This window comes from Aotus nancymaae, unplaced genomic scaffold (assembly GCF_030222135.1).
Source record: "Aotus nancymaae isolate 86718 unplaced genomic scaffold, 86718_ANA_hifiasm-v0.15.2.pri h1tg000020l, whole genome shotgun sequence".
Taxonomy (NCBI): Eukaryota; Metazoa; Chordata; class Mammalia; order Primates; family Aotidae; genus Aotus; species Aotus nancymaae.
In genome coordinates, this window is record NW_026988432.1 from 67,275,917 (window position 1) to 67,552,426 (window position 276,510).

The 276,510-nt window shown below is 40.4% G+C and overlaps 1 protein-coding gene, 1 non-coding gene and 2 pseudogenes across 5 annotated transcripts; 1 reads left to right on the top strand and 3 right to left on the bottom strand.

Annotated features, from left to right (window-relative positions):
- Positions 1-8,432: 8,432 nt before the first annotated feature.
- SPIRE1 (spire type actin nucleation factor 1) lies at positions 8,433-232,745 on the bottom strand. Of its 4 annotated transcripts, XM_064379429.1 has the most exons (17): positions 232,168-232,745; positions 211,325-211,359; positions 123,299-123,532; positions 111,397-111,522; positions 76,805-76,882; positions 71,146-71,310; positions 61,685-61,771; positions 59,364-59,493; positions 52,485-52,526; positions 46,569-46,741; positions 26,011-26,101; positions 24,451-24,593; positions 15,758-15,895; positions 15,100-15,170; positions 14,531-14,558; positions 14,301-14,437; positions 8,433-11,813 (listed from the first exon to the last, which is right to left on the bottom strand). In XM_064379429.1, exons 1-17 carry the CDS (start codon positions 232,502-232,504, stop codon positions 11,555-11,557), a joined length of 2,274 nt encoding a protein of 757 aa, XP_064235499.1. In that variant the 5' UTR covers positions 232,505-232,745; the 3' UTR covers positions 8,433-11,554. The 4 variants fall into 4 exon arrangements, with proteins under 4 accessions (XP_064235499.1, XP_064235500.1, XP_064235501.1 ...); XM_064379430.1 differs by lacking the exon at positions 52,485-52,526; XM_064379431.1 differs by lacking the exons at positions 211,325-211,359; positions 232,168-232,745 and adding an exon at positions 20,786-20,959 and having other exon boundaries at positions 123,299-123,514.
- LOC105709065 (high mobility group protein B3-like) lies at positions 12,420-13,014 on the top strand (annotated as a pseudogene).
- On the bottom strand, positions 108,860-108,961 carry LOC135276159 (small nucleolar RNA U13). Its single transcript, XR_010343722.1, has one exon. It is a non-coding gene; the product is annotated as a small nucleolar RNA U13 (small nucleolar RNA).
- On the bottom strand, positions 187,453-188,829 carry LOC105729357 (small ribosomal subunit protein eS12-like; annotated as a pseudogene).
- Positions 232,746-276,510: the final 43,765 nt, after the last annotated feature.

Below are 276,510 nucleotides of genomic sequence, written 5' to 3' on the forward strand. Positions count from 1 at the left end.
ACCTTTCTCCCAACCTCAGAGTCTTCCATGGGGCATATGTTCTTAGCCACTAGTCCATTGATGTACATTCAGGTTATGTCTCTGCCATTGTAAATAGTGCAGCAATAAACAAAATTGCAGGTATTTTTTGATATGATGATTTCTTTTCCTTTGGGTAGATACCTAGAAATGGGATTGCTGAATCAAAAATTAGCTGAGTATGCTGATGTATGCCTGTCGTCCCAGCTACTCAGGAAGTTGAAGTGGAAGGATCATCTGATCCTGGGAGTTCAAGGCTGCAGTGAGCCATGATCAAACCACTGCACTCCAGCCTGGGCAAGACAGTGAGACCCTGTCTCAAAGAAGCAAAACCAAAAGAAGCCAAAAAATTCCATACTGTTTTCCACAGAGGTTGTACTAATTTGCATTCCAACCAACAGTATGTAAGCATTCCCTTTTCTCCACATCTTTGTCAATAATTTTTTTGACTTTTCAATGATAGCCATTTTGACTAGCATGAGATGGTATCTCATTGGGGTTTTAATGTGCATTTCTCTGATGATAGTGATGTTGAACACTTTATTTTTTTGAGACCGAGTGTTGCCCTGTCACCCAGGCTGGAGTGCAGTGGTGCGATCTCTGCTCACTGCAACCTCTGCCTCCTATGTTCAAATGATTCTCCTGTCTCAGCCTCTCAAGTAGCTGGGATTATAGGTGCCTGCCACCATGCCCAGCTATTTTTTGTATTTTTAGTAGAGACGGAGTTTCACCTTGTTGTCCAGGCTGGTCTCGAACTCCTGACCTCGTGATCTGCCCGCTTTGGCCTCCCAAAGTGCTGGGATTACAGGCATGATCCACCATGCCTGGCTGATGCTGAGCATTTTAAAATATGCTTGTAATTAGCTGGGTGTGGAGGCACATGCCTGTAATCCCAGCTACTCGGGAGGCTGAGGCAGGAGACTGCTTGAACCCAGGAGACAGAGATTGCAGTGAGCCAAGATCGCGCCACTGTACTCCAGCCTGGCAACAGAGAGAGAGATGGTCTCTAAATAAATAAATAAAATAAAATAAAATAAAATAAAACATGCTTGGTAGGCTGGGTGTGGTGGCTTGGACCTGTAATCCCAGCATTCCAGGAGGTCAAGGGAAGGACGTTCCTTGAGCCCAGGAGTTGAGACCAGCCTGGGCAAGGTGACAAAACCCATCTCTACTAGGAACACAAAAAATTAGCTGGGCATAGTGGTGCACCTCTGTGGTCCCAGCTATTTGGGAGGCATAGTGGGAAGATCACCTGAGCCCGGGAAGTCAAGGCTGCAGTGAGCCGTGATTGTGTCACTGCACTCCAGCCTGAGCAATGGGAGTGAGACCCTGTCTCAATAAAAAAGAAAACAAATATAAAATATGCTTTTTGGCCATTTATATGTCTTCTTTTGAAAAATGTCGATTCCTGTCCTTTGCCCGCCTTATTATGGGGGTTTTCTGCTGTTATTCTTGAGTTCCTTGTAAACGCTGGACCTTAGTCCCCTGCCGGTTGCATAGTTTGCAAATGTTTTCTCCCATTCTGCAGGTTGCCTCTTTACTGTTTCTTTCTTTTGTCATGCAATATTAAAACTTGTATGATTACTCTGAAGAGTTAATTACCACGCTTAAAAGAGGCAAGTAGTAAAAAATTAATGAGTACAAACTCTGAACTAATGAATACACCCTTTGCATTCATGAAGCAGCTTTGATGACAAGTCTCCAGCTCCCTGTTCTTCCCAGTTTGTTAATGGGAAAAGCCAGTTTGGGAGGCGGACTGTGCAGGTCACTCCACTCGTGTTCTAGTGGTGGGTAGAGCCAAGAGGAATGTGTGGCGAGTGGAATTTTTCAAGTGGGAGGTAGAAAGCCCAGACTGGCACAAGTCAACCATGCTCACATCATGAGCTGCTGACCTGGCTTTCTCCATTCTAATGAGCTATTTTAGGGCTGCAGTAATTTGTTGACTTAAAAGACACGGGGCTGTATGTTGCATTTATCTGTTGAAGTGCACAGTTAACACACCATGTCACTTGAAGACATCTTGATGGTTCCATTTTTGTATTTATCAGTTATTCTCATATCCATATTAAGCCTGCTCATCCATTCATTGATTCCCTCCACAATTATTCAGCATCTGTAAATGCCAGCAATTATTTTCAGAAGCTGGGGATACGGCAAGTGAAGCTATCTGACAAAGATGCCTGTGTTCATGGAACAATGTGGTAGAATGAGAGGTGGTGCAATGGAAAAATAAAATGCAGAAGGCATAAGCAGTGGGATGTGCTGCAGGGAGGAGTGGGAAGAGGCGATGTGAGGGAGCCACTTGGCAGGGGGAGCAGGCACGCTCTGCAGAGCCGCGGGGCAGCATCAGCGAGTCAGCAATGGGAGGAAGTGGGATGAGGGCACGACTCCCAACTCTGACCTATTCCAAGATGGAACCTTGTAGAGAAACAGGTCTGCTATGTCCTGGACACATTTAAACAGAGCTGAGACAGCCTGTCAGGGAAGAGGTTGTGGGCAATTCCTGCCAAAGGGTGGCCATGTGTTTTATCAGCTCTAAATAAAAGCCAGCCATAGAGATCAAATTTAGTGAGGAGTTCAGGCAGTGATGGAGTCTTTGGCACTGAGGGCCAGAGAGAGGAGTCTCCCCACTGGGAGCTCACTAATAAACATGGGAGATGCATATCTCAGGGATACCTGCAGTGGTGCTTACTTTCCTTGACCAAGCTGGAGAATAAGAGCTGTCTTTACTTGTTTCCTTTTAGTGCAACTAGTGTTTGCCACATATGCCAAGTGGACGAGAAGAGCCTGCTCTGTGCATGCACCCAACAGTCACCAGCTTCTCTTTTATCTCCAATAGGAAGCGCATACTATGCTGTGGGAACAAAAACGTCAGGTGCCTGCTATGGCCAAGGCAGAAAAGGTCTTTCCCTCCAAACAAGATCCAGAGATGAACTTCTGGTACACAGGGTGCTGCTAACACCAAACAGCTAATGTAAGGGGCTGTGTCCATTTTTAATATAGTCAACTCTCTGAGGTTTTTCTTTTTAATTTTGAGAGATGGACTCAGATTCTTTATAGCAACTAGTAAAACTGAATTTGCCTTTGCCTCCAGTTTCGAATATGTGCAGCACATTTTGCACTTTTCTTGATTTCATGTAGTATTCATAATCAGATTTGTCATCAACACAGAAATAATGCTTAGAAAGTATCAGTCATTTCACACTTTGGTGAAGGGCTGGCTTGGATTACATGATGTTTCTCGAGTCACGCTGGCTTGGGCTTCAAGTGGCTTGTTGCCTGTGTAGTACTGGTTGTTTCACACAGTATCCTGACTCTCCTAGTTGAAAGTGACCTTAGAGACCATCTAGTCTAACACTCTTGCTTTAAAATTGAAGAGACAAATTCATAAATGCTCAGGAGCTGTCCCACTGTTAGGTAGCTGTGTTGCTGCCATGCCAGAGCACAGTTTAGTTAGAGCCATTCCAGATACTTGAAAACTAGGAATTGCTGAGAAAGGATCTACAGACTATTTTTTTTTTTTTTTTTTTTTTGGTCATCAGGACAAAAGGGGAAGAGTGCCTACCTCTCCTTAATTCACAGACAACCTGCCTCATTGCAGCAGCTGCGAGAGCATTCCCAGCAAGGAACCCACAATATCTGTCCCTCTTGGTGGCAATATAAATGTGAACACTGAGCTGTTTCAAACATGCTGATACTTCTTCAGCTCTCAAGCCCTGAGGACATAAACTTCCAGATGCCGCACATTTCAGAAGCACTGTCCTGTCAGTTCTGGAGCACTTGCGGTCAGCTTCCATCAAACAGGCTCCAAGGCAGCCACCAGTATCAGGAGCACAGCTGCAGAGTGCCCTGCACAGCAATGGCTAATGTATTAGACACCATGTGTATGTTAATGGGATGAGCTGAAATAGTAGTGCAAACTCAGTCTTCCACGTAGCTGCATCTGAACTTTCTCAGCTCACTGCAACCTCCACCTCCCAGGTTCAAGCAATTCTCCTGCCTCAGCCTCCTGAGTAGCTGGGACTACAGGTGTGCGCCACCATGTCCTGCTACTTTTTGTATTTATGAGTTTTGATCATGTTGTCCAGGCTGGTCTTGAACTCAAGCAGTCCTCTCACCTTGGCCTCCCAAAGTGCTGGGATTACAGGCATGAGCCACCGTGCCTAGCCAGGAGTCTTTAAATGACTCATGTGTGCAATTAAGCCCTTTCCTAAAAGTAGTTTTCTTCATGAAATTGTACACTATGATTTACAACTGTACATCTTTTCCTCAATTGGAGCTGGGAAGAAAAAAGTTAAATATGTGTTACCCAAAGCTTTTCCCACTTACGGTATCCAAATTCTGTGTCTATCTGGAATACACGAAGCACAAGTCAAAGATTGTAACTTGGACTTAGTCACTGGACATGTGGATTATGAGTTGGACACATAACACAAGTGTCTTGACATAAACATATCACAGTGGAACTTCAGGGAAAGGGGCTCCTAAAAAATGTCTGGCAACTGAGGGAACAGTTTATGTAACTGGATTAATATCAAACTCAACATCATGAAATGTGTAAGATATTCAGAAGGTAAACCGTGCATTCTTAGTTAACACAAAAACACAACAACTTTCCTCTGCTCGTATTTTAGGAACATATTTGTTGAGGGATATATTCTACAAAACAATGAAGTTTGCTGCATCAATTGCATTTTCCTTTCATGAAAAATTTCTCTGTAGCATGCACTGGTGTTTGATAGCATGTTACCCACAGAATTACTTTCAAAATTTGAGTCAATCTTCTCAAACCCTGCCGCTGCTTTATCAACTAAGTATGCACTACTCTAAATCTTTTATCATTTCAACAATGTTCACAATATCTCCACCGGTAGATTTCCTCTTAAAAAAACATTGCAGCCAGGTGCAGTGGCTCATGCCTGTAATCCCAACACTTTGGGTGGCCAAGGTGGTCGGATCACCTGAAGTCGGGAGTTTGAGACCAGCCTGACCAACATGGTAGACACCAATGTCTCTACTAAAAATATGAAATTAGCTGGGTGTGATGGTGCATGCCTGTAATCCCAGCTACTCAAGAGGCTGTGGCAGGAGAATCGCTTGAACCCAGGAGGCAGAGGTTGCAGTGAGCCGAGGTCACACCATTGCACTCCAACCTGGGCAACAAGAGCGAAACTCCATCTCAAAACAAAAAACAAAAAACAAACACACACACACACACAAATAGAAAAAAAAAAAACCACATTGCTCATTCATAAGAACCAACACCTCATTAGTTTACATTTTCTCATGAGACTACAGTAGTTCAGTCACATCCTCAGGCTCCATGTCTAAGTCTACTTCTCTTGCTATTTTCACCCCATCGGCAGTTACTTCCTCTACTGAAGTCTTGGATCCTTCAAAGTGTACTTCCTCTATGGAAGTCTTGGATCTTTCAAAGTAATCCATGAATGTTGGAATGACTCTTCTTCCAAAATCCTGTTAATGTTGCATTTTGACCTCCTTCCATGAATCACCAATGTTTTTAATGGCATCTAGAATGTTAAATCCTTTCCTGAGGGTTTTCAGTGTGCTTTGCCCAGATCCATAAGAGGAATCACTGCCTATGACAGCTAAAGCCTTATGAAGTGCATTTCTTAAATAAAAGTAAAAATTACTCCTTGATCCATGGGCTACAGAATGATGTGTTAGCAGGCATGAAAACAATTCTACATCTTGGATGAAAACATCCTCGTACATCTCCAACAGAGCTCTTGGGTGACCAGGTGCACTGTCAATGAGCAGTAATATTTTGAAAGAAATCTTTTTTTCTGAGCAGTAGGTCTCAACAGTAGGCTTAAAACATTCAGTAAACCTTGCTGTAAACAGATCTGCTGTCCTCTGTTGAGGCTTTGTTAGTCATTGACAGGGTACAGGCAGAGTAGATTTAGCCTCATTCTTAAGGTCTCTAGGATTTTCCGAATGGTAAATGAGCATTGGTTTCAACTTAAGGTCATCAGCTGCATTAGTCCCCAACAAGAGCGTCAGTCTTTGAAGCCTGGAAGCCAGGCATTGGCTGTTCTCTAGCTATGAAAGTCCTGCATTGCATCTTCTGTTTCATCTGCATTGCAAATGTGTAGTGTAGCCACCTTCTTCAAGATCATAGCTAGATCCTCTGGAGAATTTGCTGCAGCTTCTACATCAGCACTTGCTGCTTTACCTTGCACTTTTGTTATAGAGATGGCTTCTTTCCTTAAACTTCATGAACCAACCTCTGCTAGCTTTCATTTTTTCTTCTGCAGCCTCCTTACCTCTCTCAGCCTTCGAACAACTGAAGTGAGTTAGAGCCTTGCTCTGGATTAGCTTTGGCTTAAAGAAATGTGGCTGGTTTGAACTTTATCCAGACCACTCAAACATTATCCATATCAGGAAATAAGGCTTTTTTCTTTTTTTAAAGATGGACTCTCGCTCTGTCACCCAGAACAGAATGCCGTGGTATGATCATAGCTCACTGCAGCCTCAAACTCCTGGGCTCAAGCAATCCTCCTGCCTTAGCCTCCTGAGGAGCTAGGATTATAGGCATGCACCACACAGCTTGCTTTCTTATCATTAGTGTTCACTGGAGTAGCACTTATAATTTCCTTCAATAACTTTTTCTTTGCATTCACAGCTCGGCTGTTTGGTGCAAAGGTCTAGCTTGGGCTTACCTCAGCTTTTGAATGCCTGCCTCAGTAAGTGTAATCATTTCTAGCTTTTGATTTAAAGTGAGACTTTAGACTCTTTCTTTCACTTAACACTTAGAAGCCACTGTAGCTGCGCGCGGTGGCTCACGCCTGTAATCCCAGCACTTTGGGAGGCCGAGGCGGGTGGATCACGAGGTCAAGAGATCGAGATCATCCCGGTCAACATGGTGAAACCCCGTCTCTACTAAAAATACAAAAAAATTAGCTGGGCACGGTAGTGCGTGCCTGTAATCCCAGCTACTCAGGACGCTGAGGCAGGAGAATTGCCTGAACCCAGGAGGCGGAGGTTGCGGTGAGCCGAGATCGCGCCATTGCACTCCAGCCTGGGTAACAAGAGCGAAACTCTGTCTCAAAAAAAAAAAAAAAGAAGCCACTGTACTGTAGGGTTATTGGCCTCATTTCCATATTGTTGTATCTCAGGGAATGGGGAGTCCGAGAAGAGGGAGAGAGACAGGGGAATGGTCAGAACACACACATTTATCCATTAAGTTTGCCATCTTATATGGTCATGGTTCATGGCACCCCAAAGCAATTACAATAGTAACATCAAAGATCACAGATCACCATAAAAGATACAGTAATAATGAAAAAGCTTGAAATGTTGGGAGAGTTACCAAAATGTGAAACAGAGACACAAAGTGTGCACAAGCTGTTGGAAAAATGCAGCCGACTGACTTGCCTGCCGCAGGGCTGCCACAAACTGTAAAAACTCAGCACCTGTGAAGCACAAGCCACACATCATGGGGTGAGACATGCCTGTGCATGGCTGGGGCAGTAGTCACCCTTGTGGGTGCACAGCGCTTCAGATGTTTTGCACTAGGACTCAGGCATAGAGTCTCTTATGTAATTTCTATCCTCAAGCAAATAATTTAAAAATCAGTTGGAGAGTGTCAGCAGGTCCCGGCATGTAGGTCTCTGGATGTCTCTGTACACAGGATAGAAACATGGTCACATGGGAATGCCAATATTGGACTGCTTATTGAGCTACGTGGGCTTTTCTGCTTTATCAGTTATGCCTCTGTGAAGCTGTGAAAGCGTCATCCATCTCTCACAGGATGTGTCTCCATATATATGACATAATAAAATGCTATATACTCTTTATATAATTTTACTCTCCTACTCATGGCTGCTTGATAACACAGCAGAGTCATTTGTGGTGGCAACATGTTAATTTTTCCAGGACGGTCCCTGTAGACTGCATTTTTTTTTTTTTTTGACATGGAGTCTTGCTCTGTTGCCCAGGCTAGACTATAGTGGCACAATCTCAGCTCACTGAAATCTCCACCTGCTGGGTTCAAGCGATTCTCGTGCCTCAGCCTCCCCAGTAGCTGGGATTACAGGTGCACATCACCACGTCTGGCTAATTTTTGTGTTTTTAGTAGAGATGGGATTTCACTATGTTGGCCACCATGTACAAAAATACAAAAATTAGCTGGGCGTGGTGTGTGCGTGTAACCCCAGCTACTGGAGAGGCTGAGGCATGAGAATCACTTGAACTCCTGACCTCATGTGATCCACCTGCCTCTCAAAGTACTGGGATTACAGGCGTGAGCCACCACGCCCGGCCTAGACTGTATTTCTTCAAAGATCAGGCTGCTGATGATAAAAGTATTTTGCCTTCCCAACCGAGATGACTTCTGACAGCTAGTTACCAATATACTTCACCGTCTTATGATAGGAACTCAACACAGAAGGTATGATGGAAAGCCATTTTATTTTTCCCTAGATAAATTTTAAAACAGGAGACTTTAATGGAAAACATTTAGTACCATCATGTCACCCTGAACGACAGCAATACCTCGACTTTTACACATGCAGGAAGCCAAGTAAAAGCCCCGTCAGTAGTACACATTTCTCTGTGGTCCTTCGACAATTTTGCATGTACAAAATTTTCTGCTATTTTGCTTTAGCAAACAGCAACATAATTTAAAACTTTTGTGTTTCCTATATAACACCTAAAATCCAGTCCTATATTAATATAGTTAGAAAAATAAAAGGCTTAAAAATTTCATAGTACAAGTTCATGGTGCTAACAACAGAATCTCTTTAAACATAAGATCATTTTAAATCTCCTACATAACCACCTTCTCATTTAATTTGAAATACTTAAGAATTAAAATCCAGTAAGATTGTTAAATTAATGTACATATCAATCATTTAATTTTTACTTGCCTTGGGAGAGTTAATTCCCACTGTTCACTGAATGAATTCCTTTCAAATATTAATAAATATATTACAGTATTTACAAGCATTCTTATGTACTCCAACACTGACAAGAGAGTTAAGCCATGGAGAGGGAAGCACAGGTTTCCTAACAGTGTGACTCCATGATGTATGGGACAAAAGGAACCAGTGTTCAGGCCTGGAGGGAGCTGAGATGAGATTAGGAATGATGGTTCAGATATGCACACATGCTCTAAGACACATCAGACTCTAGCTGAGACCAGCCAGACATTTTTTTTGTTGTTGGATTAGAAGTAAAAGCTGAACAAGAAACCAGGACAAGGAAGGAAGAACAGGAAGCTATGCCTCAATTAGAGTAGGCTAAGGATTTTAAAACCAAGCTCCACAAGCTCTTAGTGAATTACCCTATGGAAATTACCTAGAAGTGTTGAGGGGGGTGGTACAAAGAGGAGTTAAATGCAATACTTTGTTTTGGCAACAAAAAATGATAGTAATTTGATGTCTACAACTTTAACTGTGCCATGTCCCTTTTCTTACACACTTTCTGCAAATTGTTTCGTGTGAATGCACCTTCCACGTGACTTCTTTAATGCACTTGGCAAACTCTGTTAATGCTGTTGAAGAATGTATGTTCTATGATGTGATAAGAGGTGATTGTAATGCCCAACTCATCCGATACAGCATCATAAATTGAAGTGAAAGAGATTTACTAGATGTTTGCTTTGTGAATGTGAATGAAAGTCTTATTTTGGGGGTGTAGTTTCTTATTTTTTAATAAAAACAGTAGTCATTATTTTAAAAAGCACATTCTCCTAGGTGCACATTTATATACATATACAAACACCTTTTCCTCCCCCTTGTGCCCTTCCGGGTAGTCATTTTAAAAACTCAAGCCTGGGGTCATCAAGGGGGTAGATTTATACTCCCACCTAACTGTCTGGAGTATAGAGTTCAGATAGTCTCTTAGGAAGTTTTAAAAATGAGATTCACCCAGTATAATTCTTAAAGCTCTTAAACAGGGGTCTTTAAAATAATTTAAACACTTAAGTAATCAATAAGGGTTCTCTGGTGGCCCACTTTTACATGCAAATACAGACGAACTGTTAACATGCATTATTTTAGTCAACTGGTAAAGTTTATTTCATAAGTAATTTTAAGCCATTTACTAAACCATAAATTTTAATCCATTAAAAACTACTACCGGAGCAGTTTTGAGGTATTACTGTTAATTTAGTATAGAAATGTTACTGTATTTTGATGTGGTATGAAATGCAGCCGCCATGCCTCTCATGAAACGGTGCTATCATGGAGCTGACTACAGACATGTCCTATGGCTTTCAGGAAATTGTTGTGCATGTGCATTAACAGATTTTCCGAACATTAATGGCAATTTAATTGGTTGGTCATTTGTAAGCATACCAAAATAACGTATAGCCCATAGTATGGGCCAAACACACTGAGACATTTGAGGCATACAATACTACCCTCCAGTCTACTTTCATCAGAAACCCAACCTATTCACTCAAGTCCATTTACAAGGAAAACTAGTGCAGAAAGCACCCAAAAAAGTATTGCCTGTCAGCAGGTTAATTTTCTTCTAACGTTAAAAGAAGTAGATATTTTTTCTTTTAAAATTCATTTATAAAAATAAATTTCAGTTTGAGACCCTACGTAACAAATTGTGGTTTAATTTAGTCGAGATGGATGTATTATAAAGTTATGAAAAATGCAGTTGAAAACACATGAGCTCCAGCTCATTTCTACAGCGTGGCCAAGAGCTGCCACTCTACGCTGTCGCAGCCCTTCTCGTAGGTAACCAAAATGCGCTCAACTTCTTGACAAACTTTTAGCCTTCCTTTGTTCTGAAACTCCCATAAAACTTTAATTCTTAGACCGCCATTATAAAACTATTAGTAACCATAATACATTCAAGACAGGAAATGAAGACCTGTCACCCACTCAGGAGACACTGATCCAGGGCACTGGGACAACACGGCCTCAGGGGAAATAGTCACCCTTGTGGGTGCACAGCTCTTCAGATGTTTTGCACTAGAATGCAGGCATAAAGTCCCTTACGTAATTTTTATCTCCAAGCAACAATAATTTAAAAATCGGTTGGAGAGTGTCAGCAGGTGCTTCTAGGTTCTGTGCTGTGAGCCCCGAGGTCCTGGCATTGTAGGGCTCTGGATCCCTCTGTACACAGGATAGAAACACAGTCACATGGAAATGCCAATATGACTTACTGCTTAGGGCTGTGCTGACATCGGCATCTCTGTTAGACTGGTTCTCACAGGAGAAGATTTTTTTTGCCTTAGTCAGGAGATTATTCGAGGAATAGTAAAGAACTGAACTAAGGAAGAAGTTACTGGCTTCCAAAGCCACACACACACAAAAGCAAGTTTCAAACTGTTCTCCTCTCTCAGTGCAAACAAGCAACTGGCGGACCTGTCACGTATCATCAATTGATATGAACACAGCATTCAGTCTGTGGAATAATGTGATGCAGCAAAAATCTGATCTAATGCAAATTCAAGCCTATTAAATAAAACCACAGAAAGGAGAGCCAGCTCGGCTCAGTGTTCTTGCACACGGACACTGACTCTGAGCACAAAAGCAGCTGAAAGGCACGAGGCTCAGATCTCACTGATCGTCCTCTCGGAAGGGCAGTACTCCGAGGGGCCTGGCGAGGACATGTAGAAAGACTGCGTTTTCCTTTTCAATCGGGCCCTTTTGTTGGCCAACACCAGACTGCGCCGGCTTGAATTGATGATTTCCGAAATGAACTTCTTGCAGTCCACACACACCTCCATGGTGCTCCAGTCCTCCATCAACTCTTTGGGAAACTGGAGTTCTTCATCTGATTTGTCCATAGACTTAGATTTTGAGGAGAACCTGGGGGAAAAACAATAGAAAAAAAACAGAAGCCCAGCATTGTTACTTATAGGTCTACTGCAATATTAAGAAAATATGTGTTAAAAAAAGGTAAATTTGTCAAAACATCATGGAATGGATGAGTGATTTAATCATATGTTCTTCAAAAAAATTTCTTATTTGAGACAAGGCTCAAAAATGTTACTTAGAAAAGAAAGCAGGGGGCCAGGCATGGTGGCTCACACCTGCAATCCCAGCACTTTGGGAGGCTGAGGAGGGCAGATAACCTGAGGTCAGTAGTTCAAAGCCAGCCTGGCTAACATGGCAAAATATGGTCTCAACTAAAAATACAAAAAAAAAAAAAAAAAAATTAGCTGGGCGTGGTTGTGTATACCTATAATCCCCACTACTCTGGAGGCTGAGGCAGGAGAATCACTTGAACCCAGGAGGTGGAGGCTGGAGTGAGCCAAGATGGCACCACTACACTCCAGCCTGGGTGACAAGAGCAAAACTCTGTCTCAAAAAAAAAAAAAAAAAAAAGATAGAAAGAAAGAAAAGAAAAGAAAGCAAGAAACATATCTTATTAAGAAACAGGCACTGCCCAGACTATCGAACAATACAGTCAGGATGACTAAAGGTGACCCCAAGAAACCAAAGGGCAAGATGTCTGCTTATGGTTTCTTTGTGCAGATGTGCAGAGAACATAAGAAGAAAAACCCAGAGGTCTCTGTCAATCTTGCAGAATTTTCCAAGAAGTGCTCTGAGAGGTGGAAGACAATGTCTGGGAAAGAGAAGTCTAAATTTGATGAAATGGTAAAGGTGGATAAAGTATGCTATCATTGGGAAATGAAGGATTATGGACCAGCTAAGGAAGGCAAGAAGAAGGATCCTAATGCCCCCAAAAGGCTACTGTCTGGATTCTTCCTCCTCTGTTCAGAATTCCACCCCAAGATCAAATCCACAAACCCTGGCATCTCTATTGGAGGTGTAGCAAAAAAGCTGGGTGAGATGTGGAAAGTTAAATGACAGTGAAAAGCAGCCTTACATCACTAAGGTGGCAAAGCTGAAGGAAAAGCATGAGAAGGATGTTGCTGACTATAAATTGAAAGGAAAGTTTGATGGCACAAAGGGTCCTGCGAAAGTTGACCAGGAAGACGAAGATGAAGAAGATGAGGAGGAAGAGAAGGAGGATGAGGAAGGAGGAAGGAGGGAAGAGGGACGAGGGAGGAGGGAAGAGGGAAAAGGAGGGAGGAAGAGGAAGGAGGAGGGAGGAGGAGGAGGAAGAGGAAAAATAAAGAAACTGCTTATTTGGGGAAAAAAAACACAAAACTAAACTAAAAACTGTTAACGAACCTTCTAGAATTCTTGGAAAATAGGGTATTCTCCTGATTCCCAATGAACATTAGCTAACTGCAGATGGCAGGTCAGATGATAGGAAATTCAAATAAATTTATCTTAATCCCAGGACACGTCCTAAAAATTATCTTTTGACCAGTTTTCTCATCCTTTACGTATTTAACAAACAAGCCTCTCCCTCTCCAACAATTCCTGGTAGTTGTGCGATTATTTACTGGGATTCCAAGGAGCTGGAGTTAACTAGACCAACATCATAATAGATGTTTCCAGGAATGTCTGAGATAACTAGGAATCATCTACTCATTTACTATTTTAATTAAACCAAACAGGATATAAACAGGTAGTCTACAGTAGGTTCAGAGTAAGTATGGAAAACTGCAGCAGCTGTTACGTGCACTGCCTCGAGTTCACTGACAATTCACACGCAGAGGTTTCAGAGGAGGGAGCCCAAGCACAGGGGCAGATGTTTCAGGCACAAGGTTCATTCTGGGCTTACAGTTTCCTCGTCTTGCTGTCCACAGAGCCATGGCATGTGGTTGGTGCATCAAAGCCCAGCCTCTCAGCCCTGCCTGCTTGAGGCTCGAGCTGGCCTACCTCCTTCCATCTTTCTTAAGGCCCAGAACTAACCTTACCCTGCACCAAATGCAAAAGGACTGATACGCAGGTGATATTTTTTCCTTCATTTTCAGCTTTTGGCATAAAGCTTTATTTCTGCGTTTACAATAGTAAAGTCAATCAAAGCCATGGAAGAACATTGTAAACAGGATTAAACAGATTTCTTTTAAAACTAGGCAAGGAGGAAAGAAGGATGAGACTGTTACATTCCAATTTCCAACTCCATTGAAAACAAGGTCAGTTTTAAAGATGACTCTCATAGGACACAGTAAAATAGTTGTTTCTGAAGTAGAAAAAAATTTAAACTATGTGATGAAAGTATCCTTCAAAAGTAGCTAGCCATTATCCTTTGAAAAGTTACCTTTGTGGAAGTTTTGGAGATTTGTGTGCAAGTCTAAAACTGTATTAAAACCAACCAACCAACAAACTAACCAACAAAAACCTCTCGAGTCAAAACCCTAACACCCCACCGCAGTCCTCAAGAGTAGAATTCTTCTTCTGCAAAGGATGGTTTGACAACCCAGGCCCCTTGCTTACCTGGCAATGCTCCGAAGTGGCCGATGATGGGCAGTGGAGGGTTTATCTGACCTCATACTACTTTCCCCTCTTTGCAGAGCAGAAGGTCCCAGTGAAAAAATAGGAAGAGTGGAGTATGGCTTTGATGGCAGCCGCATCTATTATCCCAAATAAAACTGACAATGAGCAGTATTGTTAAAGAGGCAGTCACTAAAACAAACACAAGTATAACTGAACCAAGCTTAGCTTACCTTTTTGCAACACTGTGAGCACACCGGCCTGTACACAAAATCATAAATGTTACTTGGTATGATACAGTGGATGCAACTGGGAGTTAGAGAAGCCTATGGCAGTACAGTTGTAAATTTCTACAATAAACTGTAAAACTCTCCCTTCTTCTATTAGAACATAACAAATTGACACACTGCAAATTACCAAAAAGATAATCTACAGAACTCTTACATTGTCTCCTATAAAAGGACCAACTTACATCCGTTTGGAATTTTGTTATTTGTCTATCTGGGGATTGCATGGTAATCACATCTTTTTTGTTGTTGTTGTTCAAACATGACGTCTTATTAGAATGATCTTAGGTAAAAGAAATAACATACAGAGAAACATTTTCTAGGTTCAATATCAAATAAATGTTTGGATCCCTCTCTTGAAGAAATCAATGTTCCTAACCTGCAAGGATAGCACAAGGTAACAACTGAATGGGTCATTTCTAATTTTATTCCTGTGTAGAAAAATGGTGAAATAAGGAAGGTAATTCTCTTACAACTGTTAAATTTATCTTTTCATCAATTACAAAATACCTTACCTCTTACAGAACTGACAGGTATAAGACCAAGTGAAGAAGGAAAACCTCCTGGTTCGGCAACAAAAGCAGAGCTAAAAAATACAAATTTAAGAGGAAAAAAGAAGCATTGCCAATAGCAAATTTCCTAATATCCATGTTCGAATATGCTTAACATCTATATATGGGGGAAGCGGAATAGACAGGAAGAGGAAGATAAATCAGAAATCCTGTTTATAACAGTTGGCTCTGTGATGCTGATAATGTAGCTCTGTATTTAATTATAATTCTATTTCAAAAGATAATAAAAGGCCACAGCTCTTAAGTTTCTCCTCATCATGGAAGGTTTCTGAAAAACCCTCCTTTGTTTCTCAGATACATTTTCTTTACAGATCCTTTAAAAGTATAATGACTAAATGCACACATGATTTTATGAAGGCATATCGTTATTTGTTATGGTTGCTTGAAAACCTTCCAGTTTTGATTTTTAAGGAAAAACAAAAATGCCCCCGCTTGTGAACGAGGCAGCACAGGCACTGTCTGCTAGGATATGAACATCACACCTCCCAAATCCCCTCAAAGACATGTTGCCACCTGGCTAGCAGATAACTCCTTCAGGAGACCACGCATAGGATTGGCCATTCTTCTACTCTTCTGATCAATCAATTTTAAACAGCACTACCTTTCCTTTTTTCAAGGCGGTGTAGATGTCTTTATACTGTTGGTATTTTTCCAGCTCCGCCTTCACCAGGACCTGGCGAATATGCATCACTTCTTCCACAGTAAGAGCGAGGCATTCCACTGGGTAGCAGAATTCCTCCTGAAATTGAAAATGTCACATGAATAAGAGACTCCCACCCCCTGTTCTGGAAGTGCAAAATTTCCCTTCAGATCAGACACCTGATTAGTAGCTTCAGAGAAGAAAAGAGGTTTCCCAGTGACCATTGGGAAGAGCTGGCTCCCTCTGGGGACCACATCATTTCTAATCACACTAAGACTACAGATGGCAGAAAACATTTGGGGACTGAGTGATCGACTGAAATTTCCAATAAATGAAAGTTCCTCACATTTGCTCAGGTATTCTGACTCAAGTAACTATTCTGTTAAGCAGGGCTATATATCTATGCTTGAAATATTGAAAAAAATTTTATTCTAAACCAATTTTATGTCAGTTTTCTCCTATGCTTATGAAAAAAACATTACTTAGTGTTGTGTTGTACAATATATACCAATAGATAAAAAGTAAATCTACATTGGTCCTTTTTTTTTTTTTTGGCAACAGGGTCACATTCTGTTACCCCGGTTGGGGGCAGTGGCATGATCATGGTCCTGGGCTCAAGTGATCCTCCCACCTCAGCCTCCTAGGTAGCTGGGACTACAGGTACAAGCAACCATGCCCAGCTAATTTTTTGTATTTTTTGCAGAGATTGGGTTTCACTATGTTGTCCAGGCTGGTCTTGAACTCCTGGGCTCAAGTGATCCACCCACTTCTGCCTCCTAAAGTGCTAGGATTACAGGCATGAGCCACCATGCCCAGCCTGGCCATGTTTTTTTTTTTTTTTTTTTTTGAGACAGAGTTTTATTCTTGTTGCCCAGGATGGAATGCAATGGTGCAATCTCGGTTCACCACAACCTCCACCTCCCAGGTTCAAGCGATTCTCTTGCCTCAGCCTCCAGAGTAGCTGGGATTACAGGCATGCAACACCATGCCTGGCTAATTTTGTATTTTTAGTAGAGATGGGGTTTCTTTAGGTTGGTCAGGCTGGTCACCAACTCCTGACTTCAGGTGATCCACCTACCTTGGCCTCCCAAAGTGCTGGGATTACAGGCATGAGCTACTGTGCCTGGCTGGCCTGGCCCTGTTTTTAAAACTGGTTTGTGGTACCCAGAATAGCCAAAAGAAGATGGTTAGTAAATTTTACTGAGAAGCATTATTTAGTGATCAGTTACATCAGCACACCTTTACAAATCCTAATGATATGAGTGAAACTGGAACATGAAACTGCTAGAGCCATTTATATCCAAAAGGCAGTCTCTCCAGGCTGCCCCACAGTTCTCTAGACTTCTGATTTCTGTTCTTACTTTCAACAACTGCTAATAGTCAGCACTGGAAAGACTAGAGAAATGTAAAAGAATTTCACAATAAATATTTATGTTGGCTGTCTTGTGTTAATGGTTTCCCTACCAGCAGCTGCGGAAGATGTTGATGTAACTGATCTCACTGAATAAGAGCCTCACACCCATCCGCTCCCCATCTGGCCCCGCACTTGATTGGTGGATCTCAGAGAAAGACAGAACAGTCTTGTGCATTCGGACCCTGCCAGGCTGCAAGGGGCCATTGTGGTGCAGTGACACTGAAACTGAATGTTCTCAGCACAAACACATTATAATTCACTCCCACACACACACAACAGCATCGCTCACAGGCATTCTGGAATCCAACACGCCAGTGAGAAAACACAGGACTATGAATGCAGTCAGTTTATAGAGATTTAACAATCAGTTCTGTCTTTCAATCAGAGAAAAACAAAAATAAATCTAGGTTGCAGACTTGTCAAACATTAGCATTTTACTTAAAAAAGTAGTTTTAACTGCATTTTACTAAAAATCAATACAAAACTATCTCTGTTCAAGCTAACTTAAGGAAATTACATTTGCTTAAAAATGCTTTCAGAAAAATCCTGCGATTGAATTTTTAAGATGAGGAGCTTATTAGTATAAGAGGGCAGGTGAGTTTATTCAGAAAGATTAAGGCTCTAAGATGCTTCAAATATTCATTTAAAAAATCAACGATCACAGTTTTCTCTTTAAACAGGAACTATGTTCAGAGATGATAGGATTAAATTGGCGAGTTCGTATCTGCTCTGTTTTGCTCCAGCTTCAGAAAAGAGTAGCGTTAATTGGGAACAATAAACTGCCTTTCTGAAGGTCAGGCCATTCAAATCGTGCACTAAGTAAGTAGTGTTAGCTGAACACAACTGAATGATGGAATTTCTCAGCTTTTAATTTATTTCAGAAGTTTTGCTATTATTTTTATTCATCAGTGATGAGTATGACTAGGGTATACTTTCTGATGGCTAACTATGACAAAATGGCTACACTGCAACAAAATAACGTGGGAATCTAGCACATAACCAGGTAAACACTACTAGATTTATTATGTAGCAAATAACCAGATAATCAGATTTGCTATTGTGCATGCTAAGAAGACAGCAAACAGTACCAAATTTAACTGACTTTATAACGTGGATACCTGGGCTGTAAACCCTTCAGGCAGATGGTGATATTTTTCATTTGTAGAGATACGCTAGCATGGCACAACAGACCTGGCAGCTTGCACCTCCCTCTCTTCAGTCTTGAGTCACAAAAGGGCTTAGCAAAGCAAACTTTCAACTCACTGCTTTGACCCACATGAAAATCCAGTACTTCATGGGATATAATTTATTTATTTATTCATTTTTTGAGACAAGGTCTCACTCTGTCACCCAGGCTGGAGAACAGTGGCACGATCTTGGCTCACTGCAACCTCTGCCTCCTGGGTTCAAGTGATTCTCGTACCTCAGTCTCCTGAGTAGCTGAAATTCCAAGTACGCACCACCACACCTGGATAACTTTTGTGTAGAGATGGGGCTTCGCCATGTTGGCCAGGCTGGTCTTAAATACCTGACCTCAAGTGATCCGCCAGCCTCAGCCTCCCAAAATGCTGGGATCACAGGTGTGAGCAACCATGCCTAGCCATCATGAGATATAATTTAAATATAGTAGATTTTTGTTTGTTTTCTTGATCTTTTTAAAAAACAATTCAAGCAGACTACCCTTTAGTGAAATAATTTCCATCCGGTCAAATGCTAATGTTTTAATTTTGGAGTTTTCCCAAGGACAACAAAACTTTAATGCAACATAAAAGAAAATGATAGTTACTAGAATAGTTTTAATTATTTTTTTTTCAGTTTATAAAAATATTAATTCGACATCTCCAAAGCCAAATTAAACTTGCACAGATCTTGCAGAGCTACTACTGCTCTGGAATGTGGAGGGCACTCAAGGTTGCAGTGAGAGCAGGAGCCCTTTCCCAATACACCACTGCCTGGGGCTCCCACTGCAAGTGTTCGGCCCATCTGAGTGGCCAGACATGGCCGGGGGAAGGACCACACTAGCACAACTCTAGTTCCCTTGCTTGTCCATGTGTCAATGGGACTCCCAAATTCAGGAAAGGAAAGCTAAATCTTAGAGAGCTTTAATGAAGACAATAATGTGCTATAAAACTTTAAACTTACTTCTATGCATGTCACTAAAACTGCTGAGTATTTTTGATACTATTCTGGCTATATTTTACCATTCAAAAGGGGTCACTTAGGCAGCACAAAGATGAGACAGCGTAATGTAAAATTTTGGTTATTGTGCCACAGAGAGAAATGGGAATAGTCATATTTCATACAGTGTTCATGATTAGTAAAAACTTCATAAATAAGTAACTGGCATTTGAAAATTACCCAAAACAACCATTGCTTTTTGAGTTTTTAATAAACCAAAGAGAGGCAAATTTAAATAAAAATAGCAACTATTAAGTTTACTCTTCTCAACCAATTATAAAACTCAAAGCGAATCCTTTCTTTGCCTAAAGTGGTATATGGCCTTAGTGTACAGATATCTCTGTTTGGGGAGAATTGATAATAAAATGCCAGCAGTTCTTCAATAGAGGCAGGAGTGACAGGAGTTAAAAAGCCACCCTGGCACCTGACCATGTGCTGACCAAGGGCACATCTAAAACAGGAAAAAAGGATCGAGATTTCCCCTGCATTTCATGACAAAGATCAGAGAAAGAAATGTGTTATGTCTTAGTTACATTGAGTCTCCTTTATATACTAAGACGGGTAAGAAAGAATAACCAAGAAACCAGCTGCAGGGTCATCTGTCAAGGACAAGGTTAGTAAATCCAGGGCCTTAGAGAGCCAGGCCCTGCCTGCTGTGGCACAAAGGCTGCTCTGAACACCTGCTACGTGGTAGCAGCAGAAGTTTTGATGTGGTCTTAGAGCTCTTTATTTCACTTAGAAATGTGAAGGTTCAAATAATGGTGTATTATTCTGTGTAAAAAAAACTCAAAAAACAGTAATATAATGCAGAATTATTTAAAATAGCCACATCAATAAAAAGGAAACTGAAAATTTATCTCTGCAGAGAAGTAACATACACCCTGACTGTCATAACACAGCTTCATTACAGGTGCTGGGAACACACAAATTTCCTGAGCCCATGCCCTGTGCGTGCAGGTGTCTGTGGGCAGGCGGAGTCCACCATGGCTATCTGGCCTGGCAGGAGGCTGCTCTGCCCACGGAATAAGTGAGCAAATAGTCTTCTGGTGATGGGGGGAGGCCCTAGGAGCAATGCACCCCACAGGCTCAGACTGCCTGCTGCACACAGAGGAAGATGGCAGCACTGTCCCTGCTATACAATTAGATCACCTGAGGAGACAAACACCCACAGGTCCCTCTTATCTGATGCTGCATTTTGAGTTTGTTGTCCTTTCTCAGTTATTTCCCCTTCAACTGAGACCACAGCATGATCAGTGCATCCTGCACAAGAGTAGAATCAATGATTGGAAGCAAAGTGCTATCTAAGCAGTTAATTCTCAGAGAGCGCAACAGTTGAGGTGTCACCGTCAGAGATACAGAGAATGAAATAATCCCAGACCCAGCAGAAAGAGGCCAACCTTTGAGGATTTCCACCTGCTGGTAAAAGCTCTTTCACACAGATAATACATAGCCCCTGCTACCCCAAACATGGCTGCTTCAAAAGGATGAGAGCTGAGCAGAGAAGCTGTTTGTATGGTAGAAAAAAGTGGTCGGAAAGGCGTCCTTGGCCAGACACTGGTTATCCTAGGAACCTGAACAACATATAAGGGAAAAAGAAAACAGCAGGGGGAAAAGAACAGGAGAAAATAATGCTGAACACAAATGACCTACACATAGTGATTACAGATCACAAAAGGAAAACAAAACAAAAAACACCGTGAGGATGGAACAGTCCGTGCCAATGCCTGCATCCACACATATAAATCAGTAATGAAATCATGAAGTCTTTCCTGCAGAATCTGTGTTCACATAGCAGGGATTTTTCTAATTTAGAGTCCTGTGAACACTCTGAGTTTCCTCAGTGGGGCTTGTGACGAAGGACAGAGGCAACTGCTTACTGTGCCCGAGAAAGCATGAGGACATGCGCCAGGCAGCCACTTGTGCCTGCCTTGGGAAGGTACTGCCAACACGAGGTGCCTTTAGGCTAGATGAGCACTCGCCCTCAGTTATTTGATCAAATGATGAAAAAAATTACACTTTAAACATCACAAGGGCGGGAGATACAATAAAAACAAAAATAATCAGCTGGGCTCAATGGCTCATGCCTGTAATCCCAGCACTCTGGAAGGCCAAGGCAGGTGGATCACCTGAGGTCGGGAGCTCAAGACCAGCCTGACCAACATGGAGAAATCCTGTCTCTACTAAAAATGCAAAATTAGCCGGGCATGGTGGCGCATGCCTGTAATCTCAGTTACTCGGGAGACTGAGACAGGAGAATCTCTTGAACTCGGAAGGTGGAGGTAGCGGTGAGCCAAGATCACACCATTGCACTCCAGCCTGTGCAACAAAATTGAAACTCCATCTCAAAAAAAAAAAAATTATCAATAAAACATTCCTGCCATTTTCAGTTGAGGAGTTATAAATACAAACTGATTCTATGTTTTCTAAAATGCAGCTACATTTTAAAATTAATTACACTTATAAAAACAATACTTACCAAGCTATAGGGCATTACTACAAGGTATGATTTTATGGGTTTCCCAAGATAAGCTATTAGCAAGAAAGATCATTTCATTTTGTTTCCACTAGTGCTCGGAGACCTGTATGAACTCTGCTCCCTGCCTTCAATCTGATGACCACTGTTGAGTGCTGACCAGAGGGGCTCTCCCACTGCCTGCTCGCCGAGACCTTCTTCAGTGATTGCAAGTTAGTTTACCTTGCTCTCCTTCCTGCTCCACAAAGTAACAGTGCATGGCCTGACCAAGCACACACTAAGAGCTCCAGGAAACAGACATGTTCATGGGCCCTTGGTGTTGGCTCAAGGTCTTAGCATAACTTCTATTATTAGCTGAAACTACCTTACAGCAAATCTGATAGTTCCTTTACACTGTTAATTTTAAACTTTAAGTCTAGCCTCAATAACGACATTGTATGATCACATAAAGGCCAGTTACAAGCTAAATGATAGACTGGCTTCTAGGAAAAGCTGTGTGAAGACGAGAATACCCTAATAATTAGACTTATGGAAAAAAACACAAATTCTCTCTTACATATATATACATACACACGCATACACATATACACACACATACACATATGTGTGTATATATATGTACATACACTTTTTAGAGACAGAGTATTGCTCTGTCACCTATGCTGGAGTGGAGTGGCACAATCTTAGTTCACTGCGGCGTCAAACTCCTGGGTTCAAGAGACCCTCCTCTGCAGCATCCTGAGTAGCTGGGATTATAGGAACGCACCACAACATTTAACTAAGTTTTTAATTAAAAATTTGTAGAGACAGAGATTTCATTGAGTTGCCCAGGAGCTGGTCTCAAACTTCTGGCCTCAGGCGATTCTCCTCCTTCGGCCTCCCAAAGTGCTGGGATCACAGGGGTGAGCCACTGCACCTGGCCCCTCTTACGTATTTTAAAGTTGTGATAATAATGATATATTTTGGTAAAAGAAACAACTTATTCACATGAAAACAAGTTTTTGGATTTTTAAGTTTGAATCTGTCTGGTCAGAGTTCTGTTTTCCTGTTGGTAAACCACTGACAAGGCTATAATTTGATCAAATAGCTATGTTTTGGTGATTATTCTAGAGCTAGAAGAATCCTATCAGGAATGGCCATAAAATTGCTAGTTCTTCAATTGCACTGTTTTGGAATAGAGGTGACTGACTAAATGTTAACATTCTAAACTCTGTTCTAAATCCTTGTCTTCTGCTGGTGACTCGCGCCTGTAATCCCAGCACTTTGGGAGGCTATTCTGGCCAACATGGTGAAACTCTGACTCTACTAAAAATACAAAAAATTAGCTGGGCTTGGTGGTGCAGGCCTGTAGTCCCAGCTACTCAGGTGGCTGAGGCATGAGGGTTGTTTGAACCCAGGAGACAGAGGTTGAAGTGAGCTAAGATCGCGCTACTGCACTCCAGCCTAGCAACAAAGCGAAACTCAGTCTCAAAAAAACAAAACAAAACAAAATCCTGTCTTCACAATAACTGCATTATCTCCCATCTGTTATTACTTTAATTGAAACTCTAATAATTGATCACAGCCTTAAAAAAAAGGACTTAAGTATTAAATGTATTCTAGTATTTTTTATTCACGAATATTTGAAAACATATTAGATATCTGACTGTGGGTAGAATATTAATTGTAGCCATGCATCTTGCCTACAAATATTTCAGAAGCCAAGTGGGGCTACAAAAGAGTCTTTGGAGAACTCCTTTGGCTGGGAGATCTATTAATTCTTCCTGACAGACCCTTGTGTGCTGTCCACTGTCCTGAGAAATAAGCACCCACTGTAAGAACCTGCAAGTCTCTGGAAAACAGCAAAAACTGTTAACCAGTTCAACTAAAATAACACTACTGGCCCCAAATATCACAAAACATATTAGAAAACAATGTACAGTGGTTATTAATGGATCAAAATTCTCCCTCTCTTGTACTTTTGCCTCAGTAAGATCATCGACTGTTGTCATTTTGCTAAGAGTTTTTTTGGTCAATTTTTAAAAATTTTTATAGCATTTGAAAGAAAGCATTTCTTTAGTAATATCCATACTTTCAACCATTGATAAATTTTCTGGAAAAAAAAAACAGCTCAAAGTGAACAAACACTGTCAAGATTCATTTAAGTTACAGATAGTGTTTGGACAAGGTGTCACTCTGTTGCCCAGGCTGGAATGCAGTGGTACAATCATAGCTCACTGCAGCCTTAACCTCTTGGGTACAAGTGATCCTCTCACCTCATCCTCTCAAGTAGCTGGGACCACAGGTGTGCACTACCACACCTGGCTCATTATTTTAATTTTTGCAGAGATGGGATCTCACAATGTTGCTGAGGCTGGTCTTGAACTCCTGGAGTCAAGCAATCCTCCCACCTCGGCCTCCCAAAGTGTTGGGATTATAGGCATGAGCTATCACGCACAGCTGTTTGTTTTCTTTAGCTATTAAGTAAGTTATTCAAAGTTCATTCTAACTTTTGCAAGTTCTTTTCTCCTTATCATCTTCATAAGAAAGCTAATGACTCTAGGTCTTCTATCTGATCCCTAAGTTACTAGTGGTCTTTCCTGTACTTACAAGAGAGCGGGAACTCTGCCTAGAAGGCGGCAGGAACTGCCTCACGTTAGTAGGCGTTTCCTTTTCAATGGAATGTCGTCTCTGTGGTGGCTGCCGTCTCTCTGGCTGGGGTGTTGATGATATGGGCAGGAACTTTGGAGGCTCTAAAGATTTAACCAAATGAATAAAACTCACTGTGAATTTTCTAACACAAAACCCTTTGACATTTGTGACAAACACTATATTCAAAGATGAATTATTTATTTCATTGCAGAGCTATTTTAAGATGGCAATGGTAATCCTTAGGAGCAGACTCTGAGGACTGTTACAGAACAATCTTTGCAAAGTAAATTTGCTAAAGAAATAGCAAGAAAAAAGGAAGCATGTTAGGTGTGGCCAGAAAGATTCACAAATCATACCAAAATTTTCAAGTGTACCCTCTTTTTACATTCTCTTTTTAAAGATAAAATAAAGGAAACCCTTCTTTCTACATTTACTAAGACATTTTGTTTTTAGGTTTATATTAAACTGTATTTAAAGTGCAAAAAGTAGGCTTCAGCTTTGATGTTAATATTGTACCACTGTCCTCCTCTGCCTAGTAACATTTTAAGATAGTGTTTAAAAGGAGAATGCTTTAGCGTCTGAATGGTTCTGGATTCACTTTTTGAAAACATAAGGAGAACATTAGAAATAAATTATGGTGCCAGAGTTTTATTTAGTGCTTCCTCCTACTCTATGTACAAAGTAGAGCTGCTTCAACGTAGTGGGTGTAGAAAGTGAGAGTCAACACAAAGTTACATATGATCCATCCATTTAGACCGTCCCACCAAGAGAAACCACTAAGGAAAACACAGATATAATTTCCACAGTCCAGAAAAGATACAGAAGTCCATTATGTGATCCAACTGGGTCCCTATAATATTTAATGGGCTTGACCAAATACCAATTGTGGATAACTAGCCAGCACAGACTATTTTTTATATAATCAGTGTAAATAATAAAAACACTACTTAAAGAATTTTTGCACATGAGAAATCAAGGTAATATATAATTTTTAATCCTTCATAATGATCTTATAAATGAAAAGCATTATTAAAAGGCTTTAAAAATCCCTTAACTTTAGATATCTGTGTTCAGAATCTATCTCCTAAAGAGTTATAAATGTGTTTTCACTATCTACACAGGTTTTTAAATATGGGTGTCTGTGGGTTGTAGGTGGAGTGATAATAAATATGGTTTTTTAGGGATTCTGGTTTAAATTTAGCCAAGGAGGTACTCTGTCTAAAACAAAACAAAACAGAACACCACACACACAACTGATTTATATATTTTCCATGACTATTGTTCATAAACACAAATGTGCCTGCTCTGTCATAAGACTCTGAGGCCTGGTGATCAGGTTAGCCCTACCTTATGATGCCACCCTTGGAAAATAAGTATTTCATCTCCTGATCAGTGAAATGCCAGAGTTAGTTCTTTCTACCCCAAATGATCACAAGGTACTCTGGGATCCTTGCTCTAGGTCAAGTGCGTTTTGTAGTAAGATATCTGACTCTCGATCTTTGCACCACAACTACTCACTCTTCCTCGTGGACATGGCCTCCAGGACTGGATCTTCAGGGAAAGAGGGAGACATGCTGCTGCTGCTGGTCGACTTGTGCAGGGTTTCCTCCTGAGTGAAGTAGAGGTGGAGAAATCGATTTCTTAGACATTTGTGCTCTGGTGCTAGGTGCTACTTAATACCATTTTATTATTAAACAGTTATTTTAACATGAGGCACCAAATTACATCAAAGATTCAAGGCAAGTGAAGATAAACTACAAGGGGTCTAAAATTAGACAGGTCTGGGTTTGTGCCTTGGCTCTGCCCTGATTAGAGTGATGTAACACTGAGCATGCTTCTTTCTTTTCTTTGGAGACAGGGTCTCACTGTTTCTCTGGCTGCAGTGCAGTGGTGTGATCTTGGCTCACTGCATACTCCACCTTCTGGGTCCAAGTGATCCTCCCACCTCAGACTCCAGTAGCCAGGATCACAGGTGTACACTTCCACACCCAGCTAATTTTTAAACTTTTTGTAGAGACAGGTGATCTTCCTATGTTGCCCAGGTTGGCCTTGAGCTCAAGTGATCCTCCCACCTCAAAGTCCTGGAGTAACAGCTGTGAGCCACTGCACCAGGCCTGAGGATGTTTCTTATCTTAGTTTTATTATTGTGAAAGAAGGTATTTAATATCACTTTTTCCATAGGGTTATTGGAAAGATTAAATGAGGTAATGCATTCAAAATGCTTAACACATTACCTGGCACACAATAAAACAGTGGTTAATATTATAAGGGAAACTGAGGTCAGGAGTTCAAGACCAGCCGGGCCAACATGGTGAAACCCTGTCTCTACTAAAAATACAAAATTTAGCTGGGCAAGGTGGCAGGTGCCTGTAATCCCAGCTACTTGAGAGGCTGAGGCAGGAGAATCACTTGAACATGGGAGGCGGAGGTTGCAGTGAGCCAAGATTGCGCCACTGTACTCCAGCCTGGCGACAGAGCAAGACTCCATCTCAAAAGAAAAAAAAAAAGGTCAGGTACAGTGGCTCACACCTATAATCCCAGCACTCTGGGAGGCTGAGGTGGGTAGATCATGAAGTCAGGAGTTCAAGACTAGCCTAGCCAGCATGGTGAATCTCCATCTCTACTAAAAATACAAATATGAGCTGGGCATGATAGTGCACGCCTATAGTCCTAGCTACTCGGGAGGCTGAGGCAGGAGAATCACTTGACCCTGGGAGGCAGAGATTGCAGTAAGCCGAGTTCGCGCCACTGCACTCCAGCCTGGGCGACAGAGCAAGACACTGTCTCAAAAAAGAAAAATGTCTACATTGTGCCAAACAAAATTAAAATTCCTATTACCAGTGAGAAGAGATCCTAACTTGTGTTAGACTAAACCAAAATGAAGTATATTTATTCACAAAATATTTACTAAATACTATGTGAGATAAACATTAACTTGTAATTTCTACTTAGTATCTATATTTTTAAACACAAAAGGAAGAGTATTAGGCAAATATATTCACTCATGACTATGTGAGATAGTGAAAATTATTTGATGTTCTTAGCTAAAATAAGCTAAAATTTTTTTAAATTTTTGTTTTGTTTTGCTTTAAGCTCTGGGATACATGTGTAGGATGTGCAGGTTTGTTACGTAGGTAAATGTGTGCCATGGTGGTTTGCTGCGCCTATCAACCCATCACCTAGGTATTAAGCTCAGCATAAAATAACTTTTAATAATGAGCTATTCACCAAAAACTGGCCTCACCTAAAACCTACTGCTGAAATCATTAGTTTCAAGTAAGCTACAATACAAAGAGTCTGGTCAAAGAACAGGGCAAGAAAAAAGGCCATGTAAGCCACATAGTTCAAACAAAAAAGGGCTAGGCTGGGCGAGCTGGCTCATGCCTGTTATGCCAGCACTTTGGGAGGCTAAGGCAGGCAGATCACTTGAGGTAAGGAGCTCGAGAACAGCCTGGCCAACGTGGTGAAACTCCATCTCTACTAAAAATACAAAAATTAGCTGGATGTGGTGGCAGGTGCCTGTAATCCCCACTCCTCAGGAGGCTAAGGCATGAGAATCACCTGAACCTGGGAGGCGGAGGTTACAGTGAGCTGGGATCATGCCACTGCACTCCAGCCTAGGCGACAGAGTGAGACTCTGTCTCAAAACACAAAAACCAAAAAAGTGACCTCCACACTTTTGGGACTTATGAAGAGCAAATCAGGCACTGTAAGCAAAGCCTCTATCCCAGACACAATGCAGGTCACACTAATCTCCAAAAAAGCTAGCACGCAATTAGAACAATCTTTTTCTGTTTACAGAAGGTCAGAAGGAAATAAAAGCAGAGAGTATCTCTCAGGAAAAGGAATAAAGAAGTTATATACAGTACTTCCCAAATAATTATCTGCTGAGGAGTCACACACAATATGTCCCAAATAATTATCTGCTACCATGATTAAAACAGCAGAAACCATCCCTGTGCCTCACACGCTTCACCCACCTTCGCTAAAAATATTTTTGAAGTCTAACTTTACATGTTGTTACCTTCGTTAGTGTTAAGGGAGAATTAGATCATGTTTCTTTACTCCAGGGTAGAAACTATTTAAATTCTGTACAATGAAAATATCATAATTGGCCAGGTGTGGTGGCTCAAGCCTGTAATCCAAGCACTTTGGAGGCCAAGGCAGGTGGATCACCAGAGTTTGGGAGTTCAAGACCAGCCTGACCAACACGGTGAAACCTCGTCTTAAAAAAAAAAAAAGAAAAGAAAATATCATACGTAATTCTATAAGAAAACTATCTCTGAGAAAAATATGGCTCTATAAACAAATAAGTATATTGGTCAGAATGAAGTCTTTTTTTTTTTTTCGAGATGGAGTCTTGCTCTGTCACCCAGACTGGAGTACAGTGGCACAATCCCGGCTCACTGCAACCTCTGCCTCCCAGGTTCAAGCGATTCTTCTGCCTCAGCCTTCTAAGTAGCTGGGACTACAGGTGCACACCACCACACCTGGCTAATTTTTGTATTTTTAATAGAGACAGGGTTTCACCATATTGACCAGGCTGGTCTCGAACTCCTGACCTCGTGATCTGCCCGCCTCAGTCTCCCAAAGTGCTGAGATTACAGGCATGAGACACTGTGCCAGGCCAGAATGAAGTCTTTTACAAGAAATAAAAAAGACCAGTAATTTTATGACCACAAATGTTAAAAATCCAAAGAAAATAGAAAACGTGAGAAAGCATAGTAATCTGTATCTGAAGCGGTGGAGCCAGAGCACACTACTGCAGTTCAGCACTGGTCACACTTCCACTCAGCTCAAAGAACATCAACATCTAGCCGTGTATGTGATGTGGCCCTCTAACGTTTACTTTATATTTCATGTCCTTTTTATGTACGTGTTAACCTCCAAAACAAGGAGAGCAGTGGAGGGCAGCTTTGCTGGAAGGGGCTCTTTCTCTCGTTCAGACTTTATTCTCAGTGAAGTCCTATAAAACCTGAAAGCTGGGTTTTTCCACCACTGCTTCTGATCTTTAAAATGACTACTCAATGTTTGATGGTCCTGACAGTCCTTTGAAGAAGCAAAATAACTTAATCAATAGGCTTCACTGTGTCCAAATGAGCCAGTTCCACTCTAATCAGTCAGAAGAATCTGAGTGCATAATTCAGCATTTCTCAGCATCTTTTTTATCTCGAAAATGTGGTTAGGTGGAATATTCTTTATGGTCCTCTCCAGGTCAAAAATGTAAATTGAAACTAAGTGTCTTTTCTGCCGGGCACGGTGCCTCACACCTGTATCCCAGCACTTTGGGAGGCTGAGGCCAGAGGATCTCTTGAGCCTGGGAGTTTGAGACCAGCCTAGGCAACATGGTGAGAGCCTGTTTCTACAAAAAATAATAAGAAAAAAAAAAAGAGCCAGGTGTGGTGGCATACACCTATGGTCCTAGCTACTTGGGAGCCTGAAGCAGGAGGACCCCTTGAGCACAAGAGGTCGAGGCTGCAATGAGCTGTGTTCACATCACTACACTATTGCCTGAGTGACAGAGACCCTGCCTGGAAAATAAGTCTAAGAAAGTCTTTCCTGAATCTCCCTTTCCAAAGTAACACTAATAATTTGTAGATATGGTTCTATGGGAATTAAAATTTCAGTTTAGGTGAATTTAAAGGTAAATTTGATTTTTAAATCTTTTTATTTATTATTATTTTTTGAGACAGAGTTTCACTCATTCAACCAGGCTGGAGTGTAGTGGCATAATCTCAGTTCACTGCAACCTCCACCTCTTGGGTTCAACCGATTCTCCTGCCTTAGCCTCCTGAGTAGCTGAGATTACTGGCAAGTGTGCCACCATGCATGGCTAATTTTTATATATATTTTTTAGTAGAGACAGGGTTTCACTACATTGGCCAGTCTGGTCTCGAACTCCTGACCTCAAGTGATCCTCCTGCCTTAGCCTCCCAAAGTGCTGGGATTACAGGCCTGAGCCATCTCATTGGCCACATTCTGATTTTTTTTTCATCTTAATAATGCTGAATACTTTTATTTTACTCTCACTCTTTTTAAAAAATATATATACTTTACTAGATCTCATGAGACTCTTACAGATGCAATTGAGGCAAAACTAGATTTTGGTACTAAGAGGGTGCATTCTCTATTTAAAAAGCAGTAACACAAGAAAACCACATAATATATTCAGTTTTTATTTTCACTAATTAGTTAATTGGAGACAGGATCTCACTCTATTGCCCAGGCTGGAGTGCAGTAGTGCACTCATGGCTCACTGCAGCCTTGACCTCCAGGGCTCAAGTGATCCTCTCATCTCCACCTCCCAAGTAGCTGGGACTACAGACATGTGCCACCATGCCCAGCTGGAATGGTGCTAATTTTTTAAAAAAACATTTGTTGTAGAGACGGGGTCTCACTATGTTGTCCAGACTGGTCTTGAATTCCTGGCCTCAAGTGATCCTCCTGCCTTGGATTCTCAAAGTGCTAGGATTATAGGCATAATACTATACTGGCCACCATGTGTGGCCAGTATATTAATTTCGTAAAAAATGCTTTTGCAAAAAGGAAATGACTAAGGTTTGACATTAGAATCTGATGCACCTTGATTACCCAATGCACATACAATATACTGAAATGTTAGATATAAAGAATTGTTTTAAATTTTACGTTGCTCCCCCAGAAGTGTTCATGTTCCTCTGTCCCTTACTATCCACAAAAGGCAGCTGCATACAACTTTCTGATTGCTTAAAATGAATCTTCTCCAGGATTAGTTCTTGTTCCAGAGGAATCACAAAGACCCTCAGAAGGAGGGCCAGGGAACTTTTAAAGGTCAGATCTCCTGAGAGAAGGGTGTGTGTGTCCACACGTGTGTGCATATGTGTCGGTACATGCATGTGCATGTACAGACTCCTGTTTGCTGCATGCCCTCTCATGTCTATTTCCACTGCCTCATCACTTTTTGCTTGTCTGGGGAATTCTGATGGGTCTGTGACATCTCTAGAACATGAGTTGCTTCTACTGCCTGACCTGCTTCCCAAAATCTGCTTGTGTTTTTCGTCTGATCTCAGTGACTGGCTGATCCTCACTGAGTCAGGGCTTCTCTAGCTCAGAACCATGGCTGCAGGAAAGCCTCCTGCACTGCTGCTTTGCTGCAGGGCCCACTGGCACCAAATACGGCCAAAGTATAGTCTCGGGCCAGTATGGGTACTTAACTCACTTAACAGGAATGGAAATCTTCCTCTTCCAGAAAAGAGGTTCAAAGAGGGCTCAGACACAGCTCCTTTGTTTAGCTTTCCCACTGGAAGCTTTGATATGCTACCATCAAAACTCATCTTTCATTAAAAAAAAAGTTACCCAAGATAGGCTAGGAGAGGTTATTAGAGATAAACCAGAACCATTGAAATTAGGTTTCCAAGAACTGAAAAAAAAGAGTAATGGAAAAAAGGTCTGGTGTGTGTGGGTGGGGTGCTAAAAGAAGGGGTCTGTGACTAAAACATTGTATGGCTTTTCTAACTCAGTCTCTACCAGGCTAAGGGCTGTTTTGTCACGGAAAAGTAAAAATGCTGGACAAAATTTCTAAAGCCCTTTCTAGTTAAAAAAAATATTGTTTTTTTTTGTTCTGTTTTTTTGACACTAGAGTCTTGTTCTTCAAGTGATTCTCATGTCTCAGCCTGCCAAATACTGGGATTAGAACCATGCGCCACCACACCTGGCTAATTTTTGTATTTTTAGTAGAGATGGGGTTTCACTATGTTGGCCAGGTTTGTCTTGAACTTCTGGCCTCAAGTGATCTATCCGCCTTGGCCTCTCAGTGCTGGAATTACAGGCGTGAGCCACCACACCCAGCCTGTGTTCAGTTTGGGCATTCTCATGTACTGTGAGAATACTAGCAAATTCATGAGATACATGGTCTTCAGAGTTAGAGAGACTTGAGTTTCAAATCTAACTTTATCATTTACTAGCTCTTTGAACTTAAGACAACCATTTTGTGTGTCTGTTTTCTTATTTTATTTTATTTTTGGAGACAGAGTCTGGCCTTGTCACCTCTGCTGGAAGTGCAATGGCAGGATCTCAGTTCACTGGAGCCTCCACCTCTGGAGTTCAAGTGATTCTCATGCCTCAGCCTCCCAAGTAGCTGGGATTACAGATTGTACATCACCACACTGGGCTAATTTTTATCTTTTTAGTAGATATGCGGTTTTGCCATGTTGACCAGGCTGATCTTGAACTCCTGACCTCAAGTAATCTGCCCACCGTGGCCTCCCAAAGTGCTGGGATTATAGCTGTGAGCCTGGCCAGTTTTATTTATCTTTTATACAAGGATCATAGCTGGCATCTATGGTCTTTGTAAAGACAAATTTGATTTATATCTAAAGTCTAACATACTCTGGGCATGGTGGCTCATGCCTGTAATCCTAGCACTTTAGGAGGCCGAGACAAGAAGACTGCTTGAGACTAGGAGTTCAAGACCCCTGTCTCTATAAAAAAACGAAACCAAACAACAAAAACCCCAGCAACAATGAAAGTCTAACACATGGTTAGCTCAATACAAAATAGTTATTGTAGGGTCACCATGCCCGTGTTTCTTTTCTTTCTTTCTTTTTTTTTTTTGAGACAGGGTCTCATTCCACCACCCGGGCTGAAGTACTGAGGTACAATCACAGCTCACTGCAGCCTTGACCCCTGGCCTTAGGTGATCCACCCACCTCAGCCTCCCAAGTAGCAGGGATTACAGGCATGTGCCACCATGCCAGACTAATTTCTTGTATTTTTAGTAAAAATAGAGTTTTGCCATGTTGCCCAGGCTGGTTTTGAACTCCTGGGCTCAAGTGAACCACCTGCCTCAGCCTCCCATAGTGCTGGGAGCCCAGGAGTTCAAGTCCCAGGCTGGAGTGTAGTGGCAATGATTATAGCTCACTACAGCCTTGAAATCCTGGGCTCAAGTGATCCTCCTGCCTCAGCCTTCCAGGAGCTAGGACTACAGGTGTGCACCAAATGAAGTCTGGCTCTGTCGCCTAGGCTGGAGTGCAGTGGTATTATCTTGGCTCACTGTAACTTCCGCCTCCCGAGTTCAAGCAATTCTCCTGCCTCAGCCTCCCAAGTAGCTGGGATTACAGGCACGTACCAAAATGCCCAGCTATATTTTGTATTTTTAGTAGAGACAGAGTTTTGCCATGTTGGCCAGGCTGGTCTTGAACTCCTGAACTCAAGTGATCCACCCACCTCGGCCTCCCAAAGTGCTGGGATTACAGGCTTGAGGCACCATGCCCAGCCAATTTTTTTTTTGTAGAGATGGGGGTCTTGCTATGTTGCTCAGGCTGGTCTCAAACTCCTGATCTTGAGTGATCTGACTGCCTTGGTCTCCCAGAGTGCTGAGATTATAGCTGTGAGCCACCCACCTGACTCATTACAGTTTTCTTTAAGGCACTTAGCAATATGTATCAAAAGCTACACAAAAGTGCATTCTTTGACCCAGAAAATTCAGTTCTGGCAAAAAAAAAAAAAATTGAGAAATAAACGAAAGCAAAAATATAATGACGTTCACAATAGTGTTGCTATTTATAATGGTAGAAAACTGGAAACACCCTAATTGTTAAAAAAGAGGACTGAGTAGATAAAATACAGTAGGTTATTACTGTGGAATAAACCACACAAATCAGGCATCATGTTGGAAAAGGACATTTAATCAAATGGAAATTGCTCATATTTTGTTAATTAAAAAGCAAGTCAGTGTCTTTGTTCTTAAAATAATTAAGGAGTTTTTTTTGAATTTTTTAAATTGCATTTTAGGTTTTGGGTACATGTGAAGAACATGCAAGATTGTTGCATAGGTACACACATGGCAGTGTGATTTGCTGCCTTCCTCTCCATCACCTATATATGGCATTTCTCCCCATGCTATCTCTCCCCAACTCCCCACCCCCCGCTGTCCCTCCCCTATTTCCCCCCTACAGACCCCAGTGTGTGATACTCCCTTCCCTGTGTCCATATGTTCTCACTGTTCAAAACCCATGTATGAGTGAGAACATGCGGTGTTTGATTTTCTGTACTTGTGTCAGTTTGCTGAGAATGATGGTTTCCAGGTTCATCCATGTCCCTACAAAAGACACAAACTCATCATTTTTGATGGCTGCATAGTATTCCATGGTGTATATGTGCTACATTTTCCCTGTCCAGTCTATCATCGATGGGCAATTGGGTTGGTTCCAGGTCTTTGCTATTGTAAACAGTGCCACAATGAACATTCGTGTGCATGTGTTCTTATAGTAAAACGATTTATAATCCTTTGGATATATACCCAGTAATGGGATTGCTGGGTCAAATGGAATTTCGATGTCTAGGTCCTTGAGGAATCGCCACACTGTCTTCCACAATGGTTGAACTAATTTACACTCCCACCAACAGTGTAAAAGTGTTCCTATTTCTCCACATCCTCTCCAGCATCCGTCGTCTCCAGATTTTTTAACGATCGCCATTCTAACCGGCGTGAGATGGTATCTCAATGTAGTTTTGATTTGCATTTCTCTAATGACCAGTGATGATGAGCATTTTTTCATATGTTTGTTGGCCTCATGTATGTCTTCTTTTGTAAAGTGTCTGTTCATGTCCTTTGCCCACTTTTGAATGGGCTTGTTTTTTTCTTGTAAATCTGTTTTACTTCTTTGTAGATTCTGGATATCAGCGCTTTGTCAGATGGATAGATTGCAAACATTTTTTCCCATTCCGTTGGTTGCCGATTCACTCTAATGACTGTTTCTTTTGCCGTGCAGAAGCTGTGGAGTTTGATTAGGTCCCATTTGTCTATTTTGGCTTCTGTTGCCAACGCTTTTGGTGTTTTGGTCATGAAGTCCTTGCCTATGCCTATGTCCTGAATGGTTTTGCCTAGGTTTTCTTCTAGGGTTTTTATGGCATTAAGTCTTATGTTTAAGTCTTTAATCCATCTGGAGTTAATTTTAGTGTAAGGTGTCAGGAAGGGGTCCAGTTTCTGCTTTCTGCACATGGCTAGCCAGTTTTCCCAACACCATTTATTAAACAGGGAATCCTTTCCCCATTGCTTGTTTTTGTGAGGTTTGTCAAAGATTGGATGATTGTAGATGTGTGGTGCTTCCTCCGAGGCCTCTGTTCTGTTTCATTGGTCTATATCTGTTTTGGTACCAGTACTATGCTGTTTTGATTACTGTAGCCTTGCAGTATAGTTTGAAGTCAGGTAGTGTGATGCCTGCTGCTTTGCTTTTTTTGCTTAGAATTGACTAGGCTATGCGGGCTTTCTTTTGGTTCCATATGAAGTTTAATGTGGTTTTTTCCAGTTCTGTGAAGAAGGTCATTGGTAGCTTGATGGGGATAGCGTTGAATCTGTAAATTACTTTGGGCAGTATGGCCATTTTCACGATATTGATTCTTCCTAACCATGAACATGGAATGTTTCTCCATCTGTTTGTGTCCTCTCTTATTTCGTTGAGCAGTGGTTTGTAGTTCTCCTTGAAGAGGTCCTTAACATCCTTTGTTAGTTGTATTCCCACATATTTTATTCTCTTTGTAGCAATTGTGAATGGCAGTTCATTCTTGATTTGGCTCTCTTTAAGTCTGTTATTGGTGTATAGGAATGCTTGTGATTTTTGCACATTGATTTTGTATCCTGAGACTTTGCTGAAGTTGCTTATCAGTTTCAGGAGACCTTGGGCTGACGCAATAGGGTCTTCTAAATATACAATCATGTCGTCTGCAAATAGAGACAATTTGACTTCCTCCTTTTCTAATTGAATACCCTTTATTTCTTTTTCTTGCCTGATTGCTCTGGCTAGAACTTCCAGTACTATATTGAATAGGAGTGGTGAGAGAGGGCATCCTTGTCTAATGCCAGATTTGAAAGGGAATGCTTCCAGTTTTTGCCCATTCAGTATGATACTGGCTGTTGGTTTGTCATAAACAGCTTTTATTATTTTCAGATACGTTCTGTCAGTACCTAGTTTATTGAGGGTTTTTAGCATAAAGGGCTGTTAAATTTTGTCAAAGGCCTTCTCTGCATCAAGGTAATCATGTGTTTTTTGTCTTTGGTTCTGTTTATGTGGCAAATTACGTTTATAGACTTGCGTATGTTGAACCAGCCTTGTATCCCTGGGATGAAGCCTACTTGCTCATGGTGTATAAGCTTTTTGATGTGCTGTTGCAATTGGCTTGCCAGTATTTTATTGAAGATTTTTGCATCGATGTTCATCATGGATATTGGCCTGAGGTTTTCTTTTCTTCTTGAGTCTCTGCCGGGTTTTGGTATCAGGATGATGTTGGTCTCATAAAATGATTTGGGATGGATTCCCTCTTTTTGGATTGTTTGGAATAGTTTCAGAAGGAGTGGTACCACCTCCACTTTGTATGTCTAGTAGAATCCGGCTGTGAACCCGTCTGGACCTGGGCTTTTTTTTGGTTGCTAGGCTGTTAATTGCTGCCTCAACTTCAGACCTTGTTATTGGTCTATTCAGGGTTTCAGCTTCTTCCTGGGTTAGGCTTGGGAGGATGCAAGTGTCCAGGAATTTATCCATTTCTTCCAGGTTTACTAGTTTATGTGCATAGAGTTGTTTGTAATAATCTCTGATGATGGTTTGTATTTCTTTGGAATATGTGGTAATATCCCTTTTATCATTTTTTATTGTATTGATTTGATTATTCTTTTCTTTTTTATTAATCTGGCCAGTGGTCTGTCTACTTTGTTGATCTTTTCGAAAAACAAGTTCCTGGATTTGTTGATTTTTTGAAGGGTTTTTTGTGTCTCTATCTCCTTCAGTTCTGCTCTGATCTTAGTTATTTCTTGTCTTCTGCTAGGTTTTGAGGATTTTTGGTCTTGCTCCTCTAGCTCTTTCAATTTTGATGATAGGGTGTCGATTTTAGATCTTTCCTTGCTTCTCATGTGGGCATTTATTGCTATAAATTTTCCTCTAGACACTGCTTTAAATGTGTCCCAGAGATTCTGGTATGTTGTGTCTTCATTCTCGTTGGTTTCGAAGAACATCTTTATTTCTGCCTTCATTTCATTGTTTATCCAGTCAACATTCAAGAGCCAGTTGTTCAGTTTCCATGAAGCTGTGCGGTTCTGAGTTAGTTTCTGAATTCTGAGTTCTAACTTGATTGCACTGTGGTCTGAGAGACTGTTTGTTATGATTTCCGTTCTTTTGCATTTGCCGAGGAGTGATTTACTTCCAATTATGTGGTCAATTTTAGAGTAGGTGTGATGTGGTGCTGAGAAGAATGTATATTCTGTGGATTTCGGGTGGAGAGTTCTGTAAATGTCTATTAGATTTGCTTGGTCCAGGTCTGAGTTCAAGTCCTGGATATCCTTGTTAATTTTCTGTCTCATTGATCTAATGTTGACAATGGGGTATTAAAGTCTCCCACCATTATTGTGTGGGAGTCTAAGTCTCTTTGTAAGTCATTAAAAACTTGCTTTATGTATCTGGGTGCTCCTGTATAGGGTGCGTATATATTTAGCATCGGTAGCTCTTCTTGTTGCATTGATCCTTTTACCATTATGTAATGTCCTTCTTTGTCTCTTTTGATCTTTGTTGGTTTAAAGTCTACTTTATCTGAGATGAGAATTGCATCTCCTGCTTTTTTTTGCTATTTGCTTGGTAAATCTTCCTCCATCACTTTATTTTGAGCCTTTGTGTATCCTTGCATGTGAGATGGGTTTCCTGGATACAGCATACCAATGAGTTTTGGCTTTTTATCCAATTTGCCAGTCTGTGTCTTTTGATTGGGGTGTTTAGCCCATTTACATTTAGGGTTAATACTGTTATGTGTGAATCTGATCCTGCCATTTTGATGCTAACTGGCTGTTTTGCCCATTAGTTGATGCAGTTTCTTCATTGTGTTGATGCTCTTTACCATTTGGTATGTTTTTGGAGTGGCTGCTACTGGTTGCTCCTTTCTATGTTTAGTGCCTCTTTCAGGAGCTCTTGTAAAGCAGGCCTGGTGGTGATGAAATCTCTGAGTACTTGCTTGTTCACAAAGGATTTTATTTTTCCTTCACTTATGAAGCTTAGTTTGGCTGGATATGAAATTCTGGGTTGAAAGTTGTTTTCTTTAAGGATGTTGAATATTAGCCCCCACTCTCTTCTGGCTTGTAGGGTTTCTGCTGAGAGATCTGCAGTGAGTCTGACGGACTTCCCTTAGTGGGTAACCCGACCTTTCTCTCTGGCTGCCCTTAGCATTTTCTCCTTCATTTTAAATCTGACGATTATGTGCCTTGGGGTTGCTCTTGAGGAATATCTTTGTGGTGTTCTCTGTATTTCCTGGACTTGAATATTGGCCTGCCTTGCTAGGTTGGGGAAGTTTTCCTGGATAATGTCCTGAAGAGTATTTTCCAGCTTGGATTGATTCTCTCCGTCACATTCAGGTACATCTATCAAACGTAGATTAGGTCTTTTCACATAGTCCCATATTTCTTGGAGACTTTGTTCATTCCTTTTAACCCTTTTTTCTCTAATCTTGCCTTCTCATTTTATTTGAGGTGATCTTCAACCTCTGATATCCTTTCTTCTGCTTGGTCAATTTGGCTGTTGAAACTTGCGTATGCTTCGTGAGGGTCTCGTGTTGTTTTTCAGCTCCATCAATTCACTTATATTCCTCTCTAAGTTGTTTATTCCCATTAGCATTTCGTCAAATCTTTTTTAAAGGTTCTTAGTTTCTTTGCATTGGGTTAGAACATGCTCTTTTAGCTCACAGAAGTTTCTTATTACCCACCTTCTGAAGTCTGATTCTGTCAATTCATCACACTCATTCTCCATCCAGCTTTGTTCCTTTGCTGGTGAGGAGTTGCGATCCCTTGGAGGAGGAGAGATGTTCTGATTTCGGGTGTTTTCATCCTTTTTGTGCTGGTTTCTTCCCATCTTTGTGGATTTATCCACCTGTCATCTTTGTAATTGTTGACTTTCAGATTGGGTCTCTGAGTGGATGCCCAGTTTGTTGATGATGAAGTTATTTCTTTCTGTTTCTTAGTTTTCCTTCTACCAGTCAGGCCCCTGTGCTGTAGGACTGCTGAGGTCCACTCCAGGCCCTGCTTGCCTGGGGATCACCTGCAGCAGCTGCAGAACAGTAAGCGTTACTGCCAGTTTCTTCTGCTATCTTTGTCCCTGAAGGATACCCGCCTGATGTCAGTCTGAGCTCTCCTTTATGAGGTGACTCTTTGGATATACGGGGGTCAGGGAGCTGCTTGAGGAGATAGTCTGTCCTTTATAGAAGCTCAAGTGCTGAGCTGTGAGCTCTGTTGTTCATTCAGAGTTGCTGGGCAGGTATGTTTAAGTCTGCTGCAGCTGAACTCATAAACCCTCCCCCCCTTTTTTTTCCCAGGTGCTCTGTCCCAGGGAGTTAGGGCTTTATTTATGAGTTTCTGTTGTGCTGCTGGCTTTTTTCAAGGCTGCCCTGCCCAGCAAGGAGGCAGCCTAGTCACTGTCTGCCTGCAGACGCTTTGCTGAGCTGCTGCTGTGTGAAATTCCCTGCAGTTCTGTTTATATGGGTGTAGTTACAACTGCCTTGGCAATGGCGGCCCACCACTGTAATGGCGGACTCTCTCTGTAATGGCAGGCTGCCTTGGCAACGGCGGGCTGCCTCAGCAATGGCGGACTACCTCGGTAGTGGTGGAGTGCCTCGGTAATGGTGGACGCCCCTCCCTGACAGAGCTGGACCATCCCGGGTTCAGCTGTGTTTGCTGTGAAACTCTCAATCCAGAGGGTTTCAGATTGCTGTTTTTTTGTGGGGGTGGGACCAGCCGAGCCTGATCACCTGGCTCCCTGCCTCAGAGCATTTTTTTTTTTTTGTCTCCCAGGTGTTCCAGTTGCCTGTTGAAAGGCGCTGGGATCTGTGTGATTTCCCGTGCGACAACCCACTGTGCCAGCTGAAAGAGCTGTGCTGAGATTCGTGGCGCTTTTTTGCCCGGGAATCTCCTGGCCTGGCTCCCTGTTTCAGTCCCCTTTTCTATCAGTTGAATGGGCGACTCTTTATTCCCTGAGCTCCAATCACCAGCTAAAACGGTGCCCGGACCTGTGTATTTTATATGGAGAACTGCCGCGCTGGGGCGCTGGCCAAAACAGCCATGCTGGCCGAAATAGCTGCGCCGGCCAAAACAGCTGCGCTGGCGACCCATGGGGCTCCTCTGCCTGGGAATCTCCTGGTCTGTGGGCAATAAAAATCCATCTGGAAATGTGGTGTCCACTAGCTGCAATCCTGAGCTGCTCCTAATCGGCCATCATGGATCCGTCCCAAGGAGTTTTTTTTTTTTAATATAAAATAGTTGAGTTTGCAATTGATAATGTAAATAATTAACATCATTCTGATTTCGTAAGAGTATTTGATCTACAATAATATATTAACTGATTACAAAAAAATTCAGAACTAAATAAGGGTTAAACAGTAAACTGCTCTATGTGATAATCTGGACCCACATTTTAAGTTAAACCTCAAACACAGCAATAGATAGTAGGAAATTTCTGGTGGACAATGTCATCAAATGAAAACCCTGCAGGGGAACACAGGTGATATCCTGCAATGGTAGAAGGCATCTCTTAAAAAAATAGAACCTCTATGGAAAAGGAGATTTAAAAAGATCATGTATATAATTTACCATATAGTAGGTATTTTGGTGGCTAGAAAGCATTTCTTAAAATGGAAAAAATAAAGTCATTGCAATAATGAATCCTGATAAATTAACAGGTAAAATTTACATACACGTGACAGCATTTCCTGTATCAGGAGTGATTAAAGTGTTCAGTTTGCAGTTGGAAGTGTCACTGCTTTCCCCTCAAGGGGAAGTTCTGGTCTCGGTTGTTTTATGGGCTTCAGTACAGAGGGTGGGCAAAGAGGCCGATGCAGGCCGGGTGTGGTGGCTTATGCCTGTAATCCCAGCACTTGGGGAGGCCAAGGCGGGTGGATCACAAGGTCAAGAGATCAAGCCCATCCTGGGCAACATGGTGAAACCCTGTCTCTACTAAAAATACTAAAGTTAGCTGGGTGTGGTGGCGGGCACCTGTAATCCCAGTGACTCGGGAGGTGGACACAGGAGAATTGCTTGAACCTGGGAGGTGGAAGTTGCCGTGAGCCAAGATCTTGCCACTGCACTCAGGCCTGGCGATAGAGTGAGACTCCATCTCCAAAAAAAAAAAAGAGGCTCATGCAAAGGTCAGTAGAGGCAGGTGGACTCCACTGGTGAGTTCAGTATCAGCAACTGAGTGCTGACTCAGCAGTGAGCCACTCCCTCTTGGAATGGAAAAGAAATTTCACATTGTTCTTTGAGGCCTTCAGGAGGCCCTGAAGTATGGGAGGTTGTAGGTGGGGAAGGCTCTAGTCCCCACCTCCATTTCTAGCTGATTGACACTGTACTTCTATGTAAGTCTGGTGTGAAGAAAAAGTTTTGACACTTAAAAACATGTTTGGGGCAGGTGTGGTGGCTCATGCTTCTAATCCCAGCACTGGGAGGCCAAGGCAGGCAACTCACCTGAGGTCAGAAGTTCAAGACCAGCCTGGCCAACATGGTGAAACCCTGTCTCTACTAAAAATACAATGATTAGCCGGGCGTGTTGGCAGGCACCTGTAATCCCAGCTACCCGGGAGGCTGAAGCAGGAGAATTGCTTGGACTCAGAAGGTGGAGGTTGTAGTGAGCTGAGTAAGGTCGCACCACTGCATTCCAGTCTTGGTTATGGAGTGAGGCTCTGTCTCAAAAAAACCCCCAAAAAACCATGTTTGGAAGCCAATCATTAAACTTGAGGAGGAGAGGGAAAATGGGGAAGTAGGTGATACAACTGAGAGGCAGGAAGGTAAAGAATGAAGTCAGCCTTTTTTGAAACTGTCCTTTATTTGTTCTCTGCTGTCTTCTACAGCCCTGAGTCTTGACTTGATCTTTGCTCGTGGTGCAATGCCAGCCAGGAATTCACTAGATAAGTCAGCAGAGTCACCAGATGCCAGAAGTACAGTTAGGAGCAGAGGTTTGAGTAAGACTGCACCTCTGCTCTCAGGAAGGCACAAGAGAAATACATCAACATGCTGTGGCACAGCCTGGCTCACATATCCCACAACAAAATGGAAAGCCCTCTGCTGTCTTTTATACTCATTCTAAAACCTAAGTCCTACGACTCTTCCACGTGGCTTCTCCAGCCTTTCTAGCCCCTGTGGTGTTTACTCACTGACTGAATTGACCTCCGCAGTCTCTGGACTTCTATTCCATCCAGTCACACCCTACATAGCCTAAGACAGTGTCTGGAAGACACTGTGCTCAGTAAACACTTGGAATGATTCTTAGGTATATATATAATTTTTATATTCTATTTAAATTATAAACAATAGGACAGTGATGACCATCATATTTCTGCCTCTACCTTTAGTAGTTACTGAAGGTATTCAATAAATATTTGACTGGAAAAAATGGAGTGGTACTGGAAAAAAAAATGTTGGTGAAAAGAATAGGAGAAGAGTTTAAAAATGCACTAAGAAGTAGTGAACAAAAAATTACTAAAAAATGTGAACAAAGAGAGCCCACGTAATATGATACGGGATGTATTTAACAGTCTTTGAATTTGTGGCCATTTGTAAGACAGTAAATATGACCAGAAGTAAGTCAATCTTGGTTTAGGAATAGACAGAATTCCTTGACATCTTTTCCAATTTCATTTTTCTGGGGCAAAACTGCCATGTTTTGGAACTGGAAGAGACCTGGAGATCACAGAATCAGCTCCCCTCATCAGGAGGAGAATATGCTGATGGCTGACAAGATGGAAGTGTCCATTTCAGCATCCAGTCCACATACCCCAAGCGGGCCTAGGGCAGGTGCCACATGGAGAACAGTCCTTATTAATTCATACTGCAAGGAAACACAGTTTGAGTTTCCAGATGTTCATTCATGTCTATATAAATGTCAGTTCATTAACTGGCTTTACAACAGACCTTCTTCTGAGTTGTCTTTAACTAGCTGATAATCTGAAATTAGCTAATGTTAACAGAGTGTTTAGACTAAACACAATTCACCTACCACTATTAAAAAGAACTACTGTGTCTTACCAGTAGAACGTTTATTAAAACTTTAATACAAACTCCAAACTTGAAACAGTTGACTAAAAATAAAGACTTTGGCCGGGCATGGTGGCTCACGCCTCTAATTCCTGCACTTGGGAATGCTAAGGCAGGCAGATCACTTGAGGTCAGATCAAGACCAGCCTGACCAACATGGTGAAACCCTGCCTCTACTAAAAATACAAAAATTAGCCGGGCGTGGTGGCAGCCACCTGTAATCCCAGCTACTTGGGAGGCTGAGGCATGAGAATCACTTGAACCGGGAGGTAGAGGTTGCAGTGAGCCGAGATGGTGCCACTGCATTCCAGCCTAGGCGACAGAGTGAGACTGTGTCTCGAAAAAAAAAAAAAAAAAAAAAGAGAAAGGCTTCAGTTTATCTGCGTTTTCTAAATGTTAACATTTCAATACATTTAATGGCCTCTCTTTGGTTAAGAATAATGGGCCGGGCGCGGTGGCTCAAGCCTGTAATCCCAGCACTTTGGGAGGCCGAGGCGGGTGGATCACGAGGTCAAGAGATCGAGACCATCCTGGTCAACATGGTGAAACCCCGTCTCTACTAATACAGAAAATTAGCTGGGCATGGTGGCGCGTGCCTGTAATCCCAGCTACTCAGGAGGCTGAGGCAGGAGAATTGCCTGAACCCAGGAGACGGAGGTTGCGGTGAGCTGAGATCGCGCCATTGCACTCCAGCCTGGGTAACAAGAGCGAAACTCCGTCTCAAAAAAAAAATAAAATAAAATAAAATAAAAAAAAAAAAAAAAAAAAAAGAATAATGTGCCTAGCAAATCATCTCAAGACTTGAATTTGGGGCATTATCACTTTATTTTCAAAAAGAGTACCACAAGGAAGGTTAAAGAGTCTGCAAATTTATTTGATCATGGCTTGCTGTGTAGTCTTGCCTCATGAGGTAATAAAAGAGGACTAGGAAAGGACTTAAAAGTAGGTCTGTGGGGGTGGGGTATAAGAAGGTGAGCTCCTGGCAGCTGCAAATTAGTGCCTCCCAGTCGAACTCTCTGTGAAGGGACTGTGATCTGTGTAGCCACTAGTCACAGGAGCTCCTGGGGCCTTGAGTGCCATAACTGAGAAACTGAGTTCTTCATTTATTTAATTTTAATATAACTTAAATTTAAATAGCCACATGTGAAAGTGGCTACCGAATTAGGCTCTGTCTAGATGATAACTGAGCTAGAGGCTTTTAAAATGTAAATCACTGTTCTTATAGGTTAATATGAATTTATCTAAATACTTGAGTGTCTACTCGGTGTTAGAAACTGGAGATATAAAGTAAATTCAGCTCCTCTCAGGGAGCATGTACTCTGGTAGGAGAGAGAAATAAGTGAATAATTATATGACAGAATGTTAAGCCTTCCAGTGAAACAGAGGGATGAGTGGGTTATGATAGAATCAAGGAGAAGGGGTCCTGGCAGGCTAGTGGTGTCCGGGAGACTTCCTAAGACAAAGTGAGGCCAATGCTAACTCTGAGAAGGATGTGAGGGGCAGACTGCAGACACGTCTAAGCACCAAGCAGAGTACCGATAAACTGTGCAGGAAAACTGAACGACTGTGCATGGCTAAGGCATAAACCAGAGGCTGTGAAGGCATGACGTCAGACCAGAGGTGTCTGCAGGCATGTGATCAGGGGACATGAATTTTATTCTGTAAATGCCAGGGAGCCTTCTGAAGGTTTTAAGTGGGAGTTTCAAAGAGCAGTGAATGCAAGATGGAATTTGGGGAGTCAAGAAGAAAAGTCAGACAGACTGAAGCGACAGCAAGAGAGAGAGAGAGACTGACGTTAATAATACAAATATTTCTTCTTGTTACTAATGTTTGAAAAACCTTTAATAGCAAAATTATTATTGGTATTGTTTGGAATGGGATGGAGATGGATGAGAGGAGAATTAAGGAATAATTCCTCAGATTATACCTTGGATGAACATGGGTTGTATGGAGCCAGCAACTAGGAGAGCAAGCAGAAGATGAGAAGCTAGGGGTGTGTGTGTGTACCTGCGTGTGTAGTTAGGGTGTGTGTGTATGTGTAGTTAGGGTGTGTGTGTGTCGCATGCATGTGTATGTAGCTAGGGTGTGTGCGTTTTTGGTTTAGCAAGTGGGTGAGGGAGAAGGAGGGGAAGAAGAGAATTTCATTTTACCTAAGTTGATTTTGAGGAAGGGGCAGTGGAGACCCACAGGCAATGATGAATATAATACTGACACTGCAGATGGGGGCCTGAGATGCTATGGGAAGCATTAGTATATAGGTGGATGTTGACATCAGGAAGGATATGAGATCTTTCCCCCTCCGCAAAGGGCAGTAGGTGTAGGATGAAACCTGGAGAATACTATTAGAATTTTCTGTTTTGGAATTTTGTCTGTTGGTATTACTATTGCAAGAATAATAATCCTAAGTGTGAGTGTGTGTATATGTGTGTGTGCATTTTAGAGGGAGAAGGATCTATGAAAAATGTTTTTATCTTTTCCTTCCTCAAATAAACAGGAAGAGATTAAGGTAATATAAGTTGGAAAACTGTTGACTTGTTTTAACCCCACTTAAAATTTAAGACTTTATTTATTTGAGACAGAGTCTCACTCCGTTGCCCAGACTGGAATGCAGTGGTGCAATCACAGCTCACTGCAGACTTGAACTCCTGGGCTCAAGGAATCCTCCTGCCTCAGTCTCCCAAGTAGCTGGGACCAGAGTATGTGCTACTGTACCTGTCTTGCTATGTTGCCCAGGCTGGTCTCAAACTCCTGGGTTCAGCAATACTCCTGCCTTGGACTACCAAAGTGCTGGGATTATAGATGTGAGCCAACATGTCCAACAAAAATTATAGTGTTCTATAAACTACAGCCACTATATTGGTCTTTACTAATAATAGAAAGTAATCTACTATTTAATTTCCTGCAAACCAAATTAATTTTAATCCTAGCTTTATTGGTTGAAAAATGGGAAGAGATGAAGCAACAACTGAAGCAAGATAATCAGTAAAGCGGGTCAGAGAGCATTAAGCACCCTCATCGTGGAGTCAAGCTGTGTGAACCAGGGCCTCACCTCAGACTCAGAGCTGTCCAGTTCGGCCAGAGTTGGGGCTTTGAGGAGCTTCTTCCGCTGTGCAGGCATCTGTTGAGCGGTACTTAACCCGTTTTCTTTTGTTTGTGATGTCAAACCTCCATTCACCACAGACGACTCCACAAGATTCTTTGTAGTTTCAGGGGTAGTTACATCTGATAAAAAAGCAAAAGCTTACCTTTTCTTGAGCCAAGAAAGGTTATCTGTGTTGGAAGCATACCAGGTAACAAAGCATTTCACACAAAAACAGAGGCTTGATTCAGTAACACCTTGCCTATGTATAGGAAACTTTTTCTGGTTGGATATAACTATCAGATTCAATTAAAGGAAGCTTAAATGAATAATTACATATTCATACTTGTAGATTAGAATTTAGAGTTAAAAGGAATCCTACAGATAACTGACTTCAACTTCTTTATTTTCAGATGAAGAAACTAAGGCTGAGAGAAGCTAGTTTACTTCACAGCCTCTGATGATCTAGTGATATACAGATGAAGACAGGACACACACAAAGCCTTACCAGACACATGGCTGTAAGAAAAAGTTTTGATTTAAAAATAAAAATAGCTAATAATCTATATTCATATAAACAATTTAATGTGAACGCAGAGTCTGGGATATTTTTCCTCTGATGAATCTGATTTAAATTATTAAGAGCTTAAATATGGATGGGAAGGCAATACAACAAATGACAGGCAATGAGGCAGTCTATAGTGTGGTATGATGCAGACGGTTTGGGTCTCTACTGCTAGTTGTTACACTCAGAGTAAGCCACATAATCTCTCTTCGTCTGTAAAATAAGAATAATAACAGATGCGGACTTGTGAGCATTAAACAGGTTATTAATTGCATATAAAATTCTGTGCCCAGTACAGGCAGTGAACAATAAACATTAGCAATTATTCATCTGATTTTGATCTCTATTGGTGAGTAAGTAAACTAAGGCTTAGATGGATTTGGCCAGAGTGACACACCGTGGTGTTGTGCCACAGCTGATCCGTGAGTCTTTGTCAGTACTGCCTCTGAAGGCCTGCTTATAAGTACCACAGCCTGGAATCCTCCAAGGCAAGTGGAACATGTATCTCAAATGAAGAGTTAAAAATGGGCTAAATTTAGTAACTATAAAATCGGAGTATTTAGAAGTGAAAAAGAGCAGTTACTGCATGATGTAATTTATAGACCAGCACATTTGACTGCTCTTTGCATGAGGACAGTCTGTGAGGCTGCCATAGGTAGGGCAAAGGGCATGCTAAGTACTGAAGTGAAAAAGAGTGACTGATGCTCTTTTAGAGGGGAAAGCAATGTAACTGAGGTTACTATAAAACATGAGAATGTGGCCCAACATGGTGGCTCATGCCTATAATCCCAGCACTTTGGGAGGCCAGGGAGGAGTATCACTTGAGGTCAGGAGTTGGAGACCAGCCTGACCAACATGGTGAAACCCCACCTCCACTAAAAATATAAGAATTACTAGGCATGGTGGTGGATGCCTGTAATCCCAGCTACTCGGGAGGCTGAGGCAGGAGAATCAAAGTGAGACTCTGTCTCAAAAAAATGAACAAAAGAAACTCCCCCAAGAATGTTTGTTTACAGTAGGATATTTTCCCCTCAACAAGTGATATTTACACACCTTAAATATGAAAGGTAGAGCTCCAGGAAACATTTGGTATGTACATGTGTTCTAGTGCAGCTTTTTCTGACGTTATTTGTAAGAACCATGTAAATTGTTTCTTATTACAAATGATATCTATCTTATTTAATATTTATAATTCCTGCTCATTTTTGAAGGGTTTGAACAAGCTAGAAATAACGGAAGGAAAAGAAAAAAGGGAAAGAGAAGAGAGAAGGAAAAGAAAGAAGGAAAAACAGCTGTCCATTAATTATTTTATCTTTTTATGTAAAATTGTTAATTGAGAACTTGACAACTCATGCTTTTATTTTACTATTATCTTCCCAGGCATTAAATAGCTAGAATAAATAAATAATTGGTGATGGTGGTGGGGAGTGCTGAAAGGGACAAAAGACAAAAGGCAGCAAGGTTTTATACAAATTATAAAGGTAAAAATCTTTAAATAAATAAATCTTTCAATAAGGAGACAGAATGAGAAATAGAATTGTTGACATTTGTAGGAATCTTCTAAAAGGAGATATGATGGGAAACAGAATTGTTAACATTTTGTAGGAATTTTCTAAGAGAAAGCGCAAGTAGTTCAAATGCACACACCTTCCCCCTCTCCTAGCCACATTCTCACAGAGGCTCCCACTGTTGACCTGGCAGCAGATCACTCTCTAATTACTATAATAGGAGTTATCATAATATGAGAAACACAACCAGCTTCCCACGCTGGTCCTACATTTCAAATCGACCAAGCCAGAGTTTCCCTAAGAGTAGCACTGTATCCATACCACTGCATGAGGAACACTCAAATAGTTTTGGTGGCTACATATTTATTTTAACATGCTGCAGAAGAAAAAAAAAACCTGTATTTTTTTTGCTGCAGAAGAAAACACTGTATTTTAAGATCCATGGTTTTATTGCTTAAGAAATGTTTAAAGTTGTTTATGGCAGATTAAAGTTTTTTAATAGTATTGGTGGCATTTAATGCTGGCAAAAAATCATAAAGATGGCAGATGATCTGAAGTTTAAGGAATGCTGTCAAATGACAGTGGCTGCCCTGAGTTCACTTCATTCTCAATGCAGTGGATTTGAGAAATTGTCCAATAGCTCTCTAATTTCCTGAACCCTGTGCTATGAGATTGATAACAGTTATTTTAGCTAATTGACTGACACTACTGAAAGAAAACATCTGTACTAAATTCAAAGCTTTGAGAAAAACTGAATAAATAAAAAATGGGCTATGAAACAGCCAAGTTTCAAGATGATCTAAACACTGAGTGATTTTATCTCACACCACAGAGCTGTAAAAGACTTAATTGAACTTTTTTTTTTTTTTTTTTGGAGACAGGGTCTCATTCTGTTGCCTAGTTTGGAGTGCAGTGGTGCAACCATGGCTCACTGCAGCCTTGACCTCTCAGGCTCAGGTAACACTCCCACCTCAGCCTGTCAAGTAGCTGGGACTACAGGCATGTGCCACCACACCCAGCTAATTTTTTATATTGTGTGTGTGTGTGTAGACATGGTTTTGCCATGTTGCCCAGGCTGGTCTTATTTTAAATTCCTGGGCTTAAGCAAACCACCCACCTGAGCGTTCCAAAGTGTTGGGATTACAGGCGTGAGCCTCTGCATCCAGCAAATGCATTTTTAAGAAGTTTGATTACTTACAGTTTTCTGTTTAAATGAATAAGTTATCATTTTTATTTCAATGTATCAAAAGAGAAAAGCAAAACACTTGGATAGGCTTTGTATTTCTTGTACATAAGATGGCATTTCTTAAAAAAACTGGTGATATTTATATGTAAGTAAAATATTTTAAGAGGTGAAATATTTTGATAAAGCTTTAGAAGTCACATAACTTAGGCTTAGAACCTAAAATGCATACCCATGATATTAAATGTATGTGTCTGCTGCCTTATTTAGTGGAAGGAAATGTGACTGGAATATACATTATATACTTAATATCTGTATAGGAAAAATAAGTTATACTTACCATAAATGATGCTGAATAGATTAAGATTTTCACTAAGAATTATATTTGTAAAATATACTTAAGCAGCAGAATATACTTCATTATGTCATATTCTACACTGAAGTTCAGACTTATCATCTACACTATATGTTTACTTTGTTCAATTTCCAACTCAGAAAATGCACTCCAATTTTTGCATTTAAGTTAGGAGAATGAATCAATCTTTTTATTTATAATTTGGGAAATTATAATTAACAGTGAAAATGCAACAATGAAAAACATAAAAGCAGCACAAGAAATCAAGAATGAAGCATTAGGAAGTCACAAAGTACATGAAGACATGAAATAAATTATAGCAAACAATAAGCAGTGAAACCAGATAAAAATTCTCTGCTACCCTTTTACATCAAGGAATTTAAGTACCAAGAGCTTTCTTCCCATTGTGTAGACTGCAAAAACACACAACACACCTATATATGAGGTGTGTGAGCATGCATACTGTCAAGATCAGCAATGTGTGCCTAATTTAGATTAGCCAATGGTCAATGTGTTTAGGCACCCAACCACTCCCCCTTTCTTATTACAGTCCAACTAATGAGGGCATCTTGTGTAGATATTCAAAAGAGATAGAGTATTTGTAATGTATACTGCCACCTTTAGTAGTGATATATGCTTCTGAATTTATTTTCCAGACCAAATTTTTTACAAGGTCACTTTGCAAATGGCTGAAAAAATTAAAATTGCCAAATGAATAAAGAAAATAGAAAAAGCTCTTCAGTGGTCAGTCAAAATAGTAAGTAAATGATTGTAAAATATTATAGTCATGCCTGAGACCTACACAAATAAACAGAAGATTTAAAAACAGCTGGAAACTAGCTTTGTAGCTGAAGATACTCAGTAAACATTCATATACAGAGTATACCAGAACTCTTTAAATATGAATTTGTATGTAAGATACGCCAACAATTCTTTGCATCTTAAGAGGCACTCCATGGCATTTAAAAGAAAATACTTGTGCTAACATCTCATCTCATTTTATATTTAAAACAGTAGCTTCTAAAATTAAAAACTCTAAAATACAAAATATTTTATTGGGATTAAGTTGGCTTTGAAAATTCACCTGGCTGGGTGAGGTGGTGTGTATTCCTAGCACTTTGGGTGGCCAAGATTGGTGGATTGCTTAAGTCCAGGAGTTCAAGACCAGCTTGGGCAACATGGTGAAACCGTCTTTATTTTCTAAAGTAAATAAATTAAAGAAAATTCACTCATACATATTTAAAGTTTTGATTCAAAAAGAGGGTTAATTTGGCCGGGCAAAGTGGCTCATGCCTGTAATCCCAGCACGTTGGGAGGCCGAGGCGGGTGGATCACAAGGTCAAGAGATTGAGACCATCCTGGCCAACTTGGTGAAACCCCGTCTCTACTAAAAAATACAAAAATTAGCAGGGCGTGGTGGCATATGCCTGTAGTCCCAGCTATTTGGGAGGCTGAGGCAGGAGAATCGCTTGAACCTGGGAGGCAGAGGTTGCAGTGAGCTGAGATGGTGCCACTGCTCTCCAGCCTGGTTGACAGAGCGAGACTCTGTCTCAAAAAAGAGAAAAAAGAAAAAAAAAGGGGGGGGGGATTAATTTTATAGATCAAATTTAGTCATTTCACTATTAACTGCTGTCTGTTTAACAGAAGGGTCTAAACTTGTACTACAAACCTGAGGCACATAATTATATATTACAACCAAAGCTATTACAATGCTCTTGTATTTTTATAATCTTAACCAGCATTCAAAGTCATTCATGACTAGGCTCTATCCACTGAACACAAAGATATAAAACACAGCTCTTGCCCATCAACTGAGGTGCAGTAGTCATTTGAAGTAGATAACCATTTTAAGTTTAGTTACTTAAATAACTGAATGCTTTAGAGAACAGGAAGTAGGTTTGTCAGAATTTTGTTTCTATAAAGCTTTTTCTATTCTCTTAGGGCAAAGGTTCTGCTGTGGGCTTTAACCTCATTGCTCTAGAAGAGCCCGGGGAGTGACAGCTGCCATAAGATGGGCACCATCTTCTAGAACCATGAGTATGGTTTGATGGTTCTTCCATAATTCCTTGGAAGAAAACAGGTTTATTGTAGTCTTATATCTTTTTAACGTATATTGTTTTCAAATAAGCAGAATGGTTTTATTTTACTGACCAGAGCTTAGAGGAAGCCTTTCCATTTTCTTTCTTAGTATGTTTGAACAAGCAGATGAATGAAATGTATTTCACAGAAACCACAAAACCCACGTCAGGTGTGAAAGTGTTTTTGTTTTTTTTACCTGACAAGTCAAAACTGTAAGACATGCTAAGTGGCCGCATTGCTGAAAAAAAGAAAACAAACAATAAAAAGAAAATAATTCAGCTTTTAGGAATATACAGGGAAGACAAAAAAGGGGAATGAATTAATGAAGACCCTTAGTGGCACATGTCAGACTCTAAAGCGGAAGCTAGTGAATGAAAGTCTGAAATACATTAAAACCATGCAAGAATCTTAGTTTCAATTATATCACTAAGACTTAAGATGGAGGAACAGTAAAAGGAAAAAGTAACTTTTTAAAAAACAAGTTAAAAATGAAAGCATGATAAAGATACAAACATTTTAAAGAATCACAGAATAGGATTTTTGACTTAAATATAAAATATATTTTTTAAGCCATGTTTTAAAACATGATTTTAGGGAATATACAATTTAAATTTTGGAGTAAATTTATCCTTCAATAATTTATGTCAGGATGAAAATCTGGCTCTCGGAATAAAGGCAAAAGAGTTTATAAAAAATTTTCAGTTCAGCTAGTTCAGCAGCATCACCACTATCTGTCAATAAACTACTTATTGTAGGTCGTATAACCTAGTAGTTGAAGGACGGGCCAGACTGCTCAAGTTTGAACCTCAGCTCTGCCACTTACTGGCAGTGTGACCCCAAGCAAGTTACTTAACTTCTCTTCTTTAGTTACTTCATCTGTAAAATGAGAATAATCCTATCTTATGGGATTGTTATAAAGGTTAAATAACTTTATGTAAAAAAGGTGCTTAGAATAGTACTTGACACACAGTAAAAATTGAATATAGTAGTCCTTCCTTATTATGGTTTCACTTTCCATGGTTTCAGTTATCCATGGTCCAAAAATATTAAATGAAAAATCCCAGAAATAAACAATTCATAAGATTTATTTATTTATTTTGAGATGGAGTCTTGCTCTGTTGCCAAGGCTTGGAGGGCAGTGGGGTAATCTCAGCTCACTGCAACTTCTGCCTCCTGGGTTCAAGCAATTCTCGTGCCTCAGCCTCCTGAGTAGATGGGATTATAGGCGCCTGCCACACACCGGGCTAACTTTTGATCTACATGCCTTGGCCTCCCAAAGTGTTGGGATTACAGGCATGAGCCACCATGTCCAGCCAATTCATAAGTTTTAAATTGCATGTTTCCTGAATATTGTTATAATTTTTCTATTTTATTATTAGTTGTTATGAATCTCTTACTGAACCTAATTTATAAACTTTTTCATAGGCATGCATGTAAAGGAAAAAACATAGTATACATGGAGTTTGGTACTATCCATGGTTTCAAGCATCCATTCGGGGTCTTAGAATGTATCTCCCTCTCAGATAAAAGAAGACCACTGTAATTATCCTTTCTTAAAAATAAAATTATTATTTATTTTCTGTTGAAGCACCCTGCTTTTAAAATTTACTGCATATAACAACCACTTAATTGTATACTTTAAATCAGTGAATTTTATGGTATGTAAATGCCATAAAGCTCAAAAAAGCTGTTAAAAAGGTTACTGCAGAAATGTGATGATTTTAGGTATTCATGACAGTGAGAATTATCTATTTTCACTGCAGTCCAAAGCTCTTACCAGTACCTTGAGAATAATGCATCAAAAAGAGAACATCTTTCCTGTGACCCAGGGTCAGCCTTCCTAGGATTGTTCAGAAACCGCCATATTAGGCACTGAAGCACAGGACTTTAGATATTCATTGGCCATTCTTCCTTTCCTCTCTAACAAAACATAGTCTTCGTTTTCCATTCCAAAAACTAAATCCACCAGCACTTCCCAGATTCTCCAAAACTGCTGAAGCCAAAGCAATGCCTCACTGAATATCTTCTGTCATATCCTTTCTTCCATTTTTCTAAATCCTCCTCATATAAAGAGGGCAGGATAATTTGAGATGTTAATTATTTCTCCTTGTAATTCTTTTGTCACCCCATTTCACAAAGTTGGTCCCTTGGTTAAACTTTGTCACCAAAGACAACCTTGCCTTCCTGACTTTTGATTTCTGGAAGCCTGAGGTCCTGGTGAGGATTATGCCCAGTGTGGAGGGCCTTTATGGTTGGAGAGGAACACACTGCAGACCAATAGTGGCTTTGGAAGCACAGGCATATCAGGCACAATCTCTCTCCAGCTGCTGTTTTCCAGGAAGACAGCCTCTAGACTTCTGATATCCCAATTTAATGGAAAGTAAATATGTCTCTCAGTGTGTATTTTAGGAGCTGGTTTAAAAGGAACAATTTTTATTTACAACCAAAAAGCTCAATATAATATTAAAAAAAAATGACATGAAGGAAAAGCACTGAATAACATCCCAAACACACCTTAGCAAGATGTCAGAATCATATGTAGATGTTTTTAGATACACACGTCAATAAAGGTGATATGCATGTTAGATGTGACAAATAAAGAAACTATTATTTAACAATCAAACTTACTGTTTGAGGACTGGGAAATAATATTTTAAGTATTTTCATCCTAATGTATAAGTTAGGATGTATGTTTTAAATGGGCATTTTACTATGTTTTAATTATCTCATAGAAAATTGGTTAGGGATTTTGTGTTGATAAGAATAATCTTCCTTAAACTTATCTTGGAAAAAACTTTTTTTAAAGTAAAGAAAAAAAATATCTTCCACTCACCATTCAAAAAACTGTACTTCTAAACTCCTATATTACCTACTATAGACTTTCATAATTATGTATAGCAAATAAAAATTACATATTCTCAAAGCACTCTTCTATCTTCTCTAATATCTTCTTATTCTGCTCTTTTCTTCTCTAGCACATGAATATATCTTTCGAAATAAGGCTGACTACTGTGTAAGAAGGGGATGCAATTATTTTTTGGGAGATGACATTTATGTGTTTTCCAATCTCTATACCAAAAAGAGGATAAAAATTGAGGATCATGTCAATTAAGATATTTAGAAGAAAGAAAATAATCAGAGACATGAACACAGACCGATGTACAAAATTTCAGACTTACTAGGAAAAAATGGAAAAAACTTGTGAATCAGGAAAATAGGTAAATAAAACCCAATTTAGCCATCTGTTAGGCGATCACATCCTCGTAAATCGTATTTGGTGTCACATTTAATGACATAGGAAGATGGTCATGCCACATACAACATTAGATGCAGAGAAAATAATACTGTATATACACAGTTTTCATCCTCATTTTGTAATGCACAAGTAGATACACAGTGGATGCCTCTGACTGCTGTAATTGTGGGTAACATTTTCTTCTTTAAACATTCGGACATTTTTGCCATTGCTGCAGTGAGCTCCTACTTACAATTATACGTAGGGGAAAAGTGATAAAAAATATTTAGGGGAAATATTCTTCAAGTTAATTTTGCCAACATTATCATAACTGAACTCCCCAAATCAAAACTGTATAGTAAGAACTAACACAGTTCTGTAGAAAAAAATGACCAAAATCCCTCTTTCCAATTGGGGTTTAATAGCACTTTGAACTCAGAATTCTGGAAGTAAGACTCTTACAGAACAATCACTTTCTATAACAGCTCAATTCTGGTTATTGTGAAATACCAACTGTCAAGGTTAAAGACATACTTAACATAAAAATGATATTTAATTATTCTAAAGTAGAGTTTCCATTAGTTAGCAACTAAACGTAATTCTAAAAAGTGAAACTGGGCTGGGTGCGGTAGCTCATGTCTGTAATCCCAGCACTTTGGGAGGCTGAGGTGGGTGGAACACAAGGTCAGGAGTTCGAGACCAGTCTGGCCAACATGGTGAAACCTCATCTCTACTAAAAATTAGCTGGGTATGGTGGCATGTGCCTGTAATCCCAGCTACTCAGGAGGCTGAGGCAGGAGAATTGCTTGAACCAGGACCCAGGAGGTGGAGGTTCCAGTGAGCCAAGATCACACCACTGCACTCCAGCCTAGGCTACAGAGTTAGACTCTGTCTCAAAAGAAAAGAAAAAGACAAAAAAGAGGGATTTCCCGCTCTGGGTTCCCCTCCCACAGTAGCTTGGGAGCTGTTCTCTCTCTGTCTCTCTCACTCTAATAAATCGTTCTTCTAAAAATAAAAACAAAAAGAAAAGAAAACAGTGAAACTGAAGAGTATGTATGTGACAAAGGCTTGCTATGAGAGATTGAATCACTAATAAAAAGCTCCCTAACAAAGAAACGCCCAGGACCAGACGGATTCACGGGTGAATTCTACCAAATATTGAAAGAAGAATTAATGCCAATCCCTCCCAAGCTCTTTCAAAACAATGAAGATGAGAGAACACTTCTAATTTTGTTTTATAAGGCCCAAAACCCCAAAACTACAGGCTAAAATCCTTAATGAATACAGATTCAAAATTCACAACAAATACTAGCAAACTGAATCCATCAGCACAACAAAATGATCATACATCATGACTAAGTGGTATTTATCCCTGGGATGCAAAGACAGCTTAACATATGAAAGTTAATTAACATGATATACCACAGTAACAGAATGAAGAATAAAAATCACATGATCATCTCAAATGCAGAGAAAGCATGTGACAAAATTCAACACCTTTTCATAATAATAACACTCAACAAACTAGGAAAGGAAGAAAATTACCTCAACATAATAAAGGCCACATATGGAAAGCTGACAGTTAACATCATACTCAACAGAGAAAAACTGAAAGCTTTTCCTCTAAGATCAGGAACAAGGAAAGGATGACCACTTCTATATTCAACATAGTACTGGGAGTTCTAGCTAGAGCAATTAAGCAAAAAAAGAAATAAAAGGCATCCAATTGGAAAGAATGTAATAAAAGTGTCCCCGTCTGCAGATGACATGATCTTATTGATAGAAAACTCCATAAAAAATTTTCAATACACTAACAACAAACTACCTGAAAAAAGATGAGAAAAACAATCCCATTGACAACAGCACCAAAATGAATAAAATATCTAGGAGTAAATTTAATTAAGGAGGTAAAAGATTTATATATAAAAACTACAAGACAGAAATAAATGGAAGAATAATGTTCATGAATTGAAAGACTTACTGTTAACATGTGAATACTACCCAAAGCTACATACAGATTCAACAGAATCCCCATGAAAATCCTAATGGTATTTTTTACAGAAATAGAAAAGATAATCCTAAAATTCCTATGGAACCACAAAAGACAAGGAATAGCCAATCAATCCTGAGAAAGAGCAACAAAGCTGGAGACATCACATTTTCTGATCTTATACACTTTCTGATCTTATATTATATAAAGTTACAATAATCAAAACATCATGGTACAGGCAAACAACAGTGGAACAGAACGAAGAGTCCAGAAATGAACCCACACATATATAGTCAGCTGATCTCCTTCCTTCCTCTCTTTCTCTCTCTCTCTCTCTCTTTCTTTCTCTCTCTTTCTTTCTATGGAATTTTGCTCTGTCACCCAGGCTAGAGTGCAGTGGTGCAATTACAGTTCACTATAGCCTCAATCTTCTAGGCTCAAGTGATCTACTCTGAAAGTACATTTAATTTTCTCAACACATGAGAGTACTCTGTACAACCCAGAGCTGTACTAGGGACACAACAACGAACAAGATACACATAGGCCCTGTCATCACGAAGGTAACACAACAGAAGGACCAGGATTAAAAAAGGAAAATCAATATGGAGTGGTGGAAGAGTTCGAGACTGGAAGCAGACGGACAGTCAGGGCTGCTGTGACAGATGACAGCCTTGGCTGGCATAGTGGCTGCTAGGCTGAGAGGAGTGAAAGATTAAAAAGATCCAGAAGAAGTAAAATCAACAGGGGTTGGCCATTAGGTAAGAGTCAAAGATTATGTTAAAGTTTCTACATTGGGAAAACAAAATGAGATGGTTGGGGGAGAGACAGGGTAAGTTCACTTGTGGGCATGTTGGGTTTATTTTGCTTGAAGGATATGAGAAGGCTCTATCTAGCAGACAGCTGGATGTATGGGTCTGAATTTTTAGAGATCTGTCCTGTAGACTATGAGCTAGAAGGTAGCCAGAAACAAAAATCATTGAAGAAGGTATGGTTGCTCAGGGAGAACAGAACCTAGGATAGAAACTTGAAAGTCCAAGAGTCTGAAAGACGCAGAAAAAGAGATCAGAGGAGAAAACTAGCAGAGTGTGTGTCACAGAACCAGATCTTTTCCTGTTAAGGCATCACTATAGACTGTTTTTATAATTTTCTCTGGATTCTTTGGGCATTTTTAGTATTACAAACTGAAAGACAGTCATATAAACAAAAATGTTGACCAACATCTTATAATATGGCCTTTCTATATATCAAAATCAATATGTGCTTATAGTATACACACACACAAAAAAGAATAACTATAAAGGAAGTTTAAAAATAAGTGATATCAGGTAATAACATGCTTTCATGACATAATACCATATTTTTAAACCCATAATAAAGAAACATAAGGTAAAACTATATATTATCTATATTTCTAAAATATAATACATTATCTTTGTATATACAATTTATAAAGTATTTTTATCATAATACTATTTAATTCTTACATAAAAGTCATAATGTAGGTTAAGAGGAATTTTAATCCCCCTTCTGCCAATGAAGAAAATGATGCTCAGAGAGGTAAAGACTTTCCTAAAACATCAGCCTAGAGACTGGCAGAGCTCTTTCAATTATGGCATGATGTTCTCATATAGTTCAATATTAGATGGGGGAAGGATTTCCCATCCTATAAATTTCAAGTAACTGTAAGGGGGTATATATGTGAGAAAGTGAGAGTGAGAACAAGTGGGATACAGAGAAATGAACAAGGAATGAGAACTCCATGGACCATCTTTACTTTCATGGGGCTGGGTGTATAAAGATCCTTTCCCAGGGGATGACTCTAGACTGAGTACAGGATGCAGTGAACTCACCTAATCTGCTACGTCTAATCTCCTCTGGTGAGACAGGCCGTAGCTTTCTTTCTGCTTTAATTTCTTCTAATATTCTTTCATGGAGGCTCCGTGGCCGTGGTGGGGTTGGTTTCAGTTTTCTGGCTGAGGCCTTGAAAATAAGCAAAATGGCTAGAGACTTGAGTAATTAAGTAATTTTTACTGAAGTCCAGTCATATAGTATAGTATTATAAATTACATTTCATTGATTGAAACACTGCTTAATAAAAGAGTATTTTCAAGTCATTAAATATTAAGATTCCTAAAGCAGTAGGGAGATTACTGGATGTCAGAGTGATTTGGTTATACATGCTCAAATTTTCTTTTATTGCTTATAGAAGGGGTCTCGCTCTGTTGCCCAGGCTGGAGTGCAGTGGCGCAATTTCAGCTCACTGCAACTGCTGCCTCCTGGGTTCAAACGATTCTCATGCCTCAGCCTCCTGAGTAGCTGGGATTGCAGGCACATGCCACCATATCTGGATAATTTTTGTATTTTTAGCACAGACGGGGTTTCACCATATTGGTCAAGCTGGTCTCAAATTCCAGACCTCAAGTGATCCACCCTCCTCGGCCTCCCAAAGTGCTGGGATTACAGGCATGAGCCACTGTGCCTGGCCTACACCTCTGAACTTCTAAGCTCAAGGGGTCCTTCTGCCAGAGTCTCTCAAGTGTTTGGGATTCTAGGCGCATGCCACTGTGCCTGGCTTGCTCAACAAATTTTAAGCAGTTATAATTATGTTCTCTATATGCTAGTGTGATAGGCAATCAATTGCAGTATTACTACTGCAATATTACTATCACTATTACTGTTTTTTGTGTGTGTTTGTGTTTTTCTTGTTTTTGAGACAGGGTTTTGCTCTGTCATTCAGGCTGGAGTGCAGTGGCACGATCATGGCTTACTGTGGTCTTGACCTGCTAGGCTCAAGTGATCCTTCCACCTCAGCCTCCTGAGTAGCTGGGACAACAGGTGTGTGCCACTGCACCCTGCTAATTTTCTTTTTTCCTTTCATTTCTTTGTAGAGACAGGGTCTCTATGTTGCCCAGGCTGGTTTTGAATTCCTGGGCTCAAGCAGTCTTCCCATCTTGGCCTCCCAAAGTGCTGGGATTACAGGTGTGAACACCCCACTTTACCATTTTAGTAACTTTTTTAGTAACATTTAGTAACATTTTTTAGTAACTCACCATAATCTTCTTAGATTATTATTATCTTCATTCTATAATTGAGGAAATAAAGGCTCCAGGAGGCTGATTAACTCCCTTATAGACATATGGCTACTAAATTATGGAGCCAGTATGCAAGTCCAGGTTCACATGGTCCATGTTCCTTCTATTCTACCATGACCTCCTGTCGTAAAATCATTTCCTAGGTGGCCCTCTTGTCTTCTTTAAAAAAGATTTATAAATGTGATCATTAATTATGCTTTAGTTGTATATAAACTGAGAAATGCTTTCTAGTTACTTTAGGTATATTGATCTGAGAGACTATTGTAAGCACTGGCTATTGAGCCAGGTAAAAAAGAAGAAACAAAGAACAGAAGAAACACAAACTAATGTTCAAGAAGATTAGAATATTCTGAGTCTATGGCTGCTATAAAGAACTCTGTTAACAGAGGAACATGATAATTAACATAGAAGTGGATATTCAGCAGGGTGGATTTATTATAAAATATGTCAATATGACAATTTAATCATGGAGGGGTAGCTGCATCCTTAGTAAACTGCAAGGGCAATCCACTCTGGGACTATCTGGTAATATGTTTAGCTGATATCCAGGAGTTATGTGGCCAGATTTTGCACCATGACCCAGGTTGTTTTGAGTAAAAATATCCTAAGACAGCCTTGTATTAAATAATTTTAAGATTTTTCAGTGACTTAAGAATATAATTTACAAGTCCAGCTGTGGTGGCTCATGTCTGTAATCCCAACACTTCAGGAGGCCGAGGTGGGAGGACTGCTTGAGGCCAGGAGTTTGAGAACAGCATGGGCAACATGGTGAAACCCCGTCTCTACAAAAATTTAAAAAGTTAGCCTGGGCATGGTGGTACACATCTGTGGTCCCAGCTACTTGGGAGGCTGAGGTGGGAAGATCACTTGAGTCCCAGGGGTCACTCCAGCCTGGGTAACACAGTGAGATTCTGTCTCAAAAATAAAAAGAATATAATTTACAACTGGGCTTCATCTTTATAGAGTAAAAAGCTCAGAGTAAAAACCACCTAGAAAAATGGAGTTCTAGAGATGATGCCCTAGAATACAATAATTCATTATGATATCTCCAATCTAGAGGACTATGTCAAATTACATACTGGATTTAAAGGAGGTCTGGATCTGATGAAGTCGAGGATGATTTCATGAGCACTCTTTTTTAACCGAGGGGGAATATCACCATTCACCTAAAAGGAGACAAAAAGTAGAAGATTCATGTGACTATGTAAGATTATCATGAATTTCCTGGGTATAGCTGTCATCTCAAATATGCCACAAAATTAGTGAAGTGTAATTACCAAAGATATATTTCAAATCAATAAAGTGAGGAGAAAATAGCTGAGTGACTCAGAGAAAAAACCATGAAACTAAAGAAAATCCAAGTTTACTTTAATCCTATTACTCTGGGAAATTTCAACAAAAAGTTTCTAAAATTATGAATGTAAATGGAATAAATAATACTTAAGCTTATTAAGTATTTTATAACTTAAAAAACTTTTCACCTCTTATTTTCCTCCTTTTAAAAAACCTAGGTAGCCTGGGCGCAGTGGCTCACACCTGTAATCTCAGCACTTTGGGAGGCCCAGGTGGGCAGATCACCTGAGGTTGGGAGTTCGAGACCAGCCTGGCCAGCATGGTGAAACCCTGTCTCTACTAAAAATACAAAAATTAGCCAGGTGTGGTGGCAGGTGCCTATAATCCCAGCTACTTAGGAAGTTGAGGCAGGAGAATTGCTTGAACCTGGGAAGCGGAGGTTGCAGTGAGCTGAGATGGCACCACTGCACTCCAGGCTGGGCAACAGAGTGTGAGACTCCATCTCAAAACAAAACACCTAGGTAATAGAAAAAAAAAAAAAACAGAGCCACAATTCACATTTTGTAAATAAAACTCAAATGCAGAGCAGAGGTATCTGCTTATATCCACAGAACTTTTAAGTAGAAGAGCTATTGTGGAGGACCAATCTGTCTCTGATTCTACTCTAGCGTCCTCTCTTTTTAAAGTAATGTGTTAAAAAATTTTTTTTCTGAAATATTTTTTTAAAATCCAGAAAACCGCAAGAAGTAACAACTTAAATTCCCACCTGACTACTTAGAAGCTACAGTTATGACCAGTTTGTCTTATTTGTTTCCCAGTCTTGTTTGAACAAAATAGAACCTCAATGGCCACTCCCAGGCCCAGCCCCTTCCCCAGACATGGCCACCATATTGAGTTCAGAGTGTGTGGCAAACCTGCTGGGGCCCACTCAACATCCACTCTCCTCCCTCTCCCCCTGCCCTGAATGAGGGCAGGATGGCCCAGAGCAAACTTCGGAAATAACTGCCGCTGCTTGAGCCAAGACAGACATATGACTGCTGGTTTACGGACCAGGGTGACCAAGAAGCAGAACCAGTGGCCTACCGTGGTACCACCCACTACTTTTGGATTTCATATTATGTAGATTTAAAAAAAACCTTATTGTATAAAACAATTTAATCAGACTTTTCTATTACTCATTAGTCTACTCCTGAATAGAATATGTATCTTTCTGGCTAATTTTCACATGCTTTCTTTGTATCCTAAGAGCAGGAATGAGAATGGATTAACCGAAGCCAAGGCTCTATGTTCCATTCCCAAAACAAGCACATTAACTGTAGTCTCCTCAGTAGTCAGAAGCTGTATCCTAGGTCCCAACTACCGATGTGGGACAATGCTCCTGAGGGAGGCAGCAGGCCAGTATGGACCTAAGTCAGTATGGGTAGAATGCTTGGGACCAGAATGTTTCAGATTTTTAAATATTTACATTATACTTATCCAAAAATCTGAAATGCTCCAATGAGAATGTCTTTTGAGTATCACAATGGCACTCAAAAAGTTTGTTGGAGCACTTCAGATGTTCAGGTTTGTGATGCTAAACCCGTAATAAGGAGAAGTGGCTGTGTGAAAACCATTCTGCTGCTTGGTCAGTGAAATTATTTTCCTGTAAGTAAACAAGCTCTCTGAAGTGAAATGAGAAATGATTCCTGGATGAACACAAATAGTAGATGCTTAAGTAAATAAGATCAGTTATAGAAACTTGGTATTATTTTTGAGCAACAATGCGATAAACAAACAAAAAACTTTTTTGTATTTTTAGCAGAGACAGGGGTTTCACCACGTTGGCCAGGCTGATCTTGAACTCCTGACCTCAGGTGATCCACCCACCTCGGCCTCCCAAAGTGCTGGGATTTTAGGCATGAGCCACCATGCCCACCCCAACAAAATATTTCTAATACATAAAATGATTCCCTTTGAAAAATTAAAAACATCTACCCTGTACTCAGTTTTGTTTTTGAAATAATTTTCTTTTTTTAGACACGCTCTTGTTCTATTGCCCAGGTTAGAGAGCAGTGGCATGACCACAGCTCACTGCAGTCTAGACCTTCCTGGCTGAAGTGATCCTTCCACCTCAGCCTCCTGAGTAGCTGGGACTACCCCAGCTAGTTTTTAATTTTTTGTAGAGATGGGGGTCTATGTTGCCTAGGCAGGCCTTGAACATTAAGGCTTAAATGATCCCAGCACTTGGCCTCCCAAAGTATTGGGATTATAGGTGTGAGTGGCTGCACTCTGCCCTTTCATTTATTTTTATGGAGATGAGTTCTCACTAAGTTGTCCAGGATGCTCTCAAACTCCTGGGCTCAAGCAATCTTCCTGCCTTGGCCTCTCCCAAAGTGTTGGATTGCAGGCATGAGTCACTGTGCCTGGCCTTTTATTTTTATCTTAAATAAAGCAGAACCATTAATGATGACATAAGACCACAACTAATAATCTACAAATCCAACTTATAGTTTAGTGATTGATATTGGACCCCTAATGAAATTTCAAAAGGTGTGAGATAAGGGGCAAACGTCCTTCTTTGCATGTTGATAACAAGTTGTTCTAATATCATTTGATGAGGAGACCTATTATTTCTCTATTTAATGGTGTTGATACCCTTGCCATAAATTGATTAAACATAGGTGTATGGGTTTGTTTTTGTACTCTGAATTCTGTTTTTCTATCCTACACTGTTTTAACTACTATAGCTTTGTTGTAAGTTGTAAAATGGGGATGTGTGAGTCCACCAACTTTTTCTTTTTCAAGATTGTTTTGATTATTTGGGATTTCTTGAGATTCCATAAGAATTTTAGAATCGATTTTTCTATTTCTGCCAAAAAAAAAAAAAATGCCATTGGGATTCTGACAGAGAATAATGTTTTACCCTTACCTCACACCATATACATAAATCAACTAAAAAAAAGAGATCAAAGACCTAAATATAAGAGTTAAAACTATTTATAAATGTCTCAGATGAGAACATAAAGGAAGATCTTCATGAACTGGATTTGTTAATGAATTCTTAGATATGACACCAAAATCACAAGCAACAGAAGGCAAAAATACATAAACTGTATTTCAGCAAAATTAAAACCTTTTGTGCATCAAAGGAAACTAAGAAGGGAATGAAAAGACAGTCTGCAGAATGGGAGAAAATGCTTGCAAATTATGTATCTGCCCGTGGTCCACTATCCAGAATATATAAAGAACTGTTACAAGATAACAGCAAAAACACAAACAACCCAACTAAAAAATGAGTACAACACAGCCATAAAAAAAAGAATGAAATCATGTCCTTTGCAGCAACATGGATAGAGCTGAAGGCCATTATCCTAAGTGAACTAACTCAGAAACAGAAAACCAAATACCACATGTTCTTACTTATAAGTGAAAGCTAATAATGGGTACACATGGACGCAAAGACAGAAACAGTGAACATTGGAGCACTCCAAAAGTGGGGAGGTTGAGAGTAGGGGTCAGGGTTGAAAAATTACCTATCAGGTACAATGTTCACTATTTAGGTGATGGGTACACTAGAAACCCAATCTCCACCAGCATGCAATGTAACAAACAGGCACATGCACCCCCAAATCTAAATTAAAATTTTAAAAAATACAAAATCTGAACAGACATTTCTTCAAATATATACAAATGGTCCACAAGCACATGAAACATGTATGACATTGTGAGTCATCAGGGAAACGTAAATCAAAACCACTATGAGATATCATGTTACACTGCTAGGGTAGCTATAATTAAAACCAAAATGGACAACAGCAAGTGTTGGCAAGGATAGGAGAAACTGGGGTCCTCATACACTGCTGGTGGGAATATTAATTGGTTTAATTGCTGTGGGACACAGTTTGGCAGTTTCTCAATAAGCCAAACATAGAATTATTATATTATCCAGCCACTCCACTCCCAGGTATATACCCCAAATAACTGAAAACAGGTATTCAAACAAAACCTTGTACATTACTATTCACTGCAGCACTACTCATGTTAGTGAAAAGGAAAGAACTCAATTGGAAAAATCCCAAATGTCCATTTGGGTCATGAATAAACAAATTATGATATATCTGTACAGCCATAAGAAGGAGTAAAGCACCTCACCAGGCACGGTGGCTCACACCTGTAATCCTAGCACTTTGGAAGGCCGAAGAGGGAGGATCACCTGAGGTCAGGAGTTCAAGACCAGCCTGACCAACGTGGAGAAACCCCGTCTCTAATAAAAATACAAAATTAGCTGGGCATGGTGACACATGCCTGTAATCCCAGCTGCTTGGGAGGTTGAGGCAGGAGAATCACTTGAACCTAGGAGGCAGACGTTGTGGTGAGCCAAGATCATACCACTGCACTCCAGTCCAGGCAACAAGAGCAAAACTCCACCTCAAAACAAAAGAAGTGGTAAAGTACCTCAACATGATTTAGCATATTGTATAACCATAACCTTGGCAATATACAAAAGGGTACTGAATTGTACACTTTAAAATGGGTAATTTTATGTTATGTGAATTTTATCTTAATTAAAAATATATATAATAAAAAAGAAAATTGCAAGAAAAAAAATCAGAGTTATTTTAAAAGCCTTTTAGGCTAGGTGTGGTGGCTCATGCCTATAATCCTAGCACTTTGGAAGGCTGAGGCAAGAGGACTGCTTGAGCCTAGGAGTTCAAGACCAGCCTGGGCAACATAGCAAGACCCTATCTCTACAAAAAATTAAAAGAAATTACCATGTGTGGTGATGTGCACTTGTAGTCTCAGCTACTCAGGAAGCTGAGGTGGGTGAATTGCTTGAGCTGGGGTGGTCAAGCCTGTGGTGAGCTGTGATTGTGTCACTGTACTCCAGCCCAGGCAACAGAGCAAGACTCTGTCTCAATCAATCAATAAATGTCTTTTATTTACCACAGGAAAAACATAATTATCTCTGTTTGTAAACATTTTCCATTTTGGATGCACAGTTCTTTGTCATTCTGTCTATCACTCACTATTACTTCCCTAAGCCTCACTTAGAGTGCTTATAACACACAGATTCCTAGAACTGTTAAATTGGCAACTTCGAAAGAAATCTATCTTAATTCTTAGTATGACTACTATTTAGCACAATTATTTTCTCTGATAAAAAGAGAAAGATTCCTGCAGTGTAAAACTCTCTGCTAAAAACTAAGAAAAACAAAAAAACAAAAAAAAAGACTTAGCAATGTCAAAGATGACAGGTAAAATACATTAATGATAAAACAAATGTTAATGATCTATTAGGACTTATTTTAACACTGATATGAATTTTTGAATAATTCCTTCTGGATAAGGAGGAAAATCACCTGAGATTAACATTAAGTGCTCACCCAATTAGAGAGGACAAAGTTCTAATAGGTATACATTTGAGAAAGATAACCCAGTATTGGCAATAGGAATGGTCCTGCGAAACTAGTAAAAATATAAATTGGTACAACCCTTCTGGAGAGAAATTTTGCAAAATATTAAGTACTAAAATTTAAAATGTACATTATTAAAAAAGAAAATGTGCATTATATTTGATCTATTCATCTTACCAATAAAAATTTAAACCATGGCGATAATTGGATAAGATGTTTGCATTTGAATGTTCATCATAATACAGATTAAAACAATGAAAACTGGAAATTATTAACAGGGGGTTGAGTACACAAGCCACAGCACACACATCCAAGGAAATACCCTGTGTGTTCCTCCAGATGCAATCTTTCATCTTCTTTTAAATGCTTCTTTAAAGAAACTCATACTGTTTACTCACTATCACCATCGCCTTACCTGTCACCCTAAAATCTGAGTTTCTCTTTTACTTTAATAAAGAATCAAATAATTTCCATGTTGCTAAATCTGTTAACCATTTCACAGTGCTCATTTGACTTCTCGGAAACACTGCCTGCTCTTTGCAGCTGCACCTCCACTTCCCGACTTTCCAGCCTTCTCTCTGGCTATGCCTTGCTCGTCTTTGTTTTGCCAGATTCTCCTACTCATCCTTCAGCACTGAGGCTGCACAGCTTCCGTCCTGAGCTGTCTTTTTGTCTCACCTCTCCAGTCTCCTGCATTCTGTTCTATCCTCTAATGATGGCAAGTTGTTCTGTTGTTCTCATGTGTCAGATCCCATTGTTTCTTGGTCTTCGAATACAATGTTTTGTGTGTTTTTTTACCCCCTACTTAGCTCCTCTCCTACAGGTTATCAGTGGCTCTCAAAATACTGGAAGCTTTGAGAGAACAGAGACTGTAATATGTTCTTCCAGAGTCAGAGTAAGGTCTACTACATGAAAAGTGCTTAACACATATTTATTCAATTAAAATGAAATTAAGAAATACAAACAGCTAGCAAAGGTTTTAAAATGTTTAAATGCATGAAAGAAATGTAGATTTTAAAAATGAAACAATATTTTCTTTTAGTCAAATTGGTCAGCCCCAAAGGATACCCAGTTTGTGCAAAGGTGTGAAGCAATGGGCAAAACTATTGTTGTAAATAATCATCATCACAGTATTTCTGAGGGCGACTGGGTAATATGTACGTAGCACACAGCATAGGCTTTGCTGGGGCCAGACAGAATGAGGCTGACCCTCAGCTCTGCCTTGTAACCAGCTGTCTGAACCTGGGATGTTACTACTGAGCATCTCTAAATTTCAGTTTCCTCATCTGTAAAGTAAATCAGATTTGATGAAAAGTGAAATTAGTTAACATTATAGTATAATGTTATATATAACATATACAAATGTTATATATTTATATATTTATAATTAATATATATTATATATCATATAAATATAATACAAAATAATTGTATTTATTATAAATAAATATAAATTTATGCTATAATGTTGTATATACTATGTTATATATAATAATATCATACATTAGTTGAAATGTTATAGCTTATTAAAATTAACAAGCAGCTCAAATAGCCACTTAAACCAATTTACTATAAAACCAAGTGATATGGCTGGGCACAGTGGTTCACGCCCATAATCCCAGCACTTTGGGGGGCTAAGGTGGGCAGATCACCTGAGATTAGGAGTTCAAGACCAGCTGGGCAACATGGCGAAGCCCCATCTCTACTAAAAATACAAAAATTAGCCAAATGTGGTGGTACGTTCCTGTAATCCAGCTACTTGGGGGGCTGAGGCATGAGAATCACTTGAATCTGGGAGGCGGAGGTTGCAGTGAGCTGAGATTGCATCACTGCACTCCAGCCTGGGTAAAAACAGTAAGACTGTCTCAAAAACAAAAAACAAACAAGTGTTACATGTTTCATAAGAACCTTACAATATAAAATAACTTTGATTAAACGTCCTCAAAAATGTGGATGGAATTCATTAATCCATCCCGTAACTATTTATTGAGCACTGTATTCAATATTTGGTTGCATGTCAGGCACATGTTCTTGTTAAAGGGGATAAACAGTGAGAATAACTAAGTTCTTGTCTTTGTAAGGGAGACAGACAGTAAATCTGGAAATACATGGCAATGTCAGCTAGTGAAACATGAGAGCAGAGAGAGAAGACTTTTCTAATGAGGGGAAACTTGAGCACAGGCCTTAAAAGTAAAGAGACAAATTATATGGCTATGTGGGAAAGGACAGTTCCTGAGAGAAGGAATATCCAAGGCAAAGGGTCTGTTGCAGGAGCACACCAGGCACTGCTGAGACACTGGCATAGATCAGGGTGGTTAACGAGGAGAACCCGGCAGGGAAACACAGCAGGAGATGAGGTCTGAGAGGTAACCTGGATCCAGCAGTGTGGGCTGTGCCAGCCATGGTAAGGACATAGAGTTTCTTCTGAGCATGATGAAGAGCCAGTGGAAGATTCTGAGTAGAGCAATGACATGATCATATCTTTTACTTAAGAAGCCTACTTGGCTGTTTTGGGGAAAAACAGATTGAAAGGGGGCAAGGGTAAAAGCAGGAAGGCCACTTAGAGGTTACTGTCATAGTCTGATGAGAGAGAATGGTGGCTTGAAATAGAAGATATCTTGGCCAAGTGCTTACGGCTATAATCCCAGCACTTTGGGAGGCAGAGGCAGGTGTATCACTTGAGCTCAGTCAGGGATTCGAGAGAAGCCTGGGCAACATGGTGAAACTCTGTTTCTACAAAAAAATACAAAAAACACTAGCTGGGCGTGGTGGTGCACGCCTGTGGTCCCAACTACTAGGGAGGCTGAGGTGGGAGGATCACTGGAACCTGGGAAGTTGAGGCTGCAGTGAAGCTGTAATCATGCCACTGCACTTTAGCCTGGGTGACAGAGCAAGACCCTGTCTCAAAAAAAAAGATATCTCAAGTGGAAAGGGAGAGAAGTGGTCAGAATCAGGTTATAGTTTAAAGACAGAGCTGTAAGAATTTGCTAATGAACTAGATATTCCACTTCTAGAAAGGTAAGGATTTCATGGTGGCTATTTAAAAAGATTTACATACAAGGATACACAAAATTGCTGCTTATAATGGGATACAAGATGACTAGTTTAATAAACTCTGGAATAGCCATAAGCGAGAAAAGATGTAGCCATTTATAAATGATAATGTTGAATATATAATGACATGGAAAAATAACCACAATATGTTAAGCAAAACAACTGGTAATAAAACAAAGCATTCTATATTAACTCATTTTGTCCAAATAAAGTGCAGAGAAACAAGGCTAAAGGTTATCAATCATCATGTTAACAAAATTTCTCTCTGGGTTATGGAATTATATGTTCATAACTTTCCTTCTTTAAGCTTAATGTACTTTCCAAATTTTCTATAATGATCAAGTATTACTTGCATAAAAAGAAATAATTTTTAAAATTTAATATTAAAACTATTTTCAATAAATGCAATTATAGATGAATAACCATTTGAGTCCATTAATAGTTTTTTGTTTTTGTTTTTTGAGGCAGGATCTCACTCTGTTGCCCAGGCTGGAGTGCAGTGGCTTGATCTTGGATCACTGCAACCTCCACCTCCTGGGTTGAAGTGATTCTCTTGCCTCAGCCTCCCAAGTAGATGAAACTACAGGCGTGCACCACCACGCCCAACTAACTTTTATATTTTTTGGTAGAGATGGAGTTTCACCATATTGGCCAGGCTGGTCTGGAACTCCTGACCTCAGGTGATCTGCCAGGCTGGTCTGGAACTCCTGACCTCAGGTGGCCCGCCCACCTCGACCTCCTAAAGTGCTGGGATTACAGGAGTGAGCCACCACACCTGGTCTAACAGTTTTGTTACTTACCATCACTTTTCGCAAAGTATATCTTTTGCAGCGAATGTCATCCATTAGCATCTCATAAGGGGTGAGCTGATATTCAATGGGCAAAGGGTTGTACTGCCGCTCTTGGACCTTCTTAAGTTTTACCCCATTCCTCAAATCCCTCATCACCTGTACCCAGAATCGTGCCTGAAAGAAATCAAGGATAGAGAGACATCAATGAATAAATGTACTAGTTTCTTCTAAATAGCTAGTCATACAGAATAAATGAAGAGCTTGAATTACAAAACAATGAGTAAACAACCAAAAACTATATTAAAAATAAGATTTTAGGTACTAAAAGATGGGTAGAAAGCGAGTAGACAATCTATAGGCTCTACCTGCTGAGGCACATGCGTTTAAACCTAAGCTCCACCACTGTGGTAGGCTGCATTAAGGGCTCAGGTTCTTCACACTTCCCTGTGTCTACGCTGTTACGTGTCTCTGCTCACTAAAGGGGATTGTATTTCCCACACCCTTACTTTCGGTTTGGCTATATGATGTGCTTGGCCATAGGAACAGTGGTGGGTGTGGTAAGACAAAAGTCTTCAAAAGGATATGTACAATGGGCTTGTCCCTTGTGTTTCTATTATGGTCATGAGAATGTCAAGCCTGGGTTAGCCTGTGGTCCCAGGATAAAGAAAGATAAGATACCTGTAGAGTGGAGCTACCACACGGAATCTGGAGACCCATGAGCTAGTAAGTAAGTGCTTTTGCTTGATGTGACTGTGATTTTGTAGTGGTTAGTGACACAGTATTACTGTGGCCACAGCTGACTGAGATACAACCACCTGCTGGCAATTTGATATGGAGCAAGTTGCTACACCTGTCTGAGCTGTAGTTTCCTCATCAATAAAAGAAGAGGTACTTTATTACTTGTTAAGAAGATCATTGGGAGGCCGAGGCGGGTGGATCACAAGGTCAGGAGTTTGAGACCAGCCTGACCAACATGGTGAAACCTCGTCTCTATTAAAAATACAAAAATTAGCTGGGCGTGGTGGCACACACCTGTAATCCCAGCTACTCAGGAGGCTGAGGCAAGAGAATTGCCTGAACCTGGGAGGCGGAGGTTACAGTGAGCCCAGATCATGCCACTGAACTCCAGCCTGGGAGACAGAGTGAGACTTTGTCTCAAAAAAAAAAAAAAAAAAAAAAAAGGCCAGACGCAGTAGCTCACGCCTGTAATCCCAACACTTTGGGAGGCTGTGGCGGTGGATCACCTGAGGTCAGGAGTTCAAGACCAGCCGGACCAATATGGTAAAACCCCATCCCTACTAAAAATACAAAAATTAGCTGGGCGTGGTGGCATGCACCTGTAATTGCAGCTACTCAGGAGGCTGAGGCAGGAGAATTGCTTGAACCTGGGAGGTTACAGTGAGCCCAGATCATGCCACTGCCCTCCAGCCTGGGAAACAGAGTGAGACTCTGTCTCCGACAAAAGAAAAAAAAAAAAAGAAAAAGAAAATGAAAAAGGAAAAAAAAAAAAAAGGAAAGAAAATGCTTAAAAAAAAGACACTTTTAAAGTTGTTACTATCATTGCACACATTATTCAATTACACTTATCTTCAAATATTAGGTTGCCTGGTCTACCTTTAAGAGTTCTGAGAATAAAATGACATTTATATGAAAGTACATTCATTTATATGAAAAAAAAGGCCAGACACAGTAGCTTCATGCCTATAATCTTGGCACTTTGGGATGCCAAGGTAGGAGAATCACTTGAGGCCAGGAGTTTGAGGCTACAGTGAGCTATGATTGCACCACTGTACTCCAGCCTGGGTGACAGAGTGAGACTCTGTCTCAAAAAAAAAAAACATAAAATAACAAAAAACCTATTTATATTTATCTTATTATACTTTAACGCTTTTGTTCTCCTGCCTATAATGTGTCAAAGTCTCTACTTGAGTGAACTCCATCACAATATTTAGCTAAAATCTTGTAGCTTGTTAAAATTAACAAGTAACACAATAGTTACTTAAATAGATTTACCGTAAAATCAAGCGATGTATTTTTTCTTTTTTTTCTTTTTGAGACAGAGTCTCATTTTGTTACCCAGGCTGGGGTGCAGTGGCATGATCTCGGCTCGCCGAACCTCCAGCACCTGGGTTTAAGTGATTCTCCTGCCTCAGCCTCCTGAGAAACTGGGATTATAGGCGCCTTTCACCACACTCGGCCAATTTTTGTATTTTTAGTAGAGACAGGGTTTCACCATGTTGGCCAGGCTGGTCTTGAACTTCTGACCTCCGGTGATCCACCCACCTTGGCCTCGCAAAGTGCTGGGATTACAGGCGTGAGCCACCTCACCTGGCCAAGTGATAGATTTCATAAGAACCTTCTATATAAAATAACTGACTAAATTTCTCAAAAGCATCCTCAATAACAATTCATAATTTTAAAAAAATGTTGGGTTTGGACAATAAGCAGTTACCAAAAAATATAAAAAGTATTTTTTTATTTCCTATCCTCTTGTTCCAAAAAGGATTTGAGGTACTTAAGATGTACCATTAGATGCTTCCTAAAATATTCCTATTTAAAAAGATTCTTAGATTCTGCCACTGAAGATGCTCTAAAATAACATCCCTAAAATATCTATATTTCTCTCTTGAAAATAATGCTTTTGTCCCAATTTCTGCACTTCTCTTATTCATTCCTTCAAGATGCAGTTGAAATATCATCTCATCTTTTACAAGTCTACCCTCAGGCTTTAAATTAGGGGACAATTACCCATATTAAAAGCTTTTGCTATAATTTAAAAAGGATTCAAACATACTTTGTTCCTTTTTTTGTTTGTTTTTGAGACAGAGTCTTGCTCTTTTCGCCCCAGGCTGGAGTGCAGTGATGCCATCTTGGCTCACTGCAATTTCTGCCTCCCAGGTTCAAGCGATTCTCCTGCCTCAGTCTCCTGAGTAGGTGGATTACAGGCACCGGTCACCACTCCTGGCTAATTTTTTGAACACCTGACGTCAGGTGCTCCACCCACCTCAGCCTCCCAAAGTGCTAGTATTACAGGCATGAGCTGCCTCACCCAGCCCACATTTTGTTATATAGTCAGATTTTTGTGTATGATTGTTTGGTTAAAAAATCTTACATATTACTTTTCAGAAATTAAAGCAAGTCACACTTATTATATAAAATAACAGACAACTGTTATCATATGCATTCCTGGAGATTATCATTTATCTCTTATCCCACTAGGGAGATTCTGAAACTAGATTCTGCTACTAAAGACATTCTAATTCTCAAATATGCATAGCTTATTGTATACCTATATCTCAATAAAACAGAAAAGAACGTGCAAACAATTAAAACCTAATATGGGCTGGGCGAGGTGGCTCCTGCCTGTAATCTCAGCACTTTGGGAGGCCGAGGCGGGGGGATCACAAAGTCAAGAGATTGAGACCATCCTGGCTAACACAGTGAAACCCTGTCTCTACTAAAAATACAAAAAATTAGCCGGGCATGGTGGCACATGCTTGTAGTCCCAGCTACTAAGGAGGCTGAGGCAGGAGAATCACTTGAACCCGAGGGAGGTGGAGGTTGCAGTGAGCCAAGATCACACCACTGCACTCCAGTCTGGACGACACAGTGAGACTCTGTCGCAAAAACAAAAAACAACCTAATAGGGTCAAAAGCAACCCATTCATATCATAATGGCATTATTCATCTAGCATTCTTAACCTAGAAAGTCAGAATCCTAAAATACACCTTCCCTCAATACCTGGATTTCAACAATCTTCTTTTTTTTTTTGAGACAGTCTCCCTTTGTTGCCCAGGCTGGATGTAGTGGTGTAATCTCAGCTCACCTCAACCTCTGCCTCCTGGGTTCAAGCTATTCTCCTGCCTCCCGGGTTCAAGCTATTCTCTTGCCTCAGCCTCCTGAGTAACTAGGATTACAGGTGTGTACCACCATGCCCAGCTAATTCTTGTATTTTTCAGTAGAGACAGTTGGCCATGTTGGCCAGGCTGGTCTTGAACTCCTGACCTCAGGTGATTTGCCAACCTCAGCCTCCCAAAGTGCTGGGATTACAGGCGAGAGCCACCACAACTGGCCTTGGACTTCCACAATCTAACACTTCACGACATTCACTGTTCTGTCCCCAAGGCTGTAATGCCTACCACTCTTAAGTTTTATATGAGGGCAGGGATTTTTGGAGTCACTAGGATTTAGAACTATGCCTGAAAAACCATAGATACTTGAAGTGTGTCACATGAATAAACTACATTATCTGTTTTGCAAAACTGTCTTCTGTTTTGGACTGAGTTTTATTAGGAGAGAGACCTCATATTGTTTATTCTGCATTCCCAGGGTCCTAACCCAGATAACTGTTCATTGGATAAATAAATGTATAATGCTGCTGGTTTCACACTTAATCCTGAAAACATACCTTAAGCTTTGATTTTTACACAATAATATGTTAAGGCAGGGACTTGCAACCCCTAGTCCACTGACTGGTACCGGTCTGTGGCCTGTCAGAAACCAGGCCACACAGCAAGTGAGTGGCGGATGAGAAAGCATCACGCCTGAGCTCTGTCTCCTGCAAGATCAGCAGTGGCATTAGATTCTCAAAGGAGCACAAATCCTATTGTGAACTGCACAAGTGGGGGATCCAGGTTGTACACTTCTTATGAGAATCCAATTCCTGATGATCTGAGGTGGAACAGTTTCATCTTGAAACCACCCCTCCACCCCCAATCTTTGAAACTGTCTTCCACAAAACCAGTCTCTGATACCAAAAAAGCTGGGGACTGCTGTGTTAAGGTATTAACATAATTAGAAATACTACTATTTTAAAACACTAAAATTCTCAGAGACATTGGGGGTGGTTTTAACAAAACCAGAAAGCTTTTTAAAATGGGAAATAGGTATTTCCTCAAATGTAAGACTAAGCATTCAAATTTATTTATCAATTCATACTACAGTCCTTAATAAAGAGTATTTTATTTTTTATTTTTTGGAGACAGGGTCTCACTCTGTTGACCAGCTGGAGTGCAGTGGGGTGTGATCATAGTTCACTGGAGCCTCAACCTCCTGGGCTCAAGTGATCCCCAGGCTTAAGTGATCTTTCTACCCCCGCTTCCCAAGTAGCTGGGACCACAGGCACATGCCACCAGCCTGGCTAATTTTTTTTTTTATTATTATTTTTAGTAGTGATGGGGTCTCACTATGTTGCCCAGGCTGGTCTTGATTTCCTAAGCTCCAGCAATCTTCCTGCCTTGGCCTTCCCAAGTGCTGGGATTACAGGTGTGAGACACCATGCCTGGCCAATAACTAGCATTTAAAAAGACATTATACAGGCTGGGCACGGTGGCTCATGCCTGTAATCCCAGCACTTTGGGAAGCCAAAGTGGGAGGATCACATGAAGTCAGGAGTTTGAGACCAGCCTGGCCAACATGGTAAAACCCCATCTCTACCAAAAATACAAAAATTAGCCAAGTGTGGTGGCATATGCCTGTAGTTTCAGCTACTTGGGAGGCTGAGGCAGGAGAATTGCTTGAACCCAGGAGGTAGGGGGTTGCAATGAGCCAAAATCTTGCCATTGCACTCCAGCCTGGGCAACAGAACAAGACCCTGTCTCCAAAAAAAAAAAATAAATAAATTATACTATTTCTTAGTACAGATCAGAAAGCATATCCAGCTCTTACCCAGTCAGCATTTTTCAGCTCTTCCAGGTCTGTGCTAGATTCACCACTCTTTTCCATTTCTTGAATCTTCTTAAGATTCTATGGTTAAAATAAAACAGGCATAAAAATTTCATTAAGTTACCTTCTCAAATTAAAATTCCTAACACATACCTTCAGATAAGACATATACCCAAGTGTCACTGAAAGAGATAGTACAGAATCTATTGCTCTGTAAACTCTAGGGCCAATTAAAATAGAACCCTGAGGATCCATTTTACTGATATTGCTTATAATTTCTTCTCAGGCCTTGTGAAAGGAAACATACTTCCTTTCCTTATTTCCTTAATACTGTTACTGTGGTTGAACCTTCAGCAACAATATCAATTCAGTTTCTAAGCTATATTGACAATTCCTTCTCCCTCACCACCATCCCTATTTAATCTTAAATATCCATCATTAAATCGCATGATATTACTTCCCACCCCACCAACCCTGTTTTTTTTTTTTTAATTACTTAAGTGCTCTTCTTTTCATCTCTACTACAAATCTCTTACGCTAAACACCATCGTATTCTGCCCGGGCATCTGAAGTGATATCATCTTGGACACTCTCCTCTCCTCATCCCATGGTGGGTCTCTTTCATTGTCTACTTTCATTCTTTCTTCAAATATCAGACTCAATAGAATCACCAATTCTTCAGAGAAGCCTTCCCTTCCTCCCTGAATAAGTCAAAATCCTCCTATTTAAAAATTTTATAGCATCAGTATACCTCTATACCTCTTATTAACATTGTAATTTTACACGTATTAGTGCCTTCCCTCTAGACTACATGAGGCAGAACCCCATCTTCAGAGGCCACACAAGCACTAGCACTTGCTGATGTTCAATATATATTTATCAAGTCATTTAATGAGTAATTTTAATTGATAAAAATGCCTCAAACTGCATCAACACTTGTAACTTTAAGAATATCTTGATTGCTAAAATATAATCACATATTAATTCTGAATTTCACCATTTCTACTCACAATAACTCAACCCTAATATATTTACTTTTTGTTGAGCTATTTGCCTGCCTGCACTTAAACTGAGTTAAAAAAAAAATTTTCCCTAATCCCCACGCTGATCAAAAGACTGTTTAAATGCACTGTATGAAACCTAGTTTGTTTTATATGAGAATAATAAATACTTAATTTGAAATATTTATCTTTTAAATTTCTTTCTTTCTTTCCTCCCCCTCCCTCCCACCTTGTGTTCGTGGATGCTCGCTCTCACACGCCCCCACCATCTCCCTCCCCCCGACCCCTACCACCTTCCTCCCCCCGACCTCCCTCCTTCCCTCTCTCCCTCCCTCCCTCCCTTCCTTCCTTCCGACAGGGTCTTGCTCTGTTGTTCAGGCTGGAATGCAGTGATGCAATTACAGCTCACTGCAGCCTCGACTTCCTGGGGCTTCAGTAATCCTACCAGCTTAGCCCCCCAAGTAGCTGGGACTACAGGTGAGCACTCCTATGCCTAGCCAATTTTTTGTATTTTGTACAGATAGGGTCTCACTATATTGCCTGGGCTGGTGTCGAACTCCTAGGCTTGCGATCCTCCTGCCTTAGCAAAGTACTGGGATTATAGGTTTGAGTCACCACACCTTGCCTCATCTACTATTTCTTCCTACTCCAGCCTTATGGTATTTACACTGGCTACCACCTTCTTCCTAGAATGCTTTACGTCTCAAATATCCAGACTGAATCACCTCACATCTGTTACACATTTGTGCAAATGTCATGTTCTCAATGGGGTCTATCTTGACCAAATTCCAAGCCCCATCCCCAGCCACTAGCAATTCCTCTAGTCTACTTCTTTTTCCATAGCTCTTCCTACCTTTTAGTGGTCTATAGGATGTACTTATTTCTTATGTTTACTGTCTACCAATTCCTGCTGGATTGTAAGCTTTAGGAAAGAAAAAAATATATTTTTTTGGATTTTGTTTACTGATGGGATTCACATATCTCCAGAATAGTGCCTTGCATAGAGTAGTAGGTGCTCAGTAAATATTTCTTCACTAATTAGATTAAGATACTTTCAACTATGCATGCTTAAACACGTAAACCTATTTAATAGCCCTTATCAAGTCAACTTTAATAAAAGGAAGCTCAATCAGAGGGAGTAATATTCAGAGAAAATCCATTTTCTCCTCTAAATTCAGGATCCCCTAGGGAAGTTGGGGAGAGGCATCTTAGCTGCCACACAGAAACACATGCTCTGCAGTTTAGGAAAATAAATCTTCAACCCAGGCTCACATTATATTAAGTGTCTCAGCCAATAGGTGGATAGATAGGTAAAATAAAATAAAAAAGAAAAAGAAGTGCATTTCTAATACCACACAGAAGAAAAGAATTACTTATAGTATTAAACAGGTCAACAATATTCAACCAGCATCAAATGAGCTGGTTTGCAACCTTAGTGCCTGAGAAAATCGAGTAAGTATAAATGGACCAGCCTTCTAACAACCCTCCTTTCCTTAGACATGATGGAGCATGGGGCAGGGCTGACACATCACTTGGAAACCCGTTATTTCTGCCATATTCTCCCTTGTCACCCAAAGGCTGATCCCACAGAAGCAATATACTGTTTACCCAGGAGCTCATAAATCATAACATTATGAAAAAAGCTGAAATCATGATGAATAAACTCATCTTTATAAACCTATACTTTAAAAAAAAAAAATTCCAGACCAGGTGCAGTGATTCATGCCTATGATCCCAGTACTTGGGGAAGCTGAGGCAGGAGGATTTCTTGAGGCCAGGAGTTGGAGACAACCTGCGCAACAAGATAATTTTTGGGGTTTTTTTGGTCTCTTCAAAAAAAACCCCAAAAAATTAGCCAGGTTTGGTGATGCTTGCCTGTAGTCCCAGCTACTCAGGAGGCTGAGGTGGGAGAATCACTTCAGTCTGGGAGCTTGTGGCTACAGTGAGCTAAGATCACACCACTGCACTCCAGCCTGGGCAACAGAGAGAAACCCTGTCCATCAAATAAAATAAAATAAAATATTAATAAAACAACAGATAAACATGACATATTTTCCTGGAATTAATATAATGAAAGCTGCGGTAAGCTGCCCTCTGTTTCAGAAAAGCGTGTTCTTCCACTAGTGGCTAGAGATGTGTGCTAAAGGCTCGTTCCTTAACCCTCCTCAGGAACTGCCCTGGGCCAACGGACGCTGCTTTGTGAAAGTTACATCCTCTCTGGAGTAACCTATATCCAGTCACCGGTCTGTGTGGAAGTACACAGGTCAGGCCTCTTTGCTTCAATCTGGGATATCTCTGAAGAACCACCCCAGCTTCTGAGCTCCCTGTGGGATCAGCTGAGGTCTCTGCTGCATCTGTATCACAGTTCAACATTTCCCTCTGCTCAATCGTGCTTTCCTTACCCCTTATAGGTGTTCCCAAAAGCATGCCCCAATTAACAGAAAAGATTTGCTGCCAGAGTTGCTAAATTGATAGAGTGTGAGAATAGGGCTGCAGTCTGTCCTGGACAGGAGTGGGGAGGAAAGGGAAAGAGCATGCCAGCCCTAACGGCCTTTGAGATTCTAGATACACCTAAAACAAGCTGTACCCTTAGATTTCCCAATTATGTGAGCCAATATATTTCCTCCCTACTCTGCCCATGCTTATTTGAGTGGGTTTCTGTCATTTGCAACTGAAAGCTATGATTTAATATGTCCTCATAGTCTACAAATATGAGTTCATGCTTTTATGTCTTAGGGGTACTCTGGTAGAATAGTGTGAGAAGTGGCAAAATATATTCAATCCAAACTCTTTTGCTCCAGTGCCCACCAAAACAGGGTCCTTTTTCTACCCAACCTTAATTTTTACTATTCTCTGACACATCCCTGACTAAATGTAGTCAGGAGGGTATTACTGTTAGGCCTGCTCACATCTCACCTTTACTGGTGCTGTGATCAAATCCCTTACTCTCTGCCACTAAGAAAAACTACCTGTTCTTTGTAACACTGAAGATAATTTAAATGGTCCAAGAATTTCACATTTCTTTGTTTTTCTGAACAATAGCACAAACTGTAGCTCAGATACTTTCCAGCTGTGTGACTTTGGGCAAATTTCTTAATTGCTCTAATCCTGTTTCATTTTCTCATATATTAAAGTACAAATAATAATAATGTCTTTTGGATTTTATAGAAGAAATATACCAGAAGAATACAGATGAAACATAGCATTCAGACCATATTGAACATTCAGTAGGTATTAGTTATTATAAGTCAATGAATATCTATGAGGATTTGATTGTGAATACTTTTACTCCATCATAAAAATGTTTTATTCTAAGTGAATTTGTTTTACAAAATGATACCTCTCCTTAGCCTCTTCATCAAATCAAAATCCTGACTCAGCAATCAATGTAAGACAGCTTAGAATCTACAAATACTGTAATAAAACAAGCTTGATCAAATATGTGGCTAGAAAGCCCAATTTTTCTAGTTAGCAGCAAAAACAAGTGAGTTATTTGAAATTACAGATTTTTCTTGTTTTAGATTCAAGCTTCTGTCAATTATATTTTAGCTTCTGAATTAATTTCTTTTTTTTTTTTTTGCTTGCAGAAATGTAGTAACAGATGTCAATCTGTGCTTGAGATATGGTGAGAAAGTACTAACTGGGAGAACCCACATGGCAATTATGCTTCCCATTTCTGACATTACCATTCTAAAGCTGGCAATTAGAACTGCTCTATGCCAACATACATCTTCAGTTCCTGGCAACTTAAAAACCAAAATCTATTCTGTGAATAACAAGTATGTCAAACGCTCAGACAATAATTTTAATTCATTTGTGTATGTCCAACATCAGCTCATATATAAGTACCCTTTACTAATTAAATCCTTATTTACATATATGTTCACATATTAAAATAATATAAATTACTTTTTATGACAGCATTTTAATGATCACCATTTCTACCATTTAAACTATCTTGTTATTCCTCTATGCCATGTGTACATTTTCAGTTAGAAATTTTTAAGTGTAATATAATTAAATATGTATATTATAATGAATATATTTCAAAAATTCCTTGAACAAATTTTAATTAATTTTTGAGACCGAGTCTCACTCTGTTGAGCAGGCTGGAGTGCAGTGGTGTGATCACAGCTCACTGCAGCTTCAAGCTCCTGGGCTCAAGCAATCCTCTCACCTCAGCCTACTGCAGCAGGGACTACAGGCATGTACCACACCACGCCTGGTTATTTTCTGTATTTGTAGTAGAGACGGGGTTTTGCCATGTTGGCCAGGCTGGACTTGAACTCCTGGGCTCAGTGGTCCGCCTGACTCAAACTCCCAAAGTGCTGGGATGATAGGCATAAGCCACCACACTGGGCAACAAACCATTTTAATAACTCAGTTAAAGTATGCTAATGTAGGCCAGGTATGATGGCTCACAACTTTAATCCCAGCACTTTGGGAGGCTGAGGCAGAAGGACTGCCTGAGCCCGGGAGTGGGAGGTTGCAGTGAACTATGACTGCATCAGTGCATTCCAGTCTGGGCAAAAGAGCAAGACCCTGTCTCAAAAAAGGAAAAAAAAAAAAAAAAAGAAAAGAAAAAGAAAGAATAAAAGCAACAAATTACTGCCAGATGCAGTAACTCACACCCGCAGTCCCAGCTACTAGGGAGGTTGAGGTGGGAGGACTGCTTGAGGCTGGGAGATGGATGTTGCAGTGAGCTGAGATTGCACCACTGCACTCCAGCATGGGCGACAGAGCCAGACCCTGTCTCAAAACAAAAACAAAAGCAGAACAGAAACACAAAGAAATTACTTACGTAAGACTATTAAATAAATTTCATGACTGACATTATTTCACAACTAATATTGCCTATAATAAATTAAAAAACGAGTATCAGCCACACAGACTATGAGCTATGACTTTTTAATTCAGATACATTTTATCTAAAACAGGGAAAAAAGATTTTATCATATTTACTAGTCCCAAATTAGTATTTCAGAAATTAGGGTACAAAAAACCCAGTAAGGAGTACAGCAGTTGTTCTGATAAATGGAAGTTTCCCATGCAGAGTTAATGGATAAGTAAGTACTAAAGAACATAATTTATATTTGCATCAAGCTTTATGGTGCTTTCTTAAAGATATAATGTGCTTCTCCTCCCTGAGGGGCAGATGGTGGCCAGATAACAACTATAGCAATTATGAAAAAAGTCAAGAGCACTTTATTGAATAAAAAATGTAAAATGCTGAGATAAACTATAAATTGGTATTCCGTACCACTTAATTTGAATTTACATGGTTCACTACAGAAATAAGAAAAACTACAGATAAAGTCATAAAAATGAAAGCAATTCATTTCTAGGTTCTAGGAAAGGAATATCATTCTCTTTTTTTTTATTTGTTTGAGATGGAGTCTCACTCTGTTGCCAGGCTGGAGTGCATGGCACCACCTTGGCTCACTGCAACCTCCGCCTCCCAGGTTCAAACAATTCTCTTGCCTCAGCCTCTCAAGTAGCTGGGACTACAGGCGCGTGCCACCACACTCAGCTAATTTTTGTATTTTTCATAGAGGTGGGGTTTCACAATGTTGGCCAGGATGGTCTTGATTTCTTGACCTCATGGTCCGCCTGTCTTGGCTTCCCAAAGTGCTGGGATTACAGGCGTGAGCCACCACGCCCAACCTTCCTCTATTCTTCCAGTATTTTTTGTACATGTTCTCTCTCTCTCTCTCTCTCTCTCTCGCTGTGTGTGTGTGCGTGTGTGTGTGTTTAACGAATGCCTCTGCTCTACATAGCTTGACTGACATTATCTCCCAATACACATCTGCTCTTTCTGTTTGTATACTTATCAGCTCTTCTTCACACCTATAGAAATGCAGTGATGATAAAAATAACTATTAAAATATCAGACAATATTTACAAATCATATCACAAAGAGTTATTTTCCTAATAAATACAAATTAATAAGACCATGAGCTCATTAGAAAAATGTGCAAAGGAAATAAACAGGCAACTGACAAATGATTCTCAAGCATATGAAAAGATATCTGATCTCATTTATAATCAGAAAAATACAAATTAAAAGTGTTAAGATACTAATTTTCCCTTATCACTGTGAAAACACATTGTCAAGACATAGGAGAATAGACATCCTCACACATTGCTAAGGACAATATCAACTAGTATATCTCTACGAAGGACAGTATTGTAATATTTTATAAAAATTATAAATGCACATTTCCTTTGACTCAACAAGTCTACTTCTAGGAATTTACCCTACAGTTATGTTTATACTCAGGAAAAACAAGTTTAAAATTATCCATGACAGTACTGTTTATAACAGGAAAAGACTGGAAATTACTTAATAGCTGTCAATATAGGACTGGTTAAATTAATTACAGCATACCCACATGATTAATTATAAAGGCCTACAGATGCGAAAATTATGTACTGATATGATCTCCAAGACATAATTAAATAAAAAAGGAAAGTTTAAAAGTGAAAAAAGGAAGCAAATACTGATATGCATTTGTTATGCATAAAATCTCTCTGCAAAGATAAGAAATTAATTACGTTTATTGCCTGTAGAGAGTGAATGGCTAGGAGACAGAAGTAGAAGGGTGCAATTTAATGTACTACTTTTGCACCTCCTGGCTTTCAAACCATGTGATTTTGTTTTTTGTTGTTGTTGTTAAAAATAAATTAAGTTTTAAAAGCTTCAGGATCTGAAAGGTGGCAGAGTTCTTCCACGATCTTTCAGTAAAATGTTCTTGTGAAACATTTTAAGAGGGAGAGCAGCGCTAAGAGCAATGACACAGAGGGCGGAGAGAGATTTACTCACTGATGAGAACAGTGCTAGGCATGTTACCAATATTCACAACAAAAATAACAAATCAAACAGAAAAAAGACAGACAGCAGCGAGGACCATGAACATTACAAATGATGAATGATCTCATTAAAACGAACACATGGCACACTTACAAAAAGACATCTGGTGGTGGATTTTCTGTCAAAAAGTTATATGTTCACCACTTGGATGGATATAAACCTATTTTAGGCCTAGAAAGAAACTTCCAGACAACTTAAATGCCAGAATTTTATTACTGGAGGTGTTGGCATGAGGTGAGAGATAGACAAGGAATATAAGAAAGCTGATTAAAACACCCCTCAATCTGTGAATGAGACAGATGTCTTGGGGCTTTGTCTTTGGAAGCCTATTCAAGCAGAAAATAAGCTGAAGTCATGTCACAAACAGGAGTCCCAGTGTGAGTTAACATGGTTTGCCCTATGACACAGGTGGATTTGGCTACTGGCTTCGTAAGAGATGGAGGGGTGGGAAATACTTACATTTGATTTTTCAACCAATTTGCAGACTATAAAATGTGGCCATAAGATTTGAAAAACAGACAAAATTATTTCATAACAGCTTAGTCAATTTAAAAAAACGTTTTTCCCCCAGCAACAGAAGATACTTTATATAAATGTATGTAATTTTTAATTTTAAGTAAAATATTTTTAGTTTATTGAAGATAAACTGAGCTCAAGAATTTCATCAAGTTATGATTTCTTGCATGGGGTAACTGAAATAATATACGTACAGGCATACCTCATTTTGCTACATTTCGTTTCCTTGTACATAGCAGATATTGGGTTTTCTTGTTTGTTTTTTTGAGAGACAGTTTCACTCTGTCACCAGGGTGGAGTGCCGTGGCTTGTGATCTCGGCTTAATGCAACCTCCACCTCCTGGGTTCAAGCCACTCTTGTGCCTCATCCTCCCGAGTAGCTGGGATCATAGGTGCACACCACCACACCCGGCTAATATTGTAGTATTAGTAGAGATGGGGTTTTACCATGTCAGCCAGACTGGCCCCAAACTCCTGAACTCAAGTGATCTGCCTGCCTCAGCCTCCCAAAGTGCTAGGATTACAGACGTGAGCCACTGCATGTCTGGCCAGATACTGTGTTTTTACAAATTGAAGGTTTGCAGCAACCCTGAGTTCAGCAAATCGATTGGTGCCATTTTTCCTAGAGCATGTGCTCACTTTATGTCTTTCTGTCACATTTTGGTAATTCTCACAATATTTTATACTTTTTATTATTAATTCTGTTATGGAGATCTGTGAGCAGTGATCTTTGATGTTACTATTGTCATTGCAAACATAGTATCCATATAAGACAACAAACTTAATTGATAAATGTGTGTGTTCTGACTGCTCTGCTCACTAGCCATTCCCCTATCTCTCTCCGTCTCCTCAGTCCTCCCTATTCCCTGAGAGACAAAGATAATTTAACAAGGCCAATTAATAACACTACAATGGCCTTTATGTGTTCAAGTGAAAGGAAGAGTTACAAGTCTCATTTTCTTTTCTTTTATTTTTTTATTATTAGCATTATTATTATTATTTTTTATTACATTTTAGGTTTTGGGGTATATGTGAAAAACATGCAAGATTGTTGCATAGGTGCATACGTGGCAGTGTGATTTGCTGCCTTCCTCCCCTTCACCTATATGTGGCATTTCTCCCCATGCTATCTCTCCCCAACTCCCCACCCCCTGCTGTCCCCCCATTCCCCCCCAACAGACCCCAGTGTATAGTGCTCCCCTCCCTGTGTCCATGTGTTCCCATTATTCAACACCCGTCTATGAGTGAGAACATGCGATGTTTGATTTTGTGTTCTTGTGTCACTTTGCTGAGAATGATGGTTTCTAGGTTCATCCATGTCCCTACAAAGGACGCGAACTCATTGTTTTTGATGGCTGCATAATATTCCATGGTGTTTATGTGCCACATCTTTCCTGTCCAGTCTATCATCAATGGGCATTTGGGTTCGTTCCAGGTCGTTGCTATTGTAAACTGTGCTGCAATGAACATTCGTGTGCATGTGTCCTTATAGTAGAACGATTTATAATCCTTTGGATATATACCCAGTAATGGGATTGCTGGGTCAAATGGAATTTCTATTTCTAGGTCCTTGAGGAATCGCCACACTGTCTTCCACAATGGTTGAACTAACTTACACTCCCACCAACAGTGTGAAAGTGTTCCTATTTCTCCACATCCTCTCCAGCATCTGTTGTCTCTAGATTTTTTAATGATCGCCATTCTAACTGGCATGAGATGGTATCTCAATGTAGTTTTGATTTGCATTTCTCTAATGACCAGTGATGATGAGCATTTTCTCATATGCTTGTTGGCCTCATGTATGTCTTCTTTTGTAAAATATCTGTTCATATCCTTTGCCCATTTTTGAATGGGCTTGTTTGTTTTTTTCCTGTAAATCTGTTTCAGTTCGTTGTAAATTCTGGATATCAGCCCTTTGTCAGATGGGTAGGCTGCAAAAATTTTTTCCCATTCTGTTGGTTGCTGATTCACTCTATTGACTGTTTCTTTCGATGTGCAGAAGCTGTGGAGTTTGATTAGGTCCCATTTGTCTATTTTGGCTTTTGTTGCCAATGCTTTTGGTGTTTTGGTCATGAAGTCTTTGCCTATGCCTATGTCCTGAATGGTTTTGCCTAGGTTTCCTTCTATGGTTTTTATGGTGTCAGGTCTTATGTTTAAGTCTTCGATCCATCTGGAGTTAATTTTAGTGTAAGGTGCCAGGAAGGGGTCAAGTTTCTGCTTTCTGCACATGACTAGCCGGTTTTCTCAACATCACTTATTGAACAGGGAATCCTTTCCCCATTGCTTGTTTTTATCAGGTTTGTCAAAGATCGGATGGTTGTAGATATGTTGTGTTGCCTCCGACGCCTCTGTTCTGTTCCATTGGTCTATATCTCTGTTTTGGTACCAGTACCATGCTGTTTTGATTACTGTAGCCTTGTAGTATAGTTTGAAGTCAGGTAGTGTGATGCCTGCTGCTTTGTTCTTTTTGCTTAGAATTGACTTGGCTATGCGGGCTCTCTTTTGGTTCCATATGAAGTTTAATGTGGTTTTTTCCAGTTCTGTGAAGAAGGTCATTGGTAGCTTGATGGGGATAGCGTTGAATCTGTAAATTACTTTGGGCAGTATGGCCATTTTCACGATATTGATTCTTCCTAACCATGAACATGGAATGTTTCTCCATCTGTTTGTGTCCTCTCTTATTTCGTTGAGCAGTGGTTTGTAGTTCTCCTTGAAGAGGTCCTTTACGTTCCTTGTTAGTTGTATCCCTAGGTATTTTATTCTCTTTGTAGCAATTGTGAATGGCAGTTCATTCTTGATTTGGCTCTCTTTAAGTCTGTTATTGGTGTATAGGAATGCTTGTGATTTTGCACATTGGTTTTGTATCCTGAGACTTTGCTGAAGTTGCTTATCAGTTTCAGGAGATTTTGGGGTGAGATGATGGGGTCTTCTAGATATACAATCATGTCATCTGCAAATAGAGACAATTTGACTTCCTCCTTTCTTAATTGAATACCCTTTATTTCTTTTTCTTGCCTGACTGCTCTGGCTAGAACTTCCAGTACTATATTGAATAGGAGTGGTGAGAAAGGGCATCCTTTTCTAGTGCCAGATTTCAAAGGGAATGCTTCCAGTTTTTGCCCATTCAGTATGATATTGGCTGTCGGTTTGTCGTAAATAGCTTTTATTATTTTGAGATACGTTCTGTCGATACCTAGTTTATTGAGAGTTTTTAGCATAAAGGGCTGTTGAATTTTGTCGAAGGCCTTCTCTGCATCAATTGAGATAATCATGTGGTTTTTGTTTTTGGTTCTGTTTATGTGGTGAATTACATTTATAGACTTGCGTATATTGAACCAGCCTTGCATCCCAGGGATGAATCCTACTTGATCATGGTGGATAAGCTTTTTGATGTGCTGTTGTAATCGGCTTGCCTGTATTTTATTGAAGATTTTTGCATCTATGTTCATCATGGATATTGACCTGTAGTTTTCTTTTCTTGTTGAGTCTCTGCCTGGTTTTGGTATCAGGATGATGTTGGTCTCATAAAATGATTTGGGAAGGATTCCCTCTTTTTGGATTATTTGGAATAGTTTCAGAAGGAATGGTACCAGTTCTACTTTGTATGTCTGGTAGAATTCGGCTGTGAACCCATCTGGACCTGGGCTTTTATTGGGTGGTAGGCTCTTAATTGCTGCCTCGATTTCAGACCTTGTTATTGGTCTATTCAGGGTTTCAACTTCTTCCTAGTTTAGGCTTGGGAGGAGGCAACTGTCCAGGAATTTATCCATCTCTTCCAGGTTTTCTAGTTTATGTGCATAGAGTTGTTTGTAATAATCTCTGATGATGGTTTGAATTTCTGTGGAATCTGTGGTGATATCCCCTTTATCATATTTTATTGCATCTCTTTGGTTATTCTTTCTTTCCTTTTTTATTAATCTGGCTAGTGGTGTATTTTGTTGATCTTTTCAAAAAACCAGCTCCTGGATTTATTGATTTTTTGAAGGGTTTTTCGTGTCTCTATCTTCTTCAATTCTGCTTTGATCTTAGTTATTTCTTGTCTTTTGCTAGGTTTTGAGTTTTTTTGATCTTGCTTCTCTAGCTCTTTCACTTTTGACGATAGGGTGTCAATTTTAGATCTCTCCTTTCTTCTCATGTGGGCACTTATTGCTACATATTTTCCTCTAGAGATTGCTTTAAATGTGTCCCAGAGATTCTGGTATGTGGTGTCTTCGTTCTCGTTGGTTTCGAAGAACATCTTTATTTCTGCCTTCATTTCATTGTTTATCCAGTCAACATTCAGGAGAAAGTTGTTCATTTTCCATGAAGCTGTGCAGTTCTGGGTTGGTTTCTGAATTCTGAGTTCTAACTTGATTGCACTGTGGTCTGAGAGACTGTTTGTTATGGTTTCCGTTCTTTTGCATTTGCTGAGGAGTGATTTACTTCCAATTATGTGGTCAATTTTAGAGTAGGTCTGATGTGGTGCTGAGAAGAATGTATATTCTGTGGATTTGGGCTGGAGAGTTCTGTACATGTCTATTAGGTTTGCTTGTTCCAGGTCTGAGTTCAAGTCCTGGATATCCTTGTTAATTTTCTGTCTTGTTGATCTGTCTAATATTGACAATGGTGTGTTGAAGTCTCCCACTATTATTGTGTGGGAGTCTAAGTCTCTTTGTAAGTCTTTAAGAACTTGCCTTATGTATCTGGGTGCTCCTGTATTAGGTGCATATATATTTAGGATCGTTAGCTCTTCTTGTTGCATTGATCCTTTTACCATTATGTAATGTCCTTCTTTGTCTCTTTTGATCTTCGTTGCTTTAAAGTCTATTTTATCAGAGATGAGAATTGCAACTCCTGCTTTTTTTTGCTCTCCATTTGCTTGGTAAATCTTCCTCCATCCCTTTATTTTGAGCCTTTGTGTATCCTTGCATGTGAGGTGGGTTTCCTGGATACAGCACACCAATGGTTTTTGGCTTTTTATCCAATTTGCCAGTCTGTGTCTTTTGATTGGGGCATTTAGTCCATTTACGTTTAGGGTTAATATTGTTATGTGTGACTGTGATCCTGTTATTTTGATGCTAGCTGGCTGTTTTGCCCGTTGGTCGATGCAGATTCTTCAATGTGTTGATGCTCTTTACCATTTCGTGTGTTTTTGGAGTGGCTGGTACTGGTTTTCTTTTCTATGTGTAGTGCCTCCTTCAGGAGCTCTTGTAAAGCCGGTCTGGTGGTGATGAAATCTCTGAGTACTTGCTTGTTCACAAAGGATTTTATTTTTCCTTCACTTATGAAGCTTAGTTTGGCTGGATATGAAATTCTGGGTTGAAAGTTCTTTTCTTTAAGGATGTTGAATATCAGCCCCCACTCTCTTCTGGCTTGTAGGGTTTCTGCTGAGAGATCTGCTGTGAGCCTGATGGGCTTCCCTTTGTGGGTAACCCGACCTTTCTCTCTGGCTGCCCTTAGTATTTTCTCCTTCATTTCAACCCTCGTGAATCTGACGATTATGTGCCTTGGGGTTGCTCTTCTAAAGGAGTATCTTTGTGGTATTCTCTGTATTTCCTGGACTTGAATATTGGCTTGCCTTGCTATGTTGGGGAAGTTTTCCTGGATAATATCCTGTAGAGTATTTTCCAGCTTGGATGCATTCTCTTCGTCACATTCGGGTACACCTATCAAACGTAGATTAGGTCTTTTCACATAGTCCCATATTTCTTGTTGACTTTGTTCATTCCTTTTTACCCTGTTTTCTCTAATCTTGCCTTCTCGTTTTATTTCATTGAGTTGATCTTTCAGCTCTGATACCCTTTCTTCTGCTTGGTCAATTCGGCTGTTGAAACTTGTGCATGCTTCGCAAAGTTCTCGTGTTGTGTTTCTCAGCTCCATCAATTCACTCATATTGAATTGATGTCCATTCTCGTTAGCATTTCATTAAGTCTTTTTTCAAGGTTCTTAGTTTCTTTGCATTGGGTTAGAACATGTTCTTTTAGCTCACGGAAGTTTCTTATTATCCACTTTCTGAAAGCTGATTCTGTCATTTCATCACACTCATTCTCCATCCAGTCTTGTTCCCTTGCTGGTGAGGAGTTGTGATCCCTTGTAGGAGGAGAGGTATTCTGGTTTCGGGTGTTTTCATCCTTTTTGTGCTGGTTTCTTCCCATCTTTGTGGATTTATCCACCTGTCGACTTTGTAGTTGCTGACTTTCTGATTTTGGCAATTTTAAGTCTGCAGCAGCAGAACTCACAAACCCCCTTTTTTTTCCCCAGGTGTTCTGTCCCAGGGAGTTAGGGCTTTATGAGTTTCCACTGTGCTTCACACGCAGCCTGCAGAGGCCTCGCTGAGCTGCTGTGGGCTCCGCCCAGTTTCCGTGTGAACTTCCCTGCAGTCCTGTTTAAATGGGTATAGTTAGAACTGCTTCCACTATGTTGGCCCACCTCTGTAGTGACGGACTCTCTCTGTAATGGTGCGTTGCCTTGGCGACGGCAGATTGCCTCAGGAACTGTAGGGTGCCTCCGTAATGGTGGACGCCCCTCCTCCACAGAGCTGGACTGTCCCGGGTTCAGTTGTGATTGCCGTAAAAGTCTCAACCCAGAGCGTTTCCAATTGCTGTTTTTTTGTTTTTGTTTTTGTGGGGGTGGGACCAGCTGGGCCTGGTCACCTGGCTCCCTGCCTCAGAGCCTTTTGTTTTTTAGTTGAACGGTTGGCTCTCTACCAGGTGACCTGGTTGCCTGTTGAATAGGTGCCGGGATCTGTGTGATTTCCCATGCGGCGACCCACTGTGCCGGCTGAAACCGCGGCTCTGAGATTTGTGGCGCTTTTTTGCCCGGGAATCTCCTGGCCTGGCTCCCTGCTTCAGCTCCCCTTGCTGTCTAAGAGGGGACACTGTTTTGTTTACTCTGCACCGGGAGCCGCTGCACCGGCTGAAACCGCGGCTCTGAGATTCATGGCGCTTTTTTGCCCGGGAATCTCCTGGCCTGGCTCCCCGTTTCAGCTCCCCTTGCTGGCTAAGAGGGGACACAGTCTTGCTCACTCTGCACTGGGAACTGCTGCACCAGGGCGCAGTCCAAACAGCTGCGCTGGCCAAAACAGCCACGCTGGCGACCCGTGGGGCTCCTGCGCCTGTGAATCTCCTGATCTGCAGTAAAAATCCATCTGGAAATGCGGCGTCCACTCACCCTCTGCGCTTTCACTCGGACCTGTAATCCAGAGCTCCTCCTAATCGGCCATCTTGGATCTCACAAGTCTCATTTTAAATCAAAAGCTGGACATGATTAAGTTTGGTGAGGAAGGATGTCAAAAGCAGAGACAGGCTGAAAAACAAGCTCCTTGCACAAAACAGCCAAGTTGTGAATGCAAAGGAAAAGCTCTTAAAGGAAATTAAAAGTGCTACTCCAGTGAACATAAATGATAAGAAGGCAAAACAGCCTTAATTCCTGATACAAAGTTGTAGTGGTCTGGAAAGAAGATCAAATCAGCCATAACATTCCCTTAAACCAAAACTTAATCCTGAGCAGGGCCCAAAGTCTTCAATTCTATGAAGGCTGAGAAACTGAAGAAGCTGCAGGAGAAAAGTTTGAAGCTAGCAGAGATAGGTTCATGAGGTTTAAGAAAAAAGGTTGTCACCATTTAATAAAACCCCAAGGTGAAGCAGCAAGTGCTGGATGTAGAAGTTCCAGTAAGTTATCCAGAAAATATGGCTCAATGATGAAAGTGGCCACAGTTAACAATATATTTTTAATGTAGATGAAATAGTTTAATATTGGAAGAAGATGTCATCTAGGACTTTCATAGCTAGAGAGAAATCAATGTTTGGCTTCAAAGAACAGGGTGACTCTCTTGTTAGGGGCCAATGCAGACGATGACTTTAAGTTGAAGTCAATGCTAATTTACCATTTTGAAAATTTTCAGGCCCTTAAGAATTGTTAAGACTGGAGGACAGCACATCTGTTTACAGCAAAAAAGATTCTTTTCAAAATATTGCTGCTCATTGACAATGCATTTGGTCACCCAAAAGCTCTGATGGAAATGTACAAGATTAATGTTCTTTTCATGCCTGTTAATACAACATCTATTGCACAGCCCATGGATCAAGGAGTAATTTTTACTTGCAAGTCTTATTTAAGAATCACATTTTGTAAGGCTATAGCTGCCATAGACAGTGATTCCTCTGATGGGTCTGGGCAAAGCACATTAAAAAATCTTCTGGAAAGAATTCACCGTTCTAGATGCCATTAAGAACACTGGTCATTCATGGAAGGAGGTCAAAATGCACCATCGACAGGAGTTTGGAAGAAGTTGATTCCAACCCTCATGGATGACTTTGAGGGGCTCAAGACTTCAGTGGAGGAAGTAACTGCTGATAGGATGGAAACAGCAAGAGAACTAGAATTAGAAGTGGAACCTGAAAATGTGCCTGAATTACTGCAATCTCATGAGAAAACTTAACCTAATGAGAAGTTATTTCTTATGGATGATCAAGGAAAGTACTAACATGGAATCGATTCCTGATAACAATGCTGTGCACATTGTTGACATGAGAACAGAAGATTTCAAAAATTATATAAACCTCGTTGATAAAGCAGAAGCAGGGTTTGAGAAGATTGACTCCAATTTTGAAAGAAGTTCTACTGTGGGTAATGTGCTATCAAACAGCATTGCATGCTACAAGGAAATCTTTTGTGAAAGATACAGGTGATGCAGCAAACTTCCCTGTCTGACTTCAGAAAGGGCCAAAGCCACCCTAACTTTAGCAGCCACCACCTTGATCAGTCAGTAGCCATCAGCACTGGGTCAAGACAGTTCACCAGCAAAAAGGGTTACAACTCACCGATGGCTTAGAGAATTGCTAGCATTTTGTAGCAATAAAGCATTTCTTTCTCCCTCCCTCCCTCCCCCTCCCCCCGCTTTTCTTTCTTTCTTTCCTTCTTTTTTTTTTTTTTTGACATGGTCTCACTCAGTTGCCCAGGCTGGAGTGCAGTGGCACAATCACAGCTCATGGCAGCCTTGACCTCCTAGGCTCAAGCAATCCTGCTATCTCAGCTTCCTGAGCAACTGGGGCTACAGGCATAAGCCATCATGTCAGGCTAATTTTTTTTAAAAAATATTTTTTGTAGAGATCTCACTATGTTGCCCAATCTAGTCTCAAACTCTTAGGAATAAAGTATTTTTTGATTAAAATATGTATTTTTTAGATGTTATGCTATCACACACTTAATAGACTATGATATATGTAAAGATAATTAATTTTGTAATGCATTGGGAAACCAAAACATTTGTGTGATTTGCTTTATTGCAATATTTGTTTTATTGCAGTGGTCTAGAACCCAACGCGCAGTATCTCCAAGGTATGTCTATAAATCACTTAACAAAGTTTCTCTATATGTACTGGATTATATAGTGTAAAATATACTCATATAATAGTTTGAAAAATTCATAAGCCATGCTTATTTCTAATTCATTGTTTTACCCCATAATTGTAATGACTAGTCAAATATTAGCAGTAAAAGATAAACTGGCTCTAATCTGGGCATCTATAAATCATCCTCCTATCCTAGGATTTCATTAAATTTGGGGTAAGATTTAACCATTCAGAAGAATTTGGCTGATGAGGCTTAAAAAAAAATCCTGGCCAGGTGCAGTGGCTCACGCCTGTAATCCCAGCACTTTGAGAGGCTGAGGCAGGCAGATCACAAAGACAGGAGTTCAAGACCAGCCTGGCCAACATGGTGAAACCCTGTCTCTACTAAAAATACAAAAATTAGCTGGGCATGGTGGCACATGCCTGTAATACCAGTTACTGAGGAGGCTGAGGCAGGAGAATTGCTTGAATGGAGACCTGAAAGATGGAGGTTGCAGTGAGCCAAGATCACACCACTGCACTCCAGCCTGGGCTACAGAGTGAGACTACGCCTCAAGAAAAATAAAGAATTCCATGTAAGTGAGAACCATTTAAACATTTAGAAAATCACAACACTGGCAAAATGCTACTTTTAAACAGCATAGTTATTTATACTAATAGAGGGAAAAATGTTTTCTTCTCTCTAACAAAACGTTAGAAATATCCTGGGAAATGGATGAAAGATGGCCGAATAGGAATAGCTCTCAAGTGCAGTTCCCAGCAAGAACAACGCAGAGGGTGAGAGATCACTGCACTTCCAAACGAGTTATTACTGCCCACAGACCAGGAGATTCCTGGGCTGAAAAGCACCACCAGTTTCTAGCATGGTTGTTTCAGCCTGTTCAGCAGGTCTCAGCACAAAAACTCACACAAATCTGGGCACTGTTTCAACTGGCGCCTGGAACACCTGGGAGACAGAGCCGCCCATTCAACTGGAAAAAAGGGGGCTGAAACAGGGAGCCAGGTGACCTGGCTAGGCGGGTCCGACCCCGACAAAGACCAGCAATCTGAAACTCTCTGGATTGAGAGTTTCACAGCAAGTGCAGCTCAACCTGAGATGGTCCAGTTCTGTGTGGGAAAGGGCGTCTGACATTACCAAGGCAGTCCACCATTACTGAGGCAGTCCGCCATTACCGAGGCAGTTCTAACTATACCTCTATAAACAAAACCACAAGGAAGTTCACACAGCAGCTAGGCAGAGCCCATGGCAGTTCAGCAATGCCTCTGCTGGCAGACTGTGACTAGGCTACCTCCTAGCTGGGCAGGGCATCTCTAAAAAAGGCAGCATCACATCAGAAACTTATCGACAAAGTACCACCTTCCCAGGACACAGCACCTGGGAAAAAAGGCAGTTATGAATTATGCTGCAGCAGACTTAAATGTACCTGTCCAGCAGCTCTGAATGAAACAATGGAGCTCACAGCTCAGCACTTAAGCTCCTATAAGGGTCAGACTGTCCCGTCAAGCAGATCCCTGACCCCCATATATCCAAAGAGATACCTCATAAAGGAGAGCTCAGGATGACATCTGGCAGGTATCCTGCCAGAAGAAACTGGCAGAAACCCTTACTGTTCTGTAGCCGCTGCAGGTGAGCCCCAGGCAAGCAGGGTCTGGAGTGGACCTAGCAGGCTTACAGCAGAGGGGCCTAACTGTTAGAAAGAAAACTAACAAACAGAAAGAAATAACGTCATCATCAACAAAAAGGATGTCCACTAAGAGACCTCATCCCGAAAGTCACCAACCTCAAAGACCACAGGTAGATAAATCTACAAAGATGGGAAGAACAAGCACAAGATGAAAACACCAAAAACCAGAACGCCTCTCCTCCTCCAAGGGATCACAACTCCTCACCTGCAAGAGAACAAAGCTGGATCGAGAATGAGTCTAATGAATTGACAGAAACAGGCTTCATAAGGTGGGTAATAACAAACTTCTTGGCCGGGCAAGGTGGCTCAAGCCTGTAATCCCAGCACTTTGGGAGGCCGAAGCAGGTGGATCATGAGGTCAAGAGATCGAGACCATCCTGGTCAACATGGTGAAACTCTGTCTCTACTAAAAATACAAAAAATTAGCTGGGCATGGTGGTGTATGCCTGTAATCCCAGCTACTCCGGAGGCTGAGGCAGGAGAATTGCCTGAACCCAGGAGGCGGAGGTTGCGATGAGCTGAGATCGCGCCATTGCACTCCAGCCTGGGTAACAAGAGCGAAACTCCGTCTCAAAAAAAAAAAAAAAAAAAAAAAACTTCTCTGAGCTAAAAGAACATGTTCTAACCCAATTCAAAGAAACTAAGAATCTTGAAAAAAGGTTTGACAAAATGCTAACAAGAGTAAACAGCTTAAAGAGGAATATAAATGACCTGATGGAGCTGAAAAACACAACACGAGAACTTGATGAAGCATACGCAAGTTTCAATAGCCAAATTGACCAAGCAGAAGAAAAGATATCAGAGATTGAAGATCAACTCAATGAACTAAAACAAGAAGGCAAGATTAGAGAAAGAAGAGTGAAAATAAATGAACAAAGCCTCCAAGAAATATGGGATTATGTGAAAAGACCTAAATCTGTTTGATAGGTGTACCTGAATGTGACAGAGAGAATGAATCCAAGCTGGAAAATACTCTTCAGGATATTATCCAGGAGAACTTCCCCCACCTAGCAAGGCAGGCCAATATTCAAGTCCAGGAAATACAGAGAACACCACAAAGATATTCCTCTAGAAGAGCAACCCCAAGGCACATAATCATCAGGTTCACCAGGGTTGAAATGAAGGAAAAAATGCTAAGGGCAGCCAGAGAGAAAGGTCGGGTTACCCACAAAAGGAAGCCCATCAGACTCACAGCTGATCTCTAAGCAGAAACCCTACAAGCCAGAAGAGAGTAGGGGCCAATATTCAACATCCTTAAAGAGAAGAACTTTCAACCCACAATTTCATATCCAGCCAAACTAAGCTTCATAAGCGAAGGAGAAAGAAAATTCTTTACGGACAAGCAATTGCTGAGAGATTTTGTCACCACCAGGCCTGCCTTACAAGAGCTCCTGAAAGAAGCACTAAACACAGAAAGGAACAACCAGTACCAGCCACTCCAAAAACGTACCAAATGGTAAAGAGCATTGATATAGTGAAGAAACTACATCAACTAATGGGCAAAACAACCAGCTAGCCTCAAAATGGCAGGAACAAATTCACACATAACAATATTAACCTTAAATGTAAATGGGCTAAATGCCCCAATCAAAAGACACAGACTGGCAAATAGGGTAAAAAGTCAAAACCCATCGGTGTGCTGTATCCAGGAAACCCATCTCACATGCAAGGACACACATAGGCTCAAAATAAAGGGATGGAGGAAGATTTACCAAGCAAATGGAGAGCAAGAAAAAGCAGAAGTTGCAATTCTAGTCTCTGATAAAATAGACTTGAAACCAACAAAGATCAAAAGAGACAAAGAAGGACATTACATAATGGTAAAAGGATCAATGCAACAAGAAGAGCTAATCACCCTAAATATACACGCACCCAATGCAGGAGCACCCAGATACATAAAGCAAGGTCTTAACGACCTACAAAGAGACTTGGACTCCCACACAATAATAGTGCGAGATTTTAACACTCCACTGTCAATAATAGACAGATCAATGAGACAGAAAATTAACAAGGATACCTAGGACTTGAACATAGATCTAGACCAAGCAAACCTAACAGACATCTACAGAACTCTCCACCCCAAATCCACAGAATATACATTCTTCTCAGCACCACATCACACCTACTCTAAAACTGACCACATAATTGAAATCACTCCTCAGCAAATGCAAAAGAACAGAAATCATAACAAACAGTCTCTCAGACCACAGTGTAATCAAATTAGAACTCAGGATTAAGAAGCTAACTCAGAACCACACAACTTCATGGAAACTGAACAACTGGCTCTTGAATCTCGACTGGATAAACAATGAAATGAAGGCAGAAAGAAAGATGTTCTTCGAAACCAATGAGAACAAAGACTCAAAGTACCAGAATCTCTGGGACACATTGAAAGCAGTGTCTAGAGGAAAATTTATAGCAATAAATGCCCACATGAGAAGCAAGGAAAGATCAAAATCGACACCCTATCATCAAAATTGAAAGAGTTTGAGGAACAAGATCAAAAACACTCAGAAGCCAGCAGAAGACAAGAAATAACTAAGATCAGAGCAGAACTGAAGGAGATAGAGACACAAAAAACCCTTCAAAAAAAATCAATAAATCCAGGAGCTGGTTTCATGGAAAGATTAACAAAACAGACAGACTGCTAGCCAGATTAACAAAAAAGAAAAGAGAGAAGAATCAAATAGATGCAATAAAAAACGATAAAGGGGATATCACCACAGATTCCACAGAAATACAAACCATCATCAAAGATTAGTACAAACAACTCTATGCACATAAACCAGTAAACCTAGAAGAAATGGAAAAATTCCTGGACACTTGCATCCTCCCAAGCCTAAACCAGGATGAAGTCGAAACCCTGAATAGACCAATAACAAGGATTGAGTTGAAGCAGCAATTAATAGCCTATCAACCAAAAAAAGCCCAGGTCCAGATGGGTTCACAGCCAAATTCTACCAGACATACAAAGAGGAGCTGGTACCACTCCTTCTGAAACTATTCCAAACAATCCAAAAAGAGGGAATCCTTCCCAAATCATTTTATGAGATCAACATCATCCTGAAACCAAAACCCAGCAGAGACTCAACAAAAAAATAAAACCTCAGGCCACTATCCATGATGAACATAGATGCAAAAATCTTCAATAAAATACTGGCAAACCGATTTCAAAAGCACATGACAAAGCTTATCCATTACACTCAAGTAGGCTTCATCCTGGGGATGCAAGGCTGGTTCAAATATGCAAGTCTATAAACGTAATCCACCACATAAACAGAACCAAAGACAAAAACCACATGATTATCTCAATACATGCAGAGAAGGCCTCTGACAAAATTCAACAGCCCTTTATGCTAAAAACTCTGCATAAACTAGGTATCGAAGGAATGTATCTAAAAATAATAAAAGCTGTTTATGACAAACCCACAGCCAATATCATACTGAATGGGCAAAAACTAGAAGCATTCCCTTTGAAATCTGGCACTAGACAAGGATGCCCTCTCTTACCACTCCTATTCAATACAGTATTGGAAGTTCTAGCCAGAGCAATCAGGCAAGAAAAAGAAATAAAGGATATTCAATTAGGAAAGGAGGAAGTCAAATGATCTCTATTTGCAGATGACATGATTGTATATTTAGAAGACCCCATCATGTTAGCCCAAAATCTCCTTAAACTGATAAGCAACTTCAGCAAAGTCTCAGGATACAAAATCAATGTGTAAAAACCATACGCATTCCTATACAGCAATAACAGACTTAAAGAGAGGCAAATCAAGAACAAACTGCCATTTACGATTGCTATAAAGAGAATAAAATATTTCAGAATACAACTAACAAGGGATGTAAAGGACCTCTTCAAGGAGAACTACAAACCACTGCTCAAGGAAATCAGAGAGAATACAAACAGATGGAAAAACATTCCATGCTCATAATTAGGAAGAATCATTATTGTAAAAATGGCCATACTGCCCAAAGTAATTTACAGATTGATTCAACGCTATCCCCATCAAGCTACCTATGACCCTTTTCACAGAACTGGAATAAAACACCTTAAAGTTCATATGGAACCAACAGAGAATCCACATAGCCATGCCAATTCTAAGCAAAAAGAACAAAGCTAGAGGCATCATGCTACCTGACTTCAAACTATACTACAGGGCTACAGTAATCAAAACAGCATGGTACTGCTACCAAAACAGAGATATAGACCAATGGAACAGAACAGAGGCATCAGAGGCAACGCCACATATCTACAACCATCTGATTTTTGACAAACCTGACAAAAACAAGCAATAGGGAAAGGATTCCCTGTTTAATAAATGGTGTTGGGAAAACTGGCTAGTCATGTGCAGAAAGCAGAAACTGGACCCCTTTCTGACACCTTACACTAAAATTAACTCCAGAGGGATTAAAGACTTAAACATAAGATCTAACACCACAAAAACCCTAGAAGAAAACCTAGGCAAAACCATTCAGGACATAGGCACAGGCAAGAACTTCACGACCAAATACCAAAAGCATTGGCAACAAAAGCCAAAATAGACAAATGAGATCTAATTAAAGTCCAGAGCTTCTGCACAGCAAAAGAAACAATCATTAGAATGAACCGGCAACCAACAGAATAAAAAAAATTTTTGCAATCTACCCATCTGACAAAGGATTTATATACAGAATCTACAAAGAACTGAAGCAGATTTACAAGAAAAAAACAAACCCATTTAAAAGTGGGCGAAGGATAGGAACAGACACTTTACAAAAGAAGACATTTATGAGGCCAACAAACATATGAAAAAATGCTCATCACCACTGGTCATTAGAGAAATGCAAATCAAAACCACATTGAGATACCATCTCACGCCAGTTAGAATGGCGATCTTTAAAAAAGCTGGAGACAACAGATGCTGGAGAGGATGTGGAGAAATAGGAATAGTTTTACACTGTTGGTGGGAGTGTAAATTAGTTCAACTGTTGTAGAAGACAGTGTGGTGATTCCTCAAGGACCTAGAAATAGAAATTCCATTTGACCCAGCAATCCCATTACTGGGTATATATCCAAAGGATTATAAATTGTTCTGTTATAAAGACATATGCACATGTACATTCACTGTAGCACTGTTTACAATAGCAAAGACTTTGGACCATCCTAAATGCCCATCCATGATAGACTGGACAGGGAAAATGTGGCACATATACACCATGGAATACTATGCAGCCATAAAAAATGATGAGTTCATGTCCTTTGTAGGGACATGGATGAACTTAGAAACCATCATTCTCAGCAAACTGACACAAGAACAGAAAATCGAACACTGCATGTTCTCACTTATAATCGGGTGTTGAACAATAAGAACACATGGACACAGGGAGGGGAGCATCACACACTGAGGTCTGTTGGGTGGAACTAGGGGAGGGACAGTGGAGAGTAGGGAGTTGGGGAGGGATAACAGGGGGAGAAATGCCAGATAAAGGTGATGGAGATGGAGGCAGCAAACCACATTGCTATGTATGTACCTATGTAATCATCCTGCATGTTATTCACATGTAGCCCAGAACCTAAAGTGCAATAAAATATATATACTAAAAAAAAAATTACACACACACACACACACACACACACACACACACACACACACACAAAACAAGGGATAAAAGCATTACAGCAGTCTAGGGTCAGAATACTGAAGATACACACACACATGCAGATGTATCTGATGCCTGCAGAAAGCCATTCAGAGCATGGGTAGTCACAAAACTATAGACTCTTCTGGTGCACCTTCCCATCAGATTGTTGTATAGTATCCCTGCATAGTACCTTCTGAGGCAATTGTCCCAGTGTTTGAAAAGCCACCTCTCCCCTAGCCCTTCTACCATGCTTGCTCTTGTCTCCTGGCCTTCATGTGTGCTGTTTACTATGCCTGGAACACGTTCCATCCATCATTTTGCCTTAGCATTTGGGTCTCAGCTTCGAATTTACTTTTGGGAAGCTGTACATGGTCCCCTTGGTTGCTTCCACAGCACCCTGCACCCCCTGGCCACGGCCCTTCTCATGGGGTGCTGGATGACCTGCTCCTAAACTGTCCTCCCTACTTTCTTGAGTTCTGTGAAGGCAGAGAATCACGTTCATCTCATTCACCATCTTACTGACTGTAGAAAGCAATAAGAGTAGCACTTAACACATGGCTTATGTGAGGATTCAATGAATATTAATGCACATAAATTCTTTTTTTTTTTTTTTTTTTTGGGAGACAGAGTTTCGCTCTTGTTACCCAGGCTGGAGTGCAATGGCACAATCTTGGCTCACCGCAACCTCCGCCTCCTGGGTTCAGGCAATTCTCCTGCCTCAGCCTCCTGAGTAGCTGGGATTACAGGCACGCGCCACCATGCCCAGCTAATTTTTTGTATTTTTAATAGAGACGGGGTTTCATCATGTTGACCAGGATGGTCTCGATCTCTTGACCTCGTGATCCACCCGCCTCGGCCTCCCAAAGTGCTGGGATTACAGGCGTGAGCCACCGCACCCGGCTGCACATAAATTCTTAGAGCAGCATTTAGCATAGAATAAGTATGGAATAAATGTTAGCAGTATTAATCATGGTACCACCCATCATATGGAAGACATTTTACATACTTATTGCATAAATAAAATGATTCTGCTCACTGATCCTAGTTCCTCTGACAGCTAGCGTCTCTTCATTCACTAGGCTTTGTGATGTCTCCGTATGGTTATTATGTTCTGTCAAGTCTTCATCAAAATCCCAAGTTCCTCCACTGTTTCTCCTACATTAAGGTTTAGAGACACCTCCTTAACATCCTGACCTCCTATCTGAAGATCAACTTTTATTGTCTATTATTTGTACAAAGTTAAAAATTAGGTCTAATTTTAAGAACTTCAATCATCATAGGCAGCAACTTTATTAAGGTTTGTTGAACAGTCCTTCAGTTTTTCTACCTACACTATTAAGTCGGGAAGTGAAGGATAATACTACCAAATTCACAAGAACATCACAAGGATTAAAGTACTAACATATGCAAAGGATGAGATATGTAGGGGTTATAACGATAGGCCTTTCAGCAAACATGATGTAGGTTGTCTGGGCTTAGCCACCTCTCCCCCAGTTCTCTGCAGAAGGCTTTGGATCTTTCTTCCTCCAAGTATATAAATTATCTAAGAGCAGAAATCTTTTAAAAGTTAATGAAAATAAAGCAGTATTCAATTTCAACTCCCAGCCCTCAGGTTCCCATTTTGGAGAGCAGGATGAATATGAAGAGACAGCTGTGTGTCCAGGAGGCCTAGGTGTGCATCAGCTGTGCACCATTTCTGTGCCAGTCCTGGCTCCTGGTAACTCCATAATCAGCATCTTAAGGCTGATTCTATTCTCCTCTATTTCTTCTTGAATAAAAATATGTTAAGGGCTTAGGAGATTCCAACTGTAATATTTATTAGGATAAAAAAAACTTAATCTTGGCCGGGTGTGATGGCTCACACCTATAATCCCAGCACTTTGGGAGGCCGAGGCGGGCAGATCACCTTAGGTCAGGAGTTTGAGACCAGCCTGACCAACATGGGGAAACTCTGTCTCTATTAAAAGTACACAATTAGCGGGGCGTGGTGGCACATGCCTGTATCCCAGCTACTGAGGAGGCTGAGGCAGGAGAATCCCTTGAACCCGGGAGGCAGAGTTTGCAGTCAGTTGCAACTGCGCCTTTGCACTCAAGCCTGGGCAACAAACGCAAAACTCCGTCTCAGAACAAACAAACAGAACCCTTAATTTCACTGATGGTGGCCCTAGTGTTACCCTAGGAGTAGCAAAGGAAACATATCTAAAAAGACTACAAGATATTGTCTTACGTCCCTAAATCTACAACAGGACTAACAGTATATAAACATGGTCCTTGCCCTTAAGAAGTTCACAGTCTAGTGGGAGACATAAATAAATAGTAATTACAACACAGTGTCACTGCTGTAAGTGACAGAAAGACTCCAGAGTGGAGTGCTCATTGAATGAACATAGAGAAAAAAGAATGACTTCGATCAGAAAAAGTGTTTCAGAATAGTAGACATTTGAGTTAGGTCTTAAGGAGAAGTAGGCATTTTCTAAGTAGCGAAGAGGGGAAAGGGACATTTCAGGTAGGTGCAGAGGCCCTGGACATTCAGGAATGAAGCAAGTGTAGGCAGAACCAGCACACATGGGGTGGGGGTGGATGGTGAACAAAGAGCCTGGAGAGGTCAGAACTGGGCCAGATTGCATGTCATGCTAAAAGGTTTAAACTTTTCACCTACAAGTATCAAGGAGTCATAAAAAGGGAAATAACATTAGAGGGTTTGTCATGACCCAGGCAAGAGATGTCAAACCACTGTGTGAGGCAAGGTAAGGTAGACACAGTGAGAACACGGAGGCTCTGTATTCTGGAGATAATGGAAGAGCATCAGGGGATCAAGATGCAAAACAGATGGTAAGAAACCAGACCTACAATAGCTGAACTACAGATTCTTTAATTCATTTAACAGTGAACAAATATCTATGAAGTCCCCATTATACTGAGATATAACAACGAATTAGAGAGAAAAGGTCTCTGCCCTCAATGAAATTATATTCTAGTGGCAGACATCAATGAAAAAGAGACCAACAAAACAATTACAGACTGTGATGGCAGCTAAAAAGGAGATAATAGGGGAATACGATTAAAACAAAAAAGGCAGTGTGTGCTAAATATATAAAGGTGTCTGCGTGGCCTGAGGAGATGTCCTTTCATTTCAGCTGACGTATGAAGGATGTGAGTGAAAAACCATACTTGAAAGGGTCAACGAAGACAAAATTTTAAAGAGGCATTTAAGATGTCAAGAAACTAAGCACTGCAGATACAGTCACACTTGAGAAGAGTGCCAAGATCACTATAATCAGATAATCAGAAATGACAACCCACACCTGTAGAGCCTACTGCTGAAGAAATCCAAGATGGCTTAACTATATTAGACATCTTATATCTCAAAGATCAAAATGTTTGAAATATTCTGCCTTAGTTTGGGTGATGTTTATGTGTATGAAATACAAGAAAATGCAAGAGGAGAGAAAATTTTCATCACTTCAAGTGCATAATCTAGAAAGCAGAAATTAGGACATTAAAAACCTATTTTACATACCTTATAAAGTTCTTGCTGCAATATCATGAACACATGCTATACAACGTGCAATTATTTTCACTGTTCATTCATTGATAACTAATGTTACTGTATTAGGAATTTATTCTGTACGGGGATTTTCTGTCAGTAGACTGTGAAAATAATTTTATTTCTAGCCTATGCTGAATCAGTATAGTAGTAATATCAGTATTGACTGTTATAACTAGCTTACCAATTTAAAAAAGTTAAATCTGTGTTTTTAAAAGGCCTAGAGCATCCTCAATTTTGATTAATTTATCTACAACACTGAACTGCTTTCCTGTAAAATCCATATCAAATTTAAGACATAAAATAGTATACAATAATTTCATAGCAAATTTTACCAGGCATGCACTTATTTATCTGTATACACTTTGCCTACACAGTAAGACTAATAACAAAAATAAGGGAGAGCTTGTTGAATAAATAGAACAAAAGAGTTAGTCACACAAATTGTATTTTCTGCATAAAATTTTAGGACTAGAATGAAGCTCAACATGTCTAATTGCCCCCTCCCCCATTTTTATGTTTTAAGAGACAGGGTCTCACTCTATTGCGAAGGCTAGAGCACAGTGGTGAGAATCATTGCTCACCGTAGCCTTAAACTCCTGGGCTCAAAAGATCTTCCTGTCTCCGCCTCCCAAGCAGCTAGGATTCCAGGATTCTAGGATCTTGCTATGCTGCTCAGGCTGGTAAACTCCTGGCCTCGGCCTCTCAAAGTGCTGGGATTAGAGAAGTAAGCCACTGAGTCCAGGCCTTCCTCCCCATTTTTAAAGATGAGTAAACAGAAGTCTTGCAAATGCTATTTGATTTTAAGAAGTTACATGAATAATGAATGGTATAATTCACCAATAAAAAGGGCTTTTACAAAAGATCAGTGTTAATATATTTCAAATTATGAAATAAATGAAAAAATGAGTTATTTGCTCTAAAGAAAGCTTTCCAAAAATTATTTTAAACTAGTGTACTTCTATGATACATCAAGTTTCTTCTACTATAATATCATTAAATCCCTACTATGAAACAATGTATTACTGGAGAATTTGACAAGCATACTGCACATTTTCAACATGGAGGCAATGATGGTTAGAGTATGCTAGGAATGTATCAGAGAAAAATCAACTGACTTTCCAGTCTTAAAACTATTTTATCTCAGTCTTTGACACTTCTATGTTCCTCTATCTTTTCCCACTTCACATTTCCCTCATTATTTTTTTTATAGAGGGGGTCTTGCCTAGTTGGCCAGGCTAGTATTGAACTCCTGGCTTCAAGCAATCCTCCTGCCTTGGGATCTCAGAGTGCTGTAATTAGCCGAAGTGGCGGCACATGAGCCACTGTGCCTGGCCTCCCTCTTATTTCATACCTGAACTTAACATGGTACCCCCAATCCCATTTGTGTGCATATGCAGGACCATCATCCCCTAACACCAACACATGCATGCCCACACATTCTTTCATGAACCCTCTTCTCCCCAAAGCCAAATATTAGTCTCACTGACTCACATATTTTCTCCAAGACTGCTCAGAAAACTATATCAAAGTATCTACTTCCATTTTCTTCAGAACTCTCTTTACTTTCATCTAACAGTGCATTTCATGTGACACTCTTAGAGGAAAACAGCAATAACTTCTATGTAGTGGAACACCTTTGCTGGACCGAAGGGTGTGATAAGGATGGAAACGCTGTTATCAGCAGCACTGAGAACTGCCTCAGTTTACTGATTTGAAAGAGTCACAGGATTCTTACAAGAATTAAATGGAGTAAGGGAGAGAAAACATTTTATAAAGTAGCTGTATGAATATAACATAAGAAAGTAGTAGGGGTTAAAGTTTTAGGTAATGATAAAAAATTTTATTTAACAATAACAAAACTGGAGACTAATGATAAAAAAAATTATCTGAACCACAATAGATTAAAGGATGCTACCATTAATATAATTTCATTTTCTCCAATAAAAAATTTTACCTTTGAAACTGCCCCCTCTGCACAGCACAGGCTCACCAGCTACCCCTGCAGTATGGCTCTGGAATATGGTAGTGTCACTGGGAGCCGGGCAGGGTGGCTCTTCTTTCATACAACCTGATGCACTCGATGGATTGCTTAGACAGTCCCTCCAGCTATCCTTAACTTAGAAGGATATCAAATTGCTTGGGAGACACAGTAATGTGTATCTACTTTCAAGGATATCACATTGCTTAAGAGACAAAGTAACAGCAGGCCTACCCAAAGAATAACCTTAGTTTAAGGGGAAAATCATCACATCACGAAAGAGATTAGAATGTAAACAAATTTGGTTTCTAAATAAACAGATGATGAACCAGGCACTGTGCTTTATAAAGTAGCTAAGTTCAGTAAATGCATTCAACACTTTACAGAACAAGTATAACATTGGAAAACAGATGATAAATTTTGTATTTTAATAAATTGCCTATTTGGCATGTAAGAAATTTAATATAATTAAAGTACTTTTGGAATATCAAATCAGACACATTATCAGCAACTGAGCTCAAATGTTCTGACACTACGATTCCATGCCAATTTATGTGCATTCATGCACACACACAGACACAGATACGAGGTAGTTTGAAAAATTGTTGATAACCCAATTTTTAATTTTGTTGAATCAGAGAATATCATTTCAAAAGTTCCACTTGGTACACACTAACTCATACGTGTAAAGAGTGATTCTTAAAATATATTAAGTATTTTGAATCTTCAGAATAAAATCAAATTAACAAATAGTATTAGTGTGAAAAAAGTATTTTTGAGAAAAGGTTAAGATCACTAACATACATACATAAAGAAAGCCTTATACATTGCAGAGGAAAAAGAAACTTATTTGGACTCTGTAAGACTTCATTCCTGAAACCTTGATGTTGGATAGGCAATTTATGGGCTTTCTTTGTCTAGAAAATCACTCAAGATGACAGAAGTGATGACAGGAGCATCAAAGGAAGAAGAGTGTTTCAATAAGGATGAAAGTTGATTACTGGCAGGCAGCAGAGGAGAGACAGAATATTAGCAAACCCACCCCAATCCAGACATGGAGATGTAGAGGAGAGACCAGCTTCCCACAGGAGGGAAGCAAGAGAAAGCACTACCCTTAGGGGAACAAGGGTTGTGAGAAGAGCCTGAGGGAACTCTTTTCAAAATGGATTGTAGTTTCCAGAGAAGACTGGGAATGGTTGAGAGGGAGATCAACAGAGTAGAGGGAGATGTGAAAACAGGATGGAACTAATGCCTATAAAGACCTAGCCTTGGGGTGGTGAGGGTGAGAGATGTGGCTGGACCTACAAACAGTTGTGAGCGCCCAACCTTGGTCAACCTGCCCAGTTTCTGTAGGCACTGCAACACAGCAGTTTTACTCCACCTGTCTGTCAGCTTTTTATTTAGATAAACTTTAATTATGTTTGAATCTCTTTTTGAAAGTTTGCATATCTGGCAATGCAAAATTTTAATCAAGAGCAAAAACAAATTTATTTTTTTTTATATCAGATGAGTAACGTGCTGACATAACAAGGTTTAGAAAAAGGAACATTTCATACACAAGTATGAATATCCAATCATCACGCTTAGGAACTGTGAAAGGATCAAGAGCAAAAATTTTTTAAATGCTCATTGCAGGGTAGGGTAGTAAAAATATGAATGCTTCTCTATTTAAGCTCACAAATAGTTTCTAAGAATGCCAGTATTAGAAGGACTTTAAGAGCTCATTTAATTTTCTCTATTAACTCCACAAGACTGTACATGTACACCCTAAAAATAATGCTCTGGGGAAGACAATCCATCTTAACAAGCTGGGAAAGGTAATGACAGCCTTAAAAAGTAATCTTTTCTACTATCTGAGAAAACTTAGTTGAGGACGTGCCTTTGGGTGTTCACTTTGAAGCTTTTACTTTTTCTTTTTTTTTTTTTGAGACAGAGTTTCGCTCGTTACCCAGGCTGGAGTGCAATGGCACGATCTCGGCTCACGGCAACCTCCACCTCCCGGGTTAAGGCAATTCTCCTGCCTCAGCCTCCTGAGTAGCTGGGATTACAGGCACACGCCACCATGCCCAGTTAATTTTTTGTATTTTTAGTAGAGACGGAGTTTCACCATGTTGACCAGGATGGTCTCGATCTCTTGACCTCGTGATCCACCCGCCTCGGCCTCCCAAAGTGCTGGGATTACAGGCGTGAGCCACCGCTCCCGGTCTGAAGCTTTTAATCAGATCCCACTTCCTCTGGTTCTGTTTAAAGAAAATAGCTAGTCCATTATACACACACACACACACACACACACACACACACACACACACACTCACACTCTTATTTATTCTTAAAATAACACAGAATTCACCTTTTTCCACTGTTGACAACTTTCCTCCTTGATCCAATTTTGTAAAATTAAAAAGAAAAAGGCAAAGCTTTTAATTGCCCTATCATAAAAAGACAGACTACAAGCAGTACCCTGGCTAGAGCAGAGGAAGGCTGCTTAAAGCTCTTATGCACATACATACAATGAATCTATTTAAGGGTGATTTATTAAGGGTGATCTGCCTGAGACACCCATCATCTACTTACTACCAGGGCTAAGTACATCTTAATGGGCAAATAGTTTAGTTTTTTCTTTTTTGCTTATATATCCACCACGTGTTTTTCCCCAAACTGTGGGTCACGATAAGTTTTAGCTTAGTGCTTCTGATAAACCCTATATGTTATTTATAAAAGAAATGATACTGTGATAGTTAATTTTAGGTGTCAACTTGACTGAATAAAAGAATACCTAGATTTTTATTTTAGGTTGTATTTAGGTGAGTGTGTTTCCAGAGGACACTGGTGTGTGAGTCTGAGTGGACTAACTAGTGCCCTCAGTTTAAGTAGGCACCATCAATTTGGCTGGGGCCCTGTGTTGAATAAAAACAGAGGAAAGAAAATTGGCCTCTCTCTCTCCTGGTACTGGGATACACTTTTCTTCTCCTAGTCTTGGTCTTTGGACTTGGACTGAGCTGTGCTGCTGGAATACCAGGGTGTCCAGCTTGCAGACAACCCGTCATGGGACTTCTCAGCTTCCATAATCGCACAAGCCAATTCCCCTAATAAATCCCTTCTCATGTATCTTGAACTCCTGGCCTCAAGCGATCCTCCTGTCTGAGCCTCCCAAGTAGCTGGGATTACAGGCATGAGCCTGCACCTGCTCCTTTTCATATGCCTACACATCTATAAAGTCCATTGGCTCTGTCTATCTGAACAACCTGACTAATATAGATATCCATTACTTATCATGTACTGACCTCTCACTTTCTGCCAGATGCTGTGTTATTTTATATAAGATCTCACTGAGTCAACATGGTGAAACCCCGTCTCTACTAAAAAAATACAAAAATTAGCTGGGCATGCTGGCATGCGCCTGTAGTCCCAGCTACTCGGGAGGCTGAGGCAGGAGAATTGCTTGAACCCAGGAGGCGGAGGTTGTGGTAAGCCAAGATCACGCCATTGCACCCCCGCCTGGGTAACAAGAGCGAAACTCCGTCTTAATTTAAAAAAAAAAAAAAAAAAAGATCTCACTGAATTTTCACTACCATCTGTGTAACACACAGTGACTCACCTTTTAAATAAACAATAAATAAAATAGTTAAATGATCAGATGTGAGTGTCACCTATTTTCTGAGTCTTTATTCCTTACTGGAAGAGGTCCTAATATGTCTCAGAATGAACAGAAGAGAAGAGCGGCAGAAAGGGGGTGGAAAGCAAGTCACATGGGAATGGACTGAACCAGTTCAGTAGTATTTATTTCCATTTGCAAGGAAGCTGTATGAAAATCTGGTTTTTAAAAGGTTCACACTGTTGATATTTTAATAGAGTAGATTTAATTTTACCTAAGTTGCTTCTTTCCTAAATGACTTTCAGCATTCATCCAAAGGATGGTAATAAATCTTTTAAAACAATAGAGTGGACGATGTCAAAAATTTAGGCTTATCTTCCAATAAATATCAAATACACGCCTATCAAACTATGTCAATAAATATCAAAGCAGTAGTACTTACCTCCTTTGCACTCTTAATTTTCGTCAGAAATGTATGGAGCTCCATCGTTTCTGCAAACAGGGCACGGCATACTGCCTGATAATGATTTGGTGCATCTGATTCAGTAGGGAGATGAGCAGCACACAACTATAGAAGGGGAAAATAAAATAGTGGTGCTTGGTTACTATTTAGGGTTTTTTTGTACTTAAAAACAGATGCACCCCCATATCTGTATTTTCATATCAGACAGTCAGGCAATCCCCATCATCCAAGGCTTAATGTACCACAAGACCAACAGTAAGGTCCACATGATTATATGGGAAAAGTGGTCCACTAAGTAACAGACACCCAACAGCACAGATGAGCTTCCTAGAATTAGCTTCTATTTGAAAATGATAGAACATATGTAAAAATTTTGGTTGGGAACAGAAAGGGAACCACCATTTACTGTGTACTGATGATGGCTCCAGTATTTTAATAGCTACCATTTATTAAGCAATTATCATGCCAGCTACAATATTTGACATGTCATATATACAACATAATACCATTTACTCTTCAATGTAAAGCTGAATTATCTTCATTTTATGGCAAAAGAAACTGAGGCTAAGAGGAGTCAAGTGACTTGTCTGTCCATAGTCACATGGTTACCATGAGGGAGAAGGAGAAATCAAACACAGTCCTACTGTGTTCTGAAGCCCAAGCTCATTCCAATACATGCTGAATTTTGTAACGTAGTAGAAAAAAAAAAAATGTCAGGAAAACATGTGGACCTCAGGGAAGCAGCCTCATCAGTAGATGGGGAATGGAGGAAAGAGGGCAGAGGGCAATGTAAGGCCATGGGTGCTGCCAACAGCCCTAATGTCTTTTACCATACATGGTCCATAATCCCCACATGACTACTTGCGGGTAAAAGCTGCAACTTAACATCATTAAAGCAATTTAGAAAAATCAAACACCATTAATTTATCAGATTGGAAAGACATCCTATTAAGAGTCCCATACACAGGAATAATTTTATCTTTCTATAAAATAATTTGCATCCATGTACAATCATTACATTTTAAAGTACTTCATTTGCATTAACAAGCTGTAAGTTCTCTTAATTTCTTACTGTAGTCAGTAAACTTGACACTCATTAATAACTAAAAATATATCTTATCATATTTTAATAATTTATATCAATTAAATAATAAATGTTTGTAGTCTGTAATATCCTTAATAATGTAGCTTTTTGTTTTCATGTATAGTAAGCATCTTATATAATCTAATAGTTAGATCACTATCTTTTATAAAATACATTCTCAAGAAAATTTCTAGAGTGTAAATAGGAAACCTTCACAGTACCAAAAAAAGCTAAAAACTGATTTATCCAGAAGCATTTAAAGCAGAAATCTCACAAGTTTATTACTCACAGAGCCACCAGTAAACAGAGTATATTTTTTGCTCAATTACTTTTATATTTAGAAAATATCTTGCAATACAGAATTGTCATTCAAGGTAGTGAAAGACAACTACTAAGCCTTTACCTTATGTAACTTACCCAAATCTTATATTCCAGTCACATACTGAAATTGCATAAAGCAATGGGTTTCAAAGTTTTCAACTGCCATTCACAGTAAGAAATAAATTTATATATATTTATATATATTACACACGAACACATGCATATGGACATGTTATACATACAAAAGCTTCACAAAACAAAACTTGCACATTCAATCGATTTGACAACCCATTCACTGGTTGTAAACTGCAACTTTAAAAACATTGGTGTAAAGGTAATAACTAGGTCTAAAAAATGTTTTTTAAAATGCATATGACAGTCTTACACACAGAAAACCTAAAGTAATACTTCTAGAGTTAATAAGAATTTCAGCAGTTGTGGAATACATAATTAACAAAATCTTTTGTATTTCTATACATGGCCAAAGAACAATTGGAAAATGAGGTCAAGAAAATCATTACAATTGCATCAAAAATGCTAAGAGATAAATTTAACCAAGGAGTTACAAGACTTATACACTAAAGAGTACAAAATATTTTAAAAGAAATTAAAGAAGACCTAAATAAACAGAAAGACCTCTTGTATTCATACATTGGAAGACAATATGGTTAGGACAACAACATTACCCAAAGTGATCAACAGACTGAATGCAATCCCTAACAAAATCCCAACAGCCTTTGTTTAAGAAATGAAAAGGCAGATCCTAAAATTCATATGGAATTGCAAGGGGCCCCTTTGCAACAACCCAATTTAGAGATTAGGAAACTAAGATTTAGACCAGCTAAGTAATTTGCCCAAGGTCACACAGCTAGTCAACGGTCGAAATGAAACCGAAACCAGGTAGTCTGACTCTGGAGCCCAAGTTCTTTTCCATCCTACCCTAAAATAAATGTAATTACCTTTATATTAAAGGGAATAATGTTCTTAAAGTACTTAAAGCATAGAGCATGGTATACAGTACGCATGCAACAAAATCATTTTTATAGTTACAAAAAAAGGGACACTAGGGTTAGGGGGACAAAATTAGGTTATATGACCTTGGACAAGTTATTTAACAATGCTGGGTTTCCATTTATCTCTAAAAAGAGAGGACTGGTCTATGTAACCTCTTATATAAACTTGTCTCTCCTCTTTGCTCCATGTATAAACTTCTAAATTAAACTGAAATGCTAAAGTTTTTGAGGAATCAGTCTTAGATCTTTGGATATCCTCTGCTTACTGTAGCTGACATTGTCTAGTCTAATGGCTTTAAATGCCACCTGTAGGCTGATAACTCCCCAACTCTTATTCTAGGTCAGCCCTTTCTTTTATGTTAAAAACTTACAGCTGTGTACTTAGCATTTCCACTCAGATGTCACAAAGCCGGCTCAAACAACTCTGAGAGTCATCCTCCCCACCCTCCCTTACTATGGGGTCTTGCTATGTTGCCCAAGCTAGTCTTGAACTCTTGGGCTCAGGCAATACTCCTGCATCAGCATCCTGAGTAGCTGGGATTACAGGTGTGCGCCACCACAACCAGCTGAGAGTCATCCTTGATTATTCTTTATTCCTATGCCACCCATATCAAATCCATCAGTAAGTCTTGATGTTTCTACCTTCAAAATACACCACCTGACAGCTCTCTATTTTTCTCCATCTCCTCCACCATCATCATGGTCCCAGCCACTATTTTTTTTCTTTTTAGACGGAGTTTCGCTCTTGTTGCCCAGGCTGGAGTGCGATGGTGCAGTCTTGGCTCACTCCAACTTCCGCCTCCTGGATTCAAGAGATTCTCCTGCCTCAGCCTCCCAAATAGCTAGGATTACAGGCATGTGCCACCACATCCAGCTAATTTTGTATTTTTAGTAGAGACAGGGTTGCTCCATGTTGGTAAGGCTGGTCTCGAACTCCCAACCTTAGCTGATCCGCCCACCTCAGCCTCCCAAAGTGCTGGCATTACAGGCGTGAGCCACTGCACCTGGCCTCATTTTCTTTCATTAAAGTACTCCTAACTTCCTCTCTCACTCATCTACACAGTTCTTCTCCACCTGACAGGCAAAATCTTTTATAAATGTAATTTGAGTTATGTTTATCTCCTGCTTAAAAGCATCCAATATTTCATTCAAACAATACTCATCAAGTGCCAACTATGTACCAGGCACTGTAGTAGAAAGAGGACACAGTATTTGATAGGGTTTGGCTGTGTTTCCATCCAAATCTCATCTTGAATTCCCACATGTTCTGGGAGGAACCTGTAGGAGGTAATTGAATCATGGGGGCAGGTCTTTCCCATGCTGTTCTCATGATAGTAAGTAAGTCTCATGAGATCTGATGGGTTTATAAGGGGGAGTTTCCCAGTACAAACTCTTTTTTTGCCTGCTGCCATCCACATAAGACATGACTTGCTCCTCCTTGATTTCTGCCATGATTGGGAGGCCTCCCTAGCTGCGTGGAACTGTGAGTCCATTAACCAGTTTTTCTTACCAGTTCCAGGTATGTCTTTATCAGCAGTGTGAAAAAGGACTAATACAGAATTGAACAAGTAACATCCCTTTCCTCTCAAAACCAGTAATGTGTATATCAGATCCTTAAACACACACACACACACACACACACACACACACACACACACACGTTAGGAATAACAGCTACTATTAAGAAAAACAGGTCGGTGTGGTGGCTCACGTCTGTAATTCCAGCACTTTGGGAACTCACCTGAGTGGGTGGATCACATGAGGTCAGGAGTTCGAGACCAGCCTGGCCAACATGATGAAACCCCATTTCTACTAAAAATACAAAAATTGGCTGGGCGTGGTAACCCATGCCTGTAATTCCAGCTACTTGGGAGGCTGAGGCAGGAGAATCACTTGAACCCAGGAAGTGGAGGCTGCAGTGAGCCAAGATTGTGCCACTGCATTCCAGCCTGGGCAAGAGAGAGACAAAGGAAGGACGGAAAGACGGAAGGACTGAAGGAAGGAAAAGAAAGAAGCAGAAGAAGCAGAAGCAGCAGCAGCAGAAGAAGAAGAGGAGGAAGAGGAAGAAGAAGAAGAAGAGGAAGAGGAAGAAAAAGAAGAGGAGGAAGAGGAAGAAGAGAAAAAAGAGGAAGAAGAGGAGGAAGAAGAAGGAAGAAGGAGGAAAGAAGAAGAAGAAGAAGAGGGGGAGGAGAAGAATAGCTAAATAGCTGGGCACAGTGGCTCACACCTGTAATCCCCGCACTTTGGGAGGCTAAAGTGGGTGGATCACCCGAGGTCAGGGGTTCAAGACCAGCCTGGCCAACATGATGAAACCCCATCTCTACTAAAAATACAAAAATTAGCTGGGCATGGTGGTGAGCATTTGTAATCCCAGCTACTTGGGAGGCTGAGGCAGAAGAATGGCTTGAACCTGGGAGGCGGGGGTTGCAGTGAGCCGAAATCATACCATTGTACTCCAACCTGGGTGACAAGAGTGAAACTCCATCTCAAAAAATAATAATAATAAAGGAAAAATAAAAGAAAGCAAGTGAGAGGTAGAAAATGAGGACAGTGGTGGGGAGGGACAATAATCTGGAAAGAGTGGTCAGCAGGTGGCACCAGAGCAGAGAGCTCAATGAAGATAGTAGTGAGTCATGCACAGACTTAAGGAAAGAGTGTCCCAGGCATGGGCGGGCCAGTGGCTCCCACTAAACTTAAAACCCAAACTCTTCTGTGTTCCCCAAGTCTGTCACCATCTAGCTACACCTACCTCTCAAATCCCATTTGTGGCTCTTCCCTTCACTTTGTTTTGGTAATCCTGAACTTGTTTCTTTAAAACATACCAATCTTTTTGCTGATTCCTCACCCTAAAGGTGTTGACTTCAATGTCACCTGCTCAGAATGCCTTCTCTGTTTGTCCTTTCTAGATGCACTACCCACCTATAATTACTTTTTTTTTCTTTTTCTTGAGATGGAGTTTCACTCCTGTTGCCCAGGCTGGAGTGCAATGGTGCAGTCTTGGCTCACTGCAACCTCCGCCTCCCAGGTTCAAGTGATTCTCCTGCCTCAGCCTCCCAAGTAGCTGGGATTACAGGCTTGCACCATCATGCTCAGCTAATTTTTTGTATTTTTAGTAAAGATGGAGTTTCACCATGTTGGCCAGGCTGGTCTCAAACTCCTGACCTCAGGTGATCTGTCCACCTTGGCCTCCACAAAAGTGCTGGGATTACAGGTGTGAGCCACCACGCCCAGCCTCTCTGTTACTTTTTAATCACCACATTCTGCATTTTCTTCAAAGCAATTATTAGAATTTAAATTACAGTAGTTCCTCCTATCCATGGTTTTACTTTCCATGGCTTCAGTTACCTGTGGTCAACTATGTCTGAAAATCTTAAACGGAAAATTCCAGAAATAAATCCTAAGCTTTAAATTATTTGCTGTTCTGAGTTGCGTGGTGAAATCTCATACCGTACTGCACTGTCCTGCCCAGGATGTGAATCACCACTTTGTGCAACATATTTGCTGTCAGTCTCAAGTGATTTATCTGATTTGGCCTCCCAAAGTGCTGGGATTACAGGCATGAGGCACCGAGCCTGGTTTGCATCTCACAAATTTTGATAGGTCACAAATTGATTATTATTCAGTTTATTTCCACTGTGATTTCTTCTTTGACTCTTGGGGCATTTAAAAGTAGTTTCTTAATTTCCAAGTATATGTGGAAATAATAAAATCTTTTTATTATTCATATCTGGCTTAATTCCAGTATGGTAACAGAACATTTCCTATATAATTTTAACCCTTTGAAATTTGTTAAGACTTGCTTTAAGGCCTAGAATATGGTGAAATTTTTAATCATTTCCTGTATACCCGAAAAGAATGTGTTCTCTGCAGTGGATAAGTGCCATGTCCTATTAATGTAAAGTCAGGTTTGCTATTCTCATTGTCCAAATATTTTATATTTGTACTGATACTGAGAGGTATTTTAAACTTTCTATTATGATTGTAAATTTGTCTACTTCCCCTTTTACTTTTATTTATTTGAATGTTGTTCGATGCTACTGTTATAGGCTACGTTATTAGGTATACATAAATTTAGGAATGCTATTTCTCCTTAGTGAGTTGAACTTTTTATCTTATCATTAAGCATCCTCCTTTTTTATCTCTAGTATTTTGTCTTTAGGTCCATTTTATGTGAAAATAATATCTGCAATACTTTTCTTTTGGTTAGAATGTCATATTTTTCCATTCTGTTACTTCAAGCTTTCTATGTCCTTTTTATTGTGTCTACTCTGGAAGTAACATACAATTGGCTTTTGTATTTTTAATGCAGTCTAAAAATCTGTGTCTTTTAAAAATTAGAGTATTTTAGGCTAGTAAAATCCACAGAAATACAATGTGAGCCATGTATGTAACTTTAAATTTTCTAGTAGCCACATTGAAAAAAGTAAAAAGAAACAAGTGAAATTAACTTTGATACTATATTTTAGCTAACCTAACACAATATTATATAATACTTCAAATTATAGCCAATACAAAAATTCTTAACAAGGCTTTTTTTTTGAGACAGAATCTCACTCTGTTGCTCAGGCTGGAGTGCACTGGCATAATCTTGGCTCACTGCAAGCCCTGCCTCCCAGGTTCAAGTGGTTCTCCTGCCTCAGCCTCCTGAGTTGCTGGGATTACAGGCATGCACTACCACACCTGGCTAATTTTTTTTGTATTTTTAGTAGAGACAAGGTTTTGTCACATTGGTCAGATCTCAAATTCCTGACCTCAAAAAATCCACCCACCTCGGCCTCCCAAAGTGCTGGGATTACAGGCCTGAGCCACTGTGTCCAGCCGACAAGGAATTTTACATCCTTTTTTTAGTACTAAGTGTTTGGAATCCAGTATAGATTTCATACTTTCAGTGCATGTCAGTTCAGACTAACCACATTTGAAGTGATTAATAGTCACATGTGGCTAGTAACTACTCTATTGAGCAGTGTAGATTTAGACCATTTACATTTAATGTAATTACCAATATATTTAGGTGTTAAATTACCATCTTCTATTTGCTTTCCCACCTGTTCTATATTCCTTTTCAATTCTTTCTATCTCTTCTTTTGGATTATCAGTAATTTTATTAGCTTCATCTGCTCCCTTTCCCTATTGGCTTGGTATTTACAAATTCTTTTATTTATTTTTAGTGGCTTTCCTAATAAATTAGTGCTTTAACCTCTTCCCAGACAATACTAGGATCTTAGAACACTTACTCCCACACTCTTTTGTGCTACTGTTACATATTTTAATTCTAAATATATTCTAAATCATGTAAGACATTACTATTTGTAATTAATATTCATTTCGATTTATTTTCGTGTTTCTTTTTCTTTATTTTTTTAATTGAGATGGAGTCTCACTCTATCCCCCAGGCTGGAAGTGCAGTGGTACAATCTTGGCTCACTGACAACCTCCACCTCCTAGGTTCAAGCGATCTCCTACCTCAGTCTCCCAAGCAGCTGGGATTTCAGGCATGTGCCACCACACCCAGCTAACTTTTTGTATTTTTAGTAGATATGTTGCTTCGCCATGTTGGCCACACTGGTCGTGAACTCCTGACCTCAAGTGATCCACCTGCCTCGGCCTCCCAAAGTGCTGGGATTACAGGTGTGAGCCACTGCAACTGGCCCATGTTTATTTTTCTTTGCCCTTCAAATCTTCTGCATCTCCTAGTTTCTACCACACATGGAATGCCTTCTGCCTGATGTATACCCTTTAGTATTACTTTTAGTCAAAGTCTGCTGGTGACAAGTTTTCTGTGTTTGTCGGAAAAGGTATTTTACTTTTTTTAAAACAAAACAAAAAAAGGTCTCACTGTGTCACCCAGGCTGGAGTGCAATGGTGCCATTATTGCCCACTGTAGTCTCAACCTCCTGGGTTCAAGTGATCCACCATGCCTGGTTGATATTTTACCTTTATTGCTGAGATATTATATTGGATAAATAATTATAGATTTAATATTAGAACTTTGAAGACAGCATTTCTCTCTTTCTTCTAACATTACTCTTCCTTTGACTTATTTTGTAAAATGGGTATTGGAATACATGCCCAATCTACCTCACAGTATTATTCTAAGGCTCCAGTAATAGAAGGGACAGGACATAAAGGCATTTTTCAACTACAATGTATCATATTAAAACATACAAAATTAATAATTAGTTGGAATAAAAGACTATCCAGGACAAAAGTTACACATTAAAGAGGGTCTTGCTTGCTAAGAATTGAAAACAAATTGTTTCAAGTTATTAAACATCCTATTATTTTTATGAATCAAACCTAGTTTCACATTTCTACTTCAAACAAGGAGAAAGCAGTTACAATTCTTTAAGTAATTCTGGTCTTCTCTTCCAACACAGTAAACAGTCAATTTATGAAGTGAGGTTTTCAACCTGCTAACCAAACCACAAACTCATATCTGCACTGTATGATGACGAATCATGGTTTGTTTTTTGGGGTTTTTTTTTTTTGAGACAGAGTCTCACTCTGTCGCCCAAGGCTGGAGTGCAGTGGCACAATCTCAGCTCCCAGGTTCAAGCGATTCTCCTGCTTCAGCCTACCGAGTAGCTGGCTACAGGCGTGCACCACCATGCCCCAGCTAAGTTTTGTATTTTTAGTAGAGACAGGGTTTCACCATGTTGGCCAGGATGGTCTCAATTTCTTAACCTTGTGATCCACCCGCCTGAGCCTCCCAAAGTGCTGGGATTACAGGTGTGAGCCACCGTGCCCAGCCAAATCATAGGTTTTATAATATTTTAAAATTTCAGTTTATTTGTACAATGTTTCAGCAATTATTTTTCTTCTGATTGAGCTACATGGAACATTCAGAACAGTTACAGATGTAGAGAATTTTATAGGTCAGTTTTGATTAGCATGGAAACCAATAAACAACAGGTAAGGTTGTGATATTCCCCAATAAAATTTCTAATAGAATTGGTAAACTTCAGTTTTCCTTCATCTATAAAACGTTTACAACGTTTTTTCCTTGCTTTGCTTTTTTTTTTTCTTTTTTTTTCCTGACAGAGTCTCGCTCTGTCACCCAGGCTGGAGTGCAGTGGTGTGCTATTGGCTCACTGCAATCTCCACCTCCCAGGTTCAAGAGATTCTTGTGCCTCAGCCTCCGACTAGCTGGGACTACAGGCGTGTGCCACCACATCCTGCTAATTTTTGTATTTTTTTGGTAGAGATAGGTTTTCACCATGTTGGCCAGCTAGTCTTGAACTCCTGGCCTCAGGTAATCCATCCGTCTCGGCCTTCCAAAATGCTGGGATTACTTCATGCCTTCCAAAAAGGCATGAGTCACTGAGCCCAGGCTTTTTTTCTTTTAAATAGGGATGAGGTCTCAATCTGTTGCCCAGGCTGGTCTCGAACTCCTGAGCTCAAGTGATCCTCCCACCTGGGCCTCCCAAAGTGGTGGGATTACAGGTGTGATGCCTAGCCAAAAACTACCATGCCTAGCCAAAAACCTGTCTTCTTAAGCACCCTTCTTTTAACTATTCCTTTTTCATATAATGATAGCAGTAAGTTAGGGAAACACAGTAACTCAAATCAAAAAAATAAAACAAAAGGTATGCATTCAGACTTCTAAATGTCCAAGACTTTTTAAATAAGATATTTAATGTCATTGAATAAAATTCTTAAATTCCAATTACTCTCTGGCCCTCATCTTCCAAACCTGTAGTTTAAGACAGCAATCTATGACATCTGTTACACTCCTGGTGCCAGGGTTGATTTTATGGATCTCGTTGGTTAGGTAGAACACGTATTCCCTTCCTCTTTCACCACTCCTTATGCATACTGCCCCAACACACACGCAACCAAAATACTGTTAGCTCACTTTCAGAGGTATGAGTGGTTTTGCTTCTTAAACTTTTTACTCTTCATTTTTTCAATCATGATTTATCATGATCTTCCACAGAATAAGCAGGGCATTTGTGGTCTGCAGAAAGTTTAACTGGCCTTTAAGTGTGTTTATATGTTTTTAAAAAATAAACCTTAACATCTAGAAAACATAAAATGAATAAAACACATCAAATTTCTATTTGTGTAAATATATATACATATATGTATGTGTATTTTATGTGTATAGGCTGATTTAAAATGAGAAGTACTACACATCTTAAAAAAGCTAAAGAATATATCTAAATTTCCTAAGAATCATAACTTGTATAGTTCTTTCCAGAGTCCTTGAGAGATGTACCATCTATGGAGCTCTAAGGAGCAGGGGCACTCAGCACATCTGAAAACTACCATTGTGACAGTGCTTCTATATTCCGGACTCTGAAACACTTTATGAAAAGTTGGAAAATAAGAGATACACCATTGACACTGCTTATAAAACCTAGTAAATATCATATATAAGTAACTTTCTTTTATGGCTAATTTGACAAATCTGTTTTAAGTTAATCTCTGTACATTTAGCAGAGTAGACATTATGGCCTTCAAGTACACAGCAAAAAAAAAATTTTTTTTTTTTTGAGACAGAGTCTCACTCTGTTGCCCAGGCTAGAGTGCAGTGGCACCATCTCAGCTCACTGCAACCTCCACATCCAGGGTTCAAGTGATTGTCCTGCCTCAGGCTCCTGAGTAGCTGGGATTACAGGCGCCCACCATCACACCTAGATAATTTTTATATTTTTAGTAGAGACGGGGTTTCACCATCTTGGTCAGGATGGTCTCGATCTCTTGACCTCGTGATCCACCCGCCTCGGCCTCCCAAAGTGCTGGGATTACAGGCATGAGCCACCGTGCCTGGCCTAGCAAAATAATAAAGAGAAAAATTCTGTTTAACCCACCAAACTTGCTTCATCGCATATAAATACCACTAGGCAGGTCAAGAAAACAAAGTAAAACAATCAGCTGTGATACTTGAGATGCAAAATCTTCATGTAAGTAAGTGGATAACAGTTGTTATTTACTCTAGACAAAGGAAATACAGAGGTCAACTGAAGACATAATGCCCAGTCAAGCTGATACATGATATGTAATGATAAGGGGCATGTAAAATCTAAAAGTACTATTACTAAATGCTGAATCATCTACTTATCTACCTTCTTTTCTTTTTTTCTCTCTCTCTCTCTTTCTTGTTTTTAAATAAATGCAGCTATATGTCAACCATTCATTTTTAAAAAATAACAAGCTGGGCACAGTGGCTCATTTCTATAATCCCAGCACTTTGGGAGGTGAAGGCAGAAGGACTGCTTGAGCCCAAGGGTTCAAAAGCAGCCTAAGCAACACAGCAAGACTCCCATCTCTGAAAAAATTTGAAAATTAGCTAGGTGTGGTGGCACATACCTGTAGTCCCAGCTACTCAGGAGGCAGAGCCATGATCATACCACTGCACTCTAGCCTGGGCAACAGAGTGAGACTGTCTATCCAGGGGGAAAAAAAAGAGAAGAAATAATAACTCTTGAGAAAGCAAGTACTACACAAACTGCTGCCTTACCTTCATGACATCTCTATATGACCGAATAGCTGAGATTTTTCTCTTTTCATCTTCTTCATCTTCCAGGCCTTCTTCTGCAGCCTCATAGCCCTCATCATTGCTACCGTCAGCTTCTACCGTGTTGGCCATGTGATCGATGAGCTGCTCTAGGGGAGGACTTAATTCTCTTTCTTCATTCTCCTTCAAACCATAGTCCAGTGCTTTATAAATAATAATTCCCAAAGATTCAATGACCTAGGAACATTTAAAAAAGTGGTTAATGGAGATGACTGAAGAGCCTTCTAGGATGAATTGTGAGGCATAAAATGTTTAGTATTATTTTTTTTCCTGTCAAACCAACATCCAACACATACACAAACCCTTTTTATATTATCTTAGATTTATACTTTTTGTTAAAATCTGTATTTGCCATTCATATATAAAATATGAACTGAGTTTACTTTCTACATTTCCAAAAGGTATTTCTGAGAACAGATATAGTTATCAAAGAACATATCCTTTCAGAACTCTTATGCCAATGTTTATTTAATTAGAGATTCATAGACATCCTAAGTATGAAAGACTGAAAATTCAGTTATGGGTAGCAATTAACTTAAGCCTAAACAAAAACAACAAAAATCTATTCATATCCATGTATACACACTTCTCTTGAGTTCTATTCAATCACTGAAAACACATCTCTCTCATATGATGCAAAAAAATGAGAGATCTTTTGCAAACCCTGAATTTTCAAGGAAGCCCACAGATAAGTGTCCCTACCACCCACCTCCATCAGTATTACTACCGGCAAATGAATCTCATTTATGAACAGTCAATACATCACTGTTGCATACAACCTTGACCAACTGCCCCAGACTTGGACCAATACAGGGAATTCTGCTTTATTTCTCAATACTGCCTTTCTGCTTAAAAAAAAAAAAAAAAAAAAAAAATCACATATAAACCCTTTTAATTTTATTGTTTTTCCTGTCTCTCTCTCTAAAGAACACAGGCAGCCAGTGCAGTGGCTCACGCCTATAATCCCAGCACTTTGGGAGGCCAAGGTAGGTGGATCACTTGAGGTCAGGAGTTCGAGATCAGCCTGGCCAACATGGTAAAACCCTGTCTCTACTAAAAATATAAAAATTAGCTGGATGTAGTGGTGCATGCCTGTAATCCCAGTTTCTTGGGAGGCTGAGATAGGAGAATCACTTGAACCCAGGAGGCAGAGGTTGCAGTTAGCTGACATTGAGCCACTGCACTTCTGCCTGGATGATCAAGTAACACTCTGTCTCCAAAAAAAAAGAAAAAAGAACACAGGCAATGAAGATTTAGAATTAAATCCTGACTTTTACCACTAGCCACCTGCCTTAGGGCAAATCATTTTAGTGATGACTTTTCTCATCCGTTAAATGAGGATGTCAACGATACCTACATTTAATAAGATTCTGTTAAGACTATAAATATGTATAAATATGACATATTTTCAATAAGAAATACTTTAAAACAGTATTGTTTAAAAACTTATAAGTTAAGAATTTTTAAGCATGATTTTCATTTTGAATGCTAGTGTTGAGAAAATATTATTTCATTTGGTAAGTCAACTTCAGATTTTGTAGAGAATTTTTGAGTGAGTGCCTTTAAGGGCTACATTATATGACAATGACTGTATGCATAGAAGTACTTGGTACAATATCTGACTTATAACAGGGACTCAATAACATTCTCACTGCCCTCCCCTTCTTTCAGTCCACTCTTTTTCCAATGTCTATCAGTTACTTCCAAAGTAAATACATAAAATCTTTCATTTTCATTACTTCATCTATAGCTGGAAATACTGCATTTTTTAAAAAGTCATTTGTAACAGCATCAAAATTAAAAAGTCAGAAGTTTCTAACATGAGTGAAACACAAGACAGTCACTGTCATATACCGTAGCCCTTAAAAAGCACTCACTCACTCCCTCAAAAATTCTCTACAAAATCTGAAATTTACTTTACCAAATGAGATATTTTCTCAACACTAGCATTCAAAATGAATCTCATGCTTAAAAATTCTTACCTTCTTAGTTTTTAAACAATATTGTTTTAAAATATTTACTAAAATATGTAATATTTGCACTGATTTTTATGGTCTGATCTGGCACTGTAACCATTCTTTTCTTTTCTTCTTTTTTTTTTTCCCTTCCTCTTTTGGGACAAGGTTTCACTCTGTCACTCAGGCTGGAGTGCAGTGGTGCGATTATGGCTCACTGCAGCTTTGACCTCCTTGGGCTGAGGTGATCCTCCCACTTTAGCCTCCCTAGTAGCTGAGAAAACAGATACGCACCACCAGGCCTGCCTAATTTTTTTTGTATTGTTTTAAGAGACAGAGTTTCAACATGGTGCCCAAGTTGGTCTCGAACTCTTGGACTTAAGCAATCAGCCTGCCTCGGCCTCCCCAAGTGCTAGGGTACAGGAATGAGCCACCACGCACTATTTTCTATTATAAAAATGAATTTAAACAATGGATTTTCTAAGTTCCAAGGCAATTGACTACTTTAGTCATCCCTCCTGGCAGTGTCCCAGGACAAGCAGCCTGTTCTGGAGAGGGTACCATTTCAGTACTTCCCTGGCACAGGGTACACACTGCTCTCATAGCATGTACCATTCTCACCACAGGAAGGTGCTGTTTCAGGCAAGGATTTTAACTTTCAAACATGGCACGGCCTAACATTGCGGTGTGCATTAGAAAAAAACCTGTTAAACTGAACCTAGAACAGTCTTTAACAATCAGAACATTCTACTAATATAATGAAAGCCTCAGAAATCAAAAAGTTAGATTACATTCAGCATATTCTTCTTAAAGCTGAGACCTTGTTGCAATTATTCCCAGTGAGAAATCACAATTAACTGAGTTTTACATGACCAAATGACTCTAACCATCTATATAACCCTATCCTTCTTTCTGAAGAAGGGGGAGAAAAACCACAAAACCATGGCAAATACCAATACCAACAATGGCTTCCAACCATAGCAAGGACCCAAGAACCCACTCAGCAAGCTTTGCTCTTTTCTCTGTTTAATTACTTTGCCTACAGGAGCTGACTCATTCTTCAAGAAGTCATTTTATATCATCTTTCTCTTTAATCCAGCACCCTTTTCTGCCTCTCTAGGGCTCAGCTCCAAATAAAACAATCATTTTCCCACTTTCAAATGTACAAACTGATAGGAGTCTATACTTATTTCCCCTTCCTGACATTCACAGTGGAGGAGAAGGTCTTCTATTCCTGTTAAAGGTCCCCACCCTCCTGACCCCTCATATCCTCCAGTGTAATCCCATTTCTGTGCTTCCTTTACAAGCAAACCTCCCAAAAGGGAGGTAGCAATGCTGATGGTAGCAATGATGAGGGCTATGAGACTGCAGAAGAAGGCCTGGAACATGAAGAAGATGCAAAGAGAAAAATCTCAGCTATTTGGTTGTATAGAGTCATGAAGGTAAGGTAGCAGTTTATGTAGTACTTGCTTTTCTCAAGAGTTGTTATTTCTTCTTCTTCTTCTTCTTTTTTTTTTTTTTTCCTGGAGCAACAGTATCTCACTTTGTCACCCAGGCTGGAGTGCAATTGTGCGATCATGGCTCATCTGCCTCCTGAGTAGCTGGGACTACAGGTGTATGCCAACACACCGGGCTAATTTTTAAATTTTTTGCAGAGATGGGGTCTTGCTATGTTGCTCAGGCTGGTTTTGAATCCCTGGGCTCGAGCAATCCTCCTGCCTTGGTCTCTCAAAGTACTAGGATTACAGACAGGAGCCATTGTCTGTAATGAGCCCATCTCTTCTTTCCCTCCTTCCATTCACTGTTTAATCCATTTCCATCTAATCTTTCCTTCTGAAACCACTGAAACACAAATACTAAAGCCACAAACAATCTCTATATAGCAAGTTTAATCCATCCTCATCCTAAATGACTACTCAATAGCATCCAACACAACTCACTCATTTCTTTGGTTCTAAACACTCTGGATCTTACATTTTCTCTCAGCAACTACTTCTCAATCTGTCTATAGATCCTTCTTCCTGCAACTGTTTAATTAATGGAGTTCTTCAGAGCTCATGCACTCTACTTTCTTCCACAATCTCTTGCAAAGTACTCTTATACATAGCCAATGCTGTAAACACAATATGTATTCTGCTATTTCCTTAATTTATATTACTAGTCTACAGTTTGTCTCTGGGATGCAAGTAATATATCATTTTTACTTAATACTTCCACATGAATAAGTAATACTCACCTCAAACCATAATGTTTGCTTATTGTCTACTTTCTCCACTAAAATGTAAGTTCCATGAGACCTTGGACCTTGTCTATTTTGTTCACCATCGTGAACAAAATGCTGTATGTTATATAGAGCTTGGCTCATAGCAGACGCTAAATAATATCTCACAATTAAATCAATAAGTTGCTTTATAACAGTAATACATCTACTTCTGAGTTCCTTTTTGTAGATATAAAATATTTAGCAAAAATGTTTTCAAAAAAGTTATGGAATTTTATTCTTAAAAATCTGGGTTGGGAGAGGGGTGGAGCAAGATGGCTGAATAGATGATGGCTTTAATGACCATCAGCCCTGTAGGAACACTAAATTTCCAAAAATTTTTTTTTTTGGAGACAGAACTTTGCTCTTTCGCCCAGGCTGGAGTCAAGTGGCACTATCTCCGCTCACTGCAACCTCCGCCCCCCTGGGTTCAAGCGATTCTCCTGCCTCAGCCTCCTGAATAGATAGGATTACAGGCACGTGCCACCACATCCAGCTACTTTTTGTATTTTTAGTAGAAATGGGGTTTCACCATGTTGGCCAGGATGGTCCTGAACTCTTGACCTCAGGTGATGCGTCCGTCTCAGCCTCCCAAAGTGCTGGGATTACAGGCGTGAGCCACCGCACCCGGCCAGTCACACCAAATTTAACTATCACAAAAAAGGCACCTTCATAAGAACCAGGTGCCTGGGGGAACTTGCTGCAGAGAGAAAATCTAGGTGGTTTGGGAGTAGAAAAGAACAGCAATTGTGAGACTCTGCACTAAATTCAGTGCTGTCCTATCACAAAGGAAAGCAAATCGGGCTGCGGTCAATGCCCACTCACAGAGGGAACATTTAGACCAGCCCTAGCCAGAGGGGAATCGCCTAATCACCTATCTCAGTAGTGGGAACTTGAGTTCTGGCAAGCCTTGCCACTGCGAGCTGAAGTATACTGGGGCTCTAAATAAGCTTGAAAGGCACTCTAGGCCACAAGGACTGCAACTCCAAGGCAAGTGTAGGTGCTGAGCTGGGCTCAGAGGCAGTGGATTTGTGGGGCACGTGACCTCCTGAGACACCAGCAGGATGGCTAAAAGAGTGCTTGCAGCACCCCTCTTCTAATGCCAGGCAGCAGCTCCAAAAGAGTCCCCTTTTTTCCACTTGAGAGGAGAGGGAAGAGTAAAGAGGACTATGTCTTGTATATTGGATATCAGCTTTAGCCACAGTAAGACAGAACATCAGGCAGTCATGAGACCCTCATTCCAGGCCCTAGCTAATGGATAACATTTCTAGGTGCACCCTAGGGCAGAAAGGAACCTGCTGCCTTGAACAGAAGGACACAGTACTGGACAGTCATCACCTATAAACTAGCGAGCCATTGGGCCCTGAATAATCAGTAGCAATAACCAGGTAGTATGCCATGGGCCTTGGGTGAGACTACAGGATGAGTTGCCTTCAGGTTAAGACCCAGCCCATTCCCAGCTGTGATGGCTAAGGTGAAAGACCCCTTGTGCTTGAGTAAAGCAGAGAGAAAAGTAAAAGGGGCTTTGTCTTGCAACTTAGGCACCAGCTTGGCCACAGTGGGGTTGAGCACCAAGTGGGCTCTTAGGGTTCCCAATAAAAAGACTTGGCTCTAGAATGGCATTTCTGGACCTGCCGTGGGCGAGAGGGGTGCCCACTGCCCTGAATTATGGGTCCTAGGGCCTGGCAGCATTCACTAAAAACTGACTGAAAAGCTCTTGGGCCCTCAGTGAACATCAGTGGTAGCCTGGCAGTACTGCCCATGGGCATGTGGTGGTGGCCATGGGGTGAGGCTCCTCTGCCTGAGTGGGAAGGACTGTGTCCCCTTACTGCTAGCTCAGCCACAGTAAAACGGAACACTAGGCAGAACAGTAGGTAGATTTCTAAGGTTTCTGACTCCAGTCCCTTGTGACCAGACAGCATCTCTGGACCTACCTGGTGCCTGGTGGAACTCGCTGCCCTGAAGGGAAGGACAAAGGCCTGGCTGGCTTTGCTACCTGCTGATTATAGAGCCACAGGGCCTTGGGCAAACATAGGCAGTAGCCAGGTAGTGATTATAGAGGCCCTTGGGCAAGACCCAATGCAGTGCTGGCTTCAAGTCTGACCCAGACAGTCTCAGTGGTGGCGGCTACAGGGGTGCTTGTGTCACCACCCCCACCCAGCTCCAGGTGGCTCAGCAGAGAGAGAGAGAGAGAGAGAGAGAGAGAGAGAGAGAGAGACAGAGAGACAGAGAGACAGAGAGATAGAGATAGGAAAGAAAGAGACCTCTTGTCTGTTCAGGAGAACAGATCTTCCAGACAGAAGATCAACAGAGGCTGGGTGCCGTGGCTCACACCTGTAATCCCAGCAACTTTGGGAGGCCAAGGTGGGTGGATCACTTGAGGTCAGGAGTTTGAGACCAGCTTGGCCAATATGGCAAAACACTATCTCTACTAAAAATACAAAAATTAGCTGAGTGTGGCAGCAGGCACCTGTAATCCCAGCTACTCAGGAGGCTGAGGCAGGAGAATCGCTTGAATCCGGGAGGTGAAGGTTGCAGTGAGCCAAGATCATGCCACTGCATTCCAGCCTAGGCAACAGAGAATAAGAATAAAAGAAAGAATCAACAAAGAAACATTGGACTTAACCTGCACTGTAGACCAAATAAACCTAGTAGATATTTATAGAACATTTCATCCAATGGCTACAGAATACACATTCTTTTCCTTAGTACATGAATCATTCTCATGGATAGGCCATATGTTTTGTCACAAAACAAGTCTTAAAACATTTAAAAAAAAAAAAAACTGAAAAAATATCTGACCATGATGGAATAAAACTAGAAGTCATAGTAAAAAGCCTCCCAGCAAAGAAAATCCTAGGACCCAATAGCTTCGTGGCTGATTCTACTTAACATTTAAAGAAGAACTAACACCAATCCTCCTCAAACGATTCGGAAAACTAGAGGACAGAATAGTTCTTCCAAACTCATTTTTGAAGGCCAGTATTCCCCTGACATCAAAACCAGACAAAGACACATCAAAAAAAGAAATCTACAGGCCAATATCACTGATGAATATTAATGCAAAAATCCTCAATAAAATACTTGCAAACCAAATCTAACAACACATTAAAAAGATGATTCATTAAAATCAACCCGCTAGTTGCACACAGCTGATTTTTCTAGTTTCTTTGAATAAACATAGAAATTGATTCTCCCAGTCTTAACACTTGGGAAAGTTTCATCTGTCTTATCTGAGTTCCTTTCTCAGGAAACCACCCTTCAGGCTTCCCAAAGAATATCAGAGCTGAAACTTACCAGATCACTGTACTCATCATGATTGCCTAACTGACCACCTGCTTCCTGTTGACCAACTTCTTTTCCTTACCCCTCCCTAACTCTTGTTTTCCCACACATGGTTACATTTCTTCCCTGTATATAAACCCCTAATTTTAGTTGGCCAGGAAGATGGATTTGAGATTGATTTCCTATCTCCTCGACTGCAGCACCAATTAAAGCCTTCTCCCCTGGCAATAACTGTTGTCTCATTGACTGATTTTCTGTCCAGCAAGCAGCAGTATCTAAACTGAATCCCTGGCACTTTGGCAACAGAACCAAAACCAGACAAAGACTTCTCAAAAAAAGAAATCTTGAATACTGGCCGGGCATGGTGGCTCACACCTATAATCCCAGCACTTTGGGAGGCCAAGGCGGATGGATCACAAGATCAGGAGATCGAGACCATCCAGGCTAATATGGTGAAACCCTGTGTCTACTAAAAATACAAAAAATTAGCCAGGCATGGTGGCATGCACCTGTAGTCCCAGCTACTCGAGAGGCTGTGGCAGGAGAATCGCTTGAACCTGGTAGGCAGAGGTTTCAGTGAGCCAAGATCGTGACACTGCACTCCATTCCAGCCTGGGCAACAGAAGGAGACTCTGTCCCAAAAAAAAAAAAAAAAAAAAAAGAAAAGAAAAGAAAAGAAAAAAAGAAATCTTAGATACTAAATACCTAAGTATTAAAAAAGAAAAAGAAATATACAGGCCATGATCACTAATGAATGTTGATGCAAAAATCCTCAACACAATGCTAGCAAACTGAATTCAACAACACATTTAAAAGATCATTCATCCTAACCAAGTGGGATTTTTCCCAGGGATGCAAAGATGGTTCAACATATGCAAATCAATCAATGTGATACATTGTATCAACAGAATGAAGGACAAAAACCATATGATTATTCCAACTGATACTGAAAAAGCATTTGATAAAATTCAACATTGCTTCATGATAAAAACCCTCTAAAAACTGGGTATATGGCTGGGTGAGGTGGCTCATGCCTGTAATCCCAGCACTTTGGGAGGCCAAGGCAGGTGGATCACAAGGTTAAGAGATCGAGACCATCCTGGCCAACACGGTGAAACCCCGTCTCTACTAAAAATGCAAAAATTAGCTGGGAATAGTGGCAATGTGCCTATAGCCCCAGTTACTTGGGAAGCTGAGGCAGGAGAATTGCTTGAACCTGGGAGGTGGAGGTCGTGGTGGGCCAAGATCACACCACTGCACTCCAGCCTGGTGACAGAGTGAGACTCTGTCTCAAAAAAAAAAACAAAAAAAAAAACTGGGTATATAAGGAATATATCTCAACACAATAAAAGCCATATATAAGTGACTCATGGCTATTGTCACACTGAGTAGGGAAAAACTGAAAGCCTTTACTCCAAGGTCAGGAACACAATAAGGATGCCCACTTTCACCACTGTTATTCAACACAGTACTGGAAGTCCTAGCTAGAGCAATCAGACAAGAGAAAGAAATAAAGGGCACTGAAATTGGAAAAGAAGAAGTCAAATTATACTTGCTTGCAGATGATACAATCTTATATTTGGAAAAACCTAAACCTGAATCCCTCCACAAAAAAACTATCAGAACTGATAAACAATTCAGTAAAGTTGCAGGACACAAAAATAAACATACAACATCAGTCATATTTCTATATGCCAACAGCAAACAAGCTAAAAAAAAATCATGAAAGTAATCCCATTTACAATAGCTACAAATAAAATAAAATACCTAGAAGTAACCAAAGAAATGAAAGGTCTCTATAATGAAAACTATAAAACATTGATGCAAGAAACTGAAGAGGACACACAAAAATAGAAAGACAGTCCATGTTCATGGATTGGAAGAATCAACATTGTTAAAATGTCCATATTACCCAAAGCTATCGTACAGATTCAATGCAATCCCTATCAAAATGCCAATGACATTCTTCACAGAAAAAGAAAAAAAAAATCCCAAAATTTATATGGAACCACAAAAAATCCAGAATAGCCAAAGGTATTCTAAGCAAAAAGAACAAAACTGGATAAATCACAAATTTAAATTATACTACTAATATACAAATACCACAATATACAAATATATATATATATATATAAAATACCACAAATATACAAATACTACAACTATATTACACTACAAAACTACAGTAACCAAAACATCATGGTACTGGCATAAAAACAGATAGACCAATGGAACAGAATATCAGAAATAGATCCATACATCTACAATGAACTTATTTTTGACAAAATTGACAAGAACATACACTAGGGAAAAGACAGTCTCTTCAATAATTGATGCTGGGAAAACTGGATATCCATATGCAGAGGAATAAAACTAGACCCCTATCTATCACTGTGTACAAAAATAAAATCAAACTGGATTAAAGACTTAAATCTGAGACCTCAAACTATGAAACTACTATAAGAAAACATTGGGGAAACTCTACAGGATGTTAAGACAATGCAAAGATTTCCTGAGTAATATTCCACAAGCACAGGCAACCAAAGCAAAAATGGACAAATGGGATGACATGAAGTTAAAAAGCTTCTGCCAGTGACGGAAACAAAATGAAGAAACAACCCACAGAATGGAAGAAAATATTTGCAAACTATCCATCTGACAAGGGGTTAATAGCCACAATATATAAGGAACAACTCTATAGGAAAAAAATCTAATAATCTGATTAAAAATGGGCAAAGATCCTAATAGACATTTCTCAAAATAAGAAATAGAAATGGCAAACAGGTCCATGAAAAGCTGCTTAACATCATTGACTGTGAGAGTAATGCAAGTCAGAACTACAATGATGTATCATCTTATTCCAATTAAAATGGTTTCTATCTAAAAGAGTGGCAATAACAAATGCTGGTGAGGATGTAGAGAAAAGGGAACCCTTACAGACCGCTGGTTGAAATGTAAATTATTACACTAGGGGAACAGTTCGGAGGTTCCTCAAAAAATTACGAATAGAGTTACCAATACAAGCCAGCAATCCCCCTCCTAGATATATACCCAAAAGAAAGGAAATCAGTATATCAAAGATACCTGCACTCCCATGTTTACCACAGCATTATTTACAACAGCTAAGATTTGGAAACAACCTAAGTGTCTATCAACAGATAAATGGAGAAAGAAAATGTGGTACATACATCTGACAGAGTACTATTTGGCCATAAAAAAGAATGGGATCCTGTCATTTGCAACAACATAAATGGAACTAGATGTCATTACCTTAAGTAAAATAAGCCAGGCACAGAAAGACAAACTTCATATGTTCTTAATTATTAGTGGGAGCTAAAAATTAAAACTGAACTTGTGGAGATAAGACAGCAGAAGGAAAGGCTGGGCATAGTGGCTCACGCCTGTAATCCCACACTTTGGGAGGCTGAGGCAGGCAGATCACTTGAGGTCAGGAGTTCAAGACCAGCCTAGCCAACATGGTGAAACCCCATCTCTACTAAAAATACAAAAAAATTAGCTGGGTGTGGTGGTGTGTGCCTGTAATCCCAGCTACTCAGGAGGCTGAGGTGGGAGAATCGCTGGAACCCAGGAGGCGGAGGTTGCAGTGAGCCAAGATGGCACCACTGCACTCCAGCCTGGGTGACAGAGCAAGACTCCATCTCAAAAAAAAAAGAGAGAGTAGAAGGAAGGATGGTTATCAAAGGCTGGGAAAGATACGAGGGTGGGTGGGGGGAGTGGAGATGGTTAATGAGTTAAAAAAAAAAGTTAGAACAAATAAGACCTAATATTTGCTAGCACAACAGGGTGACTATAGTTCAAAATAATTTAATTGTACATTTAAAAATAATCAAAAGAGAATAATTGGATTGTCTGTAACAACAGACAATGGATAAAACAACAAATGGATAAATGCTTGAAGTGCTGGATACCCCATTTCCCCAGTGATTATTATGCACTGGATGTCTGTATCAAAATATCTATGTAACCCATAAATACATACACCTGCTGTATGTCCACAAAAATTAAAAAGAAATATTTTTAAATCTGGCTTAGCAAGAAAAAGTTTGGCTATCTTAGAAAATAGATGGTTTCCTTAAACAAGTTACCCTGAATATTTATGGTTTTTTTTTTTTTGTTTTTTTTTTGAGACCGAGTCTTGCTCTGTCACTCAGGCTGGAGTGCAGTGGCGCAATCTCGGCTCACTGCAACCTCTGCCTCCAGGGTTCAAGCAATCCTCCTGCCTCAGCCTCCTGAGTAGCTGGGATTACAGGCACCCGCCACCACATCCGGCTAATTTTTGTATTTTAGTAGAGACAGGGTTTCACCATTTTGGTCAGGCTGGTCTTGAACTCCTGACCTCGTGATCCACCGGCCTCGGCCTCCCAAAGTGCCGGGATTACAGGCATGAGCCACCTTGCCCAGTCAATTTCTTCTTTTTAAAACATAAAACAAACTAGAATACATCATTAAATTACTATTACCAAGACCACCATCACCACTATCACCTCCCATCATTTTATTACAACACCTCCATAGTCTCTGATCTAAAATCTTTAAGGTGAGTTGTGTTTGTGAGTTGATAATTTTCAGATTTTTAGAAAGGTTTATTAAAGACATCCCGTATCTTTTGTACTTCTCCCAAGTGGGATCTGGGTCGGAATCCTATAATCAGCACATTAATAATCCTATAGTGAAATATATGAATATTTACAGCTAGTAGGAAAAGAAAGACTATTTATATACACAGTCTCATATCAGTTCAGGTTAGATTTTGCCACCAAATGAGTTTGGGTGCCACAACTGCAGAAGATTTTGGTTTTCTGAGCTTTTTGAATTATACAGTAATGAATAAGGGTTGTACAAATAGATCTGTCACCAGCAACATTAGTACAATTGTCTGACCTCTGGGAAGAGTTGTGAGTTAATGAGACTAACAATAACAGTATCCAAGTTAAGTTTATGAAGTTAAGTTTTCTTTTTGTAATCAGAAAACCAGCATTCAGTTTTATTTGCTCTTTCTTATCAGTAGGAGAGCAAGAGAAACAAGAAGGATGGTACAGACTCTCTATCCTACTCTCATTTTCATCCACTAAAATGTTCTACATCAGAGATTTATAACCTTGTTTGTGCTATGGACCTCTTTAGTATTCTCATGAAACCTATTATTTTCTTCTAATAATGTAATTGTTTTGTTTTTTTGTTTTCACTCAGTCACCCAGGCTGGATTGCAGTGGTGTAATCATGGCTCACTACAGCCTTGACCTCCAGGGCTCAAGCGATCCTCCCACCTCAGCCTCCAGAGTAGCTAGGACCACAGGTACATGTCACCAACACTTGACTAAATTTATTTTGTTAATATTTTATGTTCCAGGATACATGTGCAGGATGTGGTTTGTTACATAGGTAAACATGTGCCATGGTGGTTTGCTGTACCTATCAACCCATTACCTAGGTATTAAGCCCAGCATGCATTAGTTATTTTTCCTGATGCCCTCCCACCCCCCACCCCCAATGTCTGGCTAGTTTTTAAAAAAATCTTGTAGAGACAGGGTCTCACTGTGTTGTCCAGACTGGTCTTGAACTTCAGGGCTATCCTTCCGCCTCTGCCTCCCAACATGCTGAGATTACAGGCATGAGTCACCACACATAGCCTACAGTAATGTCTTTAAATGCACACAACACAACTTACAAGATTATAAAAGAAACTATACTAAAATATATAGTTACCACAATAACAAAATTATAATATCGTTTTATGTATATGCTTCTTTATACATACATTAAATTATATTATATTGGCAGATACAATTAATTTTAGAGTAGTGATGAGTATATTTGAGATATCTGCAACTACTGTAATTTAACATGAAACGATCGGTGTTTTCTATTGGTGACAACACAAATATGCTAACACTATTGTGGTTTATCACTTAGATTCACAGTTGAATCAAATGTCTAATTTTGGTTATAGGGTAGCAAAAGTAATGATGTATTTTCTCCACTTCATGTTCACAAATATCCCAGACCTTGATTATGACTCCCTGTTCTATATTCATTGTAAAAAAAAAAAAAAAAATCTGAGTTCTAGGCATATGGTGTTGATCCATACATTTATATATAATAAAGTATTATCTATGAGCATCAAAATAATACAAATTTCAAGCAACTATTATATTAATTTGTTTTTTTTAGAGATGGGGTCTCGTTACATTGCCCAGGCTGGAGTGCACTGGCCCTTCATAGGTGTGATCATAATGCACATCAGCCTAAAACCCTTGGCCTCAAATAATCCTCCTGCCTCTGCCTCCCAAGTAGCTGGGACTACAAAACTCTCAAATTTGCTAAATTTGTTCAGGTTCCTATGAGTAAAGATAAATTAGAACATTATGAGATATTTTAATTATTCATAAAAACAACTGCAATTATGTTATCCGAATATAAAAATTTCATCTATATAGTCCAATGAATCTTCTGAAAACAGCTGTGATACAAGAAACATTTTTTGTCTTTTTCCATGTTATTGGCATCAATAGCATCTATAATCCCTTAACTCTTTAAAGGATTATTGAGGCAAAAAAAGAAAAACCCCAAAACTGTTATCACTCAAAAGAGAACAAGATATCAAAAAAGAAAAATTAAAGGAATAGAAAATTATTTAAACATTTTAGGAGTTACAGAAGAATGTAAGATGAAAATATACTATGAAAGCCAAATAAATCTATTTTTATGTACAAAAGCATTCCTGAAATGTGTAAATATTCAAGAGCAAACTATCAAATTCTTTTTCTAATGAATAAAAATAACATATAAAGCCAATGTAAAAAGAGTATATATATTATCTTTTTACATATCTTCAATTCTTAAACAGCTATCCTTTTCCTGAAATTCATGTTGCATAAAAGGGCCTTTTTATACTGATACAAAAAGCACAGTTTTACAATGCCATGTTAAAACTAGCCAAGTTCATCCTAAAATTCATATGAAAAAATAAACCAGCAAAACATCCAGGAAAATTAAAGGGTACCAGCTCTATCACATACTTAAGGTATGACCAGAGCAGTATGACCCTAGAGCATAAACAGGCACACAGACCAATGGAACAGACACAGGGTACAAAGGAAGTTGGACTGGGTAGTGGTAGTCATTGTGAAAAAAATGAAACCAAGAAACTTCTAGGGGAATAAAGGGGGTAAATTAGAGAGGACTTTCCTAACTCTAGAAGCCATAAGGGGAAAGATAGTCATGTTAAATGTAAAAAACAAGTATAAAGTAAAACAAAAATTTTAAAACATTATGATCAAAGTAAAAAACAAAAGACAGTTTCCAAATCCGCATGTAAGGAGCTGGGAAGTCACTACTCCATTCTAACAACAAGTAAAAAGCTGAACGCATGGAAAAATCAACAACTTTTCCTGGATCCATACAGATGAGAACAGAGGGCAACCTGACGCCCCCAAGATTGGGGAGGCAATGAGGTGAATACAGGTATTCGCGGCTTCCAGAGCAGAGAATTACAAGTGGAAACTGCCCTGGGAACCAGCACCAGGGTGGGAAAAACTGAATGGTAACTGACAAATTGCTAGGAGCTTAGCATAGCAAGCCTGAGAATTAAAAACTCCAGGGGACCTGGTCAGAGGGGGACCCCCACACTTTTGTGAGTTTTACCTCGGGTAGTTCTAAGAGAAATGAAAGCTTCATAACTGAAAAGCAAAGAGAACAAAGACTGGGGAAAAACAAAAACAAAAACCAGAACAGAATATCTAAGGACTATGGGGACAACTATCATTTAAAAGGTGTAAATTATATGTAATTGGAATAGCAAAAGAAAAGAAAAAGATCCCTGAAGGAATAAGGGCCAAGAATTTCCTCCAATTATTGTCAGAAACCAAACTACAGGTCCAAAAATTTAAAGAACACCGAGCATGATAAAAGTCAAAAACTACACACAAGCATATCAATTTCTAACTACAGAAAATCCAAGATAAAGCAAAAATTCTTAAAGAAGCTAAAAGGGCAAAACACACGTTACCTATAGAGGAGCAAAGATAAGAATTACATTTGACTTCTCAGAAACCACGCAAGCAAGAAGAGAATGGAATGAAATATTCAAAATGTTGAGAGAAAAAACTCCATCAACCTAGAGTTCTGTACTCAGCAAAATTACCCATTAGAAGTGAGAGAGATATAAAGATTTTTCTTTTATCTTTTTTTTTGAGAGGGAGCCTCGGTCTGTCACCCAGGCTAGAGTGCAGTGGCGTGATTGTGGCTCACTGCAAACTCCACCTCTTGGGTTCAAGTGATTTTCCTGCCTTAGCCTCCCGAGTAGCTGGGATTACAGGCGTGTGCCACCTCACCCGGCTAATTTTCATATTTTAGTAGAAACAGGGTTTCACCATGTTGTTCAAGCTGGTCTCAAATTCCTGACCTCAAATGATTCGCCTGCCTCAGCTTCCCAAAGTGCTGGGATTATAGGCGTGAGCCATAGCGCCCAGCCAAGACTTTTCAAACAAATAAAAATTGAGGAAATTTGTTGCCAGTAGACATACCTTGCAAGGAATGTTAAAATAAGTTCTCAGCTGGGCGCAGTGGCTCACACCTGTGCTCCCAGCACTTTGGGAAGCCTAGGCGGGTGGATCATGAGGTCAGGAGTTCCAGACCAGCCTGGCCAATATGGTAAAACCCTGCCCCTACTAAAAGTACAAAAATTGGCCAGGCGTGGTGGCATGTGCCTGTAGTCCCAGCTACTCGGGAGGCTGAGGCAGGAGAATCTCTTGAACTCAGCAGGTGGAGGTTGCAGTGAGCCAAGATCATGCCACTACACTCCAGCCTGGGAAACAGAGCGAGACTCCATCTCAAAAAAAATGAAAAAGTTCTTTAGGTTGGGCGCAGTGGCGGCTCACTCCTACAATCCAAGCACTTTGGGAGGCCAAGGCTGGCAGATGACATGAGGTCCGGAGTTCAAGACCAGCCTGGCCGACATGGTAAAACCTTGTTTCTACCAAAAAATACAAAAATTGGCCGAGCATGGTGGCACACACCTGTAATCCCAGCTACTCAGGAGGCTGAAGCAGAAGAATTGCCTGAACCCAGGAGGCAGAGGTTGCGGTGAGCTGAGATCACGCCATTGCACTCCAGCCTGGGTAACAACAGCAAAACTCCATCTCAAAAAGCTCCGTCTCAAAAAAAAAAAAGTTATTTAGAGAGAAAGAAAATAATATAGGTAAAAAATTCAGATCTACATAAAGGAAGAGCACTGAAGAAGAAATAAGTGATGGTAAAATAAAAACTTGCATTTTGCTTATTCTTAATTGATCTAATAGATAGTTTGTTCAAAATAATAATAGCAACAATGTATTCAATTATGTATGCTTATGTATATATCTTATTTGCGATTGTTTTGTTAGTATAGGGCGCTCACAGTACCCATCAAGTAGTATACTGTTGTTTGAACTGGGCTTGAATTAGCTGTAAATGTATACCAGAAATTCTAGGAAAACTAATAAAGTTAATAAAAGTATCAATAATTAATAATCTTCCAAAACAGAAAGCACCAGGACCAGATATGTTCACTGGCGAATTCTACCAAACATTCAGAAAGAAATTGTGCCAATTCCCTACAATCTACCTCAGAATATACAAGCAGAAGGAATATTTCTAATTCATTCTATGAGGCCAGCATTACCCTAATACCAAAAACAGCAAAGATATTACAAGAATACGACAGACCAATATCTCTCATGAACATAGATGCAAAAATCCTCAATAAAATACTAGCAAATTGAATCCAACCACGTACAAAGAAAATTATACACCACAACCAAGTGGCATTTATCCCAAGTATGCAAGAAATAAAACTTTGTTTGCAAATGACATGATCATCTAAGCAGAAAATACAAAAGAATGAACAAAATCTCCCTGGAACTAATAAGCAATTATAGCAAAATTGCAGAATATAAGGTTAATACACAAAAGTCAATCACTTTACTACACACCAGCAATGAACAAGTAGAATTTGAAATTAAAAACATAATACCATTTACATGAGCACCCCCCAAAATAAAATACTTAGGTATAAATCTAACAAAATACATACATGATCTGTATGAGAAAAATTACAAAACACTGATGAACAAAATGAAAGAATTGAAGACATGAAGAGACATTCCATATTCATGAACAGGAAGACTCATTGTCAAGATGTCAGTTCTTCCCAACTTGATCTACAGATTCAATACAATCCAAATTTCAGCAAATTATTTTGCAGATATTAACAAACTAATCCTAAAGTTTATATGAAAAGGCAAAGGATGCAGAATAGCCCACATAATATTACTTTTTTTTTTTTTTTTGAGACAGAGTTTTGCTCTTGTTGTCCAGGCTGGAGTGCAATGGTGTGATCTTGGCTCATCACTACCTCCGCCTCCTGGGTTCAAGCAATTCTCTTGCCTCAGCCTACTTAGTAGCTGGAATTACAGGCATGTGCCATCAAGCCTGGCTAATTTTGTATTTTTAGTAGAGATAGGGTTTCTCCATGTTGGTCAGGCTAGTCTCAAACTCCTGACCTCAGGTGATCCGCCTGCCTCGGACTCCCAAAGTGCTGGGAGTACAGGTGTGAGCCGCTGCGCCTGGCCATAATATTACTCTTAAGTGGTGGATCACATTGATATTTTGGGTCTCCTGAAATCGGTATCAGTTCAGAGCCAGTGTCCAGGCGTCCCTAAAAGGTCTCATTGGCTGGGCACAGTGTCTCACACCTGTAATCCCAGAACTTTGGGAGGATAAGGCGGGCAGATCACAAGGTCAAGAGATCGAGATCATCCTAGCCAACATGGTGAAACCCCGTCTCTAGTAAAAATACAAAAATTAGCTGGGCATGGTGGTGCATGCCTATAGTCATAGTTACTCTTAGGGAGGCTGAGGCAGGACAATCGTTTGAACCCAGGAGGCGGAGGTTGCTGTGAGCCAAGATCATGCCACTGCACCCCCGCCTGGCAACAGAACGAGACTCCATCTCAAAAAAAAAGATCTGATTACTTCTTTTTCCCCAATATGCAGTTACACTGGCAAAAAGCCCTAAGTCCTTTGGGGAAGGATTAACAAAATACCAATTTTTGGTAGCATACCAGGATCCTTCCTTAAGGGAATTCAGCCTCCCTACATTCCAAAGGTTCTGGGTCTGGAAATGGCTCAAGTATGGGAACTGACTGAGGGTCATGACTCTCTGTTTTTATTATTCAAGCTTGAGTTTTGTTCACTTAACCTATAACTTTCCTTCTTATACAAATCAAGTAAGAATTTAGTAGGTTTCCCGTTTCACTTCTAGGAATGCCATGATCAAATAACCAAAGCCATTGGTCTTTGTGAGTTGGACTACTATGACTGCTGCTTTTACTCTGCAGTTTATGGTAATCACGTCTGCCTTGCTTTTGGTGACTGGCTGCCACCATTTGGCTCCTGCCACCCTGGGATCCAATTATGTCCATTGCATTTAGGTTTCCTAGTTCAGTGACCAGAGTGCCCACCATAACATCTGGCATACATAGAAGAGTGATGGGAGTACTTCAAGGATGTTGGGGTTCCCCTTACTAATTTATTTCTTACAGTTATGGTGAAAGTGTTTTCTGTACCTTCCCAGGGTAGGAACGTAGGTTTTAAATGACAAATCCACTCTTATGTGCCAATCATTTTTCTCATCTTACTACAAAGTTACCTTTGCAAACTAATTTTATTATCATTCATGTATGCTGCTGTCCAGCTGTACTGACTTCTTCCTCTTTCCTTAATATGCGCCACACTTTCTTGTCTCTAGGTCACTGTTAAGTATCGTCCTATGTTCTGCATAGCCTTTTTTCTGCATTTTGTATGTCCAACTCTACTCATCTTTCCATCCCTCTGCCCTAAAGAATCACTTCTATGATCCCTTGTTATCCCTGATTCTACCACCTTATCACAATCTCTATGAATTAATGAAAACAACTATTTTTTTCCTCAGAGGCTTCATGATGTTGATTTGCATATTTATGTGGTGCATTTCACTTGTTACCTTGGATTATGGCTAGTTATACACCTATCTTAATTCTCCAACAAGACTAAGCTCCTTGAAGGCAAAATCCTTCTGTAATTCATCTTTATATCTTCACATTATTTTATAAACAGTAAGGACTCAAAGTTAATGAATGAATGAACCAAACTATAAATTCCTTCCCCTCAGATATTTATGGTTTAAAGTTAGATATGAAATTTATGAACATAGGGAGAAATACCTGTTACTTCAATCTTTGTCATTCTAACAGAACACTGTATTAGTGATCCAGCCTGAACAGCTCTGAAACATCCTGGAGGAACTGCCAGCCCAAGGACAAACCACATCTGGTCTGATTAATTGTCCCAAATCTACTCACCTTTCCTAATTTAAACCTGAGCCAGAAAGTAGTTCTAAAATTAAGCCATACTCTTAGAAACACAGGCATAACAGGGCAGGGCACGGTAGCTCATGCTTGTAACCCCAGCACTTCGTGAGGCCTAGGCAGATGAATCACCTGAGGTAAGGAGTTCGAGACAAGCCTGACTAACAAGGTGAAACCCTGTCTCTACTAGAAATACAAAAATTAGCTGGGCATGGTGGCGTGAGCCTGTAGTCCCAGCTACTCGGGAGGCTGAGACAGGAGAATTACTTGAACCCGGGAGTGGAGGTTGCAGTGAGCTGAGATCGGGCCACTGCACTCCAGCCTGGGTGACAGAGGGAGACTCTGTCTCAAAAAAAAAAAAAAGAAAGAAAAAGAAACATAGGCATAACAAGGCTTGGCATTATTACACTGGTATGTACACCAGCTGACTCATCATTTTCATTGCATTGAGGGAGTGGCTAATCTTTTGCCAGAGAAGCATATACCTAGTTCTTCAGACACTGTAGTCCCCCCAGAAAAATGACTGAAATATAAGAGTACCTGGACAGATGACTTTGCATAGATATATACTTATTTATGCTAATTTTAGGAGGTTATTGGCCAAAACACGTGGAAATGTTAAAAAAAAAAAAAATTCCAAGAGAAAAAAAAGGCAGCATCAGATCTAAAATATTCATCTGAATGACTAGTCTCGAGGCAGACAGAAAACCATTACTCATGTCCTATCACAATAACTCCAGCCCCTCCTTGGACATTTCCAGGGCCTTTGACATTCATTAAAGTGAACGTGAACTACAGTGTGAAGTTTTAGAGTTAAATGGAACAAGTGAAGCATACTAGAATGGTGTGGTTTTAAAGCCCAACCAATTGACATGGGGTAGAGGAAAAGAGGGCACTAAATAAAACCACATATTCTAAAACTTAAGGCTACTACAATATCATATCTACTTGTTTACCCTGTGTGGGTTCAACGGACACACAGATGGAACTGCCTGTTCTCTAGCCACCAGGCCCAGCCACTGAGGGCAGCCTCACTGTAGCACAGCAGCAAACGCACTAACACCAGTGATTTGTGCAGAGCGCCCACCAACCGGCCCATAACCAAGTCTTCCCATCACCATGTTATTCCCCTTCACCCAGACCCTCTTCGTGCTGACCTTGACTTCCTAAAAGTATTGGAGTCCGGCTGGGTGCAGTGGCTCACGCCTGCAATCCCAGCACTTTGGGAGGCCAAGGCGGGCAGATCACCTGAGGCCAGGAGCTCAAGACCAGCCTGGCCAACATGGTGAAAACCCATCTCTACTAAAAATACAAAAAAAAAAAGGCCAGGCGTGGTGGGGTGTGCCTATGATCCCAGCTACTTGGGTAGCTGAGGCAGGAGAATCGCTTGAGCCCCAGAGGCAGAGGTTGCAGTGAGCTGAGATCCTGCCATTGTACTTCAACCTGGGCAACAAGAGCAAAACTCCATCTTAAAAAAAAAAAAAGTACTGGAGTCCATATTTGTCTCCTTTGCTGGCATGATCAAGTATGATTCTTCTTGGTATTTACTAGAATGCAGTACTTTGCTCTACATAGAGTATGTGCTTTAAAATTTTTGTTTAACGTGTATATAGCAACAGATAACATAAGTCTTAAATGTCAAATCTGCTGAAATGGAGATGACCTATATCAAATATCAAGGTTGTTGGGCACGGCGCCTAGCCTTTTCAGTCATTACCTAACAAACAGCAGCTGCTTTCGCCTTTGTCATCATGCTTCATTACCAAAATCCCCTCTTCACCAGCTTAAAAATTAAAAAGCAAGAGTTTCTTCAAGTCCCCTTATCAAATAAATGGGATTTCCTTTTATCTGTATAATACTTCATTAGAAATATGTTTTCCTCTATATGTTACAATAATCCTGGGAAGCAGACATTATCTTCACTATAAATATGAGAAAACTTAGCCAGTTAATATGTAAGTAACAAAGCCAGGTTGGAGTCCTCACTTATGGAATTCCATATTCAGAATTCTACTCTCCCACAGGGCTACACACCCTGAACATCTCCTATTCTGTCAATGTTGGTCTAAAATGTGGCATCAAGAATCAAATCCTATTCCATGTGTTGTATAATCATCAGAGAACACACCAAATGAAGACTTCCCTTGTTCCATGGCACATAAATACAACCAGTTCCGTATTCAGATTTCTGGTAAGCTCATTAAATTATCAAAAATAAATTAATTTTTTTTTGTTGTTTTTTTGGTTAAGAGACAGGGTCTCATTATGTTGCCCAAACTGTCCCAAACACCTGGCCTCAAGTGATCCTCCTGCCTCAGTTTCACACAGTGCTAGGGATTACAGGCATGAGCCACCATACCCAGCCTGTCTCTCTGAAGAATTAAAAAATTAGCCAGGCATGGTGGCATGCACCTGTGGTCCCAGCTACTTGGAAGGTTAAGGCAAAAGGATCATTTGAGCCTGGAAAAAAATTGCAGTGAGCCATGCTGGCACCACTGAACTCCAGCCAGGATAACAGAATGAAACCCTATTATCTCAAAAACCACAACAAAAACATTGTTTAAAAAAACTTTTTACATAGAAGGTACATTGTGGTATTGGCAAAAGAAATGATAAATAGATCAATGGGACAGAGTACAGGGCCAAGAAATGTACTCACACAAATAGAGTCAACTGATCTTTCACAAAGGAGCAAAGGCAATACAAAATGGAGCAAAGATTGTCTTTTCATCAAATGGTCCTGGAACGACTACATATGCCCAAGTAAAAATATGAACCTAGACATGGACCTTAAACCTTTCACAAAAATTAACTGAAAAGGGATGACAGACCTAAATGTAAAATCCGAAACCATAAAACTCCTAGAAGATAGGCAGCACTGGGTTTGACAATGCTGTTTTAGATACAACACCGAAACACAACCCATCAAAGAAAGAATTGACAAAGCTAGACTTTATTAAAGACATTTTTCAGAGACTAAAATGACAAGCCACAGACTAGAAGAAAATATCTGCAGAACACATACCTGAGAAATAACTGGTATCCAAAATATACAAAGAATTCTTAAAACCCAGTGAGAAAGCAACCCAATTATATAATAGGCAAATAATGTGAATGTACACCGCACCAAAGATGATATACAGATGGCAAATAAGCATATGAGAACATGCTCTACACCATATGTCCTTAAGGAACTGCAAATTACAACGAGATACTATTACACCCCTCCGAGAGTGATTAAAATATAAAATACTGATAACACCAAATGCTAGCAAGGATGTGGAGTAACAGGAACTCTCAGGAATGCAAAATGGTACAACCACTGTTGGGGACAGTTTGGCAGCTGCTTACAAAACTAAACACACTCTTACCATATGATCCGGCAACTGTGCTTCTTGGTGTTTACCCAAGTAAGTTTAAACTATGTGCATACAAAAACATGCACATGAATGTTTACAGTCAAACTTAGAAGCAAACAATATGTTCCTCAACAGGTGAATGGGTAAACTGTGGTAAATCCAGATAATGGAATAATATTCAAAGATAAAAAGGAAATGAGCTATCTATATGATAATAGTAATGATGGACATGTGTCATCGTGAATCTGTCAGAACTCACAGAATATTAAACATAAAAAATAAACCCTAATGTACTATCTACTTTTAATTATTAATGTGTTATCTACTTTTAATTATTAATGTATCAATATTGGCTCATCAATTGTAGTAAATGCACTGCATTAATACAAGATATTAATAGCAGGAGAAAGCGAAGAGAGATTATGTGAGAACTCTCTATGCTATCTGAGCAATTTTTCTGTAAACCTAAAACGGTTCTAAAAAAAAAACCCTATTAATTGTTTTAAAAAATATATAGATAATGTGGCTTAAAAGATACAGTGTTGGAGAATGGATTAGAAATGGGCCAGAGCACATGCAGGAAGATCAAACAGGAGGCTACTGCAGTAGAGTCAAACCTAGAGTTCATGGCTTCTTGGGATGGGTAATAGGGAGATGGGTAATAGGGAGTCTTTAGGAAGTAGAATGGACAGGACCTCACAATGCATTAAATGTAGGGAAAAAAAAAAATGATTGCCGGGTTTCTAGCTTGGGTTAGTAGGGACAGTGGTAGAATTCACTGATATGGAAAACTGGAGGAAAAAGAGTTTGGAAGAGAAAGATGGCAAGTTAAATACCTGTGGGAAATACAATCACAGAAATGAAATAGGAAGCTGTGTGGACGGCAAAGGAGACCCATGGGCTAGGAACATACAGTGAGATTCCTTGGCATATCATTGGTTAGTGAAGTCACAGAGTGTATGAGACAGCCTAAGGAGAGAATGCAAACAGAAGAAGAACTAAATATTCAGTTGCTGGCCAGAGAACGAGAAACCAAGAGACTGGACTGTAAAGGATCAACAGTGTTGGGAAAGGGGGAAAAGAATGAAATCAAAAGACTGTGGTATCACAAAAACCAAAGAGAGAAAATATTTCAAGAAGGAAGGCATTGTCATGTGTATTGAATGTGGGTAAAAGGTAAGAGGAACTCCAGCACATGTCCACTGGATTTAGTGAGGTGGAGGTCATTGGAGACTTTGGCAAGGGCAATCTGGGCGAGTAAACAGAACTGTGTACACAGCAGTCTCAGAAAATTCTATGAAGAAAAGGGGAAATACATGGCAGTAGCTGGAGATGAGACAGGGCAGAGGTAGGTGTTTTTTAGTCTGTCTTTTAAGACCAGAGTTTTAAGCAAGTTTTGAATGGTGATGAAAAGAAAGTAGAGAGGAAAAGTTGAAGATGATGGGAAGACAGGGGTCAGAGTTACTGACAGTGATACAGCAATTATTCTTGACTTTAATTGGACAAACTACATCCTCAAAAATGGCTAGTTATGACTCAGTGAACACAAAAAGTAAAAAAGAATAAAAAATAAATTAAAAAAAGGCTAGTCATTTCTCAAAAAAGAAAAATCTTTCCCTGAATTTTTACTTATTTATTTATTTGGACACAAGGTCTCACTCTGTTGCCCAGGGTGGAGTGCGGCAGCATGATCATAGCTCACTGCAACCTCAAATCCCTGGGTTTAAGCAATCCTCCTGCCTCAACCTCCTGAATAACTGGGACTACAGATGCACACCGCCAGACCTAGCTAATTTTTGTATTTTTTTGTAGTCATGGGATCTTGCTATGTTGCCCAGGTTGGTCTCAAGGGATTCTCCCAAAGTGCTGGGATTACAGGCATGAACCACAGAGCCTGGACTTCCCCTAAAATTTAGATATGCTTTTGTTGCTTTTATTAAGTGGTAAATAGGCATATGTATTTGCATCTGCATAAAAGTTACTCCTTTATCAACATTATTAATGAGGACTTTCTTAATGAATATGTCACAAATTCATTAACATGTCATTCTAAGCCTTTTACAATCCGAGCCAACCTTTTCCATTCACAGCTCCACACTGTGAAGAGCACTTCCATCACTTACACGTTGTTTGGACCTTCTTCAGGCATATCCTCTGCCCAATGCCTATTCTCACAGTATTTTTGTCTGAAAAATTCAACCTGTACTCTTATCTTTCAAATCACAGCTCAGTGTTACCTCCTCTGAGAAGCATTCCTATTTGCCAGAATTGATCACTTTCAATCTTGCCACCTTTCCCTGCTCTGTTTATCTGACTTTAACCATACATGTGACTATTAACTGCACCCCAAACTGGAAAATAAGCAAATATTCTTTACAAGTATATACATGGAATGTTCGCCAAATAAATCGTATGCCAAAAATAAATCTCAACAAATTTAAAGGTTGAAATATCAAAGAATGTGTTGTCTGTAAATGGAATGAAACCAGCAATCAGTTAACAAGATACTAAAAACCATTCCCAAGTACTGAAAAATTAATTAACACATTTCTAAATAATCCTTGGGCCAAAGAAGAAATCTCCAGGGAAATTTTAAAATATTTCATGATAATGAAAACACAATATATAAAAATTTGTAGGATGCAGCTAAAGCACTGCTTAAGAAGAAATTTTTATTTTTAGATGAATGGATGACCTCCTTGAAAAACACAGCTTACCAAACTTGCAATATCCCAACACTGAAAACTATACATTGTTGAGAGAAAGTAAACGCAGAAATATACCAAATTCATGGATTGAAAGTCTAATACTGTTGAAATGTCAGCTCTTTCCAAACTGATTTAAGGTCAACGCAATCTTAAAATCCTAGTTAAGATTTTTAGAGAAATCGACAAACTAATTTTAAAATGTATATGGAAATACAAATTATCTGGAATAGCCAAAACAATTTTGCAAAGGAGTAACAAAGTTGGATGACTTACACTAAACCTAATTTTAAGACTTAAAATCACCAGGCGTGGTGATTTACTCCAGTCATCTCAGCACATTGGGAGGCTGAGGTGGGTGGAGTTCGAGACCAGCCTGGCCAACACAGCGAAATCTACCTGAAATACGAAAATTAGCCAGGTGTGGTGGCAAGCACTTGTAATCCTAGCACTTTGGGAGGCTGAGGCAGGAGAATCACTTGAACCCAGAAGGCGAAGGTTGCAGCGAGCCCAGATTGCACCACTGCACTCCAGACTCCATCTCAAAAAAAAAAAAAAAAAAAAAGAAACCACTTAAAATAAAACTACAGTAATCAACACTGTGTAATACTGGCCTGGCCTAAGGGTCAACAGATAAACTGGGAATCCATAATTAGTCCCACACTTATAGGTTAAATGGATTTTTAGCAAAAGTACCAAGGTATTTCAATGGAGAAAGGGTATCACTCAACAAATGGTGCTGAAACAACTGGATATCTATCTGGAAAAATAATAACCCAGACCTCTGCCTCATATTATATACCAAAATTACTTTTAAACAGATCATATATCAAAATATAGAAGCTAAATCTAGGAAAATTCTAAAAAAAAAAAAAAAAAAAGGAAAAAATTTGCATGACACCAGTAGTTTTTGTAGATTTTTTACATAGTCAATGTCATTGCAGTAAATACTTCTTACACAATATACGAAAGTTAACAAATTAGAATTCATCAAAATTAAAACTTTGCTCTTCAAAAGACAACAATAACAATGAAAAGACAAGTCACATGCTGGGCAAAAATGCCTATTTACATATATGTATATTTATCTCATCAAGAACTTGAGTCTAGAATGTATTTTTTAAAAACAGAACTCAATAAGAGAAACAATCCAATAAAAAGTGGGCAAAAGATATAAACATATACCTTACAAAAGAAGATACGCAAATGGTTTATAAGCATATAAATAAATGCTATACCTCATTAGCCATCAGGGAAAAACACATTACAATGAGATACCATTTACATCCTCTAGAATGACTAAAATTAAAAAGACTGACAATAGTAAGTATTGGTGAGGATGTGAAACAACTAGAACACCTACATTGCTGGTGTGAATACAAAACAATGCAACCATATTGTAAAACTGTTTAGGAATTTCTTATGAAAGTCAAACATATATTTACCATATGACCTACCAATTACATTCCTATTTACCCAAGAAAAATAAAAAGTATATATCCATAAAAAGACTCATACCTAAATGCTCATAGCAGCTTTATTTGCAATAGCCAAAATCTGTAAATAACCAACTGTTCATCGACAGATGAATGGATGAACAAATTGCAAAATATTGACACAATGGAATGATAGCTAGTAATACGAAGGGACATACTACTGGTGCACACAACAACACAGGTGAATCGCAAAAACACTGCTAAGTAAAAAAAGCACATTCTGTATAGTTCAATTTATATGAAGTTGGGGCTAGGGGATTCACTGCACAGGAAACTTTCTGGGGTGATGAAACGATTGGAGTAATGATTACAAACTCATCAAACTGTAAATTATTGGCATTTAATTATATTTAAATTATATTTCAAAGTTGATTAAAAAAAAAAAACTAACAAGTTCTTCCACAGTGAAGAGACTACCAGACTAGTAATCATGACAGGAGACTCTATCCACTATACAATGTGTAGCCCTGGATCAATCTCTTACACTTTAGTTACCCAGTCCATGGTATTCTGTTATAGCAGCCCGAACAGACTAAGACAGTAAGAAAATACAGAATTTGAATACTAAAAGAAATACACAGGCTATAAATATGTGGAGTTCTGCTTATGCAAATGTTGGCCGGGCATGGTGGATCATGAGGTCGGAAGTTTGAGATCAGCCTGACCAACATGGTGAAACACTGTCTCTACTAAAAATACCAAAAATTAGCCAGGCATGGTGGCACGCGTCTATCATTTCAGTTACTTGGGAGGCTGAGGCAGGAGAATTGCTTGAACCTGGGAGGTGGAGGTTGCAGTAAGCCAAGACCATGCCACTGCACTCTAGCCTGGGCAACAGAGCGAAACTCCATCTCAAAAAAAAAAAAAAAAAGTTAGTCCTTAAAGTCTTTTAAGAGAAGGGGAGGGAAAAAAACCTCCAAAACCATCAAAGACAATTAAATCTGAACCAAGCTATGAACAAGACAGGAATTTTCCATGGAGATGAAAAAATTTACACACACAATACTTACTAGTAATAAAGCCTATTTTAAAACTTGTGGGGCTGTGCATACAATGGAATATTACTCAGCCTTTAAAAGGAATGAAATTTGTTACATGCTACGACATGGATGAACCTTAAAAACATTATGCTAAGTGAAAGAAGCTAGACACAAAAAGACAATTATTATGTGATTCCACTTAAATGAAATATCCAGAACACGGAAATTCAGAGAAGCAGAAAGTAGATTTAAGATTAGCAGCTTGAGAAGAAGAGAGGAAATTGGAGTACTACTGAATGAATACAGAGTTTCAATTTGGAATGATGAGAAAGTTTGAGAAACAGATTGTGGCAATGGTTATACAGCAAATGCCACTGAACTGTACAATCAAGATTGTAAAAATGGTAAATGTTATATGTATTTTATCACAAACATATAAAGGCTGTTACAATTTCATAGGGAGCACTTCCATGCAGCAACAGTAACAAAGGTATGATTCCCCTCACTTGCCAGGGGTTACCAAAATTCCAAAAGAAAATAAAGATCCCAGGAATCAAATTATCTCTCTACTCTTGCATCAGAACTATACTGCTTCACAATTATCACTGTACTTCACTCTGCCACTTCACTCTGTTTAGAGCCCTGAGCACAGTCCAGTTTGCTGGAATCATCAAGCCTTTAAACCACCTGTCACCAGCATTTGACACAGTTGACCTCATCTTGTTTTTAAATATTTTCTTCTCTTGATTCTACATCCTTCTAATTTTCTTCCTGTCTAGCTTGATGGCCTTGACAAGAGAAGCTTTCACAGAGTGAGTCTTGGTGAAAATATGGTAAGAGGAAATGGAAACAGGACAGAAACAGCTCCTTCTGGTTCTTTCTGAAGTAATGTCCTTGAGAAGGTATTTGGTAAAGATACAGGCAGGTGGACTGGGCAGTGGGAGAATGTGGAAGTTCCCTTCAGGTTGCTTCTATTTTCTTGAGTGAAAAAACATAAACGAGATTGAGAAAAAAGAAAAGGGTGTTGGAGGATTAGAGAGAAAAGGTTTGAAACAGTATCCCAGCCATCTAATAATGTATTTTCTTTTTTGGAAATGGAGTCTCGCTCTGTCGTCCAGGCTGGAGTGCAATGGTGCCATCTCGGCTCACTGCAATCTCTGCCTCCCAGGTTCAAGTGATTCTTCTGCCTCAGCCACCTGAGTAGCTGGAATTACCGGCATGCACCACCATGCCTGGCTAATTTTTATATTTTTAGTAGAGATGGGGTTTTGCCATGTTGATCAAGCTGGTCTTAAGCTCCTGACCTCAGGTGATCCGCCTGCCTCGGCCTCCCAAAGTGCTGGGATTACAGGCGTGAGCCTCAGTGCCCGGCCTAGTAGTCTCTTTTAAAATGTCAAATTTTATCATGTCCCTCTCTTGCTAAAACACTTCACTGATTTTTTAAAAATGAACTATACTACAACAATGAATTTCCTCGTAACTCTGTCACACGCAGAAACGCTGTCTTCAAGGCCAGGCACAGTGGCTCATGCCTGTAATCCCAACACTTGGGAGGCCATGGCGGGAGGATTGCTTGGGTTTAGGAGTTCCAGAAACGCTTTCTTCAGTTGGAGAGAAAGCAGTAGAGTCATTCCTGGTGTGGTGCAGACAACCCTGTCCTGTCCCTCATTACTGAGTGGTAGATCAGGTGTCTGTTACTGATGCAAGAGTCACAGCAATGTCTATCACAAATTAAGGTAGTGACTGAGCTGCAATTTTATTTCCATTTTAACCATGGACTCACTTTAATTAGAAAGAAGCAGCAATGAGAACAGTGTGAGCAGTGCATCTACAATTATTCCACCATTGTACCAAATAAAAAGCCAGGTGACCCACATGAAATGTGCAATAATGATACTCATCATAATAAAGTCTAAATATTCCATGGATCATATTAACTGTAACAAAAGGCTTATTTATACTTATTCTTCAATAGCATAAACTTGATTACTTCATTTATATTACCTAGGGAGTGAAAGTCTAGAAAATATATCAAACCTTTATTTCTTCAATAAAGTTCAATTAAAACTTAAACATGTCTGCTTATTTTTCCTTATGACAGGGTAATTTCCCAAGCTTTTTACATAATTTTAACAAAAACGAGATTGTAAAATACAGTAATGGCCCAAATGTCTATCAGTTGATGAGTGGATAAACAAAATGTGGTCTATCAGCCACAGAAAGGTATGAACAAAAGGCTGACACATGTTACAACATGGATAAACCCTGAAAGCATTACACTAAGAAAGCCAGTCAAAAAGATCACATATTCTACAGTTCTATTTATATGAAATGTCCAGAACTGGCAAATCTATATAGAGAGAAAGTACTGATTACCTAGAGCCTGGGGCATTGGGAGGAAATGAGGAGTAACTGCTAATAGGTACAAAAATTCTTTGAGGGAGAAAAAAATGTTCAAAAATTGATTATGGTAATGTTTTCACAACTCTGTAAATATACTAAAATCCACTGAATTGCACACTTTAAATGGGCAAATTACACGGTACATGAATTGTATCTCAATAAATATTTTTAAAACCATATAAATGAATATTATATGCAAATCTTTGTCCTCAACAACAATATCATATCATGGGGAATTTAGGAGTCTAGAATGATATGGTATTATAGAGAACAAAAACTAAAATCCAAGCACTATATTAAGAAATAGTTTGTTTTTTTTTTTTTTTTTTTTTTTTTGAGATAGAGTTTTGCTCTTGTTGCCAAGGCTGGAGTGCAATAGTGCAATCTCGGCTCAAGCAATTCTCCTGCCTCAGCCTCCCGAGTAGCTGAGATTACAGGCATGCACTACCACACCTGGCTAATTTTGTATTTTTAGTAGAGATGGGGTTTCTCCATGTTGGTCATGCTGGTCTCGAACTCCCAACCTCAGGTGATTCACTCGCCTTAGCCTCCCAAAGTGCTGAGATTACAGGTGTGAGCCACTGCACCCAGCAAAGAAATATAGTATTTTTTAAATCTGCAAAATACTAAGAAATGGAAAAAGGCTTAGAACCATAGCATGGTGTGTCTAATATTGTAGCTTAAAGTACAGATACGATGGGCAGAGCCCATGTAAGTGAATAAATGCAGATAAAAGTGAATAGGATGCTTTATTCTGAACTACATTATCTAACAGAACTTTCTAGGGTAACAACATGCTCTATATTTGTGCTGCCTAATACTGTATCCACTAGCCACAAATGTCCCTTGAACACCTAAAATTTATCTGAAATCAACCTGAAATTTACCTGAAATAAAATTTCTTTTAGGCCAGGCCAGGGGCTCATGCCTGTAATCCTAGCACTTTGGGAGGCCAAGGCGGGTGGATCATCTGTGGTCAGGAGTTCAATACCAGCCTGGCCAACATGGCAAAACCTCATCTCTACTAAAAATACAAAAATTAGCCGGGTGTGGTGGCAGGTGCCTGTAATCCCAGCTAATCAGGAGGCTGAGGCAGAATTACTCACACCTAGGGGTCAGAGGTTGCAGTGAGTCGAGATTGCGCCATTTCCCTCCAGCCTGAGCAAAAGAGCGAGACTCTGTCTAAAAAAAAAAAAAACTTTTAATTTTAATTAATTCAAAGTTTTAAAAATACATGTGGGTAGTGGCTAACATACTGAACAGTAAAGGTCTTAGAGAAAGGAAAATAATGCCTACTAGGTGAGTCTATGAACATGTTTCAAAGACAACAGAGTACAGATTCCCAGAAAAGCCAATACTTAAAAGTTGGGGTATATTTCATTTCACAGAGACATGAGGGTAATAAAGACACTATTTAGTGCTTTAAAACTTCAACCATCTTGGCCGGGCACATTGGCTCACGCCTGTAATCTCAGCATTTTGGGAGACCGAGGCAGGTGGATCATGAGGTCAGGAGTTCAAGACAGACTCTATCTCAAAAAACAGAAAAAAAGCTTCAACCATCTTTCATATGTTACAAAACAGAGGGACCAAGTCTTATTTTAAGCATCAGCTCATACATTTTATATGAAAACACTATGGAAATGTAAGATGATACCATTTTTATTGTCAAGTTAGAGCTGGAGAAGACAGACAGCAAGGAAAATGGAACTATCTTCTGAGGGAAAAACTTCCCTTTGCTAATTGCCACAAGATTCTAGTTATCCCCGTGGGTGGAGAGTATGCATTATTAGGTCTGCCTTTTCCCATCACAATGCCTTGCACATGATGGTACTCTCTAATACCCACTGAACTACTAAAGTAAGCAAATACTTTACTGAGTTTCCAAGCCAAGTAATGATAGAAAAGGACTTGTGAATTCCACAGGTGAGACTGGCAATCCCCAAAAAGGGGAACAAACATAGCCCACATCATCAAAAGAGCACAAAGTAATCATGGCATTTAAGTCAATAATCCGGTGTTAGTCATTTCCACAGAAAGTTCTCAAACTGCTTATTTAAAATATTATTACTATAGTACTTTGAACTAAAATGACTTTCATCTAAATTGCTTATAGCATTTAACTAGTAACCATTAATTAAGGTTTCATACTATACAATGTATAATTTCCATTTTGAAAACAGGATAACCAAGGCACTAAAAGGTTAAAAAATATAACCAAGATTAAAATATTAAAATTTAAAAAGTAAAAAAGTCACACTATCTTTACTCTATCCTGATTAAATCTGAAAATACCATTCCTGCTAACATTTTTTCTTAACTATACCTACTGAGTCAAAATTCATTATGACAGGCCAGGCATGTAAGTGGCTCATGCCTGGAATCCCGGCACTTTGGGAGGCCAACACAGGCAGATCACTTGAGGTCAGGAGTTTGAGACCAGCCTGGCCAACATGGCAAAACCCTGTCTCTATTAAAAATACAAAAATTATCTGGGCCTGGTGGTACAGGCCTGTAATTCCAGCTACTTGGGAGGGTGAGGCATGAGAATCACTTGAACCCAGGAGGCAAAGGTTGCAGTGAGCCAAGATAGCGCCACTGCACTCCAGCCTGGGTAACAGAAGGAGACTCTATTCAAAACAAAACAAAAAAAAAGCATTATGAGAGACTGTTGTTCTAAAATGCTTAGTTTCACAACACAGACCAGCAAGGAACTTGATGAACTACTTTTTCATAGGTTTTATTAACAACCACCTGCAAACCTAAAAGGTTCACATTCCCACAAAGTTTGCTCCTTAAAGGCAAATGAATTTCCTAACTCGACAGATGACTTAACTCAAACAAAACATCATGGTTACAACATACAGACCAAAATCAAAATTGAGTCTGTATGACAGTCAATTTCATAAACTATAAACCATGATTAATGTCAACTAAGAGAATCAGTATCTTAGGAAATAGGAAAAGCCCAGGGTCTCTAGTTCAACCAGTCATTCTATGCTTCAATCCCCTTTGGCTACTTCCAATTATATGGTTAATGAAAAGGCAGAGGCATGCTCAGAAAACTGTCTCTTGTAGAGCAGATGAAAAAAAAATGTAGGAATTATTATGTGAGAAAACAAGAAAAAATTTAATATTGCTGCTTTGATGTCACCGAAATGATGATGACCAGCTATCCCCAACTTAAAAAAATAAATAAAAATGGGGCCGGGTGTGGTGGCTCATGCCTGTAATCCCAGCACTTTGCGAGGCCGAGGCAGGTGGACCACCTGAGGTCAGGAGTTTGAGACCATCCTGACCAACATGGAGAAACCCCGTCTTTACTAAAAATACAAAAATTAGCCAGGTGTGGTTGTGTATGCCTGTAATCCCAGCTACTCGGGAGGCTGAGGCAGGAGAATCACTTGAACCCAGGAGGTGGAGAATGCAGTGAGCTGAGATCCCGCCACTGCACTCCAGCCTGGGCAACAAGACCAAGACTCTGTCTCAATAAGTAAATAAATAAAGCTAAATTGTGGTATGTTTCCCTGCTTTAGGGGAATCATGGCCCTATATTAAGTAGATAAATAGATTACCCAGTGATCTATTTATCTGCTTTTTTGCTCCACAATTATTAAGCAAGAGTCATAAGTGTGTCTCAAGGTAGAAAAATCCATAAAACATGAGGTTAAATTACTCCAAATCTCTCTGATAATCAGATTATCTGGGGGGATTTTTTGTTAGTCTCTTAACACATGTATATGCAGGCTCCATATCAGACCTACCAAATCAAAATCTCCAGAGAATGGGGGCCAGGTATCAGTATTTTTTAAAGCTTTCCAGATGATTCCAATGATCAGCTATTCATTCATCCATCCCTTCATTCATTCAATAAATGTTCATTGAGCACTTACCACCCAAGTGTTCACTGGGTACCTGAAAGTACTGTGCCTGATGCTGGGAGTGTACTGGTAAAGGAAAGAGACAGTCTGGACTCTAATGTCATGGAACTTAGTACAGAGATCAGACAGTTACAGGAAACAGCCCAGTGGAGACTGTGGCAAACTGGAGAGTGCAACTCCTAAAGGTGGATATCAGCTTTATCAATTCAACGGAATATTTCCATGAAAGAATGCATGCTTGACACTGACATGTGATTTTTAAAGAAGGCAAGGGAAAGAGGGGGCAAAAATCTTAGATGAAACATGACAGATGGCATGAAAAAAGATGACAGAAATTAGTCCAAATATATCAGAAATCATAACAAATGTAAATAGGGGCCAGGCTCGGTAGCTCATGCCTGTAATCCTACCACTTTAAGAGATGAAGGCAGGAGGATTGCTTAAGCCCAGGAGTTCGAGGCCAGCATGGGCAACAGAGGACATCTCTTATATTTAAAGAAGGAAAAAAAAAAAAAAAAGGCCAGGCCATATGGCTCACGCTTGTAATGCTAGCACTTTTGGGAGGCTGAGGTAAGTGGATTGCTTGAGCCCAGGAGTTCAAGATCAGCCTAAGCAAAATGGCAAAACCTCATCTCTACAAAATACAAAAAAAAAGTGAGCTGGGCATGGTGGTACATAACTGCAGTCCCAGCTACTTGGGAGGATCACATGAGCCTAGGGGATTGGAAGCTGCAGTAAGCCATGATGCCACTGCACTCCAACTTAGGTGACAGAGAGAGACTCTGTCTCAAAAAAAAGGAAACAAAACAAAATAAACAAGTAAAACATGCTTATTAAAAGAGACTCTCAAATGAGATAAGAGATAATCAAGTAACGTACTGTTCGTTAAAAATACACTTAAAGCAAGACATAGAATGTTAATATAAAAGGATGGAAATATATAATACATGCCAGGAAGAAACAAATCAGAAGAAAAATTTAAAAAATAGGCCAGGTACGGTGCTCATGCCTGTAATCCCAGCACTTTGGGAGGCTGAGGTGGGCGGATCACTTGAGCTCAGGAGTTTGAGACCAAACTGGCCAACATGGTGAAACCCTGTCTCTACTAAAAATGCAAAAAATAGCCAGCATGGTGGTGCACACGTGTACTCCCAGCTACTTGGGAGGCTGAGGCAGGAGAATCACTTGAACCTGGTTGGAGGGCAAAGGTTGCAGTAAGTAGAGATCGAACCACTGCACTCCAGCCTGGGTGACAGAGCAAAACTTCTCAAAAAGAAAAAAAATGATGGGCCGGGCACGGTGGCTCAAGCCTCTAATACCAGCACTTGGGAGGCCGAGGCGGGTGGATCACGAGGTCAAGAGATCAAGACCACCCTGGTCAACATAGTGAAACCCCGTCTCTACTAAAAAAAAATACAAAAAATTAGCTGGGCATGGTGGTGCATGCCTGTAATCCTAGCTACTCAGGAGGCTGAGGCAGGAGAATTGCTTGAACCCAGGAGGCGGAGGTTGCGGTGAGCCAAGGGGTAACAAGAGCAAAACTCCGTCTCAAAAAAAAAAGAAAAAAGAAAAAAATGAATTTAAGAAAAACAGTCTTTAAAAGAACCAAAAGAAGTATTTCAAAAAATAATGATTTTGAACTTGCCTGTACCAAATAATATAGCTTCAAAAGGTAGACTTGAAAAGTTTACCTAAAACTGGCTCTCAGAATTACAAGGTGAAAATAATAAATCCATAGTCACAATAGGAAAATTATGAACATCTGCCCCACTGCAAAGTAGCCAGACATAGTGGCATGCACTTGTAGTCCTTCCCATCTCAGCCACCGAGTAGATGGTGGCTGAGATGGGAAGATCACCTAAGCCTAGGTGTTCGAGTTCAGTCTGGGCAACACAGCAAGGCTCTGTCTCTAAATTAAAAATAAACATTTTTATAAAAACAACACCTCCTCCCAAAAAAACTTATCAATCAGACAAAAAAAAAAAAAAAACTGGATGAAGCCTGTCTGAATAATATGAACAAGCCAAATGGAACACTTACCTGTACACACATACTTTTGTGTGACATACAGGATATTACTTTTCATCCTTCAAAAGTTAAGTATTATTTTTAATTAGAAAACCAAAAAACTTCATGATAGGAAGGGCTGAGAAATGAATAGGTAGGATCCCACCAGACAAAAAGCTTTCAAACAGTGGCAATAATTTAAGAGATGTTGCAATGTCATGTTTTGATTAACAAGGCAGTCTCTGAAATCAGCTGCCTGAAGTCACTTCTAGGCTCTAGTACTCATATGCTGCATGATTTTGAGAAAGTTTCTCTCTCTCTAGCTGTTAGTGTGTCTATATAATAGTGATAATAACTGTACCTGCTTCATAAGGTTCTTTTGAAAATTAAATGATATATGGAAAGTGCTTAAAACAGTGTCTAGCAAACTGTTACCTTTAAAAAATGTCAGTATGCTATTAAACACAATGAGGTAGCTCTATGTGTACTGATATGTAAAAAGATACTCAATATGTATTAGGATTAAAAAGGTATGCTGCAAAATGCTAGGTAAACCATGCATGAAAATGTTTATATAAAAAGAAAATATGTAAGTAATCCGTAAACATAAATATTTTTCTAGAATATACAAATTGTTAACAGTTACCTCTGGCAAGTGGGACCAGAAGAGCTGGGCAAACATTTTGTTTCTATATTGTGTGAATTTGTTTCTATATTACTTTCACACATTTGTTTTGTATTTATTTAATTTATTTATGTATTTATTTAAAGACAGGGTCTTGCTCTGTCACCCAGGCTGGAGTGCAGTGGCACAATCATAGCTCACTGTTAACTTCAAACTCCTGGGCTCAAGTGATCCTCCCACGTCAGTCTCCCAAGTAGCTGTGACTATGTGCCATCGTGCCTGGCTAATTTTAAAAATTTTTAAAATAAAGACAGGGTCTTATTATGTTGCCCAGGCTGGTCTCAAACTCCTAGCCTCAAGCAATCCTCCCACCTCTGCCTCCCTAAGTGCTGGCGTTATAGGCATGAGCCACCATATCTGGCCTCTTTCATATATTTAAAATTACAAAAAACGTAAAAATCACATTTCGCAACTGAGTTACTTTGCCATCATAATCCTAAAATAATAAGCCTAAAACTGTTATTTTCATAAATAGTTTGGTTTGACCCATCTCTATATTCATTTCTTTGCCCATAAAACAATGGTTCTCAAACCAAGTTGGCAGGTTACCTTGGTAATCCATAGGCTGGAATGAAGCATCAGACAACTAAGACCTAAGAATAATAACTTTTCTCAAGTCACAGAAATACTTGAATTAATGAGACAATTCTCTCTAAATATTCTCTCAGTCATGACATCTGCTATACTTTTACTGGCAAATGATGAAACTAACAATATGCAAACTAGAAATAACATCCATTAACAAGTTTATTAGGGTTACTTCTATAGCTTTTTTCATGGATGTGTATGCTTATAGTAAATGTATATTATATAAATCCAATAAAGTCATTCTCTACTAGTAAAATTGTTTCTCATTTGTAAGACAGATTATCATGTGTCTGGAAAATCAAGCATGGTAGCTCTAAGCTCTGAACAAATTTGAAAATCATTGCTCTAAATTTGCCTCCTGAGCCGATGCAGGAAAATTATAATGTAGATTTTTTGAGAAAATACTTATTTTAATTATCCTTTTAAAAATATTTCATGACTCTAGACATTTAAAGAAAGCAAGTATCTGAAACAGTCTATTACTAGAAATAAGCTGACATTCACTGAGCATGTGCTATAGGACAGAGACAGTGCCAAGCATTTCACCTGTATGGTACTGTAAATCCTTGTAATAATTCTATCAAGTAGGTATTATTCTTACCCTGTTTCCTTCTGATCAAAAAACTGAAGCATGAAGAGGCTAATTTGCTCAAAGTCACATAGCCAATGAAGAGGTAGATCAACTAAAAAGTAGGTGGCACATATACCTGTGGAGGTCAAGGAGTAGTAAGGGATTATTGCATACAGAATAAAATTCTGATGGTGTGATAAAGTGGAAAGAGTACTGGACTGGGCACAAGCTGACTTAAATCTGGATTCTAGTTCCCTAACTTACTAGTTTTGAGACTCAAGAAAAAAACCTAACCTATCCAGCTTCAGCTGCCTGCTCTATAATAAGACAATACTAGAGTGATTCTAATGTAATTGTGAACTCTAAATACATTGCTAAATATATATTTTAGCACTGATAAGGTGGCCAAAGCAAGAGAATGAAAATAAAGGCTGGATCAACTGACACAGGAGCGTATTCTAAGAGAACCCAGAGAGGTTTTTAATTTTTGGAAAAAAAAAAAAAAAAAACCAGCTGATTTATCAAGGTGACCATTAGAAATCAGAGTCCCAAGCCCCTTCACAGGCCTGCTGAATTAGAAACCACAGACGGAGGATCTGGCATTCCACATTTTTAACGACTCCGTTAAGTGACACATACTGAAAACTACTGGTCTAACAACTACACTGATTTTTCCTACCAACTGATTTAGGCATTAGAGAGAACAGAGTTCAATGTAAAGGATATATTCTACCCCTCATGTTTCTGAAATTATGAATTCTTTCAAACTGCTTAATAAAAAACTCAAGAGATTTCTTAAGATACAATTACTATACAATGCACCAAAAGTACCCCTTTTAATACTTTTTAATATATTCAGAGTTGTACATTCATGATCACAATTAATTTTAGATCATTTTCATCATCCCAAAAGAAACCCCATACCCATTAGCAGTCACTCCCCATTTTTCTCCAACCCTACTCCCTCCCCTCAGCCCTACAACCACTAATCTACTTTCTAGCTCTATAGATTTACCTATTCTGGGCATGCCATATAATGGAATCATATAATATGTAGTCTTTTGTGAATGGCTTCTACAACTTAGCATGTTGAAACATGTATCAGTACTTTGTATCTTTTTATTGTCAAATAATATTCTATTGTATGGATATATCAAATTTTATTCATCCATTAATCAGTTGATATTCAGTTGTTCCTAAATTGCCTAATTTTAATTTTTTTAAAAGTAGATTAGGTTAAAAAAACTGCATTAGGATTTTTCCAGGTAAATATATCAATGTAATCTATTCACTATAGTAAGTCTTATTGCAGTATAAAAATGTACTACTTACAGTTAATAGTAGCTTTCACATGTTATTTACTGATACTAAATAGGCTGCCAAAATATAAATATGATTATCATTACATGTTTAAATTGTAGAGGTTTACATTTTTTAAACCAAATATTGTTTCTTTCAAAACCAGTTGTTAAATTCTGGTTCTGCCACCAAAGGTTATATCTTCTGTACTGGAAAATTACTGACTTCACTTTCCAGTTCACAATTGTACTCCTTGTCTGACTTAAAAAAAAAACCTCCATGGACTTGCTCCAGTCTACTTCACAGACCTTATTTCTTTCTACACCCTTTCTTACATTGCTAGTGGTGACCTACTAATTGTCCTACGGGCAAATATGTCAGCTTCTATTAAAAACTCTGGAAAATTAAACAGATTTTCCTAAATCTTTTTTTTTTTAACTTCAGGGTGTTTTTTTTTATTAAGGCTTTAATTTAAAACTTTACCCCTGCTTCAATTTTAATTTCTTTTCCCACTTTTCTAGTCAGAAGTTTTCTTCCAATAATTAACAAGTCTCAAGGCACAAACATCTTTCCCACTTGGATTCTGTGTGGTCAGAGACATGTCTGTTTTGGTCACTCTTGTATTCTCAGAACCTAGGAGAGGTCATAGGTAGTTATTTATATAGATATATATATAGATAGAAAGAATTTTTAGATACAGCTTAAAGGTAATTTGCATAATAGCTGACATCTATTGAGCTTCTATGTACAAGGTCCTGTGCACATATTATTTATTAATGTGAATTATTTCTCATACAATACTATTAAATAGAATATTATGCATATTAACACCTCTCTCCCCAATTTCAGAGATGAAGAAACCAAGATTAAGTAAAGTAACTAGAGACTAATTAAGCAGCATAGTCAGAACTCAAACCCAGGTCTTCCTCTACAGCCCATGAACTTGACCACTATAGAGCACCATTCATACAAAGTAAAAGGCAACAGAGCTAAAGACAGAAAAAGCAAGTGAAGAAGGAGATCCTGACCCTGGACCCTTGACTCTTGACCCTGGACCACCACCCAGGTACCAACGGAGGCCGACTGAAGGCCGCCCACTCTGCCAGGGTGTCCAGTGGAAAAAACAGGCATACTCTTTCTATGACCTTTCCTCAAACACATAAGTATCAACAGGAAAGAAAAGGCATAAAAATTGCCAGGATACATAAAATGTTTTCCCTCAGTACCAGGTGCTCTTAGGTAAAAGGTGCTCTTAGGTGGAACTAGCCTGTTCTGAGTGGTTTACATTTCATCATTTCTAAAAAAACCTGTGCAGAGCTGAAAAAAAAAACAAACAAAAAAGCCCAACCTGAGAAGAACTGGGGCAAGGACAGATGCTAGCTAACGTTCAACTGCCAGTTCCTTCTGGTTCTAATTCAGTGACAGCCACTGCCTCATTACTCATTCTATCTATGTCAAAACAGGGAAGCAGGGACCAAATGTTTTTAAGGATTAATTTATTCTTTGCTACAGCATAATTTAATGCAACAATGACATCCACTGTCTGTTCATACAAACTTTATTTTTATAAAACAAATTTATATTGATAAGAACAGAGGTTTGCAATTTTTAAAGGCTTAGATACATAATAAATATATTTTCAGAACTAGCTGGGATACAGGATATTTTAATCTTGTCTCTTATAGTAACATTTTTCCTATGTAGTAACTGAAAAGCCATCCTAAAATGCATCTCCTAATTTCTTTTCTTTGAGATGGGAGTTTCGCTCTTGTCGCCCCGGCTAGAATGCAATGGCACAGTCTCAGCTCACTGCAACCTCCGCCTCCGGGGTTCAAGTGAATTTCCTGCCTCAGCCTCCCAAGTATCTGAGATTACAGGTGTGCGCCACCACGCCCCGTTAATTTTTTTTGTATTTTTAGTAAAGACGAGGTTTCGCTATGTTGGCCAGGCTAGTCTTGAACTCCTGACCTCAGGTGATCTGCCTGCCTCAGCCTCTCAAAGTGCTGGGATTACGGGTACAAGCCACCACACCCGGCCGCATCTCCTAAGTTCTGAATGAGTTGTGTCCCTAAGTTCCCTTTCAATGCAATCCGAAAACTATAAATTAATTTTTCTGGCCTAAAGAAGAAAGCCCAAAGGGGAAAAAAAGAGAGAAAGTTATAAGATATTCTATTATTAGGCCACCACCGACTATTTAAATTGAAAACAGAGTACAAAAGAGTCCCTGAGCCTCATGCCCACCTTATAACCTCTGAGCCTGAAGCAGCAGAAGGGCAGCATCAGCACTGTGGTGGCCTCAAGGGTTAAATGTGAAGAGCAGCAGTGAGAAGAAACAGGCATGAAGACCCCTAGGAACCCACTCTCAAGGTGGGGCAGGAGAGCTACAGGCTCCTGGGCAGGAAGAGAGGCACCTTTTCTTGAGTCCAGGACTTCCCACATGCATATGTTACTGTGCATAGTTTATAAAAGGGATTATGTAACTGTCATGATTTCTTTGGCCTTAATACAAATTCACTGAGGTACTACTTAGACAAAATAGTATCTATAAAGAATATACAGTCATTTATTATCATTTTATCATCACTATTTTTACAGATGAGAAAGCCTCTGACCTCCAAAGCACACATTTTAGAAGAGGGTGAGAGGCAATAAACAAAATTAATAAACAAATTACAGTACTAAATGCTATAAAAGAAAATAACATGTAAAGTGCAGAAGTGGCTGTGGTGGTAGTGTGCAGTTTTAAATAGGACAGTTAGTTTAATGTAGCCTTCACATCAGATGGTTACACAGGAGCAGAATGGAAGGAGGTGAGAGGCTAAGTATATGACTATCTGGGGAAACAGAGTTTCAGGCAGAAGGAACTGCCAGTGCAATGGCCCTGAGAAGGGAGTGTGCCTCGAGTGTTATGAAAATAGCAAGGCAGCCAGTGTGTCTGAAGGAAGTGAATGAGAGAGACAGCATGAAATGAGAAGTAATGGAGTACCAGGTCACACAGGGCCTTGCTGATCACTGTAAAAGTCACAGTAAGGGCTGTGACTTTTACACTGAAGAGGGGGAGCCACTGCAGGTTAGTAGAGGAGTGACACATGACATGATATGACATGACAAAAATGTCTCTGGCTCCTGACTCAGAATAGGCTCTAGTGGAAGAAGGGCAGGAGGAAGGAGTGCTGATGAGAAATGGGCAGTTTCCGGCTACAGTTTCACAGCAAAATCAAAAGCATTTGCTAATAGATTGTTAGGTATTAAGAATCAAAGGCAACTCCAAGGTTTCTGTCTTGGTCAGATATAGAAAACATCAAGAATAGGTTTAGGGGGAAAAATCAGGAATTAACTTTAACTTTGAGATATTCCATTGATATCTAAGTGGACCAGTATGTTGGTAGTCAATTTCAGAGGAATGATATAATTCAGGGGAGATATTGAGTTGTAAGTCATCAGCACAGAAATGAGATTTAAAACAATGAAACCAGATGAGATCACTGTCCTGGATTTGAGAGTTTGAGTCTCAAGAAGAAAAAAAGAATTCACCAGGATTTATTTTTTCTGAGATAATAAAGAAATTGTCAGTATTTTACTTAGCTGAAGACTCATTTGAAGGGCTTTTAAAGCATATGATAATATTAATATCTGTTAAAGTAATAAAACATAATCACATTTTAGACAAAGTTATAATCACAGTTTTCATTTCTTCTTTCAAAAGCAAGATTCTTTTTGTGTGTTTGTGTATCAAAAAAATCAGAAGATATACAAATGTGAGTTTACAGATCATCAAATCCAATCCCTTTGTTTTATAAAAAGGAAGTGAAGGAAGGTGAAGGTGAAGAGAGGCTAAGCGACCTGCTTGAATTCACACAGTTCATCCATGGTAAACTACAGCCCTGGTCTGCAGACTCCGCATCCACTGCGTCACTACTGGCCTTTCAGGTTAAGGAGTTAAACTACAGCCCTGGTCTGCAGACTCCCCATCCACTGTGTCACTACTGGCCTTTCAGGTTAAGGAGTTCCAGTTAATCTTCTTGCAAAGCCTGTCTCGATCTTAATATAACTGATCATCATTCAATATCAACACAATGGCAATAACTGCAGAGTTAGGAAGACAGCAAAGCATCTGAAAAAGCTCCTTAGGTGACTGAGACAACTACCCCACCTCCACCCTCATGTGTGCCATGTCCAAGGAAAAGAAAGGATAGTTGTCACTTAGCGACAATATAAAGAGCTGTGGAGTATTAACTTCTTTCTTCTAAGCCTAATCCAGTGGTTTTTTTTTTTCCTTTCTTTTTTAGAGAAAGATTCTCACTATCTTGCCCAGGATGGCCTTGAACTCCTGGCCTCAAACAATTCTTCCATCTCAGCCTCCCCAGTGGCTGGACTAGAGGCGCATATCACCACACCCACCTAAGTGGTTTTACTGTCTAATGTTACTGTTAGGCTCTCTGGTCCCTATTTGTTGTAGGTTACTCTTCTTGTTACAAAATAAAAATAAAACCTTTTAGCTTTGCGCTATGGTTTTAAATTAGTTTAAACTATGGTTACAAAACCCTCATCAGAGTTGATGCCTAATTATTGCTTAAGAGAAGCTTAAAATATAAAAAAGCTAAAAAATATAACCTATTAACTGTCTCTACTTAAAAATTTAAGACCATACAAATAGGAGAATTACTAACATTATCACTTAACTATCAATAAAGAACAATGTATTAAAGAATTTAAATAGCAGAACAATTTATTTGAAAATACAGAATACATTTACTAAGAATTAGTTTCCTTGTCAATATGAAATACTAATTTTTAAACATTTCATGTTCTATAAATCACTTTACAAATAAAGGTTGCCGTTATTAAAAGATGAGACTGTTAAAGATCACCATTTAATGATCCATGCTGAAGACAAGGAAATGTTTCATGCATTCACCCGTTTATTTGAAAGAATATTTACTAAATTCCTGCTATTGCACAGGGCTGGGAAATACAACAGAAACAAGACATAGGTCCTCTCCTGAAGGATTTTATGGTTTAGTGGGAGATACACTTAAGAAAGCATAAAATTACAATAAAGCAGAATGAGTTTTTTCTCAGGAATTGGTACAAAATGCTACCTATGAAGCACATTAGAAAGACAACTAATATCGTCTGGGAAATGATCCAAGAAGAAAAAATAAGCCTAGGCTTTAACAAATGTGTATTGGCAAAGCAGAAAATGTGTTACGGGCAAAAGGAACAGTACTGCAAAGACATAAAACTTAAAGAGAATATGAAGCTTTCAAAGCCTTAAATATGGATCAATAACACCAAAGTAAAGACTGGGAGGGGAAAGGGATGAACCGGAGATATGTGTGATCAAACTAACTATGTTAAATTAATAAATAAACAGCCTATTAAGCAATGGGTTAATAATAATGTCCAGTTAAATAATAATGTCCATACAATGGAATATTAAGCAGTCATTAAAAATGATATTGAAATATATTTGATAGCATGGGAAATTTTCATTAAAACAAGTATTTATCGAGCATCTGTTATTACGCTAAGCTAGGTAAGTGAAAAATTAAGTTACAAACCACTATGTTCACAGGTGATATAATTCTTAGGAAAACCACACACATATCCATAAGAAAAAAAGATTTAAGAACATAAAATGCTAAAAACAGCTATTATTGTTGGGGAATGGGGTTGCAAGTGATTTTTCTTTTTCTTTTGCTTATCTTTATTTTTTAACCTTTCCCTCTTATTATGAAAACTACTATGGTTGACCCCTGAACAACACAGTTTAAACTGCATGGGTCCACTTATACTCATGTTTTGTTTTCAATCAACAGTACACTGAGTGTTCTGCCTGTCTCTCCTGCCTCCCCTTCTACCTCCTCTATCTCTTCAGCCACTGACACCCCTGAGCAATAAGACCAGTCCCTCCTCTTCCTCAGACTATCCAACATGAAGACGAGGATGAAGACCATTATGATGATCAATCTCCACTTAATGAAATACAAATATATATATTTATATTTGAGACGGAGTCTTGCTCTGTCACTCAGGCTGGAGTGTAGTGGCATGATCTCAGTTCACTGCAACCTCTGCCTTCTGGGTTCAAGCGATTCTCTTGCCTCAGGCTTGTGAATAAATGGGTCCTGCCTCAGCCTCCTGAGAAGCTGGGATTACAGGTGCCCGTTACCATGCCCGGCTAATTTTTGTATTTTTAGTAGAGACGAGGTTTCACCATATTTGCCAGGCTGGTCTTGAACTCCTGACCTTGTGATCTGCCCACCTCAGTCTCCCAAAGTGCTGGGATTACAGGTATGAGCCACCACACCCAGACCAAATTTCTTTTTTTTTCCTCTAGCTTACTTTAAAATACAGGTCCAGGTTTGGTGGCTCACGCCTGCAATCCCAGCACTTTGGGAGGCCAATGAGGGATAACTGCTTGAGTCCAGGAATTTAAGACCTGCCTGGGCAAAAGAGTGAGACCCCGTCTCTACCAATACAAAACAAACAAACATAAATTCGCTGGGCAGGGTGGTGGGTACCTATACTCCCAGCTACTTGGGAGGCTGAGGTGGGCGGCTCATCTGAGCCCAGGAAGTCGAGGCTGCAGTGAGCTACGATTGCGCCACTGTACTCCATCCAGCCTGGGCAACAGAGCCAGACCCTGTCAACAATAATAATAATAATACAGGATATAATACATATAAAATATGTGTTAACTGTTTATGTTACCAGTAAGGCTTCCAATCAAAACTTAAGTTTAAAGGAGTCAAATGTTATATTCAGATTTTTGACTGCACAGGAGGGTCAGTGACTCTAACCCCCGTGTTGTTCAGGGTCAATTGTATAAACAATCCAAAGGAGATTACAGAACTTTTCATAGGACCAAGTGCTATTAAAAGAAAACTGTAAGTGCAGCTCGTCTACCACAAGTTGTGGCAAGTGGCAGACATCTAAAGTTGTATCTGTGTTTTTTAAACAATTATCCAACTAACATTTATTGAGTACCTATTTTGATTCAGGCACCAAAATATAAATACAAAAATAAATGAGGCATAGTCCTGGCCCTCAAAGGCTCACAGCCAAGTGGAATAGACAAATACATACACGTACAAAGTGTGATGTGGTGAGGTAAATGTTAACGGAGATATCACGAAGTACTATGGAAGCACTGAGGACAGAGACGTCCAGCATTTCAAAAGCTGCTGTTTAATACACAGGTATCTAGGTGTATTTAGAGAGTCACATTTATCCCACATCAACTTGTCCTATTTGCCACAAGAAAAAAAAACGGGGAGGGGGATTGGAAGAGACACTACACCAATTATACAAACTAGATTTACAATGCAGTACTGATGTACTAAAACTGCTCTACAAGGAGCCTATTGTAGGAATTACACAATGACCAGACCAAGTGACACATTATCAGATGGTCTACTCCTGTTCTTTAGCACTCTGGGTTGTCAAGGGCAGATCTACCATCAAGTCTGACTGTATATGAATGGAGTTTTCAAGAAAAGTGCAATAGCTGGAAAAGAGAAGGCCATATATATCACCCCATCTTTTAGTGAAAGAAAACAAAAATGAAGGGCAAAATAAAAGCCAAGAAAGAAGGCAAGTCTGCTCTTGTTTCATTTGTCAAATAAATCAAAATAATTAACTTCCCCCTCTGCTTAATTCTTTTTTTTTTTTTTTTTTATTGCATTTTAGGTTTTGGGGTAAATGTGAAAAACATGCAAGGTTGTTGCATAGGTGCATACGTGGCAGTGTGATTTGCTGCCTCCCTCCCCTTCACCTATATCTGGCATTTCTCCCCATGCTATCTCTCCCCAACTCCCCACCCCCGCACTGTCCGCCCCACTCCCCCACAACAGACCCCCGTGTATAGTGCTCCCCTCCCTGTGTTCTTGTGTTCTCCTTGTTCAACACCCGCCTATGAGTGAGAACATGTGGTGTTTGATTTTGTGTTCTTGTGTCAGTTTGCTGAGAATGATGGTTTCCAGGTTCATCCATGTCCCTACAAAGGACGCGAACTCCTCGTTTTTTATGGCTGCATAATATTCCATGGTGTATATGTGCCACATTTTTCCTGTCCAGTCTATCATCGATGAACATTTGGGTTGGTTCCAGGACTTTGCTATTGTAAACTGTGCTGCAATGAACATTCGTGTGCATGTGTCCTTATAGTAGAACGATTTATAATCCTTTGTATATATGCCCAGTAATGGGATTGCTGGGTCAAATGGAATTTCTATTTCTAGGTCCTTGAGGAATCACCACACTGTTTTCCACAATGGTTGAACTAATTTACACTCCCACTAACAGTGTAAAAGTGTTCCTATTTCTCTACATCCTCTCCAGCATCTGTTATCTCCAGTTTTTTTAATGATCGCCATTCTAACTGGCGTGAGATGGTATCTCAATGTAGTTTTGATTTGCATTTCTCTAATGACCAGTGATGATGAGCATTTTTTCATATGCTTGTTGGCCTCATGTATGTCTTCTTTTGTAAAGTATCTGTTCATATCCTTCGCCCATTTTTGAATGGGCTTGTTTGTTTTTTTCTTGTATATCTTTTTTAGCTCGTTGTAAATTCTGGATATCAGCCCTTTGTCAGACGGGTAGGCTGCAAAAATTTTTTCCCATTCTGTTGGTTGCCGATTCACTCTATTGACTGTTTCTTTTGCTGTGCAGAAGCTGTGGAGTTTGATTAGGTCCCATTTGTCTATTTTGGCTTTTGTTGCCAATGCTTTTGGTGTTTTGGTCATAAAGTCCTTGCCTACGCCTATGTCCTGAATGGTTTTGCCTAGGTTTCCTTCTAGTATTTTTATGGTGTTAGGTCTTATGTTTAAGTCTTTAATCCATCTGGAGTCAATTTTAGTGTAAGGTGTCAGGAAGGGGTCGAATTTCTGCTTTCTGCATATGGCTAGCCAGTTTTCCCAACACCACTTATTGAACAGGGAATCCTTTCCCCATTGCTTGTTTTTATCAGGTTTGTCAAAGATCGGGTGGTTGTAGATATGTTGTGTCACCTCCGATGCCTCTGTTCTGTTCCATTGGTCTATATCTCTGTTTTGGTACCAGTACCATGCTGTTCTGATTACTGTAGCCTTGTAGTAGAGTTTGATGTCCGGTAGTGTGATGCCTCCCACTTTGTTCTTTTTGCTTAGAATTGACTTGGCTATGCGGGCTCTCTTTTGGTTTCATATAAAGTTTAAGGTGGTTTTTTCCAGTTCTGTGAAGAAAGTCATTGGTAGCTTGATGGGGATAGCGTTGAATCTGTAAATTACTTTGGGCAGTATGGCCATTTTCAAGATACTAATTCTTCCTAACCATGAACATGGAATGTTTCTCCATCTGTTTGTGTCCTCTCTTATTTAGTTGAGCAGTGGTTTGTAGTTCTCCTTGAAGAGGTCCTTTACGTTCCTTGTTAGTTGTATTCCTAGGTATTTTATTCTCTTTGTAGCAATTGTGAATGGCAGTTCATTCTTGATTTGGCTCTCTTTAAGTCTGTAATTGGTGTATAGGAATGCTTGTGATTTTTGGACATTGATTTTGTATCCTGAGACTTTGCTGAAGTTGCTTATCAGTTTCAGGAGATTTTGGGCTGAGGTGATAGGGTCTTCTAGATATACAATCATGTCGTCTGCAAATAGAGACAATTTGACTTCCTCCTTTCCTAATCGAATACCCTTTATTTCTTTTTCTTGGCTGATTGCTCTGGCTAAAACTTCCAGTACTATATTGAATAGGAGTGGTGAGAGAGGGCATCCTTTTCTAGTGCCAGATTTCAAAGGGAATGCTTCCAGTTTTTGCCCATTCAGTATGATACTGGCTGTCGGTTTGTCATAAATACCTTTTATTATTTTGAGGTACGTTCCGTCGATACCTAGTTTATTGAGAGTTTTTAGCATGAAGGGCTGTTGAATTTTGTCGAAGGCCTTCTCTGCATCAATTGAGATAATCATGTGGTTTTTGTCTTTGGTTCTGTTTATGTGGTGAATTACATTTATAGACATGTGTATACTGAAACAGTCTTGCATCCCCGGGATGAATCCTACTTGATCATGGTGGATAAGCTTTTTGATGTGCTGTTGCAATTGGCTTGCCTGTATTTTATTGAAGATTTTTGCATCTATGTTCATCATGGATATTGGCCTGTAGTTTTCTTTTCTTGTTGAGTCTCTGCCGGGTTTTGGTATTAGGATGATGTTGGTCTCATAAAATGATTTGGGAAGGATTCCCTCTTTTTGGATTATGTGGAATAGTTTCAGAAGGAATGGTACCAGTTCCTCTTTGTATGTCTGGTAGAATTCGGCTGTGAACCCATCTGGACCTGGGCTTTTTTTGAGTGGTAGGCTCTTAATTGCTGCCTCGACTTCAGACCTTGTTATTGGTCTATTCAGGGTTTCGACTTCTTCCTGGTTTAGGCTTGGGAGGAGGCAACTGTCCAGGAATTTATCCATTTCTTCCAGGTTTTCTAGTTTATGTGCATAGAGTTGTTTGTAATAATCTCTGATGATGGTTTGAATTTCTCTGGCATCTGTGGTGATATCCCCTTTATCATTTTTTAGTGCATCTATTTGGTTGTTCTCTCTTTTCTTTTTTATTAGTCTGGCTAGTGGTCTGTCTATTTTGTTGATCTTTTCAAAAAACCAGCTCCTGGATTTATTGATTTTTTGAAGGGTTTTTCGTGTCTGTATCTCCTTCAATTCTGCTTTGATCTTAGTTATTTCTTGTCTTCTGCTAGGTTTTGAGTTTTTTTGATCTTGCTCCTCTAGCTCTTTCAGTTTTGACGATAGGGTGTCAATTTTAGATCTCTCCTTTCTTCTCATGTGGGCACTTATTGCTATATATTTTCCTCTAGAAACTGCTTTAAATGTGTCCCAGAGATTCTAGTATGTGGTGTCTTCGTTCTCGTTGGTTTCGAAGAATGTCTTTATTTCTGCCTTCATTTCAGTGTTTATCCAGTCAACATTCAGGAGAAAGTTGTTCAATTTCCATGAGGCTGTGCGGTTCTGGGTTGGCTTCTGAATTTTGTTTTCTAACTTGATTGCACTGTGGTCTGAGAGACTGTTTGTTATGGTTTCCGTTCTTTTGCATTTGCTGAGGAGTGATTTACTTCCAATTATGTGGTCAATTTTAGAGTAGGTGTGATGTGGTGCTGAGAAGAATGTATATTCTGTGGATTTGGGCTGGAGAGTTCTGTACATGTCTATTAGGTTTGCTTGTTCCAGGTCTGAGTTCAAGTCCTGGATATCCTTGTTAATTTTCTGTTTCGTTGATCTGTCTAATATTGATAATGGTGTGTTGAAGTCTCCCACTATTATTGTGTGGGAGTCTAGGTCTCTTTGTAAGTCTTTAAGAACTTGCCTTATGTATCTGGGTGCTCCTGTATTAGGTGCATATATATTTAGGATCGTTAGCTCTTCTTGTTGCATTGATCCTTTTACCATTATGTAATGTCCTTCTTTGTCTCTTTTGATCTTCGTTGCTTTAAAGTCTATTTTATCAGAGATGAGAATTGCAACTCCTGCTTTTTTTTGCTCTCCATTTGCTTGGTAAATCTTCCTCCATCCCTTTATTTTGAGCCTTTGTGTATCCTTGCATGTGAGGTGGGTTTCCTGGATACAGCACACCAATGGGTTTTGGCTTTTTATCCAATTTGCCAATCTGTGTCTTTTGATTGGGGCATTTAGTCCGTTTACATTTAGGGTTAATATTGTTAAGTGTGAATTTCATCCTGTCATTTTGATGCTAGCTGGCTGTTTTTCCCATTGGTTGATGCAGAGTATTCATTGTATTGCTGCTCTTTACCATTTCATGCATTTTTGGAGTGGCTGGTACTGGTTGTTCTTTTCCATGTGTAGTGCCTCCTTCAGGAGCTCTTGTAAAGCCGGTCTGGTGGTGATGAAATCTCTGAGTACTTGCTTGTTCACAAAGGATTTTATTTTTCCTTCACTTATGAAGCTTAGTTTGGCTGGATATGAAATTCTGGGTTGAAAGTTCTTTTCTTTAAGGATGTTGAATATCGGCTCCCACTCCCTTCTGGCCTGTAGGGTTTCTGCTGAGAGATCTGCTGTGAGTCTGATGGGCTTCCCTTTGTGGGTAACCCGACCTTTCTCTCTGGCTGCCCTTAGTATTTTCTCCTTCATTTCAACCCTGTTGAATCTGATGATTATGTGCCTTGGGGTTGCTCTTCTAGAGGAATATCTTTGTGGTGTTCTCTGTATTTCCTGGACTTGAATATTGGCCTGCCTTGCTAGGTTGGGGAAGTTTTCCTGGATAATATCCTGAAGAGTATTTTCCAGCTTGGATGTATTCTCTTCGTCACATTCAGGTACACCTATCAAACGTAGATTAGGTCTTTTCACATAGTCCCATATTTCTGGCTGACTCTGTTTATTACTTTTTACCCTGTTTTCTCTAATCTTGCCTTCTCGTTTTATTTCATTGAGTTGATCTTCGACCTCTGATATCCTTTCTTCTGCTTGGTCAATTCGGCTGTTGAAACTTGTGCATGCTTCACGAAGTTCTCGTGTTGTGTTTCTCAGCTCCATCAATTCGCTCATATTCCTCTCGCAGTTGTCCATTCTCGTTAACATTTCATCAAGTGTTTTTTCAAGGTTCTTAGTTTCTTTGCATTGGGTTAGAACATGTTCTTTTAGCTCACGGAAGTTTCTTATTATCCACTTTCTGAAAGCTGATTCTGTCATTTCATCACACTCATTCTCCATCCAGTCTTGTTCCCTTGCTGGTGAGGAGTTGTGCTCCCTTGTAGGAGGAGAAGTGTTCCGGTTTTGGGTGTTTTCATCCTTTTTGCGCTGGTTTCTTCCCATCTTTGTGGATTTATCCACCTATTGACTTTGTAGTTGCTGTCTTTCTGATTTTGGTAATTTTAAGTCTGCAGTAGCTGAACTCATAAACCCCCTTTTCTTCCCCCCAGGTGTTCTGTCCCGAGGAGTTAGGACTTTATGATTTTCCGCTGGCTTGCAATTGTTTTCCCTGCCCACAAGGTGGCAGCCTAGTCACACTCAGCCTGCAGAGGCTTCGCTGAGCTGCTGTGGGCTCCGCCCAGGTTCTGCGTGAACTTCCCTGCAGCCCTGTTTATATGGGTGTAGTTAGAACTGCTTCCGCTATGCTGGCCCGCCCCTGTAGTGACGGATTCTCTGTAGTGGCGGGTTGTCTTGGTTACGGCAAATTGCCCTGGGAACTGCAGGGTGTTTCCCGGTGGGGGTCGCCCCTCCTCCACAGAGCTGGACCGTCCTGGGTTCAGCCGTGTTTCCAGTGGTGACCTCTTTGCCAGGGAATCTCTTGGCTTGACTCCCTGCCTCAGCTCCCCTTGCTGGCCCAGTGGGGACCCAGTCTCGCTCACTCTGCACAAGGAGCTGCTCCTCCCTGCCCCAGGTGCAGGCCGAGCGTCCTCGCCAGTCCAACCAGTGGCGCTGGCAACCCGTGGGGCTCTTCCACCTGTGAATCTCCTGGTCTGTGGGCAGTAAAAATCCGCTGCCCTGTGAGCCACTGCATCAGCCAAAGCAGCCAAAGCAGCGGCTCTGAGATTCGTGGCGCGCCCTTGCTCGGGAGTCTCCTGGCTTGGATCCCTGCTTCAGCTCCCCTTACTGGCTCAGAGGGGACTCAGTCGCTCTCGCTCTGTACAATGAGCCACTGCTCCCCACCCCAGGGCCCGAGCGGCCTCGCCGCTCAAACCAGCGGCGCTGGCGACCCGTGGGGCTCCTCCTCCTGTGAATCTCCTGGTCTGTGGGCAGTAAAAAATCCGTCTGGAAATGCGGCGTCCACTCACCCTCTGCGCCTTCTCTCGGAGCTGCAATCCCGACTCTACTTTCTTCTTAATAACTTCACCAACTCTTCAAACACTTGCTTTAATTTCTTACCCTTATTTTGCCTTTGTCATTTCATAGACATTTAATTTTCTTTTTCACAATCCTAGTTCCAATTTTCTTTTAAATATAATAGTAGCAATCAAATGCAAAATATCAATCTGGTAACTTTGAGTACTTAAATCTCTATTATAGAGAAAATTAGGAAAAAGTAAAGTTGAAAGGGGAATAAGAAACATTTTGACACTGTAGGCCACAAAAGTAATTATAATTACCCACACAAGAGCTACACTGTTAAATTTCCTTCAAAAAAGACATCTGTGGCTCATAAAATTCCATATATTACAATGATTATGACATTGGACCTAATTTTTTAAAATACTGTTTTGTTCACATATGGTTAATCCTAAAATTTAAAATGAATGTGTATGTTATATGTCAATTATAAATAAAATTAATTTTTAAGAAATGACTGTCAACTCATAAAATACACAGTTGGGAAATCTGACATTGCAATTTACCTTAATTCATTACATGTTCCTCAATAAGTCACTGTAGACAGGAGAACTTAATACCACAGCTGTAGCCCTGCACTGTCCTGCTAACCGCCTTCCTGTTTCCTCCTCCACCTAAAGAATGAACAAACCACTCAAAAGCCTGCTCCAATCACCACTGTCCTATTACTTTTATTTTAGTCAATCACATCTCTTCATAAACGCCTTCTTCTCTTCCTGTGCTCTTTTATAACCTAAGCATGCTTTCATTATCTTACCTCAAAACCTCTATTCATGGTTTTATTTTTGCAACTTCCCTCTAGTGTCTCTCTATACACACACGTACGCGCGCGTGCACGTACACACACACACACGGGGGGAAGGACAGCAAGGGGTGGGAGAGACAGCAAGAGAGAGACAGTGGGAGAAGGAGAATCACTCTGAATAATCTATTAATAGCTTATTTATAACCCTCAAAGTTGAAAGTGATCCCCTATTCTGGTCACCCAACTTTTCTGGGCCTGTGGAGTGCAACAGGCATGAAGGAGAGCTAGAGGGGCTCCAGAGCACATGCACAAGGAAGGGAATCTTGGTGGGAGAGGGGCGTTCCTTTAATCCGTATGGGCAGGCATCAAAGAGGTGACCAAACAGGTATGAGCCAGAACACCTTTCCTGTGCCTAACTCATACCAGCAACTATTTTAACTTTGTCTCTGGGCCTGGCACTTTTGAACATTTGCCAATGAATGGTTTCATCTCAGGGTCCCAGAATAGATCAACTGCTTCAAAGAAATGTTTAGAAGAAGAAATAATTTGCTGCATAGTAATTATTTTTTGAGAATTAAATACTAACAGCCTCAACTGCTGATTTCTCTTGTACTAAGAGTATTCAAAAAGCAAAGTAGATATGGTCTCTACTGTTTTTTTAGAGGCTGCCCAACTGCCTAAAAAGCTGCTTAATTTCTTTGCTCTACTTTCTGGCACATAATTAAACATGCAGGCTGGAGGAAGAAAAGAAGAGTGGAGTCAAATGGCACAGATGACCACATGATCGCATAGCTGGATGTGTAGGCCCCTGGACTGCCCCAACTCACCCCCATCCACTCATGTCTAGATATGGGACTGAGGAAAACTGCAGCAAAGGTGTGGGTGAGCAGAGAGCTGGGACTGCATTGGCCAGGGATGCATGTGCAGAGGCGGCAGAGTTCACATACTTGAGATTTTTACAAGAAACTAGCTTGAGTCTCCAACTAGAGGCCACATATCTTTGACATTTCAAATTTTTGAGATATATGATGTAAGAAAACTAAGAAATATCTATATCATTTACTCCTAACATTTTTCTTATACTTATTTGATATAATTACATCTTCCTAAATATATACTTATTTTTAAACTAAATTAGCAATGTAAAATGATTATAAGATATCTCAAATCTAAAATTCTTATTGAATCATGCCACAAAATGATTCTTTCAAGAACACTCCCTAAATTCCTGGTTCTTTATTAAAAACAGTATTTTGAATTCTGCCTAAGATTTCCTTTAGAGGTCACATAAAAGGCCAAATTACATTTTACTGACTATAGAGTAGAAAACTATGCTTCTATAACAACTGGCTTTCTAGCAGTATCTGTCCTAACATATTTTTAACATATGCCACTGCTTACACTAGGTTGTTGTTTTTTTTTTTCTAATAACAATGAAACTTCATCAGGCCAAATTAACTACCAATTTAAGAAAAGGTTAAATATTATAAATAAAACCTATTTAAATAACTTCCTGGGACTATTCTTGAGACTTTTCTAACAGGTCCTTAGCTTTGACATCCTTTAAAACTTACAGAAAAGTCTCAGGAATTAAAATAACTGCAAAGACAAGGATATCGACTGGCTCAGTGGGAAAGCACGCAGTCCTAATAGTCACTGGCAATCACCTACAATCTCAATAGGAAGTGGCTGCTGGATGAAGTGTACACTAAGGGCTAGAAGGTGAAAAGATAGAAAGAACCTGAGTATTTGATAAGATTGTCGAGCTGCTAATAAAGCCAGCTCTGAAGCCCATCCCTCTGGAGTTCTAGCTTCTAAGCCAATTTTCCTGTCACTTCAAGTTTTTTGGTATTTTTTGTTTTAATATAATTTTAAACTTAGAGAAAAGCCTCAAAAATATACAGAAATTATCAAGAATTCCTGTATATCCTTTATCCAGATTTAATCAGTAGTAACATTCTACCCCATTTGCTTTATTGTCATTCTCTCATGCATACACACAATCTTCTGAAACCAGTAGAGAGTAAGTTACAAACATTATGCTCATCTCTTCTCCAAATACTTAAAAATAAGGACATGTCTTAGATGACCACAATTATAAAAATCAGGAAATTTAATATCTAATCCACAGTCTATATTCAAATTTCAACTGTCCCCCAAAATACGCTCGTTGTACTAGTCTTCCTAGCCCAGGCTCATCCATTGTATTTGTCATCTTGTCTCTTCAGTCTTTTTTTTTTTTTTTTTTTTTTTTTTTGAGACAGGGTCTCATTCTGTCAGCCAGGCTGGAGTGCAGTGGCACAACCATAGCTCACTGTAACCTTGAACTCCCAGGCTCAAGTGATTCTCCCACCTCAGCCTCCTGAATAGCTAGGACTACAGGTATGCCCCACTACACCTGTCTAATTAAATTTTTTTTTTTCTTGTAGAGATGGCATCTCTATGTTGCCTAGGCTGGTTTCAAACTCCTATCCTCAAGTGATCTCCCACCTTGACCTCTCAAACTGCTGGGATTACAGGTGTGAGCCACCACATCCCTCTTTAGTCACCTTTAATCCAAAACAGTTCTTCAGCCTTTTGTCTTTCATTACAATGACACTGAAAGAATACAGGCCAGGTACATGATTCCTCAGGTATTTGGTCTGTCTCATGTTTCTGCAGGTTATGCACACCGGGCAGAGATACCTAAGGAGAGATACCTGCCCCTTTCACTGAGTCAGGAGGTACACGGTATTGTTTTTCTAATATTGGTGATGTTAACTTTGATCACCGTGGCAGATAGACTCTAAGATGCCCCTGTCATTTCCACCTCCTGGTATTCATGACCTGTGTGACGCCTCCCCTTGAGTCTAGGTGAGACCTGTGAAATGCTTCTAACCGACAGAATATAGCAAAGGTAATGGTATGTTCACTATTATAAATACATGATTATATTATGTAAGACATAGCTTCCATCTTGCTGGAGTCTCCTCTCCTTTGCTGGCTGTGAGGGAGCAAGTGGCCATGCTGGGAACCCACATGGCAAAGGAACTGCAGATAGATAGCCCCTAGGGGCTGAGGGCATCCTCTAGCCATCAGCCAGCAAAAAAAATGAAGCATCAGTTGTTCCATCACAAGGAATGTGGCCACAAGCACGTGAGCAGGAAGTGAATCCTTTCCGGACGAAGCCTCCAGATGTTGCAGCCCTGGCTGACACCTGAATTAGAATCTTAGGAGACCCTGAACAGACCCAGCTAAGCCAGGCCAGGCTCCTGACTCACAGAAACTGTGAGATAATAAATTTGTGGCTGTTTTAAGCTTCTAAATGTGTGGTAATATTGTTACACAGCAATACAAAACTAATTCAGTCACTTAAGGTGGTTCTGCTAGATTACTCTGGTATACTATTTTTGCCTTTGAAATCAACAGTTATTTAATGGTGAACTCTTTTGAAACTGTTAATATCATGGTCCTCATCAAACTTTCATTGACGAGTTTTAATAATTACTGCTGATTTTTATCTAAGTCAGCTATTACTGTGATGGCTGAAAAAGAAAAACATTCCACCCATCATCACTCCTATATTTGTGAGTTGGCACTGAAGGAAGAACTTTCCTTTCTCTCCATTTATTCATGTATTTAAAGAGGCTTGTGGATTTTATGATTTTATCAATTTTATTCAGTAAACTAATTTAATTCATTATCATTTTTTCTCTGAGGTAGGGTCTCACTCTGTCACTCAGGCTGGGGTACAGTGTTATCGTTTCAGTTCACTGCAGCCTCCACCTCCTAGATTCAAAAGTGTTCCTCCTACCTCAGCCTCCTGAGTAGCAAGGACCACAGGTACACGCAAGCACACCCAACTAATTTTTGTGTTTTTATAGAGATGAGGTCTCACTATATTGCCCAGGCTGGTCTTGAACTCCTGGGTTCAGGCAATCCTCCGGCCTCGGCCTCCCAAAGAGCTGAAGTTACAGGTGTGAGCCACTGTGCCTGGCCCATTATCCTTAGTTATTCTGATGCTCAGATTTGGCCAGTGAGCAGTCATGCAAGCTGACTCCTAAGACCTTGTGACCTATCCCATGACTTTTAAAAACTGTTTTATTGGCCGGGCCCAGTGGCTCCCGCCTATAATCCCAGCACTTTGAGAGGCTAAGGCAGGCGATCAATTAAGGCTTGAGACCCGCCTACCCAACATAGCAAAACCTCGTCTCTACTAAAAAAAATACAAAAATTAGTCAGGCATGGTGGCAGGTGCCTGTAATCCAAGCCACTTGCAAGGCTGAGGCAAGAGAATCACTTGAACCCGGGAGGTGGAGGTTGCAGTGAGCCGAGATCACACTACTGTACTCCAGTCTGGGAGGTAAAGTAAGACTCAGTTTATAAAAACAAAAAAACAAAAAACAAAAAACTGCTTATTGAGGTATAATTTACTTACCCTAAAATTCACTGAGTCAAAATGTGTATTTAATGATTTTCAGTGAATTTATACAAATATTTAACCATCACCATCATATAATTATAGAATTCGAATTTATCATCCAGAAATAAAATTCATGCCCATTTGCAGTCACTCCCCTTCTGACTCTCAGCTCCATGAAATCACTCATGTACTTTCTGTCTCTACAGTTTTGTCTTTTCTGGACATTTCATGTAAATGAAATCATATAACGTGGCCTTTGTCTATGATTTTTTCATAATGCCTGTTTTTGAGGTTCATCAATGTGGCTGTATCAGTACTTTGTTCCTTTTTATTACAGATGGTACTACATGGCATGGCTGCACCAACTCATCATGCTTTGAATTCTTCTTTATACCCGCTACAACAAGATGATTTGGCCTCATCTTGTCTTTTCCCTGCCCCAGCCCTGGAATCAGCTACTTCTCTGGGGAGCCCTGGTTACTGGTAATGGGAAAGGCTATTTAAAAACCAAGACCTGGGACTGGGTGCGGTGGCTCACACCTGTAATCCCAGCACTCTGGGAGCCCAAGGTGGGCAGATACCTAAGGTTAGGAGATCGAGATCAGCCTGGCTGATGTGGTGAAACCTCGTTTCTACTAAAAACACACACAAAAAAATAGCCTGGTGTGGTGGTGCACGCCTGTAATCCCAGCTACTTGGGAGGCTGAGGCAGGAGAATCACCTGAACCTGGGAAGTGGAGGTTGCAGTGAGCCGAGATCTGCCACTGCACTCCAGTTTGAGAAACAAGAGCAAAACTCTGTCTCAAAAAAAAAAAACAAGACCTGGGTGGCTAGGTGTGCTCCCTGTTAGAGGGATGACACTGCTCCAAGGCCCTTTCATAGTGTATGTGCATATCTGCCCCGTGCACATATAGATGTTTACATAAATACACAGACACAGATACGCATACACATAAAGGGCTGAGTTACTTTTTGTTGCTTGTAGCTGAAAGCATCCTGACAGCAACATCAGAGATCAGATAAAAATCCCTTCCTTTCTCTATTTAGGAAGGAAATGGTAGTAAAAAACAGATCAGTATAGATTAGTTCTAGTTTCATTCTGCTTCATAACTCTGAAACATCAACTCAAAAGGTTTCACTGGAGCCTTTCGGCACAAGAAATCTTTTCCAAGCAATGATCCCAAATGCTTGATGTTCATTTTTAATTTTTATTCTATTAATTCATATACTGGCTTAGTGAGTAGCCAACAAGGAGAGGCTGCTCAGGTCCCAGGGTGCTGTGAGTTCACCCTTTGAGACTGTCATCCCACACTAAACACAATCCAGAAAACAACAATTTTTTTTTTTTGAGATGAAGTCTCTGTCACCCAGGCTGGAGTGCAATGATGCAATCTCAGCTCACTGCAACCTCCCCCTCCCAAGTTCAATCAATTCTCCTGCCTCAGCCTCCCAAGTAGCTGGGACTACAGGTGCGTGCCACTACATGCACCTGTAATTTTTGTATTTTTAGCAGCTAATTTTTGTATTTTTAGCAGAGACGGGGTTTCACCGTGTTAGCCAGGATGGTCTTGATCTCCTGACATGGTGATCTGCACACCTCAGCCTTCCAAAGTGCTGGGATTACAGGCACGAGCCACCACTGTGCCCAGCCAACAAGTGTTTTTTAGATATAGCCACTTTAAAGAGATCAATATCTCTGTGGCCCAGAAACAGAACAGAAAAATGCTGCAATATAATAAAAGGGCTGAAGCCATAGCCTCCCTGTTTGTGTATTCAGAAGTAGCCAGGAAGTAGGAACCCAGATATAGGAGACATAGAATCAGGTCTACTGTGTAAGGCTGGGGCAAACCTTTCCCCTACCGTGAAACAAGGCTGATGAAAGTTGCGAAGGCTGTGCAGATTACCATTTGTAGGAAGCAACACTGCCTGCTCAGGAATTGAATCTCTATCTCTAGTATCACTGTAGGATGAATACTCCAATTTACCCATAAGAACAGTCAATGCCCTAGTTATGTATGAAGTCCTTCTATGAAAATCAAATGAAGAACCCACTGATTTGTAGGTAAACATTTTAGTATACAGCAGCTGCTTATGATGGAGTTACATCTCGATAAGCTCACTGAAAATACCGTATGGTGAAAATGCATCTAATACACATAACCTACAAAACATCATAGCTTAGCCTAGCCTACCTTCTTAAGGTTCAGAACACTTAAGTTAGCCCACAGTTGAGCAAAATCATCTAACACAAAGTCTATTTTATGATAAAGTGTTGAATATTTTGTGTAATTTATTGAATACAACATGGTTGTATGGGTACTCAAAGTATAGTTTCTACTAAATGTGTTACCATTTCTGCACCATCATAAAGTTGAAAAATCTTAACTTGAACCATTTGTAACTGTGTGTTTGCTTCTCTGAGGAAATGTGATATTTTGAAATATATATTTCACTTTTGCCCCATCTCCTGGCATACAACTCCTAGAATACTTGAAATGTCCAAAGTGATGGGTATCTTTTTTATACTAATGATTGAAGGCTGGTCACCCCTTGGTAGCTTTAGGAAGGGGCTGGTCACTGGAAAGACGAAGGCATAATTAGAGGACTGGGACTTTCAGCCCCAACCCCAACCTCCAAGGAGGGGAGAGAGGTTAATGGCTGAGTTGATCACCAGTAACCAATGATTTATTCAGTCATTCCGACATAATGAAGCTTCAGTAAAAAGCAAAGGAACTGGGTTCGGGGAGCTTCCAGAGAGCTGAACACATGAGGACTCCTGGAGGGTGGTGAGCCTGTAGGGGGCATGGGAGCTTCGCCTTCCTTCCCACATGCCTTTCCCATGCATCTCTTCATCTCCCCATCTGTACCCTTTGTAGTATTCTTTATAATAAACCAGTAAACCTAAGTGTTTCCCTGAGTTGAGAGCCACTCTAGCAAATCAGTCAAATCAGAGGATTGGGTAGGGGGAACCCTAATTTAGAGCAGATGGGTCAGAAGTATAAGTGAAAACCTATTACTTGCGATTGGTGCTCAAAGTGGGGGTCAGCTGTGTGAGGCTGAGCACTCTCACCCTGTGGGGTCTAGAGAGAGCATCAGAATGGGACTGAATTAGAGAACATGCAGCTGGTGTCCGCTAAAGAATCTACCAGAGAACAGACTGCTTGTGGGGAGAAATCCCCACACACGTCTTGGTAACCAAAAGTCACAGAAGTATTCTGTTTTGAGAGAGTAAAAGCAGAGTAAAGGAGAAAAAACTGTTTTTTTTCCAGAGGAAAGTTCCATATTTTTCATCAAATTTTCAGTGAGGTCTGTGATCCACAAACAGCAAAGGCCCACTGCCCTAATATACATCTGAGTTGACATGATGGCCTCTGGAGTTTGCCTCACTGTGTTTAGCTCTGTCATTTATTTCTTCAAATATCTGCATGACCACTATGTGCAAGACACTGTTTGTGAGCATTAGAAACACAGCAGAAAAAAAAACACTAAGTTTCACTTAGTGAGGGAAGGGAAGGACCAGAGTGAATGTTTTTGGACATAAATCAGATCACATCTTGTCACTCTGTCAAAACTCTCTAGTGGGTGCACAGTTAAGTTCCATAACAGCATTATTCACAATGGCCAACAGGTGGAAGCAACCAGTTGTCCAGTTTATCCAGATGAATGGATAAACAGAATGTGATGTTTATACACAATAAAATATGACCCAGCCTTAAAAAAGAAAGAAGCTCTAACATGTTACAGCATGATTGAACCTTGAGGACATTATGCTAAGTGAAATAAGCAGTCACAAGAGGACAGATACTGGTGATTCCACTTCTATGAGTAACTAGTCAAATTCTTAGAGACAGAAAGGAGAATGATGCCTGTCGGGGGGGAAAAGGAAAAGGGGAGTTGTTATGTAATGGGTGGAGTTTCAGTTTTGCAAAATGAAAAGGTTCTGGAGATATGTTTCACAACAATATAAATATAGTTAACACTAATGAACTATAAACTTAAATTACTAAGATAATGATTTTTTATCATAATTTTAAAATAAAGAAATTTTTGTCACCTTACTTATTTGCTAGCAAATTCTAGGGGGACAAAACTAATTATCCAAGCAGGCCAGCAATAAGAGAAAATCTCAAAAATGTGCTTTTAAAAAAATTACCATGTACCCCAAAACCCAAAATGCAATAAAATATATATTTAAAAAATTACCATATGCATTATTGATTATTGAAATGAGACCTATATGTAGTAACACAGTCATATTATCTGCTACTTGAATTACTTGTAGTTACAAAGGAATTAAATACGTAATGGTACATAAAGAAATAAGAATATTTGTATTAACGTACTACTAGCTGCTATAATAAACTTCTCCAGAGGTTTCCAAATTCACTCAGATGAGAGCTTACTGTAGCCAACAGGGCCCTACATGACCTAGTTCCCCGCTGCCTGACCTCGTTCACCGCCACCTCCCCTAGCCATGTTGGCCTCCTTCGTGTTCTTGGCCCCCCAGGCCTCCTCCCACTGCAGGGCCTTTGCACTTGCTTCTTTTTCTGGCTGGCTTACTCCCTTGAATCACTCAGATCCCTGCTCAAATGTCACCTCAAATGAGAGGCCTTCAGTTTTCAAACAAAATCGAAAAATGGAATTGAATTGGACCCTTTCCCCTCTGTCCACCCTACCACCTGCCCAGTTATACTCTCTCCCTTGCCCTCCTTTTACTTCATAGCACTTAACACCATATAGTATTTTATATACATTTACTTATATATTATCTGTAAGTGCTAGAATATAAAGTATATGCAAGCAGAGTCACTTTTATTTATTGACATACCCCACAGTGCCTAAAACAACTCTCTGGCACATTAGGTTCTCTCTTTGTACAAAAGAAGGAAAAGAATAAAGAAAGAAGGAAAAAGAGAGGTAAAGAGGATAGGAGAAAAAGAGAAAAGAAACAAAAAAAAAAAAAGGAGAAGGAGAAGGTGTCTAATAACTCAGGGCTACTCTCCTGGTCCAACTTGTTTCCAAGGCTGCGCACTTTCCTAAAACCAGTAAATTATTTTCTCTCTTTAATTATCTGGGGTTTTCTTTGTTTTTTTGAAACAGGGTCTCACTCTGTCGACTGGAGTGCAGTAACATGATCTCGGCTCACTGCAACCTCCACCTCCCAGGTTCAAGCGATTATTCTGCCTCAGCCTCCCGAGTAGCTGGGATTGCAAGCATGCAACACCAAGCCTAGCTAATTTTCTTATTTTTGGTAGAGACAGCGTTTCGTCATGTTGGCAAGGCTGGTCTCAAACTCCTGGTTTCAAGTGATCCACTTGCCTCAGCCTCCCAATGTGCTGGGATTACAGGCGTGAGCCATCACACCCAGCCAGATTTTTTAATTAACAATGTTAATGTTCCCTTTTATTAGTATTATACACATAATTAAAAAGCTGCCTTACTCTCATACCTGCTGAACAATGGAATAAAAGATAATTTTGTTAAAGACATACAACTTGCTCTACTTAGCTCAAGGTAAACAAATTTCAGAAAATATTTCAATTATCAGGGAAGTCACCTGATGTAAGAATAGCACTGAATTTGACAGCTTCATTACTATGCTTGTTTAACTGACTCACGGACTGTTTTACACAAGAGTAAATTTCCTGGTTTCTAATTACTTGAGGAACTTGTGACAATCACAAGGTCCTGTTTTTTGAAAATGCATTATGCTGAGTCACCAATATTCATAGAAAGGCTTTAAAAGAAATAGTTCATTTTTTTAGAAGGACCTGAAACTGCTAAATTTCCCTCACATCTTACATGGTTTTTCTTTTGAGTGGCCTTCAATAGACACTTTCCATCTCAATTCTATTTTGATTTTCTCTCCTAGCCAAAAATTATTGACATCCCTAAAGGGACTTAATGTTATAGGAATCAACAAAACCATACTTCTTGAGTTGCTGCCAGGCTCCTAAGGCAATGAGCTCAGTTCTTTGCCTCCCTTGCCCTTCATGAAGCCTTACAGTCATGGGACTGGGTGTGGGTGTTGACAACAGAATGGAACAGATAGCTACACAGTCATTCAAGACTAATGAGAAAGCTAAATGTATGTCTCCATCTTTAGGGTTTTCTACTTTACAGCACTAAACATGCACGTGCACACACATGCACACACACATACACACACATTTTCTTTTTGTGTGTGTGTGAATGTGAGCCAAATATTGATTTCTTCATTTCTTGCATTTGAAGTACTCTTCGATGACATGCTTGGTCTGAGACTCCTTGCCATAGTCCTTAACTACTATACAACTGCAACCAACCACTTTATGGAGCTTCCCCTCTCTGTCAATTTTACAAAGGCCGACCCATTCCCCTAGTTTCTTGTTGTCATCAACCTTAATTAGGTTGATTTGGTGTTAAGCACAAAGGGCCTCCACCAACTTGACATACATAGGCTCATCACAGTTGTATGCAAGCACACAAAGATGGGCTTAGCACTTGTCTAAAGCTATGGCAGCTGCTCGAATTCCACGTGCTAGGCCATCATGGATGAGAGCAGTCTTCATCACCTCTTGTAAAGCAGTATTAACGTCCATTACACCTCCAGCAGCAATGCTGAAACACAACACCACCTCAGATCCATCAGTTCAAAGCCTCACACCGCATAAGGCCTTGGACTCAGCAAAGACTGAGTCGGCCATGGCTGTGGGTTATGGGTGAAGCCGAATCTTGAACGCACCCAAGCCTCCACCTCCGCATGACTCGGCAACGGCAGGGAAAGAGCTTGTTTTCTTATTATAAAAGCAAATCACATTCATTATAAATCTCAGAAAATACAAGCAATCTAAAAGAACATTAAAAAATTTATCTGAGAATGTTCATAACACAAAGAAATGCATTTGTAACACAAAGAAATGTGCTGAGGTGATGGCTACTCCCATACCCTGATGTGATTATTGCACACTGCATACCTATATCAAAATATCTCACATACTCCATACATATATCTACCTACTAGGTACCCAGAAAATTTTTTTTAAAATTTATCTTAGGCAATCACTATGAACTAATACAATCACTTAATTTAGTTCTTCAGATCATATTCTTTGCATTTTTACCTACTATTTTATAGTCTGTTTTATACTACAATGAACCATCATTCCACATACTCAATTCCATTCTATCCATTTGTTTCTAATAATGTAAAATCTTCTATTGCACAACATTTAGGTAGATTCCACCTTTCCTCTTATAAACAGTGCTGCAAACAAGTATCTTCTTGCTTCGTTTTCCCACATATTCTTAGTTATTTTCTTTGGAAAAGCTCCCAGAAGTAAAATTACTAGATTAAACCCATGCTCTTAGATGTGTGGTATGTGTTACCCAATTGCTCTCTAAAAAGTTAACTCCAATCTCCACTCCAGCCTTTGCATATGAAAATACAGGTATTATCCTCTGGTAACTGAGTTCCTTTGTAACAAAGCTTTACATTTAGGTGATGGCAATAATAATAAACAACAGTATCTGCCATTCCAGGAACTCTTGTTCTATCTATTCTCTAATCCTTACAACAACCCAAGGAACAGGTGCTAATATCCTCCATTTACAAAGACACTGAGGTTCCATAAGGTAAAGAGCTACAAAGAAGCAAAATTGAGGATTACTAACAGAACTCTGAAGCAGCAGTCCTCAATCTTTTTGGCACCAGGGATGGGTTTCACAGAAGACAATTTTTCCACAACTGGAAAGGTGATGAAACTGTCCCACTTCAGATCATCAGACATTAGATTCTCATAAGGAGCACAGAGCCTGGATCCCCTGCATGCACAGTTCACAACGGGTTCACACTTCTATGAGAATCTAATGCCACTGTTGATCTGACAGAAGGCGGAGCTCAGGTGGTAATGCTCTCTCAACCGCCACTAACCTTCCTAACAGGCCACAGACTTGTACTGGTCTGTGGCCCAGGGATTGCAGACCCCTGCTCTAAAGCACCCAAATGGTACACAAATATTTTAAGGAAAATAGAGTCTGCTCTAAAGTGTGTGGTGTGCTAGAAAGCTCATATCAAGGACTATCAAGAGTCAAGCTGTCCAATATTCAGGAATCTCACAAGCTGGTTGAGGAAACCTCTGACAGCCTGAAACTGGCAAGGGGGGAGTACTTATACCACAGAAATTCGTGTTTGAGGCATTTTTGAGAGCCAGTTTACCAGTACACTGCTGTGTGGATAAACCATACACTGGTTAAATCTAACTCTTCACTGACTCCCCACCTGCATTTGTATAGCTGAATGTGGCTAGAGTAAAACACAGAAAACCATACTGACTGATCTTGCCGTAAATTCATGACCCTGAATGTCATGGGTCATGACATAATGTGTGAGTAATTAATGCTATCCCCAAAACCATGCATTTTCTTGGCCCACTCACCACTCACCACTCACCACTGTCCTAGGTGACTATAACTTCTCTTCTTCCCTTCTGAAACCTGACACTTCCCCCATCCTCATTCTCAATGACCTTGCTTTCCATTTCACTGAGAAAACTGAAGTAACAGAAATCTTTTGACATACATACTGCCTTCCCTCCTGCCACTCTAAGTGGACTACCCTCACCCTGTGCAAAGCCGAGTCCCCATTCCTTCACTTACACTCCATATTGTAACCCCTCTCACTGAAGCAGTGATTACTCTCCAGCAATTCTCTACTCTCCATTCTGCATCAATAATTTTCCCTTCTATACTGGGTCATTACTGGTGCAACAAACAAATATGTTATTTCCATCAATTGAAAAAAAAAAAAACTCTCTGGGGTCCCTTTCCTCTCCAGCTACCCTCAAATTTCCTGCTCCTTGGGTTAGCCAGCCTCCATGAAGGCCCCTAATGGCCTCCACTCTCTTGGTATTCAGGTTCTTATGCAGTCCCCTCCCACACTGTGTCCGTGATCAACAGAATAGAGCAGAAGTAATGGAATGTAACTTCCCTAAGTGGTAGCTTCTCTCTATGTATCTTGGATCATCCTCTCTGCAAGAAGCTGGCTGCCTTATTAGGAGGATACTTAAGCACTCTTATGGAGAATAAGCCTGTGTAGTGAATGAGAAACTGAGACCTCTTGCCAACAGCCAGATGAAGTGAGCCATCTCAGAAGCGAGTCCTCCAGCCCAGGTCAAGCCTTCAGATGACTGCAGCCCTGGCGAACATATTGACTAAAACTTCACAAAACACTGAGTCAGAATCACCCAGCTAAGCCACTCCTGAATTCCTGACACACAGAAACTGAAATAATAAATCTTTGTTGTTTTAAGTCACAGTGAGTTTTAATTTGTTTTTGTTTCATTTTTTAAGACAGGGTTTTGCTCTGTTGCCCAGGCTGGAGTGCAATGGCTCAAGTGAGTCCCAGGCTCAAGTGACTGTTCCCACCTCAGCCCCTGGAGTAGCTGAGACTATAGGTGTGCACCACCACACTCAGCTAAATTTTTTTTTGTATTTTAGTAGACATGAGGTCTGGCCAGGCTGGTCTCAAACTTCTGAGCTCAAGTGATCCTCCTGCCTTGGCCTCCTCCTGGGATTACAGGCGTGAGCCACCATGCCCAGCTTAATATTATATAGTAATAGATATCTAACGTACCCACCCTTTAAAGAAAAATGCCTCAGTAACTTTTCTTTATTCACTGTCTGTTGATTTCTCTCCTTTCTCTTTGAAACTCACTCCAATAAGGCATTTGCTCTCACACTACCCAGCAACCTGCTTGTCAATAATCACTATGTTGTCAAACTCAATAATCAAGTCTTAGTTTTCCTCTTACTTGATCTATTAAGCAAGATTTCACACGGTTGATCACTTCTGCCTCCATGAAACACTTTACTTGGCTTCCTGGAGAAAACACAGAAAACTATATTGACTGATCTTGCCTGAAATTCATTTACATTCATGAGCCCTGTGGGTTTCCTTCTCGTTTGTGATCGCTCCTTCTTAGGCTTCTTTGCTGATTCCTCTATCTTGCCATCCTCTTAATGCTGGAGTGCGTCATGGCTCAGCCCTTAGCCCTTTCTTCTTTTCTATCTACCCTCATTCCTTTGGTGATTTCATCTAGTTTCATATTTATACAGTTGTATATGGCCCTTAAGGCCCTACACATCCTTACTAATCAAACTGTTGTCCCAGGATCAGTAACTTCAGTATCACCTGAGGGTTTGTTATCTCTGACCCAACTCAAGATCTACCGAATCAGAATCTAAATTTAACAAAATCTCTAGGAAATTTGTATGCACATTAAAGTTTGAGAAGCATTTCTTTTGTGATCTGCTACCCCATTTCTCCCCTGACTACATCTTCTGACTCACCTGCCTCTAACTGAGCTGACCTCTTCGCCACTGCAGGAGCATGGCAGGTGCATGCCCACCTATAGGCCTGCCAATACTGATCCCTCTGTCTGAAATGCTCTACCCCAGATATCTCAATACTTGTTGCCTTAACTCCTTCAAGACCTTGTTAATCTATAACCACTTTGGGAGTTGTACTCCGACCGCCTTGTTAAAAATCGCAAACCCACCACCATCACCACCACCATTATGCTCCCCATCACAGGGCCCTATTTTACTTCCCATAGCATTCAGCATATTTTAATATAAGTTCACTTATTTATCCTACCTATTGTGTTTCCCTCCACTATATTACAAACACTTGAGGGCTGAGATTTTTATCTGTTGTGTTCACTGACATATCCTACATCCTAGATGAGAGCCTAGAAACAGCATGTGCTATCCAATAAACTTTTGGTTTTTAAAGTCTTGTCTTCAATTGTTTCTTCAAGGACTTAGTAACCAAGACTCTAAGGTGCCACTAAAATCTACTTTCTTCATTAGCAGAGTTATTCTCATAAATCTTTCTCCCTGTGTCTACCTGGAATCTACTCCACGTTTGTGAGAATATTCATCTACTCTGACTAGCCTTCAACCAGACCCCTGAACATGCTGCTCCAGACTCCCCACTAAGTCTCATAATTTTTTGAAGACAATTCAAGACCAAAACTTCTTCTCTTGTCCCTCCAAACTTCTCATTTCTTAAATAGTTCTATTCCTCCTTCTCCCTATTCTTTTAGCCAAATGTAGCTATAGAACTCTTGACATGTGGCTAGCCCAAACTGAGAAGTGCAGAAGCACAAAATACACACAAGATTTGAAAGACTTAATTAAAAAAAACCATAAAATAGTTCATTAATAATTTTCATATCTGGATATCTGGCTTGGCACGGTGGATCACACCTGTAATCCCAGCACTTTGGAAGGCCAAGGTGGGAGGGTCACTTAAGGTCAGGAGTTTGAGACTAGCCTGGCCAACATGGTGAAAGGCCATCTCTACTGAAAATACAAAAATTAGCTGGGTGAGGCGGCACACACCTGCAATCCCAGCTACATGAGCACGAGAATTGCTTAAACCCTGGAGGTGGAGGTTACAGTGAGCCAAGATTACACCACTGTACTCCAGCCTGGGCAATAAACTGAGACTCTGTCTCAAGAAAAACACAATAATAATTTTCATATCTGTTACATTTGATGTGATAGTGGCTTAGGTATACTGGGTTAGATAAAATATATTATGAGGCCAAGCATGGTGGCTCACAACCCTATAATCCCAACACTTTGGGAGGCCAAGGTGGGAGGACTGCTTGAGGCCAAGAGTTCAAGACCAGCCAGGGCAACAAGGCAAGATCCTAAATACAAAAAATAAAAAAATTAGCAGGGTGTGTGTAGCACATGCCTGTAGTCCCAGCTAGTTGAGAGGCTGAGGCAGGAGGACTGCTTGAGTCCAGAAGGTGGAGACTGCAGTGAGCTATGATCGTACTACTGCACTCTAGCCTAGGCAACAGAGTGAGACCCCCAACTCTAAAAATAGATAAATAAAAATTTCATTTCATATATATATACACACACACATATAAGAAACAGGTGTGTGTGTGTATATATATAATGAAAGTTGATTCCCTAACTCTAAAAATAGATAAAAAATTCATTATATATATACACATACACAAACATATGAGAAACATATATGTGTTTCATATGTTTCTAGAAATCAAATTATGTTTATGGGTCTCACTATATTTCTACCAGACAGTGCAGCTCTAGATCAGTTCCTAACAAAATGGCTCCTTCCTCCCTGAAAGAAACTCTTGCCCTGGTTTTTATTTTAATAAGCAGGAGACTGGGAAAGAAGGGAAGGGAATGCAATATGTAATTAAAATAAGAAACTAGGCTGGGCGCGGTGACTCGTGTCTGTAATCCCAGTACTCTGGGAGGCCAAGGTAGGCGAATCACCTGAGGTCAGAAGTTCGAAACCAGCCTGGCTAACACAGTGAAACCCTCAAGGGCATCAAAGAAGATAAAAGCAGGCCGGGTGTGGTGGCTCATGCCTGTAATCCCAGCACTTTGGGTGGTCAAGGAGACAAATCATGAGGTCAAGAGTTCAAGACCAGCCTGGCCAACATGGTAAAACCCTGTCTCTACTGAAAATACAAAAAATTAGCTGGGCATGGCAGCTTGTGCCTTTAGTCCCAGCTAGTCAGGAGGCTGAGGTAGGAGAATTGCTTGAACCAGGGAGGCAGAGCTTGCAGTGAGCCGAGATCATGCCACTTCACTCCAGCCTGTGTGATAGAGCAAGACTCTATCGCTATAAAAAAAAAAAATCCAAAATTTTAAGATAATACTTTTCAAAGCCAAGAAATTTGGTATATTTAAATGACATTAAAATGTAACATTATCACCCATAAAAATTTATCAAGCTATAACTTAATGATCTGTGCACTTTCTCAATGTTCTATGTTTCAATAAAATGTTGAAAAATATGCTAATGCCAAATAAATTAATGGTAAACAAACCAAATTATTTCTGTGTTTTAAGAAAAAAAAAATTCTTGCTTTTACTTGCTTCCTAAAATGTTAAAGGAATAAAATAAAAGAGTCCCCTCCTTTCATTTCCTGCCTTTAGAAGTCAGAGTTCAGTTACGGATCATTTAAATACTACTCCTTCTCATAAGAATCTCCTTAGCAACCTTTTACAGCTTGTCATGAGTTGCAGAATTCTCTCAATCTTCCATTCTTCAAATGGCCTGTGTCCCCTCTAGAACAAAGTATTTTAAAACAGAAAACTTAAAAAGCTCTTTGTTTTTTTCCAGGAATAGAGGTATTAACAAGCTCTTTGAATAGAAATTTTAAGGCAGTCTCACAATCTCCTTCAATTCTTTTGCCAGCTCCTACCCTCTAAGCATTCTTCCCTCTTCCCTTCCCATAGTAAAGTCACATCCTCTGTAAAAATAACAGTGGCCTCTTCCAAAGATTTCTGGCAGTCATTATTAAAGTTTGTTTGTGGTGTAGAATGGAGAAAATGAAAAGAAAGACCTGGCATCAGGTGAAGACAGGAAAGGAAAAGGAAAAAGAAAGGCCATCAGCCTCCTGATCTGGACTCCATCTGGAGTGGAGAATCTAGACATCAGCAGAAGTGGAAAAGCAAAGGGCAGAGAGGAGAGAGGATGAAAGACAGGCCAAGATCCAGGGAAAGTGGGTGGTGTGTCCAGGCGCAGGGTGGTGAGGTTTTACTTGCAGATGTGTGGAAGGCAGAAGGTTCTAGAGTAGCCACAAGAGATGAGGAAGTTGAAGAATTCTTAAAAGGGAATCTTGATAATTTTAAGTGTTGTTACAACCTATAAAATGGATCTACTAAGATCCTTTGAGAGATATTTTTGATTGTTATATCGTGCTTACTTATAGGCAGTGGTAACGGGAAGGTGGAGCCTTGCCTCATAACAGACCCAATGTTTGAATTCATAAACTACAGAAAGAGAGAAGAGCCAGGCAAGAGAGCAGTTTAATCAAACAAGCTCAGGTTCTGTCATCTTATTCAGCAATGTAATACATTCATATGTTACATTTTATTAAGATTACTGATAAATCAACAATTCTTTGTATTCATTTTATTTATTTTATTATTTTCTTGCCGGTGGAGGGGAACAGAGTCTCACTCCGTCACCCAGGCTGGAGTGCAGTGGTGCAATCTCGGCTCACTGCAGCCTCCACCTCCTGTGTTCAAACAATTTCCCTGCCTCAGCATCCCAAGTATCTGAGATTACAGGTGTCCACCACCACCCCCAGGTAATTTCTGTATTTTTAGTAGAGATGGGGTTTCACAATGTTGGCCAGGCTGGTCTCGAACTCCTGACCTCAAGTGATCCTCTGGCCTCAGCCTCCCAATGTGCTGGAATTACAGGCATGAGCCCCCGTGTCTAGGTTTGTTTTTTTGTTTTATGGAGACAGAATCTCACTCTGTCACCTGCTGGAGTGCACTGGCATGATCTCAGATCACTGCAACTTCTACCTCCTGGGTTCAAGAGATTCTCCTGTGTCAGCCTCCCAAGTAGCTGTGATACATGCATCAACCACCAAGCCCAGCTAATTTTTTTTTTTTTTTGGAGACCGAGTTTCGCTTTTTAGTCCAGGCCGGAGTGCAAGGACGTGAACTTGGCTAATTGCAACCTCCACCCCCTGGGTTCACGTGATTATCCTGCCTCAGCCTCCCGAGTAGCTGAGATTATAGGCACCTGCCACCATGCCTGGCTAATTTTTATATTTTTAGTAGAGACGTGGTTTCGCCATTTTGGCCAGGCTGATCTCGAACTCCTGACCTCAGGTGATCCACCGCCTCAGCCTCCCAAAGTGCTAGGATTACAGGCATGAGCCATTGCACCTGGCTTCCAGGCTAATTTTTTAATATTTTTAATAGACACAGGGTTTTATCATGTTTGCCAGGCTGGTCTCAAACTCCTGACCTCAAGTGATCCACCTGCCTCAGCCTCCCAAAGTGCTAAGATTACAGGCATGAGCCATTGCACCTGGCTTCCAGGCTAATTTTTTAATATTTTTAGTAGACACAGGGTTTTATCATGTTTGCCAGGCTGGTCTCAAACTCCTGACCTCAAGTGATCCACCTGCCTCAGCCTCCCAAAGTGAGCCACCATGGCTGGGATTACAGGTGTGAGCCACCATGGCTGGCCTCTTTTTATTCATTTTATCATGGTAATACTCTAGCAAAATTGAAAATTTAGAGAACAGAACCATGTTACCTATGCTTAGTACATGGTCTATAAATAGGAAGTCCTCAACAAATGATGAAAAAAATTAATATTTTTTACCTGTAATTCCATCTTCTTTTCACAACTCTTCATTTTCCTAAGAACTCTTTCTATCCAGCAGAATTTTCCCCTAGATAACAGGTTCAAACTATAAAGTACTTATTAATTACCCAAAGATGCCAAGGCCACAATCCATAAACTATCTCATGAACTTTCTGTTGCTGAAGAAAAATAAGCATTATGTCAAATGAAATCTCTAGAAATAAAAACAGGGAAGTTCAACAGCTAAAATCAGTCAACTAGTTTGAAAGCCATCTATACCTTTTAACCTTATATTCTAGAATGTTGCTCTTCTAAAGAGAAAATTATCCTAAGGGGAAACCAAAACAGCTCCAAATTCAGTTACAATGGGCCAAACCAAAAAGTTTATTTCAACACACAAAAAAACTGTATATTTCCACTTGAAATATAAATTATATAAACATTCTCTTGTAAGGCTCTTATTTAACATTCAAATATTTAAATATTCTCTCATAAAATACCTTTGGAATAAATTATTTAAATGGTTTGGGAGAATCTATTCTACCCTCCAGCTCTGAGACCCACAAAAACAATTTTTAAAAATAAACAGCAAGAGGTTGGGTGAGGTGGCTCATGCCTGTAATCCCAGCACTTTGGGAGGCCGAAGAGGGTGGACCATGAGGTCAGGAGTTCTAGACCAGCCTGGCCAACATACTAAAAACACAAAAATTAGCTGGGCATGATGGTGTGTGTGCCTGTAGTCCCAGCTACTTGGAGGGCTGAGGCGAGAGAATTGCTTGAACTTGAGAGGTGGATGTTTGGTGAGCCGAGATCGATGCACTGCACTCCAGCCTAGGCAACAGAGCCAGACCCCATCTCAAAAAAAAAAAAAAGCAAGAAAATGAAAAGCGATCCAAACTGGAAATGATGTAAAGCTATCTCTATTCATAGATAACATAATCTTGTAAAAAGAAAATGCAAAGGAATCTACTAAAAAACCATTAACATTAATAAATGAATTCAGCAAGGCAGCAGGAAACATGACGAATAAACAAAAATCAGCTGAGTGCAGTGGCTCACACCTGTAATTCCAGCACTTCGGAAGGCAGAGACAGAAGGACACCTTGAGCCCAGGAGTACAAGACCTACCTAGGCACCATAGCAAAATCCTGTTCTCAAAAAAGGGGGGAATTCCCCTTTTTTAGGAGTTAAAAAAGACCTAAATAAATGGGAAGATATCCCACGTTCAAAATGCAGTAATAACCAAAACCATTTATAGATTCAAGTCAATCCCTATGAGAATCCCAGCTGGTTTCTTTGTCAGTAGTTTAGCTAACTCTAAAATTCATATGACAATGCAAAAGACCTAGAAGAGCCAAAACAATCGTGAAAAAGAACAACAAAGTTGGGGGACTCACACTTACCAATTTCAAAACATATTAAAAAGCAATAGTACTCAAGAAAGAATGGCACTGGCACAACAGAATGGAACTAACAGTCCAGCAATAAACCCATACATCTATGATCAACTGATTTTCAACCACAGCCATAATATCATCCAAAATGTAAAAAATGTTTTCAAGAAATGGTGATGTGTCAACTAGATATCAACATGTAAAAGTATGAAGTTAGACCCTTTCCTCACACCATATACAAAAATTAACTGAAAATGGATCAAAGACCTAAATGTAAGAGCTAAAACTAGAAAACTCTCAGATGAAAACAGACATAAATTTTTATGATCTTGGATTTGGCAATGGATTTTTAGATATGACACCAAAACCCACAAGCAACAAAATAAAAAATAGATACACTGGACTTGATTGAAATAAACTTCATGCTTCAAAGGACACCATCAAGAAATTGGAAAGAAAAATCCACAGAACGGGAGAAAATATTTGCAAATCATATACCTAATAAGAAATTTTATCTACACTATATAAAAAGAAAACTCAATTTTAAAATGGGCAAAGGTCAATGCTGCAGTCAGCTGTGATCGTGCCACTGCACTCTAGCCTGATGACAAAGCCAGACCCTGTCTCTTAAAAGGGGGGTGGGAAAAAACCCTAGAAGAAAACCTAGGCAATACCATTCAGGACATAGGCATGGGCCAGGACTTCATGACTAAAACGCCAAAAACAATGGCAACAAAAGCCAAAATTGACAAATGGGATCTAATTAAACTTAAGAGCTTCTGCACAGCAAAAGAAACTATCATTAGAGTGAAGAGGCAACCAACAGAATGGGAAAAAATTTCTGCAATCTACCCATCTGACAAAGGGCTAATAACCAGAATCTACAAAGAACTTAAACAAATTTACAAGGAAAAAACAACCCCATTAAAAAGTGGGTGAAGGATATGAACAGACACTTCTCAAAAGAAAACATTTATGCAGCCAATAAACATATGAAAAAAAGCTCATCATCACTGGTCATTAGAGAAATGCAAATCAAAACCACACTGAGATACCATCTCATGTTAGTTACAATGGCAATCATTAAAAAATCAGGAGACAACAGATGCTGAAGAAGATGTGGAGAAATAGGAATGCTTTTACGCTGTTGGTGGGAGTGTAAATTAGTTCAACCATTGTGGAAGACAGTGTGGGGATTCCTCAAGGATGCAGAACTAGAAATATCATTTGACGCAGGAATCCCATTACTGGGTATGTACCCAAAGGATTATAAAACATTCAGTTATAAAGACACATGCACACGTATGTTTATTGCAGTGCTGTTCTCCATAGCAAAGACTTGGAACCAACTCAAATGCCCATCAATGATAGACTGGATAAAGAAAATGTGGCACATGTATACCACGGAATACTATGTAGCCATAAAAAAGGATGAGTTCATGTCCTTTGCAGGGACATGGATGAAGCTGGAAACCATCATTCTCAGCAAACTAACACAAGAACAGAAAACCAAACACTGCATGTTCTCACTCAAAATAGGTGTTGAATGATGAGAACACATGGACACAGGGAGGGGAACATCACACACAGGGGCCTGTTGTGGGGTGGGAGGGCTAGGGGAGCAGTAGCAGGGTGTGGGGGGATTGGGGAGGGATAACATTAGGAGAAATACCTAATGTCAATGACGGGGGGATGGATGCAGCAAACCACTATGGCACATGTATATCTACGTAACAAACCTGCACGTTCTGCACATGTACCCCAGAACTTAAAGTATAATAAAATAAATAAATAAATAAATATTTTTTTAAAAGCAGGGGTGGGAGGCAAAGGATCTGAATAGTCATTTTTACAATGATTAAAAGCACATGAAAATATGCTCAACATCATTAGTCACCTGGAAGATGTAAATCAAAACCACATGAAATATCACTTCACATGCACTAAGATGACCAGAATCAAGAAGTCAGATAACAGGTGTTGGCAAGGATGTGGAAAAATAAGAACCCTTATAAATGAAATGTCAAAAGATAGAGTTACTTTGGGAAACAGTTTGGAAGCTCTCAAAAAGTCAAAATAAAGAGTTTTAAAAAGTTAAAACATGACTCATAATAGTCAAAGGGCAGAAACAACTCTAATGTCCATCGGCTGATAAATGGGTAACAAAATATGGTATATCCATACTGTGGAATATTTGGCAATCCAAAGGAATAAAGTACTGATACATGCTATGACATGGATGAACCCTGAACATTATGCTAAATGAAAGAAGCCAGTCCTCAAAGACCACATATGAGTCCATGTATACGCAATGTCCAGAATAGGCAAATCTACAATACAGAAAGTAGATTAGTGATTGCTGGGGCTAGGAGATGATAACTAAAAGGTACCACATTTCTTTTTAAGGTGACAGAATGCCCTACAATTGTGGTAATGGCTGCACAACTCCGAATATCTCAAAAACCACTCATTTGGATAAGTGGGTAACTTGTATGGTTTGTGAATTATATTCTGAAAAATTTATTTTCTAAAAACTAAGAAGCATCATAATCAAAAAATTAGGTAATGATTATGAAACTAAGTAAATTATCTAATTTTGCTGATAATGGGGTTTTTTTGTTTGTTTGTTTTGAGATAAAGTCTCCATCTGTCACCAGGCTGGAGTACAGTGGCTCGATCTCGGCTCAATGCAACCTCCGCCTCCTGGGTTCAAGCAATTCTCCTGTCTCAGCCTCCCAAGGAGCTGGGACTACAGGCGCACACCACCATACCCAGCTCATTTTTGTATTTTTAATAGAGACAGGGTTTCACCATGTTGGCCAGGATGGTCTCGATCTCCTGACCTCGTGATCTGCTTGCCTCAGCCTCCCAAAGTGCTGGGATTACAAGGCATGAGCCAGTGTGCCAGGCCAATGGGTTGTTTTCTAAGAACTGTATTTTAATATCTGCTAAATAAGTAAAATCCTCACCAAATTGAGAGATGTCAAGACACAATACTGAACTGCAGAAGCTCATTTAGCCTCAACCTAAATGACTCATCTATCTCTACTCCCTAATCCCCAGATCTATCATACTGACTTCTCTCCACGTCACAGGCCAGCTACTCCATCAGTCACCAGGCATTTCTGCTCCTATGCTTATCATGCATCAGTTGGGTTTGTTCCCAAACCTATTTATACAACTGCACCATTACTATAATAATATCAGTTAATTAAACAATGTATAAATTGATGAAATAATGAGTGTATAAAATACATCTGTGTAGTGTGAGAAATACAAAGAATGTAAGCAAACAGCAGATGAACAATACATATCAACAGAAGAATGACCATAGGAAATAGAAGAAAATTTCCAACAGAAATGTTTCTTCCCTTGAAGGGAAAATAAAGCTATGTCCAATCCTTAACATGACCTGTAATACTTGGCTCTTCCCTCCAATTCCTTTAACTTTCCCTCCTTCTCTATGCTTAAGACATCCTTGTGTTTTGTCAGTTTCAAAAACAGCTAGTTCTTTCAGAATCTTCACTATGGTGTCCTTCTTCCTGGAAAGTTCCACCATATATACCTAAATCCTTTCCCTCAGCCCGGCTAACTCCTTTAAGCCAAGTCTGCTTTTTAATGCAAAGATGCATGTAACCCTAAGAGTGTAACACAGCAGATGCTCAATTAATGTGTCAATATTGTTGTGTACCTAAGGGAAGAGATGTCTAGAAGAATAAACAGCCACTATCACTAGGTAGTAGGGAATGAAGTGATTTTTACATTCTTCTTTTACCCTCCTGTGATGTTTTAATTTTTACAACAAATAAACATCATTTCTACAAATGCTACAAATGAATAAATGTATCCTGAAAACATAAATAAAAATCTGGCCCCTTCCCACACAGATTCTGTCAACATTGTATCATGTATGCTGAAATACTGGTTTTATTTTATTTAAAACATCTTAAGTTTTCATTACGGCAGACTGATAGGACCCTCTGATAAGGCAAATTGTTTTTTTTTTGAGACGGAGTCTTGCTCTGTCACCCAGGCTGTAGTGCAGAGGCACGATCTCGGCTCACGGCATCCTCCACCACCCGGTTCAAGTGATTCCCCTGCCTCAGTCTCCTGAGCAGCTGGGACTACAGGCATGAGCCACGACGCCCGGCTAATTTTTTTGTATTTTTAGTAGAGACGGGGTTTCACCATGTTGGCCAGGATGGTCTCCATCTCCTAACCTTGTGATCTGCCTGCCTCAGCCTCCCAAAGTGCTGGGATTATAGGCGTGAGCCACCTCGCCTGGCCTGTTTTTTTTTTTTTTAAGACGGAGTTTCACTCTTGTCTCCCAGGCTGGAGTGCAGTGGCATGATCTCAGCTCACTGCAACCTCCACCTCCCAGGTTCAAGCAATTTTCCTGTCTCGGCCTCCCCAGTAGCTGGGATTACAGGCGCCTGCCAACACATTCAACTAATTTTTTGTATTTTTAGTAAAGACAGGGTTTCACCATGTTGGCCAGGCTGGTTTCAAACTCCTGACCTCAAGTGATCCGCCTGCCTCAGCTTCCCAAAGTGCTAGGATTACAGGTGTGAGCCACTACACTCGGCCTTTTGTTTCGTTTTCTTTTTTTTTTTCTTTGGAGACAGAGTCTTGATCTTTCACACAGGCTAGAGTGCAATGGCTCAATCTCGGCTCACTGTAACCTCCGCCATAAGGGTTCAAGGGATTCTCCTGCCTCAGCCTCCCGAGTAGCTGGGATTACAGGTATGCATCACCACGCCCAGCTAATTTTGTAATTTTAGTGGAGACGGAGTTTTGCCACGTTGGTCAGGCTGGTCTCGAACTCCTGACCTGATGTGATCTGCCCAACTTGGCCTCCCAAAGTGCTGCACAGGTATGAGCAACCATGACTGGCTGATGAGGCAAATTATTAAGAAAACATTCTACATGCTCTATTATAAGGTACTGGGAGGCGTTTAAGTTACCCATATGATAAATATAGTAAACTCCTTCAAAACCAGGGTGGCCAACATGGTAAAACCCTGTCTCTACTAAAAATACAAAAATTAGCCAGGCATGGTGGTGGGCACCTATAATCCCAGCTACTTGGGAGGCTGAGACAGGAGAATTGCTTAAACCTGGGAGACAGAGGTTGCAGTGAGCCAAGATTGATTCACTGCACTTCAGCCTGGGCAACAAAGAACAAAACTCCATCTCAAAAAAAGAAAGAAAGAAAGAAAAAAGAATAATTATAAAATGTTTATTCCCAGATAATTTGAGTTACTGTGAAATCCTTTTCCAGACTATCATTTGTCTTCAGATACAGTAAAAACTATATAAAGGAACACTACTTGCATAAATTATGTATCCTATGGTCAAATCATGTCCCCTGACATAGACATCTATGACTGTAACCCAGAAAGGCCATTTTAGCAATAAATGCTATCTGGGTCAGGGTGGGGGAAGGATGACTGAATTTCAAATGCGCCAAGTAACTGTCATAATGTCCTAGTAAATGTCTGATACACAAAATCTAAGTGGAGAGTATCTACTTATCACACTACAATTATCACTCTGCCAAAACCTCTATTAAAATTGACACTTGGAAGTAGCAACACACGTACAGACACAATTTCCTCTGAGGACACAAAAACTGACTTCCACATCATGTATCAGCCATGGGAAACCAGGTGTGTTTGGGGTTTTTAATCCAAAAAGATAGAAAGTAGAATGCAAGCCTTCCTAACCGTTCCGCTTAGTCTGCTGACCAAGGAGAAAATGATGTTGTTACCAGCAGTTACTGGAGTTTATTCTTCCAGTCCTCTTAGACAATACATTTCATCATTTTAACTTCTTGTCATACAATTCAATTTGCAAACCCATAAAGCATAATATCAGACAGAGCCATATGCTAAAAGAGCAGATTCAATAATTGCCTTGTTATTTCTACAACATATTCCAAGATTTAATTAGTTTGGTATCAAATAGTATTTCCTGGTCACATAAAGGAGCCTCACTTAAAAAAAAAAAAGCCTCATTTATGCAGCTAAAGTTGTGCACCCATGCAAATATTTTCAGGTGTGCACAACTACTACTTTTTTCTTCTTTCAGGTTAGATTTTTTTAGTTACTTTTGAAATTAAGGGCTACCCATTGTCAATTAAGAGGCAATAGAGAGCCAGACACCATGGCTCATGCCTGTCATCCCAGCACATTGGGAGGCCAAGGCAGGTGGATCACCTGAGGTCAGGCGTTCAAGACCAGCCTGGCCAACATGGTGAAACCCCAACTCTACTAAGAATACAAAAATTAGCTGGTCATGGTGGCAGGTGCCTACAATCCCAGCTACTCAGGAGTCTGAGACAGGAGAATCACTTGAACCAGGGAGGTGGAGGTTGCAATTAGCTGAGATCACACCACTGCACTCCAGCATGGACAACAGAGCATGACTCCATCCCCCCGACCACCACCAATAAATTAAAAAAAAAAAAAAAAAAAAAAAAAAGAGGCAATACACAACTAATTGTCAACTAAATGAGTCAGAGGGTGGGATCAATTATGGGTAGTGGGCTGATTTAGCTAAAGACAAAAAAAATTTTTTTTAATGTTACACTCTGCATAAAGCAGCAAACCCCATGTACTGCCTTTAGGAGTTTGTTTTAGGATGCTCAGAAAACATTAAAAATTTATATAGTCCTGTTGAGGTCAAAAACTGTACCTAACCAGAATGAAGTCCAAGTTACTAACTCTGATGCATTTTTTGGCTTGTCTCAAGATCTCTGAGTCCCCTAAATCAGATTTAACTTCCCAGGAGGTTCAACTATATAGAACAATTCTTGGATCATTTTAAGTAATTTGGAATCAGACTACTTCGCAAGTTTCTACAGCACAGACCCTGTTGTCACCTAACCTAAGAGGATGAAGGTTCATGGACTGCATTTATGCTTTTGCCCAGGTTATATCTAACAAGACTACATCCCTTGGCTACGAAATGCCAAGAACTGAAGTAGCTGCAGTTCAGAGGCATATAAGGGCCAGGCGCAGTGGCTGATACCTGTAATCTCAGCACTTTGGGAGCCTGAGGCAGGCGGATCATGAGGTCAGAAGTTCAAGACCAACCTAGCCAACATGGTGAAACCTCGCCTCAACTAAAAATACAAAAATTAGCCAGGCATGGTGGTGCACGCCTATAATACTAGCTACTCAGGAGGCTGAGGCAGGAGAATTGCTTGAACGCAGGAGGCAGAGGTTGCAGTGAGCTAACATCGCAGCACTGCATTCCAGCCTGAGCAACAAAGTGAGACTCAATCTCAAAAAAAAAAAAAGGGGCATGTAAGGAGATACAAAGCTATCTCATTGTTCCAAATGAGGCACTAAATTAACGATCAGCATTATGTAGGTACCTTATACTGCAGATATAGGCTGAATAAAGAAAAGACAAATATATGAAAAGTAAAGAGATGAGTGGTTCTGCAACTTTTTGGCTATGTCAGCTTGGGCAAATTACTTAAACTCTCTATACTTAGCTCTCATCTCTAAAATGCAAATAATAGGGTCTATACTTCATAGATTTGTTGTGATGATTAATGTCTATAACAGTACTTAGCATATAGTAAGCTGTAAAATATTTCTTAAAGATGCATGTGAGAATGAAACACAGAATAGGTACTTATGCCCAGTATATATGAACTTTATTTCTAAAATGTGAACGTGTCTTTTTGATAGTTTCCCTCACTAAAGCTTAAATGATTCTATGGTACAATTTTTACAAACTAGTTCTATCAAGAATAAAGTAATAATAGAAGTTCATTTGACTTTATATAATACTTAAACCTATTCCACTTAAAATACAGTTAATCCACCAAGGGAATAGGATTGTTCTAGTTATTCATTTAACCTTCTTTCCTGCTAAAGAGAAAGGGCCTCTGAGTGCTACATAATTAGTGGTGGTTAATAGAAGACAAGAATGTGATAAAATTTGGAAAGTTGAAAAACAATGTAAAAGCCTCAGTTAAAATACATGGAAATTCAAATCAGTTCTGTTTTAGTATTTTCAAATATTTAGCAATTTTCTTCCACAAAACTATTTAAACAATGGCAGTAAGGAAAGTAAGATTATAATCCACAAAACTATTTAAACAATGACAGTAGGAAAAATTTGTAAAATTGGAAAAAACGCTACTGTTAAATCTAGATCTGAACTGCTTCCTTGACAGGCAAGTGCCCACAAGTAAAGGTTAGTCATTCATTTATAAATTAGTAGTCTAAGCTGTGAGCCACTACAGGGAAGGGAAAAATGTGGGACATGCTGTTTAAATTACATGTCCTTATCAAAACTGTAAGGACAACATACAGATCAGTGGCTGCCAGGGGCTGGGAGGAGGGGCAGGGCTAACTACAAAGTGGCATGGGGGAAGTTAGGGAAGTGACAAAACTTGATTGTGGAGATAGTTAACAACAAAATATGTTTGTCAAAACTCAAAGAACTAAATACAAAGGGGTAAGTTTTGCCGTACATAAATTATACCTTTAAAAAACAGAAAAAGTTATAGAGACAAATTAAATTGCCTATTAATGTAAAAAAATTTGCATATCATTTAAAACAAATCATATGACAGATTTCCCTTCATGAGTTTGAATGCTGAAAAGTAGTATAATCAACTACATTGAAACATTTTTCAAACACTAAGAAATAGGTAAAATACTTGATTTTAAGAAACATTAGCTTATCTTGAGGTAAAGGACCACAAAAAAGTTAAACAATGCTTCAAGGCTTAGCTTTTAAAAAAAAAAGAAAAAAAAAGTTAATCAAATGCCTATATGTGATCTCACTGCTTTCTCAGAACTCATGATTTTAGTTTAATTTTTATGAATACAGTAAAAATACTAAAAAGAGTTGTAAGTAAAACTATGAAATCATAACATGATTTTTATGTACTACAAAAACTATTAAAAAACAGTGAACAACTAATGTTCTCTATTTCAATTATATGACTTGATGAGGGTCCTAAAACTCCATAAAGATACTTTGTTTTCCCTGGGAGTCTATAAGCCTTGCTTAAAAAGGACTTCCTTCTTGCTCCCAGAAAACCTTACACTTCCCAACCGTGAATGACACATAATATGATGCACATATTAAGCTAGGCTTGATGCTAAATAAATTGTAAATAATTTTTGCAGCCGGACACCTGTGGCTCATGCCTGTAATCCCAGCACTTTGGAGGCTGAGGCAGGCGGATCACCTGAGGTCAGGAGTTCAAGACCAGCCTGGCCAACACGGCAAAACCCCATCTATACTAAAAATACAAAAGTTAGCCGGGCATGGTGGCTAAAGCCTGTAATCCCAGCTACTCGGGGAGCTAAGGCAGGAGAATCCATTGAACCCAGGAGGTGGAGGTTGTAGTGAACCAAGATCATGCAACTGCACTCCAGCCTGGGCAACAGAGGGAGACTCTGTCTCAAAAAAAAATAATTTTTGCAACCATCACCCTCAATGGAGAATCTGAGACAGAGAAGTGAGAAGGAAAGGGAGGCACCACAAGCTGAGCCTGGGCACAAAGGTCACCTGACAAAGCCTCTCTGAATTCAGAAAGGCTGAACAGACTGCCCCAGAATACCAGTCAGCCTCATCCTTGAGGCAGCTACTACACAGCTCTTAGCCTGGACTTAATACTGGCAAGAGTTCAATGAGGGGTTTACACAGGGAATGGGGACCCCTCTTTGCTCAACAGAAAAATAATTCAAAAGCCAAGAGAGGCTCTAGCAATCCCCTTTGTGATCCAGGGTAACCTCAGACTCAGAAATCAGCCTGCCTCTTTGCTGACAAAAAGAGGCTTAAACTCACATGGAAAGCATGCCTGGGCTTCCTACTGCCTACCCCAGGACTCTGGTTTCCTCCCACCTCCTGATTCTGTTTCTCAGGAAGAAGTACCTCTGCCATTTGTGCTCCCATACCACAGCTCTCAAACCTTTAAATTTTGGTTTTAGAACCTCTTTACACACTAAAAAATTAGACGAGCCCAAAAAGCTTTTGTTTATATGGGCTATAATCTATCAACATTTACTATATTACAAATTAAAACCAATAAATGTTTAAAATATGTATTAATTCACTTAAGTCCATTAAATGTTAATAACATCTTATAAAGGAAAAAAAACTACATTAAAAAAAGTGAGGCCAGGCGAAGTGGCTCACACCTGTAATCCCAGCACTTTGGGAGGCCGAGGAGGGCAGATCACGAGGTCAGGAGTTTGAGACCAGCCTGGCCAACATGGTGAAACCCCATCTCTACTAAAAATACAAAAATTAGCGGGGCGTAGTAGCATTGGCCTGTAATCCCAGCTACTCGAGAGGCTGAGACAAGAGAACTGGTTGAACCTGGGAGGACGAGGTTGCAGTGCACCGAGATTACGCCACTGCACTCCAGCCTGGGCAACAGAGCGAGACTCCATTTCAGAAAATAAAAAGTGAGAAGGGTGAAACTGTTTTACATTTTACAAAACCCTTTAATGTCAGGCCCAATGAAAGACAGTCTCTGTGCCTCACACCCGTAATCCCAACACTTTGGGAGGCCAAGGCATATGGACTGTTTGAGCTCAGGAGTTGGAGGCCAGCCTGGGCAACAAGGCAAACCCCATCTCTATAAAAAAACAAAAATTAAAATTAAAAAAATAGCCACGCATGGTGGCATGCACCTGTAGCCCTAGCTACTCAAGGGGCTGAGGTGGGAGGATGACTTGAACCCAGGAAGTTGTGGCTACAGTGGGCCGTTATCATGCCATTGCACTTGAGCCTGAGTGACAGAGCAAGACCCTGCCTCCAAAAAAAAAAGGCTGGATTTCATCTGCTTCTGCAGTCATTCTGACAAGTCTTCCTCACGCCTCCAAAACAGCTTCCAAAAACTCCATGGTACGCTCTTAAGAAAATGAAAGCATAAAGGCCATGGTGAAACCCCATCTCTACTAAAAATACAAAATCTAGTCTGGCATGGTGACAGGTACCTGTAGTCCCAGCTATTCTGGTGGCTAAGGCAGGAGAATCACTTGAATCTGGGAGGCGGAGGTTGCAGTGAGTCAAGATTGTGCCACTGCACTCCAGCCTGGGAGACAGAGAAAGGCTCTGTCTCAGAAAAAAAAAAAAAAAAAGAAAATACAAAAATGAATGCAAAAAGGGATAAGTTATTTTCGTTTCTCTATTATACAATACAATTCCTTAGGAAGCCTGCATTTCATTTAAAACAACAGTTACAATTTACTAAAACCTACATCAATATGTAGATGCATTATAAAATTTGAAATACAACTTCTTAAATCCTTTATTCAGGCATTGCCATCAACAAAATACCTAACACCCCCAATCCAAGGATGATGAAACTCCTACTGAAAAGAACACCACACATATATGCTGCCCTTGTATTTCAGTATTATGCTTGAAATCCCTGCAACAAACACACAGAAACCCCTTAAATTTCACAATCAGAAATTTGAATAAAATTAGATTATGAAAAAATAATAAACCTACTTGTATAAATAAAAAGCACTGAATTTATTACTAATCTTACTAAAACAGTTTCCAAGTCCCTAATTTTTCCTAAATTAAGGAAGCTCCAATGGAGTCTAACACATTTAAATGCTATATTTATTATGTGACACACTGTACTGAATTATGAAAAAAAAAAACTGAAATTACTAAGGGCTCTGGATGTTAGCTAACTCAATTCTGCAAATAGTAATACGGTTAAATTTTAAAACGATAATTAAGCTATTATTTACAACACACCCTGTCATTATTAAAATATGGAGAAGGCAACTAATTTTTCTTCACATTTTACTCTTTCTAAATATAGAAAACATACACCTGCTCTCAAAACATCTTATCAGGACCAGGTATGGTGACTCACACCTATAATCCCAGCACTTTGGGAGGCCGAAGTGAGTGGATCACCTGAGGTCAGGAGTTTGAGACCAGCCTGGCCAACACGGTGAAACCCCATCTCTACTAAAAATACAAAAATTAGCTGGGCATGGTGGTGGGTGCCTGTAATCCCAGCTACTCAGGAGGCTGAGGTGAGAGAATCACTTGAACCCCAGGAGGAAGAGGTTGCAGTGAGCCAAGACTGTGCCATTGTACTATAGCCTGGGTGCCAAAAGCAAAACTCCATCTCAAAAAAAAAAAAACAGCTGGGTACGGTGGCTCACACCTGTAATCCCAGCACTTGGGGAGGCCAAGGTGGGCAGATCATAAGGTCAAAGGTTTGAGAACAGCCTGGCCAACACAGTGAAACTCCATCTCTACTAAAAAAACAAAAACTAGCCAGGCATAGTGGCACACACCTGTAGTCCCAGCTACTTGAGAGGCTGAGGCAGGAGAATTGTTTGAACCCAGGCGGCGGAGGTTACAGTGAGCCGAGACTAAACCATTGCACTCCAGTCTGGGCAACAGAGTGAGACTCCATCTCAAAAAAAAAAAAAAAACTTATCAGAAGACCAAGAACCTGTAGTGAGATAGTTCAGTCCTTAGGTTAGTCTAAACAGGATTACAGAGCTGCTTTACTAAGAAATACTTGAGTATTTCACTTACCTCTGTTTCCGTACATTGTGAATATCCCAATTTACCTGTAATAAAAATGAAAAGCATTACTTTCAAAGGATTTCAGCTTTTTAAAATCATTGATAAAAATACTTGAGCTTCTCTATGACTTTACTATGTCTATGAAAATATCTATGCAAAAAAAAAGATGCTAGAATGACCAAATATCCCTGAAGGTCCTACTTAGAGATTTAAGTTTAAATAGGGCCACTAAAAATTAACAAAGAAAAAGTGAGAAAAAAAATGCTTAATTGTAATAAGATCTAATATATATATACATATTTAATAGATATATATAAATCAATCAAATAAAAATGTTTAAAAGTCTTCCTTTCTTTTAAAAACACCTTAAAATACTTTAAAGGTATTTTAAACATACCTTAGGAAATCTTAAGACTCCTAGGCTTTTCTCCAAATATGTTTTCAGTTTAAAGAAACAGTGATCATCTCAATGAAAGGAAAAATATTTCAACTCATATTTTCTTTAATACATGATAGCTGTTTTCTTTAATATATGATGAGGCAAAACCATATAATTAATTTAGTAATTTTTCCAACAGAGACTCACTTAAAGAATAACTAGAACTGAACAATATTTGGCTGCACCAATATTAGTATTTTTCTCCATCACAGATACATAATACCAAAGAACATGAACAATTATATATTTCTGTCAATGTGGCTGACTGAAACATACTTTTTAAACAAAAACAGCTATTTTAAATAATCATTTATTAAGTAGTTTCAACAAAAAGAACGAGTAACATAATTATACTGGGTGCCAGAAAAGTGGTTTTGTTTTGAGATGGAGTCTCACTCTGTTGCCCAGCCTGGAGTGCAATGGCACGATTTTGGCTCCCTGCAATCTCCCCAACCTGGGTTCAAGCGATTCTCCCACCTCAACCTCCTGAATAGCTGGGACTACAGGCACGCACCACCACACCCAGCTAATTTTTGTATTTTTAGTAGAGATAGGGTTTTGCCATGTTGGCCAGGCTAGTCTCGAATTCCTGACCTCAAGTGATCTGCCTGCCTTGGCCTCCCAAAGTGCTGGGATTACAGGCGTGAGCCACCATGCCTAGCCAGTACTAGAAAATTTAATTTCCCTAGACTACACTTAGATTTCACTGACCTAAATTCAAATATACATTTAGCTCTATACTTTTCCCTCCACCCAAAACTATCCTCCCACTTCTTCCTCTCCCCAGCATTTACCCTCATACCTAGCCCACAGTGGTTATCCTATCAGCCTTATTTTTTTTAATGCTTAACTAGAAGTTGTACACTTTAGAATCTATTATGACAACACAAAAGAAAAATCACAAAAAATAGCTTTTGTATGCCTCCCAATTCTTAAAATAAAAAAATAAAGTTGAAAACCACAATTTCTTATTTGAAATGAGTTGGTTGAAAACACCAAAAATGAAAAAATAAAAGAAGACAACCACAACTCCTCATCTCTTAATGATTCTAATGAGAAACACTGGCTGAAATTGAGGCCAGAAAATAAGGGCCTTAGGTTCTATAAATTAAATTAAAAATTATATATAAGCAATAAAGACTATGTGAACATATATATAAAATAAGCTTACTACCTAAGGGTTATATAATAGCATTTGATAAGTATATACTGTTATTTTACTTATATATTTATTGTTATATAAAATTGTATATTCAATAATGATTTATAACATATATTTTATTTATTTATTCATATGATTGTTTGCTCAGGCCATTAATGCTTTTGGTAGTTAAGTATAATTAACTCCCATAAAACTGGCAATTAGTTTGACTCAGGAAAGTACTACTGGACAGAAAAAGCTAAGGAAAGGTACAGACTGCCTTTCTGCAAACATTTACTGAGAGTCTACTCTGCGTGGGGGGAAGAGAGAGAGGGAGGAAGAGAGGAGCACTCAGGCAAACTGTAACAGAGAGTAGCCTCTTTAAGAGTACTTGAGTTTACATCTTCAGTAGGATATATTCCGAAGATAAAGAGAATTACAAAGAATTCTATAAATTTTTGTAGTACATTTCTTGTTGATAGTATTGTTGATGAAAATTCTGAAACTATTTTAATGTATTACAGCACTGAGCAAATGAGTAAGTACACTGATATTGCTGGGAGTCATGACTTACACTGTGAGAGAAGGAATACACAAATCTAATCTGAGAAGAAAAAGAGCCCTGTGGTAGCGAACTGTAACCAGAGATATTACACAATTTCAAAACATTTCCTAGCTCTGCCCATCACAAGTAGGAGAAGCCCATGGGGAACGCCAAGCCCATTCTCCCTCAACAGAATCAGGATTCCTTGGGAAACTGGCTGACTCCAGGGCTAGGACAGGAAAATTACAAGAGAAGCCTGGAACACCTTTTAGTACAAGAAAACAATGAAGTACTTAAAAAGAATTATAGAGGGATGTCAAAAGGGAACAAGAGTCTATTAAATAAGATTTTTTTTAATGACCTGCATTATAAAACTGAAGATTCTGTAAAAGTACTAAAATTTTTCTGAGAATGCAAGAGCTCTTGGTCATTCAATTTGAACTGGTAACTCATGGTAATATGAAAAGGCTGTAAGTACAAAGTATTTGACCACCTACACAGCTCTGCCATCCAAATTCCTGCCCAAAAGCTAACTAAGGAATCTAAAAATCCCAATCATATGACATCAGAGCTTAAAAGAATCTTAGAAATGATCTTGCCCAATCCATTCATTTTATAGATGAGTAATCTGGCTGGGTGCAGTGCCTTGCGCCTGTAATCTCAGCAATTTGAGAGGCTGAGGTGGGAGGACTGTTTGAGCTCAGGAGTTTGAGACCAGCCTGGGTAACACAGTGAGACCCAGTTTCTATCAAAAATAAAAAATTAGCCAGGCATGATGGCACAAATTTATAGTCCCAGCTACTCAGGAAACTGAGGAAGAAGGATCACTTGAGTCCAGGAGGTCCAGGCTGTAGTGAGCTGTGACAGTGCCACTGCACTCCAGACTGGGTGACAGAACGAGGCCTTGCCTCAGATACCATTAATTAATTAAAAACAGATGACTAATCTAAGAGCTTGAGGAGTCAAATGTCTCACACATAATGACACAGAGTTGGAACAGAATGAAGAGCACACTCTAAGGCTCCTGATTCCTCGTGTATGTTTGGTGTGGTTTTCTTATTCTAAGTCTCTTGATATAGTTTGGTTCTATGTCCCCACCCAAATCTGTGTTCAATTGTAATTCCCAGTGTTGGAGGTGGGGCCTGGTGGGAAGTGATTAGATCATGGGGATGGTTTTAATGGTTTAGCACCATCCCCCTAGTGCTGTCCTGTGATAGCGAGTTCTCATGAGATCTGGTTGTTTCAATGTGTGTAGCACTTCCTCCTGCTCCAGTCATGCAAGAGGTGCTAGCTTCCCCCTCACCTTTCCCCAGGATTGTAAGTTTCCTGAGGCCTCCCCAGCAATGCTTCCTGTACACCCTGCAGAACAGTGAGACAATTAAACCTCTTTACTTTATAAATTATCCAGTCTCAGGTACTTCTTTATAGCAATGTAAGAACAGACTAACACACCTCCTTTCCCACTTCCAGTGGCTGTTGGGATTGAGGGGGACTGCAAGGTACCGTCCAAGCTAACTACCATTTCTACTGCTTCTGAAGAATGGGGAAATGCATTCCTCAATTTAATAATACTTTCTTTAATTGGAAACTACCAGTATAGCATCAAGGGATTTTAAACTTAACAACTTTTGAGTCTTTCTTCACCTCTATTTTACTGCACCAGACCTAAGGAATGAATCCCTCTAAACCCCACAAATCCTATGACTCCACTCAGAATTTTTTTTTTTATTTTTTGAGATGGAGTCTAGATTTGTCGCTCAGGCTAGAGTGCAAGGGCACAATCTCAGCTCACTGCAATCTCCGCCTCCCGGGTTCAAGCAATTCTCCTGCCTCAGCCTCCTGAGTAGCTGGGATTACAGGCACCTGCCACCACGCCCAGCTAATTTTTGTATTTTTAGCAGAAATGGGGTTTCATCATGTTGGCCAGGCTGGTCTCAAACTCCTAACCTCAGTGATCTGTCTGCCTCGGTCTCCCAAAGTGCTGGGATTGCAGGCATGAGCCACCATGCCTGGCCGAATTTTAGTAACCTAAGATAACCATAGCCTTACAAAGGCTTCAGATTATTAAATACAGTGAATTAGTTCTTTCAATCAAATAACAAGTCTATCAGGATGTACTTAATTAAAAGGACAGAGTAACTGTGAGGAAATAAAAGAAAATATCTGAAGTAGTATTTAAACATTAAGTTTTGAAAATACTTCAACATTATCAAAAAAGTACTTAGAAGAAGAGAAATTATTTTTATAGGAGGCCAAAACATTAGCTCAGTATTTCTCAAAAGAAATAAGCATTTTAGTAATGCTGCAGGAATCAAGGTTGTGTTTTAAACCCTTCTTTTAAACTCATTCTGAAAGATCTGATCTGCTTTTAAAGATTTACTAGGCTAGGCATGGGCCACACCTATAATCCCATCCCAGCATTTTGGGAGACCAAGGTGGACAGATCACCTGAGCTCAGGAGTTCAAGACCAGCATGGGCAGCGTGATGAAATGCCACCTCTACAAAAAAAAAAAAAAATTATCCAGATGTGGTGGCATGTGCCAACTACTTGAAAGGCTGAAGCGGGAGAATGCTTGAGTCCAGGAGGCAGGCAATGAGCTGAGATGGCGCCATTGTACTCCAGCCTGGGCAACAGAGCCAGACACTATCTTTAAAAAAAAAAAAGATTTATTAGGTGAGTCCACTTATGTCCCAGGAAACAGAAAAGCCTATGCCTTCCTATAAGTTGATAGAGAATGGCTTTAAGAAACAAACTAGTCCTGGTATAAAATGTCTATCATAAAGAATTCATAGCTAAGACAACACTGTCACCTTCAGCAGACATTCTAAATCTTAAATATTGATAATCAGATCATTTCGCAGTGGGTCTACGCAAAGAGAATGAAAATAATACTTTGAAATTAAGATAGCTACCTATCTTTAAAGTAGAAACCTCAGCATATGGCTGAATTATCATGCAGTCACATTATCACTATGATTCAAATTAGCTGAATAAGCAAAAACAAACTATACCTACCAAAAAGACAGAATCTCTGGAATTTTTAAGATAAATAGTTCTCAGAATTATTCTCCAGCTTTTTACTATGTGACCAAATTCTACACAATGTTTCAGTCCCTCTAACCATGTGAAAGTATGTTATTTTTCATGCTGAAACTGAGATATATCAATGAATATACCCTGCCCTCCTGCCAGCATACCTCTCTCACCTTCATTTGTTCAGTAAATATTTATTCAACACCTACTAAGTACTACTCATAATCACTGATGACATACTGTCACTGTAAACAAGCCAGATGCAGTTCTTGTCTCATAAGGCTTACATTTTACTGAATACAGACCAAAAAAAGCAATCAAACAAAACAGAACTACAGATAAATGGACCCAAAAGGGAGAGAAAGAAAGGAACAGAAATGACCCAATTTGGGATAGTCAGATAAGATTCCTCCAAAAGATGATATTTAAACAGAGACCTTGAAGCTGATTAGAACTAACTGCAGGGTAGGAAGAAGACCTGTACCCGAAGCAGGGGGTTGCATGTGACAGGTTCTGGAAGTGTTTGGTGGATGGGTAACAAAAACTGTGTTTAGACAGGCAGGGGACAGATCACAAAGCCTTGTAAGGATAGCATAAAAAGTTTATCTTTGATTTTAAGGAAAATGGGAAGCTACTGAAGGACACTAGGCAAGAGGGTCAGCTGGGTCCAGGTAGTTTCCAGGTCAGTCTTGCTACAATGCAAAGAATGTAGTGAAGAGAGCCAGAAGGAAAGCTCAAGACCAGCCAAGAGGCTACTATCATTGTCCTGCAGCACTACAAGGGGGTCAGCCAGACAGGGTGGGTGGCAGTAATGAGGGTGAAAAGGAGAGGGTTCATGAAATAATTTGGAAGTAGAACAGTATTTGCTAATGGATTGGCAAATGACACCCTGAGCATGCTCCATGTTTTCAATAATAATATTCTCAAACATTTGACCAAAACTGATCAAAAAGAAGCATAAGTTTAAGAACTATAATACTTTTATAAGAAAGAAGTATATTAAATAGGCTTTTGGGAAATTTTTTGTATTATTACTAGGGGAAAAAACCCATAGTTTTAAAGTTAACAGGCTGAAATTTAGCAATAAAAAAATTTCTGCAGTCTAATCATATCTGGATTTCTTTTTTTTTTTTTTGAGACTGAGTCTCACTCTGTTGCCCAGGCTGGAGTGCAGTGGCATGGTCTTGGCTTACTGCAGCCTCTGCCTTCCAGGTTCAAGTGATTCTCCTTCAGGCACCTGCCACCACACCCGGCTAATTTTTGTATTTTTAGTAGAGACGGGGGTTTCACCATGTTGGGCAGGCTGATCTTGAATTCCTGACCTCATGATCCGCCCACCTCGGCCTCCCAAAGTGCTGGGATTACAGGTGTGGCCCACCACGCCTAGCCCATACCTGAATTTCTAAAATGCAGTGGCCACGGAGGACCTGGAATCAATGAATGGAAGTTCAAAAGTTGGGACACTGAAACTATGTATTCAGTAGCTTAAACCAATTTCCCCCAACAAAATCACTTTTGCCAAGTTGCATTTTAAGGGAAGAAAAAATTATGCTTTTTTTTTTTTTTTTGAGACAGAGTCTTGCTATGTTGCGCAGGTTGGAGTGCAGTGGCCTGATCTTGGCTCACTACAACCTCCAACTCCCAGGTTCAAGTGATTTTCCTGCCTCCTGAGTAGCTGGGACTACAGGCATGAACCACTACACTCAGCTAATTTTTTGTATTTTTAGTAGAGATGGGGTTTCATCGTGTTAGCCAGGATGGTCTCGATCTCCTGACCTCATGATCTACCCGCCTCAGCTTCCCAAGGTGCTGGGATTACAGGCGTGACCCACCGTGCCCAGCCTGAATGTTATGCATTTCATACATAAGACAGTCAGGGACATGACCTCTAATATTAATATCACTCATGGAAAAAGCATTCATTCATCTATTCATTCACCAACAATATGTTTGTGTGACAGGCACTTCCCAGAACTTGCATCTTCCTTGAGATCATCTGATGGCCACCCACAGACTCTACCCCAAGCCAGGCTCTCAGACCTTCAGCCTTCAATCACCTTCACCATATATGTGACTTCTATCCTAATTCAGAAATGGAGGCTCCTACTTTATTTTTGTCATAGACTACAAATTTGCTTCCTAGATTTGTAACTAAATCCCTTACCTTAAAAAAAAAAAAACAGCATTGGATTGTTATAACCACTCACCTTCCCAGGGACTGGAGCCTCACCTTCGACCTAGTTAGTATCAATGATTAAAACCCACCACAGGCCGGGCATGGTGGCTTACACCTGTAATCCCAGCACTTTGGGAGGCTGAGGCGGGCAGACCACGAGGTCAAAAGATCAAGACCATTCTGGCTAACATGGTGAAATCCCATCTCTACTAAAAATACAAAAATTAGTTGGGCGTGGTGGTGTGCACCTGTAATCACAGCTACTCGGGAGGTTGAAGCAGGAGAATTGCTTGAACCTGGAAGGTAGAGTTTGCAGTGAGTGAGCTGAGATCACGCCACTGAACTCCTGCTTGGCGACAAAGCAAGACTCCATCTCAAAAAAAAAAAAAAAAAAAAAAAAAAACACCCCGCCACAAAATATGGATATTATCTTTATCTATTTTATGTAATTTGGCAACACTGGAAGCTTGCAGAGCAAGTAAGTTTCATCTTTAGTGCCAATTCTGAGTGACAGTGGCTGTCTAGAATGTTATCTTCAGATTTCTGATGGCAAGTACTGGATAGGAGGTGTCCAGGACTATTTAGAAATGTTCTCACTCATAAGCAGGAGTTCAACAATGAGAACACATGGACACAGGGAGGGAAAAAACACACACTAGGGCCTGTCAGGGTGCAGGGCGAGGGGAGAGAGAGCATTAGGACAGTTACCTAATACATGTGGGGTTTAAAACCTAGATGATAGGTTGATAAGTGTAGCAAACCATTATGGCACATGTATACCCATGTAACAAACGTGCACATTCTGTACATGTATCCCAGAACTTAATGTAAAATTAAAAAAAGAAAGAAATAAATGCTGCCACAGGAACAGAAGGGAACAACAGCCTGGGACCACATTTCTGACACTCCTGCGTTAGAAGACATGGACAATGAAAGTCGAAGTACTTTTTGTAAACTGGGTCGATTTGGATTAAACTTTTCCCTAGGAACAGTAGCTGAAACATTGCTTAAACTTCATGAGCTCAAAAATACACAGACACATCAGTAATTTTTCAGGAAGGTCAACATGGAGAGGAACCTCCCCAAGGCAAATCATAAACAGAGTTCTAGCAGGTGACAATCCCAAATGTTCTAGTATTCTCTATCAGTTGAAGAGTTCTTGTTTTCATGCATTTCATACACACGTCTGTATTCATTCTCTTTAGAATCTCCTGTCCCTCTGGAGCATCTGATCAAGTATGAGACAATCTAGCCAACAAGAGCCCTGCAGAGAGGCATCCCAGGAACTTCTCTCTCTCAAGCTCTAACTCCCTTTAGATATATCACAACTCTACCACACATATCCACTTACTCAAATGTGTTACTTTCCCTCCATCAAGATTTGGGAAATCTGATTTAAACTATAAAAACTATGTAGGTATACATTTTTAGCTATTTAAACTTTACTATATATACTATATATTTTGTCAAGAAATATCTTTTTGTAATGAGTTTTGTAAGTTATACATTTTTATTATACTTATGAATTAAGTACTATTCTTTAAATACAAATATAATGAAAAGATCATTAATTGAAGAAGGTCAAGCTGAGCACTGTGACTCACGCCTATAATCACAGCACTTTGGGAGGCTGAAGTGGGGGCAGATCATTTGAGGTCAGGAGTTCAAGACCAGCCTGGCCAACATGGTGAAATCTTGTCTCTATCAAAAAATACAAAAATTAGCCGGGTATGGTAGCGCACGCCTGTAGCCTCAGCTACTTGGGAGGCTGAGGAGGGAGAGTTGCTTGAACATAGGAAGTGGAGGCTGCAATGAGCTGAGATCGAGCCACCGCACTCCAGCCTAGGTGACAGAGGGTAATTCTTGCTTAAAAAAAAAAGAGAAAAGAAGGTCAGGGTGAGGGGGCAAATTTCCCATCAAAAAAATTTAAGTTTACACACATCAGGCAATAGAATAGTCCAAATATTTCATCTAAACTATGTTTTATCTTACAGGTCTCAGATGAAATTTGTTCCAAGAGTTTATAGGGAAAATTGTATTTACATTGTTTTATTATTAACATAAATAAGCCCTCCTTCACTCCCCAAAGGATTGAAAGAGCTAAATTAAATGATCAATAAATGAATATCAAACAAGTCAGAAAGTAGTAAAAGAAGGAAAAAACCAAATTCAAGACAATATAAAGTATATAGAAATCATTAAAAAATATAAATGATGGGTCAAACACTAATTACCTTTCCCTGATATTCTGCAAGTAGCCCTCCATAGTCCATTCTAAATACATGGTGTAGCACCTAAGGCCACGAAGGTCTAATGACATTATGGTCACCCACACTTCAAATTTACCAACCTCAAGAATCATTTTATAGACTTCCAAACATATATTTAATATTGTTTTAGAACTTCTTTATCAATCTTGACTCAAATAAGTTGGAAGTATTCATCTTTTTTTACAAAGGAGAGCAATGGCTCAGTAGAAATGTATTTGTACAGTATATGAGATAACAAAATGCCCTCACACATATTTCCTCATTTGAGTCTCATAACAATTTCACAAGGGTTGGACAAATATTACTTCCATTTTATTTTATTTTATTTTATTAGAGACAAGCTTTCTCCATGTTGGTCAGGCTAGTCTCAAACTCCTGACCTCAGGTGATCCGCCTGCCTCGGCCTCCCAAAGTGCTGGAATTACAGGCGTGAGCCACTGCACCCAGCCTTATATTACTTCCATTTTAAAAATAAAGAAAGAGAGCGGCCTGGCACCATGGCTCACACCTGTAACCCCAGGACTTTGGGAGGCAGAGGCAGGCGGATGGCTTGAGCCCAGGAGTTCAAGACCAGTCTGCAGAACATGGCAAAATCTGGTCTCTACAAAAAAAATAATAATATAAATAAAAGAAAAAAATAACAGAGTAACAGCATCAGAAATAGTTAAATGGCTTGCCTGAGGTTATAACTAACTAACCACATCTTCTGTAGCAGGCTCTTAGTTCTCTCCATGGTACGGTGTGACATTCAACAACTGATTTGCAACTACCTAGAAGGCAGCAAAGGAACTTGGTGGGAATCAACATGACTCCATAGGAAAAATATTTTCCAGGCCAATTTAATTTCCAACAAGAATAAAGCATCATCTATCTTCCCACCCTAACCTGCCCCTCCTGCCTACCCTGTCACCCAAGCACCCAGGCAAGAAGTCAGAGTCTCTGAAGAATCCTTCCTCTTTCTCACCCACACATAAAAACTGGAAGAATTATACCCTGTCCTATTTCCTAAATAACTCTCAATCTGACTCTTTTCCTCCATTCCTGCTACCCTAATTCGGACCTCCATCATCTCCTGTTTGAACAGCCATAACACTCCTAACTGGTTTAGCAACTTAAAGGCTACTAGGATCTAAAGATAGTATAAAATGCATACTGGTGTCTTTGCCTCCATTTTACCCAATTCAATACATCTATAAAACCTCTACATTTATCTTTCTAAAAAGAGTAATCTGCTTACATCATTTTCCTGCTTAAAACCCTTCCATGGCTCTCCACTGCCTGTACAGACTATAAATACAAACTCGACCGTGTGGCTGGCACAAAGTCCTTCATCATCTGATCCCAGCCAACGTGCCTTTCCAGACCTTCTCACTCCCCCAGCTCCCACACACATCCTCTGCTCCAGGCACAGTGAACACCCACTACAAAGAAGACAAACAGGTTTAACCTCACATGCCACATCCAAATAATTGGTAGTGGCCAGCTAAAGCATCCTGTTGAAAACTCTGAGGCTGCTTATAAATTCAGCAGCAAAAAATGTGATAACTGATTAGCAGTTGTCTGCTTTTGGCATGGGGAAGTGGGTGGCAGCACAAATGCTGCACTTGCCATCCATGTACTGCTGCTCTCTGAGCACCATACAATGTCCTCCACATCTCCAAGCCTTTCCACTTACTGCTGCTTCTGCCTCACATATTCTTCCTTTTATGCTACAGCCCCATCCTGGAGACCTCCAAAAACCGTATCTCCCCTGTAACACTCGCCTACTGTCACCAGGCAGGGTCAGCCAATCTCTTCTCTGGGCTCTCATAGTTTTCTGCACATCTTTATTATTTTAGAATTGCTGCACTGTACTGTGTTAGTTTCTGCATCTATGAGATTCTTGAAGGTATGAGTGTACTTTATCACTCTTTGTGTCATCAACATCCAGCACAGTGCACTTAGAAGGCACTAGAATGAATGAAATGAATACATAAAATCATGTAATGGGAATAGCTCTAACATGGTATTTTCACTAAAAATCCAGGAAGATATGACCAAACCCTGGGACCAGGCAACCTATGGGGATTGTTAGTGACATTCTAGCACTACCCACCAATTCTGTTTATATTTTATCTCTCTGAAATACAAGATATTAAAGGAGTATATTAGATAGAAACTTGATTCTAATTAAAATAAGAGATGGGCGAGAAAATGGAAAATATGACAGAAAAAGACCATAGACTTAATTTTCAAAAATGCACTTAGGCTGGGCGCCGATGGTTTACACCTGTAATCCCAGCACTTTGGGAGGCCAAGGCGGGCAGATCACTTGAAGTCAGGAGTTTGAGACCAGCAATCAACATGATGAAACTCCATCTCTACTAAAAATACAAAATTAGCCAGGCATGGTAGCACATGCCTGTAATCTAAGCTACTGCCACTCTGAGGCAGGAGAATTGCTTGAACCCGAGAGGTGGAGGTTGCAGTGAGCCAAGATCACAGGACTGCGTTCCAGCCTGGGCAGCAAGAGCAAAACAACTCAAAAAAAAAAAAAAAAAAAATAGGCCAGGCGCGGTGGCTCAAGCCTATAATCCCAACACTTTGGGAGGCTGAGGCGGGCAGATCATGAGGTCAAGAGATCGAGACCATCCTGGCCAACATGGTGAAACCCCGTCTCTACTAAAAATACAAAAATTAGCCGGGTGTGGTGGCACGCGCCTGTGGTCCCAGCTACTCAGGAGGTTAGGCAGAAGAATTGCTTAAACCCAGGAGGTGGAGGTTGCGGTGAGTCAAGATTGTGCCACTGCACTCCAGCCTGGCGACAGAGCAAGACTCCGACTCAAAAAAAAAAAAAAATGCATTAGCACAATTAGTATAAAAAGACCTAAGAGTCACAGTTTTCAGAAGCCAGCAGTTTGGTATTATCAGGAATATAATCCTGTTCCATATACCTAACACTAATCAAATCCTTTTTAAATTTATACTAATGTTTCATATTGGTTTTAATTTTAAACGTTTGTGAGACACAATCACTTTGGAAAATTTCAGGCAATATCTACTTATGTTAACCATACACCATGAATTGGCAATTACACTTTTAGGCATATATTCAACAAAAGCCGACATTTGTTCACCAAAAGACGTGTGGTAATGTTCATAGTGGCACATTATTCATATTATCCAGTAAGTCGATATTTGAAACCCAAATATCCATCTAGAGTTTGAACATCAAAAATAACTAAACTCTTTAACATTTCTTCTTCCATCTTAAAAACAGGCCAGGCACAGTGGATCATACTTGTAATCCCAGCACTTTGGGAGGCTGGGGCAGGAAGATCACTTGAATGGGGTTTGAGACCAGTCTGGGCAACATAGTGAGAGACCAGTGTAGTCTCTCCAAAAAAACAAACAAACAAACAAACAAACAAACCAAAAAAATTAGCCAGGAGTGGTGTCGTGCATCTATAGTCCCAGCTACTCAGGAGGCTAAAGTGGAAGGATCACCTACCTGTATTCAGGAGTTCAAAGTTACAGAGAGCTACGATCACACCACTGTACTCCTGCCTGGGCAACAGAGCAAGACTCCAACTTTAAAAAATAAATAAACAAAAACAAAACAATAAGCAACAAGCATACCCAGTCCTAAGATCATTGGAGAACACCATTCACCAATAAAGGAACAAGAGCTCCCTGGAAATATGGCTGACTCTAGGGTTGGGGCAGGAAATATACAAGATGAGCCTTGAAACGTCTTGTAGTGCCAGAAAGCAAGCACACGCTCCACCAGACAAAAGGAAGGCTGCTTATCAAAGGAACACAGGAGCCAAGCCTAAGGAGAACCAAATAGTCATGGCAGGAACAATCTGAGTAACAAAACAACCGAAGTACCAAATATATGTCAATCCAGACTAATATAAACAAATGATTGAATACATAAGTAAATGGGAGAGAAGGCACAAATCTTCCTCACAGAATTCAAAATAACTTTAAGAAGACATTCACACCATCAGGAGGTGGTTTAATTACCTGGCCCCATCCTTGAATGCAGGCTGGAATTAATGACTCTTTTCTAAAGATCAATATACAGAAAAAAGTAGACATAGTCACATTTTAGTGGAGAAACCTGACAAACACTGTCTTAATCAAGTGTCCAGGTTATAATAACCACTGATGTCACATGGATATCACGTACCCCAATATGAAGTGATGAGAAGAACCCTTCACCTCACTGGTATTCTTCCCACAAACCTATAACCCAGGCTAGCCATAAAAATATCTAGCAAGTCCAAATGGAAGGACATTTTACAAAACAGCTGACCAGTAGTCACCTAGACTGTCAAGGTCATGATAAACTGTCACAGACCAGAAGAAACTAAGGAGACATGATGACTAAATGCAATATAGTTTCTTGAATGGGATTTCTGCAATGGAAAAAGGACATTAATAGAAAAACTGGGGAAACCCAAATGAAGTCTGGAGTTTAGTTAATAGCAATGTATCAATGTGGCTTTTTAGTTTTGACAAATATACCACAATAAGATAAGATGTTAACATTAGGGAAACTGGGTGAGGGGCAAATAAGAATTATCTGCATTATCTTTTCAACTTTTCTGTAAGTCTAAAATTATCCCAAAATAAAAAGTTTGGTCACGCCCGCAATCTCAGCACTTTGGGAGACTGAGGCAGGTGGATCATTTGAGGTCAGGAATTCAAGACCAGTCTGGGCAACATTTTTCTCTACAAAAAAATAAAAAAATAAATTAGCCAGGAGTGGCAGCACACACCTGTGGTCCCAGCTACTTGGGAGGCTGGGGTAGGACAATTGCTTGAACCCAGGAGCTGAGGACTGCAGTGAGCTATGATCATACCACTGCACTCCAGCCTGAGCGACAAAGACCCTTTCTAGTTCAAAAAAAATTTTTTCACTAAAAATTCCCACTACATTTGGTAACACAGTATTTCCTTCACAGTTTTAAAGAAATATCTGAAAGAAGACATTTTCTTTTTTTCTACTTAGCCAAGTGGTAAAAGGGAAATTATACAGCTCTAATGATACTGTTATAAAAGTAGGATGAGAACTGCTGTTATTTTACAGAACCAATGATGCAGGAGAGTGAATCTGACCTTCCATATATAACAAGCAGAGTGCAACTCATCATCTCTTATCAACATATAGTCCTTGATAGGTCATTGATTTTTTTCTTCTAAATTTTAGTCAAAGCTCTTATCGAGGCCAATGGTTTCCTAAGAGTACTAACTTGAGGACTAACATCTGTAGATGACTGAAATCTTTCTGCTGTTTCCTTCTGCAAAAGTAGAAACACAGATACAAAACCACAAATGCATTATTCCAAAATTTCTCCCCAAAACTCCTGGACCCCTCTCTTATAACCCAACACAAGCAGAAATACATTGCTGGGTAAATTGGAGCCAAAAGTGACAGCAGGCCAGGCTTGGTGGCTCACGCCTGTAATCCCAGCACTTTGGGAGGCCGAGGCAGGCAGATACTTGAGGCCAAGAGTTAGAGACCAGCACGGGCATATGGCAAAACCCCGTCTCTTACTAAAAATACAAAAATTAGCCGGGCGTGATGGCACACACCTGTAATCCCAGCTATTTGGGAGGCTGAGGTACAAGAATTGCTTGAACCTGAGAGGCGAAGGTTGCAGTGAGCCAAGATCATGCCACTGCACTCCAGCCTGGGCAACAGAGTAAGAGTTCTCTGTCTCAAATAAACAAAAAAATAAATAAATAAATAAAAGTGACAGCAGACCAGGCATGGTGGCTCACATCTCCAATTCCAGCACTTTGTTAGGCCAAGGCGGACAAATCACTTGAGCACAGAAGTTCCAGACAAGCCTGGGCAACATGGCAAAACCTCCAACTCTAAAAAACTATATAAAAATTAATTACCCAGGCATGGCAACACATGCCTGTAGTCCCAGTTACTCAGAAGGCTGAGGTGGGAGGATTGCTTGAATCTGGGAGGTCAAAGCTGCAGACCAAACCACAGCATTCCTGCCTGGGTGTCAGGGCGAGACCCTGTCTCAAAAAAAAAAAAAAAAAAAAAAAGTGACAGCAATCTTATCCAATTATGGCTAAAATCTTAATTTTGCAAATGAACATCTAAACATACTGTTAAAGCTCCTCCCACACACTTAGAAGGGGCCTGTGTAAATAAAGGGACTTGAAGTTTATTACATTCATGGTAAATTTACCACTGTGTTTATGTTTTATTTTCTTTAATGACTAGAACTATTTACCCTTATATAGAACACTACTTGTACATAGTAGGAACTCAATGCATAATTGTTAGATTGAATTAACCTGACATATTTGAACTTATTATTCAGAGAGGACAATTCTTATCTATTACTGTAACTGATGAGGCATTTCACCAACCTCTAATTCTACCATTCACACCCACTATCTACTCTGGAAACCTACATATATACTTCATATATTCCTTTCCTTTAATGACCAGGAAGAGAACACAAGAAATACAGAATGAGTGGACCAATAAAAAGTGTTTTAAAACATTTTTCACTATTTCAAAATATTTATTCTCTCTTTAAAATCAAATAGTATATTATTCCAAGACCATCTTCCCCTCCAAATTAGCATGAACCTTGCTGAGCAGGTTGACTGATCATATCCTCTTTTCAAAACCCAAACAAAGCCTGAATGTTCCCTATACCAAGAAACCATTCTCAAGGGATCTCTTTATTAGTATGCACACAGGCATTCATTGTTCCTTTCAGGAAAACCTACTACCAACCTTAAGATTACTTTAAATCAATATATAGTCATAATTTAAAAAATATTCTTTAATACACCTAAACTGAAGGTACATCAAAAATTTTGAAACCAAAATTTAAAATAAATGATTGTTGTCAGATGGATATTTAAGTCCTGAAAGACTATGAGACCACACATGATTCTAATCTCTAATACTACTGCTTTTAATAATTCTTTGTGGCATCCCAAAAAAGCAAATGCTTTTTAACCATGTGAAGATCTAGACTATAACCTAAATTGTATCAGTTACTATCTTCTAAAGACCCTGTGTGCCAAAATGTGCTCTAACTGCCAGTTAGGTATACTTATGAGTATATGAAGAGCCTTCGTGTCTTTAACCCCTTAATTAAGGGTGTGAAAGTTAAAACTTCATCAACTTGTATCTAATAAACTTTCCCAAACAATAAAGTCCTATTATGACTACAACTGCATAAACACTGGAGAAAATAAAATGTTAAATAAGCCACCTAATAAGAATCATAAACTCTCTTGATTCTAAGCAATCTATCCTCCTGTCATCACAGAAACACTTCTTAAACATACTGTTCATTTTAAGATGTTATTCATAATTTAATCATTTTTACTTTCAAGAGATCCTCTAAAGAGCTTCCTTTTTCTTGAATGTATCTCCTTCTGTCCTATATCACACTGCTTTTATGGCCAGGCTAGCAATATGGCTCTAAGTTTTATCTGAATGCTAAATAAACTTACGAATTCTTCATTTTTTTCCTTCATTGGTCTCATTTCCATGCCTCCGACACCTTTCATCATTTTTCTATTTTTCTTTAGTACATTTCTACTTATTTCATTCAAACTGAATCTAACCATTCTCAGATGTATTAATACTGTTAAAAGTAAACAAGAATTAAAATCAATTACTACATTCAGCCCCCCAGAAAGTCAGTAAAGCCTGTGGAGTGCTATTTCTTCCCAAGGACTAAATGGAGTGATACTGCTGGTACTGGCGAGAACCAACACGACTCATTCAGCTCAACAACAGAGTTGACAATGGCCTGTAGAAGGATTCACTCATATGAGGATTACAGCCAGAATCCATTTCTCCATCCTGAACACAATCCTGGGCACCACCATCATTTGCTAGACCAGTGGTTCTTAACTGGGATGATTTTGCACCCTAGGGAACATTTGGCAATGGATAGAGACTTTAAATGTCACAGTTGCAGGGGAGGGGCTTCCTGGCATCCAGTGTTAGAGATTAGATCACGGACTCTGCACAGGACAGCCATCACAACAAAGAATTATTCAGCCAAAAATGCCAACCGTGCCGAAGTTAAGAGACCCTGACCCTGACATTTACCCCAATTCTTGGTAAAAACATAAAACAGCTGAAGACTAGAGACAGTATGGTGGTGAGAAAGGACCACAGGATTAGGGGAAGAAGGAAACGAAAACCTACTGAATACCTGCTATACAGCAAGTCTGGTCACTTGACATCTATTATCCTCACTTATACCCCTACCCTGTGAAAACAACAATATATTCTGCTTTTACACAGAAGGCTATACTCAGAGGGATTGGGGAACTTACTCAATGTCGCTCATCTAGGAAGGGGAGGAATCACAATACAAATTCAACCAAATGTCTCATTCCACAATACTACAAAGCCTAGAGACTAAAAGATTGAGATTTGATTCAAAGAATCAAATCATTGAACTTCCCTGAACCTCCATTGAGAAAATAAATCAGGATGGGCGCCTCACGCCCGTAATCCCAGCACTTTGGGAGGCCTAGGCAGGCAGTTCACCTGAGGTCAGGAGTTCAAGACCAGCCTGACCAACATGGAGAAACCCCGTTTCTACCAAAAAATATAAAATTAGCTGGGCATAGTGGTGTATGCCTGTAATCCCAGCTACTGGGAGGCTGAGGCAGGAGAATAGCTTGAACCTGGGAGGTGGAAGTTGCAGTGAGCCGAGATGGTGCCGTTGCACTCCAGCCTGGGCAAAAAGAGCAAAACTCCACCTCAAAATAAATAAATAAACCAATATATAATATGTGAAACATAAATGTTGCAGATTGCTAACTACATATAATCATAATAAATACAAGAAAAAGAAAGTGTTTTTAAAAAATGTATTTTTACTTATTTTCCCCAACTCTTCCCTACAATGGAAGTCTTATGAATACAAATACTCCTTAAAAACAGAAAAGAGAGGCTGTAGTGGCTCATGTCTGTAATCTCAGCACTTTGGGAGGCCGAGGTGGGTGGATCAGAAGGTCAAGAGATCGAGACCATCCTGGCCAACAAAGAAAGAAAGAGAGAAACAAAAAAGGAATACATTTTAAGTGTGCACAACACCAAATTATTCAAGTTTAAGAATCAAGATAAAATGTTCAGAAGACTTTGTATCTTCCCGAGCCGTGCAACTATTCTTAAATCTCATGAGGAAATAAACTAATATTTTAGTATGAACTTCCTAAATAATTTTAGTCATTAGAAAATGGTCAAATTTGTATCAACAACTTTGATTAGGCCTTCTCCATAACTGGTAGCACAGGTCATGAGCAGAACTGAGAAAGAGAATTAAAAATCTATTAGGAATTGTAGAGAACAATTCTACTCACTATTCACTCCATAAAGACAGTTTATTATTCTGAGGTCAACATGTTATCACTCACACTAGTGACGTAAAAAATAATCCATTTCAACATAAGGTTCAGACCAAAAAAAAAAAAAAAAAACCCACCCACCAGAATCTATCCATCTTTGACAATGAAAGTACACTACTTTGAGATTAAGTGACAGCCAATGTAAACTGGGGGCGGGGGGCTGCTCTCTCCAGAAATCACCACTACCAATGCTGCTTCTAAAAGCAGGTTGCACACAACCATTTTTCCTCTGGAAATAGCTAAATACCAAGGCATGACATTCTGGTTTTTTTATTTTTGAGACGGGGTCTCGCTCTGTTGCCTAGGCTGGAGTGCAGTGGCATGATCTTAGCTCACTGCAGCCTCTGCCTCCCAAGGTCAAGCAATTCTCCCACCTCAGCCTCCCGAGTAGTTGGGATTACAGGAGCACAGCACCATGCCCAGTTAATTTTTGTATTTTTAGTAGAGACGGGGGTTTCACCACGTTGGCCAAGCTGGTCTCAAACTCCTGACCTTAGGTGATCCACCCACCTCAGCATCCCAAAGTGCTGGTACATGAGCCACCGCGCCCGGCCAACAATGCTGTATTTTATAAATGCATGTTTTTATACCAATTAATACACTATAAATTATAATTGCAAGTATTTCCCACTTAGATTAAGTCCAAGTTTAAAAGCAGTAAGTCCAACAGAAAAAACTATTTGAAATAGTTTCAAAAGAATTATGAAAGATGGCTTTAAATAAACACATTGTTTACCTGACACTAAGAAATAAAAGATAAAAACTTATTCTGGTGGAACTGAAAGAGTAACTATAATCTTGAATACCGTTCAAATCAAGTTAGACAAGGGTTTTCATTAAATGTCATTTTACTAATTCGATACTACATTTTTCATCTTAAGCATTTTGACACTTCCATCAACTTTCTAAAAGTGAAGGTGGATTGTTTTTCTATGTTTTTAATAGACTTGCCTCTCAAAAGAAGGAATTAGATAAAAACTGATGGGAGAAACCTTTTCTCAACCTCCGCCTCCACTTCATCAATGAGCATCTGAGTAAACCTTCGCTATAAATTACTGTTTAGTTCATAATCCTGAAAAATGTACATTGGACAATGACGTAACTAAAGCCCATTTTCTCTATATATCCAGACATCCTGTCAACTTTTTACTTTACAAGCCTGTTTTCCATCACAACGAATTTTCACATACAGGAATGTAATCGGTATTTTCTAATGTCCAGGAGCCAAAAATAATTATTTAGTCTATTTTTCCATTTCTCCCCAAATACAGAATTCTCCTCAAGGTTCAGAATCATCTTTACATTTCTGAACCGAGAAAATGTTGTCTAATGTGAAATACTGCTAGCTTCCGGGAGGAGTGCGGTGTTCCCGACAGCGGCTCTGAGGACCCTCAGGGAGCCCCTGCGTGAAGCCTGTGGTGCCCTCCCCACCCCGCGAACCTGGCCGTGCGTCAGCAGCCACGGAGTGAGGCGCACGGGCAGCTGGCTCGGAGCAGGGACCAGCCCACCGCTCCCAAACGCGCCGCGGGCAGCTGTCGTGCGGGCTGTACAATGACTAGGGCCCCCCGACCCGCAGGCCCAGGCCCACCAGGCCCGCCTCGACGCCCTCCGCACAGCCTATTTGAGCCGCAGCCCTCCCCGAGGCTTTGATCTCGGAAAAGCTCCAGCCGGGCCACGGCCTGACGCCGCCCTCCCCCAGGGCCCGGCCGGAGCCTCCTGGGGGTCTCCTACGGCAAACTGGAGGTGGCAGGGGCGGAAGGGACAGGGACTGTGAGGATAAAGCGGCCTGACCGGGGCTGTTCCTAGAGACTGCGAGGGAAAAGGGCCCGGCGGCCTCACCCGCAACGGGAGGCGGCTCTCCCGCGTTGTCGGCCGCGGGCGACAGGGTGACGGCGCCGTCCCTCCAGACGCGGATCTGCGCAGCCGAGCACACGCGGAGGCCGGGCTGGCGGCGGCGGGCGGCGGCGCGCAGGGAGCCGCAGCACTGGTAGCACACAGCCCACGCCTGCTCCTCGTTGATGGGCTGGTTGTAGAGCCGCAGGATCTCCTCCAGGCTCAGTGCGTCCTGCGAGCCCCCGGCATCGCCGCCTGCTGCCCCCGGCTCCCGCGGCCCCTCGCCGCCCACCGCCTCAGCCTGCGGCTCCCCGCCGCCAGCCGGGCCGGTGGCCTGAGCCATCGCGCGGGTGGGCGCTGCGCTCGGCAGTAGCGCCGTATGCCGGCGTCTTCTCAGCTCCGGAGCATCGTTTCCGCGCGCCACCGCCTCCTCATCCCCCGAACCGCCGCCGCCCAACGCGGCCGCGCGCGCCGCCACCGGGACAAGGCGAGGGCCCGGGAGGCGTGGGCGAGCAGAGGGCGGCGAGGACACGGCTGCAGACCCGGGCAGCCAGCAACCGGCCGGTAGCGACGCGATGGCGTCCGGCGTCCCGCCCCGCCCCGCCCCGCCCCGCCTCCCCCGCCCCGCCCCGCCCCGCCTCCCCCGCCCCGCCCCGCCCCGCCTCCCCCGCCCCGCCCCGCCCCGCCTCCCCCCGCCCCGCCCCGCCCCGCCTCCCCTCGCCTCGCACCGCCCAGCGCCCGCCCCTCAGGGGGCCGCACGGGCCGGGGGTTGCGCGCTCGGGAGGAGACGCACTGGCAAGAGGGCCTCGAGGCGGGATGGCTGCACGATCTGGAGCGGGCCGCAACCCGAAGGGCTTGCAGAGTCGCAGGTGGTGATGCGCGGTCGGGGAGCGCGGCCGCAAGGGACGGACAGCTGGGGGCGCGGAGGTGAGGGCGGCGACGCACGGTCCAGAGAGGACGCGAGGCCGGGAAAGGTGTGCAGGGTGGTGGGGCGTAGGGGACACGCGGGGCCAGAGGCGGGAGGGCAATCGGGAGCTAAGGGGCAGTAGGGGGTGTCGCATTTATCAGGGACGCCCTCTGCCGACTCTGACGGGGTCCTGAGCGCGCCAACCCGGGTCATTGCCCTGCACAGCGGGAGAAGTCACCGCATTGAAGTTCCCTAGGCGCTGGATGGCCGAAGATCTGGTTGAGAGCTTGAACCTGCCTGGAGCAGATGCCTAAGAAAACGCAGGCCCACTGAAGCCTCCCTGCTGGGCCCTAAACCCTGAAAGCCTCCCGCAGTTTACCCTGACCCCGCGCCGGCTCTGTGCGTTTTCCGATTTCTTGTTGGTTGAATACCTCCCTCTCCACTCCCAACTTCAGGGTAAGCCCCATGAAGACTGGGATCTTTACGAGTTTTGCTCACTGACTTCTCCCAAAAGCTAAATCAAGGCCTGGAATATAAGCATCTAGTACATAATTTGCAGGTGCTCCAGTACCACACTCATCACAACATGTGGAATGAATATCACAGTGGTAAAATTGAACTGAAGGCAATTAGCCATAGAAAGAAAAAATTCCGGGAGCGGTGGCTCACGCCTGTAATCCTAGCACTTTGGGAGGCTGAGGCGGGCGGATCAGGAGATCGAGACCATCCTGGCCAACATGGTGAAACACTGTCTCTACTAAAAAAAAAAAAAAAAAATACAAAAAATTAGCCAGGCGTAGTGGTGCTCACCTGTAGTCCCATCTACTCGGGAGGCTGAGGCACAGGAATCGCTTGAACCGGGAGGCGGAGGTTACGGTGAGCCGAGGTCGTGCCACTGCACTCCAGCCTGGCGACAGAGCAAGACTCCATCTCAAAAAAAAAAAAGAAAAGAAAAGAAATTGAAAGAGGGTGGTGCTCAGTGGCTCACGACTGTAATCCCAGCACTTTGGAAGGCTGAGGCAGGTGGATCACTTGAGGTCAGGAGTTCGAGACAGCCTGGCCAACATGGTGAAACCCTCTATCTACTAAAAATACAAAGAAAATTAGCCGAGTATGGTGACGAGCACTTGTAATCCCAGATACCCGGGAGGCTGAGGCAGGAGAATCGCTTGAACCTGGGAGGTGGAGGTTGCAGTGAGCCAAGATGGCACCACTGTACTCCAGGCTGGCGGACAGAGCGAGTCTGTCTCGAAAAAAGAAAGAAATTGAAAGAGGAGAAGAAAGCTCCCCAGGCAACTTATTATAATTTCACTACAAGAAATACAAAACAGGCCCGGCGCGGTGGCTCAAGCCTGTAATCCCAGCACTTTGGGAGGCCGAGGCGGGTGGATCACGAGGTCAAGAGATCGAGACCATCCTGGTCAACATGGTGAAACCCCGTCTCTACTAAAAATACAAAAAAAAAAATTAGCTGGGCACGGTAGTGCGTGCCTGTAATCCCAGCTACTCAGGAGGCTGAGGCAGGAGAATTGCCTGAACCCAGGATGCCTGAACCCAGGAGGCGGAAGTTGCGGTGAGCCGAGATCGCGCCATTGCACTCCAGCCTGGGTAACGAGAGCGAAACTCTGTCTCAAAAAAAATACTACTAATAATAAATAAATAAATAAACATTCTCAAATTTTGCTATTTCAAAAGTTTATCCTGTGTGGATTTTGAAAATACAGACTGGCTTAAAATATTTTGAACGTGCCAGGAAAAATAAAAATGAAGGTCTACTTTTATGGACAACACTACCACCTACTGGCTTTATGGGAAACTGCTGTCCATTGCACGTGGACAACTACAGCCAAAAACGTTTTTATCTTTGCCTTACCCACCAGTAAACAAGATAAGTGGGTTAATAAACTGAGGAATCTACGAGCCATTCACCTGCTAACCCCAGCACAGGGCAGTAAATAAATCTTGAAGACAACACAGGGAAGGAGCAAGTGAGTGAAGCAAAGAAAAGGAAATCCAAACTTTATCTTTTAAAAGATTATTTTTTTAATCATCCCTCTAATCAATGGAAAAAGATTCATTCTTTGTTTCTTTGTTTGTTTGTTGTTTGTTTGTTGGAGAGGGAGTCTCACTCTGTCACCCAGGCTAGGATGCAGTGTTGCGATCTCGGCTCACTGCAACCTCTACCTCCCGGGTTCAAACAATTCTTGTGCCTCAGCCTCCCAAGTAGCTGGGATTACAGGCACACACCACCATGCCTAGCTAATTTTTGTATTTATAGTAAAGACGGGGTTTCACCATGTTGGCCAGGCTGGTCTCAAACTCCTGACCTCAAGTGATGCACCCACCTCAGCCTCCCAAAGTGCTGGGATTACAAGTGTGAGCCACTGCACCCAGCCAAAAGATGCATTCTTAAAACAAATTTGCAACACTAGGATTTTCCTTGAGTGATGATTTTTTTAAATATATACACATTTTAAGAGGGGAGCATTACTGCACTGAATCACAGGAAGGTTATATTCAACAGAAGGGCCTTTTTGTGTGTGTGCCAAGTACCAATTCATGGCTATGATATACTTAAAGTAAATATTTTGCCCTTGTGAGCATATATGTAATTAAGTTGAGGCAAGATGATAAGTAGAGTATTGTGTCATATTCCTTCTCTACAAAAATAAAGGAAAATCTTTAAAATCCTAACTGTCTTCTAAGTATAGTTATACAGCAAGAACACTTGACACTTTTTTGGTATAAAGACTATAACTTACTAACTTCTAAATGATTTTCAGTACTCCTTAAAATTTCGATAAGCCAGCCAGGCACAGTGGCTCATGCCTGTAATCTCAGCATTTTGGGAGGCTGAGGTGGTTAGATTACCTGAGGTCAGGAGTTTGAGACCAGCCTGGCCAACATGGCGAACATCTCTACTAAAAATACAAAAGTAGCTGAATGTGGTGCCAGGTGCCTGTAATCCCAGCTACTTGGGAGGCTGGGGCAGGAGAATCACTTGAACCCAGGAGGCAGAGGTTGCAGTGAGCGGAGATCCCACTGTTGCACTCCAGCCTCTGCGACAAGAGCGAAACTTTGTCTCAAAAAGAAAAGAAAAAGCGAAACTTTGTCTCAAAAAGAAAAGAAAAACTTGATAAACCTTACCTTCATCCATCATCACAACACTCTGAAAGTGACTGCCGACCACTCAAAGGTTACCAGTGATTGATATCTTCTCCTTGGAGTTCAAGCAACCACGTGGAATAACAGCACCTTCCCAGTTTCTCGTTTTCAATTCAAATTCAAAGATTCGGGGCTGGGTGCAGTGGCTCATGCCTGTAATCCCAGCACTTTGGGAAACTGAGGCAGGCAGATCACTTGAGGCCAGGAATTTGAGACCAGCCTGGCCAATATAGTGAAATCCCATCTCTACTAAAAATACAAAGAAAATTAGCTGGGCATGGTGACACATGCTTATAATCCCAGCTACCTGGGAGGCTTAGGCAGGAGAATCACTTGAACCCGAGAAGCAGAGGTTGCAGTGAGCCAGATTGCACCACTGCACTTCATCCTGGGCAACAGAGCAAGACTTCATCTCAAAGGAAAAAAAAAAAAACAAAAATCCAAAGATTCAAATGCCTTTATGTTCAGGATATTTTGTTCCTAATTTTAGTCATTGATTGTATTTTTACTCTGACTTCACATTTAAAATGTCTGAACAACTCAAATCAACATTTAAATGTCTTTTTTAGAGGGCTGTGAAGTCCAGCGTGTTACTCTGATTATGATTTTGTTTTTGTTGATTTTATTTATTAAAAATGGAATCCTCGACTTTTTAAATATTTATTTATTATTCTTGTAGAATAAATGTGCTTCATGCTTCATACTCTGGAGGTACTGGCTACGCTGCTCCGAGTCTTTCAGGGAGCACCATCACCGTGCAGCCCAAGCTTTTCCCAGATACTTCTGGACAGGTGCTCCTAAGAGGCACATTCACCTAGAAAAGTGCACCAGAAAGGAAAAAAAGCATATTTTTTAATATTGTAATGTAAATTTTCATTGCCCACAACTGTAATACCTTATACTTCTATAGTGATATACTTTTCAAAATGTACTTTTCAAGGCCAGGCGTGGTGGCTCATGCCTGTAATCCCAGCACTTTGGGAGGCTGAGGCGGGCAGATCACCTGGGGTTGGGAGTTCAAAACCAGCCTGACCAACATGGAACACTCGTCTCTACTAAAAATACAAAAAATTAGCTGGACATGGTGGCACATGCCTGTAATCCCAGCTACTGGGCAGGCTGTGGCAGGAGAATCACTTGAACCTGGGAGGCGGAGGTTGTGGTGGGCCGAGATTGAGCCATTGCACTCCACCCTGGGCAACAAGAGCAAAACTCCATCTCAAAAAAAAAAAAGTGCTCTTTAGTTGTACTACTTGAAGGGTCAGATATTATTTTTCCTATCTTACAGAGGAGAAAATACAGTCATAGGACAAAATCCAGAAGCAGTAAATGAAACAGGTGGGACTGAAATCCAGGCCTCCTGACCAGCTCAGCTCTTCCTCCTACATTACAGCGTCCCTCTACACTCACACAGAGCAAGAATAAAGTCCTGAGGCCAGCCGTGGGGGCTCACACCTGTAATCCCAGCACTTTGGGAGGCTGAGGCAGTAGCATCAGTTGAGCTTACAAGTTTGAGAGCAGCCTGGGCAACGTGATGAAAATCCATCCCTATAAAAAAATTAGCCAGGCATGGTGGTGCAGACCTCTAATCCCACCTGCTCAGGAGACTGAAGCACAAGAATTGCTTGAACTCAGGAGGCAGAGGTTGCAGTGAGCCAAGATCATGCCACTGCACTCCAGCCTGGGCAACAAGAGTGAGACCTTGTCTCAAAAAAAAAAAAAAGAAAAAGAAAAAAAAATTTTTTTAGGAAAAGTAGAGGATTGGGGTAAAATGTATGAACAATAGTGTATCAGTGGGTTCATGAGAGGCCCTGGAAAATACTAGGCTAAACAATAATCATGCTTCACCTTCTTAATGTGGTTCTACTTTAAGACAATTATTTATAAACCAATTAGATAGAGGATGTTCTGATTCTGAATATAAGTGTAGTTATTACCTTCAACTAGTTAAGATTTGATTTGGAAAAGATCTCATAAATATGAATTTTAGGCCAAGACACTATTTTATGCTTATGGAAATTGGAGCCTGCAGAAGTTAAGTGACTTACCCCAAATTACTGCTAGTTGGCCTGAGAAAATTCAAATACATTTCCTATAACACAAACTTTCCAAATCCTCTTTTAGAGCCATATTACAGAATTCTGATCAGATTTCAAACGTTAGGACAAGCAGTAGCTTGCTCCTTAATTCCAGTGGGAAATAAAAAACAAAATAAGGCACAGAAATATCTTTTCTTTGAGACAGGGTCTTGAGGCCAAGGCTTAAGTACAGTGGCATGATCTTGTCTCACTGCAACCTCCATCTCCCAGGTTCAAGCAATCCTCCCACCTCAGCCTTTGAGTAGCTGGGACCATAGGCACACACCATCTGGCTAACTTTTGTATTTTTTGTGTGGTGACACCTGCCTAACTTTTGTATTTTTTTGTAGAGACGTTGTTTCACCATGTTGCCCAGGCTGGTCTGGAACTCCTGAGCTCAAGTGATCTACCCACCTCTTCTTCCCAAAGTGCTGGGATTACATGTGTGAGCCACCACAACTGGCCACAAAAATATCTTTATTTTGTAGCAAAGTTTGATGTTTGACAATAATTGCTTAAAAATGGAGATTTCTTGATAAAATTTTAACACACCAGAGTTTTGTGTAAAGAAAAGTGTTCGGACTGAATTATACTTTGCTGATGAAACAACGCAAAATTTTTTTTTTCAAGCCTCTGTTATTTAATTTTTCCTGATTGTGTGCGTGCGTGTGTGTAGAGACAAAGTCTCATTCTGTTGCCCAGGCTGGATGGAGTGCACCGGTGTGATCATAGCTCACTGCAATTTTAATTCCTGTGCTCAAAAGAATCCTCCCACTTCAGCCTCCTGAGTAGGCTGGGACTACGGGGATGCACCACCACGCCCTGCTAATTTTTTTGTAGGCGGGGTGTGGTGGCTCACGCCTGTAATCCCAGCACTTTGGGAGGCCAAGGTAGGCGGATCATATGGTCAGGAGATCAAGACCATCTTGGCTAACACAGTGAAACCCCATCTACTAAAAATACAAAAATTAGCTGGGTGTGGTGGTGCACACCTGTAGTCCCTCTACTTGGGAGGCTGAGGCAGGAGAATTGCTTGAACCCAGGAGGTGGAGTTTGCAGTCAGCCAAGATCCTGCCATTATCCTCCAGCCTAGGTGACAGAGCAAGACTTCATCTCAAAAAAAAATTTTTTTGTAGAGAAGGGGTCTCAGTCTGTTGGCCAAGCTTATCTCAAATTCCTGGGCTCAAGGGATCCTTCTGCCTTGGCCTCCCAAAGCCCTGGGATTATAGGTTTGAACCACTGTGCCTGGCTAATTTGTCCTGATTTTTTTTTTTTTTTGAGATGGGGTCTTGCTCTGTTGCTCAGGCTGAAGTGCAGTAGTGCAGTCTCAGCTTATTGCAACCTCCACCTCCCAGTAAGAGGTTCAAGCAATTCTCCTGCCTCAGCCTCCCGGGTAGCTGGGATTACAGGTACTGGCCATCACTGCCGGCTAATTTTTGTATTTTTAGTGAAGACCGGTTTGTTTCACCATTTTGGCCAGGCTGGTCTCGAACTCCTGACCTCAAGTGATCCACCCACCTTGGCCTCCCAAAGTGCTGGGATTACAGGCCTGAGCCACCACACCCAGTCTGTCCTAATCTTTATCGGGGAAAGATGGCCCTGTCTTGTTGCTCAAAAAGGTGTTTTTCCCTAATGTACAGGTAGAGGTCTAGAGCTGCTCTGGGCTCTTGTATTCTATTTTGACCCTGTGAGAGCCTCATTTCTCGTCCAAGGTCAGCATGTAACCAACTTACATATGGCTTCCCTTTAATTCAACTAGCTATTTAATGAATTCAGCACATTCCAAATGTGCTAACATGCTAGGCTTTAAGCTTTGCCTTAGTAATTTTTGTAGAAGCGTATAGGTAAAAGTATAGGTGTGGTGGCACGTGCCTGTGGTCCCAACTAGTCGGGAGGCTGAGGTGGGAGGAGGAGGTTTCAGTGAGCTGAGACCATGCCTTATTCGTTAGTTGTGCTTTTCCCTTAGGATTTCCCCCAAACTATTCTGTTAACTGGAATTCTTGTCCTCCTGATCTTTTGTATAAACAGCCACTGATGGAGCACCATGTCCTCCCCTTATGTGCCATACATGTTCATGCCTCTCAGGAGCTAGAAATGTAACCCTCGCTCCTACTCTCAACCTAGCAGTCATAATCCTTCTTAAGAGATGTTGAAAGAAAAATTGTTGACATTGAAATTCATAAAAACGTGACATCCCAGAGCTTAACCTAAAGTTATAAGAGAGTAAGGTTTTTTTTTTTTGAGATGGAGTTTCACTCTGTCACCCAGGCTGAAGTGCAGTGGTGCAATCTCGGCTCACTGCAACCTCTGCCTCCCGTGTTCTTGCAATTCTTCTGCCTCAGCCTCCCAAGTAGCTGGAACTACAGGTGCACGCTGCCACACCTGCCTAATTCTTTGTATTTTAGTAGAAACGGGGTTTCACTGTTTTGCCCAGGCTGGTCTCAAACTCCTGAGCTCAGGCAATCTGCCTGCCTTGGCCTTCCAAAGTGCTGGGATTACAGGCATGAGCCACTGTGCCTGGCCAAGAGTGAATCTTTTAAACAAACTTGACACTATTTTTTTTTTGAGATGGAGTTGCACTTTTGTTGGCCACACTGGAGTGCAATGGCATGATCTTGGCTCACCGCAACCTCCACGCCCTACAACACCCCCTCCCCCGCACCACCACCACCATTTCAAGGGATTCTCCTGCCTCAGCCTCCCAAGTAGCTGGGATTACAGGCATGTGCCACCATGCCTGGCTAATTTTGTATTTTTAGTAGAGACAGGGTTTCTCCATGGTCAGTCTGGTCTCGAACTCTCAACCTCAGGTGATCTGCCTCAGCCTCCCAAAGTGCTGGGATTACAGGCATGAGCCAACATGCCCAGCCAACACTATTATTTTAATGGTATCAAAATTGTTCCTTTGCAGCTGGGCACAGTGGCTCATACTTGTAATCCCAGCATTTTGGGAAACTGAGACAGGAGGAATGCTTGAGACCAGAAGTTAAAGACCAAGTGAGACCTCATCTCTACAAAAAAAAAAAAGTTTAAAATTAGCCAATCATGGTGGTATACACCTATAGTCCTAGCTACTTAGGAGGCTGAGGCAAGAGGATCACTGAGCCCAGGAGTTCTAGGTTAAAGTGAACTGTGATCACGCCGTTGCACTCCAGCCTGGGTGACAGAGTGAGACTCCGACTCAAAAAATTAAAAAATTATTATCTTGCAAAATTTTCTAAGTAATGATAATTCTTCAGCTGTGATATTGTCATAATGCCATGGACGTTTTCAGGGTTAACAAAATTGTACAGTATTCTTTTTTTTGTTTGTTTTGAGTCAGGGTCTCCCTCTGTTGCCCAGGCTGGAGTGCAGTGGTACAATCATGGCCCAGGGAAGCCTCGCAACATCCTGCCTCAATTAATCCTCCCACCTCAGCCTCCTAAATAGCTGGGACTACAGGTGCACACACCACACCTGGTTAATTTTTTTCTATTTTTGGTAGAGTTAGGGTTCTGCCACATTGTCCAAACTGGTCTCGAACTCCTGGGCTCAATTGATCCACCTGCCTTTGCCTCCCAAAGTGCTGGAATTACAGGTGTGAGCCACTACACAGGGCCTAAAAAAAAAAAAAAAAAAAAAAAACTTTTGAATAGATTTATTCTACCACGTTTAAAACAACCTCTACTTATCATATACAATCTTAAAAATTCCATAGATTATTGAAATTAAGCTAATGTAAATCTCAATCTGATTCTGACAAATGAAGAGGTATATGGAAAACAAACACCAAACAAAAATAATATGTATATGGAAACCCTAGAGCAAACACTAAAACCCTCAAAAATTGGTGATTTAAAAAAAAAAGACAAAAAAGTGATGAAAACCATTAAAGAAATTAAAGTGTTAAATTATAAAATATTATTTTGGGTTGGGCATGGTGGCTCACGCCGGTAGTCCCAGCACTTTGGGAGGCTGTGTCAGGAGGATTGCTTGAGGCCATGAGTTTAAGACCTGTATTTGAGTGAGACCCTGTATCTACAAAATATTTTAAAAGTTAACTGGGTTGGTGGTACATGCCTGTAGTCCCACCATCTCTGGATGCTGAGGCTGGAGGATCTGATGAGCCCAGGGGATCTGTTGAGCCTACGAGTTTAAAGCTGCAGTGAGCTATGATCTCACCACTGTACTCTAGCCCTGACTACATATTGAGACACTGTCTCTTGAAATTAAGAAAATGTAATATTCACTTAACACAGAAGAAAGCAGTAGACCTGCAGGTGCTTTCTGATCTTAAATAAAAAAGCAAAACAAGAAAGCACTAAGGGAGAAATAAAGGAGAAAAAAATGCATGAGATAGAAAACTAAAATGGCAAACACAAATCCAGCCATATCAATAACATTAAACATGAATGGGGCAGCCAGACGTGGTGGCTCATGCCTGTAATCCCAGCACTTTGGGAGGCTGAGGCAGGAAGATCATGAGGTCAGTAGATCGAGACCATCCTGGCCAACATGGTGAAACTTCGTCTCTACTAAAAATACAAAAATTAGCTAGGTGTGGTGGCGCCTGCCTGTAATCCCAGTTACTCAGGAGGTGGAGGCAAAAGAATCACTCGAACCTAGGAGGCGGAGGTTGCAGTGAGCTGAGATCGCACCCCTGCATTCCAGCCTGGCAACAGAGTGAGACTCCATCTCAATAAATAAATAAATAAATAAATGTAAGGTTTGTTCTTGGGTTCTTGCCGAGTTTAAAAGGAAGAAACTGAGGCCAACACAAGAAGATCCAATGTGAAGGAATTTATTCAGCTCCCGGGCAAGGTTCTGCAGTCCGACAGGAGGGACTGGAGAAGTCGCATGGACTCCTGTCAGACGTGGGGTTTTATAGGGAGTGAAGGAGCTCGATTGGTTGTGGGAGAGCAGGACTACTATTGGGTAAGGTTACAAGCCTTTGTTTGCATACAGGACTTGGCTGCTATTGGTTAGAATTACTCGGCTGGTATTGGCTAGAAAGACTCGGCTGCTATTGGCTAGAAAGACTTGGCTACTATTGGCTAGAATCACAAGACCCCGCTTGCATACTGGGTTCCTTAAGGGAAAGCCAGGCTGTGCGAGAAGGGGAGAAGGGAACATGCCCAAGCATGTCCAAGCTTTTGGACAAAGGCGGGGGGCGGTGTGCGTCCAAGCTCCCAGTGAGACAACTGGCCTTACAATAAATGTGAATGGGGCTGGACCAGTGGCTTATGTCCATAATCCCAGCACTTTGGGAGGCTGAGGCAGGTGGATCAGGAGCTCGAGACCAGCCTGGCCAACATAGTGAGACCCTGTCCCTATGTGGTGGTGCAGGCCTGTAATTCCAGCTACTCGGGAGGCTGAGGCAGGAGAACCACTTGAACCTGGGAGGCAGAGGTTGCAGTGATCTGAGATCTCACCACAGGACTCCAGACTGGGAGACAGAGCGAGACTCTGACCCTCCCCACCCCCTTAAAAAAAAGTGTATGGAGTCTGAGTGCAGTCTCAGATGCCAAAAATACCAGCACTTGGGGAAGCCAAGGCGGGCAGATCACTTGAGGTCTGGAGTTGGAGACCAGCCTGCCAACGAGGCAAAACCCATCTCTACCCAAAAATACAAAAATTAGTCAGGCGTAGTAGTGCACACCTGTGGTCCCAGCTATGGAGGCTAAGGCAGGAGAATCGCTTGAACCCAGGAGACAAGAGATTGCAGGGAGACAAGATTGCACCACTGCAGTCCAGCCCGGGTGACAAGAGTAAGTCTCCATCACACACACACACACACACACACACACACACACACGAATGGACTTAATTCAATCAAAAAGTTAAAACAGACTGCAGACTGGATTAAAAAAGAAGATTCAACTTGTCTACTGAGCAAGATACACTTTATTCTTTTTTTTTTTTTTTTTTTTTTGAGACAGAGTCTCACTCTGTTGCCCAGGCTTGAGTGCAGTGGAGAGTGATCTCAGCTCAGTGGAACTTCTGCCTCCTGGGTTCAAGCGATTATCCTGCCTCAGCCTCCAGAATAGCTGGGATTACAGGCACACACTATCATGCCCAGCTAATTTTTGTATTTTTAGTAGAGACGGGGTTTTGCCATGTTCACCAGGCTGGTCTGGAACTCCTGACCTCAGGTGATCTGCCTGCCTGGGCCTCCCAAAGTGCTGGGATTACAGGCATGAGTCACTGCACCTGGCCTAAGATACACTTTAGATTCAAAGATACAGATGAATTAAAAACAATGGACGGCTGGGCGTGGTGGCTCAATCCTATAATCCCAGCACTTTGGGAGGCCAAGACAGGTGGATCACGAGGTCAGGAGATCGAGACCATCCTGGCCAACATGGTGAAACCCCATCTCTACTAAAAATGCAAAAATTAGCCAGGCGTGGTGGCACGTGCCTGTGGTCCCAGCTACTCGAAAGGCTGAGGCAGGAGAATTGCTTGAACCCAGAAGGCGGAGGTTGCAGTGAGCTGAGATTGTGCCACTGCACTCCAGCCTGGGTGACAGTGTGAGACTCCGTCTCAAAAAGAAAAAAAAAAAAACCATGGAAAAATATAAGTAGCAATCACAAGAAAGCTATAGTGGTTATGGTAATATCAAACAAAATATATTTTAATACAAAAAGTTATATAGGTATAAGAACATTTTATAATGTTATGAGGTCATCCAGACAGATACAGACATGCATAACGTAGCACCAAATAATTATAAACATGCATGACAGAGCACCAAAATATGAGACAAAAACTGACATAAACGAAGGGAGAAATAGACAATTCAACAATAATAGTTACAGACTTCAATACTCTACTTTCAATAATAGAACAACTAGGATGAAACAATGGACAGATCAATAAGGAAATACTTGAATGGCACTCACCAACCAGACCTAACAGACATCTATAGAATACTCCATGCAACCATAATAGAATATATGTTCTTCTCAAGTGTGCATGGAAACATCCTCCAGAATAAACTGTATGCGAGGCCATAAAACAAATCTCAATAAATTTAAAAGAGCAGAAATAATACAAAGTATGTTTCCCAACCACAGTAGAATGAATTACAAATCAACAGTAGGGAAAAGAAAAACTCACAAATATGTGAACATTAAACAACACACTCCTGGCCAGACGTGGTGGCTCACACCTGTAATCCCAGCCTTTGGGAGGCTGAGGCAGGCGGATCACGAGGTCAGGAGTTCAAGACCAGTCTGGCCAAGATGGTAAAACCTCATCTCTACTAAAAATACAAAAATTAGCTGGGCACGGTGGCAGGCACCTGTAATACCAGCTACTCAGGATGGGGAGGCAGGAGAATCACTTGAACCTGGGCAGCAGAGTTGCAGTGAGCAGAGATCGTGCCACCGAACTCCAGCCTGGGCAACAGGGTGAGACTCCATTAAAAGAAAAAAAAAACTCCTAAATACCCAATGGATTAAAGAAGAAATCAAAAGGAAAATGAGAAGATACTTTGAGATGAATGGGCAACATAACAAAATTTATAGGATGCTCCAAAGGCAGCGCTTAGAGGAAAATGCGTAGCTCTAAATGACTAAAAGAAGAAGTAAGATCTCAAATTAATAACCTAACCTTCCACCTTAAGTTACTGGGGAAAAAAAAAGAAACTAAACCTCAAGTAAGAATGAAGGAGGCCAGTCGCAGTGGCTCATACCTGTAATCCCAGCATTTTGGGAGGCCAAGTCAGGTGGATCACTTGAGCCCAGGAGTTTCAACATGGTGAGACCACATCTTTACAAAAATTAGCTGGGCACAGTTTGAACTAAATCCTGAATTTTTTGTGGGCTTCAAATCCCCAAACTATGCTTTCAGATTTTCCCTCCAGTTTTCTGTCTTGCACTCAATGAAATTGCTACTACCTTTTAACTGAGGCCCTTAAAGCTTAAGCTTACCACTTGTAATACAGGCAGCAAGAACATGTCAGATTGTCACTTCCTTCCTCCTCAAAACTAAAGAGGCATAGCCCATCTGCATGCCACCTCCTGATACAGAAAACAGCTGTTTGACTGAACTGACCTAGTTTCAGAACTAGGAAACTGACTGAAAAAATATGGGACAGTGTATTTAAATCTGCTCTTTTCTGTATATCTGAATCTGTCTGTCTAACAACCTCTGACCCAAATCTCTCTGCTAGTAACCCCATATCTGATTGGTTCTTGGAGTGTTCATCTGGATCCCTCACAGCTTAAGAGCAATTCTGCTAAGACTTTCACTCTTTATCCTGGAACTCATTATTTACCTTATAGTCCACTGTTGTGTGCTAAAACTATAGATGAGAATGCCAATGTCCTTGTTATGCAAGCCTTGTAAACCCCAACCAGGCGTCCGTGAGTCTGTGCAGATAGCTGCAAAGCAGTTCCACTTCTCTTCCCTTGGGGTCAACACCTACGACCAACTATACCCCTTGTCAGCAGGAAGAAGTTGGAGCAGTTGTCATTCTTTTTTCATCTTCATAGCTCACATCTTAAGAATAAGGTGTTATAAAACCCAAAGGGAGGGATTGAAACTGTCTTTGTAAAAATTATACCTGAGAAAATTACTACAGTGAATGAGATCTGACCTAACTGACTCCATCTTGGTTAACCTCCAAGCTGTCTTTGTTTATTCCTAGGCATAGGCTGAACTACAACTTTGGGAAGAATATAGTTTATGGTTTAGCTTTGAAATAAGGAAGCTAACAGCCCTTTTCCAAAACCCCTTTTCTGCCCAGGGACTAGACTGCCTCTGCTGGACTAACAAATTAGCCACAAGATTAGAAATTATGGTTTAGGAGTCATGCAGCTGAAGGCTCCAGGATTCAAAACCTCCCCGCATTGCTCCTGGGGATGATATTACTATTGCAAAACCTAAGATTTGTGCTTGAGATATTTTGCAGACCCTGTACTTGAGGGATCAGCTGACACCACACAGATTGATAAATGGACTTATCTGGTCTTATGGCCCCCACCCAGGAACCGAGTCAGCACTAGAAGACAGCTTTGACTCCCTATGATTTCATCTCTGGCCCAACCAATCAGAACTCCCAACTCACTGAACCCTTACACACCAAATTATCCTTAAAAACTCCCATTCCTGAATTCTTGGGGAGACTGACTTGAGTAATAATAAAACTCTGGTCTCACGTACAGCCAGTTCTGCCTGAGTTTCTTTCTATATCACAAGTTCCCCGTCTTGATAAATTGGTTGTGTCTAGACAGCAGGCAAGGTGAATCCATTGGGCAGTTATAATACTGTACATACTGTACAATGCCATTTTATTTTCTAAAATGAATATTTTTGTGCAAAAATAATTTATGAGATATATAGGACAAAACTTGGATTATTTACTATGTAATGTATTACCCAAGACTTGACTAACAATTATAAGTTACTTTAAACAGGTTGTGTAATTGTACACATCTGTAGGGAAGAGAAAATGGACTCAAGTCCCTTGCAAAGAAACATATTTTATTATAGGACTTGTAAGGAAAGAGTAATGCTACCATTATAAAGCTTTTTTGATTCTCACAGTTTGACATGATATCTGAGTGGCACCTTTGAAGACCCTTTCAATGAGAAGAATGACATTGTGATATATGATTTTTAAAGGTACAATAAGGCCTCTGGAATCATTCAGAGTTGTGATTCAGATGATGCAGTTTGTGGAGTTAGGCAGTCTCCTGGTGTTGTAGTTGCTCTAGGCTGAGAAATGTTTCTGAACACTCAAAGCCTCTTTAGAAAAAGTTATGCACTCATTTCTTTACCAGAAGCAAGTAAAGAAGGTAGGATTCCAAATGCTTGTTTTCAGGTGGCCAAGTGGATGCCATACTTCAGACCTAGACTGACTATAATTGGATGTTTTGTATAAAACTCTGATAAAAATTATAATACCCTGTAACAGAACCTGGTAAATGTTTATTCTCACCCAAGTATCATATGAGGATATATCCAAATAACACCCCACTATTTTGGTCTGCTGACAAAAACGTGGTATTCTTTTTCAATCCAAAATGCCCAGGATTTTGATTAGATGCATTTCCTTGGGGTCAACACTGGGGTGTTTCTTCTGAGCAAAGAATAATATTCCTTTTTTTTTTTTTTTTTTTTTTTGAGACGGAGTTTTGCTCTTGTTACCCAGGCTGGAGTGTAATAGCGTGATCTCGGCCACTGTGATCCTCCAGCTCTCAGGTTCAAGTGATTCTCCTGCCTCAGCTTTCCAAGTAGCTGGAATTACAGGTATGCACCACCACACCTGGCTAATTTTTTGTATTTTTAGTAGAGATGGGGTTTCACCATATTAGCCAGGCTGGCCTAGTATTCCATTTTCTTCTTTTTCTTGGAGTAGAAATTGTTAGTTCATTGTGATGTCTAATTCTCTAACTTCTTTATTTTTGTGAGGAGAATGTTAGAGTGGCTCTAACGCTTCTTCATGTCCCAGGCCTCTGATTTATAAAGCACACACAAGGAAAGTAGTTATTGACCTCACAAATCTCCATGCACCTTATAAGCCCCACAGCAGGAGCTGTCTGGTAAAGCTGAGGTGGAAAGTGGCATAAATGTGAGGTTGGGAGGAGACCTCCTATCCCCATCCTGGGACTAGATGGAAGACACACACATGCAGGCCCGCCTGGAGAGAGAAGATGGGACAGGTGAAACAGTCTTGCTTCTATCATCTCATTAGCCTGGACCATAAGTCCTCTCACATGCTCAGGCAGATATAAAACTCAGAAAGCTAGGATCCCCAGCTACCATTAGACATGGAGCTGTGAGATATCTGAGCTGAGAAAGTGATGCCCAAGAGGGATAGGGCCAGTCACTTTTACACAGTGACCTGCTGCAAATAATTCCAGACTCTCATTAACCAGGTAAGGCCCTCTTTCTCTCTGAGGTACGCGAATACCAGATGGACGTAAGTGGGATTTGGGGGATGATGGAGAAGAGCCTGGCAGTGTTTCTTCTGACTCTGTTGTAGATAAGGAGAAAAACATAAGTGCCCACTTTCAGGGACCAAATGTTGGAAGAAAAAATAAGCTTTTGTCTTGTCAGTCATGTACTTTAGGAGAGCAGCACAAATGGTCATGTATCCTTTCTCTGCAGAAAATGAGCTTTTTGATTTTTATGACATACCTCTGATTGACTCCTCTCATGAATCTAGTTGGGGGCTACAGAAGCAATTGAGCTGGGCCCTGATGAGTGGACATCTTTTTTTCTCATATGTGCACACTGGATGGATGCAAAGCCTAGAGTCCCACTTTCTCTGGTAGTCCTTTATCAGCATTGCACAAATGTTTGTGGGATTTTCATTATTGTTTCTTTATATAGGTATCATGCTTTCTGTGATGTATCAACCTGAGAATACTTTAAGTGTAGCTTTCAATTTCTCAAATATATATGCTTTAGGGTGATGATTTTTATTGCATCTTTGCAGGGTATAGGTTACCTTTTGATTGTTGAGGACAGCTTTTGGGACTGATTCAGAAATCCCAGAAATAAATGTGTCCCCTCTTTGTTGGGTTCTAACCATGACCATTAAGTCAGTCTCACTGAGTTTTGACTGCTTCATCTGATCTTATTAAAGTCTTGGTCTGTTTAATCTATAAATATCCAAGTAAGGTATACGATAATTTCTCTTTATGATTACAGACTTAGCAATTTTTCTTATTTTATACCAGTTTCTTTTGTAAGCTTCACTATTGCTGTATTTGTTGATATGTTTTAATATTCATAGAGGTTCAACACTAGTTTACATATATTAACAATGTTAAGTATTAAACTTTTTTAGATGTATTAATTGGCAAGTAAAAATTGTGCATATATGTGGTATACAACATGTTTGAGGTATGTGTACATTGTGAAAAGCCTAAATCAAGCTATTTATGTTATACCTTACTTCATGTACTTTCTGTTTTACATGTGTTCAGAACGCTGAAAATCTACTCTGAGGCAATTTTAGGTATACAATTCATAGTTATTAATGCTAGCCTTTATGCTGTGAGTAGCTTACTTGAATTCATCCCTCCTGTCTAGCTGGAACTTTACACACTTTGCCTGATGTCTTCCCAACCTCGGCACCAGCCAGCCTTTGGTAACTACCATTTTACTCTTTGTTTCTTGGAGGTAAGATTTTTCAGATGCCACACATAAGTGAAAGCATGTGGTATTAATCTTAATGTGCCTGGTTCATTTCACTTAACCTTACATTTTCCAGATTCATCTGGGTTGTCACAGATGATAGAATTTCATTGTTTATAATGGCACAACAGTATTTCATCCTGTGTATGTACCACCTTTTCTCTATCTGTGACCTATCACCAGCACTTGGAGTGATTCCTGTCTCACCTACTATGAATAATGCTGCAATCAATATGAGAGTGCAGATGTTTCTTTAACATACTGATTTGATTTTTTTAGATAGATAACCAATAGTGGGATTACTAGATCATATGGATTCACCTTTAGTTTTGGAGGAACATTCATCCTGTTTTTCCATAGGGGCTAGACCTATTTATATTCCCACCAGCAGTGCATAAATATTCCCTGTTCTTCACATCCTTGTCAGCACTCATTATCATTTGTCTTTTTCATAACAGCCATTCTGATATGTGTGAGGTGATATCTGATTGTGGTTTTGATTCACATTTCCCTGGTGATTAGTGAGTTGATTTTTTTTTTTCATATATCTGTTATCCATTTGCATGTTTTCTTTTGGAAACTGTCTACTCAGGTCCTTTGACCACATATATCAATCTGCTTATTTTGTTTCTTACTATTGAGTTGAGCCTTACGTGTGTGTGTGTGTGTGTGTGTGCATCTAAATATATATATATATAATATCACATATGCATATAGTATTAACCCTTTACTAGATGTATGGTTTGCAACTATTATCTCTCATGGTATAGGTTGTCTATTCACTCTGTTGATTGTTTCTTTGGCTGTTGTTAAGGAGCATTTCTGTTGGATGTAATTCCATTTGTCTATTTCTGCTTTTGTTACCTGTGCTTTGGAGGTCATTTCTAAAAAATCATTGCCCAGCTCAGTGTCATGGAGCTTTTATCCTATAGTTTCTTCTAGTAGTTCTACAGTTTGAAGTTTTATGTTGAAGTTTTCAATTCATTATGTTTTTTTTTCTTTTTAATATGGTGTGAGAGGAGCATAGTCTCCTGCATGTGGATATATCCATTTTTCCTGATGCTGACTATGGAAGAGACTGTGATTTCTTTATTGCATGTTCTTAAAATCTTTGTTGAAAACAGACTCCTGACTGGTTGCAGTGGCTCACGCCCATAATCCCAGCACTTTGGGAGGCCAAGGCAGGTAGATCACCTGAACCCAGGAGTTTGAGACCAGCCTGGGCAACATGTCAAAACTCCATATCTACAAAACAAAACAAAAATTGGCCAGGTGTGTTGGAATAGGCCTGTAGTCCCAGCTACTTGAGAGGCCGAGGTGGGAGAATCACATGAGTCCAGGAGACGGAGGTTGCAATGAGATGAGATTGTACCACTGCACTCCAGCCTGGGTTTACAACTATTGTCACAAACTCTTTCCTCTCATTTTTAAAATTTTATCATCTCTAAAACCATTACAACCACGACAATTATAGCCACAATAGCAACAACAAAGACTAACAATGACTGAGCACTTAATAATGTGAAGACATGGTAAGTGTGTGTCTGCATGGTGCCATGTGCTTCATATGTATCCCAAATGTAGTCACAGAAAACTCCTGAGGTGCATCCTATTATCATTACTTATGTGAATCCTAATATTTTTGACCCAGGACCTGAAGACTCATACATGTGCCTGCTGCAGCTGCTGTGTTCTGGGACTCCGGAACATGCTGTTCAGGAACACTCAGAACTTGCCCAGGCAGCACAGGGAGAAGTTGCCACCTTGCAGAGCCATTAAGATCTCCAGATAGTGCCAGGAGATGAGGCTCAACTGGCCCATGCTCCCTTCCAGTGAGTCCAGAGATGAGTCTTGCCCCATGGACACCCAGGACTCTTTTATCAGGTACTGGAATTAGGGCTCTCTCATGCCATGCCCTGACCCCACAACCTGCAGGTGGGTGAAAGAACCAGACCCCTATCTCAGAAAAGAAAAAATATATATATAGTCTTTGTTCATTTTTTTTTCTAGGTTAAGTTGTATTTTGCTTTTATAATTCTCTTCAACTTTCTTACTGTTCTAAATTCTTCATCTAGCTTCTCGGATCAGACACTTAACCCATTTTGTCATCAGAAATATGTAGAAACTATGGATAACTTTCAGATAGTGTTTTAGTTGTATCACACAAGTTTTGATTTTGTATTTAATATTTTCGTATTTGTAATATCTTACAAGTATTACATTTCTAATTCAGTTTGTGATTTATTTCTGTAAGCTACTCATTGTTTGGGCTTTGTTTTCTCAGGTTTTTCAACCTGTGTTTTTATAATTCCTATTTGTAAGGGTTAATTTTTAATTTAATTGTCTGATGATCAGACAATATGGTTTCAGTAATTATGATTGTGACTGAGAGTATACAATTTTTTTCAGGGCACATGTGATAATTTGATACATTTCTATAATTTGTAAAAATCATATCAGTCAGTGTACCTGGAATGTCCATTCCCCTAAATATTCATCATTTCTTTATACTAGCATAATGTCCTTTTTATGCTAGCATAAGTCTTTCTACTTATTTTGAGATGTACAATAGGTTATCATAAACAGTAGTCATCCTATGGAGCTATCTAACACTAGGCCTCACCTCTTCTTTCAAATAGTATATTTGTGCCCATTAATCAACTTCTGTTTATCTCCTCTCCTCTCCTACCCCTCATCCCAGCCTCTGGTAACCATCGATCTACACTTTATCTTCTGGAGACCCACTTTTGTTGTACTCACATGAGTGAGAACATGTATTATGTGTCTTTCTGCATTTGGCTTATTTTATTAAACATAATGACCTCCCATTCTACCCATGTGGCTGTAAATAACAGGATTTTATTCTTTTCTATGGCTGTTCAATATTCTTACTCTGTACCACATTTTCTTTATCCATTAATTCTTCAAATGAGCATTTAGGTTGTTGGCATATTTTGGCCTCTGTGATTATACTGCAACAAACATAGAAGTGCAGATATCTCTTAGAGGTATTGATTTCCTTACTTTTGGATACATATTCCATAGTGGAATTGGTGGATTATGTGGCTAGTTCTACTCTGAGTGTACCAAGTGATATGGTTTAGATTTGGGTCCTCCCCACCCCAAATCTCATGTCAAATTGGAGAAGGGACCTGGTAGGAGGTGATTGGGTCATAGGGTCAGATTTTTCCCTTACTGTTCTGATGATAGTGAGTCCTCCTAAGATATGATGGTTTAAAAGTGTGTGGCACTTTCTTCATAGCTCTCTTTCTCTCCTGCTCTGCCATGGTAAGATGTGCTTGTTTCCCCTTCACCTTCTGCCATTATTGTGAGTTTCCTAATGTTTTCCAGCCATGCTTCCTATAAGGCCTGCAGAACCGTGAATCAGTTAGACCTCTTTTCTTTATAATATAATTACCCAGTCTTGCATAGTTTTTTTTGGTAGCAGTGTGAGAATAGACAAATACAGAAAACTGGTACCAGAAGAGTGGGGCATTGCTATAAAGGTACTTGAAAACATGGAAGTTTGGAGGGCTCAAAATAAGACAGGAAGATGTGGCTAAGTTTGGAACTTCCTAAAGATTTGAATGGTTTTGAGCAAAATACTGATAGTCATATGGATAAGGAAGTCCAGGCTGAGGTGGTCTCAAAGGGACATGAGGATCTCATTGGGAACTAGAGTAAAGTTCACACTGACTATGCTTTAACAAAGAGACTGGGGTATTTTTCCCATGCCCCAGAGATCTGTGAAACTTTGAATTTGAGAGGAATGCTTTAGGGTATTTGGCAGAAGAGATTTCTAAGCAGCGGAACATTCAAGGTATGACCTGGCTGTTTCTAAAAGTGTATGCTAATTTGTGAGAACAGAGATTATCTGAAACTGGAACTGTTATTTAAAAGAGAAGCAGAGCATAAAACTTTGAAAAATTTGCAGCTTGATTCTGGTGTAGAAAAGGAAAACCCATTTACCAGGGAGAAATTTGAGCTGGCTGCAAAAATTTGCATAAGAGGTGCAAAACGTTAACAGCTAAGTCAATAGGGAAATGCCTCCAAGGTATTTTAGAGATGTTCATGACAGCCCCTCCCATTATAGGCCTAGAGGCCTAGGAGGAAAAAATAGTTCCTTGGGCCAGGCTCTGCTGCTCTGCGCAGCCTTGAGACGTGGTGCCCTGCATCCCAGCTTCTCCAGCACCAGCTATGGCTAAAAGGGGGCAAGGTATAGGTCAGGCTATCACTTTAGACAGTGTAAGCTTCAAGCCTTGGCAGCTTCCAAGTGGTGCTGGGCATGCAGGTGCATAGGAGACAAGAGCTGAGGTTTGGAAACCTCTGCCTAGATTTCAGAGGATGTCTGGAAATGTCCGGATGTTCAGGCAAAGTCTGCTGCAGGGGTTGTGCCCTTATGGAGAGCCTCTACTAGGGCAGTGCAAAGGGGAAATGTGGAGTTGAAGCCCCCACACAGTCCCAACTGGGGCTGACTAGTGGAGCTGTGAGAAGAGGGCCATCGTCCTCCAGACACCAGAATGGTAGATCTACTGACGGCTTTCACTGTGCACTGGTAAAAGACACAGGTACTCAATGCCAGCCCATCAAAGCAGCCGTATGGAGTCAAAGAGATTATTTTGGAGATTTAAGACTTAATTACTGCCCTGCTGAATTTCAGACTTGCATGGGGCCTGTATTACCTTTGTTTTGGCCAATGCCTGTACCCGCATTATATCTTGGAAGTAACTAATTTGTTGTTGATGTTACAGGCCCATAGACAGAAGGGACTTAACCTTGTCTCAGATGAGACTTTATACTGTGTACTTTTGAGTAAATGCTAAAAACTCTTAGTTATGGCTGGAGGATTGTTGAGAAGGGATAGTTGTATTTTGCAATGTGAAGAAAATATGAGATTTGGCAGGAGCTGGGGTGGAATTACATGGTTTGGATTTGTGTCCCTGCCCAAATCTTATGTCAAATCAGAGGGAGGAGTCTGGTGAGCAGTGATTGCATTATGGGGGCAGATTTTCCCCTTGCTGTTCTTGTGATAGTGAGTTCTCATGAGATCTGATGGTTTAAAAGTGTGTGGCACCTCCCCCTTCACACACTCCTTTTCCCACTCCCCCATGGCAAGATGTGTTTCCTTCCCTTCATCTTCCACCATAATTGTAAGTTGCCTGAAGCCTCCCAATCATGCTTTCTGTACAGTCTGTGGAGTTGTGGGTCAATTAAATCTCTGTTCTTTATAAATTACCTGGTCTCAGGTAGTTCTTACAGCAGTGTAAGAATAGACTAATGCATTACAATGTGGCACCTCCATCATGTTTTTCATAGCAGCTGTTAATATTTTACATTTTCAGTAACAGTGTATGAGAGTAACTTTTTCCACATTCTGACTAGCATCTGTTATTTTCATTATCTGTTGATAAAGGCAGTTCTAACAGGGGTTAGATGATATGTCATTACGGTTTTGATTTGCAATACTGTGATGATTAGTGATGTTGAAAATAATTTCATATGCTAGTAGGCCATTTGTATGTCTTCTTTCAAGAAATATCTATCCAGATATACTACTAATTTTAAATCAGATTATTTGGGTTTGCTCACTTGGTATTCAATGGTTTGAGCTCCTTATGTATTCTGGCTTTGAATCCCTTGTCAAGTGAGTAGTTTGCAAATTGTGTGTCCCATTCTGTGGGTTAGCTCTTTTCTTTTATATTGTATCTTGCACTGTGCAAAAAGCTTTTTAGCTTGATGGAATCCCATTTGTTTATTTTTGCCTTGGTCGACTGTGCTTTGAGGCCTTAAACCAAAAACCTTTTCCCAGATCACTGTCTTGAAGTGTTTCTTCAAAGTTTTATTCTACTAGTTTCATAGTTTCTGGTCTTCAATGTATTAAAACGTGTTTAATTCATTTGATTTGATTTCATGTATGGTGAGAGATAGGGATCTAGTTTTATTCTTCTGTGTAAAATTATTCATTCAGATTTCCAGCATCATTATGAAGGGACTTCCGTTTTTCCAAAGTATGTTTTTGGTACCTTTGTCAAAGATGAGTTGGCTGTAACTATGTGTGTGTATATCTGGGTCCACTATTCTCTTTCATTGATCTCTGTGTCTGTTTTCATAACAATGCCATGATGATTTGGTTATTGTAGCTTTGTAGTACAATTGAAAGCTAGGTAGTGTGATAACTCCAACTTTATTCTTGTAGCTCAGGACTGCTTTGACTATTCAAGATCTTTTGTGGTTCCATGGAAATTTTAGGATTGTATTTTCTATCTCTACAAAGAAGATCATTGGTTTTCTGATAGGTGTTGCATTAAATCTGTTCATTTCCTGGGCTACTATTTTAATTTTAACCATATTAATTCTTCCAAATTGTAAGCATGTAAGAGCTTTTTATTTTCATGAGTCTTCTTCCATTTCTTTCAGGATTCACAGTTTTCCTTGTGTATATGTTTTACAAATTTGGTTAATAAATGGACTCCTATGTGTTTAATATTGAGTATAGTTATTGTAAATCTGATTGCATTCTTGATTATTTTTAGATTATTCTCTCTTTGTAAGTATACATGTTGTGGTTTTTGTATGTGGATTTTGTATCCTGCAACTTTACAGAAATATGCTGATCACTTCTAACAGTTTTTCAGTTTATTTAGGTTTATCTAAGCATAAGATTGTGTTATCTGTTCACAAGGCTAATTCTATTTCTTCCTTTGTTACGTAGATGTTCTCTTTCCTCCTTTTCTGTTCACTTTTCTTTCTCTTGTCTAATTGCTCTGGTTCTGTCTTGTGGTAGGCACTATGTTGAATGAGAGTTTTTAAAGAGAACAACATGATCCTGGTGTTTGTTCTCTGGGACCTAAAGTTGCATTCATGTGGCAGCTGCAAAGAAAAGGCACCCCCTCTGCCTTAGTAACATGGCATTCAGGAAAATACAGTCCTGTTTTAGGGACATTTTGCTGCCACCACCAAGCAATGTGAAGATCCCACGGTAGTGCTAGGAGGTGTGGCTTATGTGGCCTTTGCCACATTCAGCAAGCCCTGTGATAAGTCAGTCCCCAGGGCCATCCAGCTATTTTTCTTCATCAGTTACTGGAAGTTAAGATTGATAACATTTGGGAAAGACTAATAGGACAATGTTGGTCTTTGTTTATTGCACACCTGCTCTATGCTACATACTTTAAACCAATCTTTAAGCTAATTCTTGAAAGACTGTGGAGTAGCAAGTGTTATTCACATTTTTCAGATTGGAAATCTGAGGTTCAGAAAGGGACACATGGCCTGCCAGTGTCACAGAGTAAGGGTTTAAATGCAGAACTGCTTACCCAGTCCAGACTCTATTCAGTAACTAATCAAAAGCTAAAAAGCTAAGACCAGAGAATTTAAGAAAGCTGTGGCTGGGGACAATGGCTCATGCCTGTAATTTCAGTGCTTTGGAAGTCCAAGGCAAGATGATCACTTGAGCCTAGTGGTTCAAGATCAGCCTGGTCAACATAGTGAATACTCTTATCTTTGGGAAAAATAAAAATATCGGTCTGGCACTGTGACACACACCTGTAGTTTTAGCTACTTGAGAGGCTGAGTCTTACTTGATTACTGAAGGATTATTTAGACCCAGGAGTTTGAGATTGTAGTGATGTGATCTTTGCACTCCACCTTTGGGAACAGAAAGAGACCCCCATCTCTTAAAAAAAGGTACACATCTACTGATGGGTAGGTAATTTTAAACACAGACATGTAAATGGAAAATGATCCTCCTCTTTTTCTACATGAAAACAAGGCCCTGTGTTTCATTTGTATTTTAAGTGACAGAATCAAGATTTTATGTAGCGTTTTAAATATTTCCCTTCATATTATACTGCAGGATTTCATTGCTGTCTACAAATCCACTCTGAATTTGTAGATGTGGGATTCTATGATATGATATGGGGTAATCTGAAACTTGGCTAGGGGTTTTATCCTTAACCAGGCCCTATTAGATATTGGAGTCCATGGGTGTTTTTCTCAAAGAATTATAATGAAAATGAATATTCAAAGACAAAATATATCTGAGTGTATTTAAATAATGAGCAGTGGGGAATCCTGCCAAGATGGCCAAATAGGAACAGCTCTGGAGTGCAGTTCCCAGTGAGAGTGACGCAGAAGGTGAGTGATCTCCACATTTCCGATGGAGGTACCAGGTCCATCTCAATGGGATTGGTTGGACAGTGGGTGTAGCCCAAGGAGGGCAAACCAAGGCAGTGTGGGGTGCTGCCTCACCCAGGAAGTGCAACTAGCTGGAGGGCCCCTCCTACCCAAGAGACCATTGGGGACTTATCTGGCCACTCCAGTATTCCAGTTCAGGTACTGTGCTTCTCCTATGGTCCTTACAGCTTGCAGACCAGGAGATTTTCCCCAGGCCAACAAGCACCACAGGTTAGCAGCACAAATCTAAGCAGCCATTTCAGCCAGTGCTGCAGGTTTGGGCTGACTCCTGGGAACGCCTGTGAGACAGAACCTTCCACTCTCCAGAAAAAAAGGGAGCTGAAGGCAGGGAGTGAAGTGAGCTGGCTTGGCAGGTCCCTCCCCCATAAAGACCAACAAACTGAAACCCTCTGGCTTGAGCGTTTCATAGCCAGCACAGTGGTTTGAGTTCAACCCAGGACAATCGAGCTTGGTAGGGGGAAGGGCGTACGCCATTGCCGAGGCAGTTTTAATCATACTTGTGTAAACAAAATCACGAGGAAGTTTACACTGCAGCTGGACTGAGCCTACAGCAGTTCAGCAGCACCTCTGCAGGCAGACTGTGACTAGACTTTGCTGGGCAGAGCATCTCTGAAAACAAGGCAGCAGCATGTCAGGGACTTATAAATAAAACCCCACCTTCCCAAGATAGAGCACCTGGGAAAAGGGGCTGTTGTGATTTCTGCTGAGGCAGACTAAAATGTCCCTGACCGGAAGCTCTAAAGGGAGCAATGGAGCTCCCAGCACAGCACTTGAGCTCTGAGAAAGGACAGACTGCCTCCTCAAGTGGCTCTCTGACCCCCATATATCCAAAAAGACACCTCATACAGGAGAGCTATGGCTGACATCTGGTGGTACCCTTCTGGGATGAAGCTACCAGAGGAAAGAATAGGCAGCAATCCTTGCTGTTCAGAAGCCCCTTTGGGTAATTGCCAGGCAAGCAGGGTCTGGAGTGGATCTCCAGCAGTCCTGCAGCAGAGGATCCTGACTGTTAGAAGGAAAAATAAAAAAAAAGAAAGAAATAGCTTCAACTTCAACAGAAAGGATGTCCACTCAGAGATCCCTTCTGAAAGTCACCAACTTCAAAGACCAAAGGTAGAAAAATCCATGAAGATGGGAAGAAACCAAAGCAAAAAGGATGAAATCACCAAAACCCAGAACACTTCTCCTCCTCCAAGGGATCACAACTCCTCACCAGCAAGGGAACAAATCTGGATGGAGCATGAGTTTGGTGAATTGACAGAAGCAGGCTTCATAAGGTACGCAATAACAAACTTCTCTGAGCTAAAGGAACATGTTCTAACCTAACACAAAGAAACTAAGAACCTTGAAAAAAGGTTAGATGGAATGCTAATTAGAATAAGCAGGTTAGAGAAGAAAATAAATGACTTAATGGAGCTAAAAAAACACAGCACGAGAACTTCACAAGGTATACACAAGTTTCAATAGCCAAATCAATCAAGCAGAAGAAAGGATATTAGAGATTAAAGATCAACTCAATGAAATAAAACTAGAAGGCAAGACTAGAGAAAGAGAAGTGAAAGGAAATGAACAAAGCCTCCAAGAAATATGGGATTACGTGAAAAAACCTAATCTTCATTTGATCAGTGTACCTGAATGTGACAGGGACAATGAAACCAAGATGGAAAATACTCTTCAGGATACTATTCAGAACTTCCCCAACCTAGCAAGACAGGCCAACATTCTAGTCCAGAAAATACAGAGAACACCACAAAGATATTCCTCAAGGGCAATCCCAAGGCACATAATCTTCAGATTCACCAGGGTTGAAATGAAGGAAAAAATGCTAAGGGCAGCCAGAGAGAAAGGTCTGGTTACCCACAAAGAGAAGCTTATCAGACTCACAGTGGATCTCTTGGCAGAAACACTACAAGCCAGAAGAGAATGGGGGCTAATATTCAACATCCTTAAAGAAAAGAACTTTCAACCCACAATTTCATATCCAGCCAAACTAAACTTCATAAGTAAAAAAGAAATAAAATCCTTTATGGACAAGCAATTGCTCAGAGATTTTGTCATTACTAGGCCTGCTTTACAAGAGCTCCTGAAGGAAGCACTGAACATGGAAAGGAATAAGAAGTACCAACCACTGCAAAAACATACCAAATGATAAAGGCCATTGACACAATGAAAAAACTGTGTCAACTAATGGGCAAAACAGCCAGCTAGTATCAAAATGGCAGGATCAAATTCACACATAACAATATTAACCTTAAATATAAACAGGCTAAATGCCCCAATCAAAAGACACAGACTGGCAAATTGGATAAAAAGTTAAGACCTTACAGTTTGCTGTATTAAGGAGACCAATCTCATGTGCAAAGACACACATAGACTCAAAATAAAGGGATGGAAGAAGATTTACAAAGCAAATAGTGGGGAAAAAAAGCAGGAGTTGCAATCCTAGTCTCTGATAAAACAGACTTTAAACCAACAAAGATCAAAAGAGATGAAGAAGGGCATTACTTAATGGTGGAGATCAATGCAACAAGAAGAGCTAACCATTCTAAATACACATGTACCCAATACAGGACCACTGAGATACATAAGGCAAGTTCTTAATGACCTACAAAAAGACTTAGACTCCCACACAATAATAGTGGGAGACTTTAACACTCCACTGTCAATATTAGACAGATCAACAAGACAGAAAATCAACAAGGATATCCAGGAGTTGAACGCAGATCTGGACCAAGCAGACCTAACAGACATCTACAGAACTCTCCACCCCAAATCCACAGAATATAGATTCTTCTCAGCGCCACGTCACACTTACTCTAAAATTGACCACATAATTGGAAGTAAATCACTCCTCCTCAGATGCAAAAGAACGGAAATCATAACAAACAGTCTCTCAGACCACAGTGCAATCAAATTAGAACTCAGGATTAAGAAACTTACTCAAAAATGCACAACTACCTGGAAACTGAACAACCTTCTCCTGAATGACTACCAGATAAATAATGAAATGAAGGCAGAAATAAAGATGTTCTTTGAAACCAATGAGAATGAAGACACCACGTACCAGAATCTCTAGGACACATTTAAAGCAGTGTCTAGAGGGAAATTTATAGCACTAAATGCTCACATGAGAAGCAAGGAAAGATCTAAAATTGACACCCTATTAAAAAAACTAGAGGAGCAAGATCAAACAAATTCAAAAGCTACCAAAAGACAAGAAATAACTAAGATCAGAGCAGAACTGAAAGAGATAGAGACACAAAAAATCCTTCAAAAAAATCAATAAATCCAGAAGCTTGTTTTTTTGAAAAGATCAACAAAATAGATAGAACACTAGCCAGACTAATAAAAAAGAGAGAAGAATCAAATAGGTGCAATAAAAAATGATAAAGGGGGTATCACCACTGATTTCATAGAAATACAAACTATCATCAGAGATTACTACAAATACCTCTATGCACATAAACCAGTACATCTAGAAGAAATGGATAAATTCCTGGAAACTTACACCATCCCAAGACTAAATCAGGAAGAAGCTGAATCCCTAAATAGACCAATAAAAAAGTCTGAAGTTGAGGCAGCATTTAATAGCCTACCAACAAAAAAAGTCCAGGTCCAGACAGATTCATAGCCAAATTCTACCAGACCTACAAAGAGGAGCTGGTGGTACCATTCCTTCTGAAACTACTCCAAACAATACAAAAAGAGGGAATCCTCCCTACAGGCCAATGTCTATGATGAACATTGATGCAAAAATCTTCAATAAAATACTGGCAAACCAAATGCAACAGCACATCAAAAAGATTATCCATCATGATTAAGTAGGCTTCCTCCCAGGAATGCAAGGCTGGTTCAACACATGCAAATCTATAAATGTAATCCATCACATAAACAGAACCAAAGACAAAAACCACATGATTATCAATGGATACAGAGAAGGCCTTTGACAAAATTCAACAGCACTTTATGTTAAAAACTCTCAGTAAATTAGGTATCGATTGGAACATATCTCAAAATAATAAAAGGCGCTCATGACAAACCCACAGCCAATATCATACTGAATGGCCAAAAACTGGAAGCATTCCCTTTGAAGACTGGCAATAGACAAGGGTGCCCTCTTTCACTATTCCTAATCAACATAGTATTGGAAGTTTTAGCCAGAGCAATCAGTTAAGAAAAAGAAATAAAGGGTATTCAATTAGGAAAAGAGGAAGTGAAATTGTCTCTATTTGCAGATGACGTGATTGTATATTTAGAAGACCCCATCATCTCAGTCAAAAATCTCCTTAGGCTGAGAGGTGCTGTAAATAGTTGCAAAGAAGTATACCAGCTTATTGGTATAAAATGTCTGAGGAGGTTTTGCTAAACTTGTCTAAGAAATAGAGAAGATCCATGGGAGAATAGAGATGGGGACTGTTAAAAGTGGTGCAGAGGTGTAGGGAGACAGACGAGGTAGCCCAATCAGCTGGCAGAGCAGGAATAGCAGTATATGAGGAGGAAGAAAGGGAGATGCAGAGTCAGCAATTTTTCACCAATAGTGGGTTGGAATTAGTAAAGAGGGAATGGGTTACATTAATGGTATGTTGAAGGTAGTTAGGAAGGGATAGGGAGTGACAGAATGGGACTGAGAATAAGAGTGAGTGGAAAATAAAGGAGAGGACTTCATCAGGGTGAAAGAATTGCAATGTCCCTTGCTACATAAGGTCATCTATCCACTCAAGGAAGGAGCCAAGGGTGGAAGTTCATGGGTAGAACCACAAGATGTCAGCTGAAATGGCCTGAAGGAAAACAGTAAACCAGCAAGGCAAGCAGGCACAGGGCATTTAAATGTAGATGAGATGGGTGATCATAAGTAAAATTAGACAGAAAGCAACAGAAATAGAGAGCTTGTGAGGTGTAGACCAAGTTTTAGGGATGACTGTGATGACTGTATAGAGTCCTGCTGCAAATAGCAAAGTTAAGAAAAGGATTTCTGTCAATGTTAGAATGTAAACTAATGTATGGGTTTGTGTCTATTCTCCAGGAATTCGAGTTAGCTTAAGAGAAGTAGGAGAGAGTAGTTGCAACTTCCAAGAGGGGGTGGGTGGGCTAGGCTGATCATCTGATGGGCACAGTTTAATCCTGGACTGGTGAACCCAGTGGGGTGTGTCTCATAGACAGACAGCAGTTGGGGTACAATAGACACCAGGTAGGGACCCTTCCATCAGGGCTGTAGAGCTGGAGAGGTTAGATCCTTGAGAAGCACTGATCATCTGGTTAAGATGTTCTTATAAGGCCAGTATCTGGAGTGGGTAAGAGGAGGTGAGCAGCTTGATGAATTTCCTGCCTCATTTGTTGGAGAACTGGAAGATCGTCTCCAAGAGGGCTAGTATCTGGGAGAAGGTTAGGCCCAAGCAAAAAGGTGCAGCCATATGTGCCCTGTGGATTCCCAAGGGTGGCACAAATTCGGAGAGCAATAGGTAGAAGGGATACCCAGTCCTTTAGTTGAAGGGTGAGTTTGGTAAGGTGTGTTTTTAGGAGACCATTAGCCTTTTCTACCTTTCCTGATGACTGAGAGTGGTAAAGGACATGGAGATTCCATTGAATGCTAAGGGCCTGAGATACTGCTTAGGTGATTTGGCTAATGAAAGCAGGGCCATTGTCAGATTGGATGGAAGTAGTCAGGCCAAATCTGGGAATGATATCATTTAACAGACAAGAAATAACAGAAGACTTCCCTTTTCTTTTCCAGTGGGGAAGGTTTCAATCCACCCTGTAAAGATATCCACCCAAACAAGAAGATAATTTGAATTTTCAGACACAAGACATATGAGTAAAGTTAATTTGCCAATCTTGGCATGGAGGCAAATCCCCATGCTTGGTGAGTAGGAAAGGGAGGAGGTTTTAAAAGTCTCTTGGAGTTGGTAGAGTGGCAGATAGAGCACTGAGATCTAATTGTTTTAAGGATGGACTTCCATGAAGGGAAGGAGATGAGAGGTTCTAAGAGATGGGCCAAAGTCTCATATCTTACATGAAAGTGGTTATGAAAGGAAGAGAGGATAGAATGGGATTGTGAGGCAGAAAGAAGGAATTTTTCTTGATCCAAAAACAGCCGCCTTGAGTGGGAAGTGACCAGTAGGTTAAGGATTCAGAAGGAGAGTAAGTGGGAGTAATTGATGAAAAGGAAAAAATATTGTCCACTGGTGGGAAGAGGGGGGACGGATATTGGTGTGTTTGCTGCCTTCGTAGCTGTTTCATTGGCAAAAGCATTTCCTTGGGCAATGGGATCTAAAGATTTTTGGCATCCTTTACAGTGGACAACTCTGGCCTTGGCTGGGAGAAGGGCAGCTTTAAGGAGAGCCTGTATTAAAGAAGCATTGATAATGGAAGATCCCCATCTAGTAAGAAAGCCCCTTTCTGCCCACATGGCAGCATAGTGGTATAGGATGTAGACGGCACATTTAGAGTTAGTATAGATATTTACATGTAGTCCCTTAGCAAGAGTAAAAGCATGGGTTAAAGTGATTAGTTCAGCTTGCTGAGAAGTGATAGAGGGAGGGAGTGTAGCAGCCTCAATGATAGATGAGTGGGATACAACCGTATAACCAGCTTTAGCCAGTACAAACTCACTGGGCTTTGAAGAACAGCCATCGATAAATCATGTGTGGTCTGGGGCTGGAATGGGAAAGAGAGAAATATGTGGAAATAGGGAGGATGCTACATGGATTAGGGAGATACAGTCATGGAGTTCATGGCTTGTGTTTATGTTTGGTATTAGATGAGAGGCTGGATTAAAATCAGGGCCGTGTGCAATTGTCACGGTGGGAGTTTCAATAAAGAGTGAATAGAGTTGAATAAGACATGGGACAGATAACAGATGTGGGAGATGCAAGAAGGATACTAAAGTCTGAAGATTGTGAGAGCTGTATAGAGTGAATGAGGCATAGCCTGTGATTTTGAAAACCTCAAGAAGGAGTAGAGCAGAGGCAGCTGCTATATGCAGGGATGAGGGCCAACCTAGGAGAGTGAGATCAAGTTGTTTAGAGAGGAAGGCAACAGGACACGGACCTGGCTCTTGTGTAAGAACTCCAACAGCACAACCCTGAATTTCAGCAGTGTATAGGGAAAAAGGTTGGGATGAGTGGGTGCAGTTTCTAGGGTTGTCTTTAAAGAATAAAAGGAGGAGAGAGGAAAGGATTTAGAATCTATGGGATCGGGTAAGTTTCCCTTGGTGAGCTTATATAGAGATTTGGTTAGAATGGCAAAACCTGGTATCCAAAGGTGAAAGTATCCAATTACACCTAGGATGGAGAGGAGTTGCTATTTGGTAGAGGGAGTTGGGGTCAAAGAGATTAACTGGATATGGTTGGTGGGGAGAGCACAGGTGGTTTGTTGGAGGATGATGCCCAGATAGGTGACAGATGGAGAAGAAATCTGGGCCTTAGAAGGGAATATGTGATATCCCTTTGAGAATAGGTGCTGAAGAAGCAGGAAAGTATCTTGATGAGAAAATTTATAAGACGGGCTGCACAGGAGGAGGTTGTCCACTTATTGAATAAGGTGAGAAGTTGAAGAACAGAAAGAAAGCAAGTCATGAGTGATGGCCTGATTGAAATAGTGTGGGCTGTCCCTGAAGCCCTGAGGCAAGACAATCCATTTGAGTTGTGATTGGTGGGTGTCAGGGTCAGTCCAAGTGAAGGCAAATAGAGGTTGAGAGGAGGGTAGAAAAGGCATCTTTGGGATTGAGTACAGAATAATGGGTAGGGGAGGGAGAGATTAAGGACAGGAGAGTATATGGGTTTGGCACTACAGGATGGATAGGAAGAACAATTTGATTGATAAGGGGAAGGTCTTGGACCAGCTTGTAAGCAGGTGATAACAAGTTTTAGTCCTTTAGAGCTTGTTGGGGAATAGGGTATTGGTGTTGGGCAGGGTAGGGGTGATTGGGTTTTAGGGGAGTAGTGATAGGTGCATGGTCAGTTGCTAAGGATGGGGTAGAGGTGTCCTACACCTGTGATTTAAGGTAAGATGATGTGATGGGAGGCTGTGCAGCAGGCTTTGGGTCATGTAAAAGGACAGCTATGAGATGTGGCTGTAGTCCTGGAATAGTCAGGGTAGTATATAATTTGGTTAAAATATCTCACCCTAATAAGGGGATGGGGCATGTGGGGATGACTAGGAAGGAATGAGTAAAGGAGTGTTGTCCAAGCTGACACCAGAGTTGGGGCTTTTGAGTGGTTTTGAAGCCTGGCTGTGAATTCCCACAACAGTTATAGGGGCTAAGGAAACAAGCCCTTGGAAGGAAGGCAATTTGGAGTGAGTAGCCCCTGTATTGACTAAAATGGGGATGGACTTAGCCTCCACAGTAAGAGTTACCCAAAGATCAGCATCTGTGATGGTTCAGGGGGGCTTCTGAAGCAGTTGGTCAGCGTCAATCTTAGGTTGACAAGTCAAGAAGTTCTGGAAAGGGGTCAGCTGAAGAATATTGGGTTTGAACTTCCCTTAGAAGTGGCTGTAATATGAGCCAGACCAATTTCCAGGGGGATCCCCCACAGACAGGACACAGCTTAGAGGGGGCCTTGGGCTCTGAGTATTCATTAGCCCAACGTCCAAGCTTTTGGCATTTGAAGCCAGATGAAGTTCCAGGCTGTGGGCACTCCCTGGTCCAGTGGCCAGTTTTCTGGCATTTGAAGCAAGGCCCTGGAGAAGGATGGCTTTATGGAGCACCTGATTGTGGTCGCCTCAGTGCCTGGACATTTCTTGTTTTTGAAACAATGACTGGAGTTTGTCTTACCACAGAGGCAAGCAATTGCAGTTTTGAAATACATTGCTGCTTGGCTGCTTCCTCCCTATTGTTAAACACCTTGAAGGCGAGGTTGATTAATTTCTGTTGTGGAGTTTGAGGACCTGGGTCTACTTTTTGAAGTTTTTCCTAATGTCTCTAAGTTTCTGCTAAGTGGACCATGAATTTGGCAGAATTTTCATGTTTTCTCTGAGTCATTTCTTTAAGCTTGTCATAATTAATGGTTTTGTAAGCTGCCTGCCTAAGTCCCTCAACTAAACAAGAGACCATATAGTCATGCTTGGCGACGTCAGGTGAGCCCACCTGGTATTGCCATTGGGGTTCTTCCCTAGGTACTGCCCTGACACCCTCTTGGAAGGCTGGCTCATGGCATCTGCAGGTGTCAGCATAAGATTGAGCCAGAGTATAAACTCTATTTTGTTCATCTGGAGAAAGAGTAGAGGTTAGAATGACATTTAAGTCATTCTAGGTTAAATTGTAGGACTGAGTTAGATATTGGAAACCTTGGATATATTTAGAGGAATCTGATGAGAAAGACCCCAAGTGCTGACCAATTTGGTACAGAAAAGAAACATGCACCCTGACTATGCCCTCGGATCCTGCCACCTCTCAAAGAGGAAACTGTTGGATGGGGGAGGGACAGCTAGTTTTAAGACTGAATTGTGTCCCAGAGCAGGTATGGGATGTGGAAATGTAGGATGTGGAGGTATATGGGGGAGGGGATGGGGCAATGGGGAGATTAGGGTTTGGTTTGGCCTGATGAGAAGCAGCTGAGGGGGAAGGAAAAGGTCAGAAGGGTCTATTGAGAGTGAGGAATCTGCATTTGCCTTAGGGACAGGGGGAATGGATGGGAGAGAAAGAAGGAGAATTTGAGAGGGATCACATTGGGAACAGAGGCTGGGAGCAAAGTGTGAAAAATGCCTAAGGAACTTCATAAGGGACTTCAGACCATTTGCTCATTTTATGACAAAAGTACATGAATGTTCATTGCAGCACAGTTTACAATAGCAAAGACCTGGAACCAACCCAAATGCCCATCGATGATAGACTGGACAGGAAAAATATGGCACATATACACCATGGAATATTATGCAGCCATTAAAAATGAGGAGTTCGCGTCCTTTGTAGGGACATGGATGAACCTGGAAACCATCATTCTCAGCAAACTGACACAAGAACACAAAACCAAACACCACATGTTCTCACTCATAGGCGGGTGTTGAACAAGGAGAACACATGGACACAGGGAGGGGAGCACTATACACGGGGGTATGTTGTGGGGGAGTGGGGGGGACAGCGGGGGGGGGGAGTTGGGGAGGGATAGCATGGGGAGAAATGCCAGATATGGGTGAGGGGGAGGGAGGCAGCAAATCACACTGCCATGAATGCACCTATGCAACAACTTTGCAGGTTTTTCACATGTACCCCAAAACCTAAAATGCAATAAAAAAAAAAAAAAAGAATTTTGTAAATGGATAGAGTATCATTCAAATAAAGATGAAATAAAGACAAAAAAAAAAAAAAGTTGTCTAGATCCTGCAGGATAGAAAAATCAAAGGAACTGTTTTCTGGCCATTTAGAGCCATTGTCCAATTTATATTGTGGCCAATAAGTATTGCTGAAGAAAATAAGATGCTTATGTTTTAGGTCAGATAATAGCCTGAGAGATTTGATGTTTTTCAGAATGCAGGCTAAGGGAGAAGAGGGAGGAATGGAGGGTGGGAGATTGTCCATAGTTTAAGAAGAGCAGCAGAGAAAAGAAAAATGAAGGTGTGGCTAAGCAGCTTAGCAGACATCACAAACTAAACCTTGGTCTGTACCTGAGGTGAATCAGTCAAAGGGGGCATCTCCCACAGTTATCCATCACCTGCGAGTGCAAATGAGTGACCAGAGCAGACATCTCTGCAATGATCAGTCACCAAAAGAAATGAGTACTAGTGAGTGATCAAAGCAGACGTCTCTGCAATGACCAGTCACCAAGGGAAGACTATCTTCCCAGTTCTGTAACCTATGTAGAATTTTTTCCAGTCATGAACCTCATGGAAAGTCCTGTCTTTCTTGTCTCTGCTGAAAGGGAGACAAAAATGAAACTGAAAGGAGAAGGAAGCTGACATGTTGTGAGAAGGGCTAAAGAAAAGAGTTGAGGCAAACCACTTACCTGATCTGAGGATGGTGAGTGGATGCATGGGCTGGTCTGATGAGCCTAGGTCATAGGTAGGTCTCTTCATAGGGGAGCACAAGGAGTAAGGACAGGCGGTTCGGTCTCCCATAGGAGTTCCCCCATCCTGGGTTTTGGCACCAAATATTAGTCATGTTGCTTGCATAGAGACCACCAGGCAGGCCTTGTGTGGGCAACAAGGTTGTTTTATTTTGCGCTTGGGTACAAGCAGGCCAAGTCCGAAAAAGGAGTTAGGCAAAGGGTGTAGGGAAGGGGACTGGTTATATAGGTTGGTGCAAATGATCAGTTAAAGGTGGTAATCTATCTTGTGGAGGGGAAGGGCACCACAGAATGCATGATTATAAGGGTAGGGGTTGGCAGTCTATCTTGGGGAGTTGAAGGGCATCATGGGATACATGATCATAAGGGTAGGGGTCATTTATTACAAAGAGGCATAATCATAAGGGTTGGGGGTGTTGGTTGCAAGCGAAGGGGAGGATGCAGAAAATTACATAGTTACAGGTGTGGGGGTCTTGAGAAACCCAATGTCCGGGGGAAAGTTTTGCAAGTCTTAGCAGGAGCAATGGTTTCAGGTTGCAGGGGGAGAGATATTAATTGAGGCAGGAACAAGTTGTTTCACTTCTTTCTATGGCCACCCAGTTACTTGTGGTTACTTTAGACTCCCTGACTCCTGGGGACCATCCAGAAGTGTACATGCAGGTCACCAAGGTTATAATGGCCAGGCTTGGACTTGGAGGCCTGACAATGTGGTTAATGGCTACAGTTTTGACTACAGTACAGATACGGGACAATTTCATTATCAAGAAATGTTATCTTGGATTATGCTGGCCTATAGGGAAGGCAGACATGCCAGGCAGCTAGATGAGGCCAGCCAGATAAAGATCTCTACCCAAGAGGGCCATGAAGAGCCAAATCTGCATTCATCCATTCAGCTCATAATTACTGCTGCACTGGGAAACAATACGGAAGGTTCCCGTGCTCCCTGAGCTTATATTCTCTTCGTCCTGAGCTTTTATTCTCTTCGTGGTGGACACTAAACAAATACATTGTACAGGCAAGTAGATGTGTGCTGGAGAGCAGCAAAGCAGGATAAGTGGGTAGAGTTGACTGAAGGCCAGAGTGAGTGGTGTCTATTTAGAGACATACATTGGAACAGAGCCCTGAATGAAGAGAGAGAATGTGCTATGTGAGTCTGCTTTGGGAGAAGACAAGTGTGAGCTTGGTGGGTTTCAGAAATGTCAAGCAGCCAGAGTGGTTCAGGTAGAGGGAGCTGGGTGGAAATGAGTAGAGACAGGAGAAACAGTCGGCTCCGTTCTGTTTACCTGAAAATCCTAGCACTAAAAACAACTTGGGAGCACACATCCCTGACTTACCTGTATGTTTGCATAGTCTCTATGTACTATTATCACTGTATTAGCAAAGCATAATTTCCATCTGTAAAGACAAAATATTAGCACAAGTTCTCTTGGCTTCTCATCTTACCCCTGTGGATCACATGCCCTAAGGACATGAGCCAGAGACACACTTTTCCTAGGAAACATCAAAGCTGCCTGAAGGGATTGTTTAAACTATAATGAACCAAGTTTGAATAGAATTGAACATTCATTTGTTTTCCTAAAATTAGTAGCTAGGGGCTCCAGGGGAAACCCAGGTGAGTTCTATGTAAAGTGAAGACAGTGGATTTTTTAATATGAAGTAGGTTCTGTGGACTTTAGGCACAAAAGTGAGGGAAGAAATTTAAAAGTAATGAACATGTTTATGTAGGTAAAGTGGTGGTAAATGGCCTTTCTGTATTCTGGAAATTTCTTTAGACATTATGGGAGAGAAAGAATGTGTGGGAGTCTCCAGCAGTGGCTGCTACAAAATAGGTAGTAAAATATAATAGAGCCATGGAGCTGAGTGTATTGGCTCACATGTGTAATCCCAACAATTTGGGAGGCTGAGGTGGGAGGATTGCTCGAGACCAGAAGTTTAAGACCAGCCTGGGAAACATAGTAAGATCTCATTTCTACAGAAAATTATTTTTCAAAATTGGCCAGGTGTGGTGTGTGGAGTTCTGATAAGTTAGCAACAATGAGGGAGGAGGGCCCAGGGTGGGGGAGAACAGATGTTCTGAGAAACAGCTAGCTACAACAAACTGCTTCCTCAACATCCTGTTCCCAAATACCCTACTGGTCCACATGTAGCCCCTCAAGCCTGACCCTGTGAAACTTCCCTCCAGTCCCTGTCTCTTTGCAGACAGCTGTTTCTCTGCTGTGCTGCTTGTTGCTCTCTTGCAATGTGTCTTTGTACCTTCTCTAATAAACCTGCCTTTCTGTACCCACAACTATGCTGGTAAATTCTTTTACTGCCCACAGTGTTGACCCCAGCCAGTCACAACCCACCACACTTTGGTGGTTTATATGGGGACCTCTCCCCTACTCTGCCCCTTTTCTCTCCTCTAACTCCAGCCTCTCAGTGGACAGTTTCCAAGCTCAGGGACAACTGATATCCTTCCTATCCTTTCTGGTCAAATTTTTTAATCACTACATTTGGTGCAGTTGTCAGCATCAGCTTGATGAGGGTGAACCCACATGTTTTGGGGACTTAGATCCTCTTTCTTACTCTAAAAATTTCCTGTGAAGACAGCCAGCCAGCCTGCTCTAAATGTTTTAAGCCAGGTGATCCCAAACAGGACCAGAACAGTGAGTCTTCCCTCAACCTTTTCCCCTCCTACCTTTATTGAGCACCCAACGTAATCTGCACCTGGACTGTCCTGGGGCTGCTCACCTAGTGTTGATCCAGAGTAAGGCAATAGTGCTGGGAGATTTTTTCCAATAGGTGAGACACACCCTTTGGAAAGTGCATCACAAGAGTCTTTTAGCAAACATTAGTGGTACCCCCTTTCCTTGGTGGGATGTTCAGAGAGAAATTGTGGTTTAGGTCCCCACAGACATTCTTTCTTGTCCCTGGGCTGCATTTTAAAGCATTGTGATAAATTTGACTCCCACACTCTCAAAAAAAATGTCTAATTTTCTTGTGTAATGCAGCATGGTCAAACCAAAATTAAATAGGATTAGTTAAATTAAAAAGTAAAAATGTTAAGCCCATCCTCAGAAAGTAAATATTTGTATGTAAGTGTAGTGAAAACACATGCATGAAAGACAAATTTAAGATAGACTTTGCTCTCCTAGTAAGTTATTGTTTTCAGAACAGTTTCCCTGTTTAAGGCCTATAAACTTTGTCAGGCTAAAAACTCAATTGCAAGATTTAAGCTATTCTGCCTATGACATTAAGCACATGGTTAAAGTATATTATTTAAGTCTGTGCTTCTAAGAATATTTTCAGATTTCCTCTTAAAACTTCATGCTACCAATTTCAACTTGCCATCTTAATAATTAATGGAGTCAGTTGCTAAATTAATCCTAACATCATCAAGATAAGGAAAGAGCAATTCAAAGCAGTATTGCACTTCTCCATACCTAATGCTTTAACACTGTTTACTAATAGGTCAGATAAACAAGGAAAGCCTGCAGTCGAGTGAAGACCACATAATTCAATCACCCAATCTAAGTTTACTAGCAGTCAGAGAGCTAAAATTAAAGCTGTAATAGTAGCATTAAAAATCTTTTTCTTCTCAGCCCATAAATATAGTCAGTAACTTGGCTTAGTTTATTTGTTACAAAAATCTTGAAACAGCTTTAATTAAGTATAATCTGGAGCCCACAGTTCACTGCATAGTCCATTGGTTTATGTCAATGAATAAGTGGACTACAAGTGATGATGTCACTGCTTGACCAAGACAGAATCAGTGAGGGGGGGGTTGGGTAAAGAAGATTATAACTAAGTCAGAAGAGACTTAAGGCATGTTAAAGTCATAAAAACATGTTATAGAAGGGAATTTATCTGCCGCATTTGGATTCCAAATTTCTCACTTTTAGCTAAGCCTCTATATGAAACTACAAATGGGAGTAAGAAAGAGCCCCTCCTCTGGAAGACAGAGCAAGCAAAAGAATTCAAAGAAATCAAAAGGCCTTAATGCAGGTACCAGCTTTAGGCCTCCCAGATCAGACTAAACCTTTCTTCTTGTACGTAGATGAAAGAAAAGGGACAGCAGTAGGAGTTTTAACAGAAATGCTAGGATCATGGCATAGACCTGTGGCCTATTTATGTAAACAACTAGACAGGATGGCATTAGGCTGGTCACACTGCTTTAGAGCAGTAGCGGCAACTACCTTGCTGGCCCAAGAAGCTGGCAAATTAATGCTAGGATGGAAGTTAACTATTTGAATGCCACACACTGTAATAATCCTGTTGGACCAGAGGGGGCATCACTTGCTGTCTAATCCAAGAATGACTAAATATCAAGGACTGTTATGTAAAAATCCTAATATAACCATAGAGACAGTGGATAGCCTAAATCCAGCTACTCTGTTGCCTATAGGAGAATCAGAAGAATTCCCATCACAATTATTGTAAAGATGCAGTAGATGAGGTGTTTTCAAGCAGGAAAGACTTAAAGGATCAGCCTTTACAAAAACTCAGACCCAGGCTATTTTACAGATAGTAGTAGCTTCCTTTTGGATGGAGTTTGCAGAGCCAGGTATGCAGTGGTGACATATAATTGTAGGTCAAATGAAGAAACAGTAGTGGAAGCACAATCCCTGCCAACCAGAATCTCTTCTCAAAAGGCTGAACTAATTACTTTAACAAGAGCCTTATTACTAGCAAAAGAAAAGACAATTCATATCTATACTGATTCTAAATATGCTTTTGCTACACTACATGCCCATAAGGCCATCTATACAGAAAGAGGACTTCTAACAGCTGCAGGAAAAGAAGTCAAAAATATAAAGGAAATTCTGCAACTCTTAGATGCAGTTTGGGCACCTAGAAAGGTGGCCATTGTACATTGCAAAGGTCATCAAACAGACAGGTCCTATAAATCCAGAGGAAACAGGAAAGTGGATAGACAAGCTAAGTCAGCTGCTATGACAGCTCCCCCACCATGGAACAAAGCTTTAGAAATGCCTCTCCTCCCAGAACCCCTACTATGGAAAAGCCAGGTTACCTATCTAGTGAAAAGGCCTTGTTTGCTCAGAAGGCAGGACATTATATCAAAGGGGGTTGATGGCAATTCTCGGGTGGGAGGCTAGCCATCCCTAATATAATGGCTCCTCAGTCTGCAAAGCAATTTCATAAAGGGACACACATGGGAAAAACAGCTTTGGAGGCTTTAATTAGGTGGCATTTTTATGTGCCATGTCTCACTACTGTAACTTGTGCAGTCTGTGAGAAATGTTTAACCTGTGTACAAAACAACCCATGGCAAGGGCCAGTCTGGCCCCCAAGCATTCAAGAAGTAGGAGCAACCCCATGTGAAGACTTGCTTATAGATTTTACCAGAATGCCCTGGCAGGGGCTACCAGTATATGTTAGTGTTTGTTTATACCTACTCTGGATGAGTAGAAGCTTTCCGCACTTGTACTAAAAAGGCCAGGGAGGTAACCAGAGCATTATTGAAAGATATTATTCCTAAATTTAGGCTGCCTCTGACCCTTGGGTCTGACAATGGACCAGCATTTGTAGCTGGAGTTATCCAAAATCTTTCTTGGCTACTAAAAATTAATTGGAAATTACACACTGCCTACTGCCCCAGAGCTCAGGGAAGGTAGAATGAATAAATCAGACATTAAAATGGCTGTTAAAAATTCTGCCAAGAGACCTATTTACAGTAGAATCAGGTATTGCCCATGGTCCTGCTCTGAGCCACGAACACTCCAACCAGACACACTGGGTATTCACCTTATGAAATTCTGTTTGGGGGAACCCCTCCCCTTATTACCCAAGTAAAATGTGACCTCAAGGAAATAGGAGAGCTAACATTAGAAATATAAATGCAGGCCTTAGGTATAGCTATAAAAGAAGTACCAAGTTGGGTGCAAGGAAAATTGCCAGTAAGCCTAACTAGCCCAGTCTACCCATACCAACCAAGAGACTCTGTGTGGGTTAAGAAATGGAACCCAGCCACAGTTGGGCCTATGTGGAATAGGCCCTTTATTGTAATCTTATCTACCCCAGTGCCATTAAGGTTGCTGAAGTTTTTCCTTGGATCCTTCATAGCTCGTTAAAGCCAGCTGCTGCCCCGAATTCATGGACCAGCCAGCCAGACCCCGACCAACCCACCAAACTAATCTTAAGATTAGCTGCAAACAGAAATAAAACCCAGACCAGCCTGACATTTAATGCTGAAGAGTCATCAAGCCCTGTTCTAGCCACAAAACTGGAAGCTGACTAGCCAATGCACTGCCAAAGCCTGAGGAGTCTTTATCGGGTAAGTGAATGTGGACTAAAGTCTTAATACTCGGCACTCTTCTAGTAATATTTGCTGTTCTGCTGTAGTGCTGTCATTATTGTTGTTCTTTAGAGGACATTCCTTGCCTATGCCTAACGTAGAAATGTTGCTTTCTATTCTAATCACGTTAGCCTTTATGGCAAACTTAAAAAGGGGGGAAACTTTGGTCAGATGTCCTATGTGTACCCATACTATGTGGGTAGGAAACATGCAAGTTAAAACATTTATGTATCAAATCCCAGCAATGATTTAGAATTTTCAAATTATTCAGTGAAGATATTAACTATGTAATCCCTGATCCTTTATTTGGCACTAAAATCCTGTTTGCACAACTAGCTGAGCATGTCACGGAAATTTAGGAGTATTTGGAGGAACTGACATGTTATGTCATATCATAATATCCCCCATGTCAGTTCCTCCAAATTTGGAGGAACTGACATGGGGGATAGGTGGCTTTGAGAGGCAAAAGAATTGCTTCCCCAAGATAATTACACTTTAATTGTCTCCACCGCAGATGCTCCAGAATTAACTTCTACTGGCTCTAGTGTTTGGCTCTTTATAGACTCCCATTGTTGCAAA

Excerpts from the sequence above, each read along its gene's own strand:
- SPIRE1 (XM_064379429.1), bottom strand. The coding sequence starts at position 232,504 with ATGGCTCAGGCCACCGGCCCGGCTGGCGGCGGGGAGCCGCAGGCTGAG. Across the intron at positions 123,533-211,324 it reads CACAATGTACGGAAACAGAG|GTCATTGAATCTTTGGGAAT; the intron begins GTAAGTGAAATA and ends AAATGTTCCTAG. Across the intron at positions 11,814-14,300 it reads CCACTTCGGAGCATTGCCAG|GTTCTCCTCAAAATCTAAGT; the intron begins GTAAGCAAGGGG and ends TTTTTCCCCCAG.